Source organism: Mustela erminea, chromosome 2 (genome assembly GCF_009829155.1).
Source record: "Mustela erminea isolate mMusErm1 chromosome 2, mMusErm1.Pri, whole genome shotgun sequence".
NCBI lineage: Eukaryota > Metazoa > Chordata > Mammalia > Carnivora > Mustelidae > Mustela > Mustela erminea.
In genome coordinates, this window is record NC_045615.1 from 64709673 (window position 1) to 64994738 (window position 285066).

The 285066-nt window shown below is 40.0% G+C and overlaps 1 protein-coding gene, 2 long non-coding RNA genes and 1 pseudogene across 3 annotated transcripts; 2 read left to right on the forward strand and 2 right to left on the reverse strand.

Moving 5' to 3' along the window:
- The first annotated feature begins 97463 nt into the window (after window positions 1-97463).
- Window positions 97464-132082, forward strand: LOC116584571. Its single transcript, XR_004283237.1, has 3 exons — window positions 97464-97543; window positions 126896-127019; window positions 132002-132082. It is a non-coding gene; the product is annotated as an uncharacterized LOC116584571 (long non-coding RNA).
- PAPSS1 (3'-phosphoadenosine 5'-phosphosulfate synthase 1) lies at window positions 103178-202472 on the reverse strand. The gene is made up of 12 exons (XM_032333085.1): window positions 202305-202472; window positions 188277-188391; window positions 182286-182521; window positions 175759-175897; window positions 170735-170853; window positions 153862-153975; window positions 150623-150734; window positions 148517-148722; window positions 145237-145372; window positions 131547-131815; window positions 116569-116798; window positions 103178-103907 (listed from the first exon to the last, which is right to left on the reverse strand). The coding sequence occupies exons 1-12, from the start codon at window positions 202362-202364 to the stop codon at window positions 103769-103771; spliced, it is 1875 nt and encodes a 624-aa protein (XP_032188976.1). The 5' UTR covers window positions 202365-202472; the 3' UTR covers window positions 103178-103768.
- On the forward strand, window positions 202454-239413 carry LOC116584572. Its single transcript, XR_004283238.1, has 3 exons — window positions 202454-202556; window positions 207678-207807; window positions 239281-239413. It is a non-coding gene; the product is annotated as an uncharacterized LOC116584572 (long non-coding RNA).
- Window positions 208875-209696, reverse strand: LOC116584570 (annotated as a pseudogene).
- Window positions 239414-285066: the final 45653 nt, after the last annotated feature.

Consider the following 285066-nt stretch of genomic DNA (forward strand, 5'->3'; position numbering starts at 1 on the left):
TGTGTAGATTGCTTTAGGTAGCATAGACATTTTCACAATATTTATTCTTCCAATCCAGGAGCATGGAACATTTTTCCATTTCTTTGTGTCTTCCTCAATTTCTTTCATGAGTACTTTATAGTTTTCTGAGTATAGATTCTGTGTCTCTTTGGTTAGGTTTATTCCTAGGTATCTTATGGTTTTGGGTGCAATTGTAAATGGGATGGACTCCTTAATTTCTCTTTCTTCTGTCTTGCTGTTGGTGTAGAGAAATGCAACTGATTTCTGTGCATTGATTTTATATCCTGACACTTTACTGAATTCCTGTATAAGTTCTAGCAGTTTTGGAGTGGAGTCTTTTGGGTTTTCCACATATAGTATCATATCATCTGCGAAGAGTGATAATTTGACTTCTTCTTTGCCGATTTGGATGCCTTTAATTTCCTTTTGTTGTCTGATTGCTGAGGCTAGGACCTCTAGTACTATGTTGAATAGCAGTGGTGATAATGGACATCCCTGCCGTGTTCCTGACCTTAGCGGAAAAGCTTTCAGTTTTTCTCCATTGAGAATGATATTTGCGGTGGGTTTTTCATAGATGGCTTTGATGATATTGAGGTATGTGCCCTCTATCCCTACACTTTGAAGAGTTTTGATCAGGAAGGGATGCTGTACTTTGTCAAATGCTTTTTCAGCATCTATTGAGAGTATCATATGGTTCTTGTTCTTTCTTTTATTGATGTGTTGTATCACATTGACTGATTTGCGGATGTTGAACCAACCTTGCAGCCCTGGAATAAATCCCACTTGGTCGTGGTGAATAATCTTTTTAATGTACTGTTGAATCCTATTGGCTAGTATTTTGTTGAGTATTTTCGCATCTGTGTTCATCAAGGATATCGGTCTATAGCTCTCTTTTTTGGTGGGATCCTTGTCTGGTTTTGGGATCAAGGTGATGCTGGCCTCATAAAATGAGTTTGGAAGTTTTCCTTCCATTTCTATTTTTTGGAACAGTTTCAGGAGAATAGGAATTAGTTCTTCTTTAAATGTTTGGTAGAATTCCCCCGGGAAGCCGTCTGGCCCTGGGCTTTTGTTTGTTTGGAGATTTTTAATGACTGTTTCAATCTCCTTACTGGTTATGGGTCTGTTCAGGCTTTCTATTTCTTCCTGGTTCAGTTGTGGTAGTTTATATGTTTCTAGGAATGCATCCATTTCTTCCAGATTGTCAAATTTATTGGCGTAGAGTTGCTCATAGTATGTTCTTATAATAGTTTGTATTTCTTTGGTGTTAGTTGTGATCTCTCCTCTTTCATTCATGATTTTATTTATTTGGGTCCTTTCTCTTTTCTTTTTGATAAGTCGGGCCAGGGGTTTATCAATTTTATTAATTCTTTCAAAGAACCAGCTCCTAGTTTCGTTGATTTGTTCTATTGTTTTTTTGGTTTCTATTTCATTGATTTCTGCTCTGATCTTTATGATTTCTCTTCTCCTGTTGCTTTCTTGTTCTTTCTCGAGCTCCTTTCTGTGTAGGGTTAGGTTGTGTACTTGAGACCTTTCTTGTTTCTTGAGAAAGGCTTGTACCGCTATATATTTTCCTCTCAGGACTGCCTTTGTTGTGTCCCACAGATTTTGAACCGTTGTATTTTCATTATCATTTGTTTCCAATGATTTTTTTCAATTCTTCTTTAATTTCCCGGTTGACCCATTCATTCTTTAGAAGGATGCTGTTTAGTCTCCATGTATTTGGGTTCTTTCCAAACTTCCTTTTGTGGTTGAGTTCTAGCTTTAGAGCATTGTGGTCTGAAAATATGCAGGGAATGATCCCAATCTTTTGATACCTGTTGAGTCCTGATTTGGGACCGAGGATGTGATCTATTCTGGAGAATGTTCCATGTGCACTAGAGAAGAATGTGTATTCTGTTGCTTTGGGATGAAATATTCTGAATATATCTGTGATGTCCATCTGGTCCAGTGTGTTGTTTAAGGCCTTTATTTCCTTGCTGATCTTTTGCTTGGATGATCTGTCCATTTCAGTGAGGGGAGTGTTAAAGTCCCCTACTATTATTGTATTATTGTTGATGTGTTTCTTTGATTTTGTTATTAATTGGTTTATATAGTCGGCTGCTCCCACGTTGGGGGCATAGATATTTAAAATTGTTAAATCTTCTTGTTGGACAGACCCTTTGAGTATGATATAGTGTCCTTCCTCATCTCTTATTATAGTCTTTGGCTTAAAATCTAATTGATCTGATATAAGGATTGCCACTCCTGCTTTCTTCTGATGTCCATTAGCATGGTAAATTCTTTTCCACCCCCTCACTTTAAATCTGGAGGTGTCTTCGGGCTTAAAATGAGTTTCTTGGAGGCAACATATAGATGGGTTTTGTTTTTTTATCCATTCTGATACCCTGTGTCTTTTGACAGGGGCATTTAGCCATTAACATTCAGGGTAACTATTGAGAGATATGAATTTAGTGCCATTGTATTGCCTGTAAGTTGACTGTTACTGTATATGGTCTCTGTTCCTTTCTGATCTACCACTTGTAGGCTCTCTCTTTGCTTAGAGGACCCCTTTCAAGATTTCCTGTAGAGCTGGTTTGGTATTTGCAAATTCTTTCAGTTTTTGTTTGTCCTGGAAGCTTTTAATCTCTCCTTCTATTTTCAATGATAGCCTAGCTGGATATAGTATTCTTGGCTGCATGTTTTTCTCGTTTAGTGCTCTGAAAATATCATGCCAGCTCTTTCTGGCCTGCCAGGTCTCTGTGGATAAGTCAGCTGCCAATCTAATATTTTTACCATTGTATGTTACAGACTTCTTTTCCCGGGCTGCTTTCAGGATTTTCTCTTTGTCACTGAGACTTGTAAATTTTACTATTAGGTGACGGGGTGTGGGCCTATTCCTATTGATTTTGAGGGGCGTTCTCTGAACCTCCTGAATTTTGATGCTCGTTCCCTTTGCCATATTGGGGAAATTCTCCCCAATAATTCTCTCCAGTATACCTTCTGCTCCCCTCTCTCTTTCTTCTTCTTCTGGAATCCCAATTATTCTAATGTTGTTTCGTCTTATGGTGTCACTTATCTCTCGAATTCTCCCCTCGTGGTCCAGTAGCTGTCTGTCCCTCTTTTGCTCAGCTTCTTTATTCTCTGTCATTTGGTCTTCTATATCACTAATTCTTTCTTCTGCCTCATTTATCCTAGCAGTGAGAGCCTCCATTTTTGATTGCACTTCATTAATAGCTTTTTTTATTTCAACTTGGTTAGATTTTAGTTCTTTTATTTCTCCAGAAAGGGCTTTTATATCTCTCGAGAGGGTTTCTCTAATATCTTCCATGCCTTTTTCGAGCCCGGCTAGAACCTTGAGAATTGTCATTCTGAACTCTAGATCTGACATATTACCAATGTCTGTATTGATTAGGTCCCTAGCCTTCGGTACTGCCTCTTGTTCTTTTTTTTGTGTTGAATTTTTCCGTCTTGTCATTTTGTCCAGATAAGAGTATATGAAGGGGCAAGTAAAATACTAAAAGGGTGGCAACAACCGCAGGAAAAAATGCTTTAACCAAATTAGAAGAGATCCAAAATCGTGAGGGGGGAGAAAGGGGATAAAAAGAGGTTCAAAAAGGAAGAAAAAAAAAAAAAGAAAAAAGAAAAAGAAAAAAGAAAAGAAAAGAATTTAAAAAAAAAAGGAAAACACCTTTCAGAAAGTGGTTGTTTTTCTGTTTCCAGAATTGCTGTTCTTCTTCTCTTCGATCTGCCGATGGATTTTCAGGTGTTTGCAATCTTTAGATAAGCTATCTAGCTGATCTCCGGCTAGCTGAAGCAGTCTCAGCCTGCTACTTCTCCGCCATCTTGACTCCTCCCCCTTTGGTTAAGTTTTTATTTATTTATTTAAGAGAGAGAGAGTGCAAGAAGGAGAGCAAGCACAAGCAAAGGGATGGGAGGAGGGAAAGGGAGCAGCAGACTCCCTGCTGAGGAGGGAGCCAACTCGCTGGTTGATCCCAGGACCCCGAGATCATGACCTGAGCCAAAGGCAGACACTTAAAACCACCCAGGCACCCCTGAAGCCTTTCTTAAAGCTTTCCATGCTTCCCTCACTTCTTCTGTATCTGGGGGCAACTTCCTTTGTCTCTATTCAGCTTTCCTTACAAAATATCTCATCTGGTGATAATGGCAGTAAAAGAGTAACTTTTCCCTTTTGCTTCAAACAAAATCTGGGGATTTTGTCTTAGCCTTAAACGCTATCTTAGCACAGATTGCCATAATAAAATGCCATAAACTGGGTGGCTTAAACAACAGAAATTTATTTCTCATGGTTCTAAAGGCAGAAAGTCCAAGATCGAATTCTAGCAGCCTTTATTTCTGGCGAGAGCGCTCTTCCTGTCTTGTAGATGGTTGCCTCCTTTACTGCAGTCTTCAAATGGCCTTTCCTCTGAGCACTGACATGGGAAGGTAGGCACTGACATGGAAAGTTCTCTGGTGTCTCTTCTTCAAAGGATGCTGATCCTTTAAAGGCCCTACCATGATGGCCCCATTTAACCTTAAATTACTTCCTTCCTCCAAATACAGCACACTGGAGAGTTAGCACTTCAGCATAGGAATTTGGGGGCAATGCAGATGTTTAGTACAAAACAAAGAAACTCAAAAAACTATGGTTGGAAATCTCTTTTCTTGACATGCAGCTAGAATCTTCACTCATAGATAGGCCTTGCTATATTTATATTCTAAAACTTGAAAGTATACAAATTAATATATCCAATGCAAGGTACACCTTGTGAACCACCATCTTAGACAAACCTCTAAGCTATAATCTACATAATATGAATAAGGGGTCCCAGAAAAATGGTTCTTGGTTCAAATAAATTAGAAAAATACAACATACTATTATTTTTCTCCTTTAGTTCATTACAGGGCACATTAAGACTTGAAAGATCCTGAGCACTCCTACAGTAAAGAAACCTACTTCATTTCATATAATACAGTGTTTCCCAATTTTTTTTGAGCAAAAACCCCTAGAACATCATTAGGAAAATAATGTCCTAAATCAACCTAATTCAGACAGTTTGCCAAAAAAGAGAAAGCACGTGCACTTGCAAAGTTTTCTCACTAAAAATCTCTTTTTAAAATTATATTTATTTATTTGAGAGAGCAAGCACGAGCAGAAGAGGAGCAGAGGGAGGGGGAGAGGGACAATCAGGCTCCATGCTGAGAGCAGAGCCCGAGGTTCTATTCCAGGACCCCAAGATCATGACCTAAGCCAAAGTCAGATGCTCAACTAACTGAGCCACCCAGGTGTCCCACTAAAAATCTCTTAAAAAATGACATCCTGATGTTTTGTAGCCAAATATCTGTGGCACTGTACTACCTCTTCCACAAAGCAACATGGACCTAGCAATTAAGCACAAACTAAAGAATATGAAGGTCTGAATTCTATTCCTGGTTCTGCTACCTACTTATTCATGTTTTCGTTTTTTTTTTTTTTTCTCTTTTCTACAGCTGTCTATAACCAGTAGGATTATTTTGTACTATGGTTGTTAAACATACTGAAAATATGAAGCCCCATATGCAGGATAAATCAAAACAGACAAGTCCATGATCAGGATCACCTAATTCATCCTTTCTCATTTGCAAGGATATAAAAAAAAAAAAAAAAAGGCGGGGGGCGGAATCTATTCTTAGTAAGATAATCTATGCACTCAGAAAGCAACCATTTCTGATGTTAGTACTATTCCTGTCTCTCATATGTAATAGAACAGACCTCCAAGATTCTGTACAGATACATACAATCATAGACACATGTGAGTGCATACCCATATACGTGTGTGTGTGTGTGTGTGTGTGTGTGTAATGAAGTAAGTTAAAATGAAGAAATTCTGTTTTGAGAGCTGTCAAATCATCCAAATTGATTACCTAAGCTAACTGATCTGTGTCTGCAAAAAGTTTACAAGGAGACGATTATATATCTTAATAAATCTGCAAAATATTTACTTCGCATTAGATACAATTTCAAACCCTATGCGGTTCTGGAAACTATCAAATTTTAACTTTCATTGGTTTGTTAAAACACAAGATCATATTTAGGACTTTCACATCAAATCACCCAACATTCATCACTGTACTTGGCCTGAGACAACAGCTAAAAAGAGACTGGGTCAATGAAATTTTCGAATCACATCTATGAATAAAAGTATTCAAAAGTTTTCACACTCCCATTGAAAACAATTGACACAAAAACTGCTCTAAAATACTATAAAACTAATCCCACTTTTAGATATGAATACAAATCAGATTAAAAGAAGCACAGGAAAGTAAGCGGTGCTTTTGTCAGTCTCTTTATCATCGTCTGACTTGTGTGAACGTGGAAAACAGGAATGTGTAAGCTCAAGCAGATTGGGAGACATGAGGCCCAGTGACCCTCTTGGCTTCATTCCACTGGAACTATGATTACGGAATGCTTTTTTAAAAAGGGAACGCTCCTAAATATACAGAAATCTGTTGATTTCTCTACACTAATAACAAACTATCAAAAAGAAAAACTGAGAAAACAGCCCATCTTAAAATTGCATCAAAAACAAAAACAAAACTAGGAATAAATACAACCAAGGAGATAAAAGAACTGTACACTGAAAACAATAAGACAAGGATGAAACACATTGAAATTTCTATTTCACAGAAACAGAAGAATTCTAAAATTTGTATGGAATCAGAAGAGCCAAAACAACCTTGAAAAAGCCAGAGAAATCATACTCCCTGGTTTCAAATTCAATTACAAAGATAGAGTAATCAAAACACTGTGGTATTGTCATAAAAACAGACACACAGGTCAATGGAACAGAATAAACCCATACAATCATGGTCAGTTAAATTATGATAAAGGAGCCAAGAATACATGATAGAAAGAGGACATTTCCTTCAATAAATGGGGCTGGAAAAATTAGACAGCTACATGTAAAACAATGAAAAAGGACCACTATCTGATACCATACACGAAAATTAACTCAAAAAAGATTAAAGATTTGGGGGGGAAATTGGAGGGGGAGACAACCCATGAGAGACTGTGAACACTGAGAAACAAGCTGAGAGTTTTGGAGGGGGCTGGGGAGGGGGTTGGGTGAGCCTGGTGGTGGGTATTATAGAGGCCACGTATTGCATGGAGCACTGGGTGTGGTGCATAACAATGAATCTTGGAATACTGAAAAAAATAAAAATTAAAAAAAGAAAGTACCCTAAGAAAAGAGAACGTGTTATTTGTGTTGAAAGGCCTGAAATAATAAAGACATAAATGATTTTTAAAAAAAGATTAAGATTTAGACATAAGACCTGAAGCCATAACACTTCCAGAAGAAAATAGGCGGTAAGCTCCTTGAAGTCAATCTTGGTGATTTTTTTAATTTCACACCAAACACAGGACAAGAAGAGCAAAAATATATCAGTGGGACTACATCAAACTAAAAAACTTTTACACAGTGAAGGAAATCATCAACAAAACGAAAAGGCAACTTACTGAATGAGAGAAAATGTTAACAAATCACATATCTGATAAGGGGCTATTATCCAAAATATTTAAAGAAATTATACTTCTTGGGGCACCTGGGTGGTTCAGTCAGTTAAGCATCTGCCTTGGGCTCAAGGGTCATGCTCTCAGGGTCCTGGGATCAATCCCTGCATCGGGCTTTCTGTTCAGCGGGCTGTCTACTTCTCCCTTTCCCTCTCCCCCTCCTCCCCACTGTGCCCACTCTCTCACTCGCTCTCCCTTTGTGTGTCACAAATAAATTTTTAAAAAATTATTTGAGAAATTATACAACTCAATAGCAAAAGAAAACAATATGATTTAAAAATGGACAGAGGACACCAACAGGCCTTTTTCCAACAAAGACATACACTTGGACAAGAGGCACATGAAAAGATATTCAGCACCACTAATCATCAAGAAAAAGCAAATCAAAACCACAATGAGATATCACCCCACACCTGCTAACTTAAAAATACAAGAAACAAGTGTTGGATAGGATGTGGAAAGAAAGGGAACCCTTGTACACTACTGATGGGAATATAAACTGGTGCAGCCACTGTGAAGAACAGTGCGGAGTTTCTTCAAAAAATGAAAAATAGAACTACCATAGAACTACCAATCCAATAACTCCATTTCTGGGTATTTATCTGAGGAAAACAAAAACACTGGGGTGCCTGGGTGGCTCAGTGGGTTAAGCATCTGCTTCTTGATTTCATTCCAGGTCATGATCTCAGGGTCATGAGATTGAGCCCTGCGTGGAGCTCCATGCTGGGCATGGAGCCTGTTTAAGATTCTCTCTCTCCCTCTCCCGCACCCCCTCTTTCCTCTCTAAAAAAAAAAGATGAAAAAAACTTGAAAAGTTTTCTTGAAAAGAAAGAAAAGTCTTTCTTCACTAACTTGAAAAGATATGTGCACCTTACCATGTTTACCTCAAAATTTACAGTAGCCAAGATATGAAAACAACCTAAGTGTTTATCAATGGATGAATAGATAAAGAAATTGTGGTGTATCTATAAACAGACACAGACACACACACACACACACACACATGCACACTGAAGAATATTATCCAGCTATAAAAAAGAATGAAAGTGTGCCATTTGCAACAACACGGGTAGACCTTACAGGCATTATGCTAACGGAAAGAAGTCAAAGAAAGACATATATCGGGCACCTGGGTGGCTCAGTGGGTTAAACCTCTGCCTTCAGCTCAGGTCATGATCTCAGGGACCTGGATCAAGCCCTGCATCCGGCTCTCCACTCAGCAGGGAGCCTGCTTCCTCTCTTTCTCTGCCTGTCTCTCTGCCTACTTGCAATCTCTGTCTGTCAAATAAATAAATAAAATCTTAAAAAAAAAAAAAAGAAAGAAAGACATATATCATATGATCTCATTTATACACAGAATCTTAAAAACAAAAACACACAAACAAAACAAGCTCTTAGATATAAAGAACAGATTGATGGTTACAGGGGAAGTGGGGTAAAATGTGTGAAGGGAATCAAGATATAAACTTCCAATTTTAAAAGAAATAATTCATGGGGATGGAATGTATATTATGGCAATGATAGTTAATAATTAATAACACTGTACTAGATATGTGAAAGTTGCTAAGAGAGTAAATCTTTAAAATTCTCACATAAGAAAAGTGTTCCTTAACTATGTATGATAATTGATGCTAACCAGACTTACTGTGGTATAATTTCACATCACAGATATTGAATCATTATGTTGTATACCTGAAACTACCACAGTGTTGTATGTCAACTATACTTCAATAAAATAAATAAAATTTTAAAAGTACTCTCATAGCATTTTAAGTTATTCCTTTACAACTTCTTTATTATCTGAATTGCTTGGTGGACTAGAAGGTCCTTGAGGGGAAAAGACTGGGTCTATTTTGAGACTATACCTGAAATGTAGTATATTCTCAATAATTATTTTTAATTGAAATGAGGACAAATTGAGTTTTTTAACATTTTAGAGAAATAGTTTTCTCTCCCTCTCTCTCTTTGACTAAGAAAGACTAAGAAAGTTATAAGGGCAGAACAAAACAGGAAAAAAAAATTCTGTGATTTTATCACATCACCGCATTTATTGGAATTACATGGACTGGCAAGAGCAGAAATAGCAGAAGGTTACTAGAAAAGAAAACATACCTATCTTCAAGTTTATCTAGTCTTTGTTACCTTTGGCATGAGAAACCCCAAAAAACGTCACAAAATTGGAATCTCCTTCTAAAACTAAGATTTGGCAACTTACTGGATTTGAACTAGGATGAACCACAGTACTCAAAAGGGAAACTTCAAGTGATTTTGTGTCTTAATGCAGTAATTAGGCAGAAGGAGAAGGGAAGCACACAAAGGAGGACAAAGGAATACAACAGAACGAATCTTCCAACCATGTAGACGTGAAAACACTCACTATTTCAGTCTGTTAGGATCTGGTAACAAGGCAGGATGTCTTTGCAAGGCTCACAGGCACTCCTGCTTTCTGTCCAGGTACTGTAGTAAGAAAAACTTCTGACACAGACCTTTGGAGACCCAGAAAAGTAGTACACTTGCTTGCATCTCAGAAAAGGAAAGCTTTCAGGAAGAAAAACCCATATAGGGAAAACCTAAATTCAAAGTTCTGAGGTATGATTAAGTTGCTTATTCTTTTAAATTATTTTGCCCTCTAAAGCTTAATGCTCAAAAACATAAAGAGGAAATATATTTTAAAGCACCAATAGGATTTTTTAAATGCATACACATGTATGTTTGTTTATAAAGCATATACATGTGTTACCATTCCCTATATTAAATAATATATTAGTAAAGCTTAATTTCTTTCTTGATTTTTTACATAAAAATACATGCAAATTCTATTCCTTTCTTCCTGTTCCTCAATGAATTATCATATACTCTCCTAAAGCTCTGTGTTACCCTCATAATGGATTGTTGCCCTGGGGGTTTTCAAAATTTGTAAGTAAGTCCTCAAGGTCATAAAATATACCCTAGAATAAGTGGCAGGATATCCGAGAGAAAAAAGGCACTGGGAGGAATAGGTTGATTTAACCTCCATAGGGACATAATCAGAAATTCATTCTTGGGCACTTGGGTGGCTCAGTTGGTTGAGCAACTGCCTTCAGCTCAGGTCATGATCCTGGACTTCCAGGATCGAGTCCCATATCAGGCTCCCAGCTCCTTGGGAAGTCTGCTTCGCCCCCTGACCTTCTCCTCTCTCATGCTCTCTCTCACTCATTCTCCCTCAAATAAATAAATAAAATCTTTAAAAAAAAAGAAAAGAAAAGAAATTCATTCTCACACTATCAATTAAGAAACTAAAAAAGGGGGCTCCTTGCTGGCTCAGTTAGCAGAGCATAACAACTCTTGAGCTTGGGTTTGTGAGTTCAACCCCCATGCTGGGTATAGAGATTACTTACAAATAAAATATTTTTTAAAAATTTTTAAAAATCATGTAATTATTGCAGTGATTGTCTTTTTTAGCAATCAAGGATGGATCTCTTAAACTGTATTAAATTTTATTTCTTTTTAATATTAAATTCCAAACAAACCTAAAAAAATACTTGTTGGGACAATTTGATTATATAACTGTTGTCATAATGGAAAAAAGTCTGGCTACTCCTGTTTGTAGACAGAGGTGAGAAAATGGAGAGGGACTGATGGCTATCTAAGAAAAAAAGAAAAACAAAGGAATCTGAATGGCATAAACAAAACTGAAGCTGTAGAGATATCATTATCTCAGTCATTTTGAAGGGATGTAAATTAAATGGGAGAAATCTGTTTTATCTGTATATAGACAAGAACATTCCCATGGCTAGTATAAACCTTCATTTCTGCATAAACTCCTATTACCTTTAATAGCATCCTTACTACTTGACTTCAGCTGCCTGTGTCTGATAATAAATTCACCAAAAGAAATATCCAGTGACAGGAAAAGATAGATTTACAATTTTCCCTTGGGATCCCAGACATAAATTCAGTTTTTTCCTTAACGCCCAAAGTTGCAGGTGCTTTCCATTTTTACAAATACGTTTTTATATGACTTGTCCACTATGACATGTTATAAATAAGTTTCAGTTATTTCACTTTTCATAAAAGGCTGTGCATTAAAATCCCATCTTAACGATTAAGCCTTAGAACAAAAGGAACGCTATTTCAGTTACTACTGGGTTCTTCACCAGCACACGGACTGTTTTATTCATCAAGGTCATCCCGTGGTGCTAAAAGTTCATTTCTAACCTATTCAGTATAGTCGTTCCCTTTCAGGATATTTGTTACTCCATTTCTTCTCCTTTTTCTCCAAGAATCCTTTCACTTAAGCAATACCAGCTTATTTTTCAGGAAAACGTTTGTCCTCACTTGGCCAAAAGGGGAAAAAAAAAAAAAATCACTGCAGTTGCCACCTGTTGAACATTTTCAATTTCCACAATTTCCTCTCAATAAAATGCTGACCAGAATTATGGTAATTCTGAAAGTGTCCTCACTGGCTCCTTCCTTAATGCTGGAATAACTTCCCACTGATGCACTATTTCTTTTGATAGTTATCCATTGGAAGACTGCGTTTTACTCCTCTGCCAAATTGAATGCAGATGGTTTAGATGCAGAAGCCACAATCCAGCCCTGGTCTCTTTCCTGATCAGTATTCTTCTTGGGGCTTTCACTTCAAACTGTTGATCCCAGGAGTCTCTGGCCTTGTCTTGATGACTTATCAATTCTCTATACAAACCACCTTCCGCTCTCAAAGGGCGAAACACTGAGATTATTACAAAACGGCTCCCTTTATAGCATCATAACCACTATTGTTTTGCATTTGTCATCACTCAGCTCATGATGTTTCATATACCCATCGCTAATACATCATGCGGACATGATCAGGTGGACTGTAACATTACTTCTTGAGCACTTACTTAACTTCCTCTCTCCTCCCACTAGTTTTCAACATTCTCTGTACTTTTTTCATCTGTAGATGAAACGTTGATTGGCCTTTCCCCATCTCCTAGCCTAAATTAGACCAAAACACAAACCAGGTCCTCCACTTCTCGGCTATAGAGACTTCATAAACTCTGTGTACAGTAGTGTCAGGAGGAAACCTAGTCAAGGGAAAGACAGTCCCGCTATCAATGTTGAAAACTTCCGTGATCTCATTGCAATGGCGGCCCTCTAAAAGACACATCCACATCCCAGAAAGTGTGAATTTGATCACATTTCAGGAAAGCAGCTTTGTAGATGCAGTCAAGTTAAGGATTTCAAGACAAGATCGTCCAAGATTTTTCAGATGGACCCTAAATCCAGTGGCAAGGGTCTTCATAAGCAATATAACAGAAGACACATAGAGGAGGAGGCCTTGGGAAGAGGGAGGTAGAGATTGGAGTGCCACAGCCACAAGCCGGGGAGCACCAGGAGCCCCCAGCAGTAGGAGGAGGCAAGGAAGAATTGTCTTCCCAGAGCCTCCAGAGTGAGCATGACCCTGCCAACACCTTGATTTTGGACTTTTGACCTCCAGACTGTCAAAGAATAAATTTCTGTTGTTTTACGCCACCCAATTTGTGCTAATGTGTTACAGCAGCCCTGGGAAACTAATAAATCCATTATAATTACATAGACCTTATTTAGGAAAGGAGCACTCAAGTCAGGACCCTTGAATGCAAATACTTGCTAGGATCACAAAAATATGAATCACCTAAATGTTCATTTATCCAGTAAGTATTGAATACCTATTGTTTGCCCAGTCCTATGCTAATTATTGAGACTATACAGTAAACCAGGGAGAAAAAGTGTTGCTCCTGCCTGAATAGAGCTGACATGGTTGGTGTTTCCAGTCCAAAATGAAGCCAAAGGCAACTCCAATTTCTAAAGGAAAATAAATCTTGGAAATGCTTTTTAACTGGAAGTCCTTAATTATGTATAAAATAATTAATGCCATGTGAATAAGTTTTCTTCCAAACATGTAGCTTCAAAAAATGAAGTAAAAAAGCATTTAGCCAAATACATTTGGGACTTTCCAGAGTTTAAGTCTTTAGGAAAATGGTTGGAAACACACAACAAACTCCCAAATGACAACGGTGATAAAAATGACTATATCATCATTTGTAAGTGCGGTTTGTTTCTGAAGGGCTCAGCACACCCCTTGTCTGTCGTGTAAACTTTTTTCCCACACTGTAGCCCTGACAAATTCGGGAAATCCCTGAGGTGGAATGAAGCATAGAGAGTACCTGCTTAACCATACCCACATGTATTAAGAACAACAATAACTATCATTTATGGTGATGATTATTTTCCAGGCACTTTGCCTAATGGTTTACACACAGAATCTCATTTGATCTACAAAACATCCCTAAGAGGCAGGCACCAATGACCCACTTTCTTTAAAGTCAGCTATTTACCTACATTCCTGAAAACCTCACGCCCCTTCCCAGATAAGGGATCATGGATTTGGAAGTTCCAGTAACTGCTGACTCTTTTACTGCTCCCCTCCGCCTTTACCTGGTCTTCCTCCCTTGCAGTTGACTGCTAAATGAGCATCACAATCTTAGAAATATGACCCAAAGTGATTGTGCACCTGCAAAAGAGTCTCCAGTCTTCATTATATAGAGCGGAGGATAGAAACAGCTCCAGGCTTAAAGGGACTTTTTCCCAACAACCTGGGAAGGACCACCGTCTTCTCTGACCTCCCATGTTACATTCAGACAGAGCCCACACATGCCAACACATTGTCATTCAGATTCTCTCCACGCTCCCCTCCCTGCCCTCACTCCCTTCTGTCTTGTCCTGCCATTAGCCCAAAGCAGTAGCAGTGCCAAACGGATTCTATGGCAGAACTGGCACAGAATTTGCATATTGTCTGATGCCAAATTGTCCCACGGTAAGAACCTAAAAGATGGGGGCTTTCAAAGAGCCTAAGAGAATCTGCTGGTACAGAGTTGTATCCTAAAAGGAAGTCATAAGACCACTCGTTTTAGAATCTCCTACAGTGTGAAAAATTCAGTTGCTCAGACTCCACCCCAAGCTTACCGAATCCAGAGCACAGGCCTGAGGCCTAGGAATCTTCACTATTCAAATTCCCAGTTGTTTTTTAATGTACCCTAAAAAGTGGAAACCACAAGATGAGGAAATTCCCCTAAGAAGTGATCACTAAGTGGATTTCAGCTGATGTAGGTATAAAGGAGGTTTATGGGGGGGCAAGGTTAAAGGACAGAATGACTCAAAAGATGAGCACCAAATCATATGAAAACCACTGTGAATAGTGAAAAGAATACTGGATTGGGATTCCAAAGACCTGGGTTCTATGCTCAACTCTACGACTCATTCATTCAAAACATATATATTAACTACCCACTATGTAGCCAACCTTGAAAGAGTCTCTGGAGCTACAGCAGTAGGCAAATCCCTGACCTCAAGGAGCTTGTAAGAGAGAAAGACAGTAGCAAGTAAGCAATGTATATTGTTCAGTAACACATGAGTGCTCTGAAGAAAAACAGAGATGGGAACAAAGAGTGGTAGGAGTAATAGTGTTTTAGAGAGAGCAATCAAATCTGGAAAGTGGAGAAAATGAGGTAAGCACACCATCCCAGTATCTAACAAGTGGGCATTCAGCTGGAATGGAGCTTGTATTCAGATGGAATCACACTAGGAAACCTTGAGGAAAGCAGTGTGTTTGCTGTATACAACGAAGAGAAGGAAGCTAGTTTGTCTGGAGCAACATGAGTCTATCAGGGTCTAACCCTCTTCGTTCCAGAAGCTTTATTTCATCAACATGCATTTATGGGTTAAATTTAATTTCCTGTGTTTTGACCCATAGTGGGCATGGTCTGTGAAATTCTGATTTAATTTTCTAAGTACATGGGTGACTTGAGAAAGGTCCAAGATTTTGCATAAATAATGAACAGCTAGCTATCTACATGCCGTGGTTTTACAGACTTTCCCTCACATCTCTATATGCAAAGTCATCCTATTGAGTAAGTCAGAAAATTTCACTGTATTTCAATAGCTACTATTTCTAGTAACTTATTCTCTTGACCGTATAGAGAATGCTGGGGTTCTAGTTCCTAGCCATAAACATATTAGTGTGGATTTGTTTGTCAGATTAGTTGAGGGTCAACAAAAAGGACACCTATTCAAGCACAGAATGCTTTGGGAAGACTGGAGACAGGGGTAATGAGGAGGAGTTACAATAAAATTGTGTTCCCATGGGGAGAAGGACAGATATGTCTTCCTGTGACTGGATTCTCACCAAGTCCTGGGCAGCTCAGAATGCAGTATGTAGAAGCATGAGGGCCCCGAGTATGCACACAACCGGCTCCAAATAATGGAAACCCTTGAGTGGAACTTGAGATAAAAATACAGAAGGAAAAATTTAAAAATCAATGTCAAGACTGAAAATCTCTTCATTTCATTTTATTTTACTTTATTTTATTTTTTATTTGCTATATGTGGAATAAATCCCATTTCCAATTTAACTAACATGAGTGAAACTTTCTAACTCACCACTCAGCTGCTGCTTCTGCCTCCCCCTCCTCTTCCGTGGGGCCCAGCAGTCTGCGTAATTTATAACCAAGCAGAATCCCATTGTCCACCATCATAATGCCTCTAAATAAAACAGGACATATATAGTTACTCCCAGTGTATTTGTTTGTATTTAGACCATAGTTTTTTACTTGGGGAGAAGAAAAAGAAGCCTCTCAAAGATAAAGCTGGCCAGAGATGATCTTCTAGGTTTGAAAATGAAGACAACATGAAAAGGGGGTAGGAGAAGGTAGGGGGAGAGAAAAGGTCTTAAGAATAGTACTAAATGGGGCAAAAGCACCAATAACAACAGCAGCACAAAAACAACTACAGAAATATGACCCCATCTCTTTGGATACAGTAGAGAATCCATGCAGGTATTCAAGATCAATGAAATAACTATACTCTATGCCATACAGAGCTCATAGCCTCACTCCACGAGATTCATAAACTCAGAATTTGGGTTTATCAGTAGGTACACTTTTAGAACCAATTATAAGCAGCACTTGAGCTGCTTTTGTCTTTGTATTGCTACCAAAAAAAAAAAAAATTATCTCAAAATTATGTTCCCCTGGACTCCACTGAGTGAAACCAGTTGTTTTCACAAAACCGTTGGCACGCTTCTCAAGCCAAATTCTAAACATCCGATCTTCTATCCACCTGAAATATGCAGTTAGAAATGTAGCATAGAAAGCAACACATTTTAATAATTCTGCACCCGTCTGTCCTTTTGATATTGATTTGCTCTGGAGTTCAGTCCTTTGCCTGCTCTTATTTCACTCTACATATGTGTCTCTGGGCAATTTTATCCATTTCCATGGCCAAAACTACCATTTCTATGTTGATTAATTGCAGACCTATTTCCAGCCCAAACTCACATGTCTAATGCAGTTGCCTACTAGGCATCTACAAATATTCCACGGGGAAAAGAAACAGGAGAAAAGATGGAACTAACATTTGTTGAACAGCTACAAAGCTCCAGCACCTCAGACTTTGCTGAGTATCGTTTATTCCCCCAAAGCTCTGCCCCCTCTTACATGTACTTCCTGCCTTTGGGCTCCACCTTCCACCAAACCACGGAAACCAGACACTGAGGGAAAGTCAGCCTCAACCCCTCCTCCTCACCTGACCACACATTCGACTAGTAAGAAGACAATTTATATACTGCTTCAAAAAATATAAAAATTATATTTTTAATATAATCCTTTTTCTACATCGTCACAGCCACTGCCATAGTCTAGGCCCTTGCTCCTTTTCACGTGGGATTACATAGCCACCTCCGTTCTTCTCCGTCCCTCTCACCTTGGCTTCAGCAAAGTTATCAAAAATGCAAATAACGATCACGTCCTTCTCTTGCTGAAAATCTTTCAATGACTATCAAGTATCCTGGCAAGAAGTCCAAATTCATTCCCTGCTGGTCTTCTGACACAGCACCAACACTAACCCATGCACGTTTTCCCAAGTATGCAACACTCACAGTACAGTGCTATAAGCTTACATGCTTTTTGATACCTCCAGAAAACTCTCCCTGTCTTCTCTTCCCTCTTAACTTTTCAAGTGTCCCTTCTCTGTGCTGGGACAGCCATACAATAACATTTATCACGTGGCATTCTTTTCCTCAGTGCGATCTCTCTGAACTTTTCTGAGAACTCCTTGAAACTAAACACTATGTCCCCAGCACCTAGCACAGTGCCTGGACCCTAATAGGCTCTCTGAAGAATTTGAGCGAACAGTTAACATGTCCCAAGTTCCTTTACCCACCTGTGATACCTGTGACATAGGAACTATGACATGTTTGAGAGGTCATAAGATGCATGGAGCAAAATATCAACCACTCGTTGATACAGTAACTATGGCCTATTCCTAACTCAAGTTCTTTCAGTCGCTCAATTACTTGGTTAAGGAATTTTTCTCCCAACTCTTATACAAGCATATTTCTAATTAAAAGACAAATCTAGTTCATCCAAACAGATGAGCTTTAGGTCAAATTAAAGGCTGCCTTTGTAACTTAGCACAGCAAACAGAGACTCAAAAATAATGAAAGCTCTCGGAGGGGATCCTATAGAAATTAGTAGCAAAACTAGAGGGAAGGGAGGATGGATGTTCTATTCTCTACACCACACTGCCTCCCTGTGGGAGGTTTTCTGGGCAAGGATGTACCTCAAGAAAAGCAAATCAGTTTTACAGAATTGTAAAGTGGTTGTAGCCAGATTTTATGCCTGTTGATACCAAAAGTCCACTCCCAAACGCTAGGTTATGAATGGTGCCAGCGGGGTGCTTTGTTTTCTGAAAGACGAATGCCCACTTCTATGGGTTTGGAGTAGAAACGTTTTGTTAATTTAAAAATAAGTAGTCCTGGGAATGATTTTTGCAAATGTCAAGACCAAGAAATGAAATAACCACAGTCTAATTGTTTTCTCTTTACTACTTTGAATAATTATACTTTAAGGGTCTTAATCACTTAATTTACTTAAGAGAAATATATAATCCTAAAATCAATGTCCCAGAGAATCAAAAATTGCCAAAGGAAGACCTTCCATTTGCTATGTACCAAACACAGCATTTTTAACTTAGTTCTTAAATTACTTAATTATAGTGATCAAAAAATCAATATAGTTACATTGAAATTAATGTTTCCTCCCTGCCTGGGAACTCTCCTGAAGCAGAGCTTGACAGACCTAAAAAACATCAGATGCACCTTTGCAAGTTAAAACGGTAATCTTTTGTTTCAGGCACAAAACACATTTTTCATGATTTCGGGACTTATCATTTAAATATGCCCCAAGTTTCTAACAACATTCAGGCATCATGGCAGAAAATGGTCTTAGTCTTTTGTTTCCACAGAAGGCCTTGAGCAATCTCCAGAAATGAAATAATTGCTCATGATCTACCTTAATGTAAATATCTAAAGGCTCTGCTTTTGAATTTCCGGGAATCTCAAAAGTATTTCAGTTCACGACTTGACTATTTCCTGACCAGTTCTCTTTGAAGTGGTTCTGGATCCACGCTATTATTTGAAAAGTCTGGCTGCCAGTCAACAGTTGCTATTTCCTTGATGTCTGTGGAGCTGCTTCCTTTCCTGTGACCTTTACCTGTGGTACCTTGTCGCTGAAGCCACAGATTCATGTCCATGTCTGTGTGCTCTGGTCCATATGTATGACCCTTGTTAGACGCTCTGCCTTTATCTTAATGGGAAGGCAAACATCTACAATATGGACTCATTGGACCTACATTTCTACTTTCTCCACAGGTCAAGCTGCTTTATTTACTATGCACACATTAATAAAAGCTAGAGTAACATTTTCTTTTTAATGACAGGCAATGAAAGTACACATGCCATCCACATGACAAGCACATGAATTCTGCATTTCTGTGCTAGCATTATTAAATACCTCAGCGATTAATAAAGACAATGGTGTGCATAATGTTTTCGTATGAGCAATCAGAGGCTTTAATTCAAGACATGGCAAGAGAAAGAGGTAGCCTGAGGGGAAGATTAAGAGAAAAGAGAGAAGGGAGAGCTAAGGGAATCTGCCTGGCATTCTCTCAGAAAAGAGAGGCAGATACTTCAACATACTGCAAACTCAAGCCAAAGGGAAAAATGGATTGCTAGCATGAGGAAAAATGTGGAACAGGAAGTAAAGCAAGAATATTTTCCATTTTCTCTCCCTCATACAACTGGGCTTAAAAGTTTCAAAAAGGAGACTATTCTTCTGAGACAAAGCCCCTGGACTGAATCTGGAATTTGTCACTAATTAACTGTATGATCTTGGCCAAGTCAACCTCCCTGGGTCTGAGTTCCCTTATATTTAAAATGAAATAATAATTAGATAATTATTAGATAAATAGAACTGTTTGGGATGTAAAGATCAAAAAGCACATTCAAGAACCATTGGAAAAGGCCATTCAAGGATAATTCAAGAGGGATTGGGTTGAGTCCCTATTCTCACTTTTTTTTTAAATCAGATATTGAACACAATCTTTACTTTTTAAAGAAACTCCACACAACCCCTATATAAGACTTTCTGACTCTTCATTAGAAATGAAGGGAGGGAAAGGAAAGGAAAGAGAGACAGAAGCAAAAGAGCTAGCCCAGAATAGAAATAATTTGTGGATGACGGAACAGATGAGTTAGAGAGCACCAGCTGGACGAGGGAGGAGACCCAGAAAAAGGGAAGGCTTTGAGACCTAAAGACATAGATTGCCATGGCATATGGACGTAACAGTATGCTCTTCGGTACTGATAAATCTGACATGTAGGGAGCTAGAGAGGAAGGTGTTCTGTGCAAAGGAATACGGACTTTATCCTGTCGTCAACAGGACTTACCAGAGGGCTTTATGCAGGTTAGCACCAGTGGGTAAGAGCATGGCCTCTGCAGTCAGACTGCTCAGGCCAAATCCTGGCTCTGTCACTTGCCATTCGGGTCATTTGGGGAAAATACTTGACCATTCCATGCCTCAGTTTCCTCATTCGTAGAGTGGGGATGATAATAATAGTCCCCATCTCATAGGGTGGTTGGATCTGTGTGAGGGGAGACCCACAAAGTGCTTAAAGCAGAGTCTGGCACAAAGAAATCACTCAATAGATAAGGATTGTGACTCATACAATCAGATTTTCCATTTATCAATGTTACTTTGTGGGATATTTCTCAAAGTCCTATGTGTAATTAATGTGGAGGATTGAGATGAAAGTATGAAGCAGGTGTTGGACTAAGTTTGAGAATTTTCCATAAAGAATAGCATACCTTTTCTATCTCCAAATGAATAAAGCAAAGTCACAATGACCTGTTGAGACTCAGAAACGAAATATGTTTAGGATTGAAAATATACAATGATTAGAAATTATTTATACTGGTCAACATGACCCAACCAGAGAAATGTTTTTATTATGTCATTTATCACTAAAGTTATCTCCCTAAGTCAGATTAATCACTGGAAATGAAAACAACTATCTCCTACCTCATCTGTGTGGGATCTGTGGTAAATAAGCCAATGAAAATGAAGATATTCTCTTGTAATATCCAGCTGCAGAAGAGATGGTTCAGTAAGAAGCTAGTCTTAGATGCTATAATGGAGCTAAGGTTGGGGAGCCATCTTGGAGAACTGGGTCCTGTGAGAATGTGACCCCTATGAACGATATTCTGCTAACCTGCTGAGGTCATGGCCCAGTACCCAAACCTACTCATCTTGTTTTCCCTTGCCAATAAATATGGGAACCTATACAATGAAGCCATGAACTGGAAGGGAACTTTAAGGCCATCCCTACCAGAAACTATTCTATCAGGAAGAATTCATATCCCCAAAGAGACTCTTAACCTGGGATCACAAGAAAAAGAATGAGAGTGTAGAGGGAGATGATGATTACTACCAGTTTAATGTTTCTCCATGCATGGTTTTCTGAATCCAACAAATGGAGTAAAGAGCACTAAACTTGTCAAATCATGCATGTGAGCTTAGAGAAGTGAAATTAGTTATTGCTCAATTACTCACGTCACTCAGGAACAACTCTGATAGTATTAAGTCTTACAGCTTTGACAGATTTATCGAAGGCAAGAAGACCGGTTAATAAATTATCACAATAGCCCAGGCAAGACATCATGAGGGGTTGCACAATGGAAGTGAGACAAGCAGACTTAAGAGTCATCTGAGGGAAGAAGGGCGGCTGCTGCATGCGAAGCAGTGTGGGCTAACGGTTGGGCTTGTGCACTTTGGAATCAGACTGAAAGGATTCCAAATCTCAACCCTGTCACATACCAGCTGAATGAGCTTGGAAAAATTATTTCACTTTTCTGTTCCTTAGTTCCCCCATCTAGAAAAGAGGTATAAGATAAAGCAGGCCAGAGCTAGGACAGAACAAGTGAAGCTTGTACTTATATAAGCCTGAGAGGGGAGCCTCCCTTCAATTTTACTCCCTAGGCATCTCACTTGACTTATCCTAGCTCCAGCCCCGATAAAGAATACCTACTTCATAAAGTAATCATAAAGATTGAGTAAGTTAATATACACAAAGTATTTAAGCTTATATGTTTAAGAGCAAACAGTAAGTGCTAGATCATTAGTTGACACTCTTATTGATTAGGTTTGAAGGGTTAATGAGAGGAAATAAAATTTTAGGTGAACTCTCATTTTTCTGGTCTAAGTGATATGATGAATGTTGTTGTCACATGCCAAGAGAGTGAAACAGGAGAAAGAACAAGCTGAGGCAAGGGGTGAGACAAAAAGTTGGATCTGAGTTATGTATGGGGCAGTTGGGTACAAGCAAGCAGTAGTAGTTAAATAACCACATCCAGGTATCTTACTGGCACCTAAAAGGAAGGATTAGACATATATCCTCAAAGAGAGAGAAAGATGTATTGGTGGCAGCAATGATGGAAATAGATTATGTCACCCAGGAAGCCAAAGTGAGTAGCTAGTTTTGTTTCTGGGAAAGAGACCTGATAACTTCTTACCAAAATATCCATAAAGACAAAAAAGAGACAAAACCCTAAAGCAGGCCAAATTAGCCATCTAATTCCAGAGTCCAGAAGTATTTCTACTTAAAACTGAGCCAAACACATAAAACAGACCACCAGTGCTAGATATCCTTTTGCTTGCTTGCCCAAAAGTTGTCAGGGAGAACTTTGAACTTTCATCCTTTTCCACCACTGTACTAAAAAAAAAAAAAAAAGAAAAAAAAAGAAAACCAACTCCGACTCTTGCTTTTCAAAAACCACCAGACTACTGGTCTCTTATTACCTCTGTCAATTCCTCACCCTTCTTCAATCTAATGAAGAAAGTAACTTGTAGGAATCCACTGAAAGTGAGTAAATATGGAAAGCAGTGGGGGAAGTTAAGAAGGAAAGAATGGAGTGAGTGGTACAATGCCTTCTGGGAGTCAAGAAACGTCTTAGTTGCAGTGTATGTATGAAATTGTGGGTTTGTTTCTCCCTGTCCTAATTACTCTACTAATAGTTTAGTTTAAGAGGTATAATAAAGAGTCTATTTCAGCAAAACCAACTGGAGTCAACCAAAGGCTATGAAGCTGTGGGAAATGGGCTAACTAAAGGCTATGAAGCTGTGGGAAATGGGCTACCTGTGCATATTCACTTGCCTTAACGCATTGGAGGAGACCCCTCTAAAACCACTGGGCAGAGAATAGAGCCAAGCTCAACTTGGCCACACATTGTGCTTTGTGAAACACCAGGTATAGATAGATTTATCTTTTGAGAAAGCATAAGAAAATAGGGAGCTTTATAAGGGAAAATTCTTTAGTCTATAGGAAATGAAGACTAATGAAGTCCTTCATGAAGACTCAGAGGTACCATACTGCAGGAGACTGGAAAAATTTTAGATAAGTTTGGTTTCCTTAGCAGAATATAGAGAGTCATTGTCTCTAACAGACAAGAGGAGACTGAAAGGCAACAAAATAAGATAAAATATATGTGAAAAAGGAAGGATGAAAATCTAATAATATAATTATAGCTTTATAGAAGGCAGTAATATATTATTGAAATTATGAAAAATCAAATCAGTGTTTAAAGGAAAAATCTGAATACCTCTACCAGAGATTAGCTTTTTTAAAAGACAAAGAGATAGTGATAAAAGAGAGAAGATTTAATGTAAGAATTTTAGCATCCTAAACAAAGAGATTAACATAACTGGATCCCACACAATAATTAAAGACATAATTGAAGAAAACTTTGTTGACTTGAAAATAAAACACCTGATTTCTCATATGAAGAGATCCTATGCTCTGGTAAACTCAATAAAAAGGATATAGCTAACATCACTTGGGCAAATATTTGCATGGCAAAAATACAAAAAGTCTACAATGACAGGGAGGATTTTTTTTTCAAAAGAATAAAACTCAGTTGGTCATTAGATTTACCAAATTAAACACTAAATGTCAAAAAGAGAGAGACTGTAGACCAAAACTTTTATGTCTAGCCAAACATATAAAGGCAACGAAATATATTCTCCGTGATACAAGAGCTTAGAAAACACACTATTCAACGATCTTCTCGGAATATCTTAGAAACTTCTTCTAGCAAATACAATCAAAATTAGAGATAATCACTGTTTAGGAGGATTACTATGTTCTGACTCAGAAATATAGTTGGACGATGCATGGTCAAGTAGATCCCACTGCCTGGAAAGGAACACTCGATTCTGCTTCCCCCAGGTATTACCCACTACTTCCTCTCTTTCTCCAGATCAGGGAGTTAACCTTGTGCCATCCTTTATCCCTTGGATCACACAGAACCTACTGCCATCATTGGTAGCTCTTAAGATAATAGCTGATCCTATTGTGCTACCTCCTTGCAAATAATGAAGGAAATATTTCAATGATTAGACATGGTGATAAGAGGGTAAATAAATTCTTTTGATTTACCCTCCAACCAAGAACTACATAAGCTAACATTATGATTATTTCCATTGGAAAGAAACTTGAGTGATGATTTTCTGTAACATTAAAACTCATACTGGCCAGACAATATAGTTGGGATTTTTTTTCTTTACAAAAGATTAACAGAACTCTTGCTGCAGATGTTAACTTGCCAAGCACCTCTTCATGTTGTCACATAACAGTAAGGAAATGCACAAGTGACAACTGTAGCTGTCTCTGGGGGGATAACATTGGTGGGTGTTATCAGTGTGGATGATGACTAGTAATGATGTCAAGGAAGTCAAGAGAGAAGACATAATCAGATTATCAGATGCTACAAAGGACAAGTACACCAAGACTTAGAGGTCCCTATCAGATGTGACAAGGCAAGAGCTGTGTCAGTAGAGTGATGGATGCAGAAATCAGATGGAATAGTCTCAAGAGTGAAAGGAAGGAAGAAAAGTAGGGGGCCTGAAAAATATCAGAGGTTGAGTTCTCAAAGTAGCTGTCATGGGGCAAAGGGGAGTGTTCTCATCTAAAACATCTAAAGCAATACACTGTTGGCTTCCTTAGAATTCCTCTCTTGCCTTTTAAAAACCATCCCCAGTATCTTCCGGAAATCCATGACACTATTTTTCTACAGGAGTGATTCCCATGGCCTTCAACTTCAACCCAATCAAGGCATTCTATTTCCCTGACAAAGTGACTGGTTCATGAGCAGATACAGGGCCTACAATGGTCCAAACCCAATCAAGATTGGGACAATCAAGATTCTTGTCAGGAATTCTGGGCATAGTTTCCAAGGCTGCCCATGTCACCCGTCTGAGAGCTACAATATATTTCATGTGAGTTTGTGCCCCCTGGAGTAGGAACACAGTGGCCCTGAGAGATGTTCTCTCATGCTCAGAAAAATGTGCTGTGAGGATATGACATCTAGAAGTTGAGGCCATCTTGTGGCCATGAAGAAAGGAGGAAGACAAAGCCAATAGGTGAACAAGCTTCATAACTTGAGGACAGAGCAAATCACAACCCAACACGGCAAGAACCTAGACCAAACTTCCACTGTAAGTGTTCTATCTCTGGATTTTTTCATTAACATGAACGCAGAAATTTTATTTATTAACCCAGTTAGAGTTGAGTTTTCTATTATATACAATAAATACTATTCTTTTTTTATGCTACGATACCCTGCTTCCTTGTTTGTTCTTATTGCAAACATTCTATACAAAGGCTTTAGTTCCCTTTTTTTTTAAAAAAAAAAAAAAAAAAAAAAAAAAAGCAGTCAGGGTGCCTAGGTGGCTTAATGGTTAAGCGACTGCCTTTGGCTCAGGCCATGATCCTAGAGTCCCAGGATCAGTCTCCCTGCTCAGCAGGGAGTCTGCTTTTCCCTCTAAACCTCCCCTCCTCTCATGCACGTGCTCAGTCTCTCTCTCTCATACAAATAAATAAAATCTTTAAAAAAGAATAATAAATAAACAAGCAGGCAAAGCCACTTACATTCTCCAGAGGAATAAAGGTTAAAATGTAACAGGACATTTCAGGAATTTACCTGCCTGGGCCAAGAAGGAAGACAAGGTAGGGCTTTGAAGCCCATCTTACTGTAAGTCAGTTTTGAGTCAGCGAGCTTACTGTGGCTCTTCTTCCCTTCTCATACATCGTCCCTGGGGAGATGTCCATGTATGAGGACCCTGAAGTTCCTTTTCTCCACATTTCCATCCCAGTAAATGAGTTCGTGTCTCACTTAAGGCATTTCTTACCTTACTATTAGCAAACTTTTCCATTTTCTTCTATATATGTATTATCTTTGTTTACTATTTTATTGGTCCAAGAAAGTGGAAAATCCTTTAAGGTTAATTAAGAAAACAGACATTCGGTTCAAGTTTCTTTCCATTACACCACCATACACAAATGAGTGTCTTTTCCACCAGACAAAATTCACTGAGTATGTCTCAATTAAAAGAATTAAAATGAAAGGAAAATTCACGTTAAACCAAAAAAAAAAAAAAAAAAAGTATTTAAGAAAAAACGGCAACCCTCAAACCCAAAAAATAAGACTCTCTATGCCACTCTCTGGACGGCATTAGCATAATCCTCCCTACTCAACTCTTGCCTTTAATCATACTTTGTCTAATGGGGGGTTCTCCCTTCCCATGTGAAAGTTGTTAAGTACATACAAGGTAAAATCAACCCATATTTTCTTGATCCTAATACTTCCCAATAGTCTAATTTGCAGACACACAAGGCCATGTTCAACATGAAGTACAATGTAATGATTCCCTTCCCTCTGAGAAGACAAAATGACTTCAAAGTGATACTTGGGGTGGAGGGAAATCTTCAGCTTGATTTCTAGCTATATAGTCATTTACCTACACCATATTTCCTTCCCAAATACACACGCATATTCACACATGCACGCACACACACACAATAATGAACATCCAAGAAATTTAAATCTGGACCCAGGAAAACAACTCCTTAAAGACATAGGGGATAAATAAGAAGTATGGAAAATAATGTGTCATCCATGTATTAATATCCAGAGGAAATTCCACTACTAAATCTGTTCTGTCATTATGAGCTGAAGAGATCATATTCTACAGACTTGAGAAATGCTGTTACCAGCTGGACTGCTAAGTAGTCTACTGGTTATAAGGTTGGTCTCAGGAGAATGACCTAGATATAGTAAAACACCCAGTAAAGAATTATTAAATTGCTATTGTTGAAAAGACACAAAAATGATTGCTGGTTCATATTAACTTCAACATCACTTTCTAGATTACAAATAGCTCTTAGAGGATTTTAACTTTTGTTTTTTTATCACACTATTTTAATCATATAATAGAGTGAGTTATTTGACTACTGATGTCCATTTTGCAAAGGCGCTCTCCTATAGAAACCCTGGGTACTACACACATCGGGTACATTTTATTTAGAGTGTGATACAAGACCTTCAGCTTAATTACTCTGAATTCTATAAAATAAAGTGGTTTAATATTAGCAATAAAATACAGGAAAATACAGTTACTTGATTTACTGATATATGTGCAGGTCAAGACCAAACTATTTAAAAGGTTTTAAAATTTTATCTATTCTGTATTTATGTTAACCCAGAGACTCACTAACTTTCTAACTCACTAAAAGCCAAGAAGAAATTATGAATGAATACTTCAGAAAAGCAAATGATTAGAGATCTGATTAAATTGCCCAAAATGTAAAGCCCTCATTAGCTATTAAATTTAACATTAGTTGCTAGTTAATGACCTTTTTTTGTGGAATATTAATTACATGTAACCTATGCTCTTAAGAAAATTTTGACATTATGTGCCTCAAACATGAAATTGTGCTGGCTTGTACCAAAGATGTTTTCTTTCCCTTTCTCTTATCCCAGAAAAACACATTTGAAAGTCTTTTTTAATAGCTAGTAATCTCTACACCATTTACAAGAAAAAAAACTTTACTGTACCCGTATAGTGCAGCTCAGTACCTCCACACTCACAAACAGGCAGTTCAATCATCTAACATTATCCTAACAGCAAATCAGCAAGCACATTCCAAACTACTCAGAATCCTGGAATGTCAGAATGTTATACATTATATTTTTTAACATATAACTTATTCTTCTTAATTAAAAACCCTCAAATCAGTATCTACTTATTTCACCTGGCAGTGACAAACTTTACTCAACTTCTGCAGAAAAACTTGAACCCATGAGTAGAAAAATAAAATGTGAAGCTGGTACTTTGTGAAAATGAGAGCCAACAAATTACACTGCTATTTGTTGACCCAGTTGGTCTTGCTTGGCATAGAAAAACCTAGAGATTTCCAGTTCCATCCAAAGAGAATTAATAGCAAAGTACATCTTATCTTCATGGTTTAGAGATTTTTTTTCTTTAAAGATTTTATTTATTTATTTGACTCACACAGAGAGGGAGAGAGAGACAGCGAGAGGGAACACAAACAGGGGCAGTGGGAGAGGGAGAAGCAGGCTTCCCGCCAGGCAGAGAGCCCGATGTGGGACTTGATCCCAGGACCGTAGGATCATGACCTAAGCCGAAGGCAGACGCCTAACAACTGAGCCACCCAGGCACCTCAGTTTGGGGATATTTTTATAGGAAAACTAAAGTGCACAAGTTTTGCACAGTCTTCCTGCAGGTTGGAGAGATAATAAAAGAAGCAATAGAACTGATAAGGACCAGTCTCATGTGTGTGCAGGCCAAATTGCTTAAAGCCATCGACTTTAATCTGTTTAGATAAAATAAAATTCTAATCCCAAACTAGTAAGCTGAAAGATGTGTCTGATGCAGAAAGGGCTCTTAAGGCCAACTGTAAAGTCAGCACGTTGGGAAGAAAGTTTGGAAAATTGTATGCTCAAGATCATTCCTTGCACCAGTGTTTTTAACATCAAAAGACATGCATTTGTTAAGTAGTTGTGGATATTGATTTTTGTCATATACCTTCTTATCATTCATGGGAATAATCATATGATTTGTTCATCTTTAGTTTGTATAGAGAATTCTATCAGTAAATTTTTAAAACTTGAAAACTGCTACATTATTGAAATAAACTTCATTTTGTTAAGGTTTGTTATTTTATTATGAAGATGGATTTACTTGCTAGCATAATGGTGTTCTACTCAGGCGAGTCATAAATATTTATTTTCTTTAGATCTGCTTGATTTTTATCCCCTGTCCTCATCCACAGTTCCACCACCCTCACCTAAGTAGTGAAAAGGTCTCGAGTCTTACTGAGGACCAAAGCTTTGAGAAGGGCTGGTGAAGCCTCAAGGATCCTCCTTGACTGTTTTCCCCAACCCTCCATGGTCTGTTCCACCTACTCCCTGCAGGTCCAGCAGTGGATCTGAGGCTCCTCTGCCACATCGAATGAATAGAACAAGGGAAGGCCAGACTGTGAGCAGGTGCTCCCCAGGACCAGGAATAGGTGCAGACTGCGCTGCTCATGAAACCCGCATGCTTTCATTCCCCCTCCCAAGCCCAAGCATCCCTTTAATGGTAGTCCTAGGGAAAGTCTTCCCATTTCTGAGTTCCTCTTGGAAGCCCTCCCTTTCATCTCTCCCTCCAAGATCCCTAACATATCACCTCACTAAGCCCCCTTTTAGAAGCCAAACCAGGGAAAGAAGTGCCTTCCAGGCAACTGTGGCTTTCCAGATTGCCATAAACCTTCTCCAAGGCAAAGAAGTACAGAGCTGGCCACCTGCTGTATCGCAAAGGGAAAAATTGGATGAGAAAAAAACACATACATTAAAATGGTTTTGTGGGGTTTTTTTTTAGATTTTACTTATTTATTTGTCAGAGAGAGAACACAAGCAGGGGAAGCAGCAGGCAGAGGGAGAAGCAGGCTCCACACTCACCAAGGAGACCAACATGGAGCTCAATGCCAGGACCCTGGGATCATGACTAAGCCGAAGGCAGACACTTAACTGAGCCACTGAGGCACCCCACATTGAAATGTTTTAATTAAATAATTTGAATATATCAGTTCAGGTCATGATCCCAAGGTTCAGGGATGGGGCCCCACATTTGGCTCACTTCTCAGTGGGGAGCCTTTTTATCCCTCTCCCTTTACTCTGCCTACTTGTGATCTCTTTCTCTGTCAAGTAAATAAAATCTTTTTTTTTTTAGATTTTTATTTATGTATTTGACAGACAGAGATCACAAGTAGGCAGAGAGGCAGGCAGAGAGAGAGAGGAAGGGAAGCAGGTTCCCTGGTGAGCAGAGAGCCCGATGCGGGACTCGATCCCAGGACCCTGGGATCATGACCTGAGCCGAAGGCAGCGGCTTTAACCCACTGAGCCACGCAGGTGCCCCTAATAAAATCTTTTTTAAAATGCTTTAAGTGGTACCTGGATGGCTCAGTTGTTAAACATCTGCCTTTGGGTCAAGTCATGATCCCAGTGTCCTGGGATCGAGCCCAGGATCGAGCTCTCTGCTCAGTGGGAAGCCTGCTTCTTCCTCTCCCACGCCCTCTGCTTGTGTTCTCTCTCTCTCTCTCTGCATCAAATAAATAAAATCTTTTTTTAAAATAATAATAAAAATAAAAATGTTTTTAAAAATTAATAAATATAATATTTGAAAAAGTCTCCTGTTGCACTAATATTTTATTTAATAAACTGTTATATTCATAAGGGAGTCTCATCTATGGTTTCCTTTTATGTGCCATCTTTGTATAGTTTAGATAGTGTTGTTACAATAGCTTTTTTTTTTTTTAAGATTTTTTATTTATTTATTTGACAGAGAGAGATCACAAGTAGGCAGAGAGTTAGGCAGAGAGAGAAAGGGAAGCAGGCTCCCCACTGAGCAGAGAGCCTGATGCGAGGCTCGATCCCAGGACACTGAGATCATGACCTGAGCCGAAGGCAGCGGCTTAATCCACTGAGCCACCCAGGTGCCCCTACAATAGCTTTTTCTGGAGAGATTCAAATCAGTTATTATCTTAAAATTATTTTGATTTCCTCTTTATCTTTAGTCATTCCCCTCTTATTTCTAATGTGAGTTTGTACAAAACATTGTTTTTAAATAAAGAAAAAGATAAATAATATCTAAATAAATAAGAAAATAATAAATCATATTAGGACAATTTACATATTTTAAAAAAAAAGAAAATTCACAATCAGATCTTAGGGAAAAGTAGAGAGAAGAACCAAAGTCTCAACTTCCTCGAATGCCTTCCAAATTGACAAATGACACCATATTGATTTTCTTTTGCACATCCGTTCGAATTTAAGTTGTTCTGAGTCCTGCCTAAGAAAGATTTAGTCATTTATGTGCGGAGAATGATTCACTGTTTACTAAATATAAAATGCTATCTAGTCTGGAAGATAGATTTGCACACTTACATTCACGGCACCATTAACTGTGATGGCCAAGATGTGGAAGCAACCTAAATGTTTATTGGCAGGTGAATGGATAAAGAAAATGTGGTAAACACAAATAATGGAATAAGAGTAAACCTGTAAAAAGAATGAAGTCCTTTCATATGCAATGTGGATGGACTTTGAGGGCATTATGATAATTGAAATAAGCCAATCACAAAAAGACAAGCACTGCACAATTCTACTTTTATGAGGTACCTGAAGTAATTAAACTCATAGAAACAGAAAGTAGAATGGTGGTTGACAAGGGATGAGGTTTAGAGAATGGTGGGTGTTGTCCAATGGACATAGAGTTTCAGTCATAAAAGATGAAAAATTTCTAGAGAACTATTGTGCATGTGCATATAATAACATTGCTGCACTGTGCATGTAAAAATAGTTAAGATGGTAAATTTGTTTTTTGCCACATTAAAAAAAAATGCTAACTATTGAGAAAGACCGTATGACTCCACTCATATGTGGAATCTAAAAAACAAAACAAATGAATACGTATACACGAAAAGTAGAATCAGACTTACAAATACAGATAATAAATCGATGGGTGCCAGAGAGGAAGAGGATGTGGAGTAGGCAAAATGGATGAGTGGGAGCGGGAGACACAGGTTTCCGGTGATTGAATGAATAATTTACAGGAATAAAAGGCACAGTGTAGGTAATACAGTGAAGGATATTGTAACAACACTGTACGGTGACAGATGGTGGCTACACTTGTGGTGAACATAGCATAATGTTTAGAGAAACTGAATCACTATGCTATGCAACTGAAACTAATGTGACGTTGTGTGTCAACTAGACTAAAATTAAAAAAAAAAAAAACCAACTGTAACACTATCTAATGACATTCTATGGAAAGGCCCCCAATTTTCTATATCTTTGTGTGTGTCACTGTCCCTTTTTTTTTCCAGTTGTGAAGGTGGGTTTGTACTACCATTTCTGAATGTTCTCACCCACTGGTGCTTCTCTGTAGAAAAGATTTGGAGTACACTGCTTATGACCACAATTCAAATGATAAAACTGTAAGATTCTGGCCATTTTCCTTCTAATGTTACCTTTTCATAAAACAGTGAACCTGGGGCTAAAAGGAACTTGAAGAGAGGCTTCTCACGGAGTCTGTATTGAAATGGGTGGAAGCTTGAGTTTTGCCAGGTTATGTAAATTACAGTCTTTGCCCAAGCAGTTTAATCCTTAATCTAGACCTGAATCTAGGCAAGTTCTAAACCTTGCCTAAATGTTAGAATCACCTGGTGGAACTGTAAAATTCAGGACTCAGACCAATTAAATGAGCACCTCTGGGGTTGAGACCCAGGTGTCAGTGTTTTTGCTTTCGTTTTTGTTTTTGTTTTTTTCTTAAGCCCCACAGTGGACAATCAAATTTGAGAACTCTGATATGGGTCCATCGGATGCATAAGCCATCAAAAATGAGAAAGTTTATTCAACTGAAGGGCATGCATCAATTTTATATATCAAATGGAATAACTATTAATGTTTCAGTGAGACTTTTCACTGATTTAGGTGGTAGGCAAATTTTTTAGAATATTTAGTATGACCTGAATGTGCTATAAAGAGCTCCAAGTGTAGGTATGCAAGCAAATTTTCCATTTTTCTGTACATGATATGAAATAGTTTCTTTCCATGGGCTGTATTTTAGTTGAAGATAAATAGGGCTGGTGAGGGCAAAGTTGTAAAATTTGCAAAGGATTTCCAGTCTTTCCTGTTTCTTGCCTTTCTTCAAATCAAATCGATGCAACCTTCTCACCTCACTCTGCCCCAGCCCCATTGCCTAAGACAACCCTCTGTAAGGGAACAGGCAGATTCTGAATTTTGTTTCTTTTCCTCCTGTATGTTATTCATACCAAAGTGTTACCTACCTCTACATTTAATTGTGTAACTGCAGGCTGTCACCCAGCATGTTAACAAATGGAATGTGGGTTGGCATCCAGATGTATGGGGGGAGTGGTGGTGGGAATCATTTTGCATCTCCATCAAGATCTCAAGTCTGTTCTAGTGGGTTTAGAGAGATGGTTGTTGCTTCCCAAATGTCCTATAGCAGCTGAGAACGGAGTCTGGAAGACCCAGGACCTCTCTTTTACCATCCCCAAGGGGGACACTTGGGTGGCTCAGTCAGATGAGCAACCAACTCTTGGTTTCAGCTTGGGTTATGATCTCAGGCTTGTGAGATGGAGCCCCACATCATGCTCCATGCTCAGCTGGGAGTCTGCTGGAGATTCTCTCTCTCCCTTTCCCTCTGCCTCTCCCCCTGCTTGCTTGTGTACTCTCTCTCTCTCTCAAAATAAATAAATCGATCTTTATTCTCCCCAAGAATACTCCCTATGGCAATTAGATCACTCCAAGACAAACCAAGGATCAAGACAGAAAGCTACTAAATGTGGGGAAAAATAGAAGTCTCAACTCAAGGCCATGAATGAGAGAGGCAGAGCTTAAGAACCTTCAAGCTCAATGAGTTAAATGGCATGTAAGGCTAAGGACTTACCCTGGACTCAATGCTTTACCTGTTTATAAGTTTAATCCTCCCTACAGTGCTAGATAACAAATATTATTATTCTCATTTTAAAGATGAGGAGATTGAGCCTCAAAAGGTTAAGTGACTCACCCAAGGTCACACAGTTATTAAGTACCTACACAGCTTTGTATACATCAGAACTATAGAAGTAACATTAAACATAAATATCCAAATTCCATCCTGTCTAAATCATGGCCAAGACCAGTTTTCAAAAAATTGGTACATAACAACTAAGTTTCATCTGACCCCTGTCACTCCAACTTTAAAATATAAGATTAAAATGCACTGCACTCATTTCCATTTTAAAATGTAAAAAAAAGGAACATATTTTAAAATTCATCATATTGTACTGTACATGGGGGGGGAGTGGTTACTGGTTATTGAATTTCTGGTTAAACCCAAAACAAAACACTTTTTTTTTTTAAATCTTGTGCAGGCATCTGCTCTCTCATCCCCTAAGTTCATCAAAGGGATTTTTTTCAAGGAAAAGATAATTTTTCAGATTTCCATCAGACATTTTAAATATTAAAGCCAGGAAGCCCAGAAACACAGACTATGGCCTGGATATCCCATGTGGACAGAGTCCCAAAAGTGATGATATGATCTATTTTGAACAGTAATATATCAAGTGTGCATCAAATTTTTATCCTTATACTTTATAAACTTGTCTACCATGCATAGGTTATAAAATATACATAGATATATTCCTGTGGAGAACAGAAATACATAGAAATTATGATTTGTCCAAAATAGCATAAGAAAAAAAATATGTGCATACATGTCATTTCTGACAAGGTTGTTTTCACACAGCTGTGCACTGATGCAGCTGTTTCCATGCAGGGGATTTTTAAATACTGCCCAGAAAACAAACCATTAAACCTTCAGCTGTTTCTGTTCACAAGTAATGTGTGAAACAGACATATTCTTCCCATTCTAAAGTCTCCGCACAGTCTTGCACCTCAGCCTGTTGTAGATCCCCACCCCCCTGGGGTAGAACAGGAGGATTAAGTGGGGATCTGGAATGAGGTGGGGTCAGAGATGGGTTGAGGATGAGGGATGGGGTGAGGTTAGGCATTGTCTGGCAGACAAATTATATGTGACCAGAAGTTATATGTTTACCACACTTACTCATCTCAGAGAAGGCCATCCATCATTCTTAAAGTGCTTGCTCATTCTCTGAGAATTTGCTTATATCTTAACCAGTGTGCTAAATTTACAATGGCTATACTCCTTTACATTTGTGAATAAACAGTGTGTAAAAATGTTACTTCAGCTGTTTTACATTGGAACACTGAGAGAACTTGATTGTGGATACCTCTGAGTTTGGAGATTTCCTAATTATGTACATTGGATTTGATTGGAGGTAAACTGCACACTGAGATAGGAGAGGATCTTGGAATTACCATGATTCTCACACAGAAAATGTTTGACCTATTTTCCAGCAGTTCTCTCAATTCTCAATATTTTTTTAATCTACAAAGTAATGTGGACTTAAAGAATTTCCAAAAAACAAAAATTTCCCAATTTAGATAAAATAAAAAGCGAGGAGAAGGGATCAAGGGTGGCCAGGATATCCATGGCACTTGCTACAAAGTAACAAGTGATTGAGCATTCTAAGAGAAACATTACTACCAAAAGAGGAGAAGTCCAAGGGCCCATGTGAACCCAGCTACTTTAAAAAGGCTGCATCCACATGCCTGATTTGGAAAAATGCCTACATATGGTCACACCTAAATCCTCTTCTCCAAAATATTGAAGATAAGTCTTTCTCTTGTATACTCCTTTTGAATTTTTTATTCAGTTGCTTTCCTAACGCCTCCATGGAGTGGAATAACTAAATTCTTTATGTCCTTGCTCTAAAGGAAGCTCTGATGATTGACTTTGGGTTTCTTACTAAAATCATATACAAGTTGCCCCGCCCCCCATTACAAAAGGAAACAGCCACTAAATTAGTTAGAACCACATTGTACAGTATTACTAATGAAACAGATAGTCCTGATTTGGTTATTTGTCTAATTGAAAACACTGTTAGTGTATGAGTGATTTCTTAGCTATAATTTAGAACAGCAAAATCTATCTTTGGGCTCCTGTGGAAGCCAATATATGTGTCCATTGTTCAGTATGGAAACTACTTCTCCTGAAAGAAGGATTTGGTGCTTTACCTTTGGGGAATTCTTTGTATATCATCTGGTTTCAATTTCTTCATGGGCTTTATGCCCCAGTGAGTGTGTGCATATGTGCTTGGGTAAAACCCATACCCAAGTAACCCAAACACATCACTGTGGACTCATATATGTCTCCATATACATCCACATTGTTTCAAAGTAAAACTGTTATACTTCAGTACATACACACAGGAAAGCGAGGAAATTGAAACCTTAAGACACAATGTCTAAGCTTATAAAGTCAGGACTGAGTTAACAAATTCCATCAAGTCTAAAACACTGCTGCAAAACTAACAGAGTGAAAATTAGAAAATCGAGTGCAGTTAATCTGTATAGAATTAATACTAAAGCACTGTCATTTCATATGGAGCTGCTTAACACATACATACATGAGTTTATTGAATATCTTGAGCCCTTCCTAAATGCCAGGCACTATTTGGTCATTAGGGATAGAGTGATACACAAGATGGACCAATTCCCTGCTCTCAAGAAGCTTACAGTCTATACAGACCTGTACCCCTGAAACAAACAATACATTATATGTTAATTAAAATAAAATAAAGAAGCTTACAGTCTAGCAGGTTAGGCAGACAAATAATTACCTAATTTCAGATCACAGTAATTTCTTTAAAGAACAATAAAGCAAGGTGGGGAACTTCAGAATGACTCTGAGTTGACAGCCAGGGTAATGATATTCAGAGACCTGAATGCATACGTATGTAGGAGGGGAAAGTGTCAGATGAAGGGGAAAGTGAATATCAAAGATTTAAGGCAAAAAAAAAAATATATATGGTGTGTTCAAGAATCAGCAAGGCCAGTTTGGATGTAGGAGAGAGGGAAAAGAGAGAGAGGTAAACAGATGGGAGAGTTAGGCAAGAACTGGAAGGTGTCTTCTCAGAAAGAGGACATGACAGCAAAGGAGAAGGAGGGGCCCATGAAGTAGGAGTATGTGGCATGATGGAAGCCAAAAGAAAAAAAGGTTTCTGGAAGGAAAAAGTGATACACTGTGTCAAATGGTGCCAAGAGACCTAGGAGAATGAGGACTGAAAATTAACCATTAAGATTAAGTTGTTTCAGTGGAGAAGTAAGAGATCCTTTCCAAGTTTTGTGAGCAGGCAAATAGTGTTTTGGATCCCATGGAACATGGGATCAAGAGGTGTTTTTTTGAAGATGAGAGACATTATATGATAAATGGCAAATGTAAGTTCAAGAACAGTAACAAATACAAATTTTGCACTATTTCTCGCACTGCATTAGTGTGCAAATATCTCACTCACATACACACACACACACACACACACACTCAAATTCCCAGACACCGACTTGTTTAGTAATGCTGCCAGATCTTTCACTTTCTGTCTGTATTTCTCTTTACCCTGTACTGAAACTATAACGTTAATTTGCTTCCCAGGGATAGTGAATATAATATATAATTAACAATATAAATCCCTAAAGAAATTCTCAAAAATGCCACCTTAAGAAGTGCACAAAATAAGTTAAAAATTATCCATCAGTCACAAACTGCCCATGATTTTTCACTTTTGAGATCCATTATGATCATGAAAATATAAGCTTTTTATTCTGAGCACTATTTTGGATGAGATAACTGTGCCCTCCAAACACATATGAACAGATCTGAAGGATACTGGCAGGATGTATAATCAGCACATATATAAAGATAAGTGGATTTATGGGAAGAGTACAGGTAAGAAACCACAGAGAAGCAAGATGGCAGGCCAGCTCTGTTACCTTGTTACCTTGGCCTGCCTGAGCCTCAATTCCCTCCTTTGTAAAGAGGATATAATAACGTCCAGCTCATAGCAATGCTATCGGAAATTAATGGAAAAAAAAAATAGGTGGAGTGCCTGGTGTGCTCAATAAATCGTAGCATTGATTTTTATTATCAATTCAATTAGGTATGTTTAATTTATACAACTACAATATTTCCATCCTTCCTCAATATTCTTTCATTACATAAAAGCACAATGATGTACAGTCGGGCATTAAATCCTTAGGAATTAGTTTCCCACAATCAGTTGGAGCTGATAGACCATTAGAAAGCTGTGATCTCTTGAGTGATAATTCCTTTAAAAAAAAAAAAAAAAAACCAGGAGGGACACCTGGGTGGCTCAGTTAGTTAAGCGTCTGCCTTCCACCTGGGTCTTGATCCCAGCGTCCTGGGATCAAGTCCCACACAGGGCTCCTTGCTCAGTGGGGAGCCTGTTCTCCTTGCCTGTGCTCTCTCACTCTCTGACATAATAAATAAATAAAATCTTAAAAAAAAAAAAGGGGGGGATCAGGAAAGGAAAAGACACTTTAAACTTTCTGCTACAATGAAATTTGTTTGGGAAATAATTGTATAAAAAATTTATCCTTATGAAAGAATTAAAAGACTCTATAGCAGTAGTTTTTAAACTGGTCCCCAGACCTGTGTTTGTCAAGGTGTCTCAGATGGGAGTAGGACTGGAGAGGGGATGTTCAGTAGGAGATAGAGGTTTGCTCTGTTTTGATCAGAGAAGTTCCAGTGCCATCTATATAGACTTTGAACTCTCCATTAGATTTCATTTGAAGAAACACTCTTAAGCTAAAAGAGCATTTGAAATCCTTGGCCTAAGAGGCCACAGTGATTCACTATTCACTCGAGTCCTTTCACTCTAATTCTGTGAGTCAACAAATGCAATTTAAGTAATCACTAAAACCAGACATAAAATTCAATTACGAACACAGTGCATAATTCAGGTTAGAAGGGAGGCTTAAAATTAAATGAGTGACATTAAAGAGAGAGCTGCTAGATCTCTCAAATTATTTATGAACACCACATCATTGAAGACACCAGCAAAAACTTGCTTAGCTTTATGTCTTGTACACTATCCCCTACAGTCAGTAATAGGATTTTCTCCTCTTCAAGAGTCCCCAGTGTAATGGTGAGTTGGAAAATTAACTCTAAATTTCCTCTTTTCAAATGCTTATAATTCAGCTAACCCTTGAGGGAGAAATTCTCACACGCTTTCTCAGGGTGAGGGCCATGTGATTCCCATCGTCTTAATGGAAATCACACTTCTCAAACCCTACCAAAGACTTTAGCAATTTAGGTATTCACATTTCCATGGCCAAAGCCGTTGCTTTTAATTTCCTCTGGGTGTTCTTTTCCTCCATTAAAACTGTTGTTTGGTATTTATGATGCGTATCCATGCACAAGATACGCCATAGAGCCTTCCTTTCCTCTCACTGTGTCTGTCCACACCACCATAGTTTGTTCACCCCAATAATCTTCACTTTGGTACAAGAACTATGTGCTAGTCGATCCATGTATAATACACATAGTCCCACTTATCACAGAGGCTATGAACTCATGTAATCTGTTATGTCCAAAACCTTTCAAACGTGAAACCTCTTTTAACTCTAAACATATTCATGGATTTCCTCCTAAGAATAATTGCACTTCTGGTATCCGAACTTTGAGAAAACACACCATGGCAAGAAGACGTTATGGATTGTAAAGTCTTATTAATAAATCTATGCTTTCTTAATTATAGAGTAGGTTTATGTATGTTAATCACAACATACATCTGAAAATAGTACATATGTATGAAATATATCATACATTCAATCTACTGACAAGCTTAGCACAACCATGGATTTGTAAAGCCTTCATACTAACTCTGGGCCCTCCAGAAATCCTCGCGCTACATGTTCAAACGACTCGTAGAGGAAAAAGTACATGGTCCCTGGAGTCAGAAAATCCTGGTTTAGATCACAGGTGTGCCTCTTCACAGCTATATGAATTTATCCTATCTGATTGCCAACTTCCTTATCTGATCATTTTAATTTCAGAGTAATGACTGGGTACATTAAAGTATATGTAGCACTTAATGTGCAATAGTAATAATGGTTAATATTTGTTGCATGTGTACTCTGCATGACACACTGGGCTTACACAATTTGTATATTTTAAGACATAAACTTGTAGACAACAATCCTGAAGATTATTGCAGTCAAGAGAACCCACATCAGAATCTAAGTATCTGGGTTGAAATTCAGGTTCCAGGTATCTAAAATCTACCAGCAGCATGAGCAAGTTATTTAACTTTCCCAATATTTTCTTCCTCATTTGTAAAAGGAGATAAGATAGTCCTTACTTTACAGCAGTAATATTAGGCAAGTACTTAACATAGTAAGAGTAAGTATTAGATAATATTATCATTATCATTTTATAGGTGAGGCAATTCGGTTTGGTAAACTTACTTACCCAAAGTCACATAGATAACAAAAGGCAGAACTGGGACTCATAAGATTTATCTCCCTGGAGCACCCTAATGGTTAGTTGGTGGAGCGTCCAACTCTTGATTTCAGCTCAGGAGACCTCATGGAACGGAGCCCAGCAACAGGCTCCGTGCTTGGCAGCGAGCCCGCTTGAAGATTCTCTCCTTTTCCCACTGCCCCTTGCCCGACTTGCGCATGTGCACACACAACATCTTTCTCTCTCTCTCTAAAAATAAATAAATAAGTCTTTTTTAAAAAGATTACACTCTCTAATACACATTTTATAGGTGTTGGCTTCTTTCAAACAGATACTTGCTCCTCCTCCCACCAATCTTAACCGAGGTTCACCTCTCGTAGCTAATTGCAAGGGACAGACCACTCAATCTAAACAGCAAGCAGCTGCAGTGGCTCCCGTCAAGTGCCAATTTACACAGACCACTGGGAGGGTAAACTCTGTTTTCCCATTTGAAGCCCCTTCCAGGGAACAAGTGAGGGGCAACAGAAACTTGGAAACCCAGTAGTGGGTGAGACAAGTGGCAGACACAGTTCCCAGAAGCACTTTAGCATACAGACCCAATAAATCCTTGAACACACAACCCACGTCTCTGCTCAATGATTTCTCGTCTTCCTGAGCGAGGTAAACCTAAGAATGCCTTTGCCAAGTTGCCCTCAAACTCGGAGTTAACCTAATCAGCTTTTCACATCTTTCCTGAATATTAATGCACTTATTTACATAAGAATAATCTCTTCATAATATAATTTACCAAAGGAAAATGCCCTCATACCAAGCCAATTCTGAGTGATGCACGCACAGTTAAGTCTTTGCAGAAATCTGGACTCAACCTGGTTGAACCCCAAATATCCCCTCTCCACACTCCTGGGGAGCAAGTACTCAGAAATAGTGCAGAACCCTTCCTCTACCTCTCACTGGCCAGATCTATCTCATTCCTAAAGATATTTCCACTCAAAATCCCCAGCCCTACATACTTTGGTATTATTAATTCAACATGAAACCAAAATTAAGAATTCAGCTTCCATGTCTTTTGTAAGATCTTCCACCACATGCAAGTGTGACTTATAAACCTTAAATTACACTTCAATTTTAATATAGCCCAGTCCCACCGAGAAGCCTTGGTACAATCTCTCCTCTCCATCTATTCAGTGGCATCCACTTCCCATCGATACTATGTGGGACTTTCTATTTGAACTTGAATCAGAAGTATCTGAAAAACTTCAAAGGACAGGAAGCTTAATGAAGTTCTCAATACCAATTTTGTACATCTACATGATGCAAAGTCTGAATGTGGGTCACATGACCTCAAAGCCCTTCACAGTCTGCTTTCTGTTTCTCTCTGCATACCCCTAAGAATTTTTTTTTTTTGAGACATTCCTTCTCAAAATTATTCAAAGATTCAAATTTGGGGGTTGGTCTCAAGTTTACACATACTCCCAAAGAGCCCTCATTTCTGAGCAATATTTTAATAGCCATATTTTCTGATCAGTATTTTAATAAACATGCATTCTGGTCAGTACCACAACCTCTCCATTATGTGCTTTCATTAAACAAAATTGTCACTCAAGTACAGGCACAGTGGATTGACATGCCCTCAGCAAAAGCAGATAAACACTGTACTGAAAACAAGCTCTCCATTACTATGGAGATTATTAATAGAGCCTTTTAAAATATTATAATTAAAATTTCCATTAGAGGCATGCAAAGCCTTTGCCAAATTGAAAAGGACGAAACTAGTACAAAGTGAATTTCCAAGTTTTTGAAAGGTCATTATGAACAATAGGGGGTTTTTTAAACTATTTAAAAAAACATTTGGCACAACCCCTTGAAACAAGTTGAAAGACAAAATAAGCTAAAATGTGAAGCCTGTAACCAGGGTACTCAGTCAGCCAGCTCCTTGCCAAAATAGTCCCAGAATCATAATTCTATTGCATTACTTTTGCCTTTCATGTCCGAAGAACTTTCCTTTGATTAACTCCCCTTACATTGTGGCACTCCACAGTATTCTGAAGGCAAGCTGAAAACTTGAGGGGATTCTCAGCAGGGTGCTTTCCCTTCATGAGGAGGAAAACAGGTTAGTCCAATTTAGGGCTCTCTTCCCAAGAAACTCCCAGGCTCTAACAACCCAAAAATATGGGCTAGGAGGCAGCAATAAGGCTCAATCTGGAAGACACACAGCCAAAGCTGTTTTCTTCTCGCAAAACAAACTCAAAACAGGTGTTATTACGTTTTAATTTTAACTCTCTGATAAACTCTCTGAACTTTCTGCTTTATGTACTTGACTAAATTTAGCCACTAATGCAACCAGATGGTTGCTGATCAAGTCAATCACTATTATTGATTGCATAATAAGAATCACAGGAGTTTAGAAGCCACCTCCATCCAGCTGGAGCCCAAAGAGCCAAGAAGACTTTCAGGGGCATCTGTCGAAAAGCCCAGGGGAAAATCTTCCTTGTAATCTTGGAAGCATCGTGTTTCCAGACATCTCACTCTGTAAACACACATTCGGTCAACCAGCTGGCCTGCCCATCTCGATAATCTTTCTTAATAGGTAAGGAAATAGAGTATGAATACTGAGAATTTATTTCAGGAGCTGTGTGAGGCATGGCTCAGTTAGAAGGAAACAGAACCAAGTGACATGGCACTCAAGGAAGCTGGTGGTGATGAGCAAAATAGCTTCCTGGCAAATCTATATAAACCATACCTGTTTCTCTTTTTAAAGTACCAAATAATCAGCCCCATTCCTACCCACCCCACCTCACCCTTTGACATTTTCTCAAGTCACCAGCTATCTTATTCAACCAAAGAACCATCACTATCACATAGTGAGCACCAGGCTAAATGCTTCCATATGTCATCTCATTTAAATCTCATGACACCCCAAAAGGTAAATGTGTTTCCCTTCCTGCATAGACTAGGCACACAGAAGCGTAGTTTCGGAGAGATTAAACAACTCATCCAAGTTTGCAGGTAGTAAATTGTAAAAGTGAGATTTGGGCCCAGGTTTTTCTGGTTCCACAGCTATCTCTAACTACCATTAGGTCTAATATAAGAAACAAATATCTAGTGAAACCTTACAGCATTATATTTCAATTTTTATCATTTCTTATATTAATACTCCATCACAAAAAAAGGTGTGAGCCAGAAAATAGCATTGTTTAAAATGCTGTAAGTACAAGAATGTGAATTATCATCCACAAACCATGAGCTATGGGTCCTAATGTGCTGCAACTTATAACTCCCGATTTCTTGACCAAAAAATCTTTAAGGATGTTTCTGATTTTAAGGCAACAGATGCCATTTCAAGTAGCTGAGTTTCAGAGGCAGCGGAAAGGTTATCTATTTCTTTTTTTAATAACAAGCAAATGGGGTGGCTCGGTCAATTAAGTGTCTGCCTTCAGCTCAGGTCGTGGTCCTAGATTCCTCGGATCGAGACCCACATCGGGCTCCCTGCTCAGTGGGGAGCCTGCTTCTCCCTCTGCTTACTTCTCCCTTTTCTTGCTGCTCCCCCTGCCTGTGCTCTGTCTTCTCTCTCTCTCTCTCCCTCTCTCTCTCTGACAAACAAATAAATAAAGACCTTTTAAAAAAAATTTTTTAAAAACAAAAACTTCTTGATACTTGAGATTTCTTTCATTCTTAATGTAACTGCCAAACAGGTAACATTTATATACAATTCAAACTAAGATGTGAACAACAGAGCTCACAACCATTGCTAAAATCACGTTTGAAGTGGAAGAGTGAAGCAGGGCCCTAAGACAGTAGATCTCAAACTTGGGGTGTCTATCAGAATCACCCAGAGAGGGTGTAAAAAACAGACATGGGCTCTGCCCTCCATCACTGATTCAGTACATCTGCTGTGGGACTAGAGAAGTTCCTAAATGCTGCTGATATTTTTGGTCTCCAGATTACCCTTTAAGAATCGCTGCTGTAGAACAAAGACAAACTGAAGCAGAAGGTGTCGACGGAAGCTGCTCAAATCATAGCTAAATAGATTTTTCAAGGAGTAATTTGAAAAATACTACTTCCCCATTTCAAAACACTTCACACAGCACTTCGCCAGGAATGAAAGGGAGATAAGGGATGGTTCATTAAGTCAAGAACAGAAAAGAATTAAGATGCAGAAGTGCATATTTCTCTGGGTATGAGTGTGGTTTTGGTTGTGCTGTTTTTAAGAAAAATGTGGCATCCCCTCTTGATTCTCAAAGGGCTTTAAATGCTTATTAAAAAATTTTCTTTGAAATCAAATAGCCCTTTAAAGGCTGTATTTTGATGATTTGATTGTAAATGAATGAAAAGCATATGGATTAAGTCACACATGGTTTTAAAGAGTTACAAAAGTGTCTAATGAGACACACTGAGAGTTTACCAAATTCAAATGCTTGAAAGAAAAAGTCACAGGATAGAGGAAAGCAAGCTGACTTTACTCTAATTGAAAGATTAACACACTTTTATGTAAATATCTATATATTAAGAATTTGATCATGACCATTATATATCTGCATTTATCATTTCTGCAAGGGATCTAATATATTCTCTTAGAATATTCCAGTTTAAGGCAACCACCCCATGCCTAAATATAATAAAGAAATTCTATTCTAAAATAGGAATTTCAGATGAGATAAATAATATTTTGCCTTCTGAGCATGCCTGAGATTCAGCACCTAAGATAGCTATTATTATTACCTTGAGGGAACTACATACATATATAACATACATGGTAAAGAATATTTTTAAATCTTTAATATTTTTTCTCTTAGAGATTTGCTTTTCCTCCTCCCAGACTGTACTCTAGAATAATTTTTTTCCTGTGCTTATTGCAGAGTGAAGGGATAAGTCACAACATAAGAGATTGGGAGGATCTAATCACATATGTATTTCAAAACAAATGAATTTAAGACAACTGAGAGAAAAGAAATAGGGTTTGGGGTTAGGGATTTGAACAGTGGTTTCTATAACTGTGGGGAAAGAATCAGGAGCTATGTAATTAGTGAGGAGAATGGTCAGACTAAGAGGCTAGACCTATAAGACCCAGAGACAAAAGTGCAACACTTATTATGAAAGTAGAATCAGCATCTGGGCTGCATTTGATGGAATGCTAAACATGACTTCTGCTCTGTTACCACGTCATCATCCCTTCCTAGATAGCAATCCAAGTCCTTTTCTTGGGGCTTACATTGCTGATTTATTTCTTCTGCTTATTTTCCATGGTCAGTCTTTCCAGAAATTTGTCTATGTTATTTAAGTTATCATGCTATTAAAGTTTTCAAAGAACCATATTTCAGTTTTGATAATCATATGTGTTGTTTGTTTGTTTGCTTGTTTTTTAATATCATTTTTATTATTACTTTTCTTCCATTATATTTGTGTTTCTTCTATATTCTTTTCCTATTTTTGTGACTTTAAAGCTCACTATTTTTATGTCAATTTTTTAAAGAAATACATAGTAAGCTATAAATCACCCTCTGAGTGCAGCTATAGCTGCATCTCACTAATTTTTATAAGCACTAGCTTTATTGTCCTTTATTTAATTATTTCAAAATTTCAATTTATATTTCCCTTTTAACCATTCGTTTACTTAGAATTATGTTTGCTAAGTTCCAAATGTATAAGAATTGTTTAAAAATTCTTTATTGTCCATTTATAATCTAAGAGTATTTTGAACAGGAAATACGGTCTTTATGAAATCAATTAATTGAGCAATTTCTATACTTTCCATGATGTTTCTGAAAGAAAAATATGTGTTCTCTAATTTTTTAGCTTAGTGGTGTCTAAATCAAGCTTGTGGATCATGTCATTAAAATTTTCCATATAGCTATTAAATTTTGTTTTACTGATGTATTATTTGTCACACCCCATACATCCTGTATATAAGCAATCTTGTTAATTTCTGCCTCATCTCTCCTATATTTCTTTTTTGCATACAGGAAGATTATATATGTTTTATTTCCCCTTTCTCTCATACAAGGGATAGCATATGATATATTTACATATTTTGTGCTTTAATTTTTTTTAATTTAAAAATATACCCTAAAAACACCCTGAATATCCAAATTACCTTCAGAAAAAACAAGGATGAAAGTGTCACAATCCCAGATTTCAAACTACTCCACAAAGCTAGAGTAATCAAAATTGTAAGGTACTGGTACACATAGAACCCATGGAACAAAACAGAGAGCCCAGAATTAAACTCACATTTATGGTCAATTAATCTGCAACAAAGGAGGCAAGAATATATGATGGAAAAGAGACAGTCTCCTCAACAAATGATGTGGTGAAAACTGGACAGCAATGTTCAAAAGAATGAAACTGTACCATTTTCTTATGTCATACATAATTAAAAACTCAAAATGGCTTAAAGACTGAAATATAAAACCTGAAACCATAAACCCTTAGAAGAAAACACACACAGTAAGCTCTTGAACATCAGTCCTAGTTGATTTCTTCATGGAACTGTCTCCTCAAGCAAGGAACACAAAAGCAAAAATAAACAAAAAAGGCCACATCAAACCAAAAATCTTTGCACAGGAAATGAAACTATCAACAAAACCAAAAAGCACTGTACTCAAGGGAAGAAGATATTCATGTGCTTGCTGCGGCAGCACATATACTAAAACTGGAAGAAGACATTCACAAATGATATATCAATAACCTCCAAAATATATAAAGAACTCCAACAATTCAATAGCAAAACAAAAAAAAAAAAAATCTGATTTAAATATGGGCAGAGGACCTGAATAGACATTTTTCCAAAGAAGATATACAGATGGTCAACAGGAAAAGACACTCAGTATCACTAATCATTAGAGAAAAGCTAAGCAAAACCACAATGAGATATCACCTCATACCAATCAGAATGGCTAACATCAATAAGACAAGAAATAACAAGTGTTGGCAAGGATGTGGAGAAAAGGCAACCCTTGTGCACTGTTGGTGGGAATGTAAATTAATGCAGCAGAGTTTCTTCAAAAATTAAAAATAGAACTACAATATGATCCAGCAATTCCACTTCTAGGCATTTATCCAAAGGAAACAAAAACACTAATTCAAAAAGACATTTGCATCCTTATGTTCACTGCAGCATTGATTACAATAGTCAAGATTTGGAAGCAATCTAAATGTGCATCAAAAGATAAAAGGATAAAGAAGATTATGTGTGTGTGTGTGTATAATGGAATATATATGTATGTATATAATGGGATATGTATGTATATAAAGGGATACATACACATAGATATACATGTATCTGAATATATATATATACACATATACATACACATGTATACATATATTTGAATACACACACACACACACACAGTGGAATGTTACTTGGCTGTAAGAAGAAATGAAATCTTGCCATTTGCAGCAACATGGATGGACCTAGAGGGTATTATTAGAGATGAAATAAGACAGAGAAACAAATACCATATGATATCACTTACATGTAGAATCTAAAAAACAAAACAAACAAAACAAAATAGAAACAAACTCAGATACAGAGAACAAACTGATGGTTGTCAGAGAGGAGAGAGGTAGGGGAATAGGTGAAATAGGTAAAGGGGATTAAGAGATACAATCTTCCATGGAAGCCCGGGTGGCTCAGTGGGTTAAGAGATACAATCTTCCAGTTACTAAGTAAATAAATAAATAAGACATGGGTATGTAATGCACAGCATAGGGAAAATAATACTGTAACAACTCTGTATGGTGACAGATGATAACTAGACTTATTATGGTGACCATTTTGTAATGTATATAAATATCAAATCATTATGTTGTATACCTGGAATTAATAAAATACTTTATTATTTATAATAAATAAATACATAATAAATAAATAAATTTATATAATAAATTATATTATAATACATGTATAATACATGTATATATGTTCATAATGTGTACATATATACATATAATATATTGTACATTATATAATATAATAAATTATATTATAAATTTATAATAAATAAATATAATAAATATAATTAATAAAATATTTATGTCAATTATTCATCAATTTTTAAAAAGCACCTCATAAGAGTTAATAGGTTTGATCGTTATCCTTTTCTACAGCTCCATAGTACTCCATTGTGTAAACATACCATAATTTAGTCATGACGTACCAGTCTATCATATATGAGCATTTAGATTGATTATGGTATCTTGCAGTTACAGCTAATGCTTCAGTGAACAATTTTGTACATATATCTTCATATTTGGGGAGAAACATCTTTAGGTTAAATTCCTAAAGTGGGGTTGGGGGGCAAAGGAAAAATTCATATGGAGTTTTATTAGATATTGCCAAATCCCCCTCCACAGGGGATGTAACATCTTGGCATTCCCATCTGCAATGAATGATAGTGCAGCATGACACGTCCTCACAGTCTGGCCAACAGAGTATGTTATTAAGCTTTTACATGCTTGTCAACCTAATAGGTAAGAAATATTATCTCAGTATACTTTTGATTTGCATTTCCCTTATTATGAGTAAAGCTGAATGTGTTTTCATGCTTAAGAGCCATTTTATATCATTTTTGTGAATTGTCAGTTCAGGTGTCTTGTTCATTTTTCAGTGCAAAGTTTGGTCTTTTCTCCTCAAATGTTAATTTTTTCTAATATATGTAAGATCTAAGCACTTTATTGTACATATTATAGACATTTTTCATAACTTGTCACTTGGTGCTTTTTTCCCATGAAAAGAGGTGTGTTTTTTTTTAATTTTGTAAAATGGATCAATCTTTCTTTTATTGCATCAAGATTTAAGTCATATTTAGAAGACTTTCCCCAAACATAGGTTATAAAGGAATTCACCAATGTTTTCTTCTAGTTTCATTTTTTACATTTAGATCCTGATCTGTTTGATGCTTGTTCTTGTGTATAGTATGATGAAGAGATCTAACTAAATTTTTTCCAAATAACTATCCAGTAGTCCCAATACCATTTATTTAAAATCCCATCTCTGTCCCAGCAATTTTATTTTTTTTAATATTTATTTATTTATTTATTTGAGAAAGAGGGAGAGAGTACAAGCAAGGGGAGTAGTAGGCAGAAGGAGAAGCTAACTCCCCACTGAGCAGGGAGACTGACATGGGGCTTAATCCCAGAACCTGGTATCATAACTGGAACTGAAGGCAGTTGCTTAACTGACTGAGCAACCCAGGAACCCCTATTCCAGCATTTTTATCCTTTATCTTATGATAATTCTATCTTTATCTTATGATAAATTTCTGTATGTACTTGGACCTGTTTTGAACTTTTTATTGTATTTCATTGATTTGGACATACATGCACCAAAACGTCATTGTTTTAATTACCGATTACTGATTAATTATTGACAACCATTTTTTAATTACTGATTTCTGATTAATTATTGACAACCATTTTTTACACAGAGCCGTTGCAGTCCCTCCCTACCAATAACAATCAAAGACCCCACCAAAAATAATTACAGATCAATATCCCTGATGAACACAGATGCTAAAATTCTCATCAAGATACTTGTTAATAAGATCCAACAGTACATTAAAAGGATAATTCACCATGACCAAGTGGGATTTATTCCCAGGCTACAAGGGTGGTTCAACATCCACAAATCAAGTAAAGTGATACACCATGTTATTAAATGAAAGGACAAAACCATATGAGCCTCTCCATAGAGGCAGAAAAAGCATTTGACAAGATACAGCATCCTTTTTTGATAAAAACCCTCTGCCATGTAGGGATACAGGGAACATACGTCAACATCTTAAAGCCACATTCATGAAAGATGCACAGCAAATATCACCATCAACAGGAAAAAACTGAGAGCTATTCCCCTAAGGTCAGAAACATGACAGGAAGGTCCACTCTCACCATGCTGTTCAACATAGTACTGGAAGTCCTAGCCTCAGCAGACAACAAAAAGAAATGAAAGGTATCCAAATTGGCAAAGAAGTCAAACTTTAATTCTTTTCAGATGACTTGATATTCTATGTAGAAAACCCAGAAGACTCCACCAAAAAATTGCTAGAACTAATACAGGAATACAGCAAAGTTGCAGGACATAAAACCAATACAAAGAAATAAGTTGCATTTCTGTACACTAATAATGAAGCAGTATAAAGAGAAATCAAGGAGTCAATCCCATTTACAATTATACCAAAAACAATAAAACACCAGGAACAAACCTAACCAAAGGGGTAAAAGATCTATACTCTGGAAACTATAGAACCTTTATAAAAGAAACTGAGGAAGACACAAAAAAAAATGAAAAAACATTCCATACTCATGGATTGGAAGAGCAAATATTGTCAAAATGTCTATGCTACCCAATAAGGTCTACATATCCAATGTAATCTCTATCAAAACACCATCAGCATTTTTCACAGACATGGAACAAACAATATGGTTGTACGCAACCAGAAAAGAGCCTGATTTTCCAAAGTAATATTGAAAAAGAAAACCAAAGCTGGCAGCATCACAAATCTGGACTTCAAGTTGTATTATAAAGTTGTAACCATCAAGACAGTATGGTACTGGCACAGAAGCAGTCACACAGATCAGTGGAACAGAATAAAGAACCCAGAAATGGATCCTCAACTCTATGGTCAAATAATCTTCAATAAAGCAGAAAAGACTATTCAGTGGAAAAACACAATCTCTTCAACAAATAGTGTTGGGAAAATTGGAGAGCCACATGCAGAAGAATGAAACTGGACTACTTTCATATACCATACACAAAAATAAACTCAAAATGGATGAAAGACCTTAATGTGAGACAGGAACCCACCAAAATCCTAGAGGAGAACACAGGCATCAAACTCTCTGAGCTCAGTCACAGCAAATTTTTGCTAGACACATCTCCAAAGGCAAGGGAAACAAAAGCAAAAATGACCTATTGGGACTTCATCAGGATAAAAAGTTTTTGCACAATATCTGAGAGGAGGAAGCAAGATGGCAGAAGAGTAGCAGACTGAAATATCATTAGGTCCTAGGAGTTCTGGTAGATAGTTATCAAACCATTACAAACACCTACAAACTCAACAGGAGAGGAAGAGAAGAGCAGCAATTCTAGAACAGAAAATTGACCACTTTTAGGGAGGTAGGACATGTGGAGAAGTGAATCCAAAACAACAGGAAGATAGACCTCAGGGGGAAGGGCCAGCAAGCGGTAGAGCAGCAAAGCACAAAATCAGAACATTTAGAAGTCTGCTCCACTGAGGGACTTTGATCCAGAGGCTAAGCAGAGGTGAATCCCTTGTGGGGACAGTGTGGTCTCAGGACCTGCAGGGTCAAAGAAAGACTAGGGGTGTCTGAGTGTGGTGGAGCTGCCAGGTATCAGAGAGGGGAAGCTGGCTACAGAGATGGAGCCAAGGAGTGAGCTCTCAGCTCGAGGCTAACTTAAACCATGATCCAAGGCACGGTCAGACCACTACTCTTCAAGCAGGGACCCCACAAGTGGCATATCCAAGAAGGAGAGACTGCCTCCTTCTTCCTCCAGGAGGAGAGGTGCGGGAGTATGCTCCAGGAATGTGATGGGTTTGGAGACTCCAAACGTGGTCGTGCGTGACAGATAGAAACATTCAGTCACAGGCCTGGTGAGCTCAGAGTACAGCTAGAGACCAGGGGGACAGGAGGGATTGAGTGCTTTTCTCTGAGGCATGCTGAGGAGTGGGGCCAAGAGCTCTTGGCTCTTCCAGGCCAGAGATTGGGAGGCTGCCATTTTCACTCCCATCCTCCAAATCTGTACAGAAAGCATTCAGAGAACAAAAGCTCCACAGAGCAAAGCCGAGCAGATTACTTAGCCCAGCCCCTGGCAACAGTAGTGCAATTCTGCCTCAGGCAAAGACCCTTGAGAATCACTGCAACAGGCCCCTCCCCCAGAAGATCAGCAAGAACATCCAGCGAAGATCAAGTTCACCGATCAACAAGAACTGCGGAACTCCAAAGCTAGGGGAAAGCAATGCATACAATTAATGGCTTTCTTCCCATGATCCTTTAGTCTTGAAAAGTTAAGTTTATTTCATTTTATTTTTGTTATAGTTCTATTTTTAACTTTTTCTCTTTTTTCTTTTAAAATTTTTTTAACTATTTTACCTTAACAATTTTTTAAAAAATCTTTTTAAATTTGTTATAGTCATATTTTATCCCTTAATTGTATTTAACATTATTTTTTGTACATATAGGTTTATTTTTCTTTAAAGTTTTGGGAAACAATTTCTTCTAATAGATCAAAATATACCCTAAATCTAACACATGGTTTTGTCATAGTCTACAACCTGATCACATTCTCTCCTCTTTTTTTTTTCTTTTTCCAACAAACTTATCAATTCCTTCTTTAAATCTTTTTTAATTCTCATCTTTACAGTCATACTGCATCCTTTCATCGTGTTTAATCTTATTTTTGTATATATATGTTTTTCGTTCTTTAAAATTTGGGGAGGTAGTTTCTTCTAAAAGACCAGAATACACCCAAAATCAAGTGGGTAGCTCTGTTTTATTCACCAGTCTAATACATACATATTTATGTATTTATTTATTTATCCCCTCCTACTCTCCCCAGTTTCAAGTCTCCTCTGATATGGTTAGCGTATACTTTCCTGGGGTCGTTGCCACCCTTTTAGTATTTTATTCTCTCATTCATATATTATCATCTGCATAAAATGACAAGGTGAAAAAACTCACCACAAAAAAAAAAAAGAACAAGTGGCATTACCAATGGCTAGGGACCTAATCAATACAGACATTGATAGTATGTCAGAACTAGAGTTCAGAATGACAATTATCAAGGTGCTATCTGGGTTAAAAAAGGCATGGAAGATATTAGAGAATCCCTTTCTGGAGAAATAAAATCCTTTTTTGGAGAAATAAAAGAAATAAAATCTAACCAGGTGAAATCAAAAAGGCTATTAATGAGATGCAATAAAAAATGGAGGTTCTTACTGCTAGGATAAGTGAGGCAGAAGAGAGAATTAGTGATACAGAAGACCAAATTACAGATAATAAAGAAGCTGAGCAAGAGAGACAAACAACTACTGGACCACGAGGGGAGAATTCGAAAGATAAGTGATACCATAAGATAAAACAACATTAGAATAATTGGGATTCCAGAAGAAGAAAGAGAGAGGGGAGCAGAAAGTATATTGGAGAGAATTCTTGTGGAGAATTTCCCTAATATGGCAAAGGGAACAAGCATCAAAATCCAGGAGGCACAGAGAATCCCCCTCAAAATCAATAAGAATAGGTCCACACCCCATCATCTAATAGTAAAATTTACAGGTCTTAGTGACAAAGAGAAAATCCTAAACGCATCCCAGGACAAGAAGTCTGTAACATACAGTGATAAAAATATTAGATTGGCAGCAGACTTATCCACAGAGACCTGGCAGACCAGAAAGAACTGGCATGATATAGTCAGAGCACTAAACGTGAAAAACATGCAGCTAAGAATACTATATCCAGCTAGGCTATCATCGAAAATAGGAGAGATAAAAACTTCCAGGACAAACAAAAACTAAAAGAATTTGCAAACACCAAACCAGCTCTACAGGAAATATTGAAAGGGGTCCGCTAAGCAAAGAGAGAGCCTAAAGGTAGTAGATCAGAAAGGAACAGAGACAATATAGAGTAACAGTCACCTTACAGGCAATACAATGGCACTAAATTCATATCATTCAAGAGTTACCCTGAATGTACATGGGCTAAATGCCCCAATCAAAAGACAAAGGGTACCAGAATGGAAAAAAAAAAAAAAGACCCACGAATATGCTGTCTACAAGAAACTCATTTTAGACCCAAAGACATCTCTAGATTGAAAATGAAGGAGTGGAAAACAATTTACCATGCTAATGGACATCAAAAGAAAGCTTGGGTGGCAATCTTTACATCAGATCAATTAGATTTTAAGCCAAAGACTATAATAAGAGATGAGGATGGACACTATATCATACCTAAAGGGTCTGTCCAATAAGAAGATCTAACTATTTTAAATATCTATGTCCCTAAGATGGGAGCAGTCAATTATATAAGCCTATTCATAAAAAAATCAAAGAGATACTTTGACAATAATACAATAATAGTAGGGGACTTTAACAACATCCCCTTACTAAAATGGACAGATCATCCAAATAAAAGATCAACAAGGAGATAAAGGTCATAAATGACACACTGGACCAGGTGGACATCACAGATATATTCAGAACATTCCATCCCATCGCAATAGAATTAACATTCTTCTCTAGTGCACATGGAACATTTTCACAATAGATCACATCCTGAGTCACAAATCAGGTCTTAACCGGTACTAAAATATTGGGGTGATTCCCACATATTTTCAGACCATGATGCTATGAAGCTAGAACTCAGCCACAAGAAGAAAGTTGGGAAGAACTCCAATATGTGGAGGCTAAAGAGCATCCTACTAAAGAATGAATGAGTCAACTAGAAACTTAAAGAAGAATTGAAAAAATCATAGAAACAAATGATAATGAAAACACAACTGTTCAAAATCAGTGGGACACAGCAAATGCAGTCCTGAGAGGAAAATATATAGTAATAAAAGCCTTTCTCAATGTAGGGATCTGGTTAGCCAGAGGGAGCCGTTTGGTTGTAAACTTAGATTGATCCCGCCCCTCCCAGAGGAACTTACTTGCAAACCCTGGATATAGGGGTGGGCCAGGCTGGATGGAGACATCCAATCAGTGGGGCGTGCATATATTTACTGTGGTGAATTGAAATTCAATTGGTCACCTGTATTGCCAACCGAGCATGACTGTGCAGTTTTCCCTGTGTGTTGCAATCTCATTGGCCACCTGTGTGTGGGCGGGCTCAACCACCTCTACAAAGGTTAGTGTGTGAGGCTGGGTGGGAGGAGTATTAGAGTAATAGTCGTTGAGAGTGGTGCCCCCGCGAGTGGCCTCGCCACCCCTAGCAGCGAAGTTGGGGTCGTAGTCATTGGGGTAGTCGTCGGGAGCAGCGCCCTCGGGAAGCGTAGTCGTTGGGGAGTGGCCTAGTCCGGGGAGCGGCCTTGTCCGGGGAGCAGCCTCACTGCAGCAGCGTCATGGAAGTAGAGTATGTGTCTTTGGGGGTGTCATCTTCATCGTCACTTCTTCATAAGAGACAGCCCCAACTGGTCAGTTTGATTCTGGATGCTTCGTGCGAAATAAAGCTTTGCTTGATCTTTGCTTTGCATCAGTCTCATTCCTTTGATCACAGACCATAACACTCAAGAAACAAGAAAGGTCTCAAATACACAACCTACCCCTATACCTTAAGGAGGTGGAGAAAAAACAGCAAAGAAAGCCTAAACCCAGCAGGAGAAGAGAAATAATAAAGATCAGAGCAGAAATCAATGAAAGAGAAACCAAAAGAACAAAAGAAGAAATCAACAAAACTAGGTGCTGGTTCTTTGACAGAATTAACAAGATTGATAAACCCCTGCCCGGACTTATCAAAAAGAAAAGAGAAAGGACCCAAATAAATAAAATCATGAATGAAAGAGGAGAGATCAAAACCAACACCAAAGAAAAACAAATATAAGGACATATTAGGAGCAACTCTACACCAGCAAATTTGACAATCTGGAAGAAATGGATGCATTCTTAGAAACCTATAAAGTACCAAAACTGAACCAGGAAGAAATAGAAAACAGACCCATAACCAGCAAGGAGATTGAAGCAGAAATCAAAAATCTCCCAACAAACAAGAGCCCAGGACCAGACGGCTTCCCAAGACAGCTTGGAGAATTCTACCAAGCATTTATTTTTTTTTAAGATTTTATTTATTTATTTGACACAGAGAGAGAGAGAGATCAAAAGTAGGCAGAAAGGCAGGTGGAGGAAGGGGGGAAGCTGGCTCCCCGCCGCACAGAGAGCCTGTTGTGGGGCTCAATCCCAGGACCCCGAGACCATGACCTGAGCTAAATTTAGAGACTTAATCCTCTGAGCCACTCAGGCACCCCTCTACCAAGCATTTAAAGAAGAATTAATTCCTATTCTCCTGAAACTGTTCCAAAAAACAGAAATGGAAGGAAAACTTCCAAACTCATTTTTTATGAGGCCAGCATTACCTTGATCCCAAAACCAAAGATCACATCAAAAAAGAGAATTACAAACCAATATCTTTGATGAACACAGATGCGAAAATTCTCACCAAACACTAGCCAACAGGATCCAAGAGTACATTAAAAGGGTTATTCACCACGACCAAGTGGGATTTATTCCTGGGCTGCAAGTTTGGTTCAACATTCACAAATCAATCAATGTGATGCAATACATTAATAAAAGAAAGAACAAGAACCATATGATACTCTCAATAGATGCTGAAAAAGCATTTGACAAAGTGCAGCATCCTTTCTTGATCAAAACTCTTCACAGTGTAGGGATAGAGGATACATACCTCAATATCATCAAAGCCATCTATGAAAAACCCACAGTGAATATCATTTGCAATGGGGAGAAGCCGAGAGCTTTCCACTTAAAGTCAGGAATATGGCAGGGATGGCCACTATCACCACTGCTATCCAATGTAGTTCTAGAAGTCCTAGCCTCAGCAATCAGACAACAAAAAGAAATAAAATGCATCAAATCAGCAAAGAAGTCTATCACTCTTTGCAGATGATATGATACTTTATGTGGAAAACCCAAAAGACTCCACTCCAAAACTGCTAGAACTTGTACAGGAATTCAGTAAAGTGTCAGGATATAAAATCAATGCACAGAAATCAGTTGCATTTCTATACACCAATAACAAGGCAGAAGAAAGAGAAATTAAAGGGTCAATCCCATTTACAATTGCACCCAAATCATAAGATACTTAGGAATAAACCTAACCAAAGAGACAAAGAATTTGTATGCAGAAAACTATAGGGTACTCATGAAAAAAATTGAGGAAGACACATGAAATGGAAAAATGTTCCATGCTCATGGATTGAACAAATATTGTAAAAATGTCTATGCTACCTAAAGCAATCTACACATCTAATGTAATCCCTATCAAATCCCATCCATTTTATTCAAAGAAATGGAACAAATAATTCTAAAATTTATATGGAACCAGAAAAGACTCGAATAGCCAGAAGAATGTTGAAAAAGAAAGCCAAAGTTGGTGGCATCACAATTCCAGACTTCAAGCTCTATTACAAAGCTGTCATCTGGGACGCCTGGGTGGCTCAGTGGGTTAGGCCGCTGCCTTCGGCTCAGGTCATGATCTCAGGGTCCTGGGATCGAGTCCCGCATCGGGCTCTCTGCTCAGTGGGGAGCCTGCTTCCTCCTCTCTCTCTGCCTGCCTCTCTGCCTACTTGTGATCTCTGTCTGTCAAATAAATAAATAAAATCTTAAAAAAAAAAAAGCTGTCATCATCAAGACAGTATGCTACTGGCACAAAAATAGACACATAGATCAATGGAGCCAAATAGAGAGCCCAGAAATAGACCCTCAACTCTATGGTCAACTAATCTTCGACAAAGCAGAAAAGAATGTCCAATGGAAAAAAAGACAGTCTCTTCAACAAATGGTGTTGGGAAAATTGGACAGCCACATGCAGAAAAATGAAACTGGACCATTTCCTTACACCAAACACAAAAGTAGACCAAAAATGGATGGAAGACCTCAACGTGAAACAGGAATCCATCAAAATCCTTGAGGAGAACACAAGCAGCAACCTCTTGACCTCAGCCACAGCAACTTCTTCCTAGAAATATCACCAATGGCAAGGGAAGCAAGGGCAAAAATGAACTATTGGGACTGCATCAAGATCAAAACCTTTTGCACCAAAGGAAACAGTTAACAAAATCAAAAGACAACTGACAAAATGGGAGAAGATATTTGCAAATGACATACCAGATAAAGGGCGAGTATCCAAAATCTGTAAAGAACTTATCAAACTCAACACCCAAAGAACAAATAATCCAATCAAGAAATGGATGGAAGACATGAACAGACATTTCTGCAAAAACATCCAGATGACCAACAGACACATGAAAAAGTGCTCCACACAATCAATATCAGGGAAATACAAATCAAAACCAGAGTGAGATACCACCTCATACCATCAGAATGGCTAAAATTAACCAGTCAGGAAATGACAGGTGTTGGCGAGGGTGTGGAGAAAGGCGAACCCTCCCACACTGTTGGTGGGAATGCAAGCTGGTGCAGCCACTGTGGAAAACAGCATGGAGGTTCCTCAAAAAGTTGAAAATAGAGCTACCCTACAACCCAGCAATCACACCACTGGGTATTTACCTTAAAGATATGAATGTAGTGATCCAAAGGGGCATGTGCATCTGAATGTTTATAGCAGCATTGTCCACAATAGCCAAACTATGGAAAGAACCTAGATATCCATCAAAAGATGAATGGAGAAAGAAGATGTGTTATATACAATGGAATACTATGTAGCCAGCAAAAGAAATGAAATCTTGCCATTTGCAATGACATGGATGGAACTAGAGGGTATTATGCTTAGTGAAATAAGTCAATCAGTGAAAGACAATTATCATATGATCTCTCTGACATGAGGAATTTGAGAGTCAGGGCAGGGGGTTTGGGTGGTAGGGAAGGAAAAAATGGAACAAGATGGGATCGGGAGGGAGACAACTCTTAATCTCACCAACAAGCTGTGGGTTGCTGGGGGGTGGGAAGGTAGGGAGAAAGTGATTGGGTTAGGACATTGGGGAGGGTATGTGCTATGATCAGTGCTGTGAAATGTGTAAGCCTGATGATTCACATACCTGTACCCCTGGGGCTAATAATGCATTATATGTTAATAAAAATAATTTTTTTAAAAAAGAGTTTGCACAGCAAAGAAAACAGTCCACAAAACTAAAAGGCAACCTATGGAACAGGAAAAGATATTTGCAAATGACTTACCAGATAAAAGGCTAGTATCCAGAACTGATAAAGAACTTATTAAACTCAACACCCAAAAAAAAAACAAACAAAAGAATCTAGTCAAGAAATGGGTGGAAGACATGAACAGACACTTTTCCTAAGAATGCATACAAATGGCCATGTATGAAATGCTCAACATCACTCAGCATCAGGAAAATACAAATCAAAGCCACAATGCAATATCCCCTCACACCAGTCACAATGGCTAAAATTAACAACTCAGTGAACAAATCAGTAAACAACAATGTTGGTGAGAATGTAAAGAAAGAGGAACCTTCTTGCACTGTTGGTGGGAATGCAAACTGATGCAGCCACTCTGAAGAAAAGTATGGAGGTTCCTCAAAAAGTCAAAAGTAGAACTACCCTATGACCCAGCAACAACCCTATGACCCAATTGCACTACAAGGTTTTTATCCACAGGATACAAACATAGTGATTCAAAGGGGCACACGTGCCCCAATGTTTATAGTAGCAATGTCCACAATAGTCAAAATAGGGAAAGAGCCCAGATGGCTATAGACAAATGATGGGTAAAGAAGATATGGTGCACAGACACACACGCACACACACACACAGGAATATTACTCATCCATGAAAAAGAATGAAATCTTGCCATTTGTAAAAACATGGATAGAACTAGAGAGGATTTTGGTATGCGAAATAAGTCACTCAGAGAAAGACAAGTACCATATGATATCACTCATATGTGGAATTTAAGAAACAAGACAGATGAACATGGGTAAGGGAAGAAAAATTAAAATTAAATTAAAACAGGGAGAGAGAAAAACCATAAGAGACTCTTAACTATAGGAAATAAAATAAGGGTTGCTGGAGGGGAGGTGCGTGGTATGTTGTGTTCTGGGCATTAAGGAAGGTGTTTGATGTAATGAGTGCTGGGTGTTATATGCAATTAATGAATCACTAAATTCTACCCCTGAAACTAATAATACACTATATGTTAACTGAATTTAAATATAAAATCTTAAGAAAAGATTTTTTTTCTACTGGGACCAATTTTAGTAAATCTGATTATTCTATATTATCACTGTTTAATGTTTAATAAACATCCAATAAATCTGCTTCATTGGTTATGTTCTTTAGGTCTCCTATATTCTTACCATTTTTGTCCATTTTGATCTGTCTTGTGAGTGATGTGTTGAAGTATCTGATTATTTTTTGCCTTAAGGCTTGTAGCAGATTGAACTGTGTCCCCCAAAAAGAGAAATCCTGTACCTGTCAGTATAACCCAATTTGGAAATAGGGTCTTTGTAGATGTATTAGCCAAAAATTTCCAGGTGAGTCATCCTAGATTTCGGATGGGCTCTAAACCCAATAACTAGTGTCTTTATAAGAGAAAGGAGAAGGACATTTGGATAAAGATGAACAGAGATAGAAGGAAGAAGGCCAGGTGAAGACAGAGGCAGAGATTGAAATGTCACTGCTATAAACCAATGAATGCCAAGAATTACCAAGAGCCACCAGAAGCTAGGAAGAGACAAGAAGGACCCCTCTCTAGAAACTTCAAAGAGAGCATGGTCTCCCAACACGTTAATTTCAGTCCTCCAGAACTGTGAGAATAAACTTCTGTGAAACCAACAAGTTGCAGTGATTTATTAACACATCCATATGAAACCAATATATCTCTTAAGATAAAACTTGGATGGATAGAAAATACTTGTCTTTTGTTCTCTTTTCTTGAGTTTCGTGAAAATGCTGCCCAATTATATCCTGATTTGTCTTGATAAATCTAACGCTAATTTCATTTTCTTATGCTTATAAATAATTTAAACCCAAAGATTTTTAATTGTCCTCACAGTTTCATAATTTTATTAGAATAAATCACAGAGTTCATTGTTTCCAATCAATATTCCCACATTTACCATGGGCTCTTTCAATAGTTAGATTTGGGTTTTCTCTCATTTCCATAAAGTCTTCTTGGACTATAGTTTTAAATATTAGTTCTGTTTCATTGTTATGTTTTATTTTATCTGCCCCCCGCCGTGACTCCAATTATACTTGATTTGGATTTTCATTGTCTTTTAATCATCTTTGCTAGTCCTTCTACTTCATTCTTTATATTATTTTCTCTTGGCTAGGCTCCTATCTTTTAAAAATGCCTTTTAGAGTACCTGGGTGGCTCAATTGGTTAAACGTCTGCCTTCAGCTCAAGCCATAATCCCAGAGTCCTGAGATCGAGTCCCACATTGGGTTCCTTGCTCTTCAGGGAGCTGCCTCTTCCTCTGCCTCTGTCCCTACCCCCTGCTTGTGCTCACTCTCACTCTCTCTCAAATTAATAAATAAAATCTTTTTTAAAAAAAACTAAAATTTAAATAAAATAAAAATGCCTTTATTAAATTGTCACATAAGTCTATTCCTTACCATGCACCTTATAACTTAATCTTCGTTCTGAGATTAATTTTTCCTTTAATTTATTTCCCAATTTCAGTCAGCCCTCAGTACATTTCTAACACTTTTCACTATTTGTTACTATTACTTGACTTTTTATTCTAAGTTGAATTTTTAATATCTCCAAATACTTGCCTGATATTCAGTTCAGCGTAGGGTGTTGTGTTATACCTTTCTTCTACTCTTTGTTTGATTCTCTGGGAGTAGTTTTCACCAGTCAAAATATTTTTTTCATTTTTATTTTCTTCCAGTACCTTCCCAGTTTAGTCTGATTTTTCCTGTTATGCATTAGGATTTCTAGTTCAAGAGCACCCTCTTTTGTCATTAGAATGAAGTGCAGCTTCTTTAAAAGGATGACATAGTTTGTAAGGGGTGAAAAGGAAGCACGGATGCATTTTCTTTTCTTTTTTTTTTTTTTTTTTTTTTTTTTTTCATTTCTGGATGATTCTTATTTCTTCCCTCTTACTGCCTTTTTTCCTCTTTGTTATTTCTTCAGGCTAAATCCTTTTTCTCTATTTGCGTGGAAGTATTAAGAGTTTTAAAAAGGTTATACATAGTGCTTCAACATTTCCCAGTACATAGTAGGTACACATTAAATGTCAGCTATTATTATATATTTAGAATGCTGAACTGTGAAGGGGTACCTGTGGTTCAGTCGGTTAAATGTCTGTCTTTCACTCAGGTCATGATCTCCAGGTCCTGGGATGGAGCTCCACACTCAGCAGGGGGCTCCCTCTGCCCTTCTCTCTCTCCCTCTGCCCCTCCCCCTGCTCTCTCTTTCTCTGTCAATAAATAAAATTTTCAAATAAATAAATAAAATTTCAAAGAAATAATTTTTAAAAATTAAGAACACTGAATACTAAATTTCATTCCGAATAGGGCCTTCAACCTAGACTTCTCTTCCTCTGCAGACATCAAAATCCCTCGCACCAGCTATTTAGACCTTTATCTACTTTATCTACCATCCATAACTCATTACCCAATATTATTTCAGCTTCTACACACCACTCTAACTTTCTGAAACCTCTTTTGGATTCTGGCTTGGTTGTGTGTCCAAAGTTCCCTTATTATATTTTATAAGAACATTTTTTTAAAAAAATAGTAAAACATTTATAGACTCTTCATAGTTTCCATTCAAAAGCCAAGAGAACTCTCCTTTCCATCCACTTCTGATAAGAAATTCCCTGCAACATGGAGGACTTAGATTGAAAGCCACCTTTTGGAATTTATACCTATCCAAACGCTAAGAATGTGCTTGGTTCCTGTCTTCCATTTTGGATTAATCTTGTTGCAATGAGCTAGAACAGTTTATGTTCCAAAGAAGAAGGTAAAGCTCTTGACAGCTGCATGAGAGGAATGGAAGAACACTCCCACACCCGTATCTGTAGAGAAACAGCTCAAGTACTTTTATAATTGCTTTACACTATAATTTTTGCATCTATACAAAAACAAATGTATTAAGAAGGAAAAGTTTCACAGCCCAGTTCCCTTGGGAATTTATTCTATTACTGCCAAAACCTTAAAAAAAAAGCCTCCAAGATAAATAATTTTTTGTAACTGGCAGCAAATAGGAGATAAGAGGGGAAAAATCAGAGTAGGGAAACGAAGAGGAGACACCAACTCCAACACATTCTCGGGTAAGTCTTAGAGAATGTTTTATCGTATCTATTGTTGGTCCACAACCTTTTCTGTAAAAATTTTTGTTTAAGCATATGGGTTAAATCCAGCCTGGTTTTCTGTTAAAAAGATACCTGTGAATAATCTTAGAAGAGAAAAAGTGGACTCAGAGGGACTGAACACAGACCAGGCAAAGGGCAACCTAGAAGACAAAGCTGACAGCCAGGGCTCTGAAGGAAACATGTAGCTATATTAATCAGGTAGTTGCAACATGAAATGCAAAATAACATGAAAACTACCAAAAACTACCAAAAAGTGTGCTTGGATTTTTTTTGTTGTTGTTGTGAACCTGGTGAAAAAGGCCGAGTTTTGCATCAAAAATTGTATGAAACTGGAAAGGATCCCAGGCAGACAGACGGGGAAATTCCTACATCTGGGTTATGGTAAGAATTGAGTCTCTTAAAAAGTTATAGTAGGAATTAAGTCTCAACATAATAAAAATTTTAATGTATATAGTGGGAAGATATAAATACGCTTTCTGTATGGAAAGATGGAAAATCTAGAGAAACAACATTACAAAATGTTGTTTAAAACCAGGGTCTCTTTTCATAGCTCCCACCATGGCTTCAGTTAGGGACATTGGCTCCGAAATACTTTTGGTAAGTACTGAAACTATTGTTCCCATCTCCCAGGACCACCATCAGTAGGAATAGAATTAATACTTGCTAATCAGCCCGGCATTGTATTGCCTCCAGCAGGACAGGTGGCCAAATCTAGATGAAATGCAGAAATCACACATCCCTTCTATTCCTGTGTGTTCTTGCCTAGTAATCTATAATTCTCCTGGCTATAAACTAGTCCTTCCTAGCAACAACATACCATGATTTCACTTATTCATTAATACCAGCTGCTTAGCAGTGCCTGAAGGTATCAGAAGAAATATGTGTCGATGTTTTTACCATATGGTTTTTTCAAAGCCGATGAAGCCCTTTCATGTAAAGTGGGGTTTGGCCAGGCACGATGTGCACGCAGCAACATCCGAAAAAATGAAATGAGGACCACGGCTCCCTACAGAAGAAGAGCTCTTTTCTCTTTGTCGCTTTTGACTTATGGCCCTCTTGGTACCCAGGTACTGAGATTGTCTAAAAATATCTCAGGCAGTGTCACCACTGTGAATGTATCAACTGTGTTCCAAAAAGTACTCCTTACTGCAAGCATTAAACTTAAAGGCAGGGGGTCTGATCACTCTTTTGATAGTAAGGAAATCTCCTGTCACAGAGCTGTTTTGGGTTGATAGTTATGTGCATTATAATTTCTTATATGAGAGTCATGCTCAACAATAATGTTTTATTGGAGATGTTTCTATTATGTGGAACTTATTCAGCTTTCCAGTAACTAAGTGTCTGTTCTGGTCCAGGCATTGCATGGGCTGAGGACACATTGTGAGTAAATTAGACATGGGCCCTACCTGCACAAAATGAACTCTGTAGGAGAAAACAAAAGCAGCACAAGTGATGTGAGTACAATGAGTGTGACAAGGTGGAGAAGACGGTGTCTGTAACAGGTGGGATAGGGCTAGTCTTTGGAACCAGAGAAGATGGTGTCCTGGAGAAAGTGATAGTTCGACTAAGACTTACTGGGGACAGAAGTGCTGGAGTTAGCTAAACAGTCAAGAGAAGGATCTTACTGGAAGAGGGCTCAGGTATGTGGGCAAAAGCCCTGAGTAGCAAGGAGGATGTATATTTTAGTTACTTGTAAATGTTTGGTAGGGCCCAAGCTAAATGAGAGCGTGAGACATGGTGAGAGGTAAATCAGGACACGTGGACACTGTTCTGATCAGGGTAAGGATATTTGACGTTATGCCAAGGGCCACAGGAAGTAATAAGAGCGGGGGACAGACGGGATCAGACACACATTTTCAAGCGTTTACTAGGGCAGTTGTTGGAGAGGGGAGGAGCTGGACGAGTTGTTGATGGTCTGGACTAGACGGTAGTTATAAGGATGGAAAGAAGCTGCAAACCCCTGAGGTATGGGAGGGACAAACTGCGTTTCAGGCTCCAGGCACTGGTTTTCTCATTTTGTCGAACGTCTCCAATCCCAAAAGCATACATGCTGTTTACCCACTCTCTGTGCGAAGAAGGCCCTGCCAGGTATCAAAAGCCATAGCTGTTGATAATAAATAGGACCAAAACATCACCTAGAGCTTCCAGACAAATGGAACTAAAGCACACCAGTGCAGGGCCTACAGGGACAGGGTGTGAGACTGACCTTGGCATCAGAATGAGGGTGACAGCAGGGAAGAGAAAAAGGAGTGGATGGAAAAAGGAATCACCAGTTACTCCTTCATCTGTCTTCCAGTCGTGAGAAAAGCACCCCTTGGGAAACCTGAGTGGCTCAGTGGGTTAAGCCTCTGCCTTCAGCTCAGGTCATGATCCCAGGGTCTTGGGATCGAGCCCCACATCAGACTCCCTGCTCAGCAGGAAGCCTGCTTCCCAATCTCTCCCTCTCTCTCTGCCTGCCTCTCTGCCTACTTGTGATCTCTCTCTCTGTCAAATAAATAAATAAAATCTTTAAAAAAAAAAAAAAAAAGCACCCCTTTAAGAAGTGTGGGGTGTGTACCAAGGAAGTCCTACCCAACCAGGTTTCCTTTTGCAAGACAGATCTTAAAGCTTCACTGAATTTGACTACCTAAAAACACTCTCTGCCATGAAGATCTAAGAAACAAAGAGCAGAAAACCAAATAAAAGCAATTATCAGCAGATGTGTTCGGAGGCCATTTCACACGGTGGCAGCCGGATGTGGGTGAGACTGAACTGAAGGCCTTCCATTTGGTGGAATGGCTTACCCTCCGGTATGACTAAGAGACCTAGATCCATGCCATCCCATGGTGTCATGTGAACATTACTGGTTAATGCTTATTGGCAAGATGATATGATTAACACCAATCTTGGGAAGCAGTCAGCCTTCAAGGAGAGAAGCAATGTTCACCTGAACATAATTTTCTTGCATGAGACAGGTGGAAGCTGGCTGACAACAGGATATCCAGGCAGATGTTTCAAAGTGGAAGAAAGCTGATGCTGAACTGAAGAAATGTCTTGAATGTATAATGAAATACAAATCAAATGAGCAAATGTGTCTGTAAAGCAACATGAGATATCTAAAGATACACCAAGCTTATGTACTTATGGAAACTGAGTTTTTGCTAACCTCAAATATTAATTTTTTAAAAAATCAACTTGATGCTGAATGTGGCAGAAAAAAAAATTTTAATAAAAAGACAATACAACCACTGAAGCTGCATCAACAAAACAAAAAATTTAAATAATCATTACATATTCACAAATTTAAAAACAAAAACAACAACAACAAAAAGGCACTTCTACACATGCAATGTGGAGAGGACTTTTGACCAGAATCTGGTGTTCTCAATCATTTTAGCACCATGAAAATGACCCCAGCCGATGGTGTTTGCTCCTCGCATGAAGCTGAATCCTGAGTTAAAATAAAAACACTAAGTTTCTCCTCATATCTGAGGTCCCCAGTTCAGTGTAGACTCACCAAAAACCCCAACAAAAGTACAAAATTCTTTGCTTTTGTCATTTTGGGGGCCTTGGGATAAGCAACTGGAATTTTTTTTTTTAGAGATTTTATTTACTTATTAGATAGATCCCGCTCGTGGGCGTGCACATACACCACGCATGAGCAGGGGGAGGGGCAGAGGGAGAGGCAGACTCCTGCTGAGCAAGGAGCCTGATGGGAGGCTTGATCCTAGGACCCAAGATTTTTTTTTTTTTAAGATTTATTTATTTATTTATTTGACAGGCAGAGATCACAAGTAGGCAGAGAGGCAGGCAGAAAGAGAGAGGAAGGGTAGCAGGCTACCTGCTGAGCAGAGAGCCCGAGGTGGGGCTCTATCCCAGGACCCTGGGATCATGACCTGAGCCGAAGGCAGAGGCTTTAACCCACTGAGCCACCCAGACGCCCCTAGACCCAAGATCTTGACCTGAGCTGAAGGCAGATGCTTAAGGACTGTACCACCCAAGTGCCCCCACTAAAATTACTTTATTGATCAGGTAAAGAAGGAAAGGGAAAGCATTTGCCTTTACATATTTCTTCTAGTTGAATTTCAGAGAATTCGCCACCCTACAAAATAGCTATGGAGAACTAAAAATGGGCATAATTTTTTTACCCCCTTCCCATCCAGAGGTAAGATCTAAGACACACCTTCACTAAAATCTAAACAATCTCTGTGAATACTCTGACCAATAGATCATTGAAGAAGGGATGTTGAGCCAGTTTCCACGCCAGAAGAACATGGTAGCTCCTATTTCTATCTCTTCAAACACTCACCTCAGGAGAACCAGATACAATATAAAAATTCAACTACGTGAGACTGCCATGCTGTGAGAAAACCCAAGCTTGTCATTTGGAGAGACTTCATGGAGAGACAGATACCTGGCCAGTCCCCACCTGTTCCAGACAAAGCAGTTCAGGCACCCAGACATGGAGTGGGAAGCCATGTTAAACGTTAGCATTTGAGCCTTCAGAGGATTCCAGCACCATGTGTCTCCTGACAGTAAGCACTGAGAAACCCCACATGAGAATTACCGAGGTGAGCAGTCAACCCACTAAATCGTGAGCAATAACATTAAATCATTATTTAAGGTACTAATTTTGACAGGGTTCATTACAGGAACCACCTTAAAAATCTTGGTGTAATTTTCCAGAGTTAAATTCTACAGACATGAGTTGTGAGAGTAGCCTCTAGCCATAGGAAGCTATTTAAATTTGAATTAATTAAAGTTAGATAACAGTTAAAATTCAGTTTCTCAGTCACACTACCACATTGCCAACACTCAACAGTCGCAAGTGGCTGGTGGTTATCTTACTGCATAGAGTTGATTATAGAACATTTCCATTATCATAGAAAGTTCAGTCAGACAGCACTATTGCAGAACAACCCCAGCTATGCCCATGCTTCTCTGTAGAAGGATGAGGCTGCGAAGGAACACTCTGACAATGTTTTCTGTCTACTTACACATAAAACTAATTCAAAGCATAGCTCTAAGATCTAGATCTAACTAAACGGAGGAAAGAAATGAAAAACTAGATTCAAATATAGAGTAAGGTAGATAAAACTTGAGCAGTTTTAATTTTTGAAAATTTAAAAATTTAAAAAATTAAAAAACATGGTTCATGCTTTGAAAAAACAAAACAAAACAAAAACTATTTATTGATGGCAGTTTCCCAGCAGTAACTGGTCCTATGTTGTCGCTGAATATGGGAGAGATTCTTAGAGGAAAAAATCATCTCAAGCTTAGCCTTGCAAAGCTGAGGCAAGCATACTGCTGTAATTGAATAGGACATTATGCAGAATTCATAAAGGCTTTTGCCTGACAGAGAATCATTAAGATAAATCAACTGGAAAGGAACAAGGATCCGGTACCTTGGCATGGATCCATAAAAAATGTTGCTTTTCATTATGAGATTCCCTTTGTTCCTTGTGGAAAATTCTGAATCTACATGGATATGTATGTATATGTCTACATGGGAGAGCTACGGGGAAAATAGACAGTTAAGCACACAGACCAGTTCTGCATATATATATATGCGCATGGCTAAGTCTCTAGAAAGAGGATACTTAAGATGTCATCTTTTTAAATGCCTTTAGGGCAATTTGATGGGTTTTTTTTTTTAGGTAAAGATCAAGCTACACAGTTTCAAAAGTGATGACTTTCTAATGACATTTAAGATGAGAATAAAGTTTAAATCCAGCGTGAGGTGAAGATTCAAGACACATGAGAATGCAAGATATGGGGTATTTCGTTTTATCTTGTGTGGGCCCAGAAAGAATTCCTGCCTGTGCTCCTCTTTTTTATGTCCTCCAGAAGGCTGTTTATCTGCATACAACAATAAGCGTCAACCCACCACCCTCTCCATGAGGGCCGCGTGCTTATTCCTTATTTTAGGATGAAGAGTAAGGGTGTACTTCTAGCTCATTTATAGATATCCTAGGACAAAAATAATGTCTGCAAAAGAGTTCCAAGTTTGCCAATGTGAATACCAAAACTAAAACTAGAGACATCTTTTTCAATACAAATACCAAATTGTCCATATTTTCTAAGAGAAAGCACTTTTGGTTTCCTCCATTCCATATTTGCTGCATGGAGCAGGGAGTGGGGGCAAAGGGTATGCTGGAGGCTAGAACTCCCATCCCAAGAGCCTCAGAGACAAGGCACAGTGTGCAAGTTATCACAGTAACTGGCTAACCGTACATATTTAATTGCCATGGGAACTGTATCTCTAAGGGTCTTTTTATCCCCTGTTTTGATAGAGAGGAATAGTTCCTGCAGCAGCAAAGCATACCAGATAATAGGGAGCCTGCTCCAGTTACTTCAGGAAATGAGCTGAGAGAAATGATCTTAAGTCTAGGCTATAAAGGGCTTTTTATAGTTCTAGCTGAACACACAAATACCATATTCATATGCTAAAATCTTTCCCTTTCTCCCCCTCTTGCCTACATTGAAATTAAAAGAGGTATATATGATAGCCAAAGGAATAGCCCTGCAGCTTTAAAAAAAAAAAAAATGATTTTTTAAATACCTTTGAGCTTAAACCAGGCATGGAAAATTTCAACCCAAAAGATTAAATTTGGAGAAAGTTACTAGCAGATGAGGACTAAAGCTATAATGGAAACCATATTGCAGACACTATTATATATGAGTCATTACTAAAAATGTTGCTTTGTATATACAGTAAGCTATATGTATATACTGCATGCTACAAATTTATTGAGATCAGATCTAGGCATTGTCTTGGAAATGTCCACTAATGTTTGCAAAGCACTGTGACCTTCATAAAAGAAAGATACTATCCTTTCTTATTAGAAGTATTCAGTACAAATTTGTGGCATTGAATTAAGTTTGGATTTCATTATTTTTGATTTTATGATAACTTCATCAGTGCTAGAATTAAGGTTATCTTTTGTGACTACAAAGTCAAGCTCTGATTTCCTTAAATAGTGCCAGCCAGATGCTAGAGATGAAAGTGGACATATTTAATTTGAAACCAGTTGTTTAAATTTAATAAGTTATGTGTGCAAATACATGTTACTGATAGCAAAAAACATTAAACTACCAAAACAGACCATTTTCAGAGAATCTAGCCCTCAATTTTGTGTGATTTGAAACTTAAACCCTCCTCCCCCAATTCAGTAAGGGGTTGGGGCACAGAAAGGAGGAGAAACGGTACAGAGAAGAGAAAGACTGGTCATCAAAAAAGCTCCTTTCCATGGTGTTATCCATCCTGAATGACTAAGAAAAAGCCATTTGCATCTAATATAGAGACCTTGTCAATATAAACCAAATGTAGGAAAAAGTTAAAATGCTCCACAGTATGTAAGTGCCATGGACATAGGGACTTTTATCTATTTATTCACTGCCGTGTCCTCATCAACTATAATAGTGACAACATAACTGGTGCTTGATAAATATTTATTGAATTCTTCCATGAATAACTAAACAACACCAGCTTTATCATTTCACAAGAAACAAGCTGAAGTTCTTTCAAAGAGAAGGACTTCCCATTCCTCCTGTGCTGTCTGGGGTAGAATTAATCATGACCTTTGAAGTGTGTTTTGTCCTTGGTAACTAGGTGAGGAAGCAGCAACAACTGCAACAGGTGTGGGAGCTGAATAGGAATTGGAATCCATATTCCAGGCAGGACCTCCCTTAAATATTTTCAGGTCTGGAAGCAAGAGTATTGTCAAAGCCCTCCAGCCAATGACCACCAAGAAGTCCTCTGCAGCATGATGGGAATTCTGACTCATTGCAACAAGAGAGAACGTTCATCATGGGGAATGTGGGCCTTCTTAGGAGGAGGGTATTGGATTAAATGACTCTGAGGAGAGTTAAGGCAGTGAGACTTTACTAAGGATTGGATACTGGCAGGAAATGGGTATAATTTTATGTTTGAGGATCTTATTATTCTTATCTAGAAAATGAGAAGAGAGTGGAAACTGGGTTCTATGGGTAAAGAAGTAGAAGTCTCTCATTAATAACTAGGAGAAGGGAATGTTTGGTCATTTTTCAGCTTGGAAAAAAAAAAATTGAATTTGAAGCGTAGTTGACACTGGAAAATATTCTTGTCCCCAGAACATGATTCCAGAGTATTCGTGTTTCTGTCTTGCTCCATCACAGGCAGAGACCTGGTCTGATGTTGGTTTTCTCAAAAATTGTCTCTCCCACTGAGAATACCACACCCTGGTCATAACAAGTTAGGCTCCTAGACACCTGAAGCTAGCTCTCTGATGTCCCGGGCTGCTTTCCTCTTTCTCAGGAAGATGTAGGTGGGCCATATATCATTTATCCAAGTATTTAAAAGTGAAAGCTCAACCTGTTGAGTAAAGTGTGTTTTATCCTCCTACCTTGACAAATACATTCATAACAAAACTGAAAAGATAATGTAAAGCTATGGTTTTCATATGACTTAAAGTTGGCAAAAGATTTTGAAAGACAAAATTTACTCACTATACTATGTATCTGACTGTTCCATTGATGAGGCAGTGATGTCTGTATGACTAATAAAAGATCCATATTTTTCACAAATTTTTATGTATTTCATTAAGTGTTCTTACCTCCATTTCAGAAAATCATTAATTATGTTCTTTTTTATTAATTATGTTCTTATAGTGAAGATTTTCACATGTCTTCTAACAGCAATAAAAATCTAACAAATTTTTTTAAAGTAATGATATTTAAGCTACATAAAAATTTGTTTATACCATCATCAAAAATAAAAGAATTAAAATTTTAAATTAAAATTACCTGCATATTTTTTCAAAAACCATGATTCTGTTCTAATATATTCAAAATTAATACAGAAAGCAAAAGACAAAATAAAAAATTATTATGGTGGAATGTTAAAATATCAAATAAAATTATATAAATCAATATAAATTTTAACACTTTAAAAATACAAGTAAATCTTATTAAATATATTTATAAAAACCAAATCATTTGTGGTTCTAACACTCAATGTCCATTCAATTGCCAGTGTAAAAAATTGCTATCACTCTTCACCAATATTCCATCTACACCTACTTGTATAAAATGTAAGTGACAGGAATTGGGATGTTGGAAAGCGATCTACAGCAACCACATACGAACTGTTGAAAAGAGATTGCTAATTTCATAAGTATCTCTAGATCCACAAATTGAAGCGTAAAGAGAAGAAAATGGACTCTAGCACTACTGGGAAATGATACTTCACTATGCAAAGAAGCTATTGCATTTATGCTAGTTGAAAAGCCGATTTTGAAGAGGAAGGGCTTAGTGAGTTAACTCATTTGCCTTTTCTCTTACTTAGGTATCTTTGCCATTCAAATCCTTCCTGCATTCAGCGCAATCCATGTGGCATAGAGATATGGTCACCTTTTCTTTCAAGGATAGAGGGCAAGAGATGAAAAAAGCATTTCATGGGCCCTGGGCTCTGGGTGGTGCTATAATTGCACTGAGCTCCAGAACTCGAAGGGCAGAAGTACCCATCCACTCATAAATTTAAAAATAAATAAATAAATCTGTTTTGTGTGTGTATATTTATGTTAAATCAATTTATCAGTTTACTTCTTGTGTATATATTTATGATAAACAGGGTCTTCCAGAGCACAAAACTTAGTCCAGGGTCCCCTTCTGCTCCCATCCCCTAGATCTTCCTCTTCTCTTTCAACATCAGCCAAGTTTGGCAAGGGAGAGTATCAACAATCCCAAACCAGAACCATTGGAGTTTTCAAAACTCTGTAAAAATGCAAGAAGTTTCTCAGAGCAAAGAAAACATTAGGATTTGAGGGCTGAAACTAGAAGTCTGCAGAAAAAAAGAGCAGGAGTCAGGGAAACAGAGAGAGCAAAAGAGGGAACAAGTGGGTGGGGAGGGGTGCTCAAAAGGGTTCCTCTTCTATTGAATGTCTAAATTTGTAAGATCTTGTTTGGTACAGGTGTGCTCAATAGTTATAGGCGTGGTTCACTCTTCACTGAACCCCTGTTTTTAAGGTACAGCCGACCCTTTAGTAAAATCAATTTTTATGTCTTCCTTATAGTCCATTGGCTGCTCAGTATGGGGAAGACTAGCAAGTTGAATGCCATTGGGAAAATGGGACATAATGGTCCCATTCTGGGAAGGCTCTGATGGAGATGAAGGACCACTGTTGGAGGAAAAGGGGCATTGCCCTCCCACTGCAAATTACCAAGCAGTTTCCCCTGGTGACCAGCAGCAGCAAAGGCACCACAGAAACATATCAAATCTCCTGAGTTATACTTCTTAACACAACTTACTGGAAGGAATCTTCCTATGAGACATAAACAAGGGTTAGGGATGTTTCCTAACCCAGGTTATTCATGAATGTAAAGAAAGTCATTTCTCTTTTAATTCTGTACTGCCAACTTTTTGCAACTCAGAACCCCCCATCCCACTGCTCCCAAATATGCAAAATTTTACTGTAGCAACCCTATTCCTAGGGAACACATTTTTTGCTCTGAGAACCAGACTTTCACTGGGTAGGTAATTCCACCTACTGTAGACAAAATGAGATTCAAGGTCTATCAAATATCATTAGACCAGTAATCTGAACTCCCTAGATCTTCTTTTTAATATTTTAATTTTTAATATTTTAAATTTAATGCTTTAATATTTTAAAGATTTAGGAGATAGATTCTATGCATCAGACGTTGTCATCAAGGTTGCAAAGATGATATGATAGTCTTCAGCCCCAAGTTGTTCAGCAGAGTTTATCAAGAAATGTAGAAAGAAAAAGAAAGAAAGAAAGAAGAAAAGGAAAGGAAGGAAGGAAGGGAGGAAGGAAGGAAGGAAGGAAGGAAGGAAGAAAAAGGGAAGGGGAAGGGAGAGGAGGGGAGGAGAGGGAGGAGAGGGAGAAGAAACGCTAAGTCCCAATACATCAGAACTATTCACCTTTACAAGGCGGAGGATGGTATGGGAAGAGAGGAAAAAATGAAACAAGATGTAACCAGAGAGGGAGACAAACCATAAGAGACTCTTAATCTTAGGAAACAAACTGAGGATTGTTGGAGGGGTGGGGGGATGGGGTAATTGGGTGATGGACATTGGGGAGGGTATGTGTTGTAATGAGCACCGGGTATTATAACAAATCACAGACTCGTACCCCTGAAACAAATAATACACTATATGTTAATTTAAAAAATAAAAATAATATACAAAATAAATAAAAGAATGATATTAAACATAAAAAAGTATCCACTCTTTAAAAAAGTGCAGTCATTCAGATTTCTGACTTTGCAGAAAACATCATTGTCTATCATATCCTAAAGAAAAATTTCAATAAGTAAGAGAGAAAGTATTCTAAGTCACCAGGGTGTTAATTTAGGGTGTATGAATTTTTAGAATTTATTCCTGTTTAAGTGTATTTATACTCTCAAACTAGTGCGTGTTTGTTGATTTGGTTAGTGGTTTTATGTTAGACATGCAGATGCTAAGCTCAGATAAGTCTCATCTTCGAGTTCTTAGTTTATTATGGATCTCTGTGTTAGGGTTTCCTAGAAAAACAGAATCAATAGGATGCATATAAAGAAAGAGATTCAGGGGCACCTGGATGGCTCAGTCATTAAGCATCTGCCTTCTATTCAGGTCATGATCCCAGGGTCCTGGAATCGAACCCCACATGGGGCTCCCTGTTTAATAGGAAGCCTGTTTCTCCCTCTCCCACTCACCGTGCTTGTGTTCCCTCTCTCACTGTCTCTCTCTCTCTCCCTGTCAAATAAATAAATAAAATCTTTAAAAAAAAAATAAAGAAATTCATTGTAAGGAATTGGCTCATCCAATTACGGAGATTGGCAAATTAAATCCTCAATATGGGCCAGCAAGCTAGAGACCCAGGAAAGCCAACCATACAAATGAAGTCCAAAGCTGTTTGTTGGAGAATTCTCTCTTGCATAGGTAGGCTGGTCTTTTTGTTCTCTTTCATCCTTCAACTGATTGGATAAGACCCACCCACATTATGAAGGACAATCTGCTTCCCCCAAATTCACTAATTTAAGTATTAATCTCATCCAAAACTCCCTCCAAATTGTTACAAAGTTAACCATAACAGTCTATTACGTGATGGGTCTTTATAGATTTTTTTGTCATTTAGTCCTTAACATAACCCTCTGAAGTAGTTATACTAACCATTCCCTTTTAGTAGATGAAGAAAATGCACCTTAGGGGTTCAGAAACTTGCTGAAGGTCACACAGCTAGTAAGTGGGGATACCGGGATTTGAAACCAGGTCTCTTTGTCCTCAAAGACAATGCTTTTTTCTAATCTACTCACACTGGTCAATGTCCCCTGTTGGTGTCTGCTATGCCAACATCAGTCACATAGAGAATTTTTCCTGTAAACCCATAAGAAATGCTGGTCAGGGCCAGTTCCTCATTCCATCCCTCCTTCTTAGAGTTACATGCTCAGTTCTCCCCATATGCCCATAGGTGTAAAAGTAACAAAATCTCAAGATGCACTACCCCTCTTCTGGGGTAGGCTAGAGGCCTCTGGGGATTAGGGAAAACAGAAACAGAAATGAGTCTAACACCATTATGAAACGCCACCTGCACATCTGCAATGTAAAATGGCTATTCCTACAGACCACTCAATGACAGTAAACACTCAAGTACCAGAATTTAATAGGTTAATAGCTCTGCACTTAAAATAAGAGTCTTGTATAGTCATACACCACAGAACATCTCCCTAGCTAATGTTTTATGGCAGAACGTCTTTTGGTTTTCAATACCTAACTTCATATATAACTTTCAGCACAACTTATTTTGGCTGATGTTTATACAAAAAAAGATTTTGAGTTCTATCTCTAAAATTCATTCTATCAGGGTTCTCCATAGAAAGAAAACTAATAGGATATATGCTGATACATTACATAAGAGGAAATTTATTATAGGAATTGGCTCACATGGCAGCCAAGAAATCCCCTAATCAGCTGTGTGCCTGCTGGAGACCAGGAAAGCTGGTGGAGTTCAGCCCAAGTACTGGAGGAACCAGTGGTGTAAGTCCCGGTGCAAAGACTCAAGAATCAGAGAACACGTGGTGTTAAGTCTTAGTCAAGTCCAAAGGACAGAGAACACAGACCACTGAAGTCAGAGCACAGAAGATGGAAATCTCAGTTCAAACAGCAAATTTGCCTTTCCTCTGCCTTTTTGTTCTACTCAGGCCCTCAAGGGAGTGGAAGATGCCAGTTGCAGTGGTGAGACCAACCTTCTTTACTCGGGCCACCAATTCCAATGCTAATTTCTTCCAGAAATGAGCTCACAGACACACCCAGAAATAATGTTTTACTAGCTCTCTGGGCGTCCTTAGCTCAGTCAAGTTGACACATAAAATAAACCATCACATTTGTTACAACATATTAAACAAAATAATGTATAAGAAAATTCTGCAATTCCAAGTACAATCGTTAAAATGTCAGACACACACAGAATTTTTGAAAGTTGAAGAGTGTGAACACAGGGAAACTCAACCTGCTACTGCATGTAAAGCAACTCTTTATCAATGGTTGTTTTTATTGTTTTTACTGATTGCAACTCACTATCATTAGCATTTTACACTCTGTTATTTATATACATAAGTCATATACATAATTACTGGTTTCATTCCATTCAAGGACATTGGAGGGGTGGGGAGGGAGTGGTGTATCATACATGTATTTCCTATTTAAAATAGTAAGGAACAAGCACCAAGTCAGAATTTGTTGTACAGAACATCAGAATTTAAAAAATGAATGTCTGATGTTAAGCAAGTTCTATGTACCAAATATCATTCTCAATGGGGAAAAAATGAGAGCTTTTCCCCTAAGGTCAGGAACATGGCAGGAATGTCCACTATCACCACTGCTATTCAACACAGTACTAGAAGTCCTAGCCTCAGCAATCAGACAACAAAAAGAAATAAAAGGCATCCGAATCAGCAAAGAAGTCAAACTCTCAGTCTTTGCAGATGATATGATACTTTATGTGGAAAACTCAAAAGACTCCACTCCAAAACTGTTAGAACTCATACAGCAAAGTGTCAGGATATAAAATCAATGCACAGAAATCAGCTGCATTTCTATACACCAACAGCAAGACAGAAGAAAAAGAAATTAACAAGTCCATTCCATTTACAATTGCACCCAAAACCGTAAGAATAAACCTAACTAAAGAGCAAAGAAGCTGTACTCAGAAAACTATAGGGTACTCATGAAAAAAATTGAAGAGGACACAAAGAAATGGAAAAACGTTCCATGCTCATGGATTGGAAGAACAAATATTGTGAAAATGTCCATGCTACCTAAAGCAATCTATACATTTAATGCAATCCCTATCAAAATACTAATAATTGTTTCCCAAAGAAATGGAACAAATAATGCTAAAATTTATATGGAACCAGAAAAGACCCCGAATGGCCAGAGGAATGTTGGAAAAGAAAACCAAAGCTGGCAGCATCACAATTCCAGACTTCAAGCTCTATTACAAAGCTGTTATTATTGGGAGGCCTGGATGGCTCAGTCAGTTAAGTGTCTGCCTTCGGCTCAGATCATGATCCCAGAGTCCTGGGATCAAGCCCCACATCGGGCTTCCTGCTCAGTGAAGAGCCTGCTTCTCCCTCTCCCTCTGCCTGCTGCTCTGCCTACTTCTGCTCTATCTCTGTGAAATAATAAATTTAAAATATCTTTAAAAAACAACAAAGCTGTAATCATCAAGATAGTATGGTATGGGCACAAAAACAGACACATAGATCAATGGAACCGAATAGAGAGCCCATAAATAGACCCTCAACTCTATGGTCAACTAATATTCAACAAAACAGGAAAGAAAATCCAATGGAAAAAAGACAGTCTCTTCAACAAATGGTGTTGGGAAAATTGGACAGCCACATGCAGAAGAATGAAACTGGACTATTTCCTTACACCACACACAAAAATAAACTCAAAATGAATGAAAGACCTCAGTGAGGCAAAATCCCTGAGAAGAACACAGGAGGCAACCTCTTCAACCTCAGCTGCAGCAACTTCCTCCCAGGAACATCACCAAAGACAAGGGAAGCAAGGGCAAAAATGAACTATTGGGACTTCATCAAGATCCAAAGCTTTTGCACAGCAAAGGAAACAGTTAACAAAACCAAAAGACAACCACAGAATGGGAGAAGAGATTTGCAAACAACATATCAGATAAAGGGCTGGTTACCAAAATCTATAAAGAAGTTATCAAACTCAACACCCAAAGGACAAATAATCCAATCAAGAAATGGACAGAAAACATGAGGAGACACTTCTGCAAAGACATCCAGATGGCCAACAGACACATGAAAAAGTGCTCCACATCACTCAGCATCAGGGAAATACAAATCAAAACCACAGTGAGATACCACCTTACACCTGAATGGTTAAAATTAACCAGTTAGGAAAGGACAGGTGTTGGTGAGGATGTGGAGAAAGGAGAACCCACCCACACTGTTGGTGGGAATGCAAGCTGGTGCAGCTACTCTGGAAAACAGTATGGAATTTCCTTAAAAAGTTGAAAATAGAGCTACCCTAGGACCCAGCAATCACGCTACTGGATATTTACCCTAAATATATAAATGTAGTGATCCAAAGGGGCACATGCACCCGAATGTTTATAGCAGCAATGTCCACAATAGCCAAACTATGGAAAGAACTTAGATGTCCATCAACAGATGAGTGAATAAATGAGATGTGGTATATATATACAACGGAATACTATGCGGCCATTAAAAAATAAAATCTTGCACTTGCAATGACATGGATGTAACTAGAGGGTATTATGCAAAGCAAAATAAGTCAATCAGAGAAAGACAATTATCATATGATCTCTCTGATATGAGGAATTTGGGAGGCACAGTGGGGGATCATAGTAGGTAGGGAGGGAAAAAAATGAAACAAGATGGGATCGGGAGGGAGACAAACCATAAGAGACTCTTAATCTCAGGAAACAAACTGAGTGTTGCTGGGGAGGGGGGCAGGAAGAGATGGGGGGCTGGGTTATGGACATTGGGGAGGGTATGTGCTATGGCGGGTGCTGTGAACTGTGTAAGCCTGATGATTCACATACCTGTACCCCTGAAGCAAATAATACATTATATGTTAATTAAAAAGAAAAAGGGGGAAAAAAAGTTCTGTGTAATTTCTTTCACGAACTCAGGTGGCCAGGAGGATTTTTTGATCTCTCTGTCTTCAGGGGAACATAAAGTATCCATGTCCATTCTTATACTCTGGAAATGAGCAAGCTTAAACTGCTTCCTCATTATGGGCCTTGTTCATTGGATAAACAAGGTCAGAAGAGTTCTTGCTTTTCCTCCATGTCAGCAAATACCATGGTGGCAAGGAGGTCTTTTGGTGGCAGAAAGGCCTTTGTAATGTCGCCAAAACGCCTATCAAAAGTTGTGGATGCCGGAGCAAATGTTGTTTGCACAGATGCTAGCTGCCAGAACGCAGTAGCCTAGAGTAACAACTTCCAAATACTTCCACTGAGTGCTCGCCATGAACTGAGATTAACCGTTGTTTGTTTAATGGTTTAAATACACAGTAATACACAGAAAGTCCTGATTCCTCTTCTCTTGGAGTCAGAATGGACACACAAAGACAGCTTTTCACAAGTGGATGAAGTGTGTGGTGCAGAGCCCACAACACCTTCTTTGTTTCACAAAAAAATGCATATGCACCACTCTATGAATAAGTTCACTTTGGGGAACTATGAGCATAGATATGTGCTCCAAGTTGCTGGGACACCGTTTCATGATGCTTATGAGTTAGACCCTGATACTGTCAAACATACAAAAAAATCATTCTTGACAGGCAAAGAGAGAATGATAGTAGAGGTGCTGCTGTTCCTGAAAATACATCAGGTCTTTCTTCATTTGCAAAAGCATGAGCTGAAGGTCTATTTTTAGATGAATCAGTACATAAAGTTGGATCTGTCGAAGGCCTGTAGAAGATAAGGCAGGCACGTGCTTTTTAATCTCTGTACTTTATAAATGTAAAGGTTTTGTGTGTCTCTGGTTTTGAATCAAATATATAGAATTGGATGGATTTTATCAATACTCTGATCTTCCATTATCTCTGATGTTGGGGAGGAAAGATTATAACTGTTGGTCGAAGTTTGTAACAAGCCAAAGTAAATTCCTCTTAATGCATCAGCACATTAAAGTAGCTAAATACTGAAAAATTCATCACTCTTAGACAAGGGGCTGATCATCTACTGTGTGAAAGAGACCTTTATTTTCTCTCCATGCGTGAAATAGAGGTTTTCATAGATATCCAAGCAAATGCACAAACACATACCTGTATGACTTTGTATTTTCAAACCAAGAAGCAAGAGTTTAGACCAAGATTATCTTCTATATGCTGTATATTAGTTAATTCCCTCATTGAACACTCCACAAATAAAAACCTAAGCACACAACATAACATTTGCTTTCTTCTTCCACAAACATCCAGATTTACAGTGTCTAACCTAAAGTAGATACTCAAATTTTTGTTACATTACTTTCTTTATAAAGAAATATAAAAATAAAATATAAACACGATGAGAGTAGACCACAGCTCATAACTCTTACCCAGGTTTACCAGCCACAGGTCACAAGAAATGAATCTCACAAACATAAAACCAAAAATTACAATCCAGGCAAAAGAATGCATACTGAGAGGGGCGCCTGGGTGGCTCAGTGGGTTAAGCCTTTACCTTCAGCTCAGATCTCAGGGTCCTGGGATCTGGCTGCATCAGGCTCTCTGCTCAGCAGGGAGCCTGCTTCTCTGCCCGGCCACCACCCCCCACCCCCGCCCCCGCCCCACCTGCCTCTGCCTACTCGGGATCTCTCTCTCTCTGTGTCAAATAAATAAATAAATAAAATCTTTAAAAAATGCATACTGAGAGGGACCTGAGTGGCTCAGTCACTGGGTGTCTGCCTTTGGCTCAGATCATGACCCCAGAGTCCTGGGATTGAGCCCTGCATTAGGGTCCCTGCTCAGCAGGAAGCCTATTTCTCTCTCTCTCTCTCCTACTCCCCCTGCTTGTGTTCCCTCTCTTGTTGCCTCTTTCTCTATGTCAAATAAATAAATAAATAAAATCTTTTTAAAAAATGCATACTGGATGACAGCATATATATAAAATTTTAAAAGCAGGCAAAACCAAACTCTGGTATGTAGGGATGAATGCTTCAATGATAAAACTATAAATAAAAGCAAGGAAGTGACCTCCCAAAAGAAGAGTGTGGTTTCCTCCACAGAGAAAGGAGAAATACTAACTGGAAGGGGGTAGCCAGGGCATTTCTGGAGCAATGCAATGTAAATTTCATGAAATCTGTGAACTGGTTTTAGACCCCTGCCTATAAGAACCTGAATTTCAGAGGGCAATAGACTTGTGTTGACTACCTAATGGTCAGGGAAAGAGATACCTTAATTACACAGGAAGGAGCCAGAACAGATGTTTTTTCTCCTCAATCTTCAATAAAACTCAACAATGAAGACAGAGAAAATTGTACCATCTGTTGTCCTCTGTGACATTTTCAAAGATGGCAGTTCTTAATCTGTCTTTCCCATACCCAGAAAAATGGTAGTCTTATGAAGAACTCTTCAAGACCTATGTCCAATCCCTACCTCCCCTCTATATTGTATAGAAGAGAAGCTGAAGGCTTCCTTTGCAATTATTTCTTCCCTGTGCATAGTCCTGGACCCAGATGGATGAAAAGAGAAATGTAGTAAAACAAAGCCGATGAGACAGCTCCAGGCACGGGACCAATCTGTCTTGCTCATATCTTCCCTGGCAAATGGATCTGAGATACTTGAAGGAGAAAAAGAGAACAAAGCAGACCCTCAGAGCCCTGACATGCTCAGTGCTGTGCTTGCCAAGAAGACCCCAGCACATCACCCTGGGCCAGAACATCACTTGATATGTGGCCGTATTCTCTCATCCTGGCTCCTTATCCCCAAACATACTCATTGGGTTAAGACGATAAGCCTACTTATGCTGCCCTCTAACCACCCCTCTGTTTGTTCCCCTTAAGACTGAAAGTTCACTTAAAACTTGATGATGTTTGAGGTTATAAATATGCATATCTGGAATCCCACATGTTCTAGAACAAGCTGACTACCATGCGCTATAGCAGAGTTGGGAGACCAGTCTGTAGTATTACACTGGCTTTTGTTCCTTCTGCAGCTATGATCTGTACCCCCACTGCCCACCCAAGTGCCACAACGGAGCAGGACCCAGGCTCTGACTAGAAAATATTGGTAGACCAGAATAAAATTCCAAATGAACATTTATGAATCCCTTACTATATCCCAGGATCTTTGAATTAGCCCCTTTCAAGTATTTGATCTTACCAACCCCAAATCCCTGTGAGATTCTCATTTTATAGGTGAGAAAACTAAGGTTCAGAGAAGTGAAGTCACTTCCCCCAAAGACATACTTGGCTTTGACTCTTGTCAGAGAAATAGAACATTTGGCTCAGAGTCATACTGAATAACTATTTAACCATAACCAACCATGGGCTGAAAATCAAGGACACTGTCAGTTTAAGAGCTTAACATCAAGATCCCTCAACAACACTTTGCTAAAGGATCCCTCCCAGAGCTACCTTCAATCTGTCTTGGGAACTTAAACATTATGACAATTGCTTGCATGACAACCTTCCCTAAGGTTTCTATGCTTCCATTTTATAAAAAATGCAATAGACTATTTCCTACTTCCTAGGCAAATATCAAGAGCAAATATAAGTTTTATGGGTGAGACTAATTAAATAGAATTTCCACCATGATGCATTATTTGATTCAGGCACAGAGACATAGATTTGAAGTATGAACTCTGAACAGGTACAATGAGGGAAGGAACAGCAACTTTGGTCATATGAAAAATAAGGAAAGGGATTCAAGCTCATAGAACATAAATGCCTATATAAGATATCCCTCACTTTCATGTTCTCATTGTCTTAATTTCTTCTTTCAGTTATTATTCAGTTTTTATTTTATCATGTTTTTTCATACAAATACTCATGATATATCTTACATTTAGAAAAAAATCAAGAAATTTTAAATACAATTTTATTTATTTATTTATTTAGAAAGAGAATACAGAAGTTCAGGGATTGGCAGAGGTTGAAAGAATCCCAAACAGACTCCCTGCTGAGTGCAGAGCCCAATTGGGTGGAGAGGCGGGGTGCAGAGCCTTGGTATCAAAACTCTGAAATCATGATCTGAGTGGAAAACAAGAGTTGGGTAGTCCCTGCTACCCAAAGCAACCTACAGATTCAGTGCAATCCCTATCAAGATATCAATAGCATTTTTCACAGAACTAGAACAAATAATACTAAAATTTGTATGGAATCACAAAAGACCCCAAAATAGCCAAAGCAATCTTGAAAAAAAAGAACAAAGCTAGAGGTATCACAATTCCAGATTTCAAGATATGCTACAAAGCTGTAGTAATCAAAACCAGTATGACATTGGCACAAAAACAGACACATAGATCAATGGAACAGAACAGATGAATGGATAAAGAAGATGTGGTATACTTTTCAAAGTGTAGGGATAGAGGGCACATACCTCAATATTATCAAAGCCATCTATAAAAAAAACCCATTGCAAATATCATTCTCAATGGAGAAAAACTGAGAGCTTTTCCACTAAGGTCAGAACACAGCAGGGATGTCCACTGTCACCACTGCTATTCAACATAGTACTAGAAGTCCTAGCCTCAGCAATTAGACAACAAAAGGAAATTAAAGGCATCCAAATTGGCAAAGAAGAAGTCAAACTATCACTCTTTGCCGATGATATGATACTATATGTGGAAAACCCAAAAGACTCCACTCCAAATCTGCTAGAACTTGTACAGGAATTCAGTAAAGTGTCAGGATATAAAATCAATGCACAGAAGTCAGTTGTATTTCTCTACACCAACAACAAGACAGAAGAAAGAGAAATTAAGGAGTCAATCCCATTTACAATTGCACCCAAACCATAAGATACTTAGGAATAAACCTAACCAAAGAGGCAAAGAGTCTATACCCAGAAAACTATAGGGTACTCATGAAAAAAATTGAAGAGGACACAAAGAAATGGAAAAATGTTCCATGCTCATGGATTGGAAGAATAAATATTGTGAAAATGTCTATGCTACCTAAAGCAATCTACACATTTAATGCGATCCCTATCAAATCCCATCCATTTTATTCAAAGAAATGGAAAAAGTAATCCTAAAATTTATATGTAACCAGAAAAGACTTAGAATAGCCAAAGGAATATTGAAAAAGAAAGCCAAAGTTGGTGGCATCACAATTCCAGACTTCAAGCTCTATTACAAAGCTGTCATCATCAAGACAGTATGCTACTGGCACAAAAACAGACACATAGATCAATGGAACCGAATAGAGAGTCAGAAATAGACCCTCAACTCTATGGTCAACTAATCTTCAACAAATCAGGAAAGAATGTCCAATGGAAAAAAGACAGTCTCTTAAACAAATGGTGTTGGGAAAATTGGACAGCCACATGCAAAAAAACGAAATTGGACCATTTCCTTACACCACATATGAAAATAGACTCAAAATGGATGAAGGACCTCAATGTGAGACAGGAATCCATCAAAATCCTTGAGGAGAACACAGGCAGCAACCTCTTCGACCTCAGCTGCAGCAACTTCTTCCTAGGAACATCGCCAAAGGCCAGGGAAGCAAGGGCAAAAATGAACTATTGGGACTTCATCAAGATCCAAAGCTTTTGCACAGCAAAGGAAACAGTTAACAAAACCAAAAGACAACTGACAGAATGGGAGAAGACATTTGCAAATGACATATCAGATAAAGGGCTAGTATCCAAAATCTATAAAGCGCTTAGCAAACTCAACACCCAAAGAACAAATAATCCAATAAAGAAATGGGCAGAGGACATGAACTGACATTTCTGCAAAGAAGATATCCAGATGGCCAACAGACACATGAAAAAGTGCTCCATATCACTCGGCATCAGGGAAATACAAATCAAAACCACAATGAGATACCACCTCACACCCGTCAGAATGGCTAAAATTAACAAGTCAGGAAATGACAGATACTGGCGAGGATGCAAAAAAAGGGGAACCCTCTTACATTGTTGGTGGGAATGCAAGCTGGTGCAACCACTCTGGAAAACAGCATGGATGCTCCTCAAAAAGTTGAAAATAGAGCTGCCCTAGGACCCAGCAATTGCACTACTGGGTATTTACCCTAAAGATACAAATGTAGTGATCCGAAGGGGCACATGCACCCAAATGTTTATAGCAGCAGTCCACAATAGCCAAACTATGGGAAGAACCTAGATGTCCATCCACAGATGAATGGATAAATAAGAAGTGGTATATATATACAATGGAATACTATGCAGCCATCAAAATAAATGAAATCTTGCTATTTGTGACGACATGGATGGAACTAGATGGTATTATGCTTAGTGAAATAAGTTAATCGGAAAAAGACAACTATCATATGATCTCCCTGATATGAGGAAGTGGAGATGCAACATGGAGGGTTTGGGGGGTAGGAAAAGAATAAATGAAACAAGATGGGATCAGGAGGGAGACAAACCATCAGAGACTCTCAATCTCACAAAACAAACTTAGGGTGGCCAGGGGGAGGGGAGTAGGGAGAGGGTGGTGGGGTTATGGACATTGGGGAGGGTACATGCTATGGTGAGTGCTGTGAAGTGTGTAAAACTGGTGATTCACAGATCTGTACCCCTGCAGCTAATATTACATTATACGTTTATTAAAAAATTTTAAAAATTATATTAAAAAAGATGTGGTATAAATATATATACAATGGAATACTATGCATCCATCAAAAATGAACTCTTGCCATTTGTAATGATATAGATGGAACTAGAGGGCATATGCTAAGTGAAATAAATCAATCAGAGAAAGACAATTATCATATGATCTCACTAATATGAGGAATATAAGAAATAAGATGGAGGATCATAGGTGAAGGGAGGGAAAAATGAAACAAAATGGGACAGGGAGAAAGACAAATCATAAGAGACTCTTAATCTCGGGAAACAAACTGAGGATTGCTGGAGGGGAGGGGAGGTTGGGTTGCAGTGGCTGGGAGATTGACATTGGGGAGGGTGAGTGCTGTGACTTGTGTAAGACTGATGAATCACAGACCTATACCCCTGAAGCAAAAAATACATTATATGTTAATTTTAAAAAAACAATGATCTGCATGCAGACTGTAATAAGTGCAAGAGATAAACTATTTTTGTATTAAGCCACCAACATTTTGAGATTGTTAGAGCAGTTAGTATCACTTATCATGATTTCATGCTAAGAGAGTTTTAATTGTTCTACCTTTTAATACTGGTAAAACAAAAGGTAGAAAAAAACAATTTTGAAACCATCACAAAGAATTATACAAATTTATAGCCCGTGAAGTGCCAGGGCAGATTTCAGGTTCTGGTAGAATTCCTGGTAAGACTCTCTGTTGCTCGTTTCTGGTTCCATACATTTGGCTTTTTCTTTTGAGAAGCTGCCAACATCCTTTTAATACCCTGAGTTTTTTAGTTGGTTGGATGGTACCTATTCCCCACCGCACCCCCCAAAAAAGGCATGTTCACAACCCAATCCCCGGAACCTGTGAATGGGACCTTACTTGGAAAAGGGGTCTTTGCGGATATCATTCAATTAAAGATCCTGAGAGAAGATCTTCCTGGATTACCCAAGTGGATACTAAATCAGATGACCAAGTATCCTTATAAGAGATGTAAAAGAAGACACAGACGTACAGAGAAGCCCATGCGAAGAGGGAGGCAGACATTGAAGTCAGGCATCTGTAAGCCAAAGAACACAGGGAGCCACCAGAAGCTGGAGGAGGCGGAGAAGGATTCTCCACTAGACCTTCAGCAAGAGAATGGTCCTGCCAACACCTTGATTTCAGACATCTGGCCTCCAAACTGTGAAAGTTTGCTATTTGGCTGTTTTAAACTACCAAGTTTGTGGTAACTTGTCATGGCAACCTTAAGACACCAATACAAATTTCAACTTCCCTACAGAGTAACCAGATACTGCAGCATCCCCTGTTGCCCCTGACCTTTCTCTAAGGAAAATCTCATGGGGTTTTGTTTTGTTTTGTTTTGTTTTGTTTTGTTTTTTGTCCTAATGGTTCCTACTGTTCATTACTACTGGAAATAAGCCAGTGACGACCAAAAGTAGTCACTTGGAGAAATGACAAAGAAATCCTTAAAAAGCTCTGTGCTCTCTGACATCTGATTGGATGGTACACAGAAACCTGCGTGAAGCCCCACTTTCTACATTTATTTATGAGTCAAGCTCTCCGAACAACCCCTTCCCTCAGTGATCTCCAAACTTTTCTTATTATATATGCTTGTATTTACCAGTAGTATTTTGAACATACATTTCCCCCAAAATGTGTGCATTTCTTTATATTTTTGTTGTTATGAAACATACATAACATAAACTTTACCCTTTTCACTATCTTTAGGTGTACAACTGGGTGACAGTAAGTACATTCACAATACGGTGCAGACACTTCCAGAACTTTTTCATCAGCCCAAAGAGAAATTCAATAACCATTAAGCAGTAACCTCCGTTCTCCATTCCACCCAGCCTCTGGTAACTTCCATGATACCTTCTGCCTCTGCGTTTGTCTGCTCTAGGTACCCCATCAATGTGGAGTCATACAATATTTGTCCTTTGGTGTCTTGTTTATGGCATTCAGCATGTTTTCCAGGTTCGTCTATGGTGTAGGCTGTATCAGAATTTCATTCCTTTTTTAAGGCAGAATAAGTCCATCATTTGCTGATGGACATTTGACTGTCTCCAGCCTCGGTCTAACTGTGAGTGATGCTACCATCAATATTGGTGCACAGATATCTGCGTTTTCAGTTCTTTGGGGGATATACTGAGAAGTTAAGGGCTAGGTCCTATGGTAAGTCCACACGTAACCTTGTGAGGAAGTGCCAGGCTGTTTCCACAGCTCTGGTGCCATGTTACATTCCCACCAGCAACACCAACCCACCCTGCGCCCTTGGTTTGCAGTTTCTCTTCATCCTCACCCACACGCACTTTGTGGTCTTTTGATAAGAGCCAACTTAGTAGGTGTGATCATTTATTTTTAACACGTGTATACACTGTGCTGTGAGTTATTATTAATTATGCAATGTGAAAATAGAAAATCTGAACTTCAAACTTGAAAAAGATAAATGTAATCTATATTTTTTAGTATATTTAAATTGTATTTATTAATCCTCAGAATGTTTACGCTTAAAATTTAACATCAATATTAATTGTTTTAGTGAACATACATGATTAAATGGAACTTGTTATGTTTTTAAACTGCAGCTGAACGTTTTATGATGTTGCTATCACCTGAAAAAAGCTTCTTATGCAGATATTTTGATCCACAGGGCGAAACTATATAATTGCTTATAAATCTGGGATTGAAAAAAATTTTCAGTGTTTTTCTGTTAAAATACCACTAGTAAATTTTCATCTTTCTGATATCAGTCTGTTTCTTTGTAAATGAACCAGAAACTATTGCGTTTCCTTACTATTACCAAATTGTTTCAAAACTCATTCACACTCTCCATCTGAAGGGTATTTTTAAACAGAAAATTTAGATTCGAATTTTTTGTTTGAGAGAGGAAAATTTGTACATGACACATTTACATTGTTTTTGACAATAAAATCACATAACAGCAGGAACATTTCCAAACATCCAGTTTAAAAATGCTTTGTTCATAGCAGGAGTTTCTTTTGAAAAGCAATTACTTTCTTTCTCGTTGTTAAAACATCGCTTTAAACTTGGAGGATAGAATAAGTGTGTTTATGTTTTCAAGAAATGTCTGTTGGGTGGCATACTACTAACAGCCCCTTGTCTGCACAGAAAGGACAGCAAATTCAGAACACTTGTCTTTGTGTTTAAAAAAATGTGAAATACATCTTGAAGTTAAACAATGCTTTAGTACTTTGCCATGAAAAATGTAGTGTAATTGTTAAGGTACAAAAGGATTTCCAGGGCTCCTGGATGGCTCAGTTGGTTAAGCAACTACCTTCATCTCAGGTCATACCCTGGAGTCCTGGGATCAAGTCCCACATCGGGCTCCCACCTCCACAGGGAGTCTGCTTCTCCCTCTGACCTCCTCTCTCATGCTCTCTTTCACTCTTTCTTTCAAATAAAGAAGTAGAATATTTTTTTTAAAAAAAAAAAGAAGGCAAACAAACAAAAACAAAACAAAAGGATTTCCACAGTCTCTTCCCATCTCATTATAAAATCCACCATTTTATTTTGTTTCTGTAAAACTAAGCATCCCAGTATTCTCTGTATCATGGGAAAGGCAATACTTTGGGACAAGATTGTAGGAAATGAAAGAGAGCTGGGGCAATGTCAAGCCCAGTGCTTGGTGGGATTCCTGAAAAAATAAAGTGCAAAAAATAAATGACCACAGAATATCTCCCCACTAGTGTTTGCAATGTGACCTCACAATCTGACTTTGCAGCTCCTTCCATCAAGAGATAGAGACTGCAGTGGACCCTAGAACAACATTGGAGGTTAGGGGTGGCCAGCCCTGCACAACCAAAAATCCACCTACAACTTTGGAGTTGCCCAGAACTGCTGTTGACTGGAAGCCTTTCTAATAACATAAATAGTTAACATATGTTGGGGGAAAGTCTGGGTGGCTCAGTTAGTTAAACAACCAACTGTTGATTTCGGCTCAGGTCATGAGCTCAGGGTCCTGAGATCGAGACCCCCACCCACCTGCACCCCGCCCCCCTGCCGGCATTGGGCTCTGTGCCCGCAGGGAGTCTACCTAAGGATTCTCTCTCCCTCTCCTTTGCCCCTCCCCCCACTTGCATGCTCACTCTTTCTCTCTTTCTCAAAAGAAATAAACCTTTAAAAAAACATATTTTTATGTTCTATATATTATATAATGTATTGTTACAACAAAGTAAACTAGAGAAAAGATAACATTATTTTAAAAAATCATAAGAAAAAAATAAAAATAAATTTAAAAATCATAAGGAAGAGAAAATACATTGATGGTACTGTATTGTACTTGTCAAAAACAAAACAAAACAAAAACCCCTGCACAGTTTAAAACCATGTTGTTCAAGGATCAACTGTATCTCCCCACCGCTTGAATCTGGGCAGCCCTGTGACTTGTTTCGGCCAACAGACCATGGCAGGAGCACCAGCATGCAAGTTTTCGGTCTAGACTCCTAGACATGGAATGCTGCTGCTTTTGCTCCTGGAACTCTGCAAGCTTCTCAGAAACACCAATCTCTCCACCCCTTCCTTAGATATTCTGCTTCAGTGGGTCTAGGGCACACTTTTATCAAGCATCAGAAGCAACTCTTATCGGGAGGGCTTCAGAAAAACTTGGGAGTCTAGATTAAGGAATAGCCTCAACTCTAAGCATCCTATAAGAATCAGAAAACACCTATCAACTAGCGGTCTCTCATAGCCCCAAATGCGTGCCATCTTTGCAAAATTCCTGAGTTCGAATCTAGAACTGACTTTGCATTTTACTAACTCCCTGATCTTGAATAATTTCCCTAACCTCTCTAAGCTTCAGATTTCCTACTTACAAAATGAGAATTTTATTTAGCTCTTCAGTTTGTTTCAAGAATGCAACTAGGGGCACCTGGGTGGCTCAGTGGGTTAAAGCCTCTGCCTTCGGCTCAGGTCATGGTCTCAGGGTCCTGGGATCAAGCCCTGCATTGGGCTCTCTGCTCAATGGGGAGCCTGCTTCCTCCTCTCTCTCTGCCTCCCTCTCTGAATACTTGTAATCTCTGCCTATCAAATAAATAAATAAAATCTTTAAGAAAAAATAAAGAATGCAATGAGAAAAGCACTCAACACAGAACCTGGTGCACCATAGATGTTCAACTATTTATTATTCTTATCTCAGTCTTATATTGTTATCTTTAAGTACCTACACCTCTCAAGGGGCTTCTGGACACCTCCTAACCCCTCAACAGAAACCATGTTTCACACAAAACTAGGCTCTGGAATCAATCACACTCCGGTTCCTGTTCCAAAGCCCACACCTATTGGCATGTGACCTTAAGACTTGACCCAAATGTCAGTTTTTGCATCTGTGAAACAGGGACAATGGTGTTAACTCATACCACCAAGCTGTGAAGATTAGAAGAATTAATGTACACATTGTACAATGCCCATTGTACAATGGGCACATTGTAACCCACAGCAAATGCCGCCTGTTAGTGTTATTTCCTCAGGGCTCATCCTCACACACCCGGAAATTCCAATCAAGAAAAGACACCTGCTGGGGCACTTGGCTGGTTCAGTTAGTTAACTGTTTGCCGTCAGCTCAGGTCATGATCCTGGGATCCTGGGATCCTGGGATTAAACCCCACATTGGGCTCCCTGCTCTGCGGGGAGTATGCTTCTGCTCTGCCCCTCGACCCCTCTCGTGGTCTCTTTTTCTCTCTCTCAAGTAAATAAATACATATAATCTTTTAAAAAGGAAGGGAGGGAGGGAAAGAGGGAAGGACGGGGGAGGAAAGAAGGATGGAAAGAAAGGACACCTGCAGCTCTCCTAGAAACTCAACGGTAAGGCTGCCGCACAGGTGTTCATAGAATCTGGTGGGAGTATCCTAGAACGCGGCAGTGTTAGTAGACCAACTAGAGGCAGGACCCCCAGGGAAGAGGAAGAGGAAAAAGAGGGGACCCCGCCCAGAGGTTTTGCTGAGGCGCCAACTCTAAAAGCAGACGCATCCAGTATTCGGAGCCACAGCAAAAGGAACAGACTTGGTCTTATTGGACTTCGATTGTTCAAAGCTCACCTGTGAGAACAAGGTAAAGCATGCGACGCCACCAAAAACAGGTCACATCTGCAAGGCCCAGGGAGTCATTTGGGTCAATGGTAAAGGCATCCTCCCTTTTCCATTACTGCTCTCTACACCTAAGCCGGGACCCCCAAGCCCACTTTGGGAAAAAGCACAGCCCTTCACCAGGTCCTTCTGTCTCTAGCTCTTCGGTTCTTCTCTCTGCTCAGCACCTCATGGCCAGAGTTATTTACCAAACCCTGTTTGCCTCCTTTTACACTCGTGGGTAAAAACCTATAGTGGCTGCTCCTATTGGGTCCGACGTAAATGTTTCCTTCTTACTGCGGTAGGCTTCGCCCCTCCGCTTGTATTAAATGCCTCTCATTTCAAATGTCAGCAGGGGCGCCTGGGTGGCTCAGTAGGTTAAGCGTCTGACTTCAGCTCAGGTCATGATCCCAGGGTTCTGGGATCAAGCCCTGCACCAGGCTGCATGCTCCCTGCGAAGCCTGCTTCTCCCTCTCCCACTCCTTCTGTTTGTGTTCCCTCTCTTGCTATCTGTCTCTCTCTGTCAAATAAATAAATAAAGTCTTTAAAAAATTTTTAAAACCTCAGCAATTCCCCAACTGCCAGAGGCAGGCGAAGGTGATACTCTCCTGAACATTCAGGTAGCCCAAGTTAGACAGTTTGGAGTCCAGCAAAATGAGCCCATACCCTGACACCTTATGTCTAATCTCACTGCATTCTAGCCAGAGTAAAACAAGATCTTTAGGGTGTTTTAATATGCATTAACAATAAATCTGGTGTAGCTGATCGTCTTCCAATATTTTGTGTTTTTTTTTTTTTCACTAGGGTGTAACCAGCGACTTTTTGTGACAAGATTTTCTCTAACATTTTTAAATCAATTTCATTTTTAAAGTAAGTTCCCCAAACTGGAAGCCTTGGTTATCATCAAAAGTCTCTTCCTTGGGGAGAGATTCTCCATAATCATATCCCGGGTCTTACTTCAGGATTGGCAGGTGGGAATCTTCCACAAATGATTCCTGGCAGCCGAAGAGGCAGTGAGCTGTCTCTCGTGGTAAAGAGATGCCCAGACTCCATGAAGTGTGACAAAGTTGCCCTGCATTTTCCCAGAGCCTGAGGAAAACTCAACACAACAGCAATGACAAGAAACCCAAAAGACAAAATGAGGCCTACCTGCCTCTGGTGTGAGCATTTTTTGAGACTTTAAGTATTCCTTCTTCTCTTATTTTATAACATTTCCATTGTAGTAGAACTGCCATGGAGAAGGAGAGCTAGAAATACTGAAAGAATGGGAGAATGACCTGGGTCTGAGGAGAAAAATGCCGATGTTGTGTCCCTGACACCTCAGCTGAAGGGGCAATGGAAATATGACACTGTGTGGGGCCACACAGCCTGTTTCCATAGCGTCGCAGGGTCCTCTATGGCAGGACCAACTTTGGGGGCATCTGGAGATGTCTACAGATACCTCATAATGCCTGTTAACATTTCCTTTTTAATCTCATTTAATTGATTACGAAGCTTTCAGCTAAGACAGAAAGGGCCACCTGGAGCGTCTTGTCAATTCCCCAGACGGAGTCTTGCACCAAGCAAACTGCAAACACCTGAAGAGGCAATGTAGGAGCCAAAAGAAAAAAAAAAAAAAGGCTTAACAAACCATTCTTATTGTTAGTAGTGGTCTTGTTCTGTTCCTTAAAAAGATTACATGGGCCTTAGTATTTCAGGAATCCCTGAGAATTATTTATGGGAAAGCAAATATGTTTGAACATTTTAGCAAAGGAGAGAAACGTATCAAAGCTCTGGTTCAGGAGAGGATCGTTCTTGCTTCACCTCTACCTATAGTGGAAAATACGGCAGTTACTTTCAACTTAAATATTTCTCAAAAGTGTCCAAAGGATCAGGGCTTTATTCAGTGAGGCTAAACAATAACTTCTCCATAAACCACACTTCCGGGGCTTATAATCAATTTCAAAGCTTATTAAAGTCTTTCATTGGAATGCATATCCAAATCAAAACATTTAACCTTTTCAATTCAAAAAAACTCAATTCAAAAGAACTTTCCACCTCAACTTTTATGGCACGAGATAGCAGACCGGAGGGTACATAAGAAGGACACAAAGCACATATTTAAAATGCATATCCCTGGCTTCAACCCAGAGATACCAACCCAAGTGACTTTAATACAGATGGGTCAAGGCTCCAGGCTGAAAAACATTTCTTTAGACTTTAGACAACTGAACAGAAATTGCTAAATGCCATCCATCCCTTCTTGTTATAGAGCTTCTTGAGGAAACATTCCTGTCTGCCTACTGGTCAGAAAGAAAGGAAATTTTGTGTGGTTAGCTGTGTCCTTTCTCTCTCATGAGGAAAGCAAAGCCCCCGGCCCAAAAGAACTCCTCTTAGGTCTTCTTGGCCCAAATTGGTCCTCATGGCTGGTGAATGCTGCAGGGGAGGCTGGGAGACCTGACCACAAGACTGTCATGATCAGTCCAAGCGCTTCATGACCCGTCCCCTGGGGCTTGGCCCATTGCCACCCTCAACACAATCATGACCCCAACTGTAAAGAAGGTGGAATAAAGGCCGGACAACTCCTAGTTCCACCTCGAAAGGGAAGGCAGCAAACATATGCTGAATACCTATTATATGGAAAGTTCTGGAACAAGTCTTAAACATTTTTTGAAATTTCATTTAACATCATACCCCAAACCCCCTATAAACAGAGCTCCTTACTTTCACCATATCACCTCTGCCGTCTTTCAGAGTTATCACCGTGATAAGTCCTTACTCGAGACCCCTTTTCCCAAAGATTGCCTTTGAAAGTTTCCATTTAATGTAATTTTAATCACTCAAAACTGAATTTCCAAGTTCATCTCTAAGCTGTATTATCTTTTCTTTATTGAGGTTCTTCATTCTCTTTTATTTCTGGCAGGAACAGAAAACTTTATGAAAACTTTAAGCACAGTACTTTTAATCCATTAGAGATAGGAACAAGAGGAACCAAATCCTTTCCCTATTGTTCTGAAGATTTAAAAATATAAGGAACTTAAGAGTCCCAGCACAGCTATTATTCAGTATATGGTGATTGCCTTGAGAGAATGCGGCATTAACATTTTTCTTTTGTTCTCATTTTTTAAAAGGAAACTAAATGCAAAGAAAAATGTTAATACAATGCACAGGCTACGAATTAAAACATGCAAGTCAGGAAATGCAAAGGTGAATGATCTCAAAGGATACTCAGCTCAGGTACACTGACCCCACACATGGTGATCGGTCAGCATGAAACACTTGGTGTTTCTGCCAATAAATCTGACACTCTGGCCACCAACCTTTGTGAATCTATAATTGCCTGGATAGTCACTCTAAGTGCAGAAACAAACTACTATTGGAATTATTGCTTTTCTAATTTGTATTTATTTTTATTCTCTGCATTTTATCTACTTTATATTTGTATTCGCAAATTTTTAGTTGCTATGACCAGAAGAAATGTCGCTGAGTCGACATGACACTAAAAAATCAGGTCTGTTCAGTGAACAGTTCAGTCCACCCAGCCCTGAATTGCGTCTGACTGAATGTCTGACAGTTGAATTATTTGGACAAGGGTTGTCGTAAACAACCCATCTCACTCCCATAATAGGAGGCAACTGAGCATACGTCACCCTGATTTCTTTGACTTTGTGGGGTTAAATCTGGGATGTGGGATGGTAGGGGGACATGGCTAAGGGAAGGGTCTGGGTCTCGGGTCTCCTTCCCTTAGCCACGTCCCCCTACCATCCCACTCCCCTCCAAGTCACAGAAGGGAAGGGCGTGGAAGGCTGAGAGGTACAGACGAAGGATGGTGTGGACCGCTCCATTCCCAGAGCCTTTCCCCTCCTCTAGTAGCTCTGCTGTCAGAACCCCATGCTGGAGAAGTAGTGGTCAGTCTAGAGCAGGGATTGGCAAATCTTCCTTAAAGGGCCAGCAAATATTTTCAGCTTTTCAAGCTGAAAGTCCCAGACTCAACTGCTCAGCTCTGCTTTGGGGCACAGACGTAGCCACAGACAATACTTAAATGCCCGGAGCCGTGTTCCAACACAAATGGGTTACAAAGACAGGAGGTGAGCCAGGTCATCCTTGGCCAGCCCCTGATCCGGGGAACTCAGTTTATCTTTTTTGTATTTTATCGAGCACATCATCCATTTTGTAGCTCAGGAACTCAACATTGTTTTCTTTTTTCAATATACATTGTCCCCTAATTCTACTTTCTACCTTGTCACCACTATTCTAGCTGATTCTATAATTTATCCTTCTAATCGTAAGCTTCTAGTCCCTACTTCAAATTTTAAATTTTTATTTATTTATTTTAAATAAAATTAATTTATTTATTTTCAGACAAACAGTATTCATTATTTTTGCACCACACCCAGTGCTCCATGCAATCCGTGCCCTCTATAATACCCACCACTTGGTACTCCAACCCCCATCCCCCCCCCCCCCCCCCCCCCCCCCCCCCCCCCGCCACCTCAAACCCCTCATTGTTTTTCAGAGTCCATAGTCTCTCATGATTCACCTCCCCTTCCAATTTACCCCAACTCCCTTCTCCTCTCTAACACCCCTTTATTTCTCTTTACCTGTCGAGGTCGCGCCCCTAAGATGGCCGGCTACATAGCCCGAAAGCACGGACAGCCTAAAAAACATCCGCCCTGGCCACACGTGACCTCGTGCTCCTCACATGGACACCTCTGTGATTGACTGTATACCTCCTGTTCGCATGAACACCTCTGTGATTGGCTGTTATGCCCTATATAAGGCAAGGGAACTTCCCCGCAGGGGAAGGAGAAAGAAAGAGGAGAGAAAGATCGACCAGGGAATAAACAAGAGCTTATGCATCGACCTGTGTGTGTGATGCGTCACCTCTGCAGGCAGGGAGGGAGAGCGTGACATTTACCCTCAATCACAACCCCAATTTCCCCAGCCATGTTCCATGGGGGAGTACAATTGAGTCAGCCTATATGAGCTGTAATACCCATATTAATTAGTGATTGCTGTATAACAAAGCGCCCCAAAGCTCTGTGGCTTAAAATAACCACTTGCTATCTTTCATAAATCTTTGGGTCCGTTGATGAGTTAAGTCTCCCCTCACTTTAATTTTCTTGTTATTTTTGGTATTTATTATTCCAAATGAACTAATAAAATTATTTCATCTGAAACTCAAAAATTCATTGAGGTTTTTAATTGCCTCGAACATTTATTAATCTTGGGAAGACTGACATTCCTGTGGTATTCAGTCTTTTCACCTAGTACCATAGCAAACTGCTTCAGTTTTTTAGATCTTGCTTTTTATGTTTTCATAACATTTTACAGTTTTATTCAACTAGACCCGATTCTTCTCTTCTTAATTTGTTGCTAAGTACTTTACAGGTGGTGTGGCTATCGTCACCAGGACATTTGGGTTCAGGCACATGGGAACTTCCGGAGAACTCGGAACCCAGACCCCATAAAGAGAGGGCAAGGAGAGACGGAATAAAGAAGCAACCTGCTCCAGAGGGGCAGCGGCAAGTCTACTGAGCCAGGGAACTTACCTCAGAAGCTTGACTTTGCAGCCTGAAGGTGAGTAGCTCTAGCTTCAGCCCACCGAAATCTTAAAAGATTATACAGAGGCGTAAACAGAATTCACTCATATACAAAGATAGTCCAGATAGTCCCCTAAACACCGGCTCTCTCAAGTCTGTATCCTTGAAACCGGCTCCCACTCTGGGAAAGGCGAGCCACAAAAGGTACCTTGCAAAGCAGAGGGGAGAGGTGAGGAGCCTCCAGGTGCCCGGGGTCAGTTCCTGGGTGAGGAAGTCACAGTCTTCCTACCACCTCCTCCAACAGTTTCATTTGTACTCAATTATTATTAACACAGAGATTTTTGTTTTAGACCATTTATCCTACACCCAACTTCTTTATTATTTCTCATCTGTCTTCTAGCAAAATGATGTTATACTCTATTTTCATTTCAATTCTCATTTTTTAAACTTTGGTTTTCTCCTTCTCCTTTCTTAATATTCTTCGCTATGCCACTTATTGTTACAAGCCCTAAACAAAATAATACATGTGAAGCACTTAGCACAATGTCTGGCAAATAAAATAGTAAGCACTCAGGAAACATTTGCTGTTAAGATTTCAATGATGTTTGTTAAGATAAATTTAAATTTTATACTATATTCTTTACTCATCATCTTACTCTTAGCTATGAGATTTGTTTTGTAAAGATTTTATTTATTTATTTGAGAGAGAGAGAGAAAGCACAGAGGGGAGAGTGACAGGGAGAAGCAGACTGCCCACTAAGAAGAGCAGAGCCTGGACTGGGGGCTTGATCCCAGGACCCCGACTGAGATCATGACCTAAGCCGAAGGCAGCTGCTTAACTAACTGAGCCACCCAAGCGCCCCTTGAGATCTTTTGACTATATGAACTGGAAAAGAATCCCTACGTGCATAACTCTGGGAAACAGTATACAATTTTGTACTTCATATTCCTAATACATTATATCCCTAGAAGATGAAAATAATTAGCTAATCCATGACGCACCATTTGTATGGCAATTCTATAAGTCAAATATATTTAAGATTTTGTGCTTGATCTGAGGTGTCAAACAAGCTGAACTCAGCTTTTACAAGAAAAGTGTAATGCTTACAAATGCAGCTTTAATATAACTTTAAGTTATATTAAGTATAATTAATTATATTAAATATAACTAAGTTATATTAATTAAGTTATATTAATTAAATAATTAATTGATTTAATTAAAGCAGACCTTCCTCATTAAACTTAATGTTGAGAATAAACTCCTTTCTAATCCCAACTTCCACTCGTTACATTTTTTTTTTCAAGATTTTATTTATTTATTTGTCAGAGAGAGAAAGAGTACAAGCTGGGAGAGCAGCAGGCAGAGAGAGAGGGAGAAGCAGGCTCCTGACTGAGCAGGGAGCCTAATGCGGGGCGTGATCCCAGGACTCTGGGATCACGACCTAAGCTGAAGGCCCACGCTTACCCGACTGAGACACCAGGCATCTCCCACTCATTAAGACAGCTTTTGATGGTTTCCCAAAGTGCTATTTTTTCAATGATTTTCTTTTGCATATGAATTAGTCGATGCTTGTTTTAGACAAATGTGTGTATTTTTCTTTTTTCTCTTTGCAAAAATGTACTTGTTTTCTTTTTTTTTTTTTTTTTTTAAAGATTTTTTATTTATTTATTTGACAGAGAGAAATCACAAGTAGATGGAGAGGCAGGCAGAGAGAGAGAGAGAGGGAAGCAGGCTCCCTGCTGAGCAGAGAGCCCGATGCGGGACTCGATCCCAGGACCCTGAGACCATGACCTGAGCCGAAGGCAGCGGCTTAACCCACTGAGCCACACAGGCGCCCCTGTACTTGTTTTCTTAATCTAGAAAACACAGGAGAAATTGGACACAAGGAGAAAGGGAAAAAAGTATGGCTGAACCAGGAACACTGTTCTGACTGGCTTAGATTTGTCTGTGACATTAATGTGTAGTCACTTTGTTCAGTAGGCTAGAGAATGGCATTATGAAGCAAAGATTACAAGGTCTCCTCTCAGATACTGGTATCACTGTTTCTTGGCCAAAAGACTACATCTTTACATATAATAATAATAATAATAATAATAATAATAATAATAATAATAATGATGGAGCAGTGCTTTTCACACATTCTCATATAATTCCTGACTATAACTGTCACTCCATAGGTAAGAAAATTGAGGGCTATGAAGCTGCAGGTCACAAAACCAACAAGGAATTGGTCAAACTTTATTCCCAAGCCTGAACTCTTAAGCACAAAACTGTACTCTCCTTTAAGCTTATTCTTTGGCTTCAGCCAAAACATCTAGATATCTAAGCTTTTAACTTTTTCTCTCTCCAAGTTCTTTAATGGGTGCATTTGAGTAGCCCATTGGAATTAGCTCACAACGTATGATCAGTTAACTCCCTCCATCTGTGTTGATGTAGTACATAAATATCACACAAAATAGCACTATTCAACTCTGAGGCTGAAAGTCTTTTAGGACAAGTTTTGGGAACCCGGGCCGTGAAGCCAGGTATCAGACATAACTTCTATTTTTTTTTTTTTTAATTACTCAAATTCAGTTGGTTTTCCTTGGGGGAGCTGGTTGGGCAGCAAGGCCCCAGTGTGTTTACTTTTAGAGATACCTACGTCCTTCTGGGCAACTGGAGTGGTTGTGCTCTTGGAGAACACTTTTCAAAGAGGATAAGCCAGAGCTGTTGTGAGAAATGCAAAGAGGGAGCCCATGTTCTAGCTCCTTTCGGGGAGATGTCTTCCTTTTCTTGACAAAGGCAGATCATTTTAGATGCTTCAGTGTTGGTGCATATCTGAGAGATGAAGATCCCTGATGAAATTTTTCATGTTTCCTATTTTGCTCCCTCAAATCTAGGCCCTAAGTTCCCTGGGAATCCAGGGAAGCAGGAAGTCAGGACAAGGAGGGGGCTTGGATCTTCACACACCCTGCTTAATCAGCCTTCAGGTATGTATCTTTAGGGAGGCTTTTACTTCAGTTGAAAGAAGACTGACTGGGAGCTAAGTGGGCAGGATGTTCTTTGTGCAATTTAAATATAATTATATTCAAGACAAGAATGTGTGGAGCAGGGAATGGAATCCAGCCGAAACATAACCAAAGCGGTTTGTATATTTCTAAGAAATATACCACACACATAAAAGAGGCCCAGTGGCCAAATACTTCCTTACTTTGTGAGCCAACTCACCCCTGGATACATCTGTGCTAATAAAAATAGACCATATGTGGGGAGCATGACTTCCGAATTTTTCTTGATAAAGTATCTGAATGCGGACTTCCAAGAGATAGACATAATTGCTCTCCTCTTGGATGAAAATGAAACTCAAATATGTGGTCTTGATTACCAGAGCAGAACAGAGAATTGACAGATTTAAAACATTATATTTCTGCCAAGATGATTGCACTTTCTTTTCCTCCGTCCTTTAAAAAAATAATCTTTTTCCATTCCCTTTTCCAGCTGATGGATAGATAAAAATGGCACTGAGATTTCCAAGACCACTTGGCAAGAGAAGTTTGGTAAAAGGGTTGAATGTTTTAAAAATTGGTTTGTACTTTTTATGAAACAGGAAGAGGAAAAATTAAATGTCTGTGTGTATCAGAGTTGTAGAGTAAAGACACTCATACCAACCTGTGGACTAGCATCACTGGGTGCTTTTATTTTCTTCCCATCTCTCTGGAACACACAAGTGTGTGGCCAATCCCAACGGCCCAGGCACCTAGGATCACATTTTCATCATGTCCCTCTTTGGTGGGCTGGAGGCCAGGGGGCACAGTGGGAACGAGATTCAGAAAGGACAATTACATGATAGGACAAAAAGTTCCTCGTTAGACCACATTTCACCCTAATGCTGTTAACTTCTCTTCATGTTTTCATCTTGATTTTACGAGTACCTTTTTGTAGTTTCAAAAGGACAAGTTTCCGAAGTGCCAAATATATTTTTTAATGTTTTCTTCTATATTTTAACTCTTAAAATATGCTGCTGAAATTTTAACTATCAAGATTTTTACATGAAATACACGTTTTCCTCACATGTTTATATTATAATCAGGGGTTTTGGTGGCAAATAATAGAAATTCCAGATAATTTTGGTAGCAAAGGAATTTATAGAAGGCTATTGGGTATCCTATAGAATTTGATGGAGAATGCCTAAGAATGAGGCTTAGGAAATGATCAGGAATGAAAGGAGGCCGGTATGGAGGACTCATCCAAGGTCATACCACTAGAATATTTGTAGATGGGATATTACTTCTGCACAGGAGACCCCATCCCCAGGGATTCCCCTTCCACTAGACACTAGCAGCCCCCAGAATTTCAGCTCTACCACTGCCACCATGAAACTGTGACTCGTATGGTGTTTATTATCTAGGCATCACTCTCCCTATACATTCAACACTTTAGGTAGAGTTTCTAAATTAGTCAAGGTGCTATGTTATACTTTAGCTGCTTGTGGTTGGAGAGGGGATATCTATGGGGCCCTTCAACCTTTGTAGACTTACATAAAGGAGTTCTCCCTAAATAAAGAGACCTAGATAATGTGGCACCAAAAACCTATCAACGGTCACCTCTAATTGTTCCCATAAACATACCTATGCATATACATCACCCACTAGTGAATATTTCTATTCAGTATCCACTAGTGAATAAACCTAGCCACTAGAAAGCATCTACTCATAGTCTCCATTCTATTTATCAACTTTCTCACTAACTGAATCCTTCTGTAATCCATTTTTACTTTTTTTTTGTATTTTTCCTTCTATTTCTCTGCCCAGTGGCATTTTATTCTCATTCACCTTAATATACTATCTCCATGTATACTCTGCCATCTTTTTAATTTTTTTTAGATTTTATTTATTTATTTGACAGCGAGAGAGAGAGCACAAGTAGGGGAAGCAGCAGGCACAGGAAAAGGGAGAAACAAGCTCCCTGCTGAGCAGAGAGCCCTACACAGGGCTCAATCCCAGGACCCTGGGATCATGACGTGAGCCGAAGGTAGCTGCCTAATGACTGAGACACCCAGGCACCCATGCCATCTCTTTTTAATGCTAAATTTTAAGAACAGATCATGATTATTTCATAGAGAGTATGATTACAAATCAAAAATGCTGGCATCCCCAGGATGCCTAGGTGGCTAGGTGCCTACGTGGCAAATCAGCTAAATGTCCAACTCTTGATCTTAGCCCAGGTCTTGATCTGAGGATCATGAGTTCAAGCTCTGCACTGCACTCAAAACTACTTAAAAAACAAAAAAAATGCTGGCATCCCAACCACAATTGTATATCCAGCTTCTAACTCAGCATCTCCACTTGAATAGTCAACTTGAGGATATCCTACAAAAGCAAACTTGATACACTGCCTCCTCCCCAAATGGACCAAGTGTCATTCCCCCTAACTCCCTCTATCGGGTCTCTATTACTGGTACCACCACCTCAGGTGTTTAAGAATATGAGAGGTATCTGGGGAAACTGGTGGAGTTTTTGGATAGACTGAGAATGCGTTATTCTCCCACTTAAAAATTCACTATGAAACACAGTGCAGGAACTAATTATTAGACTCCAGAAATGAAAGATGCCTGCAATTTCCCTCTTCCATCAGAAATGTCTCTCAAGTAGGAAAGGTTTCATGTAAACAAAACAAGAAACATCACATAAATAAGAAGCCAAAAAGTTTAATGTTATTGAATAATGAAAGTTCATTCGGGGCTTACACAGATCATAAGAATAGATTATAACAGCTAGCTGAGAGATCAATAGCTTTTTAGACGGAAAGGAGAAAGCAGTTTATATTTTCAATGTAGAAAAAGAAAATCTAATTGCTACAGATGTTTTGTAAAATTCCTAAAACAAAGTCTAGCCAACTTTATTGTTTAGTGATTTTTTTCTTTTTTCAAGGGATGAAAAATGAGATTCAATGTGTATACTAGTGGTTACAACTAATATAACAGCTTGAAAAAATCATAAGACAGAAGCATAAATATAATATAAAAAGACAAGATTTTAAAATTGTACTGTAGGAATATTAACTATAATAAGTGGAAAAGATACATTAAAACCAGCAGTGTGTTACACTAGTTCAAAACAAAACTCATAAGGCAGACCAAAACTGATGCTAGTTAAGGAAAGTGGTCTGTTTTTAGGAAGTGTATCCAGACAGACACCCCCACAAAGAAATGCCAACAGTAATTATGTGGTCCCCTCTTGTTACTCAGTTAAGTGTCAAAGGTGGAGTGACTAGGTCAACAGCTTAAGCTTTCTCCAAGGATTTGTAGTATTCCATCAGCACAGTCCAGGCTTTGGGAGCCATGAAACCTTCTGGAGGCTTCTGGCCTTCTCGAGCAAGTTTGCGCATCCGTGTGCCTGAAATAAATTCATAGTCTTCGTGGCTGAAAGAAAAAAAAGAAAAAAAGAAAAGAACATGATTTCCCATATTTAGAATCTTAGTGACAGTGAAACTTTAAAAAGTTTTTGTTCTTCTGTTCATGGTAGTTAAGTTTAATGGGGAAAAAGTCTGGAGAAACATAGTACTTGTAAAATGAATGACTGATCTGATTTCAGATTTGCCATTGAACAAAAAACACCATGCTATCAGACATTACCCATTTTTGGAACTTGGAAACAAATTTTAATTGAAATCTTTACTAAGATCATTGTATATTCACATGCAATCGTGAGAAATAATACAGTGAGAGCTCATGTACCCTTTACCCAGTTTCCCCAATGGCAGCATCTTGCAAAACTATAGCCTAGTATCACAATCAGGTTATCAGTATGGACGCAACCTACCAACCTGTTTCAGATTTCCCTAATTCTACCCAGGCTCTGTGTATTTAGTTCTATACAATTTTATCACCTATGTAGGTTCATGTATCCACCACAGTCAAGACACATTAACAGTTCCAAAACCATGAACATCCCTCGGTTTGCCCCTTTACAGCCATACCCACCTATCTCCCTTACTCCTCCTCCCCAGCCCATGCCAACTAATTTAGAAGTAGAAATTTACAAAAACAAAGTATTAAACCCAATTTAGCTTCCACAGGTTGAAAACTTTTTAGGACGTCTGAATCTGAAAGGTCAAATGCATAACAGGGCATTAAGAGAAAAACAGTCATAGTTTTACAGCAAAAGCAAGTTAAGTAGCAGTAATTGATACTATCCCACTGATAAAATACCATAAAAATGATGTTCATTTTTTCATCTTCTTATATTCAAAAACACACAAAGGCCCTTAAACCCCTAAGTACTGAGCACCTATGGCTACAGTCTACTACGTAGTCTACTAGGAATTTCACCCTCTTCCCTCAGACAAGGAGAACCAACCTACATAGCAGACCAGGACCCATCAAGAGCTCTAGATCACTTAGGGCACCAGATCACAGGCTGTGTTTACTCCCAGTTAGGAGCTATATGCTCCCTTGCCACTTCATTATTTGTGGCGTTAACCTGGGGATCATAGATCATAAACTGCCACATGCTTCTGGAGGGACGCCAAGTACGTGTTTTTAACTAATAATCACACTGCCAGGAATCTACACTAAGGAAATAACAAAAACACACAAATGTTATGCATAAAGGTAGCTAGTTGAACATTGTTTTGGGATGGTAAAATACTGTAAATGACCTGAAGGCTGAAGGTTCTAAATAAATTATGGTACAGCACTGAGTAAAATAATCAGGACACAAAGCTGTATGTGTAATACAAATGCAATTTTGTTAAAATACAGAGTGTGTGGAAAGAAGACTATAAAGAAATATAACCCAAATATTAATAGTGGTTATTTCTATACAGTATTATTACAAATGCTTTTAATTTTGCTCATGTTTTCTGTGCCTTTCTACAATGATTTTTATCAATTATCAATATTAAAATCAAATAAAATATCAAATATCATTTTTATAAGTAAAAGCTTATTTTAAAAAATATCTACCCAAAGTGAGTTTAAATAATTTTCAGAAATTTAACCTTAACTTGAAACCTCAATTATTTGGCATACTGCCCTGAGGAGCAGATAAATAAGATGCTGCTACAGTATTACGCTTCCTACTCTGGTCTCAAGGTAGTTATAGTGGCTATTAATGCATACTTACACAGCAGCATTAACAGTTAAGAGTATATCTGGGGGCACCTGGGTGGCTCAGTGGGTTAAAGCCTCTGCCTTTGGCTCAGGTCATGATCTCAGGGTCCTGGAATCAAGCCCCACACTGGACTCTCTGCTCGGCGGGGAGCCTGCTTCCTCCCTTCTCTCTCTGCCTGCCTCTATGCCTACTTGCGATCTCTGTCAAATAAATAAATAAAATCCTCAAAAAAAAAAAAAGTATATCTGAATTGTGCTAGAGACACAGAAATATTTATGACCAGTGATCGGGTACTTATTAACTTTCCTATCAGGAACTCAGTAAATATTTGGTAAAATATAAAAGAATGAAAAGGTATATGTACAGACAAATTCTACTAGTTCAATGTAGAACCACATATAGTCTTAATGAGTCACTACTCTTCATCTTCTGGCAATAAAGGGGGAATACAGGGTTTTTTATTGCTGTGGTGAATTCAAGCTACTTGTACATTCCCTTTCATCTAAATCTCGATTACTCACACTAGAGATTTCTACATGACCTTCATAATGATCTCTTCCATAATCATCTTCAGATGTCTTCCGACCTTGCTTACTTCCACTTTAGGCAGGGGAACCCACATACCACCTTCCTAACCTGGTTCATTTAATCTACTTAGGAGCCCTCAGACAGTGGGCTCCAGACCAAGAAAGACCAAGTTTTGTGACTTCCTCATGATCCAAACCAGGAACCGGTTTCTGGTTTCTCTTTCTGCTTTTCTGATTTTGTCTGTGTGCTTAAAGACCCCATTGCTTATGCGGCTTCTAAACCTTGCAACTGGTGGTATGACCACCAGGCTCTGTGTACCTCTTTCACCCGGTCTGGCCCTATGCCTGACCTCAACTGTCAGTTCCTAAGATCAACATGATTCTTTCCTGAATCAAGTTCTTCCTCTTCGATTAGCTGTTGGCCCCACTACTCAGGGAGATACCCACACTTTAGTGAATGCCCCAGCCCACTTTGAAACATTTCTAAAAATTTTATTCTGGAATACTATACATGGAGGATAGCAATACAAAATGGTGTGACTCATTTCATCAGTCACAGGAAAATCACTTCTTACTGTTAAGCAGAAAAGTACTACTCAAATTCAGGCGTGCAACATCTTCCCCTTGTCACCCTGCCTGCTTCCTATTCCCTCAACTACCAAAAAGACAGGAAGATATACACACGCATTCAGCTCAACATTTCAGCAGCTCTCATCTGCTTAGGTAAAACCTCTTTTAAATGTCTATAAATTCTCAGTGATGATCAATAAAAGTGAAAGGTTAACAGATATTCCTTAAAAGATGGATCCAAATAGTTTCAATCTAGGGGCTATCTCTCACTGCTCTTATCTGTTCAAGGTGCAAGACAAGTCAGATCTTCTAGAACAGAGGGGCCCATGCAGAAGGCTGATTACCACAGTTGACTCGGGAAATACGCCAACATCTTTCTCTTACACAAATGACAACCTATAGGGAGAAAAAGAAATTGACTGTATGTGAGATATGCCTAGAAAAGAAGCAAGACTGTGAGAGGAGATTTCAAAACATTCAGTAAGGTTGGGCTTAGAAACAATCTGTAAATTTATCAACACTAAAATGAAAACTGAGTTGGAGAAACCAGGCAAGCTCTCCAAAGAAAGGCGACTTAGTAAAAGTTAAAGCATTTGTCAAAGGAGTAGAAGGAAAACCAAGACGATATGGAGGTCACAGAAGAAGAGAAATTCTCAAGTTGTTAAGGCCACAGAGAGGCTGAGAAAAATGACCATGAGGAAAGAAACCCCACTGGACTAACAAATCAGAATTTTTTCCTTAACTGAGGAATTTTAGTAGATGGTGAAGAAAAGAGAGAGTAGTAAACTGGCAGAGAGACAGAGTGGAAAAAAGAGGAGATTTTTTTAAAGGAAAAGGTAGGTCTTAGCAAGCACTAACTCTATAGGTAGAAAAAAATAAATGGCAAGATTGAGAAAAGGGAGGAGGATGAAAGCCAGGAGAGAAATGAAAGATGGAGAAGGAAGTCTGGCATGAAGGACACAGGAAGGGGGGCTTGGACAAGGAGGAGCATCGGGGAAATAAGAAACAGCGACAATAGGGGGTTAGAAAAAGACGAGGCAAGTTAATGCAGGATGGTCTCAACCTTTTCAATAAAGATGTGAAGCCTGTCTTCAAGAGTAAGAAGAAGCTATTTGGGAATGGATAGTCATAATAGAATCCATTAACACTGCTGATTTTCTCTCCAAGCCAGCCAGGTTACTGCTGAGGGGAGAGCCAGAGGGAAAGCCAAGAGGGTAGAGCGATCCAGAGAGCTATCCAACTGTATCTAAACATCCTCACTCCAACCTAATGCAAAGTCAGTTCATTTAGCTCCGGAGGTTCACTAATTGGCACCCTAAATAATCTTTGCTGAGGAAAATTAGGACCCTAGAGCTTTATGGCCACATTAATTTTAAAGTCTGATTTCAACAAAGGAAACCTTGTGTCCCATGCACCACGTGCTGGTTCTTGAAGGCAAAGAGAAAGATGTGAGAGCATGGCTGTGGGATGACTCTGTCCTGACTATCTGATGAAAGGAAAAAAGCCAGACCAATTACAGCCCTTTCTCTTCCCCATGATGCCAAACTGTCTGGAATCCAGAAGTTTGCTTGCATTCCTTCTGAAATTGCATTTTAAAACCAAGGTCCCTGGGTACCTCTCTTCCTGACGCTATTTCACACTCCATCTGCCCTGCATGCCACAAACATTTCTTCATCACATGAAATGGGAGTTTCTGTTCCCACATGGTGGCGGTTCCACTCCACCCTGGCTACAGAAAACACATTTATTTTCCTCCGCCTCATACTTGTACTGTCACAGAAGGATTTACTTTTTATCAGAAGTCAGGTGCAAGGACCTGGCACAAGAGTCACATTACCCATAATCGAATTTTTCACAGTTCATCTTTAATTAGGCATCACCTTACAGAAATAATTAAAACAAGTGAAAATTCAGACGTGTGGGGAATAGTCTAAAATTAGCTCTCCACTTTACCTGTGAGTAATCAGCAATCTGCCAGAAGCAGAGAAGGCTACTAAATAAATGACCCCGAGGCTTTCACTACAAAGCAATTCTAATAAGCCATCTAATTACACAAGTTAACCAATCTCCCATGGCACCTGAAAAAAGAAAACACAAATATGTTGGATTTTTTTTTCCTTCTCAAAACCACTTGGTCGCAGATTCTTATAATCCACAGCTCTTCAAGAAAGAAAGGGGCTCAAGTGGCAGGGAGGGGGAAAAGCACGCCATCGAGCAAGCTACAAGCGACCCTGTGGGATGCACCAGCATCTTGTCCCATGTGGGATGTACTGACTACATGTGGCCAGCATCTTGACTAACTCCAAAGTACAATGACTCTTGGCCACTTGTTGAAGATCTTAAATCTTTACAAGCATCTGCTGTCTCTTAGTCCACATCTGCGGCCATCAGAGCCACCAGCACGAGCTGCTCAAATGGACAAGAGCTGGGGTCAGCAGATGGCCCATCAAGTGTATCTTTTGAAGGTTCATATTCAATTAGATCAGCTCATTAAAAAATGCTAACTGGACAATAAGCAATCAGAGAAACAAAGGTCAATTTCTTCTCTGATAGAAAAATTATAGTAGTAACTTATAAGTGAATCTAAGAACTATTTTGGTTCTAATTAACTCTTCGTCCAACTTGAAAGCAGCTCATATATAATACTGTGTAGACCAAAACACTAAGAATTCTTAGGCATGAGGTCAAGAGTCATCTCTTCAAAACCAGATAAAAAGTTACTTACGGCTTTCTTTCTAGGAACTAAAAAGCACCAGCTAGCATAATACATGAAAAATTTAACAATTTTTAGTTTCAAACCAGAAACCAACTGAAATACACAAAAAAAGTAGTTATCTGGAACCTACTTAACAAAATCCTTAATTCATCATGTTTTCCTCCCAGCATCCCAATCTTGTAAGTAAAAGCTAGAGAACAGCTCCTGTTAGACATTCAATCAAATAACAAATTTCCAGGACTGTCCTAAAAACCGTATTGAAGTCAACTCAATTTTCGTCACCAAAGAGGGACATGAACCCTCTCATCTACCACAGTGTAGATGAACGGAAGCCTTTAACTGAGTGCCAACGGACAGGTTTCAGAAGGACCCAAAAATATCTTAGTGGGCAAAATGGGGCTTCTGTGCTTTCAACCGGGAATAAGAGCATCACCATTTTCAACTGCTTCTGAAAGAAGTCTCTGATTACTCAATAGTAGATTCCAATACTCAAAAAGCTAAACTCACACACCCTTAGACGGCCATCATCCACATCAAACTGCCTGGTGTGAGGTCCATGGCTGAACTCTGGCAGTAGGAAAACTTCCTCTCAGCACAATGCCCTCCCCTCTTCTGAACAGAACACCAATGCTCCTGGGTCCTTCCAGTATACAGCCTACTTGGTTACAGGGTATAGACAGAGAATATATTTTCAAAGGGTTTTTCAAAACCAATGACCCAAACAGCTTATGCATGGATGAGTTAACCAGAAAACAAGGTAAACCCAGGACACTGCTAGGTAACAAGGACATTGTTTTGACTGTATTAAGTAATTTCCTTCGTATTTGTCACCAGGATCTCTTTGTCTTGTGATTTGTTTCCTACTTTTGAGACACATGTGACTATCCCCATTTATTTAGAAGCCAGGACTTCTATTACTCTCAAAACATGCAGATCAGCTCCAAATATGAAAGTAGAAAGTCTGGAGAGATTTTTTAAAAAGGGGAAAAAAGGAGCATATTTTGGACTTGTCACTAATGATGAAATAATTAAAAAGAACATAAGTATCCAAATATGCCAATATTCTTACAAATCTTTGAGTCTCAACAGAGGTGATTCTGCAACCTCAGCTCCCCCTCCCCAGGGTAAGCATCCTAGAATGCACTGGACCCCTCACTCAACCAACAAATTATCTGGCCCCAAATGTCAATAATGCCAAGATTAAGAAAGCTTGCTAAATGGCGTGTTGTTAAGAAAGAAACTGATTTGATATTGCTATAATAAGGAAATTCCAGTCCTACCTCCAAAGGGGCAGAAAACACAAGAAAAGTGAGAAGATCCCAAAGTCACAGGAAAAAGAAAAGCAGATTGGGGGGAAAAAATCACAATACCAAACATAACACTGGTGGCTCCTCCTGGAGCTGTTTGCAGGTAAGTGAGCTCAGGGACGACACGGCACCACCCTACACTCTGAGGGGAGACCACAGCCAGGCCTCAACCATGCAGCATTTGAAAATCCTGCTGTAGAAACACTGTACCCCGTGTGTGCTGGACAATAGGCACAAGAGGTGGGACCAGGTATGACAGGCAGATGCTACCTAATGACACGTGTGAGCTGTGAGGAAGCCTGTGGGCCAGTCTTGCTCTGCAGCATCGTGTGGCCTCCAGGCCCCCCCACTCGGCCCTGCCCTGTGCACACAGCCACTAACAATGCGTGGCACAGCCACCGCAATGTGTGCAGAGAGCTTCGAATTGCATGAAAAGATGCTCATGAAAAGTAAGTAATTAAAAGCAGGATAAAAAAATTCAACTGTGTTATAAACTCAACTATGTTAAATGGATGTACAGAAAAAGAATAAAATCAAAGCACAGAAAAAAAATCAAAGTACAAAGGCATGAGTGTTATTTTTAAATCATTAATATTGGGTTTTTTTGCCTTTTAAGTGTTTTTAAAATTTTTTTAAAACATGTGTTTGTTTTGTTTTCTTAGTTGGCTGACCACTGAGGGGACGCATCCTATTCATTTGTTACCACCCAAAAATGCATCATAGGCAGAGTACCCCACTCACCCAGAAAGAAGCAACCTTCCAGGAACAAAAATTTGAAAGAGAAAGCACACATGACCGAGGACTATTTTCCTTCCGCCAGGCTGCTTTCCTAAGCACTAAGTAAGTATTTTCCCATTTGCTCTTTCTACTTATTCTCTAGCACTTACAGTTATGTCCCTTTATCTCATACGAGCAGTCAAAGCTGGCCAGGGCTTTGGGGTAGAGAGAAGGAGCAGATCTTCGGCCTTTGGTTCAAGGTAACTTTGGTGTCCCTGGTGTTAAAAATAATAAATCTTCCTCCCATACAGTTTATTCTAGCACAGCAGAGTTCTAACTGGGACCCTTATATTGTCGGTTACCTTTCAACGCATGGCTCCCTTCCCTTGCCCCCACTTCTTTCCGACGTTACAACTGATTAAAAAGCCAGAACATGAGTACTACTGGGTTTTATAATGAAAATATCACACATTTCCTTAGGATATTCTACCTATTATTTTTAATATTAACCGTGAGAGAAAAAAAGTTACTTTTATTTTACTTGTAGAAAACACAAGCTTCTCACTTCTCTAGAATGCTTTCCAAGGAGGGGGTCTATGAAAGAATGTACTACCACTACAGGTCATTTGCAATGAGCTACACTAACCAAATGATCTAAAATCGTGAAATTATCTGAGTGAGTCTAACCTAATTACTGGAACCTTTTGAAAGCAAAGACTTTTCTCAGCTGGTAACAGAAGGGAAAGTCAGGGAGATCTGAAGTATAAGAAGGATTTACCATGAAGAAGGTTCTATTGCTGGGATGGAGGTATCCACAGGAAAGAACATAGAATAGCTTCTAGGAGCAAAGAGCAATCCTTAGCCAAGAGGCAGTAAGACGATGGGAATCTCAGCCCCACAGCTGCAAGGAACTGAATTCTGCCAACAAGGGTCATCTTGGAAGTGGATTCTTCCCAGAACTTTCGGATAAGAGCCCAGCCCGGCTAGAAAACCCAATGTAGTCCACCCAGACTTCTGACCTAAAGAATATGACAATAAGTAGTACTGTTGGAAGTCACTAACTTTGTGGTCATGTGCTATGCAGCATTAGAAAGCTAACACAATTAGCAACTGGGAAACACTGAAGTGTAGCTTTAAGAGTCATCACATAGAAACCACTACAGATGATGAGCTTTCCTGTGGAAAGTATAGAAAAGGGAAGGCTATATCAAAAAGCCTTGAGAGACGCCTACAATTATTTTTTTAAATGACAGCAATAATATATGAATTAAGATCTACTCCAGCACTGAAACTATGAAAATACTCTATTGATACTGTGAAAATAACCAGATCACAAACACTTTCCTCCACCTGTCCCTTCATTCACCCACTTCCATAATGCCACTCTCACTCATGTAGTAGTTTTTATTGAGTCGCTACTGCAATAATCTGGACCAAAATTTTGCATTTTTCTACCCAAATACAGAGATCTATTGCATAAAGGAAAAAACTTTACAAATAACTGAATTCTCTGTAAAAGTTTGTTTGTAATGTCTGAAAGAATGGGGTTGAATCTTGTAGTCCTAAAACTAAATTTCCTTGAATCACTATTATAGCAAATATAAACTTACTTAACTTCCTAAGTAAAAACAGATGATTTTTATCATAATTCCTATCAATATCTTGCTTGAAATCTTCAGTTTGTTTTTTTTCCTCCCTAAGCCTTGTCTTACACTAGTATTTAATTAAATCAAAACCTACAAAATCATTAATTACATAAAAGCTGGCATTGAGGAACGTCCATTAATCAAACATAAGACAACCTCATATGTGCATAATTAATAACTGTGTTTTCTCACTACATCAAAGACGATCGCCTTTCCATAAAATTTTAATCACTTTCCAACATAGTCCCATCAACTTAATTATATTTGAACACAAATATAAAAAACTAGAAAACTAAGGCAGTTTTAAGGCTTCCCAAGTTACAATTTATTAAGATTTGGTAACTCAAAAAAATTCCAAGAAAATGAGCCACTCATGCAACTAATATAGAATTCATCACTGGAAAATCTTATGAGAACTGATGTAATTATTTAGCTTTTGAATGATTTAGAGAGAGACTTAAAGCAATACTACACAGATTTAACAAAACATGAAAGTTATCAAGGGCTTCCCACCCCATCAGTCAACTATACACAGATGGGTTCTAGATCCCTTGGGTGATGGAGTCACCTGACCATGCACGCGAAGAAACCTCAGTAATGAGACAGCAGAACAAGGAGAAGGGTAAAAGAACAGCTCAGCTCTAGTTAGTTTTGTTTCCTTAACTCATCAGCATGGAAAGTCACCTAAGTATTAACTACTTAGCCACTGGCAGGATGATTCTATTTCTCTCTCCTCAGTCTGTAACTAATCATTACTTTCGGGAACGTTAACATCTTGTACACAAACTAATCAGCTACATGCTGGATGAGAAGTAAAAGGTTTCCCAGCCCAGCCCACCTCTGACACTCTATGTGTTACAAATTCGTAGAAAGTGGGACACCTGGGTGGCTCAGTGGTGAAGCAGGTGCCTTGGGCTCAGGTCCTGATCCCAGGGTCCTGGGATCAAGCTCGCATCAGGCTCCCTGCTCAGCGGAGAGCCAGCTTCTCCCTCTCCCTCAACCTGCCGTTCTGCCTACTTGTGCTCGCTCTCTCTCTCTCTCTCTCTCTCTCTCCCCAATTAATTAATTTTTTTAAAAAAAATCTTCAAATTTGTAGAAAGCAATGCTACCCTCCATCAAGTGTTCTCGGCTGGGGAGCTTTCTAAAGAACTGCTGGTGTGTAGGCCTCTCCTCAGAATCAGTAAATTAGAATCCCTGATGGTGGCCCTACATAATTTTAACCACAAAAGGGCAGGACTGTTTTAGAAACTTATTTTTTTTCACTCTCCTTAATATTTAATTTATAGTTTCAGTTTCAATCACCTATGATGGAAATATAGTTCAAGGTTTTACTAAAATTGCTTTTATTTTTCTTAAAATTCTCTTGCTAAAGCTTCCGAAGCATCCCTTTGGAAGAAAAGGACCATTTGCAACTCTCAGTACACCCCTCTTAGAGTTGCATTGTTTTTGAGACAGTGAAATTGCACCATGTGTGTGCACTAAGTGTATGTACACACACATACATATATACGCACACACAAATGACATACCCAGACATATATGTTCTTAGAACAAAACAAAACACAACATGCCACGATTCAGAACTATTTCTACATGTTGGCGAATGCTGGTCTTCTAAAAAAGTAAAAATGGTCTGCATTATTGCAAATTCTTCTCTTGGTGTGGTTCAGAATTATGCTGGAATGTGGGCCACACTGCAGATCTTCAGAGAATAAGAGCTTCTGTCTTCAAGCCCCCACCTAGGACACAGGTACAGTTAGGAGTCGCCTGTATCCGTTATATAAGCCTCTCCTATTCATGGACTTCTAATCTGAGCTATAGTTCATCACTCTGAAAAGCCTGCTATCACCGAGCATTGTGCATTTGTTTTTCTCTAGAATTATTTAGACCATTAAATGGGAAGTCAATAATCCCTTAAATGCCACTGTAAATGGTAGTATTTCTTTACCCAGATAATTTATCATTTATCACAAAGAAATTCAATGACACCAAACTTTATATTGCTTTTAGAAACAAGAAAATGTTTTAATCTATGAAAGATTTCTTTTCCTTTCTTATCCCCATCAACAAAATGGGCCACACCAAATGAGGACACGGGGTCACGGTCAGCATTAGTCCTGAATACAGAATTAATTGTGAAGTATCATAGAGAAAGGATGAGGGCTCTCAGATTAAAGGGCTTTAGACCACAGTCAGCTTTTAGTTTGCACCTGTCAGTAGAAGTAAATGTAAGAATATATATAAAAAATAACCGTTCTACTTGAACATGAATTGTAATTTGTGCTAAAAAAGTATGTATACTCTATAAGGAGATGTAATGTGTACTAAATAAGCATTAATCAACAAAACAAGTATCTGCTAAAGTGTAAAAATAATTAGGTGCTACAGATCATGGAAAGAAGTACACACTTTAGGCTAAGATGGAATCAGCTCCTCCACTGCCATCACTTTAGAGAAGAACCCAGGCCAGAGAGGCCCAGGACTCTCAAGTCACCAAGCAAGGACAGGACTAGAACCCCTGACTTCCTATTCTAGGGCCTTCTACCACCACTCTAAATTTAGACTGATACTGTCTATAAAGATCAATACAGAAGCGCCATAGATACATGTTCAACACTACCAATAATCTGTACTAAAAGTTTGTTCGCTTTTGCCCCTCCTCTAAGATTTTTGAAGAAAGAAGTTGCACTCTTAGCGGTCAAGAGCACAGGCTTGGGAGACACGCTGCTTGGGTTCAACTGCCAGGTGCCATTTACTACTCTGTGGCCTTAGGCAAGTTATAAGAACTTTGTATTCCTCAGCTTACTACTGATCTATAAAGCAGGGATAACAATACCATAGGATATTTTGGGGAATAATTAATTTAATACCCACAGAGCAATCAGGACAGTGCCTGTCCCATAGGGATTGTACAAATATTATACTCTCTCACTGAATAGATTTTCTGGGCTTACCAGACTAATCATCACTAAGTCCCTCGACTCCTTCTACATGCTCTACACCATACAGTAGATATGGCTGACAAAGAAATGTCGATACTGCCCTTAGGAACTACAAAACAAAATTTCTGAAATCATGGATCACAAAAACTAGATTCAAGTTTTCTTTAAAAAAGATTTTATTTATTTATTTGACAGAGAGAGAGCAAGAGAGGGAACACAAGCAGGGGGACTGGGAGAGCGAGAAGCAGGCTCCCTGTTAAGCAAGGAGCCCGATGCGGGGCTCGATCCCAGGGTCCTGGGATCATGACGTGAGCCTAAGGCAGACACTCAATGACTGAGCCACCCAGGCGCCCCCAGATTCAATTTCTATCTCTGCTTCTAACTGCTAGCATATTGAGAAGTTAGTTTCCTAGGTTTGGGCTTTCTCTGAAATGCGTACAACAAAGTCTGCCATCAGTCAAGTTATTGTAAAGCTGAGACAATGTGCCCTGGGAGCGGCTTAGAACACAGGGCATTCCCTAGATCTGTGAATATAAAACTTACTGTTCAGAGTCATAGTAATCCATACGCTTCTTTTTCTTGTTGTAAGCTGCGACTCGAAAGGGAACTATTTCCAAGGTGATCAGGCCAGGGGCCATTGTCAGCACTTTGGCACCGTGGGTTGGCTCATACAGGTCCTTCCCTGTTTCTGGATGAGGCATGCCAGCAGGGTCCCGTCCAACAATGTAAAAATTGGCTCCTGCAACCATCCGTGCTCTGCAATGCCATTGGACCTGGAATACAAGTTTTCATATTTGTTAACTCTGCTTTTAGGCCAGCACTTAGAAGTAGTAAATGGATAATAAATACACGGATACAGATGGCCGCAAACTTACGGTCCCCAGCTTTATGATGGTGCGAAAGTAATATACACATTCGGGAGAAACCATACCTCTAACTTCGAATTCTGGAGTTTGCCCAGGCTAGCAATATGCAGTAAAATTCTCTCTCATGATGCTGGGCAGGGGCAGTGAACCACAGCTCCCAGTCAGCCACACAATCACAAAGGTAAACAACCCACACACGGACAACCATGCTGACCGTTCTGTTTTTCATGTTCAGTATAGCATTCAATGAGTTATATGACGTATTCGACATTTCATTATAAAACAGGCTCTGTGTTAGGTGATTTTTCCCAGCTGTGCTAACATGAGTGTTCTGAGCACACTTAAGGTAGGCTAGGCTAAGCTGTGATATGTGGTATGCTAGGTATGCATTTTGACTTAACAGTATTTTCAACTTATGATGGGTTTATCAGGACATAACACCATCATACATTGAGAAGGACCTGGAGTATTTATATAATGAGTATCAGTAGGAAATCTCAACAACTTTAAATATGTCATCTTGGAAAGCCAGGAACGAAATTGGCAAGTCCTTCCCACTAAAATCTAAAACCATAAATGTGTATAGATGTTTATGCATATGTATTTATACATATTTTTGCCTCTTAAGAGATATGTAAATGTACATGTGTCTATATGTATCCTTGTACACAACCACAATATGTCCTTTATATATAGTTCAAATCTAATCTCTTAGAAGTCAGGCTAGCAGTTCATCCTTTGAGGGAAGCAACTGGAAGGGGCTTCTGGGTTAATGGTAATGTTCTTTATTTCCTCCCAGCTTTACTGAGAATAACTGACAAATAAAATGGTATATATCTAAAGCATACATGATGTTATAGTCAAATATATTGTTAAATATTGACCACAATCAAGTTAATTGACACATCTATCACCTCACAGTTACCTTTGTGTGTATGTGTGAGCTGAGAACAATTAAGATCTACTCTCAGCAAATTTCAAGTACATAATATAGTATTATTAACTATAATCACTAAGCAGAACCTTCAATCCTCAGAACTAACTTACTCATCTTGTAATTAAAAATTACCAACTTTGGAAATAAGAGCTTGTATCTAATCCATTTTGATGTTCGCTCTAGGAGTCCCTGGTAAGGTTCTGTCTCGGGACCTACGATCCTGGTTGCTGGTAATTAGAGTACGTTCGCTGTAAGAAGTCCTTGAACCATACAAAAACTTGTGAGGTATACACTCTTCTCTGTTATATTAGAACAGGTTTAAAAAAAAAAAAAAGCTACTGGATGACAAGGATTTCAATTATATGAATCCTTACATACACACACTGGCACTGAGAAAACCTGATAGCTAAGTGACTCATACCCCAGATACCAGGTAAGAGTAAAACCAGGTGTTGGCTATGACTCCACAGCTACACAGCATCCAAAATGAGCTCAGAAGCAGAGACAGCTACACCAGCAAGTGTGGAGAGATAAAAAATAATTCATTTAACACCTGGAACTTTAGAACTTTGTAAGTTAAAGTAGCTGTAAGAGAGCATCATTCTCCTTAACATACGAAGAAAATGATCACCCAAAGGTTAAGTGAGTTGGCCAAGAAAACACAGAGGAAACCCAGGTCTAGAAATCTGGCCTCGGCTCCCTTTCAGCATTAAGCTCCACCACTCAAGTGACTTACACAACCATTCTGATCTAGGTGAAAATAAGATATAAATGATGACTACCCACACAAATGTCATTTGTTCTCGGTAGTTCATCTTGGACCAAGATATATTTGTATTGACATGGCTTAGAAAGTGCAATAACATAAGGACAATCCCAAACCCAACACTCAAACTGATCACCCTGAGGAGTTTCAGCTTTTTCAGCCATTTCTACTGATTTTTACCTGTGTTTCTTTCTTTTTTTAAGATTTTATTTTTAAGTATCTCTACACCCAGCATGGAGCTGTGATCAAGAGTTCTGTGCTCCACTGACTGAGCCAGTCAGGCACCCCTGTGTTTCTAAATGGCATTTGTATACTGCTGATTTGACTATTTATATTTCCTACTATGACGATGCTTGACTCTTACTCCATTTTCCTCATTCCCTATGCCATTTATCCAATAAATACAGTGATATCACCACTGTTGGTGAAATCAACATTTGTCTGTAAAATTGGAAGTATAATTGTATTTATCTCATGACTTTTTTAAGAAAATTAATATATGAAACGTAAAGACTTAGAATAGTACTTGGTATAAAGTACACAATAAATGTTAGCCATTACCATCTTTATTTTATTCCCCTCCTTATACAACTATTTGTTTTTCCTAGAGTTAATAATTGTCTTGACTTTTTTTTTCACTCACCTATTTTTCCATATACCCATATTTCTAAGGACCTTATACTACCTTTCTTATTGAGAACACAGTTTAATATAATCCCAGTATTCCTTGCAGTGTAGTCATGTGGCAGAGTTTTGGCTGAAAAAAATGAGAACCCAAATGGTATGTGGCCAATTCCAAACTTGGAACATTCAAAAACCTCCTGAGCACTATCCTAATTCTCTTTCCCCATATGCTAGCTAAATAAAGAGGACCCCAAGGTCCTATCACTGTATGTTTCCCACTATGCAGCACTACTACTGTTTGCAATGAGCTATAATAGTCCTGTATGAACAAGATGGCAAGACATGATAATGAAAGACTTTTGTTCCTCATATAGACCCCTCTTCCTCCAACCACTCTTAGATTCAGCACTTCATGAAGATTCTGGTCATTCCCCTCTGCCCCTTCACTATAGACACACACAAGACCTTTGCTAGTTCTGACTCAGAACTTTTATCAAAGGGTCAAAATCAAATAATCAATTAACTACTTGGCAATTTCACTTAAGTGGAAAATCATTCCAGCCTCATGCAAATTAACTACTGCTTACAGAGTTAAATTAAAAAGGCAATCGAAGTTCTCTGATTTCAGGTGAACTTACTTTGTTCACTAAATATTTATATCTAGATAAGTAAATCATTCAAGTACCAAATGGTCAATGAACCAAGGATGTATGGCTTAATTTTAGCATGTAAGGAAGCTCAGAACATTTAATCCAACACTCTCTGTCCTTCTACAAGAAGATGAAACCAAAGCCAGAAAAATTAGTAACTTACAGGATCACAAAGCAACTGGCAGTGGCCAGTTCTGATTTTGGCTTATAAAATATCCAGAAATTTAACTGCCTCTTTAATTTCTTCTAGATGTTAAATGAGTAAATTAAACGTAAACATAACAAACATGGACAGAGTCAACATTCTCCTGCAAGTGACCAAATAATTTCAATTTGTACTTTAGGGACTGACTTCCCTATGAGAATACTTTTAAAACTGTTAACAACCAGGAATAAACAAATCACATGTAACTCTTCCAAGAATGCCTGGTATGAATCAACTTACAACCCACTGAAAAGGTAATATGCTTTAATCGAAAGAATGCAAGTCAGCCCATAGCCATCCTGTATCTAGTTTAGGAAGACAGATCTAAAGCCTGCTTTTGCCCCTTCGTGACCGAATGCCCTTAGTAAAGTTTGGACTTGAAACTGAACCCTCAGTTTCCAAAATTATAAAAATGAAAAAGATCATGTTTAACATATCAGATTGGTGGGAGGCTTGAAAACATTCAACATACCCTTTGGCCCTCAACAAAGGACAGTCACAAACACTGCCACTGTTACTACTACTCTGTGAAATAGTCCATGACAATTTCAGTTGCATTTAATTACTTCCTAGCCAGTGTTTCCAAAGAAAATTCACTTGCTCTATGAAAAAGATGACAGGCTGCCTAGAAGGTGGTCATTGAAACTCTGTGAGAGCTGCCTGTTTATCCCTCTAGCACAACTGAGGTCAATATGTATTATCTTTTTATGTGGCATAAAATTCCATTATTTGGAATACTGAAAGCATAGGAAGAAGGAATACAAGTGATGTCTATGGCTTTCCTATAAAGTCTTCTAAGAATCCATAAACGGCCAACCTAACATGTGACTTATTTTCGACTTTACCTGCATCTGTGTGCCAAATAAAAGATTGGCTTTTTTTCTGATTACAAAAGTAATTTAACTCCTATGTGGCAAACAGTGCTGGCTGCCTATACAACAACTGACCTTCCTTTGCCCCGATCTCTTTCTTGATGACAGAAACCTCAGTCTAGAGGGTGAAAGTGCCAGGTCCTTGTTTTTGCAGCCTTCCCTGCTGTACAGCCATACAGCCAGCCATACACTGTGGGTCTCTGAGCAAACAATGGGACCTCTGAGGAAATCTGCCAGAAGATTTCTGAAAAACTTTTCCCTAATAGAATTCTCAACTCTTATTTATTTGAAAATGTCTTTACTTCACCTTTATTTTGCTTGACTATAAATTCTAGATTAACAGGCATTTCTTTTTGTTAAAGATAACACTTCATTGTTTCTTGTTCGTATTGCTCCTGAGAAGTCAGTCATTGTTCCTACTATTTCCTTACTGTTCCCTCTTCCTCCCTACCTCATCGTTTGGTTTTACTTTTTTCTTTCTTTCTTTCTTTCTTTTTTTTTTTTTTTTTGGAAGATTGTATTTATTTATTTGAGAGAGAAAGAGAGAGAGTGTGTATGTGCAAGATGGGGTGGGAAGCAGACTCCCCAATGAGCGTGGAGCCAGGCAAGGTGCTCAATCTCATGACCCTGAGATCATGACCAGAGCTGAAACCAAGAGTCGGACGCTTAACCACTTAACTCACTGAGCCACCCAGGAGCTTCCTTCTCAGGATCCTTTTTATATCATGAAATTTCAACAGACTGCTTGTGCCTAAGTGTGGTTATCTTTGGATTTATTCTAAGATTTATTAGGCTTCTTGAATTTGTAGGTTAACATTTTCCACCAATTTTAGAAAAATTTAACCATCATTTTTTCAAAAACCTTTTTTGGCACATTTCTTTTTCTCTCTCCTCCTTTCATTACTCCAATTATACATATGTTAGATAGCTTGATACTGCCCACAGCTCACTGAGGCTCTGCTCATTTCTCCCATCTATTTTTCTTTTCTTTTCAAGTAACTTTGATTGATCTGACTTCTCTTTCATTGACCTTTCCTTCTACCAACTCCAGTTTGCATTTACATCCATCCAACAGATGTTTTCATTTCAGATCTACTTTTTTAGTCCTTGACTTTCCATTTGATTCTTTTTTATATAGTTTCCATATTTTTGAGATTCTACATCCATAAGACCATATTTGCTTTTAAGAAGTTTTAATGCTAATAATTGCAAATTCCTACAACAACATCATCTCGAAGTTTGTGTCTAGGGACAGTTTCTATTCTGGATTATAGATCTCACCCTCCTGCTTCTTCATATTTGTAATAATTCGTTACTACATGCTGGACCTGTGCATGATTTCTTTTAAGCAGTCTGAATTGCATTATCTTCCTTTAGAGTGTCGATAGCTTCATTCTAGCTGGCAGCTAATTTACTGGCACCTCTCATTTTCTTTCATGATCTCAGGGTCAAGAGATCAAATCCCATGTTGGGGCTGCATGGAGCCTGCTTGGGGTTCTCTCTTTCCCTCTGCCTCTCCCTCCTCCCCTAACCCTTTACACACTCTCTGAAAGAAATAACTGAGGATAATAAATAGAACAATTCTAAGTCCAGCTTAGGAGACCTATTTCTTTATATATTCACTCTGAAATTTACTTTTATATAAATGTAATAAATTTTATTAAATTCAACATTCCATACAGCAAAAATCAAATACTCAGCTGGTTTATAAAAGAATTTAGGCATAAAACTATTTTCTTACATAAATGTGCAAATTTTTCTTCCCAAACTATCAAAAGTGTACTTACTTCAATGGTACAAAAATTCTTTACAAAGTCAATCCATGACCAATTTTTGTTGGGTTAAAAAAAAACTATACCTTCATTAACCTCACAAATTCCATGTTAAAATACTCCTCTCAAAAAAAAAAAAAAAATACTCCTCTCTCTTCTTTGCACAGTATCACATCTCTGTAATATTAATCTGTTTTCCTGAAATTCCTAAATCATAATGGCCTGTCTCTTGATTCCTCAGCAGTAGGAATCATTTTAAACTCTTCAAGTGACTGGGAAGATCTAGAGAGGCAAATGAAAAAAGAGGTTCACCCTTCCCATCATTAGATTACGGGTTCTTATGGCTTTCGATCTTAATTGTGCCAATTAGTTCTAGTACCAATTTCTATTACTCTGTACAGGTACTGAACAGTATTCAACCCTCATGAGAGTCACACAGATGACATGCAATACAAAAATTACAAATTCTACTTAGATGTTTCATTCTCCAGCTTCCAGAAGAGAATTACAATTTGTAATTACCCTCATCACACAATCTTAAGAGTTGAAAAGGAGTTTAGACTGGAATCCAAATCCTTCATTCTGCAAATCAAGAAACTGAGATATGATCTTCATTACAAGTTCTCCCAAAGATTCCATTTATGTGCAAGGAATCTCAACTGTCTGAGTCTTTGAAATAACACAACTCAAATGTAAGAGATGTATTTGTTCACAACCATCAGCAACCAAACTGATTTTTTTCTCATAAATTATGCTTCCCTGGCTGAGCCCAGCTTTGCAGATTGGGAGGATCAAGGGGAAGGAGAGTAAATCCACCATGGCCCAGCGTCCCCATCTCACTCCTGCCTCTCAAGCCCAGGGGCCCCAAAATTTGCTTTTGATAAAAGACAGAAGTGCTTGATTTGCTCTGCCTCTCCACCATCTCACCAATTATTATTTTAAGGAACCAAAGGTGGTAAGGCATTGGAAAACATTTCATGAAGTTCTTTACCAGGGTGAGAGAAGATCAACATAGGTACCAATTACTGAGCTCCTGATATGCTAGTCACTGTACAAAGTGTTCTGTAAATATTATCTCATTTAATGTTTATAGCATATTAATCAGTTACTATTACCTATTTCACAAATAGGAAAAGTGAGACTTGGCACGTTTCAGTAACATGTCTAAGGTGCAAAATGACAACCGAGAGAACGAGTATTATTCCTGGGTATCTCTAACCCCCAAACTCAGGCATACCTATTCTTACTGAGCCCCTTACACTGTGCCAGGCCCTACAGCCAGATAGGACGTCAGGAGGACAAATCCTGGTTAGCACTACCCTTAGGGAAGGAACTGTACAGATTACCTAACTGCAAGAAAAACAGACTAAGAGACGATACTGGAACGTGATGCTGCTTCACTAAGAAACAAGAACAGATGTTGAGCAGAAAATCTAGAGGAAAATCAGGAGGAAAAAAAGGGCATTCTCCCCCTGTGAAAAGCATCCTAAAACACCTGTAAAATATAATGTCTCTGAATTAAATTAGTAATTTCGGTTATCAAGAAACCAGACATAAGCTAAAAATATATAAAATATCAGACTATACAGATCCCCAAAGTTACTTTCAATATACACCAACAGACTCTAAATGTTTCTTGGACTCTAAATCTTTACATACCCACAACTCTTTATTGAAAAACCTGAAATCCTATTTTTCCAGCTTTCTTGAGCTATAATTGATGTAAATTTGTGTAAGTTTAAGGCATACAGCAGGATCTATGTACATTTTGTGAACTTACCACTAATAGGTAACACATGCACCTAAAATTCAAAAACCTCCATGTACCTAGTTTTTAAAACTAATTTCATAGCAAAACTGATCAAAATTGACATGAAGTTAGCTGTGGGCTCTACTGATCCCATTTGGTGTGAAAAATCATTCACTGTGCAATAGAAATATTAATGTGCTTTATATCCTAGGAGAACTAGGTAATATGTGACCCCAGAGATCCTAGTAAGAGCCTGTGTTGCACAACTCTAGAAACATGAATACAATAAATAAGACAAAACTATCAAACACCCCAAAGGAAATCAAAGTTTATAATTAAAACCGGGGAGTTAACAGCTCTTACAATCAGGCTTAAATCTCCAGAAGGAAATGTCTCTTTAGGTTGTTGGAACTCAGAAGTGCTTATGGGGAGGAACAGATTTATATCCAAACACACATCCTATTTAAGCCGCAGACACTGGTACAAAGCACAGACTAATTAAATAAATACACTGTCATCCAGGAGGCAGAATATTCCTACTGTCCCAGTGTCAGGCATCTGCTTATCTGCACAGAAACAGTTTCTATTAAGGAAATAAAGCATGGATAACTTGCATGGCAAAGAGAAATCTCTACGTCCAACCCCGTGTTTCCTCCAAAGTTCAACTCGTTATCCTTACTCAAATGTCTTAACCCAAGGATATAGCTGTTAGTGGCACACAGTCACATTCCAGAATGCATCGTACTTTCAGCACGCTCACACATTATTTATCCTCTACAAAAATGGACTTATTATTTCGTGAGACGGGACCACCACAATCTCCTACAATCAATGAATACCTCACAAAAACAAAAATGTACACAGAGAACACATTTTTGGCATTAGAAAAGTAACTTTCCCTATACATGCTGCCCCCCACCCACCCAATTTCTAAAATGGAATTTAGGAATCAAGCTATTAAATTTACAGACTGGAAAATCAGGGACATCCTGTTGATAACCAGACAGGCTCCACAGCTGCTCACTGCTCTGAAAAGCATTTGTGCTAGGGAAACAAATCTGGTACCAATGCCTTCTAAATGACCTACAGAAAATGATTAAAGGACAGTCATTGTTTTTATTTTATTATTATTAGTTGGCAAATAAGCATTACTGGCAGACGTTTTCCTGATGTCACTGGAAAAGCTACAAAAATGAATGTTTTTTTAATTACAAAAAAATTCTTCACTTAAGGCTGTGAATAAGCCAAGTAAGTGAAACACTCAAGGGGGGCACTTGAGAAAGAGAAACGCACAGTTTTCACAAGCCACTCCATATAACCGTTTCCATCCTGCCAGGCCACAAATCAGTAAAACATTTAAGGGTTTAAAATACAGAGAAGTTTACTAGAACTTCTAGTTGGCTCTTTCGAAGTTCGGAAGTTAAAACCTGCCCTTTTCTCAGGTACCAGATCCAGAGCTTCCTGGCAAGAACCATACCTCTTAGCTCCTAACTGATACTCCAGATAGAGATCTATAGGCAGAGGCAACTTTAAGGTGCTTTCAGACCCTTCTAGAAAACCTGAGAGCTCTGTGCAGGCCCCTGACTCCTTTGCCCTCCCACGCACTGCTGACCACAGGCCCCTTCAGAGACTTCCAGGTGGCAAGCAGCTCTGGAGAAATGAACGGCAGGCCATGGAATCAGACTGGCCTGAATTTCGGTCCCAGCTCTGCAGTCCTGCTAGTGAGGGCCTGACTCTCTGCTTGACCTAACTCTAGTGAGACCCTTCCAAGCCCTCCAAACCTCCACCTTCAGTTCCATCCATACAGAGCCTGTGTTACCCAGTTTTAGCAAAACTCTTGCTGAGTCAAGTCAGCAGAAACTCTCTATACCTGACATGTGATCAAATCCTTCTTCCCCACCACCCACCACGCCGGAAGTGATACTCGATCAACTGGCGTGCTTTCAGCAAGAAGAACCCTGCAAGGTCTGTTTAAGCACAATCAGCTCTTGCCTGTAACTTCTGATGTTTTCTTCTTGGTGATTTTCAATCCACTGAATACCGCCCTCCTAACACCCACTCTGCCCCTTGGCTATCAATACCCACTCGTCTACAACTTATTCGGAATTGAGCTCAATTCTACATTGTGGTCTTTTTTCCCTCACTGCAATAGTTCCTGAATAAAATCTGCTTTTACTACTGTAACTACTGCCCAGTTCTGACGTTCTCTGATGGGCCACCATTGCTACTTGGCCTCTCGGAGCTTCAGCAACCTCCTCTGCAAAATGGAATAAAGCTGTCTCACCGAGTTGTTGCAGGGATGAGGTGATACAATGAAGGCAGAGCATCTATTCAGTGTGTGACAGACATACCCATGTATGTGTCTGTGGTTACTTTCATTGTCTTTCTACTATTTATTTTCATGCTCTTTATATATTCTCTCAAACAGTGAAGGACGTCCCAAATCAAAGGACACGTGCTTGGACGGGAAGTCTGTGCCAGAGGAGGCCAGCCTAGGCTCTCCTCCAAAGCTGGAATTCCAGGACTTCACACAGACCAACAAGAGCTCTGAGGTATGGGCAGCTCTCCTGAAGTGGGGACAGAACCCTGGGGTGTTGAGAACTTGAAGGAAAGGGTTTACTGTTTTTTAGTAAAAGCAGTTGATATTCATCACCTTGGGCTGTCACCAATTAGGCAACCCGTTAAATGATTTACATCACCTTACTCACCCTTTGTAACAACAACAAAAACACTAGCAGATATCAGTAAGATCATGAGGCAGGTATCCCAAGAATACAAAGAGCAGGAATACAGACGAAACGAGAATATCACAACTCATCATTCTAGGCTGTCATAAAACACACATTTGAAAGCCACTGTACCTAGGTTCCTCCTCTAACGAATGCCAGCCAGGGCCATCCTACCTCACCGCTTTGGAACTCCTCTAAGATATTTTAAAATTTGTTTCCAGTCTGTTTTCAAAACCTATGTGGCCACTTATTTTAAGACCTATTTTAATAATACACCACAAGATACAAAAAAACATTCTGTGGAAGTTCTAGTACATGGTCCTGCAATCAGATTATCTGTAGATGACCTGTGATCTGCAATAAGTTTTTTGGGTTTTTTTAGATTTTATTTATTTACTTATTTATTTGACACAGAGAGAGAGCAAGAAAGCACACAAGCAAGGGGAGCAGCAGGCAGAAGGAGAGGGAGAAGCAGGCTTTCTGCTGAGCAGGAAGCCCGATGCAGACTCGATCCTAGGACTCTGGGATCATGACCTGAGCTGAAGGCAGTCGCCTAACCAACTGAGCCACCTAGGCTCAAACAAGTTTTTTATAGCTCTACCTCCGCTTCCTCATCTATAAGCTGAGAATAATCATACCTACCCCTCTTAGTGTTATTGTAAGGATTAAGTTAGTTAATACAAGTAAAACCCTTGACATATTGCCAGGCAGATATAGTAAAAGCTCATTAAAAATGAGCTATTTTTATATTCTATTTCTCACTCACTATATACAAATACAACTCATTAACTGCTCCTCCATTTCCTCTTTAGTGAAACCAATTCAATGAAAACATTCTTGAGGTTGGTTAAGAAATAGTAAATTATTAGAAAATGTGTGGCTAAATAGTCAGGCTAAAGGACCAAACTGGGTAAAATCAGAAAGATCATCAAGGGATGCCTGGGTGATGCAGCTGCTTCAACATCAGACTCTTGGTTTCGGCTCAGGTTGTGATACCAGGGTGGTGAGATATAGCCCTGGATTGGGCTCTACACTCAGAGTTGGCTTGTGACTCTCCCTCCTGGCCCTTCCTGCACTCACGAGCAATGCCCACTCTCTCCCTCTCTCAAATAAACAAATAAATCCCTAAAAAAAAAAAAAAAAAAAAAAAAAGATAATCAAGTATAAGTGAGGAAATACTTATTTTCTCATTTGGGAGAGTAAAATGGTACAACCACATTAGAATTCGCTGCCAGTATTTACTAAGCCAAACAAATGCATACCCCACAACCCAGCAATGCTACCTCTCAGTATACAACAACACAAATGTCCACTGGAAGACATGCACTAACATCTTCACGCCAGCGCTATTCCTACTACCAAAGCACTGGAAACCGCCCACACACAACAGTATCAGGTATAGTCACACGAGGAGTACTGAGAATGACTGACTTACAACCGACTCTACACTACAACAAGGCTGAGTTCCAGAAATATAATGTAAAGTGAAAGAAGCCAGACACAAAAAAGCATATACTGTAGGATTTTGGTTATAAAAAGGCTGGACTGGACACTGATGCAACACTCAGGTCACCCCCAGAAAGAGAAGACTATTCCCCAGCATCTGGGAGAGCAGCCAGGACAGACTCCGCAGCTGTCAGCCCTCTTCAGAAACTGCCTCTGCAAAGAACAGTAGTGCCCAAGGGCATACCCCTTCCCTAGGCAGCCAAACACTGGTCGACACGGTGGCATAAATGCCTATCCCTTGTGCAACATGGAACATCTCTGAGGGCCTTTCCAGAACTCCACACAGGGTCAAATGAGGCTTCCACTAAGACTGAACCACAGCTTCACTCTTCCCTCTGCCCAATCCCACTCCCTCCCTCTCTTTCCTTTTCCCGCAGGCGCTGATCCCAAAGGCTCTCTCTAATAAATTTCCTCAATGTTAATCTTGCTCTCAGAATCTGCTTCCCAGAGTATCCAAGCTTTGGCACAAGCAAATTGGATCCTTGAGGTGAGAAGTGAGGATACCAGCGACCCCTGGGGGAGAACAGGGAGGGAACAGAAGGACAGGAAGGACAGCTTCTGGGATGCAGATAAGAGTGTTTTGAAAGTCTGGATGCCAGTTGTATGACTGTTCAAACGGAAGAAATCCACTTAACCATACATCTATGAAATGTGTACTGCTTCCCATGTATACTATACTTAAATATGAAGTGAAAAGAGTAAGACAAACTGGAAAAAAACGTTTCAAGAACATTTAGTCTGACCTCCTTATGTACCGTTAAATAACCATTTATTGTGCATTCAAACATTACCCAGAGAAGTCTACGGAAGCCTAGCCTGAGATTACAAGCCAGCTGGGGACCAACCAGAACCATGCCTGGACTCCTCGATGGCAGGCCTGGACGGTCTTCACCAGACCACGCCTGGTGGGAGGCAACAGGCATCAGCTCTGAGGCCAAGGAAGGGCCTGCGGCAGCCAGCTCACTGACTAGTCAGCTATGCTTGCAAAAACACAGCTCTCAAGGAAGCCAAAGTGCTAGCAGCTCCCCAAAGGTGCCTTTATGTACCTTCACCTTTGAATCTTTAAGAAACACACTTGCTTCTGAAACCAGAAGACGTTAGGAATCTTTCCAATGTAGACAAAACAGCATGCTTTAATCCTTTGAGGTGTTCTCTCAGGGAAGAATAATCTGTTTTGGCACAGCTGGCTATTTTTACTATTTATCTAAATATTTTTACTATTTTTACTATTTTTTACTATTTCTTACTACATTTGCTATTTTTACTATTTATCTTTATCTATTTATCCTCTTATCCTCACCCTTCTAAAAGCAATTTTTAGTTTAGCTAAAATGTCATCTCTCTTCCCATGTTAGGGAATAAGAAATGAAACACAAAGAGGACAAAATATCTCCTGAATTGGGAAGGTAAATCCCTTGAATTTCCTAGGTGGCCTATTCCTGACCCTAAACCTGCTTGGGTCACTCCCACTTTAAAAATCAATCATCCTTTAATTCTAGAATTCTGGAGAATTGGATTCCTTAAAATGATGATGATGAAGACAGCACCAAAGGAAAGGATGAAAAACCACTGGAACAAAATTTGTCACTTTATTTCCAAAACAATGTAGCTCCTCTTTGAGACAGAAGTTGTGCTGATCTCTAGGAAACTTAAAGGGTGATCCACTGCCTAATTCTCATGAACCCCTGATACCACAAAGAGGGAAAAAAGCGTATGAGAAGTTCTACCTACTGAAGTTCCAATGCATTATTTAGACTGGCTCTAAAAGAAGAGTGGAATACACTTTAATCTTTCAGGGTTTTTTATTATTATTTTTTCTTGGTTTTTCGTAAAGAGACGGTAAGAGCATACAGACCCACAACAAAGCTCTAACAAAAATATTTACACATGAGCCTAAACTTCCTAAACTTCCTAAGTTTGCCTAGACTTCCTAAACTTCTTTGGAGGAAGACATCACAGAATATGTATAAATTATTCAGATTCTTTTTAAGAGGGATTGCCTCCCAAATAAATCTAAGTATATCCATCTCCCTTCAAGGGCTGAATAAGAATGTAACAATAATGTGCATTCTATTCTTCATCTTGAAAATTCAACAGAAAGCTGCCTAAGAATTTCCCACACACTGTTTTTTAGGTCATTCATTGACTTATTCATCTTTTTAACAGTATTTTTGGAAGGGCCATTCTGCCTTGAAGCAAAAACTTGATTAAGTCCTCTTCTGTATGTATGGTCATAAAAAGATCTCAAAACATTCTTTTTGACCACTAAACAGAACTCCAGAACATTCTCCGCACCCTGTATCGAGAAGTAATTTTACTTCCTGACTAAGCACCAGTCCTTCACAGAAGAACAGAAGAAGAATGGCTTCTGAATGATTTTTAAAGGGCACCATGTTTATCTTCCCGCTAAAATAACTTTGGCCCTTCCAAAATTCAGAAGCAGCAAAAATCAGACCAAATCTGTCTCTGGGGAAGAATGACAGTACTTTGTTAAAGGGCTGAGATGGGTATTATCGGAGCTCTGCCCGTAACTGGGCAACGGTTTAAGAGGAGCCCCTGTCACACCTTCCCAAGTTCTCCCAGGCCTCTGTCTGCAAGGAGCACTCTCTCCTTCACAAAACTGGGACCAAAAACCACAATAACAGCAAGAGAAGCCTCTGTTTTCCCATTCCCAAGAAGACAGCTTTTGGGGGGTCACCTCTAAAGAGCATTCCCGATAGGAGTGTGAGAGTACTCCAGGCATGCTGAATGTCTGGAGCAGACCGACAGATCAGAGGAAAACCAGCACTAGCTGTGTTAGTAAATGTGGTTTCCACTGCACTGAAAATCTTAAAAGCAGTCTACCTCAGTTGGCCCAGCATACATCATGGGAGATGGGAAGATGGCCACCACTGTCGTTTCAGGATTCAGGATTCCTTCCTCCAGCACCGCGGCATGCTGCTTCATACGCCACATCAAAGGAACGTCATCATCCTTTGTCCAGCCACCAAGAGGGTGAAGGAGAAGGACGGGGCGCCGATAGCCCCTCTCTAGAAGTTGCTTATGGGTATCCTGCATTAACAGAGCATGTCCATTGTGCACTGGGTTCCGTAATTGAAAGGCAAACACAGCATCTGAAAAGAGAATTTCCAGAGTCAGGAACAGTCCATTTTTCATGGCTTATCTTCCAAAGGACAAGCAATTCTTCCCGAAGTTTGATGCCTAGGATTAAGCAAACATATGAGCCCCCAATCAGGTAAAAAACATGTCCTGCTTTGACTTTTACTCCAAGGCCAACTTGACCTATCTCCTTCCACCAGGTTTTTACTTTACAAATCAAATGCCTGAGGATGTGTAAGAGGATGGTCATGGATTTGCAACAACCGCTTTCTGCATTCCTGGCAAGCAAGAATAACCACACTTTCTGGTCCCAACTTCCTGGTTTAAGTGCTTACAATGCGTGCAATCTCCTGGCCTATGCCTTAATTACGCACCAGGTCAATCCCTCCATTGGACCCAAGACACTGCTTTATTAAAGGGGGGCAGAAAGGTAGAAAAATTAACAGTTTAAAAAATTTACTTACTATCCAAATATGCTCATTTATACTGATTACTTTGACTGGAACCCGATGTTTTCTTTTGATGCCAGGTCTGGATTGTGGGTTACAGTTTAGCAACAACACTATGCCCTACAAGAGTCACTGCTATTACCCAAACAATGAGAACTGGTAGATGAATTAAGCTGGTTGATTCTGTATCTTCTGCTTACAACCCTGACTCTACTCCTGCAAGGGGCTGCCACCAGGAGACATTCTCAGAAAGCATGGTTCTTTGGCGTCATAGAGAAATTTCACAGAACAGACTGGTAGCCCAGTTAGAAGAGCTCTGTATGTTACTGCCCTGCCAACATCTGGTATAGCATCACGCCATGATGATCCCAGCCCGACTCAGGGAGAAGAACATCCTCCCCTCTCCTAACAATTTTAAACCAAAGAGTACAACCATCTTCCCCCTTAGGTTCTCAATTCTGACCCTCTTCTATCATGATGACAGAAGGCCACAGGAGGAAATCTGTGTCCCCTTACTTGACCAGGGGCTTGGGTGTTTGTTGAGGGGTCGGGGGAGAGCCACATCCTGTGATATTCCAAGATTTACAGCACTACTGTTATGCTCTGAAGTGCTCAAGTTACCTTTTATATGTGAACAAGGCTAGTTTTCTCCCAAGAAATAGCTGATATGAGGTACAAAAAAACAAGAAAGTCCTGATACAAATATATGAGCATTTAAAATTATTCTGCTTTAGGGCACCTGGGTGCTCAGTCGTTCAGCATCTGTCTTCAGCTCAGGTCATGATCCCGGGGTCCTGGGATCAAGCCCAGCATTGGGCTCCATGCTCAGCAAGAAGCCTGCTTCTCCCTCTCCCACTCCCCCTGCTTGAGTTCCCCTTCTTGCTGTCTCTCTCTCTCTGTCAAATAAATAAATAAAATCTTAAAAAATAAAATAAATAAGTAAAATTATTCTGCTTTAAGGAGATGGGAAGAGTAGTACAAACCTGAAAGTTTTTCTAGCCTGAATTCACTTCAAATCTTGTTTTATATATAGATATAAAAAGATCCCCAAACAGGGGGTGCCTGGGTAGCTCAGCTGGTTGGGCACCACACTCTTAATCTCAGCTCGGGTCTTGATCTCAGGGTCATGAGTTCAAGCCCCATGCTGGGCTCTTACTTAAAAAAAAAAAAAAAAAAAACTCCAAAAATCCTTTTTGATCTTTAAGTAAAGCTCCAGAGCTCCCCTATCTCTGGGAGCAAGAGGCAATTTTACTTCCTGACTCTACTGTATATATTCCAGTACCTCACGAAAAAACAAATGAAGAGGGTATAATTCACCATTTAGAAGATTACTGCCTGACCTTACTCACCCACTCTGATTCTGGCCTAAGTCATGTCACTCACTCAGCTCTCTCCTCTCTTCCCTTCACTTAATGCTGCCCATTCTTTAAAAACAGCCTGCTCACAGGCACCTTGGTGGCTCATTGGCTAAGCGGCTGCCTTCAACTTAGGTCATGATCCCAGGGTTCTGGGATCAAGCCCCAAGTCAGGTTCCCTGCTCATTAGGGAGCCTGCTTCTCCCCGCCCCCCATCCCATTTTCACTCTCCCTCTGTCTCTTTCACAAAAATACATGAAATAAACAGCCTGCTCACAACAGACCCACTTACTGAGCATCAGTGCATCCTCCTCCTAGGCCAGTGGGAGTCACTGCACGGATGGTGGGTGGGGGACAGACTCCAGACTCCCACTGCGGAGAGAGGACTCTGGCCCAGCTCAAGCCTGCAAGCCCCAGGGCCCCAGAAGCCTGCCTGTTTGGAAGACTCCTTACACACAGTGAGATACAGCAAACACATAAACATAGTGAGGATAAGGGGAGCCAGGGTTCTCAACTGCAGGAGATGGAAGGCATAAACACAGATAGGAGAAAGGTTAGAATAGACTATGTGCTACTGGATTAAGACTGAAAGTATCAGTGTGAGCTCAGGGGTTTCAGCCAGAGAGAGGAGATAGGAACAAATATAAACATGTGTGTGCTATATCTAAGTGCCTGTGTGCCTACACATAATGCACATTTCTCAGCTCACCCACTGAAAGGTCCTATAAGCAACCACTACCCAATGATGATGAGCAACACAAAAGCACCAATTTTACATTCTAAATAACGCTGGCAAAATGGCTGGTTCTAGTGCTAGGGCAAGGAACTCACAACATGAGCTGGAACATCTTATGTGTCATAAAGAAAGGAAGTGCTTGAAAAATGATGCCCCGGGCATGGGGCATGTCAAAAAGACAGAGCAACCAGTTTGACCCAATGACTAATCCCAACAAGCACAAGTTAAACACCAACATAAATAATAATAGTAACAAACTGTAACCTTTTGAGTAAAACAGGAATCTGAGTCCATGACGAATAAAATAAATCAACAAACTAATGGAGAGAAGGGGAAACTCAACTTCTGGGTAGAAGGTCAACTAATAAACATCGGAAGAATGACAATTAGAAAAATCACCATTTGACCATATTTGTAATGTGCTAAAAAAAAAAAAAAAATATGGGTAAAAGTTTGATAACAACAGGATATTTATAGTTTCAAAATCTCTCGCCCAAAATACTTTTTAGTTAATAGGCACAAAATAACTTGTTAACTTTGTAACAGAAAATCCTGGCAAACACAATCTTACACAAGAGACAAAGTAAATTTTTTTTAAAGACATTAACCTTAAAACAAAAGTTCAAGATGAGTCAAAATTGTAAGCCACCAGATACAATGCATTGACAGCTCACAACTGCTTTAGTAGTATCTCTGACAAAAAACGGGTAACCCAAATCAAAACATGAGGAAGCAGCAGATAAATCCACACTAACCGACATTCAACAAAGTAAATGATATGTACTCTTAAAAAATGTCAAGGTCATGAAAGACACAATAAAGACTAAGTGACCCTTCCAAATTGAAGTAGACTATAAAGAGACATGACTGAGTCCTGAACCAGAAAGGAAAGGTGGAGATGAAAAAAACCTGACTGCTGTTGGTTTTGCTATAATGGACCTTATTAAGACAGTGGCATGATTTGAATGGAGTATAAGGGTTAGACGGTGCTACACCAATGTTATTTTCTGGATGTGGATGAGCATGCTATAAATAGGTAAGAGACCGTTATTTTTAGGAAACGCCTGTGGACTTACTAAGGGGCAATGAGGCATCCCGTCGTGTCTACAACTTTTAAAGACAGTGAGAAGGAGAAAGCCAATAACGTATAATGTTAGTAACTATAGATTCTGGATAAATATACAGGAGTTCTTGTTCCTATTCTGTATCCTAATTTTTCTGTAAATTTAAAATTATTTCAAAATAAAAAGTTAAAAAACAAAGTGAAAAATTTTGACATGAGACATGAAGCAAATACAATGCAGGATCCTTATTTAGATCCTGATTCAAAAAAACTATTTTATTTTTTTTTTCTTTATACAACTTTTATTATACATATATATAACAAAAATTATAGTACATATATACGTATATATACATATATATGTATATATATACATACAAGTATATGCATATACTTATATGTATATATATACATATAAGTATGTGTGTGTGTATATATATATATATTTCCATGTTATGTTTGTCACCATATGGTACATCACTAGTTTTTTTTTTTAATTTTTTTATTTTCAGCATAACAGTATTCATTATTTTTGCACCACACCCAGTGCTCCAGGCAATCCGTGCCCTCTATAATATCCACCACCTGGTACCCCAACCTCCCACCCTCCGCCCCTTCAAAACCCTCAGATTGTTTTTCAGAGTCCATAGTCTCTCATGGTTCACTTTCAATTTCCCCCAACTCCCTTCTCCTCTCTAACTCCCCATGTCCTCCATGATATTTGTTATGCTCCACAAATAAGTGAAACCATATGATAATTGACTCTCTCTGCTTGACTTATTTCACTCAGCATAATCTCTTCCAGTCCTGTCCATGTTGCTACAAAGTTGGATATTCGTCCTTTCTGATGGAGGCATAATACTCTATAGTGTATATGGACCACATCTTCCTTATCCATTCGTCCGTTGAAGGGCACCTCGGTTCTTTCCACAGTTTGGCGACCATGGCCATTACTGCTATAAACATTGGGGTACAGATGTCCCTTCTTTTCACTACATCTGTATTTTTGGGATAAATACCCAGGAGTGCAATTGCAGGGTCATAGGGAAGTTCTATTTTTAATTTCTTGAGGAATCTCCAAAAAACTATTTAAAAAAGTGACTATAGGGGTGGCCGCGTGGCTCAATCAGTTAAATGCCTGCCTTCAACTCATGTGATGATCCCACGGTCCTGGGATCAAGCCTCATGTCAGGCTCCCTCCTCAGCATGGAGCCTGCTTCTGAATCCTCTCCTCCCAGCTCCTGTTCTATTTCTGTCTCTCTCTCTCTCAAATAAATAAATAAAATATTTTAAATAAACAAATTAAATTAAAAAGTGATTACTATGAAGTTCAGAAATTTGAACATTGAGTGAATATCTGATTACATTAAGTGATTATTATTAAGCTGCAAAAGTGGTATCATGGCTGTCCTTTTTAAGTCCTTGCCTTTAAGAGATAGGTACTAAAACATGAAATAAAGGGGTATGAGAACTGCTTCAGAATCACACGCAGGGGTGAGGTAGGAAGGAGGGCAAAGATGCAACAAGATTAGTCAAGAGCTGACTACCTACTGAAGCTGGGCTAGAAGCACTCAGGGATTCAGTATACTATGATACCTACTTACAAGTAGTGCAAGTTTGAAATTTTCTATAATAACAAGGTCTAAAAGAGAAGATACATGCAGGGTACCAAAAGAATCATTACTTTAGAACAGGGTTAATTGATTCATATTGTAAGTATACCAGTTTCTAGACACGGACTATGGCCTTTAAGGACTGAATTTCACTTTGTACATTTTTGAAATAGGGATGATACTAAGGTTATTGTTATGAAGACAAAATAATATAAAGCACAGTGAGATGCATACTGCGGTCCCTTGTACATCTGAATTCCTTAATTCATTCAAGATGAGAGAGGAGAGAGGGAAGGGGAGAGGAGGGAGGGAGAGGAGAAAAAACATATCTAAATATTCCTGGCAAGAAACTGAAGCCACTGTTCCACCCGTGGCTCAAGGTCCACTCGGGTACAAACTAACACTCAGCTAATGCCTCCAAGACGAGGGCATGTTAGCACTGTGCTCATTCGCTTTTGTCCTCCTTAATCAGACACAGGCATCTGTCTCTGTAGAGGGCCCCCCTGGGTGTTACCGTTCAGGTATATGATGACTACATGCCTAGACTTCACTCAGGTCAAATCTTATGTTGTAAAATCACCATTCGGCAGGAGTATTTATATGGCAGGATGTGCAAAAGGAAACACGTAAAATAAATGGTCTTAAATACACATATTTCACAGATCCTAATAATTTATCTATGTAGGCTTTCTTTCCAAAAAGAATTAATCTAGCTTCACACTGGTCATTTAACAGATAAAGTGAAGATGGATGACTTAGTGAAAGTTCACATTAGCAGCATATAAAGGATCTGACTGCCAAAATTTCTTCCAGGCAGAATTACTTCCTTCATATCAGTCTACTCAGGAACCCAATGACCATTTGATCTGTCTGTCCATTTTTTCCTTGCCAGTATTGCCAGGTTTTTCCTAACCTTCTACCCAGTCCCTTTTAATTATCAATGAACTGCACAAATGGCTTTAACTGTCTGTTAGATCCAGACTGCATTTTCATCCCTCCCATCTGGTTTCTCCACTAGAGAACTGACATGGATGAAAGATGTAAGAAGAGCACCTGATCCACCGGAGGCTGACATTCCCAGGGTGCTGTCCCAGCTAACTCAACCCAGTACGCATCACTATTAAATTTTCCTCCATCAATTTTCCATTGAGGATGGAAAAAAAATTATGAGTCACTGTGGACCTGGGGCCTCTAATACTTATAGCCTCACGTCCTCATCCTCTTTCTCTAAAGGACAGTGATTTCCCCACTGTCACACCACTCCTGGTGTCAAATACTTGCCTTTCTACTTACAGTAAGTCCATGATTTCAACTGTGCTTGAAAATGGGAGATGATCTAAAAGATGACTGGAATTTACTACTGACATTTATGATTTCCATCTCTTTTTAGCCCTCTGTAACCGTGTTCCTGGGGAAAGACCAGGAATTCCATCCATAATCTTGACTTCTGGAGGGTCAGGAAGGGACACTACAAAGCTGCTGACGCCATCCATAAAAGCCAACCTTTTCCACAAAGAGCCAGAGTGAATATTTTAGGCTTTGCAGGCCATGGGGGTTTCTGCTACAGCTATGCCAATCCTGAGGTAGGGATCCAAAACAGCACTGGTCCTGGGCCCAGGAGCTTACAATCTGGTCAGAAAGGAGAAGCAAGCATTCACTAATCGAAGAAGAAATGTGTGATAAAAGAAACACAGGTCCTTCAACTCCAACAGGCCATGACTGTGTCTTTGTTTTCAGAAGATAAGTCTGGTGACAGTGTGAAGGATCAAGTGATAGAAGAACGGGGCTGGATCCACTCAGTCAACCAATGTTCCTTTGTGAGTATGAGACCCCTGCCAAAACCAGGAGACGCCATCCTGTCCTCTGACATCGAGCCCCAACCCCACTGTCCTCATAACCTGCTAACCATGACACCAGCCCTTTCTCTCCCCTTTAAAGGAAAAGCCATGAAACACTGGGGACATTTGGGAGGGGGTGGGGAATCACCCAAAAACGCACTATCCTAATAGAGCTGTTTTTGGTTGTTTTGCACAACCGCCTAGTTTTCCCCTTATACATATATTTTTACACACTTGTAATCATAGATGTAGGACATTTTATACTCTGCTTGGCCATTTTCGGGTCGATCACCTGTCTCTGACATCTTGTGGTCCCTCTTGGAGCAATAGGTTCATTTGCTGGGTCCTATGAAGTTCCTCCTGTTCTCATTCTGGAAACTTACCCATTCCCCTGGATTCAATTACTGATCACCTACAGATGGCCTCTGTTAGCTGCATCTCTAATTCTGACCGTCCACTTCATCAATTAGAGAGATTTATGACTGGAAGCATTTCAGTATATATTGCCCATTACTATCCCCATTCCTTCGATCCTTCCACCTTCTCTATTACTCAAGCCAAACGCAGGTCTAACCCCTAAAACCTAGTCCTTCAGTATTTCATGTTTAAAGAAAGGGACAGTCCAGTAATGCAGGTTCTGTCCCTTTCCCTCCAGTCCAGCAGCCAACACACTAAGGAAACCAGTACTGTCTGATCTCTTTCCTTCCAGAAAATGGGAGGGGAAGAAGAACAGGAGATGGTTCTCCTGAGCATGCACCGATTTGTGACAGGGGAAGGAAATGGCAACCATGAGCTCTTCCTGGTGGTGGGGAGAGGACGAGCATAGAGTCCCCTGGATTCGTGGAGGACATGGGCTGCCCAAGCCAGCATCACCACCAGCAAACATTACTGTCCCAAGATGCCAAGAACTTGGCTGTGACCCTACTCTGCAGCTTTGTAGCCAAGTGCCCAAAGACAGCCTCAGTTCTCACAGGAGGGCTGTCCCCACATATCTCAGAACTGTGCTCCACTGCCACGCCCACAGTCAGAGCCCTGAGAACATCCCAGCCACTAACCCAGAATTACAACATCTTCCTGCTTCCCTGCTCTCAACTTCTTCTGTAAAACTGTCCTACATACAGCAGTAATTAATAAGTCTCCTCTTCCAGTCCCACCCAAGCTTTATTATCTGCCACTTTATCTACCCCAAAGCTCTAGTAACAGGCATTTCTGATTTTCCCTCAGTCAATGTGGTAGCTGAACAAGGGTACTGACAACAGCTCTAGAGTTGTTAGGGAAGGTTATGTGTTTAATGTTTGTTTTTGTGGCAGCTTTTTTTTGAAGAGAGCTGGAAGTAAGAAAGAGCTTGATTTCCCCTTCCTCTAGACTGTCCTAAATTACTGGCTTTCTTTTACTTAAACTGCTTATGAGGGGAGGAAAAAATAAGACAGGTCACTTAAATATTTGCCTTTCTACTTACAATACTAATTAGCATTTTTCATGAACTGAAACTCCTTTTTTTTCCCCAAGATTTTATTTATTAGAGAGCGAGAACATACGCACATGCAAGGAGGGGGTAGGGCATAGGGAGAGGGAGAGAGACTCTCAAGCAGACTCCCCACTGAACATGGAGCCCAATGCAGGGCTCACTGTCACAACCCTGAGATCATGATCTGAGCCAAAATCAAGAGTCAGACACTTAACCAACTGAGCCACCTAAGCATCCCTACAAACTGCACTTTAATGAATGGATGGAGACGTTAGAAGGATATTTTAAGTAAAGTTGGGAATGATTCATGAGAAGTCTAAGGCAGAAGCAGATAGTCTCTGAAGGCATTAGACTCTTTTTTTTAAAAGATTTTTATTTATTTCACAGAGAGAGACACAATGAGAGAGGGAACACTAGCAGGAGGAGTCAGAGAGGAGAAGCAGACTTCCCACAGAGGCGGGAGCTCGACGTGAGGCTCAATCCCAGGACCCTGGGATCATAACCCGAGCCAAAGGCAGACACTACCAACTGAGCCACCCAGGCGCCCCGCATTAGACTTTCTTGACCATAAGGCAGTGAGCTGGAGATACTGTAATCCAAAGTGTAGGGAGCCTCTATTAGTCTGATCAAGGCACACTCAGATGAGGCTCTCAACATAATTCCACAAAGCGAGTATCTGAAGAACAGTGGTCAAGGTTAAGGGAACCCAGAAGGACTGATGAGACCTCTAGCGACTAGCAGCTCTGCATCCTGTTAGCACTCCTGAGGGCGCTGGAAGAAGACAGTGTTTCTGAAGCTGTGAGGAGAGGCGGTGACTGGAAGCTCGTTGTACGGGATGGAGGCATGGCCAGATCACAGTGCTGAAGTAGGATGCTATGGGGCAAGAGCTCCCCCCAACTTTCTGTATTCTTTGATTATCTGCTAACGTTTCCCACATGATGGAAGCAGGATACAGCTCCCCTCCATTACTTTCCTTAAACCCCAACACACAGACACAAGACAAAACAGACAGGAAGGGGAAAGAATAAGCAAGGACAGAGCCCAGCTGACAAAAAGCTTTATATTCAACACTTTTTTTACTACAATTTGAAAACATTTCTAAGCTCAAGAATGTAAAACAATTTATTGCTGCGATACCTTGGGGAATAAGAGTAACAGTCTAGGGGTGCCTGGGTAGCTCAGTCAGTTAAGTGTCTGCCTTCGGCTCAGTTCATGAACACAGAGTCTTGGGATCAAGCCCCATGTTGGGCTTCCTACACAGCAGGGAGCCTGCTTCTCCCTCTGCCTGCCATTCCCCTTGTTTGTGCTCTATCAAATAAATAAAATCTTTAAAAAATAAATTTAATTTAATTTAAAAACGTGTCTGTAAGATGAACAAAGCTTTCTCAGATTTCTTTAATACTATGATACTGGTACTAGCCTGAAAGAAGTTATGTCAACTTTCCCTTGGTAGTCCATCAAGAAAGCAATATTCTGTGTGTAATAAATACTAACTGGTTCTTACTTGGCCTAAGTGAAATCCATTCTTCTTTCTAAGATAGTGGTAAACCACCAGTGATTTAAAGAACCTGCTCTCTGGAACAGTGTCCCCCTGCAATCACTGATGGAGCTATTAAAGACCACTCCACCCTTCCAGCTACAGAACCGGCTCAGGACAGCAAATGTTATCATACCAGTAATGAACACAAGACAACAGCCCGTGTCCGATCATCAAAATTCTTCTTCAAAGATGAGAGGAGGAGAAATAGGAAGAGGTAGGAAAAGAAACCCTGGGTAAAAGAGAAAATAAAGATTCTGTTTTCTCTCCTTGCACTATGTACGAGACACAAACACGCCAGGAGAGGACTTGTTAATGGCCCTCCTAAAAGAGAGAACAAGAACTAAAAAGGAAACTCCTGGGTCTGTTGCGTATTTGCCTTAGTCTAAAATGGAAAAGTAAACAAAATAATACTCCACAATCTTTGTTGTCTGATGTAAGGATAACTGGCTCTCAGCTACTTTAAACAAAGTTGCAATCACTCATTATGCAACAAATTCTCTAAATGACTTAAAATGTTTGGCTCCCAAGCAAGAGTGAAAAACAGATGTAATATTAAAGATTCCAATTATGAATAACTCCTTGATAAGACCCCTCACCAGTGCTAACAATTAATTTACGAACATGAATTAGTTATGAATTCAAATTTTGGCAAAAAATTAAAGTAAATGAGGTGGTCTCAGCACATCTTCCATTAAACATGTTCTTGTTCACCAGAAAAAAAAAGAAAAAAAGGAAAAAGCCTGTATGTACTAAACTATCAGATAATTCTGGTTGCAAATGAAATAAGATCCAGCTAGAAGTGTCTTAAACAGTTCAAACATACATTAAGTATTTGAGTAAGAAATCTGGAATTAGAGGACTCTACGACTGGGTCAGAAACTCAGCCAGTTTAAGATTCTCATGGATTCTCACAGATACGAAATAGTTACCCAAGCTCCAAACGCTGTACCCTTTCCCGGCAGCATCTGAAGCAGGAAGAAGAGGGTTAAGAAAAGACGACTTTTTGTCCTAAGCCACTTTCTTGTCAAAAAGAAAACCCCTGGGGCACCTGGGTGGCTCAGTGGTTAAGCATCTGCCTTCGGTGGCTCAGGTCATGATCCCAGGGTCCTGGGATCCAGCCCTGCATCAGGCTCCCAGCTCAGCGGGAAGCCTGCTTCTCCCTCTGCCCTTCCCCACGACTCACACGCATGCGTACGCTCTCATAAAATCTTAAAAAGAAAAGAAAGAAAACCCTTTTCTGGAAACCCTTCTCTCTTACATCTCAATGGCCAGAACAAACTTATACAAGGACCCTTAAATCACTGACAAGAGAATGAGGTACTCTCACTGACTTAGAACAATCATGATATATTCCCCTGTGACTGGGCCCAAAACATATTAGCAAAAAAGAAGAAAACACTATAGTGTAGGCAGGCACCAAGTGTATCATTCAGAGAAACTCCTGCATAGTAGCTTCAAATTCAGAGATAGTGAAGTTAAAGAGGCCCCAGGGCCAGGGGGTGGGAGGTGTAGAGGAGTGGGGTATGGGTCCTGGGCTCAGAGGACATACAGGGCCCAAGCAGAAACTGAATAAATGAGGCGGGCTGGGAGGAAACTGCACAGCTCTGGACAGTGTGTGGTCTCCAGTTCCCAATCTATTTTAAGCTCTTATTTCAAATACCAGCAAAGTACAGTAGAGTTAAAGAATAAATAGATATTCTTTCTTTAACCTTTACGCAAATAGAGGTGAGACGCCCTTCAGACTCAGAAATTATGACACACTGACCTCTTACTATGGATCGGAGATCATAGTGCCTTACACAACTGATCTCATTTAACTTTTTTGCCTTTTTTTGTGGGAGAAGCAGAGAGAGAGGAGAGAGAGAATCCTAAGCAGGCTCCGCGCTCAGCACAGAGCCCTACGTGGGGCTCAATCTCACAACCCTGAGATAGGGACCTGAGCCAAAATCAAGAGTCAGATGCTTAGCTGACTGAAGCACCCAGGTGCCCCACATTTTGCTTTTTAAAATAAAATGTTATGAATTAAGTATTATTACCACCCTTATTTCTACAACTGAAGGAAGCGAGACTTGGAGAAAAAAGTAATTTCTCCCCAACCACATGACTTCTTGGTATTAAAGCAGGGGACAGTGTGTGCCCCAGACTCTGGAGTCCACAGAAGCTAGACACAACTCCTGAAATGAGTGCTCTTGCCCAGCTTCCATAGTCACTCGGAAGGGGGCTTCTGAGTTATGGCTGAGTTAGCTAGCTCCTTAAAAAGCCACCACATTAACTTTTCTCAGCCCTGAATACTCCCTTTCTACACAGAAAGTGTTTTTAAAAAGCTACACCAAGGCTTAGGACTTAACTACTTCTGTAACGGATCTTTCAAATTCTTCAGATCCCAAGCTCTATCGTGAATGCCAGTCCCTGACATGGAAGCTTGGATTTGAGTATGTGACTGTACCAGTATAAACACGTTACTCACATACCTCTGTGTGAAGACCTGCGGATTGCAAGCTGTCAGGTATAAAAATCCCTGTCCTGCAGTATAAAGAACAGCATCTACGAACTCTACTCATACTACTCCATTTCATGTTAATCCAGAAATCGGAAACCACTACTAAACCACTCTTTGACAACCTTCCCTGTTATCTGTTTACTGTCCTTGTCTTCTGTACCATAGGCTCCTGTTGTTGTCTGATGTAAGGATAACTGGCTCTCAGCTACTTTATTTATGGATCCCCAGTACCTGGCACCCTGGTATAAAGATGTACACCAAACATTTGTTGAATAAATAGCCAACATGATATTGTTGTTCTATTATTTTCTTCAGTGATATGTTAGACTCATAAGATATTCGGAAATAGAGCACCTGGGTGGTGCTCAGGTCATGATCCCAGGGTCCTGCGATCAAGGCCCACACTGGGCTCTCTGCTCAGCAGGAAGCCTGCTTCTCCCTCTCCCACAACCCCTGCTTGTGTTCCCTCTTTCTTTGTCTCTCTCTGTCAAATAAATAAATCAATCTTTAAAAAAAAAAAAAGATATTCGGAAATAAAAAGCACACTGATATAAGTGAGTTACTCAAATAATTTCTCTTCCATAGTTCTACTCAGCTTTAGCATGTGAGTTTTATAATACACAAATAAAAGGTCAATTTATTATTGGCAACGATCTCCCACACAGTATACAAAGTGTTCGGTCAAACTGTACCCACATAACCAAACTACCCAGGTGGGTTTAGATCAACTACCACTTCAACATACTCCATCCTGCAATTATCTTTACTCGATGTTCTTTTATACTTTAGTAAGCAATGGAAAAATTCTAGAACTTTCCCATCAAGCACAGACTCCAAATAGTCCTGTGTTAGATAATGAGATCCATGTCTTACCAGCATTCATATCTTTAAACTTCTGCTTTAGCTCAGTAGGAGTGAAACGATACTGATCAAGACCATCGTTCCAGTAAATTCGGTCCAAGACTTGAAGATCTCCTCCAATCAGCCAATCTCCTTGTTCCATAACCATCTAATGGAAGAAAGAAAATGTTTAAACAGAAACCAAGATCAAAATAAGTAAGAACATTTCTCACAGGAGCTACATGTAGCTCTAAGCTACCCTCATCTTAAGGCCAACGGTAAATCTGTTTGGCTTATCAACTGAATTGGGATTAGAGATGTTTTAAAATTAGAATGTATTTTATAAGCCCTCAGAGGGTTCTGGGACACAATGAGTAATTATGACCTGTTAGGTAAAAACATTCTCTTCACTGTTGTTGTATGCTGATGAACAGAAACATTTGTAACCCTGGGTCACCCCAGCCTCTGTGTTCTCCAATCCTAAACTTTTGAGCAATTCAAGTGATGATGGAGCTGGACACAAATTCATACCTTCCCATCTCCACACCACCTCAAATTTCTCACAGCTTTACTCCTGCTCTTTCCCTGAGAGGAGGGATGTAACCTCTGGACCTGTCCATTTCCACAGCACAGCTCCAGCTCCCCCTTCCTCCCTCACCCCCCTGCCCACCCTCGCTTCAGCGTCTGTGCCAATAACGCACCTAGATTGCTACGGTCCCTTCCGACCTGGTCTTGCTTGCCAAAAAGTCCTTCCCCACCCATCAAACCATTCAATCAGCAAGTATTTATCGAGTAACTGGCCGTGCCAGGGTTTGCACTAGGCACTGGGGAATACAGCAGCAAACAGGACAGAAAAAGGCCTCACTCTAACAGAGCTTGCATTCTAGTGGGACAGACTGAGCAGAAAGCAGGCAAGTGTCAGCTAGTGAAAACTGTTAAGAGAGAACAACCAGGGCAATGGAGCAGAGCTCCTGGGGATTAGACTCAATGACATTTCAGTGAAGAGTCAGTGAAGGTCTCTCTTGAGGAGGGTGGCAATGAACCCAAGGTGACTAAAAGGAACCAGCCATGGAGTTCAAGTATTTCAGGAAGAGGGGCAGCAAGTACAAAGTCCTGAAGTAGAAACAAAGTCCTGGAGCTTTAGAGGAATGGAAAGAAGGCTAATGTGGCCAAAGGCCAGGAAAGTCAGAGCTTCCCAGGGGGAGGAGCAGAGGTAGAGTGAGAGAAACCACGAATAAGGCCAGGGCCAGGCCCCACTGGGCCTCACAGGCACTTGGGTTTTATTCTAATTGCATCAAGCAACCCCTGGAGAGTTTGAAAAGGTGAAATGACAGGCTCACATATAGTTTAAAGGCTCACTCCAGCTGCTCTGAGGAGATCAGACTGTGATGGACATGAGGAAGCAGACTGCAGGCAGGGCAGAGAGACCTGGAGAGTGTGGCCAGTACCAGAGCAAGGGGGATGGGCTGGGAACATCCTGCACAAGACCATCAGGCAAGCTTCTTAAAGCACCTCTTTGCTTGGGCCTCACTCAAGCTCCAAGGCTGCCTGTAACCTCTCCACTCCTAGCAAGGCACAAACGGACACCACTGTCACTGTGGGCAACTTGAACCCAGCCTAAGACTCTCCAGGATTCTACTTGCAAGGATCACTATAAGGACAGTGTAAATGACGGAAATGTGGTTTGAAAAGCACGAAGCAGAAATACATGTAAACCACTCATGACCCAACAAGATCTTAACATCTCAGGGTAGAACGCTATCTTCCCTCTGTCTTCCCAAGGTCCTCTCTCCTGCTCAACAACCAGTCATCTCTCCAATGCATGGAGTCTGCTCCTCCTGCTTCCTAAAACTGGAATTCTGTTTTTCACAGTTCCTCCTATCACAACCTTGCTGGATCCTCAAGGTTGCATACCAAGTACTAAGTATCCCAAGAAGTTTATGGATTACTCTAAATAAAACTGGAGGGGCACCTGGGTGGCTCAGTGGGTTAAAACCTCTGCCTTCAGCTCAGGTCATGATCCCGGAGTCCTGGGATGGAGCCCCGCACTGGGCTCTCTGCTCAGCGGGAAATCTGCTTCTCTTCCTCTCTCTCTGCCTGCCTCTCTGCCTACCTGTGATCTCTGTCTGTCAAATAAATAAAAATCTTTAAGTAAAAGTGGAAAAAACACCAATAATTGCTCTCTGCTACAGATTATGGAAGAGGGCTTTGAAGCCCAAAGTCCTGAATTCAAATCAAACCCTCATCCTACCTGTTAGCTGTATAATTCTGGTCATGATATTTATCCCCTGTAAGTCTTAATTTCTCTATATGTAGGATAGAAATGCCACCTATCCTTATAGGTTTGCTTTGCCGTTCAAAGAATTTACATAAGTAAGCATGTTTTGTAAACTACTATTTATTATTAGTAACTGTAGAATTTTAATACCAAAGGAATGTCTGATACCATCACTAATTCAAACTCCTTATTTTCTAAAACAATATCTCCCTATCTTAAAAAGTTTATCACTTTTTATTCCTCATGAGACAAGATTTAGCACATTGACATGACCTAAACAGATGTCTTAAAAATTGTCTAGACAACCTACTAAAATTTCACTTAATTTCTTTTAAAGCTCAGAGTATACTTTAAAACAAATGACAGAAATTTTACTTCAGTGATGACATTTCACATACAACACATAAAATACATGAGGCCCTTTGGAAAGACTAACTGGATTTCACTGCTTTCATACCAGAAACAAAGCGTTCAATTAAAACCCCAATCACCCTGCCGTAGGCTCCCACAGCACCTGCCCTCGCAGCCTTCCTATAGAACATGATGTCTGCTCCCCACCAGACAGTAAGCTCCAACCATACAGAGACTGTGTCCACTGTTACATCAGCCCTATATTCCCAGAACCAGTACCTAACTCAGGACCTAATGTATAGAAGATGTTTAAAAAAGATTAACTAGAGGTGCCTGGGTGGCTCAGTCAGCTAACTCTTGATTTCAGCTCAGGTCATGATCTCAGGGTTGTGAGAACGAGCCCCACATTGGGCTCTGCGCTGGGCATGAAGCCTGCTTGGGATTTTTTCTCTCTCCCTCAGTCATCCCCTTTTTACCTCATAAGAAAAAAAAAAAGATTTACTGAACAAATATTATCCAGACCAAAATGACAAGATCATGTGTTCATCACACTAATCTGAGATCCAGTGTCCATTCTGCAAAATATCAACAATCCCAAAGGAATTGTGAATATACAGGTAATGCCCACACTTCAACATACACAGTATCGGCCCATGGAGATAAAATGCAAGGTTTGTTAAGGACCTTGATGTAAGGGTGGTTCTTGCATGTTGTTCCCCACTGTCTGGCACAGCGTTCCTCCTTCCTGTGCTCGAAAAACTCCGGGTTGCGAAGAATGGCCACACGGCGGCCCTCGTACATCAGAGCAAATGCTGTACAGCCGTCCAGTCTCTCTTTATCTTCGTGAGTAGCCGGTAGAACTATAGGCACTGACAAGTTAATGACACCTCCTGCAGGGCACAAAAGAACAGAAAGCACACAGTTTGCATTACTCAACAGGACTCATAGCCACCTTTCACTCCAAAGGACACTCTTCAAATAATACAAGATTTATGGGTCCAGTGACAGTACCCGCCAAAGAAAATCAGGAGAGAACAAACAACCACAGAGGTTAAAAAATAAAAAATAAAAAAACAGCAAACATTAAGAGCAGCAACACTGTGTAGCAACATACTTCTCACAACAATTCATGAAACTGTCTTTGGGAAGAAAAAAATGGTCACAAAACCACATTAGTAAAAGAAACTCTTTAACAAGGACGAATCAGCTGATTACACCTAATGTCACCCAAAATATAATGAGTACCTCCAATATATCAAAGACAAAGAACGATGTTTCCAGGCCTTTCCAGGAACATGGAAACCTTTCCAGTAAATATATTGTGAGTGGCAAGTGTACTTGAGTATACTTGGGTTTCCTTGAGACAGGAAGACAAAAACACCCAAAAGTATTTTTATTTCTTGGTTTTTAATCAGAATTGAACCAATGTCAGCAATTACTGGCCAAGAAACAGAGGAAGTAATCAATTTGAACCAAAATGTATGATCAGTGAGACAAAGCACATTCTCAGTTTCCAACCTTCCAAGCTCTAAATGTTTTTTCTAATCGGGGCGCCTGGGTGGCTCAGTGGGTTAAGCCGCTGCCTTCGGCTCGGGTCATGATCTCAGGGTCCTGGGATCGAGTCCCACATCAGGCTCTCTGCTTAGCAGGGAGCCTGCTTCCTCCTCTCTCTCTCTCTCTGCCTGCCTCTCTGCCTACTTGTGATCTCTCTCTGTCAAATAAATAAAATCTTAAAAAATATATAAATAAATAAAAATAAAAAATAAATAAATAAATAAATAAATAAACGTTTTTTCTAATCACTGTCCCCAGGTTAGAAGGAAAAAAAAATGCACTCTCAAATTCATATGTGGATCTTATTTACATACCTAGTAAAAGTATAATCTTTTGGAAATCATGGCATGCCTTCTTTAGACAAAAGATGTCAATAAAATTAATGATAACTGGTTGGCTGCTTTAAAGTTACCAAGAGGTACAGTTTAAAAGGGAAAATTAACAGGTAGATTTGTACCAAACCCAGACTAAATGACTACTAAGAAGTCAGTCCACAAAGACTTTACCATTGGTTCTAAAGAAGAAAAACCAAAAAGCAGTATTTAACACTTTTATATGATAAAATTTAAGAAAAATGACTAGGAGTTATAACTTCTATTATCAATTTCACTCCTTAGTTAAAAGAAATCATAACAAAGAAGAACATGGTAGCAATTTAGTAGGGCTCTGTAACATTTAAAAATATTTTCTTTAATGTAATTAATTAATTTTACCAACGGTATACAAAGGTTCAGGCAGCTGAACTATCATTACAATATACTAACCATCAATTTCCTTGGCACCTTTTCCTTTTTCAGTGTTTTAAAAGAAGAATGATCCCTTTAACCATCTGTTTCAGGACTCCTTAACTTGGACTCCCTGATCCCTTATTAGAACACTCAAGCATGGATTTCAGTAGAGCAAAATTCAGTACAGATGTACACTTTTCAGAGACAAATTTATCAAGGTGCTCCAGTGGATACTATATTCACTTTCTAAATACACTATATTCACTTTCTAAATACACTCTCAGTCCCAATCCCCAGGTTTTCCTTCTCTCTGCAATAAATGACATGCAGGAAAACAAAATGGGGAAAGAAAAGATTTCATAGTTTGCTCAGGGTATTCAGTACTGATGTACCTTAGTCTTAAAATGCTACCTCCATTAAAGACATCACCACTGTTTTTTATCAATGGTGATGAATCTGTGTCATTTCTCTTCCAGGCTCGATGTACTAGAGAAGTAAATGGTCTTACCGTCCAGAAGACAATCAAAGTGAAGGCACTGCAAATACTCCCTCTCTCTCATAAAGCCGTTCAGTGGGGTCGCCCACCCTTCTGCCAAAACTTGCACCCACTGCATATCCACCTAGCAAACGAGACAGGAAAGGAAAGTTTTCTACTTCATACACTTAGGAACAAAAGCAGCAATAACCTTTAGAAGTTTAATTTTGAAAGCAATGGGAACAAATACCTCAAGAATGATTATAGATTATACAAATCTAATAAAGATTAAGGGCACTAGGAAAATGTGCATTTCTCCTAATAAATGTAAATAACATTAGGCTTCAAAGCATTTCTAATAAGGATAGCATCTCCTCCACTAGTAGTTCTCAAGCTTTAATGTGTTATAAGAAACCCCGGGAAGGCCTTTATTAAAATAAAGATTGTTCCACCTCCAGAGATTCTATTTCAATCATTTTGCTGTGGGGCCCAAGAATTTGTATTTTTAATAGGTTCCCAGAAAATCCTAACAGTGATGGTCTGGAAATTAGACTTTGATAACTACTGCCTCAAACTAAAGCAAACCTTACATAAAAATATTTATCAATGGGGCGCCTGGGTGGCTCAGTGGGTTAAGCCTCTGTCTCCGGCTCAGGTCACAATCTCAGGGTCCTAGGATCAAGCCCCACATCAGGCTCCCTGCTTAGCAGGGAGCCTGCTTCCCCTCTCTCTCTCTGCCTGCCTCTCTGCCTACTTGTGATCTGTCAAATAAATAAAATCTTTAAAAAATATATTTATGAGAACAAGTTCCTCAACAATGTCAGAGCACCCCTCATTTTACAAAGACTGTACGACTTCTTCATCTTCAAGACTTGTAGCATCTCCTACCAAAAGGAGTTGGTGGACTATGTATCATTAAGGCAAGTTGGATGTGCTCATTTAACTGCGTGTGTGCACACGTACTGTGCATATGTTTCTCAAACGAGAAAAGATAAAGCAACTGCCAAGGGGTGTGAGTAAAATGTAGCTTACTATTTATTCCCTAAGTATGCCGGCTGATGTGTTTCACTTCACATTCAAATAACAGGTATTCCCCCTCCTTCCATTCACAGGAACAATCATCTGCATAGACCAAATTGTGTCACCTGCTTTCAGGCTTTCCTCTCATCAATTATTCCTAACTCTCAGACCTGGCCATTATCTGTTCCCACCAAAATCCAATTCTAGATGGTATATGTTAGGAACTGAATGTCTGTGCCCCCCTCGAATTCCTATATTGAAGGCCTAATCCTCAGTGTGACTCTATTTGGAGTCCTGGCTATAAGGACAGGACACGGTTAAATGAAGTCATTAAGGGTGGGGCCCTACTCCAACAGATCTGGTGCCCTCACAGGGAGAGGAAAGACACCACCAGAGCTCCTTCTCTCCTCTTTATGATGACACAGAGAGTGAGGGCTGTCAGCGAGCCAGAAAGACAGTCTCACCAGCAATGGCATCAGCCAGCACCTTGATCTTAGACTTTCCAACCCCCAGAACAGTTAGCAGAGTCATTTTTTTTGCTTAAGCATTCTGGTCTACTGTATTTGTTATGGCAGCCCACGCTAATACACTACGGACTTAAGATGAATTCTTTTAATTAATTACTTTTCATCCTGCCATGCAAAGAACAAACCACAATATTAAAAAAGCTACTGTGTTTCTGGGTTGTAGAGTCTGACTGACCTGGATTCATCTTCATTCATTCTCATATTCTCTCTCTAGCCCTGTGTGTGGGGGTTCATTCGATGCAAAGTATGTCGGTGACAACATCTGTTCCCTTGCAACAGTCACCTTTCTGAGGGGCTCTGGTCTCCCAACTCTCCCCCTCTGCTCCCCCAGCATGTCTTAGCTTCTGATCAGACCCAACCACACAAAGTGCATCAAGTAATCTACTTCTAACCACGGATTTGAGTAACTACTTAAAGAGGCTTTCTCTAAGCCCAGAAGTTTGTTGGTGGGTGTTTTTTCTGTTTGTTTGTTTTCTTTTCCTCCCTAATTTAAGACTTAGTGCTTCCCTGAGTATTCTGGATTTTTACGAACTAAAAGAAAGGCTAGGAAAGTCAACTTCTGATCCAGGTTCTCAGTCCTTAATCTCCCCATTTATTATTATTATTTTTTTTATTTGGCAGATAGAGGTCACAAGTAGGTAGAGAGGCAAGCAGAGAGAGAGGGGGAAGCAGGCTCCCTGCTGAGCAGAGAGCATGATGCGGGGCTCGATCCCAGGACCCCAGGATCATGACCTGAGCCAAAGACAAAGGCTTTAACCCACTGAGCCACCCAGGCGCCCCTAATCTCCCCATTTTTAAAGTACATCTAAATGATACAGTTTAAAATGCTCTAATATTTCAAAATGATAAATTACAGTTTCCATTGTCATCATACCCAGTTTAGCTGAGTAGTTGGGGAGGGGGACACTCAATGTTATTAGAGGTGACATATACAGAATTACTCTTAACAAAATAAGAAAGAAATTCAGGGTTTTGGCAGAATATTATGAAACCTGTTTGGAGGGGGAAAAAATGTTCATTTTAATTATTGTACTTATAGTATTCTGAAGCATTAAGAACCCATTCTTTCTGGTAAGCTGAAAACTTTTATTATTAAAGATTTTATTTATTAATTTGACAGAGATCACAAGTAGGCAGAGAGGCAGGCAGACAGAGAGGAAGAAGCAAGCTCCCCGCTGAGCATAGAGCCCAATGCAGGGCTCGATTCCAGGACCCTGAGATCATGATCTGAGCCAAAGGCAGAGGCTTAACCCACTGAGCCACCCAGGTGCTCCTAAGCCGAAAACTTTTATACAATCTTTGGTCTGCTGTTTCAAAATAGGTAAATATTATTAGGGCACCTGGGTGGCTCAGTCAGATAAGCCTCCTACTCTTGATTTTGGCTCTGGTCATGATCTCAGAGTCATGAAATGGAGCCCAGCATCAGGCTATGTGCTGGACATGGAGCCTGCCTAAGGATTTTTGCTCTCCCTCTCCCTCTGCCCTTCCCCCCACTTAAAAAAAAGTACATATTATGACTAAAACCACATCAAAGCCATGATATTTTGGGAATATGGCTTCACAAATTAAATACATTTCCCATCCCTGGAAATTGTGATATAAACTATAACTATAACCCCTACCATCACCACCCACGCCCTTAAACATAGTTATTAAACAAGATTTATAGATAATGACTATATGTTAGGCTAAATCACTTGGCACGAAAAGCAACAAAGCACTTACTTTATTAATTTTCAATGCTGGTAATGTCTCTGCATCTGTTTTTGCCAGATGGAGTTTATTTTCTGGCACATATAATTCTTTTACTTCGTAAGAGGCATCCACAGGTACAATATCCTATACAACAAAGAAAGTACAATTAAATATTTGATTCAACAATTTAAAGTTCTCCAAAGGGTATATTAATGAAGAAAATTTAACACCCCAAAAGGAGACTTCAAAACAAAGTATAAAAGTGGGCTCTGAATCCTGTGCCTCCCCAGTCAACTTTTCCTGAGGTCTGCTGGTCTACTCTCAACACATAATATGCCACGTACAAAAGTCTTTAAGCATCACATCCCATTACCTAGTGACGAAGAATGAATTCTAAGAATGTGCCACTGATGTCAAAATCAAGCAACTGCGAAAAACAGGTGACCTCAACTAAGAGGTAATAAGAAGAATTTGGGAACAAACAAAATCACTCTAAATACTACCACTCTCATCTTTAACATGTCAAAAACCCTTTTATTTCAGCTTTCGTATGCATCTTTATCCCTAGAGTCACCAACGCCACCTTCTCAGTCAAGCCACAAGGTACTCCTGAGTACATCAGCTTTACCCCTACTGTTGTGGTTTGAGAAACAGCACTTTTTGATACCATCTGGAATGCAGTCAAGAAGTTTCATGTGAACTCCAAGTACACATTTACACAACATTGGGACAGTCCTTGTCTCTAAGAACATAGAAGAATGTATCTGTAATCACAACACAGCTCCTTAGAGGATCTCTACAAGTCTTGCTCACTTGTCAGACCCCAAGGAATAATTACCAAAATGTGTTTAATTGCTTCAACTTTTTTTAAAGCCAAATCTATTAGGTCACCTTTATAAGCATACAAAAGTGGCAATGATTAAGGGCTTTTCATACATGTATCTCATCCAAGCAATACTTTGTTATTCAAAACAAAATAATTCTCAAGAGAATGAATAGATAAGCCACAGACCAGAAGAAAATATTTGCAAAAGGCATATCTGAAAAAGGACTGTTATCTAAGACACACACGAAGAGCTCTTAAAACTCAGTGGTAAGAAAACAAATAGCCCCATCTTTTTAAAAAAATGGGCCAAAGACCTGAACCAAAACCTTACCAAAGAAGATATACAAATGACCAACAAGCATATAAAATGATACTCCACATCATGCCATCAGGGAAACGGCCAAAATCCGAAACACTGACACCGCCGGCTGCCGGTGAGGCTGTGGAGCAACAGGAACTCTCATTTGCTGCTGATGGGAATGCAAATAGTGTAGACACTTTGGAAGACAGTCTGGCAGCTTCTTACAAAACCAAACACACACTTAGCATACAATCCAGAAACTGCGCTCCTTGGCAGTTACCAAACAAGCTGAAATCTATGTCCAAACAAAAACCTGCCCAGATATTTAAAGCAGCCTTATTCTTAACTGCCAAGACTCAGGAACAACTAAGATGTCCTTCAGTAGATGAATGGATAAATTGGTACATCCAGACAATGAATGCACTAAAAAGGAATAAACTTACCAAGCCACGAAAAGACATGGAAGAAACTTAAATGCATATTACTAAGCAAAAGAAGCCAATTTGAAAATGCTGCTTACTGTATGATTCCAACTATATGACGTTCTGGAAAAGGAAAAACTATGGAGATGATGAAAACACCAGTGTTGCCAGGAGTTATGGGTGAGGGCGGGCTGAGGGGAAATGAAGGCAAGAGGGGATTTTTGGGGCACTGAAATGATATGATACTACAACAGTGGATAAGTATACATCTGTCAAAACCCACAGACGTAGAACCCCACTGTAAACTATGAACTTTGGGTGACAATGTGTCATAGTAGGTCTTTCAACTATAACAAATGTACCACTCTGGTGAGGGGTGTTGATACGAAAGGTTGTGCTTGGTTGGGCGGTGGGGTAGGGTATATGAGAACTCACTCTACTTTCTCACTTTTGCTGTAAAGCTAAAACTGCTCTAAAAAATAGCCCATTAAAAAAATGCAAAACAACAACAAAAGCAATTCAAAACAAGTATCAACGGACAAACCAGAGTTTCAAATCTGGTTGCTATTTTCCTGACTAAGCGAGGAAAGTAACTTCCAACTTGTATTTGGACTTACGGATTTATGTTAATATCTTCAAGAGAGGAGAAAAGCAGTCATATATGTGTATGGTGCCACTACTCAAGCAGCCCCTATGGGTTCTGAAATCTAGAAAGATGGATGCTCCTACATTTCTCCTCCAAAACAGAACAAAATAGACATAGTTCAGCACTAGCTAAATCAAGTGTCAAAATCAGTCTGCTCCCATTGGCAAATTCAAGGCTTCTGATCTTTCTTAGGATAAACCCAAGCATGAAGGAAAAGAGAAAAGAATACAAATTAAATACAGGAAAGAAACACTGCTTGCTACAATACCAAGTTTAGCTAATTATTTGTGGTGTGCAAACATGGGTACTTTCTGGGAGACCCCTTTGTCCCTCGAGCATCCCACTGTTCACAGGAGGAAGAAAGTGGAAAAGGGAGTGTCTACAACATAAGCCGTGCACAGCACAAGACACTTCATATACCTTTCCAGGCCTTCTGCAGTAAAGCTTCCTGCAGGCACCCACAACTGAAGGCTATTCATTGTGTTTATGGGGCAAATACTACATGAGGGCATTCAAGACAATGGTGAAGGAAGAATGACACCTTCCACCAGCTTCCTATAGATAAAAATACTATACAACTTTGTTTTAATGAGGCAGATTATTTCTTTCTTTTTTTTCTTCCCAAGAGCATGAGCATGGGAAGGGGTGTGGAGGGAGAGGGAGAGAAATTCTTAAGCCTACTCCCCACTGAATGCAGAGCCCGATGCAGGGCTTGCTCTCAGGACCCTGAGATCATGAACTGAACCGAAACCAAGAGTCGCACTCTCATCCGACTAAACCACCCAGGCACCCCAAGGCATACTGCGTCTAGTAATGCCAAGCTAGAGAGGCATGTCTTAAATTTTGCCAATAGTCAAAGAAGCAGTTAAGTATACATACACGATCTATACACAATACTTGATTTCACTGTGTACCTGAAGAGGAAATCACATATAGAAAAGTCCCTTGTTTTCTTTGTATTTCAATTTTATCTCAATAAAACTGGAAAGAAAAAAAATGACCTATAATCTAGCAAAAGAAATAGCTTAAGGTAGTCTATTCTGTGCAATAACAAGGAATAATTTCAGAAATCACTGTTAATACATTTATTTTAAATTATAGCAGTTAAGAGAATTTGGAATTGAGAAAAACAAACCATCCCACATATGGTTATCATTGTCATTTTTATATATTCCCTCCCCATTACAGGGCATTGGCGGTTTCAGGAGTCTGTACAAAACCTATTGTTTCATCGACTAGAAAATAAAAATTCAGAATCCACTTTTCCTACAAGAACAATATGACATGCATTAGGAGAACTGCACGCACTCTGTCTGTTCAATTAGATTCTTGGATACGTAAAGCTCTCAAAGGCATCTTGAGACATACCCACTTTTCCTGCTGCAAAATAAAGAACTGAAACCCTCCACACTTGGAATGAATGCTAAAATTAATTTACACAAAAAGCATTCATTAGGACTTTCACAAGGAAGAGTGTGATAAAATTCCATAAAACAGACTTAAAATTAAATACATTAATCACAAAACATTAGGGACATATCTTCAAAACCAAAAAGAGGCAAGAGAAAGCAAGAGGTTAGTTATTCCTGATGTTTACACCTGAGATCTGAGGTCAAACTCTACCAGTGCAACCTTGAGAAGGTCACCGCCACATCTCTGAACCGGTATCCTTTCCAGCTGTTAACAGATATATATACACGTATGTTACAGGTCTGCTGTGAAATCCAGCAAATTAAAATACCTGAACTGCAGGGACTGACATTAGCTGGACGCTTCCTGTGAAACCAACATTGTCCCAAGGACTTCCTGGGAAGAGATGCATTTAATCCTCATACAATCCTACCAAGGAAGATAGAAGTATTTTGCTTGAACAGATCTGGAAATTGAGGCTCAGAAGAGGTTAATAACTGGCCCTGAATCCCTATTGTTCTGTCTTCCAACACACTTAACACATAATAAATACTCAATCGAGCAAGTGTGCCACATTCCAGGAGCTGTTCTAAGCACCCTACACACATTAACTCAGAGAATCCTCAGTACAATTCTAGGACAGGCACTATTATTCAGGACAACTGAAGCCAGAGAAATTAGGTATTTTTTCCAAGGTCATGTAGTTAATTGACAAATGTTAGAGCTGGGATTCCAACTAAGGTCCCACTACTATTCTCCAAAAAAAATAAATAAAAATAATCATTACTATTTCTCTAGTGAAAACAAGCTATGACACATTTTGTCACACAAATTGTCCTTAGTCTATCTTCATGATTTTATTAAACATTCACAATTCCCAGGGTTGTTGGTATGTGATCTTCATGTGTTGATAAAATTCTAGACAAAAAACAAAGATACTGAATACTTCAATTAGGCCTAAAAATTTTTAAACATTTCTAAGAAGAGTAAGTGAGCGATTTTCAAACAACTTTTCCAAACTGCCTCATTGTAAATACGTTGAAAACCTCCACGTCCACCACATTGGACCACTTAGAACTTCAAAATCCAGAATCCACAGTCTGGCGACAAATAACAGCGGGACTCCAGGGAAGAGAAGGATTTCACTGACAAGAACAATTCTACATCAAGTTTTCTTTGCCACCCCTGGAGCCTACATTATTTTAAGGATATCTTTTTTACGTTGTAGAGGCTGACCACTCTTCTCTTCCACTACAGTTACTGCTGATGATCGTCAACAGTTTTGGAGAGCCAGAGGAGAGCATCCAAGGGACTAATCTTTTAATCTCTGTTGGATGCAATAGGGCATTTTTAGCTAGTTTCCTAAGCCAGAATCACTAGATTCAGCACACAAATACTGACCAACAGCAGCAGCGACCACTGACCAACAGCAGCAGCGACCACGGCCCATGTGATGTCGCAGGCCCCAGGCTGAGGCCGGAGTTGTGCTGTCTCCATCGGGAAACCCACCCTTCTCCAGAACCACACCGCAGGGTACACCCGGGTATGTCAATCTACTCCCTCTGAAGGGGTGTTCAAAGTGAGAAAGGAGAATGATAATGTTTCTATACATTATCTTTCTTCAGACCATATCCTAAATCAAGAAAACAAATATACAGATAATTTGTGAGCAAACCTGTATCTCCAAGAGAACCAGTCTGAACATGAAAGAATAGTATCTTCACTAGGAGCTCAACTAAACTATTTTTCTAATGTTTTGTGCACTCATATAAGCCATGAACCCATTTGGGATGAATACATTCTTAGTTAATGTGCTGCTTTATATGCATGAACATAGAGGCTATAATCACTTTCAAGAAAGGAGGAATTTTTTTCTTATTTTGAGTCAAGATAATTTTTTCATTCTAAGCATTACAATCATTCCCTTTTCAAAATTCACATCAAGCAATATTTTCAAATGAATTTTAGCCTTACAACTTAAATACAAATTCTTCCAATGCCTAACTAAAGTCAAAACTAAAGTTCAAGAAGCTGCTACTGTTTTTCTCTTCTAAAAAAAAAAAAAAACCACATCGAGTGAATGTTTTCTGAATTAGCAAAAACATAACAGCATGAATCAAGAGGCACATGGAACATTTGCTCAAAGGAAGCGAGTTCTATATAGATTCTATGTGTAGAGAGAAGAGAATTCGCTATCAGGAATACAAAAAGAACCTTCTAAATGTACACACGGCCAGTTTCTAGCACATTCTACTGACAAATCTTTTCAGTTCCCAAAACTAATCTTAAACATCTAAAATGAGCAAAAACCACCTCAAAGCGAGACAAGGTATCTGGACAACATAATGTGAAGTCCCGGCCACATGAGTGGTCCATTTTATTTGGGATTCATTAAGATTTCCAGAGACACAGTTAGCTATTAGAAAACAATGTGTTCGGGACGCCTGGGTGGCTCAGTTGGTTAAGCAGCTGCCTTTGGCTCAGGTCATGATCCCAGCATCCTGGGATCGAGTCCCACATCGGGATCCTTGCTCTGCAGGGAGCCTGCTTCTCCCTCTGACTCTGCCTGCCACTCTGTCTGCCTGTGCTCGCTCTCGCTCTCTCTCTGACAAATAAATAAATAAAATTAAAAAAAAAAAAAGAAAACAATGTGTTCTTCTTCAACTTGTATATATAAAATTTTTTATTTCACAGAATTTCCTTTAAAATAAAAATAGACCACAAAGTAGGCCTAGAGCAAGTGTTTATATACCTAAACCCCTCACCACCAATCTTGAGAGCACCACAGTCACCAGCATTTATGGGTGAAGGGAATACAGGGGGGCCCCCTGAGTGAGGAGTCAGTATACAATTCACATGCTACCATTAATCTTGTAGGTCTACAAATAGTTAAATATTATGAATGTGTAAATATTAATTCTAAAATGTTACATGGGTACTCAAAACTTCTTTTTTGCTTGACTGACCAAACACAATCTAAGACCTAACATATACTCTATCATCTTTGCTCAAAAGAAGAATTGTTTGTTTTTCTCTGGAAACCGGCAAACAAAACAAACACTCATTACCTGAAAACAGTAATGTCCTTGTCTTCCCTTTCGAATCTTCCTAAATAACTGTGAACATGTTAATAAACATGATGATTCCACATTCTAAGTTTTGCCTTTAAGTATTTTCGGCACTTTTTTCCTGAGCCAAATCTGCTCACCAGATTTGAAGGCTAGCACTCATTCATATTTTATGTAACTATTAAATTTCTATTATCTAAACTACATGCATCCCAAGCATGAACACCAAACAGCATTCTGGCAAGACTTTAAAACTGAGCTGCGAAGTCAGGTTTTTATGTGCAGTATAAAATCCATTTAGAGCACTAAACCACCATTTCATAAAAAGACAAACCTTTAAATAATTTATAGCACTAGTAAATCTCGAGTTCCTAGTAGATTTAAAAACAGTATTTAAAAGATCACTTTAGATTAAAACCAGCAGCAAGAAGCCTACGTTCTTATGTCATAACACACCAAGTTAAAATGCGATACCAGCAGGCCATCTAGTGACCATCCAAGGGTTCAGGGAAAAACTTAAATCCAAAAATCCTCTATATTTTTCAGTGTCTTCTATTTTCTTGAATAAAAATATGAAAATATGCCAACTGAAGCACGTTAAGAAACTGAAGACGCTCTGACCAAACACTGAGAAATTAAGTATTAATATAAACGAACACATTTCCTTACCCCAATTATATTACACAGGCCAGATCAAAAGAGAAGTAAGACAATGCAGAGATGATTGAGGATACTTAACATTATGCTAACCAAAACACCCACCATTCCAAAATACCCACTGTATGGAAAGAAGATTAAAGAAGCAGCACCTGGTAGAATTCATTTCAGGAGAGTCTCTCCAAAGCAACACAAGCATTAGATAGAAAAATGCCTTGACTGTCAAGGATACAAACTTCGTTCTCCAGAAAGCCCCAAATCAGGTTACCCTCTCTGCTCCAATAAAAAGCTTCCCATATATTACAATGGGAAGTATATATTTAGTCTCTGTCCCTGGTTCCTGGCACAGAGCTCTTGAAACCCTTGGTATCTCCTGAGTGATTAAGGGTGTGTTTGGTGTGATACTGTGATGACTCCAGGCCAAGAGGCTCCTCAAGAAAGATCACGCCATATGCAGATGAGAAGGTTGGGACTTTCAACTCCATCCACGGAACTCTGGGCTGGGATAGAAGCTGGAACTGAGTTCAGTCACCAATGGCCAAAGACTCAATCATGCCTCTGTGATAGAACCTCTGTAGAAACCCCTAGAGGACAAGTTCAGGGAGCTTTTGAGTTGGTAACAGTGCCCAAAGCGCAGAGAGGCACCACGGCTCTCTCTGCCCCAGACCTTGTCCTATAGGCCTCGTCCATTTGCATGTTCCTGAGCTGTACCCTTTACAATAAACTGGTATTGGTAAGTAAAGTGCTTTCGTGAGTTCTGTGAGTCAAATAACTGACCCAGGCTGTGGGGGGTCCGGGTCCCCCATGAATGGGCAGTCAGCAAGCTGAAATGCAGGTATCTGGGCACCCTAGTTACAGCTGGCATCTGAAGTAGAAGCACTCTGTGGGACTGCAATATCCAAGCTAACTGTGGACTTAGCCTGCAATATCCAAGCTAACTGTAGACACTTGGTGTCAGCACAGAATCCAACTGCTGAACTCTATCAGAGGACCAAATGATTAGTTAGAGGGGGGAAAAAAACCCCACAAAAGTCTAACAAATGGAGCCTGAAGAGGAAATAAAATGTACTTAAAATAAGATTTTGTTTTATACAGCTTAATAACACAAGCTGCTCACTTACCATTGAGATTTAGGTTTCAGGGCCTAAGTACATCTGGCATGATGGTCGCCAGCTTTGCAAAAGGAACTCAGGTAACCAACAATCATGTCCTACTTCACACTACAGAGAAAAAACACTTCCCACAAACCAGAGATAGGCACAGGCAGTTTCCTTCTTTACATGGTCAACATTCCTTCCTCTCCAGACACTGCTGCCTCTGAGTGGCTCTGAAGTCCTCGGAGAGTATTCTAATAATATTAACTCCTTCTAAGACCCAATACTCTCAAGTTCTCAATCCCAACTACACTTCGGAAAAGATGGTCAAGGAATGAGCGAGAGAGCCACAGAAAGGACTGCGGTTTCAGAAACCAACTGGAAAGGGAAGGAATCCAGGTACAAGGAAAAGCAGTGTAGAAGAGAGTGGACTTCAGCTTCCTTCATGCAGTGTTCAAATCCAACACTGCCCCTCATGGCGCTGTCCAGGGACAGACAACGTCACCGCTCTAAGTCGCCTTCCATCTGTAAATTGAGGATAACTGAACCCACTTCTCAGAGTTTTAACATACTCAGTGTAGGAATGCTCCTGAAACAGCTACTGAAGGCCTTGCCTCCATGGGAGTTCTTAGTGGTTTCCATCTCTGCCCATGACACTGCCTTCTGGCACACACAATGACCGTCTTACACGTGATACTGGTTAGTGCAGGACCTCTCATCTTCACACCCTCGCTCCTCACTGTCACCCTTGCACCCGACATCATCAGCCCCTCATCTCTCCGTCTAGCTTTGTTAAGATCAGCTCCACTCCATGAGCTCCCACAACCCACCTGTGGAAAACCTCACAAATGCCTCTGTGACAATAAGTTGCACGGTTTGTGCCACCCCCAGGTCACCAGGGACAGGCTGCTTCAGAAGGTGTGCGCTGCACTAAGCTCCCTGCCTTCAGGGTGCGGCAGGCAAAGACTCCTTGCACCACCAACTCTGAGTATACCTCCCTTCAACTGTGTTCTTTAATTCCATATCATGCAATAAAAAAAAAAAAATCAACGAACTGATATGGCCATTCTAGTCTATAACTATAGATAATAGTGATGAGTGTTTTGTAATAGTACACAGCACATAAAGCATTAACTATCTGTTAAATTAACTAACAGAATCAACCAAATAAAACACAGAAGTACATACTTTCAATGGGAAATGAAGTCGTATCTTTTCCCCAAATGAGGGTGGTACCAAAAGAAGGCAAATGTGTTCTGCCCCCACTCTGTCTAAAAGAAAAAAGAAAAAAAAGAAAAAAAAAAAAAAGAAAGAAAAGAAAGAAGAAAGAAAGAAAAGAAAAGAAAAGAAAAAGGGGCACCTAGGTGGCTCAGTCAGTTAAGCATCTGACTCTTAATTTCAGATCAGGTCATGATCTCAGGGTCATGAGATCAAGCCCCTTGTCAGGCTACACTCCGGGCATGGAGCCTGCTTGAGATTCTCTCTCTCCCTCTCCCGCTGCCCCGCTTCTCTGTCTCTATCTCAAAAAAAAAAAAAGGAATTGCATTAAGAATCCATTTGCATTTCTTCTGTCACCATCGAGATTTATGACACAAGGGAATTTCTCCATTTTAAACTAATATAACCAGAACACCTTTCTGGTTGTGAATTTAATTACACTGCACTTTAGGTATAATGAGAACACCACTGAAAGTAAAAGCCAGAGGCATATGGAAATGAATCCTAGGAAATCATACACCTGGAATCCTAGGTATAGAATCCAGTATGTCCATGAGAAAGTTACTCAATATTTCTGAAATATTTCAGAGGTTTACTCTGTGAATAAAATTAGAAAACATATATAAAGTACTCAGCACAAAGACCATTTGGAAGCTGTCACAGTAATTAGAGCAAGAAGTGGTTAGAAGCTAAACTAGGAGGAATGCCACTTGCCCTCAGATTCTAACAATGAAAACAAGTATGTTGGTGCACCTGGGTGGCTCAGCTTGTTAAGCATCTGCCTTCAGCTCAGGTCATGATTCCACAGTCCTGGGATCAAGCCCCACATCAGGCTCCCTGCTCAGCAGGGAGTCTGCTTCTCCCTCTCCTGCTGCTGCTCCCCTAGCTTGTGCTTGCTCTCTCTCTTTCTCTCTCAAAAAAATAAAATCTTGGGGCACCTGGGTGGCTCAGTGGGTTAAAGCCTCTGCCTTCAGCTCAGGTCATGATCTCAGGGTCCTGGGATCAAGCCCCGCATCGGGCTCTCTGCTCGCAGGAGCCTGTTTCCCCCCGCCAACCCGCCTGCCTCTCTGCCCACTTCTGGTCTCTATCTGTCAAATAAATAAATAAAATCTTTAAAAAAATAAATAAATAAATAAATAAAAATAAAATCTTTAAAAAACAAAACAAAAAAAACACAAATACGTTAAAACACACAAAGCCCCATATATAGGACCCTTATAGTAAGTCCTCGGTAAATGTTGGTTTTTTATTCTACCCCTCTTTTTCAAACCTTCAAGGAAACTGTCCAATTATCCAATTGTCTAGCAGGCATAACACAGAGTAACATCCATATAAAAGAGCAATTAGTATAATCATTACTTAGGAGCAAACATCAGAAGGCTTCATTTAAAAGTGGCAAAATAAATTAAGGACAATAATATGAAAATATGCAGCTTGGAGCTAAACTATGGAGAAGCTTGGGGGCGCCTGGGTGGCTCAGCGGGCTAAAGCCTCTGCCTTCGGCTCAAGTCATGATCTCAGGGTCCTGGGATCAAGCCCTGCATCAGGCTCTCTGTTCAGCAGGGAGTCTGCTTCCTCCTCTCTGCCTGCCTCTCTGCCTGCCTCTCTGTTTACTTAGGATCTCTGTCAAATAAGTAAATAAAAATCTTTACAAAAATAAATGAAATAAAAATAAACTATGGAGAACCTTGAACACAAATCACCTTGATTCTATAAACCATGAGAAAAATGAATAAATTCTTTAGAGTAAAAAAAAAAAAATACAAAAACAAAACAACTAGACAAACTCGAGAAAGAGGATTCTTTGAACAGTACGGGATGGAATAAAAGGCATAAGGAACTGGAAACAGGGTAACCAGTTAAAGGAATATCAGGTAGTATGAGCCTAAAATCATACAGGGACAGTCTGCCCTCAAGTTTTAAATACTGGGAGTAGTGAGAACTACAAAGTCCCAGGCACGACAGACACTACATGAAGTCTGTATTTTCATTCCACAGAATCATGGCTAAAACCCAATTTCTGACTAAGTACAGTCTGGGATCCTGAGTTAAATCCCAGTATAGGACAGGACCTTAGTGGAAAAATTTGTGAAAGCCATATAAATGTGTGCTTTAGCTTATCAAATCTTACCAGGATTCATTTCTTAGTTTTGAGAAATCTTCTATAGTCATGATGTTAAGGAAAGAGGAACCCAGTTGAGGGACAGACAGGAACTCTCTGTACTATTTTTAGACTTACAGACAATTGCAAAATTTTCTCAAAATAGTTTTTTTAAATAAAAACAGCAGAATCGTCTGTTCACTATCAAAAAAAAAAAAAAAAAAAAAAAAACCTCTATGTAGGTCAAATGTTTAACCCAAAGGACGCTATTCTACACCGGGACCCAAAGAAATGGTTAGAAATCAGGGTGCCTGGGTGGCATAGTCAGTTAAGTGTCTGCCTTCAGCTCAGGTCATGATCCCAGGGTTCTGGGATCAAGCCCTGCATCAGGCTCCCTGCTCCATGGGAAGCCAGCTTCTCCTTCTCCCTCTAATTGCTGCTCCCTGATGCTTGAACTCTCTCTCAAATTAAATAAATAAATAAATAAAATCTTGCTTTTAAAAAAAGGTGGTTAGGAATGAAAGGGAAGACATAAGGGAGGGAGATAAGTGTAGCATCCACCACATATTATGTTTAATAATCCCAAAGAAGTGCCTGTGCTACCTGAAATTATCTAGCTTCAGAGATTCCTGAGCCCCCTACACTATATATGAGAGTATCTGTGTACTTTCCTGAGGTTCTATAAAACACTTAAAAACCACTAATTGGATATGAAAACTGATAACTCAAACTAACAGAAAATAAAACTCTGTATAGCTTCCTAACATTAATAAATCTCCAGTTTAAAAAGAAAAAAAAGATAGGTATAATGTACAAAAAAATGCAAACAAATTATAATCCAAATGAAAAGGAAAAATACTGGAAACACAGACAACCCCAGAAGGCTAAAGGCAGAGCAAGAATAGACGGTTTGCTGAAAATTAAACAGAGATTCCGGAATAGAACATCACGTAACAAGAGGAAAGACCAGCAAATATATGAAATTGTAAACATTCCTGAGCCCATCACAGAGCTGAGGCCCTAACACAGTGCCTAGAACTGCTTCCAAAGATTGACAAGTCCCCAGCAAAAAAAGGCAAGACCCATAAACATGCCCCTCAGGAGCACATGGGAGGAAGAGGTGGCTGCAATAAAAGCAGGAAAGAAAAGCAGCTAACTGTTTTTAGCATTCTTCAAGGCCAAATGAGGACTAGTGATAGGTTTGCATACCTGGGAACCACAGACGCCAGGAGTTCTACACTCACAAGCAGGTCTACCAGCATGCTTGGAATAAAGATTAGAAGGTCTCACAACTAGAGAGCTCCCCTTGGTGGCACACAGGCACAAAATTCTGTCCACAATCCCTGGATCACTGTCTCATGCCACACAAAGGCCTGCAGCTAATAGGGAAGGGAGGGAAACCCTCCCAGGGTCCACTGTTTCTGAAAAAGGAGTAGAGATAAAAATGGCCAACTAAAGGAATGTGGAGGAAATTCTCCTGGCCCAAGATATCCTGAATTGATACAAACAAGCAATCTGCTATTCCATGGGACTAAGACCTCCCAGGCTCAAAGCAGAGGTTGGCTACCATGCAGGAAGAGGAAACGACACTGACAAAGACCCATCTAAGACCCCGGAGTATAGATCCTGCTTAAGAGTGAGGCTGGATCAGCAGACTCGAGAACCACCACTGCTCCCCCATCGTGAGCCTAGCACTGAGTTCTGAGCAATAGCATAACTCTCTTTCCACTGAGAAAGGAGTGACAGCATGTAGGGAGACCCCTTCTGAGATGCAGGCATCCAGGGACTGTTGAAAGCTCAAAGTGGAGCAGAAACACTAAGAAAGACCCTGTAGGAGGCAAGATCCCAGACTAGGCACAAAGTAGGGTAGTCTACCACTAGAGAAATTTGAAGCTGGTAGTTCATAATGAATAACTACAGAATAAAGAAACCCACTCCATCTAAGCTACTAACTAAATTAACTCAATATACTATACTATATACACACTATGCAGTGTGACAGAAAAAGAATATAAACGCCCAGAGCATAGACACCATTTCCCTCAATCTCTACTATGCTTCCACACACAATGTCAAGCATTCAGTAAAAAATTACGATATGCCAAAAAGAACGAGAAAAGTCAGCAATAAGAGATATAGCAAGATCCAGAAATGACCCAGTGGCTGGAACAACCAGGTATGACTTTATAGTTACTATATTAAAGGATCTAGTACAAAAGTGGACAGTGTGTGAACAGAAAATTTCAATAGAGAGATGTACACTCTATTTAAAAAAATGATGCAATTTTTGTAATGATTATCAGTTTAACAATTTTAGGTGCAAATCAATATATTACACATAACTGAGGAATGACTAAGCTTGAAAATGAGTAGAAATTATTAAAACTAAAAAATTAACATGAAAAGAGTGAGAAGGGCACCTGGACGGCACAGTTAGTTGAGTATTCAACTCTTGGTTTTGGCTCAGGTCTGATCTCAGGGTCATGAGATCGAGTCCCACTTTGGGCTCCAGACACAGTGCAGGGTTTCTCTCTCCCTCTCCTTCTGCCCCTGTCTTCCCCCCACCCCACTCTCTTTCTCTCTCGAAGGTAAACAAATCTTTAAGAGGAATAAAAGAGTGAAAGAACAGAGCACTTAAAAGCACTTAAAAGATGGTCTAACAAACATCTAACTAAAATCTCAGGAAGAGAAAGAATAGGGCAAAGATAATATCTAAAGAGGTAATGGCCAAGAGTTTTCAAAAACTAATAAAAGAGGGGCGCCTGGGTGGCTCAGTGGTTTAAGCCTCTGCCTTCAGCTCAGGTCATGATCTCAGGGTCCTGGGATCGAGTCGCGCATCAGGCTCTCTGCTCAGCGGGGAGCCTGCTTCCCCCACTCTCTCTGCCTGCCTCTCTGCCTACTTGTGATCTCTCTCTATCAAATAAATAAATAACTAAATCTTTAAAAAAAAAAAAAAAAAAACTAATAAAAGAACCAAAAGCCAAAGAACCCTAAACTGAAAGAAAAAAACCTAAAAATACTGAAAACCTTAGACACAACATACTAAATCACTAAAAACTAAGGAATAAGAGAAAAATCTTGAATTGAGGCACAAATAAAAAGAAACATTACAGGGAGAGGAGTCAAGAAAAGCACTGCATCAGACTTTTCATCAGAAACATTGCAAACCAGAGGACCATGGAGCACCATCTTTAAAGAACCAAAAGAAAAAAAACCTGTCAACCCAGAATACTATGGCCAGTGAAAATATCTTTTTAAAATGACCAAGGGGTGCCTGGGTGGCTCAGTCAGTTGGGTATCCAACTCTTGACTTCAGCTCAGGTTATGATCTTAGGGTCATGGGATCAGGTCTTGCATTGGGTTCCACGCTTAGAGTCTGCTTGTGCCCCTCCCTCTTCTCCTCTCTGTGCTCGAACTCATGCTCTCTCTTTCTCTCAAATAAATCAAATCTTAAAAAAAAAAAAAAAAAAAAAAAAAAAAGAAAAAACATGAGAAAGATCGGATATAAAACCTTTCTAACTCACTCTTCTGTGCATCCCAGAGTGCTATGCACATGCTGAAACCATGTTTCCTTTTTTTAAGGCTTTATTTATTTATTTGACACAGAGAGAGAGAGCACAAGCAAGGGGAGCAGCAGAGGGAGAGGGAGAAGCAGGCTCCCCGCTGAACAGGGAGCTCAATGTGGGGCTCAATCCCAGGATCATGACCTGAGCCAAAGGCAGACACTTAACTGACTGAGCCACCCAGGAGCCCTTGAAACCATGCTTCTAACACAATTTCTAGCAGCTGTATGCTCTTATTCCTATTTCCATCACCTACAATGTAAACCCTACAGGACACAGACACACCTGGTTCATCTTTGTACTACCAGTGCCTAGGACTATGACGAACTACAGCAAACATCTGACTGCTGATGCTAAAAGAATAGATAATGAATAGAGGGAAGCCACAGGCACAGCAGCAAGATCGAGAAGCTCCAGAGCCCAGAAGCTGGGTAATAGGAAACCCAGATGGCAAAAAGACAAGCATAAAACCTCCCAGGATGGGGCCTCATGAACCTGCAGACAGCACAGTTGCACCTCCAAAGGAACACATCAGAGCAGTGCTGTGACACATCATTTCACTTACGCAGCTAAAATGTTTAGATAAGCGAGGACTCACATTAGGAAAGTGAGTCCCAGGTTAATTATCTGGCAGAATTTTACAACATGAAAAAATGCTAAGGCTACACATTTTTAATACACTCAGACATAGGTAATTTTTTTAAGTTACCTTATATACCTTGTATGTCTGATATACCCAGTAAGAGATACTACACAAAAGAGGTTTATGGTAAAGGGATTGTAAAAATCAAGGGGGTTCAGATGCCACAGGCCACAAAGGACAAAATGGGACACAGTGATGCATCACTGTCTGCGTACCACTACGTCAGGAGTCCCTGCACAGCACTATGCAGCAAAGGTGAGGACATCCTGACCAGGGAAGGGGATCACTACGGACACCCACACAGAGGCCAGACCCTCCCTAAGTAAACTGCGTGACCCTCTGTTGGGACCAGGGAAGATAGGAACAGGAAAGAAAAGAAAGAGTTTCTAAAAACTGAAACTGGACTAAACCCTGAGAGAATCATGGACATCCTGGAGGGCCTAAGTACTTGGGAAAATAGCCAGCATCTTTATGCTTCCATATGCCCAGGAACCAGAGAAAGATCTTTATGCTCTGGAACATTTCCCTTCCTAAAACTCAACCATCCTTATCATCGTGTTGCACCAGGAAAATCCAGGCACTCTCTAAGAGACTAGGAGAATTGGCTACATTATGTACCTCAACTTAAATACAATAATGTCAAGGTGTAGAGCTGAATAATCACGGCTGAATGTACAGGTATCTGTGTGGTAAAGTTACTGCTAGAATAAATAAAAGAGCCTCTGGTTCTCAAGCCGCCTGTGCTCCACACTAACCAGGATATTTCGTGCATTGTATGCACCGGTGCCCCCACGACACCTAACACAGGGACACACACACTCAGGAAGCCGTCAGTACCACCAGAACCTGAAACACAAATGGTACTCCTTATCACCACCACCTGTTCTTTCGGCAGGGGAAGAGTACAAAACAAATACACTTCTTCTGAGGACTCCCTCTTTGACCTTCTCCTACCCGCTCCTGCAGAAGCTCCACCACCTGCTGGACACAGTCGTTCACATCACAGGAGTCTGTCTTCAGCACCAATTCAGGAGCCTCTGGCTTTTCATACTCAGAATCGATTCCAGTGAAACCTGCAAAAGGACCAGATGAGAGAAGCAGGTGGAAATTAAGACAGGCTTATTTCTTCAGTCCAGGTCTTTGCTGTGTCAGGTTCGTATTTATGCTGTCCTTTCGCAGTTCTCGGGTTACGGTACTAAAACTTCTTTCTTGGGAAGATTTCTGATTAAACTTCCATTTCTCCTTTAAATACACACAGTCCATTCTCATTCGCAGTTCAATAATGTTACACAGACACTAAATTAGTGAATCTGCAATCACAGGCTCCTAGGGGAAACATGGGGTTAGTTGGTACATAATGTAGCCAATTCTGCTAGTCTCTTAGAGAATGCCTGGATTTTCCTGGTGCAACACGATGATAAGGATGGTTGAGTTTTAGGAAGGGAAATGTTCCAGAGCATAACCCCATGCAAGCCTCAGTCATCACCAAATTTGTTGACCCTTCTTTGTGGTACAAAAGCTGAAACATGAAGGCCGAGTATCGCGTTGCTCAGCCTCAGCTGGGCACCATCCTTGGGGTGGCTATAACTTTTCCCACTCTGCAAGTGTCCACAACTGACTGCCAAAGCACCGCTGAGTACTGATGTGGGGGCTAAAAAACTTTAGCGAGTAGGGGCACTGGGTGGCTTAGTGGGTTAAGCCTCTGCCTTTGGCTCAGGTCATGATCTCAGGGTCCTGGGACTGAACCCCACATTGGGCTTTCTGCTTCCCCCTGCCTCTCTGCCTACTTGTCATCTTTCTCTTTCTCTCTGCCAAATAAATAAATAAAATCTTTGAAAAGAAAAAAGAAAAAGAAGAAGAAGGGAAAAAAACAAGAACTTCAGTAGGTAGAAAAACGTGCAAATATGGACTCTCTGGATGATGAGGACTGACTATGCTTTTCTGTCATATTTTCTAAGTAAATGCCTGAAATGCCAACAGAGAAATATGAATGAGTACCAGGGGAACCAGAGCCTTTCAATTTCCCCAGGGAAATACAGGATATAGTACTTACCTCCTAAGCATAAGCCAAACTCAACAACGTTTTCTTCCTCTCAATACAAAACTGACACACCAAAGTCTATCTGCCCATTATAGTCACAGGGGTTACCTACAGCCAAAATGAAGCCCTGCAGGCTTCCTCTGCCACCAGGATTACCTGTTCAGGAAAGACAAATTAACTACTACCAACTTTAGCAAAACATAAATAAGAACAGGAATCCTGATATATCACAAAATAGATCCCATAATGAAACATAATTAGTTTAGATACTAACCTCTATTTAGGTTTTCCCCCTTAAATACGTGTTACCAAGGAACTGTCAAGAAAGAATGCATGATGCTTGTCAGGAATGGGCCAGCTGAGCTGAACATATGCTGTTCCTATATTACACCTGTGATATCACCTCATGCATAAGTCACTTAAGACCTGTCTGCCTTGGAGGGCTTAGGTCAACCCTGGAGCAGAATGGAAAACATGAATTTAAAATCAGTTCTATTAAGAGAAACAGTCACCAAGAGAGTTCTAAAATATATACTCCAAGTCTATGGCCCATGTTATTTTTTTTCTATTTCATATTTCTAAGTATCACATAAAGTCCTGAATCCAAGAAGGAGATTTCTGCATTACCAATATTCCTAAGAGAGTCACAGTAAAATAGTTGGGGAAAAATAATTCTGGTCAAAACAAAATACTAATTTTGTTTTTTGGGGTTTTTTTTGTGTGTGTGTGTAGAAAAAGTGTTGCAGGCAGAGCGGGGGTTAGAGGGAGAGAGAGAGTCTTAAGCAGACTCCCCGCCCAGCATAGAGTTCAATGCAAGGCTTGATCTCACCACCCTGAGATCATGATCTGAGCCAAAAACAAGACTTGGGCACTTAATCGAATGAGCCACCCAGGCAGACCTAAAACACTAGCTCTTAAGTTCTAATTCTCAAACGCAGCTACACAATGGAATTGTCAGGTCCCATCCTCATCACATTCTGATTTCACTTGTACAGCTTTGGCAACAGATTTTTTTTTTTTTTGTAAGATTTTATTGAGGTGCCTGGATAGCTCAGTGGGTCAAAACCTCTGCCTTCGGTTGAGGTCATGATCCAGGGTCCTGGGATTGAGCCCCACATCAGGCTCTCTGCCTGCTTCCCCCTTTCTCTCTCTGCCTGCCTCTCTGCCTACTTGTGATCTCTATCAAATAAATAAAATCTTTAATAAATAAATAAATAAGATTTTATTTAGTCGACAGAGAGAGACACAGTGAGAGAGAGAAACAAGCAGAGGGAGTGGGAGAGGGTGAAGCAAGCCTCCCACTGAGCAGAGAGTCCGATGCGGGGCTGAATCCCAGGACCCTGGGATCATAACCTGAAGGTAGACACTTAACTACTGAGCCACCCAGGCACCCTGGGAACGGATTTTGAAACGTTCCCCCAGATAATGCTAATGTGCAGCAAAACCTGAAAACCACTGTGTTAGAAGACCTGGCTTAGCATTTTAAAAGTCCAGGAGTTCCCTGCCTAGCTAATTTGTCCTGTAAGTGATTACAGTAAATGTACACTTAAGAACAACATTTATATTTAAGTAGATAATAACTACTAGAGTAGTAATCATGAAAATAATCTAGTATTAGAATGGCTGACCCGGGGATACATTTACAGTTTAGTAAATGTCACATAAAGACTTTTATAAGCCTGAGGTCTGTGAATGTATGCAATCTCTTCTGTCCTCAAACACTTACCACCACAGTTCCGAAACAGCATTGATAGGGAACTTTCAAGCACTATCTGACAATGAGTAATCGATTTTTTAAAACAAACAGCTCTATAATCAGAAACTCTAACACCACAGCAAACATAATGTTTGTACATATATATATGTTATATATATATGTATATATAACATATATATGTATGTTAACCTAAAGAACATTTTATTAATGTCTACTCAGAAGTTTTTTTGTTTGTTTTTTAGCATTTATTTGAGAGAGAGAACTTGTGCATGCACGCACACAAACAGGGGTAGGGGCAGTGGGAGAGGGAAAGACTCCCCTAGCTGACTCCCACTGAGAGTAGAACCTGCCACCTGGCTCGATCCCAGGACCCTGAGATCAGGACCAGAGCCAAAACCAAGATCCAGATACTTAGCCTACAGAGCCACCTAGTCAGAGGAATTTAAAAACACTTAGGAAAATAAACAAGTAACACAGAGAAAACTAAACTAATACACACACTCCCAAAAAGAGAACACAAATTGTAAATGACTCAAGGTATTTTGCATGTGACCTTATTCATCTTTGCATCCCAGCACCAAATATATACCTCAGAAATAGAAAGCACTGACCAATGTGTGTTGAACATCCAATTTCCACTCCCTCTTCTCACGTATCCAACAAGCATTTTACTATGTGTGTGTCAGGTATTAGGCTTTGGGCCTCACACTGTGCTAAACTCTAATGACAGAAATATATTCAAGATGTTACCCTGTTCTCAGTAGCTTATTCCAGAGCCAGAGAGACAAATCTACCCTCCTCACCAATCCATGTTTGCCAAAACAACAAAACCAAGTAAAATTAAAATAGGAGTTAGACTTCAGGATCCCAGACACACCACTTTGCTTCTCTCTGCCAAATCTCTATGGGGAAAAACTGAAGTGAAAGCTGGCCATTGACAAACAAGAGGTTGGTACCGATGATAAAAAAAAAAACTGAAATGGTTCCCCTCCCAATGATGTCAATTATTCAGGTTAGGCAACCTGCTGAACCAAGAAAGAGCAGGCTTAGTGGGTGAAAATGAGTCTCCACGGTGGCACAACTGGATGCCAGCCTGGTCTAAGGAACCAGATTTCACCACAACAGGGGGCACTTGCCCCAGCCGCTAACGTGTCCCCAGGTCCAAATACAGAGCAGCCCAGAATAACAAGAATTGTCCTTCCTGTTCCACCTTCTCCTAGGCAACGCCAGAAGCTGAGTGACAAAATACCGAATTCACAGAACCCAAGGAAGCTCCTGTGATCGCCCCAGGCTATCAGACCCCGGATTGGGAAGGCATCAAAGTTACCTGCATGAATCACTGATCCCTGCACAGTGCTGACTGAGGAATTGATCCTTGATTTTTTTTAATACTGGCATGTCCTCTGTTAACAGCAGAACATAACTAATGTCCAAGAATGTCTAGAAGATTACTATGATTGGTATCAAAGGCCACAGCAGACAGGTTCTTAATGTCTCTTATGTACAAATGTTCACCACATTTGAAACTCTAGAAGCAAATCATAAAACCTAAAAAGCAAGGTATCTCTATTTTGATGGAATCAGCAATATACTGATTCACCCTAATTCAACAATTGTACACAGGATGAATAAGGGACTATTCCAAGCACCATGACGTAAATAAGAACAAGACACTGTCTTTGCTCTCAAGATATTTATAATTCAAGCATCCTTCCCATTAGCTAGGGAATTTCCTTCGTTTTCACTGGAACAAAAAGCAGAATGGACAGCAGCTAGCCACTGATATCCAGTCTAATGCTAGGCACCTAATTATAGCAAGCAGGTTTCCAGCAGTCCCTGAGGTCCCAACCTTCTAAAACTCCATCTTGTGAGCAAGATTCCAATCTGATCAACAATACCCCCAAGTACATACAGTGTCAGGTAGTGCTGGTAGGTCTCAAGAACTTAAGAGTGGAGCAAGACCCACTTTTTCTTCTCAAAGAGCTCCAAGTTGTTTGAATACTCCCAGTCTCTTTCTCAGTAAAGGTGATCAGTCTCAGATACGGTGGGATAAAATATGTAAGCAAAGGGACACGTGGCTGGCTCAGTCAGTAGAGTACACACACCTCTTGATTTTGGGATCAAGTTCAAAACCCACATTGGGTATAGGGATTACTTAAAAAATAAAACCATTAAAAAAAAAAGCAAGCAAAGAGAAACTAGAACAAAAATAGTACTTACCTTTAATTTCTCCAGCCCGTGCTTTTTTGTAGAGTCCTTTGACATCCCTCTGTTCACAAACGTGCAGAGGGGCATCAACAAATACTTCAAAAAAAGGTAAACTTGCACCTTCATGAATTTGCCTTGCATTGTTGCGATCCTTAGAAAGAAGACATACGGCTGAATCAGTGGAAAACAAATACTAAACAGAACAGTTTATATTTTAAAGTATAAACTGAGGGGCACCTGGGGGTTCAGTCAGTTAAGTCTCCGACTTTGACTCTGGTCATGATCTCAGGGTCCTGGGATCCAGCCCCACATCGCACTCCATGCTCAGCAGGAAGTCTCCTTAAGGATTCTCTCTCTCCCTCCGCCCCTTCCTCCACTCGGGCACACACTCTCAAATAAACAGAGAGAGGTGCTCTCTCTCAAATAAATAAATAAAATCTAAATCAATCTATCTATCTATCTATCTATATATGTATATATATATAAATGTGTGTGTGTGTAGGGCACCTGGGTGGCTCAGTCGGTTAAGTGTCTGCCTTCCACTCAGGTTATGGTCCTGGGGTTCTGGGATGGAGCCCCGCATCAGGCTCCCTGCTCAGTGGGGAGTCTGTTTCTCATTCTCTCTGCTTCTGCCCTTCCCCCTCACTGTGCTCTAAGTAAATAAATAAGATCTTAAATATATATATACATATATATATGTATACATATAAAAATCCCGGAAATTCTTAGGTTAATATACCCTTCCTTTATAACAATTTTAAGGGGTATACTATTCTAAAAATCCAAGATATTGGGAAGTTCAGAAGGGAAAAAATAGATGTCCCATAAAAAACTTCACCAAGTTTTATGAGGAACCAAAGCCAAAGCCCAGCCCAAATGCAGAGGTCATCAGGCCTCTCTCTCATAACACGTTCAACCTCAGCCTGAGCTGACTTGAAAGCAACTTCACTTCCCAAGAAGTCCACTCAGAACTCTGAGGGGGGTTTATCCACTTGCCAAACATTAACTCCTGTGACCACTTCTTGTCTTGAGCATTCCCAAAACTTTACTTCTCTGCCCTACCCCTAAACCCCTAACTCTCTGGTGATCACGTGACTTCATTGCTCTGCCCTGTCCTCTGGTATAGTTCCCTTTTTATTTATTTTTTTTAAAAATTTTATTTATTTCTTTGACACAGAGAGAGAGAGAGATCACAAGTAGGCAGAGCACACAGAGAAAGCGAGGGGGAAGCAGGCTCCCCGCTGAGCAGAGAGCCTGAAGTGGGCCTCGATCCCAGGACCCTGGGATCATGACCTGAGCTGAAGGCAGAGGCTTAACCCACTGAGCCACCCAGGCGCCCCTATAGTTCCCTTTTTAAGTCAACCTCTTCTTTCTGGTCTTAGCTAAAACCAAGTACCACCCCCCCTCCCCGTAGAGATCCACTGATTTTCTCACCTTCATACTCTGTACACAAGCAGGGCCAATGTTTCCAAAGTCAGCCCCCACCATTCCCATCATTTGACGCCCCCCAGCTCACTTTAGCATTCATTTCTTATGGTCCCTCTGACAAACCATGCCTACTTCCACTGTCACCACTCTCCTCTTCCTTATTTCAACAAGAAAATCCACAGGCACAAATGCTCTCTCTCTCTTCTCTGCCATGTAAGTGTGTCTATTTGCCCAGCTACCTTTGTCTCGCTCACTCCTGTCACTCCTCCCTTTAGATTTCCAGAGTCCCATCCCTCTAGCGGATCCTGCTCAATCCGTGTCTATTTGCCCAGCTACCTTTGTCTCGCTCACTCCTGTCACTCCTCCCTTTAGATTTCCAGAGTCCCATCCCTCTAGCGGATCCTGCTCAACCCGTTATCCCTACTCCATCTGAAATCTTCAGCCTCTGCCCTCTCTGCCACCTTTTTCCTAGGGGCAATAAACATGTCACAAAAAACAAGTGAACTCGGCACCTGGGTGAGTCGCTTAAGCGTCTGCCTTCGGCTCAGGTCATGATCCAGGTGTCCCAGGACCCAGCCCAGCATAGGGCTCCGTGCTCAGCAGGGACTCTACTTCCCCCTTGGACCCACCCCCTTCTTATGTGCACACACACTCTCTCAAATAAATAAAATCTTAAAAAAAAAAAAGAAAAGAAAAGAAAGAAAAACAAGTGAACTAACAAATTACACAAAATCCCTTAATCATGCGTACTCTTCAGCCTTTAAATGACAGGACTTTCTGCTGCATTCCACATTACTAACCCTGTGTATGGCAATGATGCTACCCCCTGATTATTCCTAATGCAGGCTCCCCGGCTCTTCCTACTTATCCCATCTCTTCAACACGGCTGTTGCCCACAGTCCATCAGGAGCCCACTGCTCACATTAAGTCCTTGAGCACTTTTCTCAGCAGCCCTCACAATGTCAACTACAACATAAACACCAACTCTTAAGTCTGAGCCCTGCCTTCTCTCCCGAAATTAAACACCTATTTCCAACTTCCTCCTAAATACACCCACCTGGACATCCCACAGCCACCTCAAACTTAGCACGTCCCTAACAGAGTTCATTCTCTTTTCCCCCCAAGCTGGAATCCTGCCTATACTGCCCAAATCAAGGAAGGCAACACTATTCATCCAGAAAAAAGGATTGATCTGGTTCCTTCTTTTGCCCCCCACTCTCCCACCCCCTATGCATTCTGTCACAAAGTCCTTCAAATTTTGCCTCTAATTATTAGACCAACCCAATTTGCATTTCTTCCCTACTCCCTAGCTCAACCTCATTCCTCAACTGGTCAATTGCTACACCCTTTTAAAAGTGTGCTGGCTTCTAGCTTTGCTCTACTCAAAGCCATACTCTAACACTGTACCCTAACCATATCACTAACTTTTCAGAGATTCCCCATAACCATAAGGGTAAAACCCAAATTTCTTAGTGGGAGTCATCAGACCGCCTTTTTTCTTTCTTTTTTTTTTTTTTTAAAGATTTTATTTATCCATTTGAAACAGAGAGAGAGAGAGAGAGCAAAAGCAGGAACACAAGCAGGGGGAGTAGAAGAGGGAGAAGCAGGCTTCCCGTGGAGCAGGGAACCCAACATGGGGCTCGATCCCAGAACCCTGGGATCACAAGCTGAGCCAAAGGCAGATGCTTAACAGCTGAGCCACACAGGCACCCCAGGCATCAGGCCTTCTATACCTGGCCCCACCATTCTCAGTCTTACACTTAATGTTCTATTAATAATTAATACCTGCCTGGTCTACCAGGTTGTTTGGGCCTTATGCCTTAGTCATCTGCCCTGCCAGAAACCCTCCACTGCTCTCTTCTGCATAAAGCAATGTGCTCCTCACAGGGCCGCTCTGTGGTGAATTCCTCCAGGAAGCTCACCCCCCAGGCCCAGAATGACTGAGGGCCCTTGCTTCCTCTGGCTTCTCAGAGTACCCACTATATACCTGCCACAGATCTTATTCTGATATATTGGTTAACTCTTCATTAGCTTTACAACCACAGCATGTAGCAGAATGATTAAGTTGTGACCTTAACTGATTCCAACTGTCCTTTAAAATGAAGGTGTTTCCAAGTTTCCAGCCATGGCTCTCTTCTCATTCTATATAACTACTCTATACTTAATTTCAACTAGGTTTCAATGAACAAAGTTAATGATTCCTAAATCTTTCTCAATTCTACACAGCTTTCCTGCGCTCCAAGACCAATTTTCTAATGGCCCACTTAGATACGCCACTAGAATTTCAAACCTAACCCACCTAGAATAAAATCATCATCTCCTCCCTCCCCATCCTGTATTTTCCACCTCAATCATTCCACCTTCTATTCAGGAAGAACCAGCCTTCATGTTCACCCCAAACTCCGCAATCAGCCAGGCATCATGTCCTTCTGATGCTATGGGCTCAAGAGCCCTCAAAATGCCCCATCTTTTCCATTCCCATTATTGCTGCTTGAATTCACTCCAAAAGCCTCCTCACTGGTCTCCTATCTCCAGGCCACGCTTATTCCGGGCTTCAAAGGCGACTTTACTAAAATGCAAGCCCAGTGATAGTATTCACTAGAACAATCTCAAACTGTTCAGTCCCCTGGGCGGCAAAGCTCTGAGCAGTGAAGGTTCATCATCGGACCTCTGCAAACCACTCTAGCTTCATCTCCCCTCACATTCATCCTGCACAGCAGTCATAACAAACTACCTACAGTTCCCCAAAAGACCAAACTCCCTGACATTTCCATCCTGCGGCAGACACTGCACTGTCTCTTCTGCCAGGACAGTGTTCTCCCTCCCATCTCACTGGTATGCTCTGATTCCTCCCGGATTCATTTCAAGTGGCACCTCCTCGGTGATTCTTACACAGGACCTTCCACAGACATCGACCTCATCTCCTGCTGCAACACACTGCAACTGTTCCCATCTCTAGGCTCCCACCAGACTAGCTAGGAACCACCAGGTTTATTTTTAGAACCAAGATCCTCAAGTTCAATGGTGACATGGAATAATACACACACGCTATATTATATGGTCTGATATAAATATTACAGATTTTGACACACCCTAAGCAGAGGCCAAACCTCACTGTTAGTTAGCTTTTAGAGATGAGATCAACAAATTCCGCTCCATACTATGGAGACAAGAAGGCCAAAAAGCAGATCAGCATATGCTTTTAGAGACCCAGCTGACAGCTCTCCAAATCCTGTGTTACCCTCTCCTCTTCTAAGAGCTGCACAAATTCCCAGAAGTACAAGAGTATCAGTTACTATATTACTTTGAAAACTGTGCATATCCAAGGATGCAAGAACTCAAACAACTATCATTCTTTTATATACTTCATAACCTGGTAACCTTTAAAAATGATACACTGACATTGTTTCCAATGTTTCAGGAAAATGAAAAGTAGTCCTCACAGGACCTTTTAGGATTCCTGCCATGGTTCAATTAAGTGAATTTTATAATTAACACTCCATTTGATACTTCCCTATAATTCTAATAGCTCATATTTTAGTGTTGCTTTTTAAAAAAAAAGTCCAAGTAGCCATGCAAATTCACAATACAGCACTAGAACCGTGCTATTATTTGTTATATTTACTGAATACTTACTACGCACCACACACTGTGCTGAGAGCTCTGACTGCATGACTTACCTAATCCTCAGAGCAACCCTATGAAGTAGGCATTATCTGAGCTTATGTAGGTCAAGTCAACTGGCCAAGGTCATAACAGTAACCAGCAGAGCTGAATTCCAGTCCACTGTTTCTGGCCCCAAAGCCTTTAGCCACATAGTAATTCACCTGCTCTTTCACATCTGAGCTAAGCTGTCATTTAATAAACACTAAGTATCTACTCTGTTCCAGGAGCGGGACTTAACATCAAGATTACAAAGATAAATAAGATGTGTTTCAGACTTCAAGTAGCCAGTGGGGTTTAGAGGTAACAAGGCATAGTGGGAGAGAACATGGATTCCAGCGACACTGTCTGGGTGCAAATCCTTGCTCTACCATGTACAATATGTGACCCTGGGTAATTTACATCTGTCTCCTCACCACTGCCTTTTTTCTTTTTTTTAAGATTTTATTTATTTATTTATTTGAGAGACAGGGTGAGTGAACAAGGGGAGGAGCAGATGGGGAGGGAGAAGAGACTCTCAAGCAGACTCCATGCTGAGTGCAGAGCCTCACGTGGGGCTGGATCTTAGGACCGACCTCAGACAAAACCAAGAGTCAGACACTTCACTGACTGAGCCACCCAGGCACCCCACATCTGCCTTCTCCATTGGCTGATGAGCACTAAATCAATTATATCATAGTATCTAGTTGGTATTCAATAAATGTTAACTGTTATGATTTTTATTACTACTACTACTATTACAGCTGCTGCTATTAGCACCACTGACAAATGACCTGGTATTTGTAACAGAACAATGCACTATGGCACAATAATAAGGGCACCAAAGACAGGTAAGCCCAAAGGACCAAGAGAAGGTACTCAGGAGGAAGAGACACCTAACTTGACTCTCAAAGCACAAACAGAAGTCAACTGGTATGGAGAAAAGAAGGATCGGTAGAAGCAGAAGACTGTCTTCTAGGCAGGGAAACAAAACTCATACAGTGAGAATAAAATTTTTTAAGAGAAATACAAAAACTTTTAAAAAATTTTAAAAACAGCGAATTGGTGCTAAAATAAAAGGAAGAGTGTAAGGAAAGAAGAGCCTGAAGACCTGGGAGCAAAGAAGCCATAGTCAGGCCCACATGAAGAAACTGAAAACTCTCCCTGGTGTCTGACACATGCTGAGTATTTACTGTATGTTTACTGAATTGAAAAGATAAGCTTGAAATAATTTGGCCACTGGCTTGAGTTAACAAGTTTGGTTACCTTGTGGGAGTGAGGGGGGGCTCATAGCAGATTTTACCAAAACTGAATTTACTCAGAAGTCACAGCACAGAAATGCTGTAGGTTAATTATTTTAATCTGAATTTAGCTTCAAAGCACATGCCCATGTTTAAACAGTTTGTTCTCCGTGACAGCATATTCTCAATCAACGACATGAGAACAGCAACAACACAAAGGCCACATACCTGAGTATAAGGTGATATAAAACTCGTGATGCACACTAAGCCAGCATCTGCAAACAGCTTAGCAACTTCTGCGATGCGTCGAACATTCTCCTCTCTGTCTTCAGGACTGAAGCCAAGATTCTTATTGAGACCCTGACGAATGTTGTCACCATCCAAAGTGTAGCACGGGATGCCATGGCACACCAAGTACTCCTCTAAGGCCATGCTCACTGTGGTCTTTCCTGCTCCAGATAAGCCTAGAAGCCAACAGTCCAAGCACAGTTCAAATGCAGCATTAGAAGAATAACCACTTAGTTATAAGGAATTAAAATCACAGGCTTAATTACATTCATTTTTCATAGCCATCTCTCAGTAATACTTTTCCTGCATTTCTCCATAAGATATACATCTGAGCTAGAAAAGCATCTATAGTTCTAATAAAATAAGCATTTATGTTTTGGGGTTTTTTTTTAATTACAACAGATGTTTATTTAAATTAATAGATTTGTAGCTCAAATAGTTCTCAACAGCACACTTCAGGTTTACTCAACTTCTTAAAAATATCTGAGGGCAGCTGCAACCACAGATTTCAACTCCATGATTTCTCCTTGCCCATTCTTCTCTCTGCTCTGTTTCCCAAAGAACTTCTTTCGGATGGGGTTCAAGGTAGAATTTACCCGCCTTGTATTGTGTCCGCTGCTCATCAGGCGAAATCTGTTTCCTCCTGGTCAGATCCCGTGCTCTCTCAGTGTGAAACACCCTGTGGTGTTACAGGTTCTCAGGAAGCCTCATGGCCTCCTTCACGTCATCATTCTCACATACTGCATCATCTCACACTAACACTAGTTTCTTGAACTGCAGCGCTGTGATACCATTTCTGAATGGTATTTTCTGAATGTGCTGGAGGGTTCCAGCTCCCGGCTTAATGTTGCAACAGCAGGCCATTTACCATTTTGATCCAAGACTATAGGGTTTCCTACTCAAGCATTTATGTTTTTAATAACTCCTGTCCATGCCCAAAGGTATCCTAGAAATTACTCATTTTCAAAGGGTTCTCATTACCACTATTCCAACGCCACGTGCCAAAGTAAAAACAGAGTGATACACTCAAATTATTTCTGGGGAAGCAATAAAAAGGACAAAAGTAAGTAAAAATAATATTATAAAGTTATCTTTATATCCCAGGATCAACACATCCCATAGACTACCATGATAAAAGTATCTGGGAGTCCAATTTATAATATAATTAATTTTGAGAGAATATCCTTACTTCAACTCACTTTCCTCTACCAATGTTTACTCACTAAATAACAAGAAGGAAAAGGAAAGCATATATTTATGCACTAACACTTGCGACCCTGATGAGTATGTACGTACAGAATTCACAACTAATGAAGCAAGACATAAAAATGGAAGTCTAGGGGCACCTACATGGCCCAGTGGGTTAAGCCTTCACCTTCGGTTCAGGTCATGATCTCAGGATCCTCGGATCGAGCCCCACATCAGGCTCTCTGTTCAGCAGGGAACCTGCTCCCCCTCTCTCTCTGCCTGCTTACTTGTGATCTCTCTCTTTCAAATAAATAACTAAAATCTAAAAAAAAAAAAAAAGGAAGTCTCACATATTGATTCCCTTGAAAGAAGTCATGATAGTTTAGAAGGATGACTAAAAAAAAAAAAAAAAAAGTGGATATGTTAGGAGGATCAATAGTATTATTTGCTTTATACATTAAAAACTTGTATATTGGGGGGTGCCTGGGTGGCTCAGTGGGTTAAGCCGCTGCCTTCGACTCAGGTCATGATCTCAGGGTCCTGGGATCGAGTCCCGCATCGGGCTCTCTGCTCAGCAGGGAGCCTGCTTCCTCCTCTGTCTCTCTGCCTACCTCTCTGCCTACTTGTGATCTGTCAAATAAATAAATAAAATCTTTAAAAAAAAAAAAAAAATTGTATATTGGGGTCCCTGGAGGGTGCAGCAGGTCAAGCACCTGACTCTTGGTTTCCACTCAGGTCATGATCTCATGGTCACTCAGTGTGGGGTCTGTTTGAGATTCTCTCTCCCTCCCTCTGCCCCTCCTATTCGTGCTCTCTCTCAAATAAATCTAAAAAAAAAAAAAAAACACTTTGTATTAAAGGTTATAGCAGTCGGTATTTTCCAAAGATGGCTGCGACAGAATTTCCCACCCTAAAACCTCTTTGACAATGTGACATCGTCACTGTCACAACAAGACGAAGAGTCTAATTCCCTACCCTTGAATCTGTGCTGGTGTTGGGATTCTCCTATCACCAAAAGGACGAAGTGAAAATGACAACAATGTGTAACTTCCAAAGCAGAGTCAGAAAAAGCTTTTACACAGTTCTCTTTGGACTCTGCATCTGAGAGAAGCATGCTATTAAACACCCTGAGGCCACCATGCTAGCAAGATCACAAGCAGGTGGTTTCGTCAGCTAAGCTCCTAGCTGACAGACAGCATCGAGTGAGTGAGTGAGTGAGTTAGGTGAGCCTTCAGACGTCAGTTAAACAGCCCCACTGAGCCCTCCTCAATTCCGTACCCACAACATGGTAAGCAAATTAAAACGGCTGTTTTATGCCACTAGGTTTGGGGTAATTTGTTACACAGTAACAGTAACTGAATAAAGAGATGGATGCAGGGGGTTCTGTTTGCTATTGTTTTTAACTGGCAGTGAGCACTAAGTATGAGGGGAAAAAAAATCCTGAAACCTGAACTCTTAGACTTTGTATATGAGACAACCAAATGATAATAAAAGTACCTATTTATACATATGTGTGTATATATATTCATCTTGGTTTGTATTTGAAAAACAGTAAGAAGACTGCTGAAAATTTAATTACCAACATAGAAAATTTTATTGAGATGATTACAGCGAACACAGACAAGAAGGCAAAGAAAATTAGAGCAGTTAGAGAAAATTAACACAAAATTACAAGAGAGATAATCCAGAACTAGATAAGGAAAAATAGTATATCTGAAGAAAAGAAACCAAATGTACTGGACTGAATAACTAATTTCCCTCCCCCCAAATTTATATACACCTGGAACCTAAGAATGTGGCCTTATTTGGAAACAGAGTCTTTGTGGATATAATTAGTTAAATTAAAATGAGGTCATATAGTACCAGGATAGGCACTAAATACAGTGACTGGTGTCACTACCAGGCCAAAGAGGATGAAAGCAGGGACTGGAGCACTACATCTATAAACAGAGGAGCACTCAGTATTGCCAACAACCTCCAGAAGCCAGGAGAATCGGCCTGGAGCAGAATCTCCCTCAGAGCTTACAGAAGGAACTAACCCCACCAAAACCCTCATTTCAGACTCCCAGCCTCCAGAACTGTAAGAGAGTAAATCTCTGCTGTTTGAAGCCACCACGTTGTTTGAAATAACTTGTTACAGTAGCCCTGGGAAACTAGGAGACCAACCAATCTAAAAATATAAAAGAAAGTTGATCTGAAATAAAAATCTGAGAAAAAACAAACTGCATTCCAGGAAAATGGCAAACCACTCAATAGCATGACAGGTCCTGGTTAAGCTATTGAACTGCAACAAAAAGAAATCTTTACTTCCGTTTCCAACACTACTGTCCAAAAAAAAAAAAAAAAACGAAAAAAACAAAGGCTATAGAAAATCTGACAACATAATTAACAAGCTTGATCTAATAAACATTACAAAATATTATACTCATCAGGGATTAGATGTTCTTGTCAAATATATATGAAAACTGATTATCTATGAGATCATAAAACAAGCACTATGTCTGATGAACAGTATTTATAAGCATCGCTAAGTGATAAGATCAATGGAAAAAGCCATGTTCAAGAAAAGGATTATCCAATTTTTCTAAAGATTGATTTTCCCCCAAACTGACCTCTAGATACAATGTAATCTCAAACTAAATCCCTACCAGATTTTGGAGGAACTGGTTAAACCAATTACAAAATTTATACAATAAAGCAAAGAGCAAAAAGAAAGAAAGTCAAGATATTACTGATGAAGAATATGTTAAAAGGACTTACTTCACTGGATTTGATGACTTATAAGTATATAGTAAAAAGGCAATGTGGTAATAATAGAGGAACAGACCAACAGGAAAGATCAGAGAGCCCAGAAACAAATTCACACATAAGTGGATATGTGACATATGACAGTTGGCATTGCAGGAAAAAAAGGATGCCCTTATCAATATATGTTCTTGAGGCAAAGAATTATCCACATGGAAAAAAAAACAAAATAGATCCCTCCCTCACTTGCACACAAATATCAACCACAGATGGATAACGGGCCTAAACGAGAAAGGCAAAACTAAAATATAGGAAAAGAGATAATTTTTCAGGGATCCAGATGAAAATAGGAAAGTTTCTAAAAACCAAAAAAAAAAAAAAAAAATCAAATGAGTCTCACACTTCTTGACATCATTTAATACTGGAAGACAATGGAATAATATTTTAAGAATTACAAGACAAAAAAAAAAAAAAAGTTGAACCAAATATCTATTTGACCCAGTCAAATGGTCGTAAACAACAGGCATTCTCAAACATAAAAACTCAGAATCAGAAATTCAGAATCCAGTGAACACTATCTTTCAAAAACCACTTAATGATGAAATACGAACACTTAAAACTGGACTCAGAAAAAGAGCTCATGACTGGGCATACCATAATCAAAGAACTGATAGTGAGTTGATGGATACAGAATCAATTTACTTATAGTACTCAAAAACAAACAATTACAAAAATTTAAGATGAAGAATTAGGAAAAAGTAAGAATCTAAGTATTACGAACCTGGACAATGGAAAAATAATTTACCAACAATCTAGATGTCAGAATGAGAAGAATGTGAGGATGGTGTCTTCCTTCACATAGAAACGGATTTGTCTACAATTGAAGCATGTAATTAAACACACACACACACACACGAAACAAGAACGTTGCTTTTCACCAATCAGAAAATATTTTAAGTATTGGTAATATCCACGTTGATGAAGACACTGGGAAATGGAACTCCTCCCACACTTTTGGTAGGAGAGTAAATAGATATAAAATTTTGGTGGTTTATTTGGCAACATGCATCAAAATTTTAAGTATGATTCTAGAAGTACCAAAATCTAGATCAATTAACCCACTCAGCAGGTGGGCCTAAAGGGAGACTCTGGGAGAACCAGTGCGAGAAACAATCTGAGACCAATGCGAGAACCAATCAGAGGCCAAACCAAAAGGTGAATGACAGAAACGGATGAGAAATTCTTTATCACTCATTGTTCCTCTTCATATGGTTTACATCATCATCTTCTTGAAGGCAGAATCTAGGTCTTGTTTGCATGCAAAAAGCTTATAGAATGTAATGTAGTTATCAACTAGAAAGTAATTCTGTGTGCATTAAAAAAAGATTTATTTACTTTAGAGAGAGAGAGAGCACATGCATGAGCTTGTGAGGCTGAAGCAGACTCCACATTGAGCGTGGAGCTCTATGCAGTGCTCAATCTCGTGATACTGAGATCATGAACTGAGAAGAAACCAAGAATCAGACACTTAACCAACTGCACCACCCAGGTGTCCCCTAGAAAGTAATTTTAAGATGCATTCTGGTTTTCCCCTTTTTTTCAACAAGAATTCCATAAAGAACAAAGGGAATTATTAAAATGTTATAATCCAGCAACGTTGTTAGTTACATATGGTGATGTTCCAGATACAAGGACAGCTCAAAATCTAAATAAATATGCTTCATCCCGGTTCAAGGCTGTCTATAAACACCACTTTTTTTTTAAGATTTTATTTATTTATTTGACACAGAGAGAGAGTACAAGCAGGGAGAGCAGCAGGGAGAAGGAGAAGTAGGGAGCCCAGTGAGCAGGGAGCCCAGTGTGGGGCTCGATCCCAGGACCCTGAGATCCTGAGATCCTGAACTAAGCTGAAGGCAGACACTTCACTGAGTAACGCCACCTGGGCGCCCCTTTAAACACTGCTTTTGAAATTAGCTGGTTTATCTCTCTTGACTGTACCTGTTAGCCAAACTGTGCAACCACGAAAACCACCTCTGGTCCCCACGACCTGACCTCTCTTGTTCCTGCTGACATGATGAGCTTGATAGGTGACATTAGTTGCTCTCTGCATCCCCTGGAAAAAAGAAACAAAATTCAGATTCAACTGAGTCCTTTAAAAAGAAAACACATATTCCTTGCTGTCACTATTCTATATAACATGCCAAAAGCAAGGAGAAAGATTAAAACTAACAGCTTTCTTTTCTTTATAGTACATAGCATGGCCTTTGGTGCCTTACATACACCAGTGAAATTAACCCTAGAACCACCGAGGAACACAAAGACTCTTACTACTGTGGCTTTACAAATGAAGATGTTAAACCTGAGAAAAGTTAAACAGGTTGCCCAAGTTCCCAGAACACCAGGGAGTGGTGGACTCCAGAGCCCAGTCTTCCACTCAATCGTTCATTCAGCCAGTATTTACTGAGGCCCTACCAGTATACCAAGTGAACTCAACAGGGTCCTTACCCTCACTGAGCTTGCATTCCACTGCAGGAGACAAAGCAGAGCAATTTATTGTAATATCAGAGTGACAAGTGCATTCAGAAAATAAAACAGGGTAAGACTGGAAAGAGGGATTAGGGATGGGTGCCTCTTTACACAGAAGGACGAACAAACGCCGCTGAGAAGGAAGCATCTAAGGAGACTCCTGAACGAGGTGTGGAAGGTCTGTGGGTAACATGAAATGCATGATGGAAAAAGTAGACACACTGCTTATTTGTGGTTATTCCACAAAAAAAGTGGAATGCAATTTTTCTTCCAATATTTTCTTCTTAAACAAAAACAGCATAAATTTACACAGACCTCAAAGAATCCAAATAGCCATTTCTCCAAAGAAAAAATACAAATGACAAAACAGGCAGTTTAAAAGATGTTCAGGGACGCTTGGGTGGCTCAGTCAGTTGAGAATATGACTCCTGATTTCAGCTCAGGTCATGATCTCAGGGCTGTGAGACTGAGCCCCACATCAGGCTCCACACTGGGCTTGGAGCCTGCTTGAGATTCTCTATTCTCTGCCCCACACTCTCTTTCTCAAATGAAAAAAAAAAAAAAAATCAGGATCATTAGCCATTACAAAAATGCACATCAAATCAAAAGCACAAGGAGACAGACACCTCTATAACCCACTAGAATGGATATAATCAAAAAGACTGTAACAAGTGCTGGTGAGACTCTACTGAGAATTTAGAATCCTCAGACATTTGCTGGTGAAAATGTAAAATAGTATAGCCACTTTGGAAAACAGCAGTTTTACAAAATGTTAAAATATAGTTACTATATGAACAAATAATTAAACTCATAGATCTACACCCACAAGAAAGGAAAACATATCCATGCAAAACATATATATCTAAGTTCATAGCAGCATCATTCATAAAAGCCAGAAAGTGGAAAAACCCAATTGTCCACTGGCTGAAAATTAGATAAACTATTTGAAAATTTATGTATCCATTCAATGGAATGTTACCTGGCAGTAAAAAGGAATAAAGTACTCAAACACGTTACAATTTAGGTAAACCTCAAAAACATTAAGCTAAGTGAAAGGAACCAGTCACAAAGATCACATATGGTATAATTCTATTTATCTGAAATGTCCAAAACAGGAAAATCTATAGAGAGAGAAAGTAGATTAGTGACTGAGTGATTGTCTCAGGCTGGGAGATGGAGGGGGGCGGGGAGCCTGGGGGAGTAACTGCTAATGGGTACAGGATCTTTTTGGAGGTGATAAAAATGCTCTAAAATCGTCTGTGATGACAGTTGCACAACTCTATAAATATACTAAAAACCATTTAACCGCACACTTTAAGCAGATGAATTGAATGATATGCAAATTATATCTCAATAAAGCTGTTTTCTACCCAAAACAAACAAACAAAAAAAGAATTACAGAGTCTCTATTTCTCTTCCTATGGAGCAAAAACATAATTCAGGTTCTTCTTCTTCTTTTGTATTTTATTTATTTATTTATTTATTGAGAGAACGTGTGCACATGCACATGGCAGGGAGGAACAAAGGGAAAGAGAATCTCCAGCAGACTCCCAGCTGAGCACCAAGCCCCAGGCAGGGCTCCATCCACAACCCCGAGATTATGACCTGAGCCGAAATCAAGAGTCCAACGCCTGACTGAGACACCCAGGCGCACCTAATTTAGGTTCTTTTTACCAGCTTGTCTTTTATTTTATTATTATTAACATAAATGCATTATTTGTTTCAGAGGTACAGATCTGTGATTCGTCAGTCTTACATAAGTCACAGCACTCCCCATAGCACATACCCTCCCCAATGTCCATCACCCAGCCACCCCATCCCTCCCACCCATCTCCCCTCCAGCAACCCTCAGTTTGTTTCCTGAGATTAAGAGTCTCTTATTGTCTCCCTCCCAGTCCCATCTTGTTTCATTTTTACCCTCCCTACCCTCCACAATCTCCCGCCCTGCCTCTCAAATTCCTCATATCAGAAAGATCATATGATAATTTTCTTTCTCTGATTGACTTATTTTGCTTAGTGTAATAGCCTCTAGTTCCAACCACATCATGGCAAATGGCAAGATTTCATTTCTTTTGATGGCTGCATAGTATTCCATTACACACACACACACACACACACATATATCACATCTTCTTCATCCATTCATCTGTTGATGGATATCTAGGTGGTTCTTTCCATAGTTTGACTATTGTGGACATTGCTGCTATAAACATTCGGGTGCATGTGCCCCTTCCAACCACTACATTTGTAGCTTTAGGGTAAATACCCAATAGTTAGAAGCATGTATTTATAAAATAGGTATGTGACAGCATTTTTTGATAGGGTGTTTGTATTTGATACTGCTTATAGCTCTTACTTTTCCAGACAGTTTTACTCAACACTCATTCAACTATTTACTGAATGCATACCACATGCTTGACATTCTTCTAGCTGCTGATGAAACAACAGTAAACAGTACCAATAAAAATCACTGTCTTCAGGGAACTTATCTAATCCTCACTTATCTAGTCTCTAGTGCAGTGATTCTCAAGATGTGGCCCCTGAGAAAGCAGCTTCTCCTGTGAACTATTAGAAATGTCAGGTCCTGGGGTGCCTGGGTGGCTCAGTGGGTTAAAGCCTCTGCCTTTGGCTCAGGTCATGATCCCAGGGTCCTGGGATGGAGCCCCGCATGGGACTCTCTGCCCAGCAGGGGGCCTGTTTCTTCTTCTCTCTCTGCCTACTTGTGATCTCTGTCTGTCAAATAAATAAATAAAATCTTTAAAAAAAGAAAGAAAGAAAGAAAGAAATAAAGAAAGAAAGAAAAGAAATGAAATGTCAGGTCCTGCCCCAAGGCCAAGGGAATCCAAAACTCTGGGGTAGGGCCCAACAATCTGTATTTTAAAGACCTCCAATCGATTAGGATGCAAGCTAGAGTTTGAAAGCCCTGGACTAATGAAAGGGGCCGAGGATAAATAAATTATATAAGTTAGGCAGGAACAAATACTGAAAAGAAAAAAGTAAACAAAGCAAAATTGTGAAAAAATTTCAGAGAAGTGACATTTCGACAGGGTGGCCAGCCAAGGCTTCAGCAATACGAGGACACTTAAGACTTGTGATGACTTCTGGGGTTAGCGCCTCCAGAGAGAGTGCAGAGTGAGCACAAGGGACCAGGGAAGTCTAGGATGGTGGACATGCAGTCCGAATGACTCACGTGAAGCCAACAATCATCAATTCAAAGCAACACCAGTCACCAGGTCCTGTGTTCCACAGCCACTTCAGGGACACAGAAGGAAGGAAAAACAACCCGGGTGGATCCAACCAGAGCTGTAGTTTGGCGGGGCGGGGTGGGGGGGGTGTCTTCAAAACGGGGAATAAACAGCCTTGCAACTACAGAAGCAGGAACCATGGTTTTTTGTGGGTTGGGGGGGGGGGGCGGGGAAGGGCTGCTTTAAAAGTATGAATTTGTAAAGGAATATATTTCTGTCCAGATCAACTTTTAGATGGTAGTCCTTTCTAAAAATGGTCTCTGCCTGAGGTGCCGGATCTCTTCTCCCACCTCCCCCTCCACGATCCTCCTAGCGTATAAGACAAAGCATCTCTCTACCTTTCTGAGTCCTACTATCACTCATTGCAGAAAACCCTTTGTGGCCAAAGGGACAATCTGACAATTCTTTTAACAGGCACACCACAAAAACTGCACCCCTCCCCCACTAATCATCTCATGAACAAACGCATTTCCAATAAAATTATACTCTACGTGTTCAATCATCACTTTTAAAAAATTATAATATGGATCTCCCTACCTATTTCTTTTCAATGAACTAATGAAGCAAACATTATTTTCCAGCTCTACATTTCCAAGATCTTAAACAAAAACAAGGTTCCACACGTGGAAGTCTTCATCTCTTGGGAATCAGTGACACCTCTTCCCATCAGTCACTAGGTTCAGCTTTCAGCCCAGCTGCCTGGGGAGAAGGGAGCAGAGCCTGAGGGAGGGGGTTGAAGGGGTGGTTTCAGGAAGGTGCTTGGTGAGTTAGCTGCCTACACTGGCAGAACCTGTTTGACTGGGGTCATTTTGCTTTGGGGTTTATTCCAAGTTATTCTGCTTTAGGGCAAGAAGAAACATGTACTGGATGAATTTTAATTCATTCTGGCCCTGTAAAATATCTCTTGTTTTTCTTTTTAAATTGAGTAGAATGTCAAAATTACCTGAGAAGCTATCAACAATGGAGGATGTGATCTGGAGAAAATAAAGATAAGCAGAGGCTGTCTATTTTAACCATGAGAAAAGAATGCTACCTCAGGGTTCCTTGCTCCAACCTTTAAAAAAACTTCTGGCAGCAGATATGGCAGTCTAAGGAGGCTTAATGCCTATGTGTGCTTGACATTTTTCATATTAAAAAACACTCTTAGAAAAGATTTGTCACAATCCCCCACCTCCCAGTTTCAAAATGTAAATCAAAGTGCATTTTTTTAAAAACTACTGGAATGGCAAGGTGGTGGCATTATGCCTGAATTTTACCAAGGCTCTAAAGGCCACTTCCAACAGAAAAACTCTTTTAATCCCCCTTCCCTTCTTTTCCACGCATGCTAGCCAAATCCTTCCTAGAATTCCACCAGAAGAAAGGACATCAGTGAGTCACTAAGGCCAAGTGAGTGATTCTATATTCCTACTCTCTGTCGTCAGTGGCCGAGCTTCTCTCCACAAGACGGAGAAATCAGGCTTACAAATTTCTTTAAGAGGCTGCGAGGTTTGTAGAAACATTTATGTGGCTTGGTACATACACTCAGCAGTCCCTGTAATACTTACTGCCCATATAATTTGTTCTTTAGGGACTGTTTTATACTTTCAGCTGCCTTTCTATGTATATACAGTTGGACTTTTTTGAGAGGGTAGGTCAAGCACATGAGTTAACAGTTCTATTTTCTGCAGTGCCCAACCTCTTTCCATGTGCCTAGTCAGTGCTAGTTAGATCTGAGGCATTTATTTTAAAGCATGATTTGTTTTCTCTGTATAACTTAAAAATGAAATGCTGACTGACATTCAGAAATCTTTAGTCTAGCAGAAGTGGGATAATTCTTTCCAAGAGAATTTACTCACTTTGTCCACTTGGGGCTAAACAACCATCAGTCCTGTTTCTTCTAGGCTAACATCACAAGGCCTCTGATATTTGTGGAGCGCATTTTCTACACATTCTACAAATGTCTGCCATGATGTACACAAGTGGCCCTGGGTACCTTTTCTGACCCACCTTAATTTCCACATGGGCGGTTTTATTATTTTATCCACTTCCCTATGGGAGAAATTAACTTTTTCTATGATGTCATTTAAAGAACTGTATGCTTTGTGAGTTTCCTATGATCTGATGAAAAACTGCCTTTTTAAGTGAAATCTGTAAAAGCACAGAGCATAGGCCAAATATCAAGAGTAATTCTGGACTCCACATCCATCAGCCACCCCACCACCCTCCTTAAACTGACTGCTATAACAGTGTGGTCCCCAAAGAGAATCTCTGAAATGATAACAGGAATGTTTCTTTTATGTTTCAAGACGTACTATGGAGAGAAGGCAGAGTATCACGTGAATACACTGGAGAGATGGTAGAGTACACACAAGGAGAAGCCTTTACTTCACAGAGTTACCGATCGCATCGTGCAGTTACTGACCACTGAAGTTAATCTTCTGAATATTAACAAGCCAAAGTCAAACAGCAAAAGTTTAGATCATACATTCCTGAAGACTGAGAAAATTTGAAAATGCTACGCTTAAAACCTTGCTATGGCGAAACATGTCGCACAGCAGACACTAGGATGTTTCGGTCAGGAAGTGAATCTCAGTGTCCACCCCAGACCTTTGGAATCAAACAAAGTTCCTGGTACGCTTACCTGATTGCCGTCAACTATCATGCATGTGCTCTGTACATACATGACAGCTCTCCAACAGGTCTGTTTTAAAGATTAAGTAACATTTAAATATTTAACGGGAAATTTATAATGTTAATACCTTTAATGGGAGGGCCCCTGGATGACCTCCAGGTGGAAAACCCAGCTGTAAGAGATTCCTATAAGTCAGAAATGAATCCAAGATTATTTGGTGATTGATCCCTTCTAGACACTTCTAGACCTTCTAGACATAAATAAAATAAAATAAAATAAAATCATTTCAGAGGAGGAGACAAACTATAAACACGTAAAGAAATCTTTACACCATGACAGACCCCTGTGCCTCCCACCAGAGTAACTACACATAAGAAGGAGCTCAGAAGCTGGGCAGACAAAAATACACTAACGCCTCCCTCAGAAGTTGAAATTAACTACTAAAGCCATAGGAGAGTACACACAAAAACGTGTAAACGAATGTTCACAGCAACATTACCCATAATAGCCAAAGAAGAGAAACAACTCAAATGTCCATCAACTGATGAACAGTTAAAACAAAATGGTATATATCCATAAAATGGAATATTATCCAAACATCGGAAGGAAGGGAGTTTGATAACACACTACAGCATGGATGAACCTTGAAAACATTATGCTAAGTTAAAGAAGCCAGACACAGTAGGCCATAGGTTGTATGATTCCATTTATAGGAAAGTTTGGAATAGGGAAATCCAGAAACAGAAAGTAGATTACTGGTTGTCAGGAGTTACAGAGGAGGGAGGAAGGGGTAGGAAGGGGAATGAATGCTCATGGGTTTGGGATTTCTTCTGGGGGCAATGAAAATGTTCTAAAATTGGATATTGGTGATGGTGATACAACTCCATGAATATAGTGAAAAAACAACGAACTGTACAAACATATAAGAGACTGAGGTAAGGGATGCAAGCATCAAAGAAACTAGAGAGAAGAGACAGAATAATGGCTACATTCACCTAAAAATTAAAAACTGGACTTCTATAAATGTCTAATATTCACATTCACTGGAAGGAGGTTTCCGGTCAGGAAGTGAATCTGAGGCTCCACCCCAGACCTATGGAATCAAACGAAGTTCCTGGCATTTTTATTCAGTTAAAACTCACTTGGTAAAGAACTGTATTCTTAAACGGTATTTCACAGAAATAACTACCACTTAGGTAAATACCAAAAGGAAAAGTTACTCTCTTCACTTAAATTACTTAGGAACTTGCTTTCAAAACGATTCAGGATTGGAGTTTGACTATTGTGTCATTAGTATGTTATAAATAATTGATCTGTCTCAGAACAAAAGATGGTCACTTCCATGCTGGTGGATGAGAAAATGGTATTATCAACTAGATTTTACTTTAAATTACTAAGTTTGCATTTCAGTTGGGCAGGTTTTTTTTCTTCTTCTTACTCAAAGCCAAGGATAAAATAATGTTTCTCAATTTCAGCATTAATGACTTTTAGAACCAGGTAATTATCTGTTGTGGGCACTATCCTGTGTTCTGTGGGATGTCTAGCAGCTTCCCTGGCCTCTATCCAACAGATGCCAGAAGCCCCACAGTGTGTGCGTGCGCACACACATAACAAACATAACTGTCTCCAGACGTCACCAAAAAACCCCCTTAGGAGTGGCAGAATTTTACCTGGTTGAGAACCGTTGAAGTAGAGGACTACCCCTCCAAAGTCAATGTAATAGACCCAGGCAAAGCTCATTTCATAATTCACACTGAGAGCCACAGATCTGCTAAGGGAAGGCGAACACTGTGGTACCCTACCAGAAGTCAGGGCTGCAGAATCGCCCAGAAGCAGGATTCCAAAGAAGCCACTAGCTTGATATTTCCTTCCCCTAAAAGTAAAAATGAATACATAAATACAGAGAGAGTAGAAAAAAGTGTTGGCAGCCATCCCAAAGGTATTATCTAGACCTGCCCTGTTCAACCTTCCGAGACCATGAAAAGGTCCTATACTGCACTGCCCAAAACACTGGTCACTAGATCCACAGGCAATGTGGCGTGTGAAATGGGGTGAATGCAATGAAGGAGAATGCTTTATTTCACTTAATTTTAACTAAATTTAAGTTGCCACACGTGGCTAGCAGCTATCAGGTCAGACAACACAGATCCAGACCTTGCTATCATCCTTGTTATTGGTGTTAGTCAACATAAAGAGTCCATTCTTAGTAGAGGCTTTTCCTCTTTGTTTTTTGTTTCCCTCTTCTTTATGCAATTTTTCCAGCAGCATCTCCCTGACTTCCAGAAGGAAGATCAATACCTACGTCCGACCACAGTCAGACCAATGTTTTGAAGAATGAATATACTGGCCTCTTCCCAGCTTTTCATCAGCTGTGTGTTCCATATCTGCAGGCTCATTTCTTTTTGTTCCACCTCGGTCTTCCCCCAAATCTAGAAAGGGCCACTGCCCTTCTAGGAAAGGCATATAGCACTATAAGGAACAAATGGCTCAAAAAGGTAGAACCGGTAAAAGGAAAAATTACCTTATTCATTCATTTACCTTTCAATTAACTCCTTGCTACAGAAAATGCAACATCCATGAGAGTGGGTAGGATTTTTTTCACCACTGTGTCCCCTAGTACCTAGAACAAAGGCTTGCACAAAGATGATATTAAATATTTGATAAATAAATAATAACAAGAACACCTTAAATACTGCTCATGTGCCAGGTACCACCACTGTGCTTCAAATACACTGACTTATTTAAACCTTATGGCAGCACCAGAAGGGATGTACTATTATCCCCACTATAAGCTCTGTTTTATTATCCACATTTTTACATTTGAGGAGAGGGAGGCTCAGAGGCATTAGGTAATGTACCCATGATCACACAGGTGGTTAATGACAGAACTGTAATTTGAGCCCTACCATGTATGGAGTTCATTCTCTAACTTAAGCTATGCAGAGATATTAATGTTGTATAGGCTTTTCATATCTGAAGCACCAAAGCTTACTCTATACAATACGCCTTATCCCCATCCTGCTGTATGAGCAAAGTGTAGACACAGCACATCTGTAATGAAATCTCACTACATAATCTATGGTAATAGCAGCATGCAACATAATACAAGGGTGCAACAATTCAGCAACATGCAAGAGTGTGTGCACAGAGAAGAGCCATGCCATATGGTAAAGTAGCCCACCGCTCTGAAGATTTTAGTAAGTAATAAAGGCTAACAGGCATCTCAGGCAGAAGGAAAGGGCTTGTGTAAAACCATGATGGAAAGGATGGAAGGGATGTTGAGGCTGGAGATAGGGAGCTATGGAAAATTGGGGAGTGGTGGGAGAAAGGGGAATGATAAGCCAAACTACAGTGAGACTATATGTGCTTCTGAATGTCAGATGACTCTGTGGGCAGGAGGCTCCAACTCCATCATGAGGCAGGTCCAAGCAAGTAATTCAAGCCAACATGATTTTACCAAGTGGGTAAAGAAACTTGGGCCTGAACTGAGTGCCCCACATTTCCCTCAGCCCAGCTAACACACTCCTCCCAAGGGCAGATAAAAGCTGATCCCATTGGAGAAAGGCTCTATCAGATGGAGAATGATATTCATTACATCCAGTGCTTTGTTGGACTGAGCTAAGAGGAAGCTAATGGAGCAAGTTCACTCCTGATTTCTCTTTCCCATTCTTGTAGACATATGGAGACACCTTCCTGTAATACTAATTAACATTCCCAATCCTGTAACATGACATTTTCCCATGTCTTTGTCTATCTCTCCTGAATCCACTGCTTTTACCTGCTCTTTCACAGGAGATACTACGCAAAGCTTAGGACTTACTCTCTTTTTTCACTGTATTCTCTAACTCAAATTTAACAATTAAATCTTTATTTCCAACCTTAACCCAATTCAGTCCCTACCGTTGTGTTGTCCACATGTTCCTACTGAGTATTTGAAAAGAGGCTGGTCAGAACTGAGATGTGCACATGTAAAATATACATGTAAGTGAAATATCTTAGTAATTTTATATTGATTATGGTAGAATTGAAGTTACATTTATATTGAAATGACTGTTTTAGATATGGTGGGGTAAATAAAATACATTATTAACATTTATTTCAACCTGTTTCTTCTCACTTTCTGTAATGGGCCCTCTAAAATTTTAAAGATTTTTTTTTTTTTTAATTTATCTGACAGAGATCACAAGTAGGCAGAGAGGCAAGCAGAGAGAGAGGAGGAAGCAGGCTCCCTGCAGAGCAGAGAGCCCGATGTGGGGCTCGATCCCAGGACCCTGGGATCACCACCCGAGCCGAAGGCAGAGGCTCAACCCACTGAGCCACCCAGGTGCCCCAAAATTTTAAACTATATATGTGGCTCACATTATATTTCTACTGGAAAGCATATCTACTAAAGCTGTCCCTCACACTCAGCAAGCTGAAAACTGGATCCACCACTAACAAATTCTACGACCTCTCTGTGCCTCAGTTTCTTCATCTGTAATGTAGAAATACTACTTGTAATGAAGAGGGTAACTGCAAATAAATAAATAAATAAATAAATAAGAACCAGACATAATGCTTACTGTATGCCAGACACTGTTCTAAGCGTTTTTCTTATATTAGTGCCTTTCAATCTTCACAACACCCCAGTAAGACTAGCATTTCCATGTTATAGAGATAAAGATACAGATACAGATACAGAGAAAGTAAGAGACTAGCCAAAGATCACATGATTAGTAAATAGTGGAGCCCAGATCTGAGCCCAGGCAGCTTTAAAGGACTATCTCTCATGACACCCACTTCAGAAATGCTGCAAAAACTCAGTAAGTTAATTTAGGTAAAACATTTCAGGCAGTATCAGGTACCCAGTAACTCTCCTTCAGTGTTTAACTATTATCACCATTACTCCAGCCCCCAACTCACTTCCCCATTTCCCAGCATGTCACCACCCTTCTCCCCATTTCCCAGGACTAAAACCTCAGGATCAACTTTTAACCAGCCTCTCTCTTTCATCCCCTAATTCTAGTTAGCTCCTTCTTACTCTTCTTTGAGTGTTTTTAACGCACCTATTCTACTATTCCCCCCACCACCTTAGTCTGGCTCTTTGTACCCTCACACTTGAATTCATACCAAGAAAAACTTAAATAGTGCTCATGCACTAGGCATGCTTCAAATCTATTAACTCATTAAAACCTCACTATAACCCTGTCTGTTCTCCAGGGCTTCCACATCTGGGCTCTAGCAGTATTTAATTTCCTCAGCAGCCCAGGCTTCCTAGAAATCCAATTTCATCATGTGATGGATACTTAAAACTGTATGGATATGTTCTTTACACTAGTGTCTATCAGCTGACTTAAGTATGTGAAAGGGAAATATGAGGGATGTTCTCTATTGGGGCAAAAAAAGACTTCTAAGGCCCATAAAATTAAAAATTCTAGCCTCCTCTAAAATTTCCCACAGAATCAAGTCTTAACTCAGCAAAGCCCCACCTTACCCATTCAAACGTCACTCCAATCCTCAATAAAAATTCTCCAGAGTTGGGACAACTGGGTGACTCAGTCAGTTAAGTGTTCAACTATTGGTTTAGGCCAAGGTCATGATCTCAGGGTCAGGAGAGGAAGCCCCAAGATGGGTGGCATGCTCAGGAAGTCTGCTTAAAGATTCTCTCCCTCTGCCCCTCCCCCAACACACACTCCCTAGACCTCTGCCCCTCTCTCAAATAAATAAATATACGTATTTTTTTAAGATTTTATTTATTTATCTGACAGACAGAGATCACAAGTAGGCAGAGAGGCAGGCAGAGAGAGGGGGGAAGCAGGCTCCCCACCTAGCAGAACCCCATGCGGGGCTCAATGCCAAGACCCTGGGACCATGAGCCGAAGGCAGAAGACTTAACCCACCAAGCCATGCAGGCGCCCCAAATAAAAATATTTTTTTTAAAAATTCCCCAGAGTAAACAGGTTTCTTCAATGTTCCTGGAGTAAAAATAATATTAATTCTTATTCCTAGCCCTTATTTATTCAGTGCCCCTCTGACTCACAAATCTGAGTACATTTCACCTCCATAAACCCTCCCCAAACACCCAGGATAAACTAATCTCTGCTCTAAATTTCAATAAAACATGTCTTACACCACTCACTGTGGTCAGATATATTCATCACCTGGCAAATGCCACTTACAAGCCCAACCAGGCCATGAGCAACTGGAAGGTAAGCATGGAGTCCCTCATATTTCATCTTCTCCATGAGCAGCACAGGTCTCTACAAAGAACACACACCTATTCGGCAAAAGTTAATAAATAATGGATGGTGTAACTAAAATTATCTGTAAATACCTTAATTTAGTCAACCTTATTTCCCTAACTAAGAAGTACTTCAAGGTACAGGAGCAATACTAAATTACTTACATCGATTTCATCGAAACTTCAAATTCATTATTTTGTTTACTCCTCGAAACAGCCCAGTGAAATGCACACTATTACATCCTTGTTAAGTCGGCTGAAATTCAGAGATAGACGGTTTTCCCTTAGAGCACTCAGCTACCAAATGACAAAGCTGGGACCAAAGACCATGCCAGTAGCCCAATGCTCATTCCAGTGTTGTAATTCACCTTTATCTCCTTTCCCTGCTTATCATGTTAATGTTAAAAGGGGAAAGGAATCAGATGAGAATCCTTGGTAAGAACAGATATGGTAAATTCACGACTTCAAACGAGTATTTGCCTGAAACGGCTTCTTTTTCTTTGACTCATCAAGGGTAATGATGCAAGTTCGCAAGGCTGCATTTAAAATTAAACCTCGTGAGGGTATCGTACTGTGAAATAAAAACCCATGTAAATTGAAAACCATTTCCTTTCCTGACTCAAAAGTTGGACACTGCCTCCCCCTCCCCCACTGCAATCTGCTCTATACTTACAAAATCTTAAGGCTGTTGATCATCAAATAATTAAGGAAGGAAGCAACCTTCTGAGGGCACAGCACTAGACCATCAAATCCAACCGGCAGTTCTTGCTAAACGTTATAAACCATTAGTCTTCCCATACCTTACTGTCTCCAGAAACCGAGTCCTTAAAACTCCATCATGTTATTTGTTAGACATTCCAATTTAATACCGAGCCACAAAGAACCTCAGTTCAGAGCAGTCTCAACTCATGAATGGCCACATTGTTGGGTACTCTCCCTTCACACTGAAACTCAGAAATGGAAAGACGTGGAGATGGATCCAAACCTGGGCTAAGTGCACCGGCAGAGCCAAGAAAAACCAGAACGCACCAAACGCGCCCGCCTCCGCCTCCGCCTCCTCTACAGACCTTCAGGCCACTTCAAGGGATGCGGGCAGCATCCGCCGTCGGGGGTTTACGCTTCAGCAGCCGACAGCTCACTCTCAAAAGATTATCTTCCAGGTCTCTTCGGAGCCGAGGAGCTGGGGAAGAGGGCATTCTTCGCCCCCAGAAGGTGGGTCGGACCGCACACCGCGCCCAGCCGGAGACCCCCGCCGCGCCAGCCCGTCTGGTACCCCCACCAATCCAGCTGGGAGGCGCCGCGGCCTCGGGTACCATCCCCGAGTCCACGGAGGATGCAGAGGAGGCGGGAGGAAAGCAGCGGCTCCGGAACGAGCTGCAGCCACAGCCTCGCAGAGCCTCCTTCGCTCCGCTGCCCCGACTCACCCAATTCTGCGCATTATTGCTCAGCTTGACTTTCTTGCACAGGCTCCCAGGGACCTCCATACCGCCGAGTGCGCGCGGGTGCCGGGATCCTCACCTCCCCGAGCGTAGCAAGAGGAGAGGCCGGAGGGGGCGGGACGGGAAGGCGGGGCCTCTTCGCGCTGGGGTCGGCGCGCGCTTACGTACGCACGCGCTCGTGCTCGTGCCTCCTGCGTGGCGCGTAGGTCGCGCCTCCGAAATGGGTCTGGAGCTGAGGTATGTAGGGAGGGGCGAACCGGCGGGCGCGAACCTTGGCCAGAGTTGGGGGCGGGGCTTTAGAGCTCGGAGCTCGCGCGACGCTCCTCCCTCTCGATTCTGAGGAAGGGGCGGGGCCTGGGAAGGTAGTCGTGGAAGTTTCTTGGCTTCTCCTCAGCTTCCCCCCTCGTGCTGCGCAGGCGCTGAGTCTGGAAGCGAGTGGCAGGCGCTGGCTGCCCACGGAAGGGCAAAGGAGATACCTGGCTCTCAGCTTTTAGCGTGCTGGGCTCCCTTTCAGCTGATGCTGGTTGGGAGAAGACACTGATGTAGTCTCTTGCCCCTCTAGCTTTTCCTCCTTTAGCTTGGCTGCCGGTCTCCTGTGTGCCCAATTGGTATCCTTGTCACCCTGGTGACATTTAAAAAGGGATTTTACAGCCTCACAAAGAGAAGAAATGATTGACCGAACAGCTCATTCGTCACACGTTCCGCCTAGTGGCTTTAAAATTCTGCTCAGCGGCGCACAACTTCAAAAAACAGTCAATACCCCATCCTTGGTCATCAATAATTAATATCTTGACTGGGATTCTTGGTTATCTGCAAGGTGCCTCCTTCCCACTTGGAGACCGCTCTTCATAGCCGGAGATTTCCGTCCAGTGATTCTCATCCGATAGGCCAAACGGGCTACTATTTACTAGCTTTTCCGGAAATTCTTAAGAGGACTGAAATCCAGGCTTAGGGAAGTCTGCTGGTTACCACAGGGTAGCCCACCCGTACAGGACATTTTCCAGTTCACCTAATTATTACAGGACTAGTTAATAGGAAAATGGGCTGGGATATGGGGGAGCTTCCTCTTCGGGTTCTCGCCCCCATCTCATTACTCTAAGGACTTTTCCACAGCTTTCCCCAGCACGAAAAGAGTTGTCTGAAGCTCTGCTTCTCGTACTCTCCACCTCCCACCCTCCCGTGCCCCTCCACACATACACGATCTTCAATCACAAAGACCTGAAGTTGTTACTTAATAAAAGCTAGGAAATAAGTTCTCTATTTCTCCCACTGTTGCTGTGTTTTATTAGGCCTTGCCAAGATGAATCACAACTAATACCCTTTACTAGGCATCCTCCCACCTGTGCAGCGGCTGCCCACACCCGTCACACACACCGTTCTTGAATTGCTGTCAGAGTACTTCTAAAATGGAAATCTAACTTTGTTTACTTAACCATGTAAAATATCAGTGGTTCCCTATAGCTTTTGCTAGGGGATGTTCCATTTGAAGTCTACATACAGAACTGAATTTCAATATAATTCTCAATTCTGCCAGTAACAGGAATGAACTTGGAAGTTCAAATGAGAACACAGCACCACATTTGGAATGAGCCATTTTTCCAACGAGTTCTACAAAATGATATTTAGAGGGAAATGATATAAAGACAGCACAATCTGGCTTCTAGGTGTGCTTATTGCTTCTCAGTCCATAATTCTGAGATTTTCCAATGAAAGACATTTTTAGAGTTAAATTATATTATGTGTTTACTTTGATAGTCTCAGTTCAAATTCATGAGTCCAGGCATCAGTCATGCGAATGAGCCTGTAACACTTTGTCAAACCAGAAACAAGGAAATTATCAAGAAACGCTAGAATTAAACACAACAAAAACCACAGGATTATGTCAGAAGGACTCAGAAGCCAACTTCAAGAAGTTGGCTTCTTTCACATCAAAGATGGCAAAATCAGATTAGACCAATAAAGGGATAATAACTATAAGGTATTGACACAAATAAAATATGTTTAAATGTAGATGTTGATATGATGATAATTAGAAGAAAACTCATTGTCAGCTTTGGAGGATGCTAGAGAACCAACTCATTATTTTGAAAACCGATAAAAGAAAGAAGTAAACATGTACCCTGCCTTTTCTGCATTAACTGTAAGTCATATAGTGAAAAAATTGATGAGAGGGGCACTTGGGTGACACAGTTGGTTAAGCATCTAACTCTTGGTTTCAGCTTGGGTCATGATCTTAGGGTCTTGAAATTAAGCCCCCTGTCAAGCTCTGTGCTGAGTACGGATTCACTTGAAAGTCTGTCTCCATCTTCCTCTGCCCATCATGCACACACTCTCTCTCTAAAATAGATAAACCTTTTTAACACATTGATGAGAGGAAGTTCTCCTTGTAGAAATATAGCTAATAAATGAAGAAGGGAAGAGAGGATTATGATATCACCATTTTTGCCTTGTAATGAAATAATGGATAAAGACAATGATGCTCATGGTTGCTAACATCATGAAAATAAAGAACATCAGAACTTTTTTTTGTATTGTACTATGATTTTTTGCCCCCTGTACTATTAATGCCCCTTCACAATCAAACCTGATTCTAAACAAGCTTTCAGGCCTAATTACCTAGTTTACAGTTAATGCAGAGGAAAGAGGAAGATGTAAAATCACCATAAATGCAAGCAATTAAATCCAAACTGTGGAAAACCCTACATTATAATGACCTGATTCTCAAATAATTCAATTAAAGGGGGACAAATAAAGAACTAAAGATTAAAAGGAAACTTAAGATAACTATTAAGCAATTAAAGTATATGGAATTTGGGGTGCCTGGGTGGCTCAGTTAAGCGTCTTCCTTTGGCTCAGGTCATGAACCCAGAGTTCTGGGATTGAGCCCCATGCTGGGCCCTGCTCAGTGGGGACTCTGCTTCTCCTTCTCCTCCTCGCTTCTGCTCTCTCTTGCTACCTCTGTCACTCTCTGTCTCTCTCTCTCTCAAATAAATAAAATATTTAAAAAATAATTAATTAACTAATTAAATGTATGGAATATACATTTAATTGAAGTCCGACTCATATAGAGAAGAATTTGACCACCGACTCATATAGAGAAGAATTTTTAATGTATATAGCAAGAGAGAAAATTTGAAGTCCCTGGATTCTTGATATTAAAGGTTTACATTTTTGGTGATAATAGCTTTGTTGTTATATTTTTTAAGGAGTAATTTTAAAGCTACATATTAAAGGCTTTATCAATGAAATGAAAATGCCGTAAGTATTCAAAACCAAAATGGGGTTCTTGGAAATTAAACACAAGATAGCAGGAGTGGAAGAGAAGGTGAAGATACCTCGTGAATGCAGAGCAAAAATCCCCCAAAATAGAAATAGAATTTTTAAAAGAAAGAACAGTCCAGGAAACCCAACATCCAAATATTAGGAATTCCAGAAAGAGAAAAATCACAAGAAGAAATAACCAAGGAAATTATTCAACAAAATATACTAGAAGTGAAGGACTTGAGTCTTTCCCTACTGCCTGATCAGTGGATAAAAATTGAACATACAAAGCACGGTACTGTTGTTTGGAAACCCTATAAGCTTCCAGAGAGAAGGAAAGTTCAAAAACAGTCGGGAATAAAAATTAATTGAGGGTACCAAGAAAAACACCGAGAGCTAGAAGACAAATAGACCAATACTTTCAGAGTTCCAAAAGAAAAGAATTTCCAACCTAGAGTTTTACATCCTTGCTCAAGGAAATAATGGAAGATGTGCTCTGCTTAAATGGGGAAAAAAGGAGACATGGCATTCAGAAAACAGGAGTTTCCACACAGGAGACAGCCCAAAGGGAATTCCCAGGTTGATGGTAAAGGAAGATCCAGGGATGACTGCCATGTACTGGATCTAGAGGATACTCAGTCAGAAGGCTCTCCAAGGAGTCAGAAGGCCCTTGGAAAGCCTTGTTTAAGAAGACAAAATTAATAGAGCTTCTGATGGAAATGACCTTACTGAAAATGATTCAGACAACTGAAAAGGAGTTTGGGGTTATATTAGTTGTAACTATTTAGAAAAGTAAGACATCAAAAAGGACACATTTATGGCATGCTTCCTTTTTTTTTTTTTTCCTTAGATTTTATTTATTTATCTGTCAAAGAGAAGAGCAGGCACAGGGAGAAGCAGGCTCCCCGCTGAGTGAGGAGCCCAATGCAATGCAGGACTTGATCCTAGGACTCTGGGATCATGATCTGAGCTGAAGGCAGACGTTCAACCAACTGAGCCACCCAGATGACCCTCTCATACCCTTTCCATACAAGCTGTATTTCAGGGTAATCAAATAGTTGATGAAGAACAGTTTATACTGATAAAATTTTAACTAATAAATGCAGAAGGAATGTTAGCATTTTTTTAAAGATTTTATTTATTTATTTGACAGAGATTACAAGTAGGCAGAGTGGCAGGCAGAGAGAAAGGGGGAAGCAGGCTCCCGGCTGAGCAGAGAGCCCGATGCTGCACTTGATCCCAGGACCCTGAGACCATGACCTGAGCCAAAGGCAGAGGCTTAACCCACTGAGCCACCCAGGCTCCCCAGAATGTTAACATTTTTTTTTAAGATTTTATTTATTTATTTGACAGAGAGAGATCACAAGCAGGCAGAGAGGCAGGCAGAGAGAGAGGAGGAAGCAGGCTCCCTGCTGAGCAGAGAGCCCGATGCTGCACTTGATCCCAGAACCCTGGGATCATGACCTGAGCTGAAGGCAGCGGCTTAACCCACTGAGCCACCCAGGTGCCCCAGAATGTTAACATTTTAAAATCACCATTTTTGATGGGTAGTGAGGAGGGCACTTGTTAGGACGAGGACTGGGTGTTATGTATAAGTGATAAACCACTGAATTCTACTCCAGAAACCAATATTGGTTGCACTATGTTAACTACCTAAAATTTAAATAAAGAAAGAAAGAAAAGAAAAAGAAAAATCGCTATTTGAAACACCTGATGAGGTAATTAATATAGTCAATAACCCTTAGTGTCTGTTAAAAGTATTCCATGAAAGATAGTGTGATGGTTAATTTTAAGGTATCAACCTTAATGGATGACCGGGTGCCCAGATATTTGGTTAAACATTATACTGGGTGACTTTGTTGAGAGTGTCGCTGAATTAGATTAACATTTGAATCAGTAGACTAAGTAGATTGCTCTCTCTAATGTGGGTGGGCCTCATCCAGTCTGTGGAAGGCGTGCTTGGAACGAAAAGGTGACTCCTCTGCATGGTAGAGGGAACTCCTCCCTCACCTCTTTGAGGTAAGATGTTGGTGTTTTCCTGCCTTCAGACTCCAACTGAAACATTGGCTTTTGGGGCTTACGCCCTCTGTCTTTCAGACTGGAACTTAGGCCATCAGCTCTTCGGATTCTCAGGCTTTGGGACTTGGAGTGGAACCATACTGACTGCTCTCCTGGGTCTTCAGCTTAATGACTACAGATCATGAGACCTCTCAGCCTCCGTGATCACGTGAGCCAATTCCTTACACTAAATCTCTGTCTATCCATGCTATTGGTTCTGTTTCTCTGGAAAACTCTGGCTGCTACAAGTAGGAAAGGTGATTTTATAATGGAGGGATTAGGTTGATACCACCTGCACCTACTTACAAATTTTAGCATCTTCTGAAACTGGGGCACATATCAGGTACCTTAAAATATGATATAATAAGAAATACTCAGCACTGATTGTCTTAATCTGTGTTGTTCAAGAAGCAGGGCATGGAAAGAAGTATTTGAGTACAAGTCATTTATTTGGGAAGTGAGCCCAGGAAACACCTTTAGTAGAGTGGGAACATGATTCAAGAACATGAAGGAAGTCAATAAAGCAGCCATTGTAGGTAACTGGAGCTTAACCCCATTGAGTAACTCTGAGAAACTGTTGAATACGTGCTTCCAAATAGGTTACCTGAGAGGAGAGAGCTGGCATATTTATACCACTCCCTTCAGTCATTATTCAAGGACTACTCGTAGGAAGTGGAGTGTTCTCTCCCTGGTAATTTTGGGTGCAATCCACGTAAGCAGAAAGAGCACTGGTCCCACAGAGAGCCTTCATGCAAAGAATGGAGGTTTATTCACCAGTGGAAGTCAGGATGATATGTTCCACAGTAGTAAGGGTGGAGAGGATACGCATGCTGCACCAGAAGTGTTTGCTGTAACCACTTATGAAATATTTGGCCTTCTGGCTAAGCTCAAGAAAGTAGTCTTTAAAAAAAAAAAAAAAAAAGGCAGCAAGGGCATATGTCTCTCTCTTTTCTTACATAAGAGGTTTCTTTTTTTTTTTTTTTTAAAGACTTTATTTGACAGCGATAGAGAGAGAGAGAAAGAAAGAAAGAAAGAGCAAGCACAAACGAGCATGAACAGGGGGAGAGGGGGAGAGGGAGAGGGAGAACCAGCTCCCTGCTGAGCAGGGAGCCCAATGCAGAGCTGAATTCCAGGACCATAACCTGAGCTGAAGGCAGATGCTTAACCGACTGAGCCACCCAAGCGCCTGAGAGGTTTCTTATTTTTTTTTTTTAAGAACCAAAAGAAATTTATTTGTAAAATTTCTTACTTGACCAGTGGTGGGAACCAAGAAACACTATACCAAGAAATGCTCAACTAACACCCTAATAGTCTCTAAGCTGGTTCAGACAAGAGAACAACAAAAGTAGCTCTTGATTATTAGGCTGGAAAGATGTACTTCTTTATGTCTTTCAATTGCACAAAGAGATACATTTAACCACATGGTCTGCGCAAGTAGCATCATAGTATCTGTAGACATAATTGGGTCATAGCTTCCAGGGTGCTATTCCTTGTCTACCTTACATAGCTGTTTCACCACTCTTGCTAATTTCTTTGTCGACTCCTTTCTCTTTTTCTTCTCCTTTGTTGGTTTTGTTTTTTCTCTTTCTCTGATGTCTCCTTTCTCTTCTGCCCATCCACTGTCAGTTCCTTTCTCTCTTCCATGGTTGGCTTCTTTCTCTTCTTCTTTGTCATGAACACTGGTGTAAAACTGTAAATACTCAGTTCCGAGCAATTTCAATTGCCAAAAATTGTATCCTGGGGGCTCTTTAGCTGATTCTGATTTGAGCTCTTCTGGATCCAACACATCTATCCTGAGTTTCTCAAAATTTTCCCGAAACTCAGAATAGATTTGGTCATCCACTTTGGTGAGTTTCAAGAACTGTGGGTCAACTGATGAAATCAGCTTGTAGTAGACTTCAGCATGCTGCATTGCTTTCATGGCCCAAGCCATCTCAATATCAGGATCGTTGCCATAAGACTCGGCTGGGAGAGAAAGGGCATGTGCCACAGACGCCAGTTCCCCGGAAACCGGCTCAGCAGTTCCACTGGTCATCTCCATGTTGCACCCCACAAAGCAAACGCTTGTTTCCAGGAAATGACTATTTGCAAACCAGGTTTCTTATTTTTAAGAAGAGATAAACAATAAAGAATGCTACAAAGAAAACCACGCACACACACACACACACACACACACACGTGCATGCACACACACAATGAAAGAAAAAAAAAAGGAACCATCTTCAGAGTAAAACTATCAATGGTGGAAAGGAAGGATGGTAATAGTTTTACTACCTGGCTCAGCTCTAAATCACACATACTTGGTCACAGAAACGTAAACATGAATGCGTGTGTACGCATGTGTGTATGATGTGACAGAAGAAGAAAGAGGGATAAATCTTCATTTTCCAAAGTGAGAAACCAGTAGAGATATTGCCTAAAACATAAAGACCATGAGTAGCAATACAGGCAATCTTGTTATTTCAAGATACAGAGATATGGACCAAGAGATTCACCTGAAAAACTTCAGAATGGTTGCTTCTAGGGAAGGAAAACTGGGGGAGGAGATGAAGATGACCAGGGATTTGCTCTTTGTCTTAAAATTCCTTATAGTCATTTGAGTCTACACTATTTAGATAATTTTTACAGAGACATACAAAAAATAAAAGGATGAATTAGAGGTCAAATGAAGTGAGCATGTGGGAACAACCCCTAAGACGTTTGCCTTTAAAAAAAGAGCAGAGAAATGAGACAGAAATAAGACAGCTGAGAAGCAATACAGAATCAAGGTAGGATGTTTTAAAAAGAAAGGATAAACTAGAGCAAATTATATGCTGATGAGAATGACCCAACAGAGAGCAAAGGTAATTAACTCATGGATGGAGGTCCTTAAGGATTTGAGTCCAGGGCACAAGTGAAGGTAGCCCTTTGACACAGAGTAGGTAATTCCTGCAAAATAAAGTAAAAAGAGAAGACAGGCCTAGATACCAGCCCATTTGTATGGGAGGTGGGAAGATGAAGGACTTTCCGCTGAGGGTTTTTATTTTCTCATGTGAATATGAGGCAAAGCCATTAGCGAGGGAGGACCATACTTTGAGAACTACCACTCTGAATAATGAATGGGCGTTCCTAGCTATCTGAGATAACTTACTTTCATAGCGTAATATACATTCCAACAGTCATCAAAATAGAAAAGAGAAAATTAAATTTTTTAAGCTGAAACAAGGAGCTATAAAAATTAGGAACCCAGAGTGAAGTGTGTTTTTTTTTTAAGATTTTATTTATTTATTTGACAGAGAGAGATCACAGGTAGGCAGAGAGGCTGGCAGAGAGAGAGAGAGAGAGAGAGAGGGAAGCAGGCTCCCCGCCGAGCAAAGAGCCCGTTGCGGGACTCGATCCCAGGACCCTGAGATCATGACCCGAGCTGAAGGCAGCGGCTCAACCCACTGAGCCACCCAGGCACCCCGAGTGAAGTGTGTCTTAACCCTTTCAGGAACACAGGTATTCTCAGGAAGAGGGTAATAGTTACCTAAAAGCTTGGTGTCAGCATATCGTAAGTCACTCACCTGAGTAGTAGCAAAATGTCACTCAGAAGATGGTCTGGGATGGGCAGAACTTAAAAGTTGCTGCACAAGGTAACACACGTTGAGGATCCCATTCGCCCTCTACCCTCTGTATTGTTAGTTAAAGCTCCACCAACTGAGAAACTGGTGAGATGATTTGGAGGCAAGCAAGGATATTTTATTTCCATCTGGAAGGAATCACTGCAGATTCTGGAACATTCCCTCCCTCCTACTCACATCAAGTCTCTGGGCTTGCTAGAAGCCAGATTGTAGAGAAAATCACCCACCTGGTCAAGGCAGTCCATTTCTTCACATTTTGCATATGTGGAGAAAATACATGAAGACATATCTTCTCCAGCAGGGAGATTTGATTGAACAAGAGAAATAGGACTAAATAAAAAAATCCTTAAAATGTCACTTATCAATCTCATGTGAAACATTTCCCTGGTGGTTATTGCCATTTTTTATCTTAGAAAAAAGTCCCCAAATAGTGATTTTCATAAGACAGCTTACTAAAAATTACTCTATTTGAGAATTATGGTTTGTTGATAATTCAAAGGAGCTCTTTTTCACAGTGAGTAGAAATAACATGCTAGAATTCTAGGTTTTCTACTAATTAAAAGACTACTAATTTCTAGTAATTAAAAGGGTAAATCATATAACTTCTGGGTTATGTGGGGGTCAGTTGGATAAATTTACTCAAGGAATTCTTCAGTTCTAAAATTATTCTAGGTTCTTAATTTAGGTGTCACTTGTACCTGAAAACAGATCCATATATTATTTTTAAGCATCTTACTGTGTTAAACATTGTGTTGGTAATTTCTGTATGTTAAAGTAGCTGAGTAATAAGTAATGGGAAGCAACACCAAACAGCATATATTCTTTTTCCTAGATTCTTTCAGCATAAGCATAGTGAAACTCATCCATGTTGTGTGTATCCGTAGTTTATTCCATTTTGTTGATGACCTGACTCTGTTGTAGGGTGTTAGGATTTTGTTAAATTAACATTTGTTAAGTTGAGCACAAGTGCTGGAGGGTAAATTGTGGCTCAACAACAGAACACAAAAGAAATAAAGAAGTTCAGGGGCACCTGGGTGGCTTAGTCAGTTAAGTGTCTGCCTTCAGATCAGGTCACAGTCAATCCTGGAGTCCCAAGATCAAGCCCCACGTCTGACTCCCTGCTCATGGGGGATTCTGTGTCTCCCTCTACCCCTCCACTTTGCTCTTCCCCCCTGACCCCCACCTGCCCCACACACACTCTCTCAAATATATAAATAAAATCTTTTTTTAAAAAATTTCATCACTCCCAGGTCCCAGGTTCATCACTCCCAGGTCACAAGGCAAGGTGCAGGGGTGCAGGCAAAGAAAGAGGCAGGAAGAGGCAGGACCTGCGGCAAATGCCTTTATTAGGATCCCAAGGTGGAATGCTCTGGGGTTCCCAGACTAAGGCCCGGTTGATGAATTCAAATCAAAGAGACCAGGGTTTCTGGTAAGCTCTGCGTAAGTCTCATCTTTTTTTTTTTTAAGATTTTATTTATTCATGAGAGAGAAGGAGTACAAACAGGGAGGGGCAGAGGGAGAGGGAGAAGCAGGCTCCTTCCTAAGCAGGGAGCCCCAGGAGGGGCTCTATCCCAGGACCCTGGGATCAGCACAGGAGCCCAAGGCTTAACTGACTGAGTCACCCAGGCACCCCTGTGGGGTCTCATCTAAGGGGCACATAGGGGAAAGTCCTGGAAGGCTGGGGAGACTGTTGATCACAAGGGCAGTTGGGGAAGTCATATGAGGAACCTAACATTTGCATGTGACTCTGTGGGCTGTTATCTGGGGTATGTGCTTGCATGAGGGGCTAGTGTCCATGTAAGGTCCCTGCAGTTCCCTTGGCCAAACAACATAGGTGCCAAGGCACTGCTACAGTGAGTGGCTTAGTTAAATTCACACCATGTGCACATGCCATGATTTGTTTATTCATCTATTGAAGGATATTGGGGTAATTTCAGTTTGGGGCTCTTACAGATAAAATTGCCATGAACATTCATATGCAAGTCTTTGTGTGAGCAAATGTTTTCTTCCCCCACCCCTCACCCAGGGAGTAAACCTAGGTTTATCAATATTAGGGGAATGACTGGACCATGTGGTAGGCATTTGTTTACTTTTTGAAAAACAGCCCAAACCATTTTCCAAAGTGTTGGTACAGTTTTACATTGCTGCTGGCAGTGTATGAGAATTGTAATTGTTCCACATTTTTGCCAGCAGGTTGGTATGTTTGGTCTTCTTCATTTTAGTTGTGGTAATAGTGTGCGGTGGTATTTCATTATAGTTTTAATTTGCACTTCCCTAATAACTAATGATGTTAAATATCTCTTCATGTGCTTATTTGCTATCTCTGTATCTTCTTTGGTTAAGTGTCTGATTGGATCTTCTGCTCATTTTCTGACTGAATTGTTTGCTTTCTTATTACTGAGTTTCGAAAATTCTGTAAATATTCCATGTCAGACATTTTATTTTCCACCTCTAGAAGTTCAACATGGGTCTCTTTTTATTTCATTTTTATTTATTTATTTTTTTGAGGGGGGCTATTGGGAGAGGCAGAAGGAGAGAAAGAATCCCAAGCAGGCCCCATGTCCAGTACAAAAGCCCCATGCAGGGCTCAGTCTCACAGCCCAGAGATCATGACCTGAGCACAAACCGAGAGCCAGGCCCTTAACAAGCTGAGCCTCTCAGAGCCCCAATGTGGGTCTCTTTTTAAAAATGTCTCTTCCATGCTTCCATTTCACATGAGCAGTCTTTCTCCTACTTTTTTGAGTGTATATAAAATAACCATTTTAATGTCCTTACTTATGAATCATTTTCTGTGTTTTTAGCTCTTTTTATTGATTCATTTTTCTCAGTCTAGGTCATATCTTCCTCTTTCCCTGCCCTGTTCCTTCTCTTTACCAGACCCCAGATATTGTGAATTTTACCTTGTTTAATGCTGCATATTTTTGTCCTCCTATAAGTATTTTTCAGCTTTATTCTTGGTCACAGTTAAGTTACTCAGAAATGGTTTGGCCCTTTCAATGCCTTAGCCTATGACTAATTGTGCCCCACCACTCAAAATACCATATTGACTCCTTTGCCAAAAGGCATGGTTTTCCACTCTGGCTAGTAGGGATGTGACCTATTCTTTGCTGGTTGTGAGCTCAGGGCATTTTCCCCTTTGCTCCTTTTGGATGGTATTTTTCTCTGTCCTACATTAGTTTCCTCACTTGCCTTTGCTCCGGTGCACTTTCTGCCATCTCTGGAGCTTTCTCTGTGGTAACTCTGTCCTCTCAAGTACTCTATCCTCTGTCTCAGAGCCCCAGCTTCAAATTCTCAACTCAGTGGGACCACAGATTCCCTGGGTTCTCCTCCCTGCACTGTGGCCAGGAAACTGTCTCCAGATAGTAAGCTGAGGCAGTCAAAAGTCTTACCTCATTTATTTGCCGATCTCTCAGGGGTCACTGGCCTGAACTGCCTGATACCAATGTTGGGAAGCCATTGTTTCATTTATCATTTTAGTGGGCTTTGTTCATTGTTTCTGGTGGGAGATTATATCCAATCACTGATACTTTATCTTCCCAAAAGTAGAAGTTACTTTTTTTAATGTGGCTACTTTTATAGTAATAACTTCTTTGCCTTTGTTTTTTTAAGTTTCACCATTTAAAATATATCCCTAGACAGTATAATTTGGTCTCAACAATTCAAAAGGTGCGCTATGTCTTTAAAATGATTTTTTTTTTTAAAGATTTTACTTGAGAAAGAGTGAGCAAGAGAGAGAGCATGAATAGGGAGGGAGAGAGTAGGGAGAGGGAGAGAGACAAGCAGACTCCTTGCTGAACCAGGAACCCAATGTGGGGCTTGATCCCAGGACCCTGAGATCATGAGCTGAGCCAAAGGTAGGCACTTAACCAACTGAGCCACCCCAGTGCCCCTTTAAAATGATCTTAATCTCTAAATATAATCCTCCATCCTTTTCATTTCCTTATGGTGCCTCTAAAGGGGAGTAGGGTACACCTAAGTAAATTTGGAAATAGGTGGAATCTGAACCAAAAGGCAAAAGGAACTGCATATAAGCACTGTGCTAGTTGATAAAGTCATTCCGCATAAGGGAACAGCTTACCAATTCCAGTGCCACTATACATGTAGAATGGAATTAAACAATTATGTAAGTGGATCACAAAGTAGGAGCCCATTTTTTCACCACTGGAGTGAGAGTCAGATAAGCAAGGTCAGGAGAGGAGTGGTGGGCGGAGGTAAGCAGGGAAGGTAGTGGATTTTGGATTTGAATTGGACACATTAGGAACAATTCATGTTTAGTTTAATACAGATGCGGATGATTATATACGAAATATTTATAGATATGTGTATATATACATAAGTGATGTACGTGTTTCTTGGCTCTGTCCCCTGAGAGAGCTCACAGGAAACCGCACTCCAGTAGAGTGGGTCCAGATCTTGCTTTCTAATACCATTTCCAATCAAAGGAACCATGGTTTTGGGAGAAACAGCTGATTCTAGGACTAGTGAAAAAATACACAGGATGAGCCTGGAACATCTTGGACTGACAGAGTGTTTTTGAAGTACAAGAAATAAAAAAATGAAAACAATAAAACACAGCATTCATGTAGATCTGTCAAAGAAGCACAGCAGCCAAATGAAAGAGCTCCCAATGAGCTAAGCTGGAAAATTTTTGAGGAAAAAATAAAGTAGTATAGGATTATCACAAGTATTAAATATCTTTGAGTCCATATTGACACATAAATGACTGAATAATATATAAATGGAGAGAAGAGACAAATATCCCATGCATAAGGATTCCAAATAATTTATGTAGATAGTCAGATCTCAAGGAGAGGAAGCAAAGATTTCTACTCCTTAAATATGGACTGTGCTCACTTCCTCTACATTATGGAAATGGAAAGCAAACAGGAACTTCACAGGGAAGAAACCTGACAAATACTACCTCAGCCAGGTTAGTAAGATCAACATCAACTGTAATAAAGCATGCTGATAATGTGTAGTCTTGGTCTAATGTGATGAAAATGACATTTTACCCCATGATCTTCCTTCAAAAACCCATAAGCCCAGTCGAATCATGAGGAAAATGTCAGACAAATTCCCTTAGACAGACAACCTACAAAATACCTCACCAGTATTCCTTAAAACTGCCAAGGTCACCAAAAACAAAGCAAGTCTGAGAAACTGTCACAGCCAAGAGGAGCTTAAGACATGACAACTAAGTGTAATATGATGTCCTGGATGGGGTCCTGGGTCAGAAAAAGAAATTAGGTAGAAATTCAAAAACTGAGGAAATCCAAATAAACCATGGACTTTAGTTAATAATGTATCAGTATTGATTCATTAAGTGTAACAATGTCTCATACAAAGGTGAATGCTAACAATAGGGAAAACAATGTAGATGTATATGGGAACTCTCCGTACCATCTGCTTAATTTATCTGTAAATATAAAACTGTTTTTTAAAAAAATAAAGACTATTTTTAAAAAAGGAATCCTGACACCAAATGCTAAATCCCCAAGTTCACTGAGCCTGTCTGGACAACAGCAGGCAAGTTTTGTTCACTTTTGGCATCTCAACTTAATTCTCCCTCCTGAAAATTGCAGCTATGCCTACTGTTTGACTTGGTGTTCGAATGTCAGTATTCTGTCTCTTCTCACTGACATCCTAGACATGCATTGCTCTGGACCTAACCTGAGTTTTCTGGTGCTGTTCTCCACTGCTCACCACTCTCCCCTAGTCAATACACTAGAGAGTGGTTGCGTTTTGACTCCACCATAGGCTTAGACTTAAGGTCAGAAACCCTTTCTCCTGGTTTCCCACTGTTCCCTAGGAGAGCTCTGCCTTAGTAAGTCATGAAATTTGCACAGTTCAGCTTCCCCCGTGTCCATGTGCCCTTTCCTTTTCACCCATACCTTCCTCCTGTAATTAATTTTCTGCTATTACTTTCTGGTAGTTGGTGGGTGGGGAGGGAATAACATGTCCAGAACTAGAATTTTCATCATATATTTCTCAGATCCTTTAAAGAAACATCGTCCCCTGTAGCCAGTTTCTTCTGCAGCTGTTGATCAAAGAGTTTCCTGTGACAGTTGTAAACACTGAGCAATTTTCATTGCCAGCTGACCTTGGCCTACCTGTTGTAGGACACTAGGAGGAGCTCCTACAGTGTCTGCATGCTGGCAAAGGGGCCATGTGATAGTGCACTACTCCCCTGACTATGCAGTTGAATAGAGTGTTTTCTCATTCTGAGAGAGAGAACATAGGCCTCACTCCCTGACATCATGTACTAATTAGACTCTTTCAGATAGTAAGAAATAGAAACACAGACGGCCACCTTAGTTAATCGAGTTTCATTCTCAAGATGGGAGAAGAAAGGGAAAGGAGGAGTTTCTGCAGCCACATGAAATGCGGTAATAAAAAAAATAGCACTAAGGGCACCTTGGTGCCTCAGTCAATTAAGTGTCTCCCTTCAGCTCAGGTCATGATCTTGGGGTCCTGGGATCCAGTGCTATGTCAGGCTCCCTGCTCAGTAGAGAGTCTGCTTCTCCCTCTTCCTCTGTCTCTCCCCACCCCACTTGTGCATACATGCTCTCTCTCAAAGAAATAAAATCTTTAAAAAAAGAAAAAGAAATAGTGTTCCATAGAATGGAAACTCCTTTACTTTCCACTTCTGCTTCTGCTAACTGACAGATTTTTTCACAAACTACCCAAGTGACAGGATATAATTTGATCTATCACAATCCAATTTAGGCTACTCCTTGGCGAGGTGTGAGGGATGGGGCAGCTGGATGATGGACATTGGGGAGGGTATGTGCTATGGTGAGTGCTGTGAAATGTGTAAGGTAGATGAATCACAGACATGTATGCCTGAAATAAATAATACAGCGTATGTTAATAAAAAAATAACATAAAAAATAAAACAATTCAGGCTACCCCTTTTAGTAAAAGCTCTCAAGTCTCTTTTAACTTGCTGGCTAGCCTACGAATCAGTGCCTCCAGGTCAAGTGTCCATCTGGAGTCTAAGCACCTGTAACCAGTAGATAGAGTTCTGTAGTCTAAGGTACAGCAATTCATTTATTAGAAAGCACCTAGATGGGGGTTGTCAATCTAGAAGAAACTCAGAATCTTATACTGTCCTCTCACAGAGCTATTTTCCCAAAGTTCCTTCTGTTGGAAATATCAATTCTTTGTAATGTCAGTGTGTGTTTTGTGGAAAAGGGTCCTGTGAAAAATCTGACTCAACAAATATTTATAAGTGATTACTAAGTGCCAGGCACAGTTCTATGCACTTAAATGTGTGGGAAATATGGGTTAAGCAAAAAACAAAAAAACAAAACAAAAACAAAAAACAAAACAATGACAGGGGTGCCTGGATGGCTCAGTTGGTTAAGCAGCTGCCTCCAGCTCAGGTCAGAATCTCGGGGTCCTGAGATAGAGCTCTACGTTGGGCTCCCTGCTTGGCAGGGAGTCTGCTTCTCCCTCTCCCTCTGCTTGTGCTCTCTCTCAAATAACTAGATAAAATCCTCTTTTTAAAAATGACATGTGTAGGAAATATCTTCAAAACAAAAACAAAATCTGTGCACTTAAATGTGTGGGAAATACGGGTTAAACAAAATAAAACAAAACAATGACATGTTGTTAGCATGTCATTATAATCTCAAGAGAAGGGCTATAGTTTACACCATCTCCCAAATCTTTTAGACCAGTTTCTCTTTTTCTGAGAAGCATTTCTTAAGCCTCAGATTACGTGAAAGATACATCTTGAGAAACGCTTGATTTTATGATTGGGGTTCCAGGAAATGATGTTGTCAGGGGACACATGTGCTATAGCAGCTAGTCTCCACAAGGCACCCCCTCTCCCCAATGAACCACCCCTCCTGGTATTATTCATCCCCTTGTGTGGTCCTCTCCCATCCTGAGCCTAGGCTCAGTTTGCTATGACTTACTGTAGTGAACGTAATGTAGCAGAAGTGACTGTGTCAGTTCCAGGCTTAAACCTGACAATTTAAGAAATCTGGCTACCTCGCCCAAAGTCCTACCTGAAGAGGCCACATGGAGAAAGAGAGGCTCTGATACAACATGAAAAAGACCAAGGAATCCAACCAACAGGGAGAAGAACCAAAGCCCCAGATACCTGACTCCAGCGCAACTATACCAGCCAAACCTCATCGTTCAATCCGTCCTAACTAAAATGGCAGACATGGGCATGAAGAAGTCATCCTGGACATTCTGGTCCTAGTAGTGTAATACGCAAGTCTTGGCCAAACCCCAGTCCACAGAATTGTGAGGCATAATAAACGGTGGCTGTTTTGTGCCACTGTTTTTAAGTAGTTTGTTACATAGCAATGGGCAAACAAAAATATATAAAAATAATTTGATAACTCATTGCATAAACTTAATATATTGTGCCTGAGTTATATTCATAATTACATGTGTCTGCTTCAGAAATGACCCATTTTAGAGGAAATATAGGTATTTTTTGTGTAGAGATGTATCTGTGTAGGTATTTATCACTTACCTTCTTTTATTTTTTGGAAATAACCCTTAACAGTAAAAATTAAAAATCAAATAAAGGAAGTTTTGAAATATTTAATCACAGAAAAGCCAATTTAACTGTGCATACTTTTTGCAGCAAACAAAATTAAAATAATTTCCTACAATAAGGAACTAAGAAAAAATTGAGTTGAACTTGAGACTTCGATTTGTTTATAATTGGCTAACCTAATTTGAAAGCACATCTGCTCTGTTTACCCTGCAAATATCGATAGCAATTAGGAAATTAAAAATTCCCAACATTAAAACAAGATCCTATTTCAGTCAGGGAACATTATCCTTTATTTACAAACTTGGGGATACTAATTACTTACTAATTATTTACAAAGGATAACACGTCCTCTTTCCTCCTCCTCCTTTCCCCTTGCCTTCTGCTCTGCCTTCCCCTCATCCCTAATTCTTTTCTCCCTATATCCAGGATACTGAGTAGGTCACATTGGCCTGAGTGTTTGTGAGGTAAGATTCTGAGAAACCCAAGCATTCATTTCAAACAAGCCACTCAGAAGGCCAGACCTTGTGTTACCATGTTGTAGTAAGAAATCATACCCAACTTTAGGATTTTTCCCTTTCTGGGTTGAACAGCGTAGCAGCATAAAATGCATAGGATCCTAAATCAGAACTCTTCACTCCTTACATAAAAGTTGTGTTCTCAGCTGGCTTTATTGGACACAACTCCCAGATATTCACATGGAACTTATATATATATCTATATGGAACTATATTCCATATAGATAATGTGAGTATATGAAATTCGTGAAAGCAGGGTTGTAGAATAAGAATTTAAATATTTCGGAGTTAAGTTTTTATTTTGGAATTATAAGAACACATTTCAAAATCATATGAAAAAACACACTAAGTGTGACAGTTTGTCCAATAAAATACAAAGTTAATGTTGTTAAAGTAAAACTGGAAGAAAGGAAGGCATTGTGGAGCATCAGAGACAGATATCTTCAAACTAATATATCATAGTTTTCTATGTATGCGTCCTTCCAAAATTCATATATTGAATCCTAATCTCAAAGGTGATGGTGTTAAGAGGTGGGGCCCTTGGAGCTGAGGTTATGAGGATAGAGCCCCCATGAATGGGATTTGTGCCTTATAAAAAAGAGCCCCCAGAAATCCCCAGCCCCTTCCAACACTTGAGTGAACAGCAAAAAAGAGGCAGCTATGAGCCAGGCTAATGGCCCTCCCCAGAAGGCAACCATGTTGGAGACTTGATCTTAGACTTGCAGCTTCCAGAACTGTGAGAAATAAATGTCTGTTGTTTATGGGTCACCCAGTATGTGGTATTTCGTCATAGCAACCCAAACCAACTGAGACAGTGCTGATTTCTATTGTTTCTCCAGGGCACATTTATGTCTCAGTTTGTAAGTTATACAGAAACACAACTCAAGAACCAAGAGTCCATAAATATTCAGGTATAGTTCCTTTAATGAAATATTTCCTCCAAAGATATAAATGGTGATAGTGATCTGTTTCCTTTAATACAACAGTTTCTCTTCAGATTGGTGTAGTAGGATCTGCTTTATGATTCGAAGACAAGGACAATGGAGTTCCTGGGTGGCTCACTCAGTTACAGATCCGATCCGACTCTTGATCTCAGATTTCCATCTCATGGTCATGAGTTCAAACTCCACGTTGGGCTCTGTGCTGGGTGTGGAGCCTACTAAGAAGAAAGAAAGAAAAAAGAGAAAAGAAGAAAAGAAAAAGAAAAAAAGGGGGAAGAAGGAAGGGAGGGGGGGAAGAAGGGAAAGAGGAAGGAAGACAGAGAGAGGACAGTTAAAACCAGGTACTGCAAGCTAATAGATGAAGCGAATTAAAGTAGGGTACTATCATTAATTGACAGAACTGATGAATTCTTACAGGAACTAGAGAGATGAAGTCTGCCCAAAATTGTAATATTCCTTTATGAAATGTGTATTTACACCCCAGCATTTACCTTGGAATAGTAAAATGTAGGAAAGAGACTGAAAGGTCAAACCTGAAGAGAATGAAGCCACATATGTTAAAAAGAAACAAAATATGTGTAGTTAACACTATACTGACATCCAAACACTGGCTACAGGAAAGGGAAAAAAAAAACCTGCATTACATTCAAGAGTAAACCCGGATAAAGCCAAAAATACAGAGAAATATATGCAGGTATGTTTTATCTCGCATCAAATCCTGAAAAGGTCATTTTATCTGAAGAGAAGGAAACCAAGATGAATAAAACTTATGATATATTTATATTTTCCCTTACTCTGTGTGTGGGGGGGTGGGGTGTAGTGGGGGGGGGTGTGGAGGTGGAAGAAGGGGCTGATATATACATACCGTATAAAAACAAGGCCAAGTTTTTTCATTTGGACATCGAGTTGGAGGTACTATAAATGTTTGTTAAAGCAGAATGTTTCGGGAAAAATCTGTGCTTACCAATTAACTACTTTCTTTAACCAACCAAACCGGTCTTTTGGCTGAAAGCTACTGAAATCATTTAAATGGATTTAAACTGAAAATGACTATTGGCACAGGTTGTTCTAGGTGCTCAAGGATATTTGGACTGTTTCTCTTTATCTCTTGTCTCTACTTACCTGTGTGCCAGCTTTACACTCAGGAGAGTTTCTATCAAGAAATACCAGTTTGGTCAGCGGCAGCTCAAGACTTCTGTCCTAGCTGAGCAACCACGGATGAAAGAGAAGAGCTAGAGAGATGCCAGAGACCCAGAGAAGTGTCCTGGGACGGACTGACATTTACTTGTCCTGGACAGTGTGCCTACCTATTCTAAATTAATCACAGGGCTGGGGAGGAGGGATGCTATATGGTACATTCTGTGGCCAAACTCAGTCATATGTCTTCTGGAACTTGGGCAGGAGTGGCAGAGCAGGGATGTTATCCCCACAAAAACCACAGGGAAAGACGGGAGAAGGAGTAACCCCCTGAGGGAAGATGGGGGTCCCTTTACCAACGTAAGGAGGAATGAATGAACACTTGGTAACCAACATCTTCATATTAACCTGCCTGATTTTTTTTTTCTTTCTTACAAAGGTACACAACAGGTGGGGGGTGAGGAGCCCAGCTGTTTGTGATTAATAGTAATTTTGAATTCTAGATCAGGGAGCGTTTTATCCAGTGAAAATAAAAATCGATTCAAGAAAAGGTTAAGGACTATGGAAATGACAACTAGGTCTCAGAGAAATTTACCACCTGAGCAACTGGTCAAAGAATCATACCCCCGAGGTTTTGAAGTTGATTCCCTTTACGTGCCTTTTCTGGCATACCACCACCCTTTGAGAATCCTTTCTCTGTCTGGGCAATTTCCTGTCTTTTGATCCACTTCCCCAAGGCAGAAACCAGAATACTCTCCCACACTCAACTCACAGCGAGGTGGCAGGCAAGGAACCTAGGCTCCTCCAATCACACACACCCATGTGGGACAATTACATGTGGGACATCAAACCAGAAATGAGCTGTGTGACAAGGCAAGCCCTGCAGAAAAATCCTTTTGTTTGTTGTTTTTGTCAAGGCGACAGCTTAGATGTCATCTTTCACTGAAAGAGGAATGCAGGAGCACCTGGGTGACTCAGTTGGTTAAGGGTCTGCCTTTGGTTCAGGTCATGATCCCAAGATTCTGGGCTCGAGCCCTGAGTCAGGCTCCTTGCTCAGCAGAGAGTCTGCTTTTCCCTCTGCCTCTGCCTGCAGCTACTCCTGCTTGTGCGCTCACTCACTCTCTCTCATGACAAATTAATCAATTAATTAAAATCTTTTTTTGGAGATTTATTTGTTTATTTGACAGAGAGAGAGAGCACAAGTAGGAGGAGCAAGAGGCAGAGGAAGAGGGAGAAGAAAGTTCCTCGCTGAGCCTGATGCAGGACTTGATCCCAGGACCCTCATGACCCTCATGGGATCATGACCTGAACCGAAAGCAGACACTTACCTGACTGAGCCACCCAGCCGCCCCTATTAAAAAATTGTAAAACATTAAAAAAAAAAAAAAAAAAGAAGAAGAAGAAGAAAGAAAGAGGACCTTAACTACCTTTAACTCCTTTCATTTTAACCTCAGGCTATCCTTTTTAACCGAGTAAGTTCTTTCCAGCTTGTGTTTTAACTCAGTCTAAAGACCTCATGGGCAAAGCATTCCCTGATGGGAACCCAAACTACCCCAAACTAGCTCTCCAGCAACAATGACTGGCCTGTAAGACGGTATAATTTCCCCCAAGACAATGATCTACTTGAACTTCACAGCCACCTGCAGGTACCCTCCAACATTTGACCCACATTTTCCTTATATAAATTTAAAGTATTTGAAGATGGGCTTTGAGACATTAGCCCCCTGTCTTCCTGGTGCTGGCCTCCTGGAAATAACCCCTTTCTTGCTTCACCACCACTGGGGGTCTCTGCCTTTGTATTCTGCCTGCTGCAAGTGGTCTCACCTGGTCTGTTTGGGACACCTGGAGCCAGGTACTCTTGCACACTTGGGCCCCGGTTCCATCATGATCAGAACACAGGTGTTCTGCCCTCTCATGTCTAGAATGAGTGGCATGCATTAGAGCGTCTGGTTTCATTGGAGTGGTTACTGGCACAATCTCAGAATGAGATTGAGGCATTATTTTTCAGAAGTGCCTAGCCTCCAAACCTGGCTCTCTCGTCCTCTAAAGATTCTTATAAGCTATCTCCTTTTCCTTGAAAAATGTCTCTTTTCTTTTTAAACTGGCAAGGGTGTTTCTATTTTTTTTTTTTTTAACTAAGACCCTGATTAATACAATGACTGTATTAGTTGGCAAGGGTTGCCGTAATAAATCGCTAAAGATCCACAGATTGGGTAGTTTTAAACAACAGAAGTTTATTTTCTCACAGTTCTAGGAGCTGGAAGTCTGGGATCAGGTGTTGGCATGGACAGTTCCTTCTGAGACCTCTTAGAGATATCAGTAGAGATAGCTGTCCCTGTGCCTTCATACGGTCTTCGCTCTGTAACTGTCTGTGTCCAAGTTTCCTCTTAAAAGGACATGAGTCGGGGCACCTGGGTGGCTCAGTGGGCTAAAGCCTCCACTCTCAGCTCAGGTCATGATCCCAGGGTCCTGGGATTGAGCCCCGCATCGGGCTCTCTGCTCACCAGGAGCCTGCTTACCCCTCTCTCTCTGCCTGCCTCTCTGCCTAATTGTGATCTCTCTCTCTCTGTCAAACAAACAAACAAATAAAGGACATGAGTCATTACTGGATTAGGGCCACCCAAATGAACTCATTTTAGGTTAATTAGGTCTCTTTAAAGACCTTATCTCCAAATATAATCACATGCCAAGGTCTTGAGGATTAGGACTTCAACATGTGAATTGGGGATGGGACACAACTCAACTCATCATAGTGACCATAGTTGGGCGGGTGATCAGAAAGAGGATCAAGAGTTGAAGAGAAGAAATTTACCACTACTACTAAAGAAGAATTCAATATACATACTTTACCAATAAGAGTAGAGTCCTATAACATTATTTTTTAAAGATTTTATTTATTTATTTGTCGGAGAGAGACAGCACAAGTAGGGAGAGCAGCAGGCAGAAGGTGAGGGAGAAGCAGGCTCCCCGCTGAGCAAGGAGCCCAACCCAGGAATGGATCCCCAGACTTGGGATCACAACCTGAGCCGAAGGCAGACGCTCAACCAACTGAGCCATCCAGGCGCCCCATTATAATGTTTCTGTATGAAAGGCATATATATATACACTAAAGTTTGTTGAGAGTAGAGCAGATGTAAAAGGGAAAACTAAGCACTTTTGTTGGATGAGTGTACCAGTGCTAACACCAGATCCAGCTAATAAAAATGATAAAATTTGGTCAAAATTATTCAGGCAGTTGACTTAACTTTCTATCTGATGTTATATGGTGACTTCAGCCTGTTCTTTAGCTATTTTAAAAGGAAGAGTAGCACATGGATTAAGAACCCAGACACTGGAGCCAGCCCCTTGGTTTAGACAAATCACTGTTTGTACCTTAATTTTTTCATCTTTAAGTGGGGGTTACTAACAGTAACTATAGAAGTCAAATATGTATTATATGCAGAGCACTTAGAATATCTGGCATTCACTAAATACTCAAGAATTAGGAGATTTTATTATCTAAAAAAAAAAAAACCCTCAAAAGTTGTAAGCATAAAATACATGTTATTTTTTAAATTTCCCATCCAGTATATTTCAGTGGCCAATTGCACTATTTTTCTACCACTTCAAACATTAGACCCTCAATCTTTGTATAAATTTAGAATTTATAGAATTTATAAAATAAAATAATTATTATCTTCTCACATTTTTTTTATTCTCCTTAAAGTATCCTGTGTGATTGCCATTCTTGCATCCTGTTGTCTACCTTCATTCACTGCTGTCCTCACATGGATGCACACACACATCTTTAGTAACCACCTCCTTCCTTAATTTTAAAAAACTTCTCAGTTACCTCAGGAAACCCTCTCTTGATCCCTGGTTCCAATGTCAAAGAGTCAAGATTATACTACATTTTCAAATAATCTATCCAGATTACACTAATTTTATGGGGCCAATTCAAAAACTGAACACTAGATGGCAACATTCTTAAATTGTGCTGTTTTCCTAAGGCTAGGTTTCTGAAGCCTCAAACTGGGAGTGTACAATTCTTGAATTTGTTGAACATTTTGGCTGTTTTAAAACTGGAATAAGCCTTTGGACATCTCCATAAAGGAACTCTAGTGGCCATTCTTGAAAATTAATTCTTCCTATTTATAACTTTTATGATCACTAATTTCCAGCTTTTAAAAAAATATTTGAATCTTGCTTTTTCCTTAAAATAACAGAAATACAAGTTGTGTCTATTTTTTAAATTATGTCATATTCTGTTTTTGGAATTTTATATAAATTTAGTTATTTGACATAACTAATTAATTTCTACTTAATCTCACAGGGATCCAGAAATGTTATTTTACATGATAAATATAACAGAAGGATAAACACATTTTTCTCCCTTTTTTTAATATGTTTTCCTTATGGAACTTTGAGCTTAGGGACAGGAAAACAATTGCTGTGAATTTCCTCATAGTGAGGATGAGAGAGATCAGAGGTGCATTTTCTTTGAAAAGAGAATTATTATATAAATCTTCTGTCTAATTTTCTTTAGGAAATTAAAACATTAACTGGAATTTCATCTCTTGTAAAATGTAAAATGTATTATGTGGTATATATACACAATGGAATACTATACAGCCATCAAAAGAAATGAAATCTTGCCATTTGCTACGACGTGAATGGAACTAGTGCGTATCATGCTTAGCGAAATAAGTCAAGTGGAGAAAGACAACTATCATATGATCTCCCTGATATGAGGGAGTGGAGATGCAACATGGGGGCTTAAGGAGGTAGGAGAAGAATAAATGAAACAAGATGGGATTGGGAGGGAGACAAACCATAAGTGACTCTTAATCTCACAAAACAAACTGAGGGTTGCTGGGGGGAGGGGGGTTGGGAGAAGGGGGTGGGGTTATGGACATTGGGGAGGGTATGTGCTTTGGTGAGTGCTGGGAAGTGTGTAAACCTGGCGATTCACAGACCTGTACCCCTCGGGATAAAAATATATGTTTATAAAAAATTAAAAATTAAAAAAAAAAACAAAAAAATGTAAAATGTATTAAATAAAAATATATTTATTGTTGTTAAGGCAAGGAGCTTTTAATACGAAGTTCATTTAGGATTCCAGGAAAAAATGGACAAAAGATATGAGCAGTAAACTAAAGAAGAAATGCGAAAAGTCAACTACCACATGAAGAGAGCTGAAAATCACAGGCATTTAAAAAAGCAGAACTAAGGGCAACTGGTTGACTCAGTGGGTTAAGCTTCTGCCTTTGGCCCAGGTCATGATCTCAGGTCCTGGGATCAAGCCCTGCCTTAGGCTCCCTGCTCAAGGAGCCTGCTTCTCTTTATGTCTGCTGCTCTCTCTCTCTCTGACAAATAAATAAATAAGATCTGTAAAAATACATATACTGAAATAAAAAATGAAATTATTTAAGTTACAATGGAACTAAACAATGAAATTAAAGATAAGCAGACAAAACAAGACTAACAGGAATAATTTGATCTGAAAAAGAAAGCATATTCTAAAAATGTAACTTAAAATTAGAAAAAATCAATAAGCAATTTAAATAGGTTTAAGACACATAGAAATAAATTCAGATGTATCACTAATCATCATAAACATACATGAACTAAACACACCAGTTAAATGATGGGTTGTTCAATTGTATTAAAAAATCCAGCCAAAAACTGTTTAGAAGAGAGGGACATAAAACATAAGGACATATAAAAGTTGAAAGTAAAAATAAGTGAAAGACACACTTGGCAGGTACTAGCCAAAGGAAAGCTTGGTGGCATGTTAGTGCCGAAATGGGTTTTACGACCAAATGGAAGTAAAAGAACCCAAAACATTTTAAGGAAGATTGAGCTGACCAAGAAGATATAATACTTTTAATGTTGTATGTATCTGATAAGATAGGTTTAAAAATATAGAGCAATAAGCAATAGAGTTAGAAGAAGAGATTAACAAATCTACTGTGTAATTCAAGATTTTAATATCTACCCATTTACTTTATTCAGTAAATATGTTTGAGTGCCTACATGCTAGAAGTCCTACTCATTTGTGATATAGCTATAAACAAAACAAAATAATCCTCAAGCTTTTGTAGCATACTTTATCATGAAAGGAAAGAGCAAAATATACAAATAAATACAATAAAACCTCGTAAAAATATACCCCAAATTTCATAAATTCTGAGATTATAAAATGGAAGTCTGCCACCCAAGCCCACAGGTAGAACAAAGGGAGGAAGGAGGATAAAGTTCTTATCTTCTGAGGTTGGGAAACAGTAGAGGAGACAGGTAAAGTGGGGGGAGTCAAGCAGAAAAATAACTTGAAACCCAGGGGGGAGGCGGAGTTTGAATCTTACTTACTCAGTAATCTCCCAACTCATTATTCCCAAAATGGACCCCAAAAACTGGCATGGAACCAGGAATTTCCTGGAGTCATCGATGTTTTCCTGAAGTTCAGTCACTGCAGACCTGAAGTCACTCCCATCAGTGTGTACCAAAGCAATCTACACATTTAATGCAATCCCTATCAAAATACCAACAGTGGGACACCTGGGTGACTCCGTCGGTTGAGCATCTCCCTTCCTCTCAGGTCATGATCCTGGGGCCTTGAGATCGAGTCCACATGGGGCTCCTTGCTCATTGGGAAACTGCTTCCTCTGCTTGCCACTCCCCCTACTTGTGTGCGTGCTCTCTCTCTCTGACAAATGAATAAATAAAATCATAAAAATAAATAAATAACTTTTAAAAATACCAACAGAATTTTTCACAGAGCTAGGACAAACAATCCTAAAATTTTTATGGAACCACGAAAGACTGAATAGCCAAAGCAGTCCTGAAAACCAAAAGCAAAGTTGGAGGCATCACATTTCCAGACTTCAAGCTCTATTACAAAGCCGTAATCATCAAAGACAGTATAGTACTGCCACAAAAACAGACACATGGATCAATGGAAGAGAGTAGAAAGCCCAGAATGGACCCACAACTATAAGGCCAGCTAATCTTTGACAAAGCAGGAAAGAGTATCCAATGGAAAAAAGACAAGCTCTTCAACAAATGGTGTGGGGGAAACTGGACAGCAACATGCAGAAGAATGAAATTGGACCACTTTCTAACACCACACACAAAAATAAATTCAAAATAGATGAAAGACCTAAATGTGAGACGGGAATCCATCAAAATCCTATAGGCGAACACAAGCAGAAACCTCTTTGAGCACAGCCATAGCAGCTTCTTACTAGACACATCTCCAAATGCAAAGGAAACAAAAGCAAAAGTGAAATATTGGGACTTCATCGGAATGAAAAGCATCCTCACAGTGAAGAAAACAGTCAACAAAAGTAAAAGGCAGCCTGTGGAATGGGGCAAGATATTTGCAAAGGATATATCTGATAAAGTGTTAGTATCTAAAGTCTGTGAAGAACTTACCAAACTCCATACCCCAAAAAACAAATAACCCAGTTAAGAAATGGGCAGAAGACATGAATAGATACTTTTCCAAAGAAGACATCCAGATGGCCAACAGACACATGAAAAAATGCTCAACATCACTCAGCATCAGGGAAATACAAATCAAAACAATGATGAGATACCACCTCACACCTGTCAGAATGACTAAAATTAAAAACGCAAGAAAAAACATGTTGGCAAGGATGTGGAGAAAGGGGAACACTCTTAACGCTGTTAGTAGGAATGCAAGCTGGTGCAGCCACTCTGGAAAACAGTATGGAGGTTCCTCAAAAAGTTAAGAATAGAACTACACTATGACCCAGCAGTTGCTCTGCTAGGTATTTAGCCAAAGGATATAAAGCTACAGATTTGAAGGCTTACATGCACCACAGTGTTTACAGTAGCATTATCAACAATAACCAAATTATGGAGAAGAGTATAAATGTCCATCAACGGATGAATGGATAAAGAAGAGGTGGTATAGGTGCACCTGGGTGGCTTAGTCGGTTAAGTGTCCACCTTCAGCTCAGGTCATGATCCCAGGGTCCTAGGATCGAGTCCTACATCAGGCTTCCTGCTCAGTGGATGACCTGCTTCTCGCTCTCCCACTCCCCTTCCTTCTGTTCCCTCTCTTGCTGTGTCTGTCAAATAAATATATAAAATCTTAAAAAAAAAAAGAGGTCCAGTATATATACACACACACAATGGAATATTACTCAGCCATCCCAAAGAAGGAAACCTTGCCATTTGCAACAACATGGATAGAGCTATAAAGTATTATGCTAAGAAATAAGTCAGAGAAAGACAAATACCATATGACATCACTCATATGTGGAATTTAATAAAGAAAACATGAGGGACGCCTGGGTGACTCTGTTGGTTAAGCGGCTGCCTTCGGCTCAGGTCATGATCCCAGCGTCCTGGGATCGAGTCCCACATCGGGCTCCTTGCTCGGCAAGGAGCCTGCTTCTCCCTCTGCCTCTGCCTGCCTCTCTGTCTGCCTGTGCTTGCTCGCTTTCTCTCCCTCTATCACTGGCAAAGAAAGAAAGAAAGAAAGAAAGAAAGAAAGAAAGAAAGAAAGAAAGAAAGAAAGAAAGAAAACATGAGCATATGGGAAGGGCGGAAAGAAAAAAAGGAGAGAGGGAAACAAACTGTAAGAGACTTTTAATGATAGAGAATAAACCAAGGGTTGATGAAGGGAGGTGGGTTGGGGATGGGCTCATGGGTGATGGGTATTAAAGAGGGTGCTTGTGATGGGTATATGGTATTGTATGAATCACTGATGAATCACTGAATGCTACTCCAGAAACCAATATTGCACTGTATGTTCACTAACTAAAATTTGAATTAAAAAAACATTATGTGGGGCATCTGGATGGCTCAGTGGGGTAAGCCTCTGCCTTCGGCTCAGGTCATGATCCCAGGGTCCTGGGATCATGCCCCGCATTGGGCTCTCTACTCGGCAGGGAGCCTGCTTCCCTCCTCTCTCTCTGCCTGTCCCCCTGTCTGCTCGTGATCTCTGTTTGTCAAATAAATAAATAATTGTTTTTTAAAAATGATGTGCTAGGGTAAGGACCAAATACATTATTACATTAGCCCCTGTGGTCTTCAGCACATCCCTCTGAGATAAGGGTTACCCTGTTCTGCAGATGAGGAACCTGAGGTGAAGTAACTTTCCCTGAGCCCCACATCATTGAGCTGCAGAGGTGGGAGTGGAAGGCCCCCGGGGTCTCCTACTCTGCCAAGCGCAGACCCAGGATAGATCATGATTCAGCTCCTTCCTGCTTTTCCAGCCACCAGCAGTTTGTGGGTCACTTAAATCTGAGGAGCTACAGGGTCTTCACCTGGACATAATGAGATCCACAGAATTTAGCAGTTATTACCATTGAGGCATTGCTTAGAATAGCAGCAATAAACAAAACAACCAAACAAAAACCCCACCAAAAATGTCCACTAAAGGGTGATTTATTGAGGGGAATATAGTGTATTCTATATGGTGGAATATATTAAATTAATTCCGTTAAAGAAACAAATGTATTCCATTTCATAATTAAACATATTAAATTAAATGTATTAAATAAGTGTTGACAACAAAAGATGCTTACAACAAAACTTAAGTTACAAAAATGTACTTACTGGGTGACTATGGGTTATATATATCATAATACATATTACTAATATTCATGTAAATATAAATAATACAATAAGAATGAATTCTCTCCAGATTGGCCTGCAGAACTAATATAATTCCAAATATCAACAGAGGTTTTTGTGAAACATGACAGCTGATACTGATTTTTTATATGGCAAGGGGAAATATCCAAGGCATTCCTTAATAAAAAGAGGGAACTTGGCCAACCAGACACTGAAACTGATGGTGAAGTCATGATAATTGATAATGTTGCTTTGGCAAAGGGAAGACCAAATGACCAGCTGAACAAGAGAGCCCAGAAAGATCCAGGAACACGTGGAAAGTTGATTTATGACATATGTGGCCATGCTGATCAGCGATGAAAGTTCAAGCTTAGATTAAATAAACAGATGAGTTTCTACTGATAATAAATAAATAAGCCAAGAAGAAGGAAAAGCTTTCCCTTATAGCAGAATCTCATGCAGGAATTATGGAGGTAGAAAATCTCCATTTGGCAAGCATTGTAGTCATTGACTCAGACAAAATTGTCAATGGATACCAAAACTATTGGGTTGAAATTTGAGGATGAACAGGATAGTTACATAGTCTCAAAGACATCTCCACAACTTACTTACTACTTCCAAGGGGGGAAGATAGTGCTTTTAAAGTGGATAAACCTGGAGGACATCACCTTATCCAACTGATCCAAGTTGCCATCGCCAAAAAATGGAGAAAAATGACATATGGACTTCCTGTGTGTTGCACTGAAAAGGACATGACCTCACTAACATAATGATCCTGCCAAAAACACACAACCTAAATTTAATTATGAAGAAACATTCTATGAAGAAAACCCACACCGAGGGACAGTCACAAAATAATTGGCCTAACCGTTGAAAAATGTGAAGGTCAGAGAACACCAACCCTGAGGAACTGTTCCAGATCAAGTGAGATTGGAGACAATGTAATATGTGACCCTGGACTGGATCCCGTGGTGGGGGTGTGGGCTGTGCGAGGGGTGGAGTGGGACGGCTATAAAGCACATTTTTATCAGGGTAACCGATGAAATGTGAAAGTACACTGTAGATCATAGAGTAATGTAAGCAGTGTTAAATTTTCTGATTTTGATAACTGTTTTCAATTCTCATGTTGAGAAAACATACACTCAAGTACTTGGAGGCAAATGAGCATGCTATCTGCAGTTTATTCTCAAATGCTTCAGAGACAACAATATGCATAAGAGAAAGAGAATGACAAAACAAATACGGTGAATCAGATCATTGCTGAATCGGTTGAGGGGTACACAGGAATTTTTGTAAGCTTTTTAAAACTTTTCTGTGCTTTGAATTTTCTTGAAACAAAAAGCTAAAGAACAAAAAACTAAATAATAAAACATTTTTTAAAAAGCTAAAGAACAGCAAGGGGATGATAAATACAAAACCTCTGGGAGGGAGGAGAGGCCAGAGAGTGGGGGAGAGAAGAACCCACGTAGATGCAACAGGACTATGTACCAGTTCCTAAATTAAACGATGAGATTGTGGGCATTCATTTCATTATTTAGTTTTAACGATAATATATAGTATATCTTTTTTGTCCCGATCAAATAGTATTTTTTTTAAGATTTTTTAATTTATTGACTGAGAGAGAAATCACAAGTAGACCTGGGGGACAGGCAGAGAGAGAGGGGGAAGCAGGCTCCCTGCTGAGCGGAGAGCCTGACGTGGGACTGGATCGCAGGACCCTGAGATCATGACCTGAGCTGATGGCAGAGGCTTAACCCACAGGGCCACCCTGGTGCCCCAAATAGCATCTTTTAGAAGATAATAAAAGGGAAAACAAAGACAAAACATAATAAGGCATGAATCAGAGCTATCTGATGAGCTCTGTGTGTGTATGACCTGAGTGCCCTTGAGCATGCTTCTTTTCCTCCATGAAGTTCACTTCTCTCACCTACAAAAGGGGAATAAGAGACCCACTGTGTAGTTGGGTTGCAAGCACTTGGAAGTCAGTGCTCATTGAGTGGCAGCTGCTTTTTTGTTTCCTCTGATAGGGCAGAGATAAGGGAAGTGTGTCAACAGTCACAAGCTTGGTTAAAGTGTTAGAGGTTTCACATTGTCTATATGGCCAGTTGGGAAGGAGGGTATCTAGGGAGCAAAATCGAGTTCATATTGGAAATCCCCCAAATAATTACAGAGCCAATGAGTTTTATGTATCCTTTTTCCAAACCAGTCTCCATTATCTGGAAGTAAGACTTGGAAAAAGACAGATATTTATGTTAGATGGTGTAGAGGAAGGTCAACAAAGCAGAGAAGTATGCTAAGAGTGAGGCTGGTTTAACTGGTCAGGGCATCCTGCCTAAGCAGTTAGCTTGCTTTTATTTGAAGTTCTGAGAAAGGAGACTATTTATAGGAGGTGGAAGATAAAAAGTGAGCAGATAATTTAGTAGATTAATTAGAGGCTGTGTATGAGAGCATACCTAGCAGAAAAATGCTTTTCCCAGTGCAGAATAAGTGAATCCACTCCTGACTTTTTTTGCAGCACATAAAAAATAATTCTTACATGATATATGTACTCCCTGTTTGGAAAAATTCCCTTATGGCTTAGCTACTTTTTATATACCAAAAGCCTTGAACAGATTGCAAAAAAAAAAAAAAAAAACAACCAAAAAGGCAAGCAGATATGTATTGAGCAACCACTGTATTTCAGGGTGACTCTGCTGTAAGGGATATAACAGAGGAGCTTGTATAAGCAAGTCTGTAGTGGATTTAAAATTTCATTTTTCAGTATTAATGGCTTTATAAAAGAGTGTGTGTGTGTATACATATATATATATATGTATACACAGAGCTAGCTTAAGCTCCTCACACATGTAACTAAACTCATCAACTGTGAACAATATAGCAAATTTGATGATGTTTATACATTACTAACAGTCAATTCAATGAAGAAATCAACAATAACAATTGTTGGCCATGTCAAACCTCAACTATTTATCCATTTAGATAGCATATAGAGATAATCTGTCATCCTTGGTCACTAGAAATATTGCCAAAGAACGACTATTCTAGCTGTTGGTACCTAGAAGGTGCTTTTGGTTACTTGCTTTGGTGTTTAATTTCTTAAATGTTAATTATTTAAATTATATATAAACTATTATCACCTTATTTTTATATTGATAAAACACATACTCATTAACACAGTTTTATCCATGACTTCTCCTTTTCTTTCTTCATAAACTATAAATACACAGATAATTCCAGAGATGAAGGCAGACATACATAATATTAAAGTTGGGGATTTTTTAAAAAATGCATTATAAAATTCTTGGAGTTACATGTACAAAAATTGGTAACCCAACCATTGCCTTGTTTTTACTTTGGCGGTTTTATATCAGCCACTGTATTCTCTGGAAATATAACTAAAGAGGGAAGTTATAATAACAAATGTAAATTTACTGAGAAATGCAGTTTTAGAGGAATTGGAGAATATGGGGAGGGACGATCCTTGCAGAGACTTAAGAATGTTGTAGTTGAATCAATTGATAAACCGATCATGGGGAGGCACTGGGGAAAGCAAAAGATTTTCAAGAGAAAGATAAAAAGTCACGTGTGAACAACTAAAAATTACATTTTCAAAGGCACCTCAAAGAATGATAATATTATTCTTATTTCAATCCTCATGATTAAAAAATGCATTACTTACTATTTCTGCCAAAATTATCTTTGAAAGACAAATTTCATAATGAAAGATAAAGAAAATAATGTACTATCACAGGATTTTAAATAGAAATGGAGATTTCTGATGCAATAGGGTGAACAGAATGCATCGCTTCCATTCTCTCCTGGAAGCCTATTAAAGTGATAATAATCATATTTGAAATATATAGGCCTAAAATATATATATAAAGAAAAAACAGGAGAGAAGACACAGAGAATAGGAAACATCAATATGCTTTGGAGGATGGAAAGCTGTTGACTTAGAAGATCTTCAGCAAGAAGAAAGAGAACCAACCTGCAAAACTTGAGAATGTGCAGAAACGGAATGTGAGGTGCAGATCCGGGATTAAGAGAATCATTCAAAAGTCTGCCTAAGAGACATTTAGATCTCAAAGAGCCTGGTGACTTCCCCTCCCATTTCAGACTTAAGATTGATTCCCGCGGAGCCTGAATCAAAAAGATTCTGAGGTTAAGGACAGTAGGTACAGAAAGCTCCAGGGGAGCTGAGGGGCTAAAAATAGGTAGATTAAGTAGAAGTCCATGTATTTATCAAAGAAGCACATCCTCACCCATCACTAGCCCTCGTTCTCTCTCCGGGTCCCTAAACACCTGCAGCCAGGTACAAGACTCCAGTCTCTTTCTTGCAGAAACTAAATGGCCATTTTGTGCAGGCTCAAAGCCATTCTTAGGCACTCAGAGTCTCAAACAAATAGAGAGAAAACCTCAAAGAAGAAAACAATTCCCAAAACAAAGGATCCAACAGAGAAGAGGGTGAGGGAATTTCCCAGTATAATAGCAAACGAAAGTGAAGAATAACAATTCATAAAATGGGGCTAGAAAGCAATCAGTCAAGATTGAAGCAGGAGAGCAAAAGTTTCTGGAAATAAACTAAAAATGGAATTCAGATTATCTGACAAGTATTGGGTTATAGGAAAACTTATTTAGATGACTCCAAAATGAATAATTGAGACAGTTATTAACTCCAGGGAAAGAGAAGATAGAGTAATCATGGTATACTACTAGATTGAGCAGTGAAAAATATGTAGACAGCCAAAATAATATAACTATGGGATAAAATACAGATAAATCTGTGGTTTAATTATATTAGGATTGTATTATATATATATAATATAATATGTTTTATTGTATCATATATATCAGAACTGGAGCTTTCTGTACCTACCATCCAATTATATTGGGAAGGAGGGGAAGCAGGGTAGTTGTATAAGAGCTATATCTTCATTTATCAATGTAAAAAGATCAGTTAATCACATATAAAATACTATATCAAGATAGAGCATCATAAATATAGAACTCTTATGTAGAAAGGTAAATCCCAGAAGACATACGGTAAGGATCAGAAACTGATGGGTGTCGGGGCACAGGGAGAGGTGGGTCATTTTTGAAAAATTTAACTGTCAAGAAAACTATTCGTATTATATTCCCTTATTTTAATTAGTGGAAAGTAGTAATATATGGGCTTACATTCTGTGTTTCTCAACATATTTTAACCCATGATTGCATTTGATAAATAAACAAACAAAAAAACAACCACCAGGGGCGCCTGGGTGGCTCAGTGGGTTAAGCCTCTGTCTTGGGCTCAAGTCATGATCTCGGGGTCCTGGAATCGAGCCCTGCATTGGGCTCTCTGCTCAGCAGAGAGCCTGCTTCCCCCTCTCTCTCTGCCTGCCCCTGTGCCTACATGCGATCTCTCTCTCTATGTCAAACAAATAAATAAAATCTAAAACAAAACCAACCACCAAATCCATATATTCTTTCAGTGTTATTTGGAGATTAGAATAAAACAAACTTGGTGACTAAAAACAATTTAAAGCAATGAGACAAAATGCTGTTTTGCCCCTCTTGCCCCTACTCCAGAATTAAATAAGAACATTCCTTTCCAACCTTGCAAAGATAACAACTGTTCACTTTTTCTCATTTCCTGGCTGAGGATCTCGGTGTCTCCTTATTTCAATCAATCCAATTTAATGCATTCAATACAAACTCTTTTCTCTCTGGCTTTCAGTGCCTGTTCTTCTCCTTCCCTGCCCTCTACCTATCTAACCTTATTTTCCATTACATCACAGTGGGCAACTCCTGTAAAGTTGGATGGCTCTCTCAGAACCAGGCATACATACCCTGGGCCATGCCTGCTTTCATCCTTTAGGTCGAGCTCTTGCCTGAATACTTTGGCCCTGAATACTTCTGGTCGAGTCCTTTAGGTCGAGCTCTTGCCTGAATACTCTTGCCTGAATACTTCTGGACCAGACCCAAGTCTTCCTGTCCTTCAAAACCTGCTTCAAGAGGAACAAAGACTTTCCTTATCATAATTCTACTATCTTATCATCTTCGAAACTTTGGCTTTTATCATTAAAATTTACAGAAGAAAAGAAAATGAATGAAAGTCACATTTTATGACCTACTTGGGCAAAAAGGAAATTTAGACAAATGAACATTTGTCCAAATTCAAGAGACTGTACTCAATCTATTGAGTTGGCACCTACCATTAATTTTCAAAATGTGATGTGCCAGTGATATTTTTCAGCACGATGCCATTCTCTATGAAGGAAAGATCATCTTTTTAAAGCACCTAGTCCCAACAACATGAGACTGTTGGAAGGGATAAATAGCAAATTAAGGCTAGATTGAGAAAAGCCAATAAATATGATAAAAGTTTTATATTGATCTTGCCTCTTAATTATTTAAATGTTCACATTTTTATTGCATTTATTGTACAACAACATAAGAATACCAAAGAACAAATTAGTAGAGAAAAAATTATCTCTACTTCTATCACTCAAACTGTCTTCACTTGTTCACGTACTCTTCCATTTCTCAACCCTATGCATATGTAATTTTACATAGAAAGCATTCTAGTTTTTACCCTTGGTATTGTAAACATTTTCATGTTGTAAAAACTTCTCTGCACTTCACATGTTAGTATTTATACAATAATCCATCTCTTAATACCCATATGAGAATTCATCTATTGCAGTACCATAATTATTTGTGTCTCTATCATTATTCATTTATAATTCTTTTCAGTAATTCAGTAAAAAAAATTTTTTTCAGCCGATTGTGAGAAAATAGGCAATCATATGCACTGACAGTACTTATCAAATTTAAAATGTGCATATCCTCTAACCTAATCGATCTACCTTGTTGAATCTATCCTTGAGAGATAATTATAGAAGTTGCAAACATAAATATGCTATTTGCTGCATTATCTAATGGTAAAAACTAGAGATGATCTAAATGAGCCAGAGTGGTATAATAGCTGAATAAATTTTGGTATACCTGTATATAACATTAAAGGGTGATTAAAAATAATGAGTTAGATCTGTTTGGGTTGACTTGGGTTGGTAAACTGATGAATGGCAGTGTGAGGGTGGGAAAGGAAGTTTAGATAAGTAGGAGGAGCTCATTGTTGTGGGAAAATGCTATATGGGTATGCTTATAATAAATACATATATACATGTTTGCGCATACATAAGAAATTGATATAGACCAGCAATTACTTTTTTCTTTATATCCTTCAGTAGTATTTGAATTATCACAAACACATATTATTACTTTTTAAATTTTTGAATAATAAAATATTATCTAAATAATACTCTTTAAGGAATTATTACTTTATTTTCATAGATGGTCCACTCCAGTAGCTCTTTTTAACTGCTCCAGAAGGAACAGGAGACTTGGCAAAGCTGGTCAGTCCTCTCTACCTAAAAATGAGGAGATCTCAATCTTCTCTAGAGTCGAACTCATTTTGGATCGCCAGTATATTTTGTGTTATGATTTGTTACTGTATGATTTGTTACTATTTGATTTGTATACTGCAGGGTTTCCCAGCATTTTACTGTTGACATTTTGAGCCAAGTAATTCTTTGCTGTCGGGGATGTCCTTAAACTCTACCTACTAGATGTCAGTAGTGGGCTTCCCTTCCAGTTGTGACAACCAAAAAATATCTTTAGACATGGCCAAGTGTTCCAGGTTGGGAACTGATATAATACAATAGTATTTAGCCACTAGAAAGAATGGATTATTCTAAATATATTAATAGAAATTACCTCCAAGGTAAAATATTAAGTGAAAGATGAAAGGTCCAAAACAGTGTTCTGAGTACGCAGACAATATACTGATGCAGAAAATATAGTACGGAGTCAGCTACCTGGAGTAGAATCCCAGCTCTTCTCAACTAGCTGTGTGACCTTGGACAAGTTACCCAACCTCTCTGTTCCAACATTTCTTTATTTTTAAAAGATACTATCATATGGTTAAGCATATTTCATACAACTAGTATGAGGATTAAAGAGATCAATTTCTGTAAAATACTTAGAAGAGTGTCTGGCATAAATGTTTTCATTTGTGATTATTATCATCAGCATCATTTGTGAAAATATAATATTGATAGACTATCTCTGGAAACATTTATAAGAAAACTGGTGAGAGTGGTTTCCTCTGGGCAAAGAGATTAGGAAAAACATAATTTATAATGGATGCTCTTTGGGGATTTTAAATTTCTTCTACTATTATTTATTCAAACATTTTAAAAAGGCAATTTAGTTTGAAAAGGTTTTATGAACATATGTTGAGCTCCTACCTTTTATTTTTTTAAAAAGATAGATTAAAACTTCTGGGAAACTAGCCATTTTATCTCTGCTGCTAAAATAACCAAAATCTTCTTGTTGGCAATAACAAGTTAACATCAAAATTGTCTCTACCCCCCGCCCCCACCACCCTGGGGTAGGAGAAAAAAACATAGAGAGTCTTCATTCATTTGCAGTTTAAAATAATAACAATTTCATCTGGCCTTATTAAATGTCTCATTTTATAGTAAATTCCGTGTTTACAGAAATAGGAAGGCAAAGTGGCAGATGGTTCAAAATATTGTGTAGCTTTATAATGTGATTTTTTACTTCTATTTGAATATAAGTATGTCTCACTAGCACAAATGTCTATACTAAAAGTCACTCTAACAGTGGAGAAACATTAGAATTGTGAATTAATAAGTAAAGGGAGAAATTTATTAGAACATGTAGGGTTTTTTTAATTAATTAATTTACTTGAGAGATCAAGCAGGGCATTGGCAGAGGGAGAAGAGAATCTCAAGCAGACTCTGAGATGAGTGCAAAGCCTGACACAGGGCTTGATCTCACAACCCCAAGATCATGACCTGAGCCAAAATTAAGAGTCAGATTCTCAACTGACTAAGTCAGTCAGGCACCCCGGAACATGTAGTTCTAATAGTGACAGGAATGCAGTTATTTGCAAAGGTTTACAAAGAAACACCCACTGCAGTGAAATATGAGAAAGAATCAACTGTTGAAAAGATGGTAAGGAGAAAACCTAGATTTCTAGTTTGGCACATAAAGAACTTAGAAGTTGCCACGTGGTCCTAACAACAAGAACTTTAACAAACAGAAAAATCAACAACTCCTCTTAGATTCCTCAGAGAAATGAAGTCACAGGGCAAAGCCACTCCCTCCAAAATTGGAGAGGCAGATAGTTAGATACAGAGAATTACAACTCACCAGAGCAGAAACCTTTGTGGAAACCGGTACTGGGATGACATGATTGTCTGTGGAAAAATATGAAATAATCACCACCAACAACAAAAAAACTTACTAGAGCCATTAATGATTATAACAAGATTTCAGGATATAAGGTTTATATATAAAAGTCACCTGCTGTCCTATATACCAGCAATGAATAAGTGGGATTTTGAATTTAAAACACATTACCATTTACATTAGCACCCCCCAAAATGAAATAAGTGAAATAAATTTAGCAGAATATGTACAAGATCTATGTGAGGAAAATACAAAACTGATGAAAGATACCAAAGAAGAACTAAATAAATGGAGAGATATTCCATGTTCACGTGTAAGAAGACTCACTATTGTCAAGATGTCAATTCTCCCCAATTTGAACAATAGGGTCAATGCAGTCACAATCAGAAGCCCCACGTTATTTTGTTGTATCGACTGACTGATTCTAAAATGTACATGGAGAGCAAAGGACCCAGAATAGCCAACTCAATTTTGAAAGAGAAGAATAGAGTCAGAAGACTGGCACTATTTGACTTGAACACTTACTAGAGAGCTACATTAATCAAAACAGCATGGTATTGGTGAAGAGAATAGACAAATATTTCAATGGAACAGAACAGAGAACCTAGAAAGAGATCTACATAAATAAAGTCAACTGATGTTTGACAATGGAGCCAAGGTAATCTTTTCAACAAATAGTACAACTGGTCATCCACATACCAAAAAAAAAAAAAAAAAGAATCTAGAAACAGACCTTACGCCCTTCACAAAAATTAACCAAAAATAGATCATAGACCTGAATGTAAAATGCAAAACAGTAAAACTCCTAAGAGGTAATATAGGAGAAAACCTAATTGACTTTGAGTATGGAGAAGACTTTCTTTTTGAGATTTATTTATTTATCTGAGAGAGAGAGGGAGGGAGAGAAGCAGACTTCCCACTGAGCGCAGAGCCCCATGCAGGGCTCTATATGGGGCTCATTCCAGAGCTTGACACAGGGCTTGATGAGGGGCTCAGCCCCATGACCCTGAGATCATGACCTGAGCTGAAATCAAGAGCTCATTGTTTAATTGACCAAAACTCCTAGGTACCCCTGGAGATGACTTTTTAGATACAAAACCAAAAGAACAATCTATAAGAGAAATAATCAATAAACGGACTTCACTAGAATTAAAATCCTATGCTCTGTGAAAGGCGATGTCAAGACAAGCCACATAGTGGAAGAAAATATTTGTAAAACGTATATCCGATAAAGACCTGTTACCGAATTATACAAAGAACTCTTTTTTTCCCCTGTAGAATTATTTGGCACATTTCTATATGCAAAAAATTAGAAACCATTTGATACACCTAAAACACATGCACTCTGTAACTGAAGCACCTATCTTTAGCATCTGAAATATGAGCTCTTGGATAGGGCTGTAATTGTAGATAGCACATCAATTCCCAAACTGAAAGATTCCCTTATTTATCTCGAAATTGCCATGGGAAATGCTAGTTGTGCAATATTAACCATCTCTCCTAAGGGAACACTCTCCCAATGCTTAGACATGACATTTATCTTCACTAAACACATATCCTTTGCCAAACCTGTTTGAAAAGCAATTCATTTGGAAGGTTTAGTTGATCACTCTAGTTTGCAGCCAAGACACCTCCTAGTCCTGCAGTCAAAATTTGGAGCATGATTTCAAGCCAGACAGGATCCCATACATAAAAAAAAATAACTACGAACTAAACCCTAGTAAAACAACCCATAGTAGCCATATAATCAAGATGAAAGGTTCACTGCTAAGCTAGATTAAAATTATATCTATATAAAACACAGAAAAATATTTTGTTGTTGTTTTTATGGTCAAAATAAACCAACCAAACTCTTTAATTTTCTCCCTTCTCTCTTTTTTTTAAAGTATAGGTCTTGCCTTTTTTTTTTTTTTAAAGATTTATTTATTTATTTATTTATTTAAGGGAGAGAGAGAAAGAGCATGAGCTGGGGGAGGGGCAGAGGGAGAAGGAGAAGCAGACTTCCTGCTGATCAGGGAGCCCAATGAAAGGGCTCAGTCGGGGATCCAGGACTCCAGGATCATGACCTGAACCGAAGGCAGATGCTTAACCAACTGAGCCGTCCCAGGCGCCCCTCCCTTCTCTTCAACTAAAGAATTTCTCTGCTGTGTGGTACAGTTTAACCGTTAAGACTACAGTTCTGCAGTCACACTCCCCGCATTTGACTGGCATTTCCACCACTTCCTAACTCCACACCCCAACCCAAGTTACTTAACTTCCTCAGGGCCTCATTTCCACCTTCTGTAGGAGAGGGCAGGCAATACTACAGGATAAATTAGATAATGCAAGTAAAGTGATTAGAACAGCATCGGCACAGAAAATACTTGCTGATTATTATAATTATTTGACACTACTGTAGTTCCTCATTTAGTTTCCCAGTTGTCCATCTAAGTCTTTCAACTTACACTATCAAATTGCCATTATATGTCCGTGCCACTAGTACAATACTCGGCACATAGCATGGACTCACTATATTTTTCTTAGAAGAAGAGAGTGTGGGAAGGAAAGAAAAGAGAGCAAGGAGGGAGGTAAGATGAAGAGAAGGGAGTAGAGAAGAGAAGTGAGAGGCGGCTGGGGATGAAGAAAAGTGAAGGGGAGGGGAAGGGAGGGGAGGAGAGGAGAGAGGAGAAAAGAAGGGAGTAAATCTGAAAACGAATGTCGTAAGGAGTAGAAAACCGATCATAAGATGCCGTGACTTCATGTTTGCGAATAGAAGTCTCCTGTTCATTTCACAGGTAACTTGATTGTTCTTCCAAATCTACTTATTTAATACTTTTGATATATATGTACAATCACAATGGTTTGACTACTTTCTAGATACGCTTTCTGGTTAGCTTTCCAAAACTTTTAAAACACTGAGTCCATTTAGTTCGCACACAAGCATTGGAAAATACGAGGGAACACATAGCATGAAGCATCAATTCATGTACACAGGCTAATTCAGAGCTTAGTTTTTAGACTTGCAAACCTCAGAGCATTTCGGTGGGTAGGTACGGGCCAAATGATTAGTTTGATTTGTTCATTTAGAAGTTTTATAATCTTAACAAAAAATAGACAGTTAAGCATCTGCCTTCAGTTGAGGTCATAATCTTGGGGTCCTGGGATCAAACCTCCCATGGGGCTCCTTACTCAGCAGGGAGCCTGCTTCTCTCTCTCATCACTCTGCCCCTCCCCACCCTGCTCATGCTCCCTCTCAATGTCCAATAAATAAATAAAATCTTTGAAAAATAAGATAAAATGTAAAAATACATTAAAAACTGGTCATTATCCTGCTAATTTAAGTAAATGCAATTATAATGAATTTGGAGGATCTAAATGGTCTAGTTTGGCCTCCTAAATTTTCCCTTAATAGTCCATTTTTCTCTTCATTTTCTAGCTGATAAACTTAGTACAAAGTTACTTGTTTATAATTTGAAGTGACCTATTTTTCATGATTTTCCAAAAATGTTACTTCCTATAGAACAAATATCTTTTAAAAAATATTTTTCAAATATTTTATAAAAATTTGTGCTCTCTTAATAGAGTATTTTTATTCACTAAAGAAACATATTCTTGTTTATATTCTTGTGTGGGATAGTTCTTTTAAAAACCACTCTAATTATCCAAATATTTATCTTACAAGTGGGATCATTTTTGTGACTGCTTCATTACTATGGGAAGAATACAGTGTTTTACTACAAAAGGACACAAAAAGCCCTTTAATTCTGGAAATTCTTGCCCTTGTGTCATGAAAACAGCCTAGGATTATGGAGGAAAAAAGATTAGAAGGTAGTGTTTATAATCGTAGACAAAACTATGCCCTAAACTAGCTACAAAAAATAAGTCTTTTTAAAAACATCACACTCAGAACCCTTTAATTTAACTTTGCTTTGCCTTTGAAGGAAAAAATTTCTTGAACTCTAAGTGGTTTTTAGATTTTTAACTCTAGTCTCTCATTGAAGCTTTCAAGTCCCAAAGTCACTATTTGTTGGATTACAAGCAACATTTGTAGGAGACACCCCTGCCCATGTTCGTGTACTTGCCAAGTACCATTTCTAGAGCTCATTTCCATCCTGTTGACCAAAGTGGGAGGTCATGATATACCCAGTGGGTAGAACAAAGGCTATGAGAGCAACCCTGTTGTTTTCAAGGTCTCTATCTTTCTCATGTTGACTTTTTTTTTTTTTAAGATTTATTTATGTATTTGAGGAGGAGAGAGAGAGAGAGAAGGGCAGAAGAGAGAGGGAGAGAGAGTCTTAAGCAAATTCCCTGCACTGAGCCACTGGGGATCCATCTTACCACCTTGAGATCATAACCCTGAGATCATAACCTGCACCAAAACCAAGAGTGGGACACTCTGCGACTGTGCCACCCAGGAGCCCTTCTCAAGCTGAATTCTTAAATGTACTAAATAAAAGTGGAAAGGAGGAGAAGGTGGAAAAATTATTTTTTTCTTGGCTTATTCAAGACTGGGCAAATGCCTATCTTAAATCTCATAGGAAGTCTGGGTTATTGGATATTCATGTAATGACCACAAAAGGGAAAAATGTAATCAGGTAAACATTAAAATAAGTTACAAAAAAAAAATGTGACCTGCATGAGTGGTTCTCAGCCCCGGGACATATTAGAATCACCTGGAAAGCTTTTAAATACTATGAAATGCCTGGGCCCCCACCCCCTTGGGATTCTGACTAAATTGTCCTGCAGTGGGGCCTACACACTGGCATTTTTCAGATCACTGAGATGGTTTTAGTGAGCAGGAGGGCTGATAACACAGTTCTGCATCTAACCAATTAAATACTTGGGTAGATTTTTAACCGGAGGAGTTGGTTACTTGTAAGCAATAAACGTTTGAGCAATAAACACTCACAAAGGGCTTGCACATGCCAGGCACTGTGTTAGGTTCTGAGAATACAAAACTATTTGAAAAGGAAAGACTTTGAAAAATAAGAACATGAATGGCAGTAACAGCTAAAATATTTTCTAATAAGAAATGAAGATCAACAGCTCTGGTCTTTCAGGTTTTTACTGACTCAGGTCATCACTAGAGTTAAAAGTCAAAAGGGGATGCCCAAAAAGCCTTCCCTCAGATTTATACACAATCAGGTTTTAATGAAAAATCCTGACAGTAAAAAATGTCCATCACTTAACTATGAATAAGCCAAGAAACCTCTCATAACACAAAAGAGATGGAAATCACAAATTCTGAAAAGCAAGAAAATGCAAAGAAATCGGTTCAGGCTAGTGATTTCTGGTAGAGTGAGGAGGCTACCTACCCCCAGGAGAAAAGCTGAAGTGATGAGATGACTTTGAAAAATTAAAGTTAAGGAACAATCCCCAACTTCCTCGGCCAGAAATTTAATGTGGCTTTATTTTTCTTGATATAGAAATTCTAAGGAAACGTAACAATCCATATTCAACTATAAAGGCAAAAAGATACTCCAGAGTTAAGTGAAATTGCCTGCAGATTATTAATAAATGAATTAGACTTGATTCATAAAAGGAGACTTTGACAGAAGCTGAGGGTGTGAACTTAGAAAAGCATAAACAATATCTTGGGCTTTATTTGAATACCCAAACAATAAAGATCAATGCCAGCATTATGACCTGCAGTAACATATATTGGTCTGATTGCAAAGCAAGAACTAATAATTGTGCTTCATGAGGAAAATCTAGAGAGTACATAGCACATATTAGAAGATATTGATTAAAAATACCTCAGGTTTAGGGATGCCTGGATGGATCAGTCGGTGGAGCATCTGCCTTTGGCTCAGGTCATGATTCTGGGGTCCTGAAATCAAGCCCCGCATTGGGCTCCCTGCTCAGCGGGGAGTCTGCTTCTCCTTCTTCCTCTGCCCCTCCCCCTACTTATGCACGCTCTCTCGCTCTCTCTCTGTCAAATAAAAAAAGAAAATATTTTTTAAAAAAATACCTCAAGTCTTTCTCAGATTTAAAATTAATCTCAATGCAAAGACCACCAGAAAGAAAGCATTCTTCTTGAGAAAATGGTAACATTTATCTTTACTCTCCTCGGACTTCATTTCCTGAGAATCGCAATGCTTTTTCAATTATGAGTTATCTGAAGGAGTTCTTATCAACCAATATGTTTAGAGCAGTCCACTCCTTGTATGTATGTTTACTATCATCCCCACCACTAGTAATAGTAGAGATTTTGATGACGAGACCATTCACTGAGCCCTATTGTATAGCAGGTCCTTTGTCATACTAAGCATTTTCTATAGTACCTCATTTAATCCTCATGATTGACTTATTTATTCATATTTTAAGAATGAGAGGGCTGTGGCTACTCGACATTTAAAAATTTGCCCAAGATTACAGAATTAGAAAGTAACAGAACTAAACCCCAAGTTCTTCCGTTTTCTTTTTCTTTTCCAATTTGGAAGTCTAACATATTGCAATAACATTCACACTCTGTACGAAAATCCTAAAATATAAAAAAGTTGACCAGAGTAAAAAGGCATAGCCATGAAAGATAAGTATACAAGGATTTTCTGCATGTTTCCTTCCCATCTTTTTGTGGTACCTGTACACCAGTGCCTGTGATCTTAAATACAGAACTCGGCAACCCCACTGTGCTTGCATCTACGTGGGCTCAAAACCTGCCCTTTTTTTTTTTTTTAAGATTTTTAAAATTTATTTGACAGACAGCACTAGTAGGCAGAGAGGCAGACAGAGGGGGGAGGGGAGCAGGCTCCCCGCCAAAGCAGAGAGCCCGATGCAGGACCCAGTCCCAGGACCCGGGATCCCGACCTGAGCCGAAAGCAGCAGCTTAACCCACTGAGCCACCTGGGCGCCCCAAAACCTGCCCTTTTATTAGAGGTTCCCTCCTCATTCTCTGTGTCCCCGTCCATACCTAATGCTCTAGGTAGAAGTACACACAAATGCATAGAGTTACATGTCCTTTCCTATCTCCCCCATGCTTATCATTCTCTCTACCTTGTCTTCCCCTTATCAAAAAAATAAATAAATAAAATAAAATAACTGGCTAGAGGCACCTGGGTATCTCAGATCACTAAGTATCTGCCTTCGGCTCAGGTTATGATCTCCAGGTCCAGGGATCAAGCTCCGTGTCAGGCTTTCAGTTTGGCGGGAGCTTCTCTCTCTCTCCCTCTCTCTCTCCCCCTGCTTGTGCTCTCTGTCTCTCTCTCTCCCAATGAATAAATACAATCTAAACAAACAAACAAACAAACAAAAACCTAGCAAAAGAAGCAAAACTCAGGTGACTAGACAAACCAAGCATTTCTTCAAGACACACCAAAAAAAAATAACAAATCACCAGGAAACAATGTCTCAAGTCTGAGTGTAGAGATAGAAGTTGCCATCAACCAGGATCTCTGAGAATGGACAGCCTGCTAGCCTTAGAACAGGAATCTAATGAAGGATGCTTTCATCTCCAGTAAACACACACAGACACACAGACATAGCTTATAACTGCCTCCCAGTGCCTTTCTTCTTGGGTCAATATTTCTAAAACACAAATTTCAGGAGTATGGATTATTGTGACTTCTTTGAAGGGCATTTTGGAAATAGTTACAAGAATGTAAAATATAATTAACCTTTAATCAACAGTTTCATTTTGAGAGATGTTTTCTTTAGACCTACTGAAATACGTACCCAAAAATTATGCACAAGGCTGTTAGTAGCGTAGTGTTTGTAATTGAGAAAAATTAGAAACCACTTATGTGTCTATCAGGGAGGGACTATTGTAGGTGCTGGGGGCATAGAAGTGGTGCTTGCCCTGGTCAAGTTTCATTCCAGTGGATTTCTGATTTAACTTGCAGGAGCTGTCTTAGCCTAAAGCACATTCTGTGAGTTTGCCTTCGAAACCCCTCCAGTGCTACCTCAGAGAGTATCACGGAGGGAACCTAAGATTCGTTTTTTGGTAATACCAGCCCAGCAGGAACGACTAAGTGGAGGACCGACCAGCTAGGTTGGGTCATTATTTGTTTTCTTTAAATGTTCCAAGAGAACATAGAATTAATCCACCCTTAACATTTCTTTCTATTGCAACTCTTAAAGTAATGCCTTTCTCCGGCGCCTGGGTGGCTCAGTGGGTTAAGCCTCTGCCTTCGGCTTAGGTCATGATCTCGGCATCCAGCATTAGGCTCTCTGCTCAGCAGGGAGCCTGCTTCCCCCTGCTCTCTCTGCGGGCCTCTCTGCCTACTGGTGATCTCTCTCTCTCTCTGACAAATAAATAAAATAAAATCTTTTAAAAAAAAATGTCTTTCTCTCCCCAAAGTGGCAAAGGATTCGCATTCTCTGTTTGCCTTCCAGATTCTCATGCACTGTGACAGTGGTAGCTGGGTATCCAAATCACATTTTATTTATTATTTTTTTAAAAAACTGGGGGGGAGGCAGCAAAGCAAAATTCATTGAGGAACAAGAGAAAGCTCCTGAAGAGGGAGGGAACCCGAGAGGGTTGCCCCCAAATCACATTTTAAAACACCAGAGTCACTATGGGGTTCCTTCCAGAATTTTCAGAAATTGGGGAGGCATGTGGAAAAGAATAAAAGTCCTGTATAGCTACTCTCCCCAAGCAGAGAGATTCAGGGACAAGGGTTATAATGTGTGTTATACCATGAGTGACAAACATTTCAGAATGTGAGCAAAACATTATCTTTTGGAAAGTAATTGAGCAACATCTACCTTAAATCTTTGAATGGGGTTATGGCTAGCCCTTGTGTGCATTTTCTAGAAATTATCTACCCTTTTTCATTAATGCAACTAGTCAGGGAAAGATAGGGAAGATCAAAATCAATGTCTAAACCTATGTATTTACTTTAAATAAACACAATTGTATTATTTTCATATAGTAATATATTAAAAACTACCACAAGAATCATGCCAAAAATTTTAATAAAAGATACAAAGTATCCTGCTTTAGATTAACACGTTAACTCTATGTAAATTGGACTCCCAGGATTTGAAAACAATTTGTCTAGAACAGTCCCTAAAATATTACACCCACTATAAATTTCTGTATCAAGCCATTTTGTTAAGCCTTGAAAAGAAACTTCAGCATAACCAAGTTCACTGTTATCACAAAGTCAGAATTAGTGAAAATTTAGAATCTTAAGGTTGAAAGAGATCTTAAAGTTTAACTGATCTAACAGTCCAACACTCTAACATTTCTGCCAGTTAGAAATTATACATTTGTTGAGCACATACTATGTGATAATTCCATGGTAGATGGTTTTTAGCCTGTTCTGAAGAAATCTACAAAAGGAAGAACTCCCCACCTCACAAAGCAACCCATTCCTCTTTGGGAAGTTCTAACTATTAACAGTGAGCTGGCGGGTGTATATCCCCTGAAACTCTTCTTACTACATTTGCCACTGACTTCCCTTTTGCAAAAATCAATGTCCTGTTTTAAATTTCATGGAGCACTTAGCACTAATGACCGCACATATTTTTGAACTTCTGTTGCAGTTTTATTTCTTCCCTCCAAATTAGATCAGATCCCCTGGTTATAACCTATTATATTGCATCCTATACTTTTCCTACAGAACACTTAAGGGAGTTTGTAAATAAATGCGTAACAGCATGGATCGTGGTGCCAGACTGCCTGGATTCAAGTCCTGCTCTAACACACACTAGCTGTGTGACCTTGGGCAGGTTTTTTTACTTCAGTTTCCTCACCTATAAAACAAGGATAATAATGATACCTACTTCGTGGCTGCTGAGTATTAAATAAGTTAATATTTACAAAGTGGTTAGAACAGTGGAACTGGCAAATACTAAGCACTATGTGTTCATAAGTTAAACGGATGATTTGATTAAATTCTGTGGATCTCTACTAGACTGTAAATTCCATGAGGATAAGAAATCACATCTACTCTACTTACCATTTTATGTTCACTGCCTAGTTCCATGTCCTTTGCCTCCAAGTGTTTGTTGAACAAGTGAAGGAATAAGTGTACAAGTGAGGGAAGACTGAAACAATGAACTGGGACAGATCTTATTGTTTCATATGGAAAGATGCACCCACCCAAGGTGCATTCCACATCTGGCTCATAATGGTTACTTATAAACACCTGTCTTAGACCATTTTCCTAGAACAGTCCCTCCTTGAAAGCCCGCCACTGAATGCCCTTGGTCTTTTCGTCTGACTTTCACATTTCTGATTACACGAGCTGAGCTTTGAGAAGTGCTTCTGTTCCCTTCAGTCTTGGCAATCTGCATAGATACCACTTTCTAGCATTCTGAATGGGCTCTGTGTCTGGCCTTCAGTTTTGCTCCTGCCCTTGATTTTGGTATTTCCCCCGAATTCCAAGGTCCGCAGCTGTGTGTGTTTAAGCTGATGGGGGAACCCAGGTCTTCTGACTCGTGGGATATGACACCATCTAGACTCTAGCAATCTGCCATTCTTGGATAGAAGGTTGGGAAATTTGGCAATCTACTACTCAGAGTACTTTTTATTCTCCTCTTTATATCTCTGAGCTAGGATCTTTCCATTTTTGGCCAGATCTAAAGGTCTGGCTCCTGTTCAAGTTTTGCCCTTCATGCATTTGATAGTCAGCTTTGCATTTGAAACTTTCCTCTGTTTTGTTCTCACTGCTATTGTTGAGTTCTCTGTCATCTTTTAAAAGGCGTATCTTAAAGCATCTGGATCCTGCAAAACACTGGGGCCATGCTAGAAATTCTTTGGCAAAAGGGAAGATTATGGGGTTATAAAATCAGCACTGCTATAAAATGGTGGCAAAGATCCACTTTGCCTCTAGGTTAAGAGTTGATAATAGGATGTGGGAGCAAAGGAATAACAGCAGTAGATTTTGTCTCAAAATTTTGGAGTAATTTCCTCATGTAAACATTTAGTCATTGGGCTGTGACTATGTACCTACTGTAAAAATATCTAGGCACAGAAGCAAAATTTGAAAGCTTCCTATGTAACTAAGTCATGGGTACCAAAATAAGTTTATCTTTCTATGTTTATTTCCTTCCTTAAGACAGAATGATTAGTAGAAGTTAGTTGAGGAGGTAGACCTCTTGGCCCTTGAAAGTCAAGAAAATTAATATAACCAAACCATAGGAAAACTAAGGTCGAAGATCACGAAAAGAGCTCTGGATAAGAGCTCTTCAAATAAATCATTTCTCACTATCTCAATTTACCCTCTGGATAGTTCTGAAGAAAACAAAGCTAGTGGTGCTTACTAGGTACATGTAACTAGATTATGTTTAGCCAGAAACAATTGCTTCTCTAAGCCTAAGACCTTAAAAGTGATAGTAGAGTCAACTCCAGATGATGTGTTTTTTTTAATTATTGAAATGTTTGCACCCTTCCAAATACACCCACACATGCACACACACATCACATTTCAAAGTTAGTATCTGAGATTTTTATGAATGTTGATTTTGTTGTGGTTGTTGAAGATCTATCTGGTGAAACTGTTTTCAGTTTACTTGGTGGTAGGGGAAAGTTAAAAAAAAAAAATTTTTTTTATTAAAGAGACTCAATAGGGACGCCTGGGTGGCTCAGTTGGTTAAGCGGCTGCCTTCGGCTCAAGTAATGATCCCAGCGTCCTGGGATCGAGTCCCACATCGGGCTCCTTGCTCGGCAGGGAGCCTGCTTCTCCCTCTGCCTCTGCCTGCCATTCTGTCTGCCTGTGCTTGCTCTCTCCCCCTCTCTCTCTCTCTGACAAATAAATAAATAAAAAATCTTAAAAATAAAAAAAAAATAAAAAATAAATAAAGAGACTCAATACCCCCATGGACTAAAAATACTGGAGTCTGTTTTTCTCTCATTTAACAGTTCCACAGGGTGAATAAGGGGGTGGCTGTGCTTTACATAGTCATTCAAGGATCCAAGTTCTCTTCATCTTTCTAATTCACTTCATTTGCCTTTCAGATCATCACACTTACCTGGTAGACTTCCTATCTTTTTTTTTTTTTTTTTTCCCTCTCCTCCTCAGTTTTGGGAGGCCTAGTTCTCCCTCATCAACTCAACCTCTAAAGCTTAGGGTACAAGGTTTAGTCCTCAGATCATCTTGTTTCTCTACATTACTCACTCTCTGGGTGATCTTACACAGTTTTGCTATGTTAAATAACATCTATATTGATGGTTTCCAAATAAATACTCTTAGTTTATTTTGATCATATTTTTACTGGCCACTTAACACCTCAGTTGGAATCTCATGGGCACAACCTTGACATACCCAAAACCAAGTTCTGGATATTTCCCTCCAAGTTCTTCTGTAGTTTTCCCAACCTAAATTAATGGCAATACCATTTTTCAAGTTCCTCAAGCCAAAATCTTGATTTTATCTTTGACTCTTCCTTTTTTCTATCTCATAGCCCATATCCAGTCCCTCAGTAAATCCTCTGGGCTCGGCCTTCAACATACATCCAGAATGCAGCAGCTTCTCCTCCTCTTGCCTTGTCTATACCTGCATTTGGTCTCATTTCATCTCCTACAGTGGCCTAATACCTACTCAACATTTCAAATTCCCCTTCCCTCTCTTATTTTTCTTTTCTTTTTATGTTTTTATTTATTTATTTGACAGAGAGCAAGCACAAGCAGGGGTAGTGGCAGGCAGAGGGAGAGGGAGAAGCAGGCTCCCTGCTGAGCTGGTCTTGATCTCAACACCCTGGGATCATGACCTGAGCCAAGGCGGACGCTTAACTGACTAAGCCACCCAGGCACCCCTGTCTTATTTTTCTCCTTTGCACTTGTTTCTAACACACTGTACATAGTACTTATTTACCTTTTTTTATTGTCCATCTGAGCCCAAGGCAGGGGAGCGGCAGGGATTCTGGTCTCTTACTCACTAATACTGCCTCAGCATTTAGAATGCTGCCTGTAAGAAGGAGTAGACTCTCAGTATATATTAGCTGTAAGAATGAATGATCCTTGTTTCTCCTCCATGGTCTAAGGAGGCATCCGCATGTCATGTTTCAGCGTCTGAATCTGGAAATGACACACATCACTACTATTCTCTTAGGCATCACTAATGGCCATTTCGAGCTCTGTGGGGGTTTGGAAATGGCACTTCTTGCTTGTAAGCTATGGGACCACCTAGGACTCTACAGTTTAGAAAAGGGTGGAACAGAATTTGGTGAGCAGCTGATAGTCTCCACCTTACCTGTTATTTACACAACTCATTTGTGTCCAGAATGACAACTAAACCCACTTTGGAGTCCCAGAGGTAAATTACAGGCTGAAGGTAGGCCAGGCCGTTCAATAGCATGCAAACCCAAGAGTATTTTATAAACCATTGATCACTAGTTTGCTCCCTAAAGCATGGCTGAGGCAAATCCCATTTGAAAGTCTCTGCCAAGTCCCAGATATTCTTGCTAATTGCTTTAGACAGAAACTGCCCAGAACACACAGACCATATTTTTAGACTTTTATTATTTTATTGCTCAGAGCAACCTGCAAAAGTTTTGCAGAAATAATAATAGAGAATGAAGAGAATAAAAAAGTGTGGGTGAAAACTCCTTAAATAGTATAATGAAAGAAACTTGTTCCTGAGTTTCCTATTATTATCTCCTCAATTTCTAGAACTTCTGAAATAAAACAGTGGATTAAGTTTCCTCTTCTAATAGATTATAGCAATCTACGAAATGATCTCTGGAGAGCTGAATGATATAGAAGCTTGGGGTGTGGAAAATCTACAGTCCAGAGTCCAAGCATAGATCTTTGCAGGAAACATAATCTTAGGTGTTGAAATTAATCAGTAGCCTAGCAGTGACGTTACTGTTCTTTATCTGGAATTTAAAAAGTCTTAAGTCCTTTCAGACTTTTTTTTTTAAGATTTTATTTATTTATGTGACAGAGAGAGATCTCAAGTAGGCAGAGAAGCTGGCAGGGGTGGGGAAGGTCCTCTCAGTCTTATAAAATTACTTAACTGAAGCTGATTCCCACAGTTAGCAGGTAGAATTTATGTTGTTATGCGTCAGAATATACACATAATATAAACACACACACACAAATTTGTTAATGAGGCCTACTCTTTCAGCAAATGAAACGTGTTACATATCTGAAAATAACCACAGTTCACATCAAAAAGGTTTATTATTGCCTTGCTGCAAGAATTCATGATATTTTAAGCAGTGAGTTTGTTCCTCTGCCAAAGAATCCAAAGAAACCATTTCAAATGAATACCCTTTCCTCTGATTTTCGCTGTGTCCCATGAAGGGTTTTCAAATAAAGGCAGCTGGTGGGAACAAAGCAGGAAGACAGGGCCTCTCAAAATTGTACATGTAAAACTAATAGCTCAATTTCTATAGCTAAAAAATCAGCTTCTAGATGTTTCATTTCCTTTTAAATAACTAACAGAATTTTGGATTTCATTCGATTTACAATTTATTAAATAGGTAAAACATTAACATGTAGGATATACAAAGTAGATTTATAGTTACTATTCTAGATGTTTCTTGATTATGGCTATCTCAGAAACTCAGTTTATTTATTTATTTTAAGATTTTATTTATTTATTTGACACAGAGAGAGAGAGCGCGCACAAGCAGGGGGAGCTGCAGGCAGAGGGAGATGCAGGCTCCCCACAGAGCAGGGAGCTGGATGCAGGACTCAGTCCCAGGACCCTGGGATCATGACCTGAGCCGAAGGCAAAAGCTTAACTAACTAAGCCACCCAGATGCCCCCAAAACTCAGTTTATTGAAGAAGTTATATACCTTGATGCTCTCAGCATTTACTTATTTTTATTTTTAATGACTTCATAATTTCCTGGTTAGAGATTATAAAGAATCTTCATATAAAGTGAGAAAATAAAACAAAGAAATTAAATAGCATTTTCCATTTTAATAATACTCAAGTATACTTTAACTATAACACCAAACAAAGCACCAACACAAATTGTAAAAGTGGAAGAGATCTCTATGCAAGGCTAAATAAAACAGTGATTAGTGATGAGACCTTTCCTTCTTTACCAGCACTTCTCAAATACTAACTAATAAATCATTAGAACAACTCCTTTAGGGATCATTCCTTAAAATATTGGTATGTTACCTAAATGGATCCTTAAGTTTCTCGAAAACTAACTGCAAAGAAAAATTAACTTACTTTCTTCCTTCCTTCCTTCCTTCCTTCCTTCCTTCCTTCCTTTCTTTCTTTCTTTCTTTCTTTCTTTCTTTTTTTCATTGACAGAGAGAGAGAGAGAGATCACAAGTAGGCAGAGAGTAAGGTGGTGGGGAGTGGGAGGGAAGCAGGCTCCCTGCTTAGCACAGAGCCTGATGCGGGGCTCGATCCTGGGACGGATCCTGGGCCGAAGGCAGAGGCTTAACCCACTGAGCCACCAAGGCGCCCCTGAAAAATTAATTTTCAGACAATTAAATTATGGTTCAAACTTTGGGAATCTTTGGGCTCTGAATGGTAGTCTAAATTTTACCCTCTCACCTTTGAGCCATGTTCACAGCTAAGAAGTGGTCATTTCCCTTGCACTCTAGTATGGAATCTCCGGAGTTTTAAAATGGGACTCAAGAGGGGGCGCTTGGGTGGCTCAGTTAAGTAGCTGGCTCTTAATTTTAGCTCAGGTCATGATCTTTGGTCCTGGGATGGAATCCCATGTCAGGCTCTGTGCTCAGCAGGGAGTCTGCTTGAGGATTCTCTCCCTTCCCCTCCCTCTCCCTCTGCCCCTCCTCTGCCCCCGTGCATGCTCTCTCTCTTGTAAATAAAGATTTTAAAAAATAAAATGGGACTCAATGGACAATCAAGACTCAGTAATGATGAAGCATTTATATAATACTGAGACTCTATTGTGCATATTACATTTTATGAGTAGACTGCCTCGTCAAGCTGGCTATATCCACTTTTCATGGTCCAAGATGAGCTTTGGAATAAGACTGGCCTGCTGTACTTTCTAGAAGGCTGACTGCACAATCCTGTGGCATATAGAACTTGAGAAATATTTGCTCAAGCCTCATTCTGCTCAGTTCCATGGATCCAGCCCCCAACTGCCAAAGGGTTTGGAATCATTTTTCTTTGTGACCACACTTCTAGTTGTCAAGTGGTTTATTATTACTTTCCCGTTTCTCTTAAAGTTATGCGGACGTAACAGAGGAAAGTGAAGTGATTTTTCTGTGAAGTAAGGCACATAATATGTTAAGCATTAGTTCAGATTTACTGACTTAGGACTCGAGCCTGTCAGTCATCTACTGGGCAGTGTATGGAGTTCATTTATACTGTGCAATCCGAGCACTTTTTTGTTCTCATCCTCGATCTTCTGAAACAGCCCATTGCCTCTCCAACACATTCAGATTCATTCTGGAGCAGTCATGGTTGTCATTTCTAATACTTACTTAAAACCCAAGAATTTATTATTCTCCTGACCTAATATAATATATCTGTAAACAAGAGATCATATATTTTATGAGGTAGTCCATAAATAATTCTTTTAGACAACAACTTCCTTTTTTAATATTTATTGGTTGGACTCATAAAAACATAACTTGAAATGATGGCCGTTTCCCTGATTCATTGGGATTGAGGTTTTGACACCTACTTATATACAGGCTTTCCACACACCAAATTTAAAAGTAAAAGAAATCACTTCCCAGGTGAAATGCAGAACATGTTGAATTACACATACTTGCAAAAAGCATCTTATAAAGTACATGCTCCTTGGGATTATTGTTAGGATCTTAATCAAAAACAAAATCCCAGCTCAGGTTTTGCAAATGTGGGCAGCACCACACGCATTCTTTGGAGTGTTAAAGATTTGCAGCTTGGTATTTCTTGGTTACTCTTTCCTCAGAAACATACAGGAAAAAAATTTTTCAGGCTTAAGAGAAGGGTCAGTTAAGGAGTTACTTAAACTTCCTTTGAATTTCTTGAGCTGACAGGTGGGAGGGAGCAGTTTGCAAAGAGAGGTTCTATTAGGGCCAGATGTTGGTTGAACGATTGCTTTCAGACTCACCTTTCGGCAGAGACCTTCTCTGTTTCCTGGCTCCTCCTTTCTGGAAGTCTGCCACTGTGCTCCTGGCATATGAGGTTTGGGGGAGATCAAGTCAAAATGAAGTATTTTCCTGCATGATTGCATACCCTTCTCACAATCTTCATAAAGCACTATCACCGCCATTGATAGTCCATGTAGTAAGTTATAAAATGTCACCTTGTTTCTCTGGTATTGTACCCAAGGTCACACTCCAGTCCCTTTAAACAGATACACACACACACACACACACACACACACACTACTGAGAAGCACTACCATTCAGGTTAGCAGCTGGTGTGTCCCCTAATCCATCTGCCCACTACAGGTCACTAAAAACCACACTCCATCCTTAGGAGAAAATCATAGATGCTCAACAGGGCCTACGAAACCATGAATGGCATGTTCTCTAACTACCCCCAGCTTCAAGTCATGCCCATCTCTGTCTCAGGCACCACATGACAACCACCCTGGCTTGTTTTCATTCCTCAGAAGGGCCAGACTTTCCCCACAAGTCCTTTGTTGTTCTTTCAGCCCAGGATTCTTCCCATCTTCCCAGCACTCATCTCCCATCCCTCACACATGCAGGCACAAGTCCTCTCTCTCTTTCTGTCTCTGCTAATTTTAACTCTGGCCTTCAACTCTCAGCTTAACATACTCAAAATATGTTGGCCTTCCCCAACCCCCAAATTTAATTTAGCCTCTTTTAAAACAATGCCTCAGAGTATCCCATACTTCTCTTCTAAAACACATATCACTATTTTAAAATATGTATTTATTTATTTTTATGATTTGGCTTTAAAGTTGTTGTTTTTGCTTTTGTTTTTTTTTCCTCACTAGGCTAATAGTAAACTCTATCAAGATAATCTAGGTCTTCCACCTCTGGAATCCTGGCAGCTAGCATGCAGCAAACAATAAATAAATATTTGTTGAAAGAATGCACTTTGCTTCCACATTACATGCCAGGAGGAAAGGTCTCAGCCAACCAGGTTCCCAGTTCCAGGTCACTGCCCTATGATGAAGCTATTGAAAAGAGCCCGGATGTGTCTTTTAATTGTCATAGAGCCAGCTCATGCTCAGACATTGTATCTAGCCTGATCATTCAACCATCCTTCAAGAGAACCACTGGCTCATTCCCTGACTGGTGCTAGCAGGAGGACGCTGAGTCCGGGTGGCCACAAAGTCCCTGTGCATGATAGAGGCTACTTGCATGCTTCCCTGTGGTCTTGACACAGATTGTTCACTTTTCCCACTTCCTCCTGGACATCTTCCTCCACTTGCACAGTTGGAAGACATCCAAGCCCTTCCAGCAGCTGTTTGTATGTCTTCGCATGATAAGGGAAGCTAAGGAATGTTATCTTTGCAATGCCTCAAATCCAACTGTCACATGTCATTGAGCCTAAACTCCAAAGAGACCTCTTCCTAGAAGTGCCAAGTCAAATCCCTTATCCACAGAGTTCTCTGACTAGAAGAGCTTAACGTGCATGCCACTACTTGGTTGTAGGACAGCCATTGCCTCAAGACCTCCATCTGCAGCTATGGGGAAAGCCATGGCTGAAGCGTGTTCAAGCCAGCAGTGTCACTGGCCCCGATGTTGGACATGTGTGGCCCTATCTCATGCTCTTCCGTCCATATCATGATATGAAGAGACTGCTACTCAGTTATAAAGGACGCAGTCTCGTGAAGGGGACTTTGTGGCCCTCTCTAAGCAATCATCTAAGGAGGTGAGGAAAATCGTCCCACCACTGGTAATAGCAGCTCCCAGTGCTTGGCCGCCCTGGGTCATATGTGCACTCTCCGCAGCTGGTTTCCGACCCCCAGCTGTAGCCCACCAGAGACACTCCTCTGCAGCCGGTAAGGCCATGAGCGTGACTAGTAGCGGGTACGAATAAATTGTTGTTAGAAATTCTCCCTCTAAGCCAGCTGACTGTACATTTCTTGGGCCATTTGTTTTAAATGTAGCTCCCTTGCAGTTCCTAATAGGTCTTGGCTATACATAATTCATGGCTTCTATTTTAAAAGTGCTATCAGAAATCAATAAGAATATAAACACAGCACTGTTATAAATGTCCTCATAGCAACTGTCATCCCGTGCCATGCTATTCTTCTCACAGAGGTAACTAGAACGATTGATGCCCTTTTTATATCTGGTTGTTTCGCTCAGGTCGAGCCCCCGCTGAATGAAGTATTAGCTAGTATTAAGGAAGAGTACTCTACACTGAGACTTTTAACTCAGGATGAATCATTGAAAGCGTAGTTCGAACCCAGCAGCACTGTGGCATAGTTGAGGCTTCAATATATTAAAGAATGTCTACTGTATAGGTGATGTGGGGGGATAGCGAATCTAATTAAATTACTACCATGCAAATCACTTTTTGGCATTTATTGAAGTCCTTGACTATATTACATGTATTTTGCCATTTAACACCAAAAGGTGATCATTGCTTTCTTAATGGATGACCAATACTTTCGTTAAGACGCTCAATAAACATTTATTGAATGCCTACTCTGTGCCAGCCACCATGCCATGTGTTGGTGTTACCCAGTGAGTTAATCATATTCCTGCCTTCAAGGTGTTTCTCTAGTCTACTCCGTTTCCATGGTTCCGTTCTTCCCTAAACTGTGGAAGATGGGCAATAGGTCTCATTCATCTCTATGTTCAAAGTGTGCTGCTACATGCCTGACACACAGTAGGTAGACAATAATGTTTGTTTTTCAAGTTATTTAATGAATACACCAATAAATAAGTGAATGACTAAATTAAGAAACAGAAGCTACTGAACAAATATTTGAAGATCTAGGCTTGTCAGAAACCACCAGACCAAGAAGCCATATCCATTTTTTTCTCTCTTGAGTTCAGAAAACAGAAGAGACACATTCTGTACCACTATTTCTACCATTTGGCCCCCAACCAGCCTCCAGTACCTATTTTCCCATGAATACATTATTTCCCCTTATTCTATAGGAACAGATTGTCTAGAGTAACAGAAGGACCAGGGTTCTGGGTTTAATAAGCAAGTAGGCAGAGCTTCCTCCCCCTTCCATTTCCCTAAGTTAGTCACAGGGTCAGTTACCGTCAGATTTTTGATTTGAGCTTCTTCTAATATATGAATTTCCTTCTGTGAATTGATTAGACCCAGCCTGTGCTATAGGGACTCCAGAAATCAGGTGCTTCACAGGAAATAGACTGTAACACAAGGGTCAGTCGACTCCTTGCATTCTAAAATCCACTAAATAAACGAACTTCAGATTTGAATGGGGCATCGTATTAGCCCGTCTCTCTACCGACAATCACTGAGAGAGTCACCTTATCCCACTGAGTCTTGAAAGAGCCCATGTAAGTGACCACTCAGCAGGTTGCCTGAAGAAAGTTCATTGAGCACCTGTTCCTGGACAATTCAATAAAGAGACCCAAGAAGAAGCTGGGCTTTCTTAATTTAAACTGTGGGGAAAGTTCTAGTAATGACAAAGAATGATCAACATAATGTCTCTTCTCTGATCATTAGCCTGGAAGTTTTTGTTTTTGGGTGTGAAGCAATCATAATTCATTAATCATTGTACTTTCAAGAGTGTAATATCTGTGGGGATCAGGAAAATCCCCAAAGGATTCTTTGGCCAAAAATCATTCATTCATTTAACTGAAAACTTACCTGCTTGGTGACAACAAATTAGACGAGGGTAGACCAGTTCCCGCTCTAGAGGGTCTCACAATCAAGGGAGGGAATAATTCCAAATGTCTCAAGTACTGTGAAAGAACGGACACAAACCTCTCTTGGAGCAGAAGGATAAAAGCAAATATCCTCTGTTTCATGCAGAGGAGGGTGTATAACTCAGTTCTTAAAAGGGCAAGCTCGAAGACAGGTTGCCCCACCCCGCAGCCCACCATCAGGCTTCACAGGGCATAAGGATTGAATGAGCCAATATGGGTCAAACACTTTGTAAACATTGGCCACTTGCCAGCTCCTCTCCCTGGACCAAAATGCCTCGCTTGTTCTATACATTGCTATTTGAAACACTGTCTGCCCCACGTGTAACTCTACTTTCTTCTCATTAAATAGCGATCCCCTCCCCCAAAACTTTATTAAAAATCAAAATACCTATTATTGTTGTGATTAGTTGCTAAAGGTTGTTTCTAAGACCAATGAGGATATTGCAAAAAAAAAAAAAAAATCAGGCCTGAAAGAACGTAGGTCCCAAGGGCAGAGCCAATTGAGGTGGCCCCATGTGCAGCTCCAAGGAATACTCAAGTCTTCCAGTGTCTAGGTAACCAGTGTTTTCTTCAGTACACACAGATAGACCCTTGAGCCCCAGGAGACATGGAACTAACAAATTTTAAGGTAGGACCATAAGCAGTTCCAAAAGATTTATGTAATCCCAAAGTTATCCTTGGGCTACATTTTGGGGGTGGGGAGAACGTTTCCCTACTTCTTCATTTTCCATCGGGATAAGGGTAAATTTATAAATTCCAGCCCTCGAAGGAGAGAAAGCACTGGTAGCACTTCTAGATTCTCTTCTGGATTCCCAAGCAAGGAGAAATTAGTCTCTGATTGGTGATGAAGTCTCAGAATTTACCTTCAGTCCCTTTTCCTCTATTTTAGACACCTGGTCTCAGAATGTTATGGGTTGAATTTTGTCCCCATAAAGAAGATACCCCTATCCATCCACCTCAGGATGGGGCCTTATTTGGTAATAAGGTCTAGATTACCAAAATAATCTAGTTAAAATGAGGGCCTTGGTGTGGTTTCTAACCCAGCATGACAGATGTCTTCATAAAAGGGGAAATTGAGACACAGAGACAGACACACATTAAGGGAAGTGCACAGGAAGAGAAAGGGAGAATGCCATGTGAGGTTGAAGGCAGAGGTGGAAATTACTTTGCCATAAGCCAGGGAATATCCGGAGTTGCAAGAAACTGGAAGAAGCAAGGAAGGATTGTTTGCCTAGAGGTTTCAGAGGGACTGTGGTCTGGTCAATACCTTGATTTTAGACTTCTATCCTCCAGAACTGTAAGATGTAAATTTCTGTTGCTCTGTTGCTCGTTTGTGATACTTTGTTACGGCCAAGACCCCAGCCAAGAATCCCAACGAATCCACCACTGACAGATACTTTCCCTGTTCACTCTGCCCCTACAGAGAAGGAATGCATGTTCAGTGTGCTTTATGACTCTTCATCCGGGTATGGGTTTGGCCACAGAGCACTCTTCAAGAAGCATCTCTCAGGATTAATGTTCTGAGGAACCCTAGTTTGGGAAACATGGAGAGAGTACTTGGGGAAGATACTCTGGTTTGGATACAGATACAGGATTTTTTGTAATTTCTATATATCAGTTAAAATACTAAGCAGTTCCTTCACTTAAATTCTACAAAGAGTTATATGACTTTTTAGCTAAGGCTGGGCCATTCAAGGGCTGAGACTGACACATACCCAAGCCATTGCAGTAAGGGACAGTGACTGCTATAACAGATACAAAGCAAGGTAAGGCTACATCTCTGAGGGAGAGAGGGATAATTTCACAGGCAAGCTGGAGTTGGTGCAGGACTTGAAGGATAGGCAGTTATTTTGGATTAAATATTTAAGCCTAAATCAGTTCTGTCCCAGGATAGGGTCAGAAACCCTGGCGACTCTGGAGGTCGGTTATGATCCTAGCATTTGTACAGGGGTAGCATTCCCTCAGCTGAGCAAGGGTCACAGATTGGCAGCCCCTAAGAAGGACTCTTGTTTGGCCAACATAGTGAGTTTTGTATGTATATGTATACATGTATGCAGAGCCTTCCTCCCTCTTCTCCATAGTTTTACTTTTCACAGTTTCAGTTACCCACAGTCAACATGGGTCTGAAAGGAGATTATCTTCCTTCTGACAGCACCCGAAAGTCGACAGTAGCCTGACACTATGTCACAACAAACAATGTCTTTTGCCTCCCTTCCTCTTATCATGCAGGATAAGAGATAAGGATAAGAGATAAGGATAAGAGATAAGAGATCAGCCCATCATCAGGAGACGGGCAAGTAAAGATACTTTGAGAAAGAGAGAGACCACATTCACGTAGCTTTGATTTCAGTATGTTGTTGTAATTGTTCTATTTTATTATTGTTGTTGATCTCTTACTGTGGCTAGTCTATAGATTAAACTTTATCTAGGTATGCATGGATAGGAGAAAATATAGTAGGTATGGCTCGGTGCTGCTATCTGGGTTTGCAGGCAGCCACTTGGGGTCTTGGAAGGTATGCCCTAGAGATAAGGGGGATTACCGGAAAAGTGTAGGTTCGATTGAATACATGTACTCTGGGGTCCCAACATCAATCCCATTTTACTTATCTGCCTGGTCCCTGAAGTCATCAGAGTGTCCCTCCTCCAGGCTGGTGTGACCATGTGTCACAGCTAAAAGAGGCAGGGACTCTACTCCCCTACCAACATGTCAGTATGACAGAATCCTGGAAAACTTGAGAGCTGGGTCTCTGTTGGGCAGTACCTCTGAAATATCCCTCTGGAAACAGTTGGTTGATTCTTCCCAAGTTGGTTATGACAACCTCCCTCCAGACTGAATTCATATCCCCGGGCAGTGGCCCCTACCTGTGGTTGGCGCTGCTTATAGCCTTTGAGTTCAGTAATTTTTATAATGGATTATATTACATTAAACTCGGCAGATCTGTCATTCTTTTAAATATGCTGGGAACAGGAGAAGCATAGGATGCCAAATAATTGAAAATGTAATCTTTAAAAATCATTAGTTAATGATCTGCAGGCCAGTGAGGTCATTTCCCTTAGGGGCTCTTTAGGTTTGTTTTGAAATCTTTGGTAGTTTGGGTTGTTCTTCTAAACTAATACGATAATTCATTAATGTCCAGAAGGTAAACAGTATGTGTTTACAACATACTGTTATGGCTATAAGGACTGGAGCGCACTAAAATCTGTCCTTACGTACAATACTCTTGTAGAGCTGTGACCGCAAGAACTATTCTGTGCCTCTTCATGGGTATGGCCACACAGGGTCTGGACAAAGATACCAACAGAAAGCTTTTGTGAGCCACTCCTCACCTTTTTTCTCAAGAAGGACAGAGATTCGAAATCCCTCTTTTTCCTTTCCCCTCTGGAATTCATTTGAAACTGTGCAACACACGGCTTGAAGCTATGCAACACACGGAACTGGTTTTTCCTTCCTCTTGGAATAGGCTTCTTCCTAATGAGGACACCGATTCTGAGGGATCACGGAAATGTCCTGATTGCTTCCTTCCTTCCCCTCGGAGCGTCCCTCCCTCTGAAGGGGCACCCAGCTCCGGGTGGTAAAACCTGGGCAAAGCGACTGTGCCCAGCCGTGGCTCCCAGGCTAGTGAGACCCTCTTCTCCCTTTGTGGATATCCTATGTGAGCCTTCCTCTTCCAGGGTGGGAAAATGTACACCCGAACTTCACTGAAAGAGAATGTTAAATGTTTCAACTTTTATAAGTGAACAGATGGGACGCCTGGGTGGCTCAGTTGGTTAAGCAGCTGCCTTCGGCTCAGGTCATGATCCCAGCGTCCTGGGATTGAGTCCCACATTGGGCTCCTTGCTCCGCAGGGAAGGCTGCTTCTCCCTCTGACTCTGCCTTCCACTCTGTCTGCCTGTGCTCGCTCTCGCTCGCTCTCTGTCTGACAAATAAATAAATAAAATCTTAAAAAAAAAAAATAAGTGAACAGACAGCTATGATCTTAGAAGGGTGGGGCAGGAAACTTTGCTTTTCATTATAAACTCTGCACTATTTGATTTGTTAACTAAGTATTATTACTCTAATTTCTAAAAAATGTTTAAGTCCACCCTTGAATACTGGAGCTGCTATATACATACCTTTGTTCCCCTTTGGGGGCAAAGCTTCCTAAAAGAGCTTTCCACACTTCCCATCCACTTTCCTCTCTTTCATTTCATGTATTTTACAAAGTTACAGTATATACACACAGCTTTTAAATATCCAGCTAGTACTAAAAGTCTTTTTTTTAAAGAAAAAAGATTTTGTATATTTATTTATTTGAGAGAGAGCAAGAGAGAGTGAGCATGAATGGAATGAGGGGTAGAGGGAGAAGCGACACGGGCTCAATCCCAGGACCCTGAGATCATTCTGAGTTAAAGCAGACAGTTAATCAACTGAGCCAACCGCTTGGGGCATCACAACCTCTTCACTCTTCTCTTCTGTTGGATCCCCTTGCATTGATCGTGATCATCCCACCATGATAATAGATCCCAACATGTATTAAAAGACTCACTATTGACATTTATTTATTACTTACTGCAGTAGACTGAATTCTATCCCCCACTGTGAAGCTCTAACCTCCAAGGTGACTATATTTGGAGATAGGGCTTTTAGGAGGTAATTAAGGTTAAGTGAGGTGGTAAGGGTGGTGTTCTAAGTGAATAAGCCTGGTGGCCTTATAAGAAGAGGAAGAGAAAGAAATCCTTCTCTCTGCCATGTGAGGATACAACTAACTGTCTGCAAGCCAGGAAGAGAGCTCTCACCAGATTTCCCAGCTTCCAAAACTGAGAGAAATGAATACAAGTTTAAGCCACCCAGTCTATGGCATTTGGGTATAGTGGTCTGAGGGGACTAAGGCAGCAGCTTCTCACCAGATGAATCTGAAAATATCAGTCTTTGTCAGTCTTTTCTTAGGGTTAATTTAGGTTCTCCAGAGAAGGATCCTCCAATCTTCTTTCCAGTCTGTTGACAGAATTCTGGGAATGTAGCATGAACATTTTCACTCTGTCTGCATGCCTACAACTCCACGCCGTGTCCTGTTCTTTCACTGGACTAGAAGTCCTGAAGTCAAGAGTGTCTCCCTAATCCATTTTCTCCAGAGAATAAAACTCCCTGGGCAGGCTGGGGGCACGTGGGAATGTAGTCAGCTGGCTGGATCATCTAAGAAAAGGGATCAGTGAGCTTCATCATTGTATAAAAACTTTCAACCGGCATCTCTGTTTTCATCCAGGCACTCACCTCCACCCTCTGAAGTACCTGCCAGATCCAAGTGCAGAACATCTAAAGAGCTCTACAGAGCAAACTGATTTGTTTCTCCTCAAAATTCCCCAACCCTGTCCCTGCCCCCAGCTACCTAAGCGTATATCCTACGTGCCCTACTGAGTCAAGTCAGCTTCTGCTTCGTATGCTTTCCATCTTCCAAAAATGTATCGACAGTGCCTTCCCTGCTGTTTTCTCCTTTCCCGTTAGTTTTGACCTCGTGGTTTATTTTCTGTTGTTGTTCCTCTTTTCTTACTTGGTGGAAATGTATTAAGATACAGTCCATCTCATATCCTCAAGCCCTCTGGCAAACTCCGCCTTAGCTTCCATCTCTCCGGAAACTGTCCTTACCAAGGTTGGCAAATATCTTTGATTGCCAGTGTGGTAGAGGCTCTTAAATGTCTCTTACCAAGCTACCCAGTAGGAGAGGACTCTGTTGGTCCCTGTCTCCTCCTCTCCAGACATCTGCTGGTTTTCTCCCACATTGCTGCTTCTAATCACCCACCTCCTTTATTGGTTTCTCCATCTTCCATCTCTACTTGAGGACATAATGTTGGAGTCTCCCAGGTGTTAATACTGGAACCTCTCTTTCCTAGTCATGACTTGCCCTTAGGTAATTTCTTCAGATTCTCGTTGGTTTAACTATTTTCCACCCTACATGGATATTTCCAGACTTCATCTCTCCTCTGATCTACAGACTCACCTCTCCAACTGCCTATTTTATATCTCTCACATACCCACAAATCCTACCCTCATCTCTGAACTCCTTCCCACCTGCAGGCCAAGATTCCTAGTCAACAACCATTGTCTCTTGTCTCTAAAAAAAAAAAAAAAGAGAGAGAGAGAACAACCAAGTCAAATAAGGTCCTGGCATCAAATTCATGACAATTACTAAGCGTCTCCTATGTGGAAGCCACCAACACCACTGGGACATGTCCTTTGATGATTGGGGGAGGGGCCCTCTCACTCTTGCCTTCATAGGCTCCAAGTCATTATCCTAAAGAAAAAAAATTTCCCATTAATTCAGATTTCTTCTGTTTTATAAAGAAGAAGGAAAAGATGCTGAGATGGTCATTTAAAACAATTCACTGTGGTAGAAACCACCAAAACAATGCAGAAATCAGAAGAAACACCAATAAAATTTTCCATTTGGGGAAGGGAGAAAAACACAACTAGGAAAGCATTCCTTTGCTTTTTTTCTCTCTGCCACCCAAGTTCTATTTGTACTTGACAAGGCCAAACTAAACTTTTTGCCTTGTTAGGAACTGCAAGGATTTTTCCATTCTTTTTTTCCCCCCTCCCTGGACCACAGCAGTTCTCTTCCAGTACAGTTGGTTGACTTCCACTTCTCACCATAATTCCATTGGATTTCTCTCCCCATTTTCTCTAGAGAATATCATTTGAGTACATATTTCAGTGCAAAAAAAAGAAGAAGAAGGAAACTTTAGTTGATTTTTTTTTTTTTTAAATCGCTGCTTACTACTCAGTAACCCAGGATGCTGCCAGTTAAAAAAGAATTTTCTTAGGGACGCCTGGGTGGCTCAGTTGGTTAAGCAGCTGCCTTTGGCATGATCCCAGCGTCCTGGGATCAAGTCCCACATCGGGCTCCTTGCTCCGCAGGGAGCCTGCTTCTCCTTCTGACTCTGCCTGCCTCTCTGCCTGTGCTCGCTCTTGCTCTCTCTCTCTCTCTCTCTGACAAATAAATAAATAAAATCTTTAAAAAAAAAAAAAGAATTTTCTTTTAGACGTATTTTCATTTTATAGGAACTGTGCATTCACCCCTCTGTTGTTGGTGCTGTAAAGGACTTCATGGGAGCAGTCCTAAGACTAATGAATTACCTTAGTAAATGGAGGCCTCAATTTGCTTGGGTTTATTGACTCTTTAATTAATTTGCTTAATATTTCTGCTCATGCAAAGGAAAAATACAGCAGTGGTTAAGAGTGTAGTGGTTCTGAAGCCAGCTGCTTAGGTTTAAATCCTAGCCTGGCTGTTGAACTCTGTGACCATAGGCACATCATTTAACTTTTATCCCTCAGGTTCCTCATGCTATTGATATACAAAATTGGACATGCCCAGTACATTCTAAAGGCAACGTAAGTGCTAGTTACTAAAGGCTTGATATACATTTGATGCTAGGGATCAAATGATAGGCAAGACCAAAATCTTGCTCTGTGGAAGTTTCTAGCTATAGGACTTAAGCAAATGACTTCACATAAGCCACTGCTTAGTGATTTGTAATCAAGTGTCTCTCTCACAGGATTGTTGTGGGAATCACAGGAGATACACTAAGGAAATGCTTGATAGGATATGGCCCAAATATTAAATAGTCAGTGTGTGCTAATACTGGCCAGCAAGAAAGACAGATAATTTTAACAGCCAAAGGGCTGTAATAACTCCTGGCAGGGAAGTTTAGGGTGCTACACCGGCACCCAGTAGGATATCTAAATTGAGTCCTGGTAAGTAAGAATGAGTTAGCCAGAAAAAGAAGTGGAAGACACTGTTTCCAGAGAGGTGAAGCCACTGGGTTAAGCAAACTGGAAGGTTCCGAGAGCGAAGAATGAGAGTGGGTAGTGGCAAGCTTTAAAACTGGAGTGGTGGGATGCCTGGGTGGCTCAGTTGGTTAAGCAGCTGCCTTCAGCTCAGGTCATGATCCCAGCGTCCTGGGATCGAGTCCCACATCAGGCTCCTTGCTCAGCAGGGAGCCTGCTTCTCCCTCTGCCTCTGCCTGCCATTCTGTCTGCCTGTGCTCGCTCTCTCCCCCCCTCTCTCTCTGATAAATAAATAAAATCTTAAAAAAAAAAAAAAAACTGGAGTGGTAAGCACAAATCAAGCTCTAGTGGGCCTTTTCAGCCATTGTCAGAGATGGGTGACATGTAATGGGCTCAAGTAGGGGAGTGATAAAACCAGAACCGCCTTTTAAAAAGAGCCTGACTGCCGCAAGAAAGGGACATGGAATGCGAGGGCTACCTGCAGAGGCAGGAAATTCTTTGAAAGCTGCTGCCTGTTGTAGGTTCTAAGTGAGAAATGGAAAGGGGTGGCCTGGGGCAGGAGAAGGACAAAGGGATAGAGAGACTTAGTATGCTTCCTTCCTTAATCCTGCCACTTTCCGTGAGCACTTTGCGGCTTCGATTTGAAGTCCTCTATTCACTCCCCTCCCCTGAATAGAGAGTCTCCTGTGACCATTCATTTGGCTTACCTCCTCTTACCTACCCCTAGGTAAGAGGGGTATTTTTTGTTCTCCTGCAACTTCCCAAAACATCCTACCAGGGCAGCATGCTCCTGAGAGTTCACCAGCAAGTTTGCCGGTTTGAGTGCTGATTGTCTCCCATGAAGAGAGCAATTCTTTTTTTTTCCTTCCTTTTTAAAGACTGTATTTATTTATTTGACAGAGAGAGATCATAAGTAGGCAGAGAGAGAGGAGGAAGCAGGCTCCCTGCTGAGCAGAGAGCCCAGAGCAGGGCTCGATCCTAGGACCCTGAGATCATGACCTGAGCCAAAGCCAGAGGCTTAACCCACTGAGCCACCAGGGCACCCTGAGAACAATTCTTAATCAAATACTGCTTGAGGCTCATACCATTTGTTTTGTGTGCTGCCATCTGGAGCTGCCCCCAGACATGTCATGTGACGGGAGTGCTGCAGAGATGACTAGGACTGCAGTTTTCCATCTAGAAAGTTAATGTTTACCTCGCTGGGAGGAGAAGTACAAGTACTTCTTCGTGAAATAAAATAATGAGTTACCAACTTCTTCACCACCTGACCATACTTTATCCAACTACTTAAAAATAGTTCGTTGGAAACGACTTGGGTGTTGGGCAATGGGGAGGGTGTATCTAGTTTTTTCCTGGGAACCCAACCCACCCCAGTCGTTTAATTCCGAATGAGAGTTCAATGTGACCCAGCATAATCCAATACAGAAGTCCTGGGTTGTGATAAGATAAGTAAGCAATATATGTCTTGTGCAAATAAGAAGACTTGACATTTTAGACGTTATTGGCCTCGTATTTCTTTCCTAAACCATTGTGGGAATTAGTTTTATGGGTTTGGTTTCTGGCGCCATCTTTGTTCAATAGAAACCTGGGTCACAATAGCCTCAGGCAAAATTAGTAGGCGAAGGAAATGGATTTAGGCAGCCTTTCCCACTTTTTACGATTGCATCACCAGCCTTCAGTCCCTTTGCCTGATACTTTTTTTGAAAGTAGGAAAACGAATGAAGTAATTCCCAATAAGTCTTTAGTATGTTTGTCTTAGTGTCAGATGGATACAGTCCCAGGGAAGCAAAGGTGATCTCAGACTCAGAGGGCCTGAGGAATTTGCTGAAAAACAGGAATTTGGGTGTCATTAAGTTAACAGGAGGAAGCCTAGGTCAGAACCAGTTCACTTGAGGTCAATGTCCATCCAACGTGAGAGCAATGAACATCAAGTCTTCCTCCCCTTCTCTCTGGCAATCCCCTGTGCAGCTTATTATTATTATTAACTCCACAAACCTTCCAATACCTTAACTTCAGATCTTTAACTGCTGTTACAGTAGCAAGCGTCACTCTGTGGTACCCACGCAAAATCCCCTTGGCCAACGTTGTTAAATCGTATCTCTTGCAACTGTGTCCATTCCAAGATGATAAATTTGCAATCCCTCTCTCTCCAAGAGTAGTGGCCTCAACCCTGCACTTCAAGTTCACAGAGACTTCAGTATTTATCCATTTTCCTAGTCTTAGCCCCTAATTCCATTACTTCGTTCACTGAACTAAATGTATTAGGTTTTTGCTTTGTTAGATACTGTTCTAGACCAGTTGTTCTCATACTTGCCTGTACACTGACTCATTCAGAGACCTTTATAAAATACGCTGCCTGGGACCCACCCAGAGATTCCAGTTTAAGTGGTTTGTGGTGCCATTTAGGCATCAGGGATTTCTAAAGCTCTCCCAGAGATTCTAATCCACAGATGAGGTTAGAGACCGCTGCTCCAGGTACCAGAGATACAGCAATGACCGAGAAAATAAGGCAGGGCCCCTATTCTGAGAGGTTCAAATTCTTTCCCTCCTCTTACTACCTGCTGCCCTAATACTCTCACCAGTTTACCCTTCTACTAAACATGCTCTTCCAACTGCTGGTCCTCAATAAAACCATCTAATGGCCTCTTCTCAGGCACCCAGGTGTCCTGGCACAGTTGTGTTAAAGATATCATTCTGCGGATTCGCTTCATGATATATTGATGAGCTCCTTCCTCAGCCTGGCTCTCAACATTGGCAAATTTTTACTTATTTTTTGCCAGCTTCCTTTCTCTTTTCTGAAAGCAGCTACCTCAAATATTTATCTCTCTCTGAAAACCCTCTGTCGAGGTCCTACCTCTCTTCCTCTCAGCCATTAACTCAGTCTCTTCTTTAACAAAGAAAATAGTACAGTTGTATGCTCCAGGTGGAAAGCTCTGCTTTGCTCTGGCGAAGGGGACCCGTGACCTCACTGACGAATGCGATACTTGCTTCCCTATCCTCACCAGCTCTATAGCAGAGAGTATTGATCATGATGATTCTGTATTTAAAATGACTACAGTTTGGTCCAGATGATGTGGAACTGGAGGCCAGGAAGTGGGCGGAGATGGGAAGAGCAGGCTGTTCTCCTTTCACCGTCTTCTTGATGAAAGCCCAGTTGTTTCAGAGAACTCTGCTATCAACAGACAATGCCTGGGAATCTGTGGTCAGATTACATAGCCAAGAGAAGGTCATTTGCTACAGGCAAAGGGCCCCAGAGTCTTTTTTTTTTTTTTTTTTAGGGCCCCAGAATCTTAATTGACTAAGCAGTTGGCAAATCGTGCCACTCAAGAATCATTTTGTGTGACATTGTACTCCTTAGAATGTTTCCACGATTGATTCTAATTAATTAAGATCCTGAGTATGGGTTATCTGCAAATTTCAGAGGAAAGGATATTTAGGGACTCTTTGAATTACACAACTTAGAATGGTTTTTGTTGGATGTGTGGTTTAACTTGGGATTATCCAGGGCACACCTGCATAACTGCTCACCTTACCTTCACGATGGCTTCTTTTTCTCTTAATTGGCCCTTGTATAAAGATAAGGTCAAGCCTGACCAAAGAGCATTTTCCCACCTCAGTAACAGCAGATACAATGTTAACAACTGGGGCTACATTTAATCTGTATAGTAGTTGGTATAGGGGAGGGGTTTGGGAGAGTGACTGGTTAAGCTAAACTCTGAGGTCATTGATCTTCTTTTTTTTTTTTTAAAGATTTTATTTATTTGTCAGAGAGAGAAAGCACAAGTCAGGAGAGCCGCAGACCAAGGGAGAAGCAGACTCCCTGCTGAGCAGGAAGCCTGATGTGGGACTTGATTCCAGGACCCTGGGATCATGACCTGAGCCAAAGGCAGATACTTCACCAACTGTGCCACCCAGGCATCCTGTCATTGGTCTTTTAAATTTGCCCTACTGTGTCTCCCAGTGGAGGATCTGGAAGGAGTTCACAGCATTTAGAAATACCTTACCATAAACAGGTCTTTCATGGACTCCCAAAACTCTGGAAGGAGCCATGGTGGTTCTTCTCCATTTACCCTTCCAGATCCATTCTCACCCTTCTATAACCCTGGACCCTGAACTTCACTGACTGCACCATGTGGCCTTCCTCCCTCTGGGTCAGTTACCAGCAGGAAATCTGCGGGCAGAGGAGGGAGAGGTCAGGATCACTGTTCACCTGACTCTCTGCAGTCTGAATGGCTACATTCCTCCCCTAAGGCCACAGCTTCTGTCTAGCAGCCCCTTTTCATGGTGCTAGCTCTTACTGGTGCTGCAGACGTCTTTCCCTAGGCCCAGAGGTGATCCTGACTTCTGGTCATCATTTCTTGTTTCCTTTTTGTACTGACCTCTACGGCTACTTCCTTTATACAGAGTCCCTTTGTTAAACTCTTTTTCACTTAATCTCTTTGAGTCTGACAACTTTGTCCTGCCAAGACCCTGACTATATTGAGTACATGGATAACGCTATGCCTATGGTGCAGCATTTTGGTGAATATAATTACTATTATTCTATGTTTTCCTCTTAGCTTTTTCTATTAATTTAGTTACATACCACTTAAATTAACTAGTATGTGGCTAAGGGTGTTATCCTAGAAATGAAGGGGAAGGGGAAGCCAGAAGTGGTTGGCACTGGTAGACACAATTAAAGTGGGCTTTAAGCAGATTGTCATGTGGTCCGTGAGTTGGGGTGAAAACCTTTGAAAACAAATGTGAAATAAATACACTAAGTTTTAAGTTACTTCTGGGTGAAATATGATCCCATTCTGATAAATGTAATTCTAATGTGTTCATCTTATTTTCCCAACTGTAATATGTTCATCTTATTTTCCCAACTCTGAGGATAGATAGATAGATTGATTGGTTTATTTAAAGAACAAATACACATGGGATGGTGGGAGAGGGCAGAGAAGGATAATCTCCAGCCGACCAGCAGATAGCATGGGGTCTGATAAGGGGCTGGATTTCACCACCCTGAGATCGTGACCTGAGCTGAAATCAAGAGTCTGACCCTTAACCTACTGAGTCACCTGGGTGCCCTGTATTGAGTACACTTTGAAAGCAGGGATATATGCTATACCTTTGGTCTCCCTTATAAAACTCAGCATGCAGTAGGTACTTGATAAATGTTGATGGGACAGAGGGAGTCAAAACAGATGAAAAGTACAATAAATCAAATGTATTTATTGATCAGCAGCAGTTTGCTAGGTGGAGAAACCTAGAATATATATAAAAGATAATTTTTTTCCTTCAGATTTAATCAGCAGAAAAGTAAATATGTAAATGAAGCCAGACCAAGGAACAGATGGTTAAAAGAAGGACAAGGTTAATTTATGAGAATTAGCTAAGAAAAGGCAAGGGCAGGGGAGAGAGGAGAATGAAGAATGCCAGGTTAGGGGTGGGACTAAGTGATATAATGTTAAGAAGTTAAACAGAAAACAGTGGATTTTAAAAAACACACGTCTGGGTGGCCCCATCCTTAAGTGTCTGCCTTCACTCAGGTCATGATCCCAGGGTCCTGGGATTGAACCCTGCATTGGGCTCCCCGCTCGGTGGGAAGCCTGCTTCTCCCTCTCCCAGTCCCCCTGCTTGTGTTCCCTCTCTTGCTGTGTCTCTCTCTGTGAAATAAATAAATTAAATATTTTTAAAAAGTTAAAACACAAAAAAATAGAAAATGTTTTTAAAAATTATAGGCCGTCACTTTCTTCTGAATCTTAAAGCATTCATATTAAATATTGAATGCAGACTAAGGAGCCATCATATTTTAAGAGGATGTTGCAAAGATATAATAAATGACTTAATGATATATGAAAGTATCCTGGCTTCTTTACAGTGCCAACATTAGTGTAAAAGCAGGTGTTAATTCACGTCAAAATTACAAATTGTACATATAATATAATCTTTACTAGCCACTACCTAAAAACATGCCATCGATCGGAAGAATTGAAAAACTGGGAAATCTAAGATTTTCCTCTGTTATTATTCACCTTCCATATCTCCTTATTCCTGTCTATATTTAGTTACTAGGAACTTGTATATGATATAGGTATGATTGATCCAGGATTTATTACATAATTAAGGTCATTGGCTGGATACTTCCACATAGAAAGCACAACACGACACAGTGATTACCTCCCTTCACAGTGAATACCTCCCTTATACAAGCAACGGCTTGTATAAACAGGTGGACTTTGTACTTGCACATTAGACGTTTTGGTTTGAACTAACAGCTGGAATGTCAGATCGGCATAAAGTCCTCCAGCAACATCATCCTCCTTCACGTTTTAAATTAGAAAAAAAAAAAAAAAAAGCCTGCTTTAATTTTCAATTGCAAGTCTAATTTGCAATTCTTTTTAAAAAGGGCAAGTTGGGGTAAGGTGATACAATCCCATACAGTGCCCTAATAAAGCACATGGAGGAGGTTGTATGTGTACACATTCTAACTGGAATAGAACCAGGAGGAACAATTAGAGAGGCAGCCAATGGAGAGAGTTTGTGTGCCCTGGGAGGTGAGCAGGCTGCCAGATGTGTCCTCCAAGGGGTCACTTTCCTGGTGTGGGCACCAGCCTGTGAAGTCTGGTCTTTAGTCTGGATGGCTTAAAATTCAACTTTGCTGGAAACTGACTCACAAGAATCAGAGTCACAGAACACTCCAAACATTAGAATTTAACTATTAAGCTTGTTAGTAAATTCTCTTCCTACAGACTAGTCTGGACCCATGACTCACACAGAGAAAGAGGTTGGTAGTAGAGCGGTGAGAGATGACCTTCCCTATCGAAAAGGAGCCTCAGTGTCCCTGGTGAAGCTGGTTCAAGCTGAAGCCCTCTCCACCTCCCTTCCCCCCTCCTTCTTACCTAACACCAGACTGCCTTGTGATTCTGATAGCCCCTTCCAAGTTGGCATGATCCCAGATCAAGAACTCTGGCTAGTATTTCTTTAGGAAGAGTGCAGTTTGCTAAACAATATAGGGAAAAACGTAGAGAATCATTGCCTTGGGCTGGAATTGTCCAATTTTTTTTTTCTACATTAGAATCATCTCAGGTGGGGTGCCTGGGTGGCTCAGTCAGTTAAGTGTCTGCCCTTGGCTCAGGTCATGATCCCAGGGTCCTGGGATTGAGCCCTGCATCTTTGAGAGATTTGTTTCTCCCTCTCCTTCTGCCTCCCCCACAACCCCCACTTGTGTTTTCCCTCTCTCTCTCTCTCTTGCTCACTCTCTCTCAAATAAATAAATAAAAATTTTTTTTTAAAGATTTTTTTTTTTTTAATTGACAGAGACACAGCAAGAGAGGGAACACAAGCAGGGGGAGTGGGAGAGGGAGAAAGAGGCTTTCCGCTGAGCAGGGAGCCCAATGCGGGGCTCGATCCCAGGACCCTGGGATCATGATCTGAGCCATCCAGGTGCCCCAATAAATAAAATATTAAAAAAAGAAAAAGAACCATTTCAGGCACTGACTTAAAATGGTGCCTGGAATCCCTCCCCCTGAAGATGCAAAAGTCAAGGGTGAGCTTCACATGATGATGATTCTTAGGAAACTCGCAAGTTCAGGCAATGCTGGTCCAGGCTAATCTATCTACGAATCATATCATGATCATTATTTTTTTTTTTTTTTTTTTGGTGCTGCTGCTGCTGAGTTTTGTTTTTTTTTTAATTTTATTTATTTATTTGATAGGCAGAGATCACAAGTAGGCATAGAGGCAGGCAGAGAGAGAGGAGGAAGCAGGCTCCCCGCTGAGCAGAGAGCCGATACGGGGCTCGATCCCAGGATCCTGGGATCATGACCTGAGCCGAAGGCAGAGGCTTTAACTCACTGAGCCACCCAGGTGCCCCTGCAGCTGAGTTTTTTAAAGCACTTGTTCCCACTACCCACCAAGAGTCTCAGAACTATCTCTGTCCTTTCCCTTGCGGTCCCAACACTCACGCCTTTATGGTAGAAGTGCTATACAGTAAAAACAAAGCAATCTTCACATTAGCCAGTCAAGCATATGCACAGACCCCAGAGGTTAGACCATCCCTAACTTCTGGTTCAAGTACTATATTTCAACCAACTGGATTCTCCTGAATAGTACTGGGAGAGGACTCGATACTGTTCAGTCCAGTCAGTTGATTCCCTTCCCACCCCCTCTCCATCCACAGCTGTGTACTACCTAGTTGACTCCATGGCTTCCTATCTTGAGCAGTAAAGCATCCCCACACCCACCGACCCCCAACCTCCATCCCTACTGGATCTCTGTCTCTTCCCCAAGAAGAGCTGCTCAGAACTTTAGGCCCTTTTTCTCCTGCCTATTCCCAAAACACTGTCATGATTTGTCATTCCTTGTCAAGTATGTCTAAGTGCAGGTGGTTAGGGGCCAGTTAGTGTATTTTGGATCCTAAGGGAGGAAGCGGAGAGGAGCAAGGATCCTCCTAGTAGTTTGGCCTCTGAATGGGACAACCAATATGAAATGAGACCATTTGCATGGAGATTAATCTCATATTATCTTCTGAACTCTATTACCCTAAATAAGTATGTCTCCTTTTAGTTATATTACACAAGACTACCTTTTACTGCCCTGGATTTAAGAAAAGGTCCAAGATGTCAGCTCCAGAAAGGGTGGAGGGTGAGTTTAGAGAGAAAACCTCCTCCCGCCCCACTTACCTACCTATTCCATCTACGTACATAGTTCCATATACTTATTTCTGTAATACTCTGTGATTTATTTCCCCTGATCTCCCTGACTCTACCCATGGCTCCCTAAACCCTTCTCCTATAACTTTGGAAATTCCTGCTTTATAATCACGAATTCTCCTATCTGTTCAGTTGTGTCTCTAAGTTTTCCTTATATTTTTCGGCCTTAACTTCAGTCTTGGGACAGGCTTTCTCTGCAGCCTGTCAAGGATATCCAGTGATCTCCTCACACTCTATGTATCTTGGATTTGAAAAGTCGGGTCTGTGTCTCTTTAATTTCTAGAGATACTTCTGGACTGAGATGATGCCAGGCTTTCATGAAATGCCCTGCTTCTTTGAGGCATTCCCATCTTCCATATTATCTTCTTCCTTTCCTTATTCCAACTCATCATTAATTGTTTGGCACCTGATTCACAGCTGTCTTTTCTCCCGCTTGTCTGGCCCTCCTTCTGGGTAACTTCGTCTTCCGTGAGACTTGCTCTTCTAGCTCCCAGAACTCTTTTTCTTCTCCTTCCCTCCACCCCATCCACCCACTCACAACCACATTTCAGGCCCTGCCGTTGCCCAAACCGCTCAGAGAAGCAGTTCGTAAATCTCACCACCCAATCCTCTGTGCTTCCAAATTCTTCCCTCTCTTACCCTCGGTTTCCATCTCTGCAGTGTCTCCAGGATCTCTAGGCTACTGATCCTTTTACTTTTCCCTTATCCATCATCCCCTCCTCTTTCTGCTTCTCTCCCTGACCATCTTTTATTCCCTAACCCATTGCTTCATTGACACTATGAGAGACTCCCTCCCATCTACCGGCCCCATTCTCTGTGCCTGTGCCTGCTATTAGAGAAGGACACGCTTTACCTCCATGGCCCTGACTTCAGTCTTCATTCCATCTGCCAAATGTATGTTTTTCTAGTTAGTTAATGTTCTTACTCTCCAGTGTGGCTACTTCAAACTGTTTTCATTCTTTCTAAAACCACCCACTGCTCCCACTTCCTTATTTTCAGTTGAGATGTCACCTTGTGGTCAGCAGAATGGGTTCCCAAAGATGTCCACACCCTAATTCCTGGAACCTGTGAATATGTAACATCACATGACAAAAGGGACTTTGCAAGTATAATTAGGATTATGGGCTTTACTATAGAAAGAGTATGTAGTATTATCCAGGTGGGCCCAATTTAGTCACAGGAGTCCTTTAAAAACAGTAAACTTTCCCTAGCTGAGGTGAAGAGATGTAGCAGAGGGAGAAATCAGAAGGATTCCAAGTGTGAGAAGGACTCAGCTCTCTGTTGCTGGCTCTGGGACAGATGCCTCTGGCTGCCAAGGTGGGCCCCTCCTGACAAGCAGCAGGGCAGCAGAGACCTTGCTTCTGCAACTAGAGGGAGGAACTAGAGTCTGCTTACAGCTGGAACACGTTTGGAAGCTTGCCAGAGCCTACTGATAAGAACCCAGCTGGTCAACACCTTGATTGCAGTCCTCTGGAAACCCAGAGCTGAGAAACCAGCAGAGTCTGGAGGGCTACTGACCTGCAGAATCAGGGGCTAATCCTTTGTGTTGTTTCAAGCTCCTAAACCTGTGATTTGTTACAGCAGCAATTGAAAGCTCATACATACCTTTGAACTCACAGAGAAGAAGCATGGAGGGCAAGGATTGCAACTTCCTAGATGTGTCTACAAACATGATTGCCATGCTTCTTTTTCTCTCCCTTTTCCCTCCTGTAGGAGAGGAACTGTTCCTTCTCCTCTCCAGAAAGCCAGGTCAGCTTCAACCCCAGCTGGCCCCCTATGAGCTCCAGCTCTCTCTCATTCCCACTCAATCAGATTCCACTCCACCTTGCAAAACCCACCCCCACTCCCACCCTGGTTAAGGGGTGACCTCCATGTCAGCAGTACCAGGGACTTTTTCAGTCTTTATTTTACCTGCTCACTCAGGAGCATTTAATGTAGATGGCCATTCCATCTTTCTCAAATAGCCTTTTCCTCAGTTTCCTTGACATTACATCCCCTAGTTTTCTTCCTGTGTATTTTCAGGTCCCTCTTGCAGTGTTCTCCTTTACCAGTGTTGTAATATTTGGCCTCTCTTGGACCTCTTCTCTTCCTACTCTGGATGCTGCTTCCAGGCCATCTCAATTTTTCCTGTGGCTTCCTTATTATCCACATGCTGAGTAAGCCTAAAATTTGTATCTCCAGGTCATGCCTCTTTTCTGAGCTCCAGACTAACGTCAGCAGCCCACTTGACAACTCCATTTATACAAACCACATCTCAAACTCCTTTTTAAAATTCAGTCTCTGTCTTCACAAACCTGTTCCTATCTTGGTGTCCCTTGCCTTGGTAAAGGGCACCCCCATCCACCCAAGTGCTTAAGCAAACAAACAGGAGTCCGAGTCGTTGGGGGCTCTATCTCTGAAGCTGATCAATCTGCAAATGCTGTTCATTACACCTCAAATCCAGTCCACATCCTGCATTCCCATCTCCTCATGCAGTCACATTCCGCACCTGGACTGCTGCAAAGCTCGTAGCTGCCCTCCCTCTACCCTCCCTGTCTTCCTTCAGGTCAGAGGTAGACGGATACTGATCTGAAACGTGGTGCACGGTACCTTTCATGTTTCTGAAAACGCAAAACATTTTTATTTAATGTAGAACATTGGCACACAAGTTCTAGTAGTACTAATAGAAAAAAGAGAGTCCAAGACTTTTCATGAATAGAAAAATGCAAAGATACTATCAGGAACTCCCAAATTAACAGACTACCAGATTGAGACGAAGTTCAATACAAACACATACCTGCACAAGCACATACATTTGGGGGGCTACGATAGAGATACTAATATGATAATTGTGAGGAAAGAATACATGACATAGTGCTGAATTTTTAAAAAATCCGAAAAAGAATCCTCTGTACGATGTCGTTGGGATTATCTTAAACAGTAGAAGTTTAAGGAAGGGACACCAAAATGTTAACAGTGGTTATGTTTTCTCATTTTTCAATTGCTTTATAATATGGTAACAGTACCTTATTGTTAACATTTAAAATAAATATGTTTTAAAAACTAAAGAAAAGTCAGTGTTGTTAAATCAGAGTTATATCTGTGTAGGTACAGTATAAGGAATAGTAGTTAAAAAGCGTATATTTTCGGGGCACCTGGGTGGCTCAGTCAGTTATGCCTTCTGCTCAGGTCATGATCTTGGGATCCTGGGATGGAGCCCCACATCGGGCTCTGCGCCCATTGGGGAGTCTGCTTCTTCCTCTCCTTCTCCCTCGGCCCCTTTCCCTGCTCCTACACACATGTGCTCTCGCTCACACATGGGCTCTCTCCCATTCTCTCAAATAAATAAAAATCTAAAAACAAAGTATGCATTTTGAAGCCAAAGTATTGGTTTATGCCCTAGTGATACCACTTACTTGGGTGTGATCTCAGCACAATGATAATCTTTCTTATCTTTGGTTACCTCCTATGAAGACGAGGACATTTTGAACACCTACCTCAGGTCATTTCTTAAAGGATTAAATGAGATAATACAGCTAAAGCAATTTGCATAGTCCCTGACATATAGTAAGTACTCAATAAATGGTAGGTGTTTGGCCCTTGGATGGGCCTGGCACAAAGTGAGTATCTAAATTCCAAATCCAGGGCACCTAGGTGGCTCAGTGGGTTAAGCCTCTGCCTTCAGCTCACTCTGGGATCAAGTCCCACATCAGGCTCGCTGCTCAGCAGGGGACCTGCTTCCCTCTCTCTCTCTGCCTGCCTCTCTGCCTGCCTCTCTGCCTATTTGTGATCTCTCTCTGTCAAATAAATAAATAAATAAAATCTTTAAAAAAAAAATTCCAAATCCAGAAGATGAACAGCCTTATTCTCTAATAGTTCTGGGTGTTACTGTCTCTGCAATGAGGCATCAACCCTCTGTCATGGACTTATATTACTGTCTTCTTAAGTTTTAACATTGCTTGTGTTGCTGTTTTTAATTCCCAAAATAGAGGTTTATTGAAAAGTAATCCAAAAATACAAGTTTCTCCTTCACACTCTGCCCTTCGATACCTCCCTGGCAAGAGGTAATGTAGTGTGGTCCTAGATTTTTTCATAGGAGTGGTGTTTATTTCACAAAAATGGTGTGTGTGTGTGTGTTGGGGTGTGTGAGTGTGTGTGTGTGTGTGTGTTGTATTTTCCCTCTGTTTCCTTCACTGCTTATATTTGTCACTAACAAGGACCGTTTTCTTTTCTTTTTTTAAAGATTTGTTTATTTCAGAGTGCCTGGGTGGCTCAGTGAGTTGAAGCCTCTGCCTTCGGCCCAGGTCGTGATCCCAGCGTCCTGAGATAGAGTCCCACATTGGGCTGTCTACTAGGCGGGGAGCCTGCTTCCTCCCCTCTCTCTGCCTGCCTCTCTGCCTACTTGTGATCTGTCTGTCCAATAAATTAAAAGAAAAAAATCCTTAAAGATTAATTTCAGAAGCGAGAGAGCAAGAGAGCATGCACAAAAGCAGGAGGGGCAGGTTTAAGCAGACTCCGTGCTGAGCACAGAGATCAACTCTGGGCTTGATCTCACATCCTGGAGCGTGACCTAAGCTGAAACCAAGGATGGGATGCTTAACTAATTGTGGCATCGAGGTGCCCCAGCAAGGACACATTTAAAGTCAGAGACTATGGGACTATTTTGGTGTTGTTTTTTTTTTTTTTTTTATTTGACAGACAGAGATTACAAGTAGGCAGAGAAGCAGGCAGAGAGAGAGAGGGGGAAGCAGGCTCCCCGCTGAACAGAGAGCCCGATGCGGTGCTCGATCCCAGGACCCTGAGATCATGACCCGAGCCGAAGGCAGAGGCTTAACCCACTGAGCCACCCAGGCGCCCCTATTTTGTTTTTTTTTATTGCCTACGGAGTATCCCTTAGCATGAAGTCACTTCACTATTGGTTTGTTGTTTAAGGCTTGTTCATTTGTTTATTTCACTCATTGAGTATTATATGCTAGGCACTATGCTAGATCCTGGAAAAATTGTAAATTAAGAAAACTTTCCCATTGCTGAGACCAGTGTTTAGAAGTGCATATGGTGGGCGCCTGGGTGGTTCAGTGGGTTAAGCCGCTGCCTTCGGCTCAGGTCATGATCTCAGGGTCCTGGGATCGAGTCCCGCATCGGGCTCTCTGCTCAGCAGGGAGCCTGCTTCCTCCTCTCTCTCTGCCTGCCTCTCTGCCTACTTGTGTTCTCTGTCAAATAAATAAATAAAATCTTTAAAAAAAAAAAAAAAGAAGTGCATATGGTGATTCTTAGATAAACAGCATGGGCACAAAGTAGGAACTCAATATATTAACATTGTTGGTTGAGTCAATGATTTATGTTATATCCAGAGTAGGCATTATTATAAGAGGAGATAAGAACTACAAATGTTTCCCTAACTTAATCAGTATGTTTTATCATAACAAAGAAATATCTGTAAAATGGTATTTACGGTATTCACTGGTTTAGAAAAAATTGACAAGAACACACTGGCCAGGCCAGCCCTTTCCTTCCCTTAGAGCCTGCAGCACTGTAATTTTTGGAAGCTGACTAGAGCAAGGACTTAGGAAACTCTGATACATTCTAAGATCAAAAAGTTAAAAAAAAAAAAAGGCAAAATACTTTTCTGTGAGAAGGATAAGTCACCATTTTTCAAGACATAGAAATTAAGATGAATAATTTGCTTTCTCATATGCTAACAATGAAACAAATGTAAAAACTTCTTGCAACTCAATCACAATTACACTATTACATTTATTGGAGCATATTTAAGTGTGTAATAAAATGACATCATTATTTAATTCACAATATTTAAACCGAGTAATAACCACAAATCCAGAACTATCCATTCAGCTGCCTTCCAGACAGGCGACCCTCTGGGATGAAGCTGCGGGACTTGCATCATGGAGGAAGACAGCAGGATGGCAGGCTTTGTTCTGAGCTTTTTTACTTCAGCCTTCTGCTTAGGCCTGAAAGCCCACAACATCATTTTTTGAGAACTGTAGAAAACCTTATTGATACTTATCTCCATAACATCCAAATATTTGACCATTATAAAGTAGGAAGTCAGTGAGCTATTCACCCAAACTTGCCTGTGGCTACGCACTTGAATCCAGTTCCCTCTGCCTTATCAGTGGACAGGATATTCAAGCTTCTGATTAGGTCTGTGAGTCTTTACAAAAAACTGTTCATTTGAATTTCCATTTACTTTGACTGCATCCCAGCAAACCAATCTATTTGCTATTGTCTTCTGGGCAAAATGCCTGGGCTTTGTAAAATCGAAAACGAACTCCTACTGAAAAGGAAAAATAAACCCGAGGAAAATAAACTTCAGTTGTTGGTGTTCTTTTCTGGGTTCTTACCTTTCCGTAGGTTTTTTGTTTGTTTGTTTGTTTTTTTCTTTTAAAGATGTATTTATTTATTTATTTATTAGACAGAGAACAGGGGATTGGCAGAGGGAGAGAGAGAATCTTAAACAGACTGCCCGAGGAGTGTGGGAGGGGGGCAGGGTGCTCCATCCCATGACCCCCGGAACATGACCTGAGCTGAAACCGAGTTGGAAGCTCAACAGACTGAGCCACCCATGTGCCCCTTACCTTGCGGTAGCTTTAGTATATGTGCTGCCGAAGCGAGCACACCTTGCGGTAGCTTTAAATGAGTGCATTTTTCACAATAGTGATGCTGAACCTTTGATTAATTTCAGGAGCATCTTCATTTGGGGGAAATTTCTGTAGTGACCTTTCACAGTTGTGTGTTTGGGGGATGTCCTGCATTTTGTTGTTGTTGTT

Excerpts from the sequence above, each read along its gene's own strand:
- PAPSS1 (XM_032333085.1), bottom strand. The coding sequence starts at position 202,364 with ATGGAGGTCCCTGGGAGCCTGTGCAAGAAAGTCAAGCTGAGCAATAAT. Across the intron at positions 182,522-188,276 it reads TTGCACAGTTTGGCTAACAG|GCTTATCTGGAGCAGGAAAG; the intron begins GTACAGTCAAGA and ends GTTGGCTTCTAG. Across the intron at positions 103,908-116,568 it reads GATTACTATGACTCTGAACA|CCACGAAGACTATGAATTTA; the intron begins GTAAGTTTTATA and ends TTTTTCTTTCAG.